This window comes from Dama dama, chromosome 4 (genome assembly GCF_033118175.1).
Source record: "Dama dama isolate Ldn47 chromosome 4, ASM3311817v1, whole genome shotgun sequence".
Taxonomy (NCBI): domain Eukaryota; kingdom Metazoa; phylum Chordata; class Mammalia; order Artiodactyla; family Cervidae; genus Dama; species Dama dama.
In genome coordinates this window covers 40,280,027-40,513,659 of record NC_083684.1, presented here as the reverse complement: position 1 = coordinate 40,513,659, position 233,633 = coordinate 40,280,027, and the positions used below count along the sequence as shown (strand labels likewise).

Here is a 233,633-nt window from a genome sequence, read left to right as displayed (position 1 = left end):
ATGAAAAAAGATAAGTAACTGGCGCCCCCAAACCTTCCCCGTGATTTAAGTGATTAAATTGTCCATAATCTCCCTCCCGCCCATTACCCTTTTCTTTCAACGCCCATTTTCATTGTCGTTTCCTGGGTAACACAAACATTTGAAGTAAGGTGTGTCTCGGTCAGGCCTACTGGGGAAATACTCTGCAGCTAAGCTGGGGGACCACAGGTTAAGTTTATAAGAGACAAGGTTTCTCCTGGTCAGAGATCTCTCAGTACTCCTGTTCGTCCAGAAATTGTATACCGTCACAGATCCTCACCATCACCCCTACCCCTCCACCTGGGGATGGCTGGTAAGACCAGACCAGGCTTCTGTTCATTAAATCCCAGATCTGTATTATTTTGCCTGACTAGATTCTTCTCTTATTACTCAGTCAGGGAGACTGCATTGCCCTGCTTGTGGTGTATCTAGGGCCTCCCTTGCTCTGAGCTGTCCTCCTCCCTCCTAGAAGATAAAACACCCCAGAGGTTGTGCGCTCATCACATCCAGACACTAGCGAATCCTGACCAGTTTGGCTCCTCTCTGTCCTGGGAGTGCTGTTGAGAGATTCAAGAGAACCAAAGTTGAAAGTCTTAAATCCCTTCACCAAACAGGAGCTAAAGGACACACTAATGAGCATGGCTGGAGCCTGGGAAAATCCTCACTCCTAACGAAGGCAGGTGGGGACAGCTGAGTGAGTGACCCAACAGCTGCCCATAAAGGGCTACAGTCCCTGCTGGCCTGGAAGGGTATTGCTGTGCTTCCACCGGGGACTTGCCGGTGACCTTATGACCAGCCAGAACTAACCCCAGGAAGGGAGAGATACAGTCCCTTCCCCAACTAGGCACCTGCACAACCTATCTCCCACCCTTCCTCCCCAACAGACACTTGTTTTTCAATTCAATGCCAAGGGGCCAGAAGGAGAGCAGAGACTGGAGGGATATTTTAGAGTCATTCCAGTTCAAAACTACAGGGAAAGCCCCCAGGTAAGTGACTTTTTCCGTAAGTAACAGAGAAAAGAATGTTTTATGGAGCCCAGGAAGTATCATTTGTGCCCCAATACCCATGTTAAACACTGCTAGCTTTAAAGGCATTTGTTGCTAGCTTTGAGCTAAATGACTTGGAACCACAGATAAAAATGTCACCTTGTCACTACAACATCGTCTAAATAAAGATGCTAACAGCCAAGAAAATGAGTCATGAGATGACAAATCCCAACTCATCCTTAAATTCCTCTGAGGATCCACCTCCTTCACAATGAAAGTGCACCAAGGTCAAAGGTATCCATATTCCTTATAAGAATCCATGGCTGGCTCCAGCTGTGGTCTTCACTGATTTAAGTAACTGCATGCCCATGTGTGCCAGACACTGTATTAGGCCTAAGGGGAGAATAGTAAGCAAAATTCAATTCCAGCTGAAAATGCTTAAGGAATTCAAAACCCCCAGGGAAGTGCCACAATTCAGGTTAGTTCTCAGTTACTTCTTTCCCCAGTTGAAAGCACAGAGGGAGCTAACCCACGGACAAACCAGGATCATTTGGTGCAATTTCCAAACTCTTCAGGATGAGTTGGTACTCTGCGAAGACCTTATGAGGGTTAGGGCCCCTTTATGGAGAAACCTGGTCACCGAAGCATCTCTGCTCCCAGGGTCAGCCTGATCCTAGAGACCAAGGCGAAGAAGGGGGAGGCCTATCAGGAAGTCCATCTCCCCATGTTTCAAGGATCCTTAGCTGAGTCCTTATAAAAATAAAATGGCGAGACCCAAATAAAAACCTTACTTTCTGTTTAATTCGTTTTGCCAAACAAACACAGTGAAAACTTTAGTCTGACTAATTGTACAGAAAATAGAATTTGTAACCAGTAGCAAACATAACAGGATAGACCTAAGTCCCTGGCAGGCTGGATTTCCATCAACAGGTCACCTAGATCCCCTTGTAGATGGCCTCCTGGGAGGGAGGTCCTAGGAAGCTGAGGCACAGATCTGCCAGTCCTCATCAGAATCACAGGCTGCACCTGGGAAGGAAAATCACAAAAAAGTAGAACTGATGTTACTTGGATCTCTTATCACTACACACAGAAGAGTTGTCTCTGATTGCCAGCCAAACTCAAGGTGTTGTCTTCCCAAAGCCATAGTCCTCCAGCATCCCATCTGCATCCCTATGGGATAAGTTTCAAGTTCAGTGGTTCTGAAGCCTCTGCTTAATCAGAACCTGCAATATAAACTTGGGGTTAGGGAGTGAAGGTGTGGATGGCTAGACAAAGTCATAACTGCTGGTGTCCCCAGTGCGGTCTCAGACTTCAGGACGTTGCTTCAGGCGGAAACGAGAGGGTACTAGGTCACCAGCAAGAGTCCAGCTGCCCTAAGCCTCAGTACTGTCACACAGTGCCCCAGGAGTATGAGGGAGTTCAACAACGGTGGTCTCAGGTCCCTCTAAGCTGGCAGGGATCTGGGAATCCGGAGGGCCAAAAGGGAACTAGTTTACATTCCGTGTTTCTTGCGGATGACAGCCATGGCCAGCAGCCGATCCTTCTCGCGAAGTTCTTCGCGGAGCTTGGCCTCGGTGAGACGCAGGTGACGGATGCTGCCCTTCATCTCCTTCATCTTCACCTCCATCAGCGCCAGGATGTCCCGCTGCTCGTTCAGCTTGCGCAAGAGCTCTTCCTCCGTGGTGCCTGATGACAACGAGTACGAGTGGTCGGAGCCAGTATCAGGGAAGCCCTCTTCGCCCACCACGACCAACTGTGGGCCCATGGGGCACTCGGCGGCCTCCAGCCCTGCTGTAGCAGCCTCTAGCTCCGACGCAGCGGCGGCGGCGGCTGCGCCCTCTGCGGCCGCGAACTCCACTTGCACCGTCAGGTCGATGGGCTTAACGTCTTCTCCCGTGGGAGTGGTGGGCGCCGGCGGCACGGATCCTGGAGCCTGGCTGCTGTCTACAGCGGCCTGAAGGGTGAGGAGCACAGCCGCAGAAGCAGATACCAGGTTAGGCTGCAGCTGGGTGGTCTGGGCAGTGGAAGCGGACGGCGACGGCTGCTGCTGCTGCTGCTGCTGCTGCTGCTGTTGCTGCTGCTGCTGCCTGCGGCGGGCGGCTGCGGCCCCCGCGGGTCTGCGTGCTACTTTGCGCTCGTTGACGCCGCGCAATGGGAAGATGGTGGGGACCCGCACAGTGTAGGTTTTGCGGCCGCCCTGGAAGTGAACGCTGCAGAGACGGTGGCCCGTGGTGGGCTGGAAGGTGGAGAAGCACCCGCTGACGCCGGCACGGGACACATTCTTGAGCCAGAGGCGCCGCAGCTCAGCGTCCTTGGGAAACGTGTAGAAGTGCAACGCCTTGTCCCGGTGCGAGTTGTTGTAGCAGCCCGGCACGCAGCACGTAAATCCAGGCATGGCTGCGCCGCGCGGCCCGACCCGGCCCACCGGCCTCCTGAGCTTTTCGACGGTCGGGTCTGTCTGCCGCCGCCCGCCCCTCGACGGGCGGCGCCGCGCGAGGCCTTGGGCGGCCTCCCACTACTGCCGCCCGGCACAGCCGGCCTAATTCAGCGCCCCGTGCCCAGAATACGCCTCCCGCCGGCCCGCGCCGCGCCGCCGGTCCAGCCGCCCGCCTGCGCTCCGGAGTGGGCCCCGGGGACGCCGCGAAGGACCGCCTGAGGAGGAGGACTACGCCCCCCACAATGCACTGCGCCAGAAGCGGCTCACTTCCGGAGCGGGGGCGTGCTTATTCCGGCCGCTTTCCAGTGAACGGCGACGAGCCACGTAGAGCGGACTCTTCACCTACCCGGCTCACCCTCGCTGGACTAAAGAGGCGTATTCGGTTGGAGCTCCGTCGCTTGGAGAGCCCTTCGCAAGGACCTGGAATCCTGACGGGGGTCAGGCGGCGCGCCTCTCGGCAGTGCGCATGCGCTCTGGGCATGTGCCCAGGGAAACTACAAATCCCGCAATGCCTTGCGCTAAACTTGGCGGCCGCGGCCTGGAGCGCCGCCTAAGGGAAAGGTCGGGTTGCAAGCTGATCAGGATTCGGACTAGGTTGTGCTGTACGCCGGAAGCGGTCCCCCAACCCTGAGCCGCTCTGTTCGCGGCATTCCTGCGGGGGAGGGGAGGAAGGGCTTCAGCGTCCCACTGGGGCCTCAGGAGCCTCTTTGTCTGCGTTGGAGACTCCCACCGACTTAGACGCTGCTTGCGTTGACTCACTTACTGACCAATGATCACTTACAGTCATCACTGGGTGCCTACTGTGTGCGGAACACAGTGCACGGAGTTGGAAATCCTGTAGGAACCCAGTCGACCCGACACGACTAATAGAGGGACTGAGGGTCGGGCTTGGACAATAGGTGTGAAAGCACGCTAATGGATGTCTAATTACAGAAATAAACGCTCCAAAAAAATGAACAAGATAGGAAGAATTCGGAGGCGGAGGCCCCGGAAGAAAAAAATCATGAGGGACTTCTCTGGTGGTCCAGTGATTAAGACTAAGCTTCCACAGCATAGGGCACGTGTCGCATCCCTGTTCCGGGAACTACGACCCCCAAAGTTGTGTAACGTAAAAACAACAACAACAAAAAAAAAGAACACTTAAAAATCCACGAAAGCTTGGGTAGGGAGGAGCAGCTGGTTCTTTCCCTGGGCGCCAGCCTGTAACGCCCCGAGGCAAGCAGGAGCTAGGCTCCGCCCTTAAAGAGACAGAATGGCAGAAGCTCAGAAAGATAACCAAACCAGGCCAACTTAAAAGATTTGTGATTTTATTATGACAGCGACTGCGAACTGTTGGAAGGGTGTGAAACGAAAGGATGGATAGGGTTTGTAACAAGTTACCTCCCGATTCCCTCGACTTCTCTGGGGAAAGTGTTCTAAAGGGCAAGAGAGACTGGAAAACCAAGGAAGCAGGCTCTTGTCCGGAAGAATTACCTGTAAGCTAGCCCTCCTCTGCTGAATTCCCCGTTTCTCCTATTTCTTGCCCTTCTTCTCCCTTTTTCCTGACTCTCCCTCCTCATTTTGTTCTCTAATGATTACAAACCACAGGTATTCATTCAAAGCCAAGTATATGTTATTTCTAATTATTTGATATAAAAAAGAAATAGATCGGGCCTTTTAAAAAGAACAATAGCGCTCCAAGTTAACTGCAGAAGAGAACAATAGCACTCCAAGTTAACTGTTACTTTTTTAAAAAGTTTGCTATTTATTGTAAAACAAACTCATACATAAAATGTTCTAGAAGCATACAGGACAGTGAGGGAGGGGGGGAAGAACTATTTTTCTAGTTCCAACACCCAAACATTACCATTGCATTTTTGTTTACAACCAATGTGATCCTTTGTTATTTGTGTGGATTCCACAGAACCATCCCTCCTGGCCAGTGCTATTGAGGGCCACAGCTTGAACCAATTTAGATTCAGAAACGCATTCTCTAGTATGTGTAGCTCATGCTGAAACATGTGCATTCATTTGGGTGAATCATTTATACAGCTATTAAAATGTGAATACACACTTTGTTATATGTTTGAATGTTTATAAAATGTGTGCAGTAGAGATAAAATTCAGCAAAAGATCTTTGTATTGTTATATGTTTTCATTGTCCTACAGTTACCGATATGGTTCTACTCCTACCAGTCTCAAGACCTACCTTACTCAAAAAAAGTTGGTGAGAGGTCAAATTGATGTTATTTCTTTGTGTACAGATCATTGAAGATTATGCTTTATAGAACTCTACCTTCTAGTACATAAAATGACTTCTAATGTACATAGTATTCTACACTGAAAAAAATATCTGGAATGCAACGCATGGTTTTCTCTCTACCCTCACTACCCTGGCCACCTTTTATCTTGTCACCTCTGGAGAAAGGCAAGAACTTTTGTCACATGTCTCCCTACCTCCAATCTTGCCTCCCCTGCAATCTGTTCTTTACATCATTGCCAGAGAAAATATGATTATGTAATACATCTGCTTAAATCCCTCCAGTGGCCTGTTGCATTTAGAATATTGTTCAAACTCCTTTGCAGAACTTGTTAAGACCTCACATGGTCTGGTCCCATGAACCTAGTTTTTTTGTTTGTTAGTTTTAGGGGGTTTTTTCTTTGTTTGTTTTTTGGCCATGCCACATTGCTTGTGGGATTTCATTTCCTGAAACAGGGATTAAACCTAGGCCCTCAGCAATGAGAGCACAGAGTCCTAACCATGAATTGCCAGGGAATTCCCCCTTTTTCTTTTTTGACAAGTAATAAATATAAAGTCACAAAGTTTCCCTCATGGCTCAGATGGTAAAGAGTCTGCCTGCAATGCAGGAAACCCGCGTTTGATCCCTGGGTCAGGAAGATCCTCTGGAAAAGGAAATAGCAACCCACTCTAGTATTCTTGCCTGGGAAGTCCTATGGACAGAGGAGCCTGGTGGGCTATATCCCATGGGGTCACAAAGAGTCCAGCACGACTGAGCAACAAACACACACACACACAAGTATAAAGTTTAATCAATCATGGAAACACAGGAAGGAGAATCTATGCAAACAATACTATGCCAAAGTAAGCTTGTTCTCAAATTGTTTTGAAAAGGGTTTTATGTGAAAAAACATCAAAGGTTTTTATGTGAAAAACATGTGTATCATCCAGTTCAAGACTTTACAAATAATAAATAAATATTTTACTTAGGTTGATAGTGATGGTGGAAAAGTGCCTGCAAAGGGCTAGCAAATTAAGTCAGGTAACATAGAAAGTGAAAGTGAAAGTTGTTCAGTTGTGTCCGACTCTTTGTGACCCCCATGGGCTATACAGTCCATGGAATTCTCCAGGTCAGAATACTGGAGTGGGTAGCCTTTCCCTTCTGAAGGGGTTCTTCCCAGCACAGGGATCAAACCCAGGTCTCCCACTTTGCAGGTGGATTATTTTCTGGCTGAGCCACAAGGGAAGCCATCATAGAGGTCAGGTCTAAATGACAGGGTGTAAGGTAAGGGAGTTAGAGAAGGCAAGGTTCGGAGAAAAAAAAACAAGACTGGCACTTTACAGGAACAGATCACCTTTAATGAGGTGAGAAGGGGCAGCAGTCCAATTAGTGGGCTGCTGGGCTAAATCAAGAAGAGAGTAGGTATATATAGAAAACATATATATATATGTGGAGATACATCATTTTGAGGGGGTCTGTTTTTCCTCATCATTATTTTTGATTAGTTAGCTTTCAACAACTGGGGTAAGGAATTTCTGAGACCGGCCAGAGACTGGGATCAGCTGGGAGCTGAATGTAATCAATCTTAATGCCCATTCCTTTCTTCAGGGGAGAAAGTTCTTTATTCTGTATAGAATGGTGTGGAGGACCTCGAGGGGAGTTTTAACTCCAGGCTATTTTGAGCAGCGTAGCTTTCCTTCATAGGGAATATTGATATGATTTTCCTCTGCAGTTCTCTTATTTTGAGATGCAAAAATCCTATATTTTCTTTAACCTATATTTAAACACAAACACAAATGTGCCCATGCCTGTTTCCAGTATCTGATACTTCACACTCAATTTAGGATCATGAAGGAAAACTCCACAGGAAATGCATAACTCAAGTTCTACTTCAGTTCCCACTAAAACTTAAGAAATGTGAGCAATGGGGCTATCAATTGGTGAAAATATGGTAACGGAGTATCCAATATTAACAGAACTTTTGAGAGCCGGAATTCATCTCGAAATTGCTTGTGTTTGGAAATTTTAACATCTCTGCTGGATCACAAACAGTTCACTAGCCTCCTAGCCTGAAAACTGATCTATTGTGATAGATACACATTGGTTGGCAAATGCAAATTTGACCAGGTCACATATAGAATACAGTAATTTTTTAGAGGCCCAAATGTGTCTCTCCTCATCTTCGGAGAGGGAGAAGAAAATGAGAGACATTCTAACAATAGTAGTTACTATTTTTTTGGTGGCCTGGCTTATTATATGTCACATCCTGAGTTAAACATTATCTCTTTGAGTCATTACACACACACCCTTATTAGGTGGGTATCACCCTAAGGAAACCGAGGGTTCAAATGGTGCCCATATTTGCTCAAGCTTAAGGATGGGGCTTCCTCAGTAGCTTAGTGGGAAGGAATCTGCCTACAATGCAGGAGATACAGGAGACTCAGTAGACGCATGTTCGATCCCTGGGATGGGAAGATCCCCTGTAGGAGGAAATTGCAATCCACTCAAGTATTTTTGCCAGGAAAATTCAACGGACAGAGGAGTCTGGCGGCCTACAGTCCACAGGGTCGCTAAGAGTTGGACACGACTGAGCAATTGAACACAACACACAAGGTAAGGATGCCTGCAAAATCAGTTTGCAACCACCACTGTACACACCGAGAGAAGGCCGCTGCAGGACTAGAACTGCAATCCCCATGGGGCTGTGCGGCTGCCTCACGAGAGTTGACCTAATTCGGAAGCATCGCGAGAGTTGGCTTAAATGTGGCGGCGGGAAGGCGACGGCTGTGGATACCCAAGCCGTTGGAAAAGTGGGCAACTGAGGCGATGGCCGACAACTTCAGCCCTGACAGCGAGCCTACGACACGCACACTGCTACGGCGGGTGCTGGATACAGCGGACCCCCGTACACCGCGGCGAGCCCGGAGTACTCTGTCTGGGTATGTGAGGGCGCTGCCCCAGCACAAGAGCAAGCAGAGGCCCTGGGAGATGGGTCCCGCGCTGACTCAGTTGGGAGAGGGAAACTGAGTTCCGGAGAAGAGCAGAGCCCAGGACTCAGACCAGGCTCCTTTCTCCCCACTGGGCTCGGGTCGTCTGTTTGTGCCCCGACCCGTGAGCCTCCAGGCCGCTCAGGACCTCAGAACTTAATTATGCAGGAGTCATTGTGGTGGTGGGGGGGGGGGGGGGGCGGTGTGCTTTTGAACGCGAAGGATATTTGCTCAGAATCTGGACTTCTGCTCTGTTCTCTAGGCAAGTTTTCCAGAGTTGTCCAGGCATCTGCCCTGAACTGCCTCCCAGGCGGTTCGTTCCCAGCTGAAAGATGGGAAAGGAACTGGAGAGAACAGTCTGGGTAGCAGTCGGGAGGCAGGAACTGGAACGATGCTTTGCTAGGGAGCTGGGAATTTGGCTGGATGTGGTGGGAGTGTCAGTGGGTGAGGGCGGTGGTGAGCTCATGGTGTAGAGGGTGTGGAAGATGGCGTCTGCTGACATTCTAGGGCGCTGCAGTTCCTTTATTGACAATGAGAAGCCATTCACTATAGGTTTTACACCTATGAGTGACGAGGTGGGAGTTGTGCCATAGGAACATTTATGTAGTTCTGGAATCTGAGAAGGGATTGGAGTGGAAAAGCTAGGGCTAGAGTGACCCATGTGGAGGTTGCTCTCCGACCCTGAAGAGTACTTAAGAGGTTAAAAAATTTTTTAAATATCCTTGGTTTGTTTTAATGTCTAGAATGGATACTCTTCAAGTTGTTCTGCTTATCAGTGTGGTTAACCCCTGATTTTGCCAAAGTCACCTCTGAAGTTTTCCTCAGCCCTTCCCTCTGGCTGGGTCGTCATATTTCCTTTCTCTTCCCATTCTTCTCTGGCTCCCTTTCATACACAACCCTGTTGACACAGGACTGGGAACACAGCTATGGGAGGGGCAAGTGGTTTCTGGGTCCCTGTCCCTGAGGGTAGAAGACTTCAGCCAAGATCCCAGATGAAGATACCTCTCTAATTCCCCTTGTTCCCCTTTCCTACATGGTTCTCACAGTTGCTGGTCTTTACACAGTGCCCAGAGAGACCTGCTTGAAACATCTTCCTCTAGGAGGCTGAGGAGTCAAACAAAGATGACTGCCAAGCGTCGTTCTCATACAGCCAGGGTAAGTGCCCTACCCACTGACCACTATAGGGCTCTGGTTGCCTTCAGGGGGCCCTTGAGTTCTAGCCCTGCTCTGGAGCCCACCTGGAGGGACTCTCAAGGCAAAAGAACAGAGTGATTGCTTGGTGCTTTTCCCCAAAGTCTGTTGACAGATTGGCCCGTGTTCAAGCCAGTGGACACCTGGAGGAACAGACACCCCGGACTCTGTTGAAGAACATCATACTAACTGGTGAGGAAGCACTGGCCTGCAGTGAGAATCAGGCTCCAGCCCCATGGTATCCCTCATTTAGGATAGCCTGCCCTGCCAGCTTCATGCTTTCTTTGCTATTTCTTTATTTTTGGTTGCAATGAGTCTTCATTGCTCTGTGTGGGCTTTCTCTAGTCGCAGCAAGTGCAGGCTACTCTTCATTGCAGTGCGTGGTTTCTCTTACTGCAGAGCACAGGCTCTAGGGTGCATGGGCTTCAGTAGTTGTGCCAATCAGGGTTAGTTGCTGCACAGCATGTGGAATTTTCCCGACCAGAGATCGAACCTGTGTCCCCTGCATTGGCAGGCAGATTCTTACCCACTGCACCACCTGGGAAATCCTCTCCTTGCTATTTCTACAGCTCCAGAATCTTCCGTTGTGATGCCAGAGGCAGTGGTGAAGCTGGTGCCATCACCACAGGTTGTCCAGCCTTCCAGACGGGAAAGCAGTCGGGGCAGGTACAGTCAATTCTCCCCTTGGACTGGGCTGTTGGGGGCATTATTGGTCAGGGAGTCTCTTGGGGGGCCCCGAGAGCCAGAATTGGGTGTCCTAGTCTGTCTGAGATAAGCTCCGTCCTTGTAGCCTGGAGCTGCAACTTCCTGAACTTGAGCCCCCCACAACCCTGGCTCCAGGTCTGCTGGCTCCTGGCAGAAGGAAGCAGAGGCTGAGGTTGTCAGAGTTTCAACAAGGAATGGACTGGGGGCATCTTTCCCAAGGTGAGGTCCTGGACAACACCTGTGGCCACCCTCTCTGTCCTCTGGAGAGACTGAGGAGGCCTGAGAGGCCTGGTAACTTATGGTTTCTTTTTACATCTTCTGTAGAGCCTCGTGAGAATGCTGATGCCTCTTCCCTCACCAGGTGCTGTTGCCTATTTATTCTGGGAATTGCTGGGAGAGAGGCTTGGGAAAGGAGGTGCTGACTAGGAGGGAATCTGACCATATTCCTCCATGCCCCAGCATGGTGGCTGTTCTAAGAGAAGAGAGCACCAGGGGAGCTGGGGGAATTTCTGGAGCAGGGGAAGGGGGTTAGGCCTCAGGTACCTTACTTTCCTTTGTGCCTTATCCCTCCCGTCAGCTCTCTCAATTTGACCTTTGCCATGCCTGTCCAGCCACAATCAGTGAAGAGGCCTGGTTTAGCTCGCAGACCTCCTACTCGCCGAGTGGTAGATGTGGGCACATTTTTGCAGGATCTGCGAGATACTTCCTTTCCTATGGCTCCTCCAGGTAAGGTTGAGATTTTCCTCTTCTAGTTGATGGGGAAATCTTCCACCCCATGATTGATGGGAGGTGGTGTTGAGTCCAAGGTTGCTTCTCTCTCCTTTGTGTCAGGAATGGTGAGCAGTCCTGGCCAGTAGATCTAGGAGGACTTCCTGGTTTCTTTCCACAAGTTGCCACTTATCTTGTGGGTCCAGTCTTAGTCCCTCTTAGTCCAGTCCCTCTTAGTCCCTCTTAGTCCCTCCTTAGTCCAGTCTTCCAGAACCCTGTATCCTTGAAGAGCTATAGGACTGAGGGTAGGAAAGGGGTGTGATATGGTGGCTGGAGCTTATTGGAAGATTGAAAAGGGCTAAGTTTCAGGATCAGCTGGTCAGCCAGAGCTGATGTGGGAGCCTGATTCCAGAAAACAAATGAAGTTCATCACGGCAAGAGAACGGTTTCTGGCAGAGGGATCTGAGTGAAAAGTGGAGAAAGGAGGCATGGGTGAGCAGTTTGAGTGGGGCAAACTCACTTTTTTGAGCTCTGGAGCCTGGGAATGCCAGGCTGAGAAGCAGGGAGGTAAGCAAGGAGAGCTGTGGAAGGGAGATTAAGCTGAGTACTAAGTAGTCTTCTCTTTCTGAGGGCCACTTGGGCAGACTCATAGACCTACTACTTAGGCCCTGGTGACTGGGTAGCAGCAGGTGGGCAAAGTTCTGAGTGCCACCTGGCCTTTGATTTCCAGGTGAGAGCCACAGAACTCCTGTTGCTACTGTGCCAACGGACATAGTGTTGGAGGACACCCAGCCCTTCTCCCAGCCCTTGGCTGACCATTCCCCCAGTGTACACCACTCCCTGCCTTGTCCCTCTCACTCTGGGACAAAAGAAGTGGAGGGGGCTGCCAGTCGCAGGACACGGAGCAGTGGGCCTGGACTTCAAAACAACCGTGAGTATGTGGGGCATGCGCCCTGGAGTCAAGCCTAGCTTGAGCAAGAATTGGCATTGGTGGTTTTCCCTCCTCAGGCCCATAGGTATGCCCTCCCCCTCCCGCAAGTCCCTTTGGAGGGCTCTTGATCCGTTCATTCAATAGCAAAGTCAGTGTCGGGCCAGGATACTCCAAACCAGTGCCCTGGTTCTGCCTCTGGCCTTCTTCCCTCCTTGATGGGCTAGGCTGGGTTTTACTACTCCATCTTTACCCTTTGCAGTGCTACAGCCCTGGCCTACTGCTTCGCTAGTGTGTATTCTGTTCCCTAGATTCAGGTCCTGGGAAACCAGCCCAGCTTCTGGCAAGAAAGGTGGAGGAGGTTGATGCCCTTGCTATGGGCTTTCCAAACACCAGCAGTATCTCTGGAGAAGATGGTGTAGAGCCCTTACAGAATGGAGTAGGTGAGGAAGCAGAGGAAAGTATGGAAGAAAGCATGAGTATCAGGGAAGTGGAGAAGGCAGCAGAAGAACAAGAATCTGCCAGGGCAGAAGAGCCTGAAGGACACACAGAGGTGACAGAAGCAGTGGGATCCTTGGGGGCTATTGAGGCCAAGGAGCCAGAAGGATCTTCAGAGGATGAAGACACCTCTGGTAGGTCGGGTAAGGGGCCCAGTGGAGAGATCAGGGAGTGGGTGGGTAAGTGACAGCTGTGTTCCTGGCCTCAGAGGAGGGACTTAACCTGGCTTGTGTTTCTGGCCTCAGGTAGTCTGGGGCCAGGGAAACTCTGTGAAGGGCACCTTGCTTGGCTGGAGCTAGATGGAACCATCAAAGAACAGGATAAGGGAGCTGCAGGCCTTCAGGGTTGGGTGAGATGGTCAGGCCTGAGCCTCCTATAACCCTGCGCTTCCTCTGCAGCAAGTCCACAATTGGCCCCCAGCACTCCAGAGTTGCTTCAGGCCAGGCGACTTCAGTTTCCTGAGCCAGCTCCACCACCAAGCACTGCAGTGTAAGATCCCATGACCCTGTTCCACACGGGCCTCTTAGAAGGGGGCAGGCACTGAAGTTGGCATTGGGCACCACAGGGTTATTACTCTTCCTGTACGTATGCAGAGGTTACCCAGTAGAGCACCCTGAGGTGGGCTGGGCAGGGCTCACTGAGAGCACATCTGTCATCCCGTGCTGCTTGCCGGGGCTTAGAAGAGCCTGGCCAGGGGGAAGTACCTGGGCTAATAAGTAGTCAGAGAAGGCTTCCTGGAGGAGGATTAGCAGAGTGGGACAGGCAGCAATGGGCTGGTGGTGAGGCAGGGGAGGGGGGGTATCTCTGCCAAAGCCTGAGGATCATGGGCCTGAGCAAGTAGTGGTTTGTATGATGAGGTGAGACGGGGACATTGTGTCCAGTTTGTGAAGCATCAGGTCCCCAGGGAAAGACCAGGCTTCTACATAGCCCCACATCTCCATTGCCCCCCCAGAATTGGTTGGAACTGTAGGCCCAGGCTGGCCAAGGAGCACAAGGACCCCAATCTTGGCAGGAGCCAGCAAGACTTATCTTTGATTAGGGGCCTCTTAAGGGAGCATTTAGCTTAACTCTGTTCACTTCTTGTCTCCAGCTTACCTTCAGAACTCCCAAAGCGTCTGTCGGCCAGGATTCCTCCCAGGCCCCGAATCCCTGGCTCCAGACCCCGTCAAGATCCCTACAAGGCTGGACTGAACCACTATGCAAAACTCTTTAGCTTCTATGCTAAGATGCCCATGGAGAAGAAGGCTGTGGAGATGGTGGAAAAGTGGTGAGTCCTTGACATTTAGGTTGGGGAGAGGAGCCCCTCAGATCATGAACAGTCTGTCCTACCCCAACCTTCCTGGCAGCCTGGACAAGTACTTCCAGCATCTTTGTGAAGACTTGGAGGTATTTGCTGCTCATGCTGGGCGCAAGACTGTGAGGCCAGAGGACCTGGAGCTGCTGTTGCGAAGGTAAGCGGATGGAAGCAGGGAGGTGCTGGGTGTGGGAATGCTGGTGCTGATTCTCTCATTCTCTGTCCTCTGCTGCAGGCAGGGCCTGGTCACTGACCGAGTCTCCCTGCATGTGCTTGTGGAGCGGCACCTGCCCCTGGAGTACCGGCAGCTGCTCATCCCTTGTGCCTTCAGTGGCAACTCTGTCTTCCCCACCCAGTAGGGACCAGGACCCATACCTGCCCTGTCCCCACCTGGGGTTGCTTGGCCCCACATACACTTCTAGGCTTCCTCCCCACCCCTCAGCATCAATAAAGTGTCACAAACAGAATATGCTGTGTTTTGATGCATGTCCTGGGACAGCCAGGCAGGGACCAAACCCCTCCCCTTGACTCCCCAGCATAACCTAGAGAATAGCATGGGTTCAGACAAAGAATTTTATAACAACAATCAGAGGTTAGCAGCATGGGAGCACTTAGGCTGCCCCGGTGGCCTTAGCTTGCAGGTTCCTGCTCCCGAGGCCCCATACGCCTAATGTCACTCATCTGAAGCTGTTCTAGTGCAGTCTGGAGCTGTGTCACAATGCCCTCTTCCCTTTCCTCGCCCTCCTCTGGCATTTCTGTCATAGGGAGCTGGAAGGCCTGCCTCAAATAGTGGTTCAGGGTCTGCTTGTCCAGGCTGGGATCAATGTTCATCAGGGCCTCACGTACCTTGGGTAGGGTCACCTCCTCTTTGCTGTCCCACAAAGAAAGAGAGAGACAGACCTTGACCCTCCGCTCTCTACCCAGACCCCAGGATACCCTCTCCTAGGCTTGAGTGGTATGTAAGGCCCAGCAGCAAGCTTGGTGCTTAGGGAGACCCAGGGGCTGGAGGTGCTACTTTGTGGCCCAGCCTGTGGGCCCCAGGATCACTCACAGTTCCAGGCCCAGCTCCTGCTTTAACTCGTTTAAGTATTCATCTTTTTCCACCGTGTACTGTTCCCACAGCTTTTGCACAAAGGGCACGCTCTGGCCCTCCTCATCCTGGGAAGGGGCCACAAGGCAGGGTGAAGATACACGGGCTAGAGTCTAGGCAGAAGCTAGGTCGGGGCTGGGCAAGTTCCTGGGCCCCGACCCACCTCCATAAACAACATGCGGTAGTCGAGCAAGTCTGCATTGCTGATGCTGGGATGCCAGCCCGCTGTCTCCATCAACTCCTGAATTCTCTCATCCTTCTTAAAGGGGAAGGCGCTCCTGAGGACAGTACTGTAGGGAGACACGAGGGCTGATGGGCCTGGCAGAGGCCTGCTTACCCATCTTCCTGCACCCCTCTGCCAGTCCTACTAGTGCTCAGAAGGGCAGCACGCCTTGAGGTTCTGGCCTTTTCCCACCAGGCTCCCCTTCCCCCTGCACTGGGAACCAGGCCAGAGGGCATGTTGGGCTGGAGTTTGAAGTGACCCAACTGGTCTCTCACCTTAACTGCTCCACGGTTAGTAGCCCCTCATTCTGGCTGTCAATGTTTGTCATTTCCTTCAGCAGCTGTGCTATGGTCTCCATCTGCTTGATGTACACATTCTCTTTCCTCTATGGGAGGAAGCATTGACTATCTTTCTGTTTCCTAGAGGAATAGGGACAGAGCTGGCCTATGCTGGGGACAAAGGGTAGAGAGCCAGGCCCAAGCTTACCTTTCCCATCAAGACTGCATAGAACTGACTCATGACTTCATTGGTATGGAAGAGCTTGATATATTCAAAGATGGTGTAAGCCCAGGCCATGGCATCACCAGGCCCAAAGTGGCGCTCCAGGAAACTGAAGAAGAAATCTGGGAACTTCTCTTTCTGCAGGGTAGGGGGAAGACTGCTTGGCTGGCCCTCCTCCCAGTTCCCTAGTGCTTCGAGGGAACACCCCCCGCCCCTGTCTGCATCCGCCCTCCACCGCCGGAGGACTCAGGCGGCCATGCCGGGCTAAAATGGAGAGATCTGACCTGCTCCTCAGTGATACGTTCCTTCCAGGCATTCTTGAGGAGTTTTACCACTTCCTTCTTGGTTGGCTTCTTGTTCTCCACCATGCCATCAAACCGAAGGAAAGGGGGAATGGATTCCCCATAGCCCTGAAAGAAACCATGTCAGCTCATCTCTGGGCCCAGCTGTAGCCCCACCAACAAGTAGGGCAGAGCCCCACATCATTCCCTCAGAACCTCAAGTTTTCTCAGCAGTGAGGCCTGGCTATTCCCCGAGCCCAGAGACTCCCCTACCAGACCAGTGAAGAAGTCTTTCTCCCGGAGCAGCCCCTCTCCAATTTCCTCCAGGAGCACGTCTACCAGCTGGTCGCTGTTCTTGCCCTCGGCCAGCATGTGCCAGCGGTCTCGTCCTCCAGCCACCACATCTGCAGGGATTGGGGAGGGAGCTGGAGTCCAGACCACACACTTGTGCAGTCCCTAGGGCCCCAAGGGCCAGCGTTACCTTCACACTTGGACCAGTCTGGTCGTGGTGTGGAGGTGCGCTGGATCTCCTGCAGCTCGGAGTAGAACTGGTCCCGCTCCTTCAGTGTGCTCATGTGCAACTGCAGCAGCATCTCGTGCTCCTTGCGGACCTCTTCGTAGTCGTCTCTCAGGCTCTCCAGCTGTGGGCAGGGTGATTGGTCCTTGCTACCCACCTGTGTGGCCCTGCCCTGCCCTGCCTGCCCACCAGCACCTGCTCCTGCAGTTCCTTGAGGGTCTTCTCCTGCATTTCAAAGTCCCTCCTGGGCACCACGTCTCCAAAATTGGCCTTCATGGTGTTGAGTTCCATCTGTGTGCGGGTCAGGTCTTGCCGGGCCATCTTCAGAGCCACTGTTAGCTTCACGGGGTCCTCCCCCCAGACACCTGCCAGGAGGCCCACCAGCTCACATCACCCTGGCTCTGGGGCCTGTAGCCCAGGACAGGGTTGAGTGTCCCTCAGGGCATGTCCCAGGTCTTCCGGCTCTCCCAGCATGGGAACCACTGGGTCTTTCCATCATGCTACCACTGTAGAACTTTGAGCTTAAATAGAGAAGCCCAGGACATGGAGTACCAGGCCTGTGCAGCCCTTGGGGAGTCTAGGTTGCCTCAACTGCCAGCGATTGTTTCCTACATAAACAAGAAGTGTTATTCTCAGGCCAGCTCAGAAGATCCACAGACCCTGGTGGCAGCAGGAACATCTCTCACTGGGAGTGAGCATGCAAGGAGCAGATATCAGGAGCAATGAATACATGGGAGTGAGTGGTGAGAATCAGACTCCTCCAGCAGGGCAGAAACCCACCTCAGGCTTACCTGGGGATTGGGCTAGTGACATGTCTTCCCGCTGGTAGCGTAGCTCATTCAGGTCTGCGATGAGGATCTTGCGGGCATCTCTCTCGCTGAGGTAGTGCAGATACTCCTCAGCCAGGTTCTTCCTCAGTTTGGTCACCTGTTGGGGAGATGGCTTTGTGGTCAGGGGCCGTCTCTGGACAGCTCGTCACCACAGCGGATGGGTGGGTGCTGGGCGGCCCTACCAGGGCCTGGGAACAAGAAAGGGAGGAAGGGGAGGAGACTGGTTGTTCCTGTCAAAGTGCTGAAGCTTCCTCCTGTGGAGAAAGTCTGGCAGCCAAGGAGTAGGACTCTGCTATTACTGAGGGCCACACTGAGGCAGTCCTGGGCCAAGGAGGAGGACAGCATGTGGAAGCGGGGTTTGGGAGCAGGTGGTGGCTCTGTATGTCATTCCAGGTAGAAGGGTGGAGAGAGCCAGGGGGTCACACAAGCGCCAAAGGCCTCAAGGTCACCCTTGGGGTGGGGTGGCAGGAATTCAGGGAGTTGGGCACCACATTACTCCCTTTTCACCTCAGTCTGCAATGAGATCTTCTCCTCATTCTTCTTGTCAATGAGTTTTAGCAAATTCATCTTCTCTTTCTTCAGCATGGAGACTTCATCTCTCTCCTCAGCCCTCATGGCCAGGATCCTCTCATTGCAGTCCTCGTTCACAGTGACCAGCTTGGCCTTCAGGGGCTCCAGAGCCCGAATTTTCTCCCTCTGGTGGGCTAAGCAGGGACAGGTAGGGGAGTCCTTTTGGGGCCATGGAGGACAAACAGCCAGCATACACTGATCTGAGGTCACAGTGAGCAACTATGTCCCTTGCAAACTCGAGGTCTATACTCCCATTCAAAGAAGTCTATACTCCCTGCTTAAGAACTTCCTGCACTTGATTTGCAACCAGGGGCGGAGGCCAGATGAGGACCGGGGTCTCACTTGGGCACCTTCCCTGCACAGTTTTAGTTCTGCAGCTGTGCCGTGCCCAGCATCTCCTGAGCCTGGGGAGGGAAGCGCTCTCACTTCCCTGAACTACACGCTCCCTCCTGGGCTTCAGTCTCAACAGGGAAGATGCTCTGTTTCCCACAGACACCCCCCCACCACGCTTCCAAGAATGGGCGGTAGTCAGTTGCCCTGGGGTGCCCTGTCACAGAAGAGTGTAAGCAAGACGGCTTGGTGACCTCAAAGCCCAGTTTGTAGGTACCCCAGACCCCTGCAGAACCCAGAAGATCAAAATAGGATCTTCTGTGCCTCTGCCAGGCTCGGCCCAGGCAGAGAGGCTGCAGTCTTACCCAGCATCACCTCATAGGCATTCTTGATGGAGGACAGCAATGGCTTGTATGTTTTGAAGTCCTCTATGAAGAATTCAAAGATCTCTCTGTAAGGCTGACAAGAAAAGGGAAACTGTCATCTCCTGGCCTAGAGCTGCCACCCTCAGTGGGACCTAAGTGTTTCTTTGCTCAACTTAGAAGGGTTCTAGTATGAAGCTGCCAGTAGATTCACATTGAAATAAAGGCCACAGGCACCACTAGGGTCTCGCACAGTCCGGGAGCTGAGTCCATCCGTCTAAACTGCTCTCTGGAGACCTGGCAGGCAGCCTGGGTCAGGACCTCCCCCTCTACCTGCACCCCCTCTCTGGCTCTCCAGACAGCTAACCTCCTCCATTCACTGTGCTTCAGCTGGCCTCTCACCAACACCTCTCCCCATTTACAGCACTTTAGGCTCTAACCTTGCGTTCCAGCCTCCAATGAGACATGATTTCCTGTCCTACCTGGACACACAGGAAGCTTTTGGAAGCAACACTGTGTACTGGAATGAGCACAGACTCCTGAACCCACCCTGAGTTTGAGTCCTAGCTCCACTGCTATGAAGCTGGATGCCCTCTCTGCTTCTGCTTCCTTGTTGGCGAGGTTCCTTTTAGCTCATGAGGCCATATCTAGGCCCCATCCAGAGTTTGCACAGATGGTGCTCAGCAAATGCTTGTGGCAGTGACTAAGTCAGAATTGCGGGGTTCCTCATCATCATTTCCGTTTTAGCAGGAATTGGGTGATTACTTCCCTGATATGCATCAGAGTCTAGGTTACATCCAGATTTCTCTCTGTTTTGGCTAAGTTCCTCAAGCTTGGGGCTAGTGTGACTGGGCTCGTGGACATTTTATGACCCCAGCTTGCCCAACTGTCAAGATTCAGGCTCCATTCACTGATATTGAATGACCCAAGGTGGGTGCTGGGGATCACAGAAGGGACTGGAGACAGTATCCAGGCCACCTACTCAGGTCAAGAAGCCAAAGCCTCAGGAGAGTTTTGGTTCCACCCTTGTCACTTCGCTTGCTCACGCTTTGTCATAGAATCTGTTTCTCTTACCAGGAATGGGGAACCCAAAAGAGCTGGGGAAGGCTGGTCTCTGCAGAAAATCTGAAGTGCCCAGTCCTGGTGAGTGAGGTTTCCCCGCAGGGTTTCTGTGGTTCTGACCTGCAGCTTTAGTTCCTGGGCAGAATCCGTGCTTAGGTCCAGCAGGAGGAGTTCCTTGCGCAGGTAGTTCTCAAGCTGCTCCAGGTACCTCGGCTTGGTTGTGCCCAGGGGCTGCTGCAAGCTACTGCAGGGGGTGGTGAGCTGAGATGCCATGGACACCCTGCCGGATCCTCATGCCCCACAGGACTGTGGCAGCACACATCCCTGTACTGTTTCTGGGCCCAGTCTATCCACCATCAGGCTGACCCAGGCTTACCCTGCCCGCTTCCGGTAGTCATCTGAACAGGGCTTTCGATTATGCAGAATGGTCTGGTCACTGATGTATCTGGGCCATGGGGACAGGTGGCCACCGATGGAGAACGAACCGGACTATAAGAAGGGACAGGCGGGGTTACCATAACAACATTGCTCCCCTTCCTGATGTTCTTTTCCAGGCTCCTGCTTCCACTCCTGGGTCTTTCCTCCCCAACAACATCTCTTAATATGGTTCACAATTAAGACTGTGGTCCTTATGGGAATTCCCTGGTGGTCTAGTGCTTAGGACTCCACACTTCCACTACCTGGGTAGCACCAATACCTCAGGGAAACAGCAACATTTCTGAAGAGCTATGAACAGGCCTATGCCCAAGGAGAGCAAGCCAGCTGAGGCTGAGGTCTGGGCTGGCCAGTGCAGAGGGCATAGAGGTGAAGTGGCAGCTCTATCATAAGGTCCTCAAAGCCTTACTTATGACTATGAAAAAAATCAGAAAACTCTCTAAGTATCTAAAAGTAGAAGACTATTGTGCAGCCATGAAATGTTTACAAAGAGGCTTAACATGGGTTATAGCAAGGTTAGTTAAGTAAAGCCTGAAATTAGGAAATAAGCACAACCAGGTAAGATAAAAAACCAGAAAAGAAGGAAGAAATAACCCAAAAGAATACCAGCAGTTATTCTGTAATGATAGGCCCATGGGTGCTTTTGTAGCTATAATTGTGTATTTTTCAAAATTTTCTACAATGCATAAGTTACTTTGAAATTAGAAAAAAACTAAATTATTGAATTCAATATTAAAGCCTGCTCTGTGGCCCTGAGCCCAGCTTCCAGGTTCTTCTGGGATGGAGGCCAAGCCTACCTCCCATATCCCACATATCCAGGCTCTAGGAGTCCTTCCCGACTAATGGTAGCTGGTTCCTGACCCTCTTAGGGTGGAAATTGCCCCTGTCTCTTTGGGCTCTTCTTTGCATTCTTAGTTCTACCTATTTTGTCTCAATCTTGCAATCATCCACCCTTTCCCTAAATATTTTGGAAAGTACATAGTAAGTCTTGTTGCTAGGTCTCAGGGAGGACTCCAGCCTCTGGGGGTTTGGGTTGACCTATCTCTGTACTTCCAGAATTGATGGCATCACACTTCATAGTCTTCATAGTCTTTTTTTTTTTTCTTAATTCCAGTATGGTTGATTTACAGTGTTGTGTTAACACTCTTCATAGTCTTGAGTAGCATTTAGCAAATATTGTGGAATAAATATTTCGGGAAGCATGATTTAGTTGGATGCATGATATAATAAAAACAGAAATGCTACTTAATGGGTGTATATGTTCACACATGCTTTGCCAGGGTCAAGAATGCTCCAGGCTGGCTATTCATATTTTGGCTATTCATATTTAGGATCTCAGGGGTTCTCCCTGATACTCTTTTCAATCCCAACACCCACTTATTCCCATCATCACATCCCCATCTCCTCTCAGAAACAGAGTAGATGTCTTGCTTACCACTGTATCACCAGTGCCTGACATACAGTGGAAATCAACAAGTATTTGTTGAATAAATAAAAACACAGCATGGGAGGGGGAAGAGATGATGAAACAGAATTGTGAAGAGTTTAAAGCTCAAAGAAAATGTGGTACATATATATATATATATATATATATATATATATATATATATAGAGAGAGAGAGAGAGAGAGAGAGAGAGAGAGAGGAATACTACCCAGCCATAAAAAAGAATGAAATAATGCCATTTGCAGCAATGTGGATGGACCTAGAGAGTATCATATTAATGAAGCAAGTCAGAGAAAGATAAATATAATATGAATTATATGTGGAATCTAAAATAATCATACAAGTTAACTTATTTACAAAATAGACATAGAAAACAAACTTACAGTTACCAAAGGGGATAGCAGAGTGGGAGTGGGGGAGATAAATTAGGATCTGGGGATTAACATATACACACTACTATATATAAATTGGTAAACAACAGGACCTACTGTATAGCACAGGGAAATATACTCAATATCTTGTATTACTAACCTATAATGTAATAATTACTATGTAATTGTAATAATAACCTATAATGGAAAAGAACCTGAAAAAGAATATATGTATAATGGAATCACTTTTCTGTATACTTGAAACTAACACATTGTAAAGTAACCATACTTCAAGAAAGACGAACAGAAAATATAAGAACAGTAACAAAGGGAGACCAGCCTTGAAAATTCCCTGAGAAGACAAAACCACTTTAGTCATAGAAATAAAGCTTAATTTAGCTTATTTTGGGAGACTTAAAAAATAAAAGAGGCCAGATCTCGCGTTCTGTCTGCCGTTTCTGTCAAGAGAAGACGGGGATACCCTATTTTGGTTTCCCAGCATAGGCTGCTTTCTTGGTCTGGTTATCAAACAGCTGGTAAAGCCTCCGCAAGCGGGTGCTTGGAAGGCGGTGTTCCCGTGAGCTGTGCTGTCTGCTTCCCCCTGCAGGTGAAAACGGGAAGGGTGGCCCCGGGGGTCGGAGGGACTGCCGGAGGGTGCAACGCCCCCTGGTGGTTTAGTATGGTATCACTGCCGACGAGCAAAATAAAGGGAGTGAGAGCCTGGTCCCACTTCCCCTGAGTAGATGGCTGCTGAAGGGGCAGGGAGCCCCAAGTAATCGGGATCATGCGGTACTGTGGCTGCGCTTGGTCTCCGCTTAGAGTCCACACTACCCCTTTCTCGCCCTGATATCAGGTTCTTGATGTTTGAAGTCCCCAGCCTCACAAAGGGTACAGCTCATGTTCCCATCTTCTACATAAGACACACTCACCCAAGTGTGTGGTGGAAAACTACCACAGCCCACAATTCTCCACGGTGAGCTAGACTTACAAGTTTGCTCAAATGTGTTTTTTTTCACCAGTGATTTTGGGACAATGGCTGCTTGCTGATTAAATAGTAATAACAATCTTATGATCATATCAACAAAAACTCCTAAATCTTAATAACATACCATTTTTTAAAATTTGTGGGGAGAATCAGCGATGGCACTCATTCCCCACTGCAGTGAAAGTGTAGAGTCCTAACCACTGGACTGGCAGGGAATTCCCCAGCATTCATTTTTATATAAAAACTTCAAAGAACAGGAATGGAGGAAGAGACTGTCCTGAGACTGACAGAGTCCCTACTTCCAGTGCAGAGCCAACAACACAGTGGATGAACATCCTTTGCTACTGCCTTCACACACCTACTCACAGCAGTTATGGCACACATTATAGCAGCCACTAAAGTACTACATCAGGCACTAGGGGTGTAAAGACAAAAAAGATACAGGGTCTTCTAAAAGACCCTGACAGATCTGGTGGGACCGTCCCAGGACCAAGCACAACGCCTGGCACATTGTAGGCTGGATGAAGAAATGAGGTCCACTCCAGAATGCTGTGTTGCAAGAGAAGGTTATCTGTGGGCAGGGGCTGGTCTGGGAAGGATTTTCAGGTGAGGTGTGGCAAGTGTGCATGCTCCCACCCCAGAGGCTGGTAGGCCTGGCCTCTGACCCACACACCCCTGACTGGGGATCATAATTTGGAGATCCCACAGGAAATTGCCACTAACCAGCAGTGTCTTCCGTTTCTGAGAAAGCTTGCGTTTCTGGGTATTCTTGGTTTCCGTGATGAGGGAATCATCTATGGACACTCCTAAAGGCCGCAGTTGTGCTCTGCACAGAGAAGGAGAAGGAAGTGGTGGGTGACAGAGCCTTGAATGGGGAGTGCACTTCCACCCTTCTCAGAACCACAAGACATGGCCTCCTCTCTCCTCTGAGCCAGGTTCTGGGTCTTCCCAGCGCTGCCTACAGATTCCCAGAGGTGCTGTCAACAAGCTCCCGATTCTGGGCTCACAATATTTTCCCACATTCCCAGAAACATTCTCCTCATCACTGGAATCTCATGTACTCCTGCAGTGGCATAACACCCCTTATCAGGAACCTGTAAAACCACGTGGGCCTATACTTCCTTCAGCGTTCATCTGTGGCTCTAATGACCATTGTATGTACATTACCAGCACATTCTAGGGGTGTGATACCAAAGGCAGGTGCTATAGGACAAAAAGTACAGAGTCTGGAATCAAAAGTCAGGGTGAAAGTCTTGAGCCTATACTTACTAAATGATAGGACCCAGAGGCTGACATCTATCTTCTAACAGGAACCCTCTTGGGCATGTAATTTAACTTCACTCAGCCCAGTTTCCTTACAAGGAAGGATGGAGACAGCATCCATCCTTTTTTTTTTTTTTTTTAAACACATAATCCTCTGAGGAGTTCTAGTGTTTTATTTTTTTAAAAAATATTTATTTGGCTGTGGCTTTTCTGGCTATAGGAGCTTATTATCATATTTGCAGTGTCCAGATGCTGCACCTGTGAATACAGGCACGAGCTACCTTGAGGCTACGAGATGTTCTTGGGCTGCTTAGAGATGCTTTTTTATCTTCAGCCAGTGGGTAAAGAGGCTGTTTATCCTGTGGCTAGGAGTTCAAATCTAGAGACTAACATGGCTGAGATCAAATACCAGCTCCATGATTTATAAACGTGTAAAACACATGATCTCTTCAGACTTCTATTTCTATGTTTGTAAAATGGTGACATTACCACCTCATAGAATTGCTGTGAGGGTTAAATATGGTGTATGGAGCACTTGGCACTTAATGCACGCTCAACGCGAAAAAGCTGGCTGTGACTAATGATAAAGTGCGCCTCCCCTTTTACTGGGCTTCCCCTGTGGCTCAGCTGGTAAAGAATCTGGCCGCAATGCGGGAGACCTGGGTTGGATCCCTGGGTTGGGAAGATCCCCTGGAGAAGGGAAAGGCTACCTACTCCAGTGTTCTGGCCTGGAGAATTCCATGGACGGTATAGTCCATGGGGTCGCAAAGAGTCGGACACGACTGAGTGACTTTCACTTTCCCCTTTTACTATAATGTAACCACCTTCCTAGGCTGACAAATCATCTGAGATTGTTTCTGTACCACTGTTTCTGTGGGGCTGGAGGCCCAGACCAGTAGACAGAGGCACGAGGTGCAGAGGTCTGAATCAGGTACCCTTTCTCTTTCTGGAAGTACTCAAGGCCTCCTCTCCGGCCTCAGACCGCCAAGCGCCTACCTCGACGTGGTGGGGAAGTTCAGGGATTGCGAGTTCGGGGAGTCCATGACCCTAGGGCAGCCGGGCAGCCTGGCAGCCCGCTCCCGCGGCCTGGGAAGCTGTGGTAGTGTACAGTCCGTCACCATGGCGACCAGATCCCAGCAGCCCATCGGCGGGGGCGGGATCAGGAGTGTGTCACGCCCCCGAATCCGGCTCCCGCGCGCCGGGAGGAAAGCCAAGCAGCAAAGGTGTACTCGGACGGGGAATAGGGACTGAGGGTCCCCTCAGAGTCAAGCATTACAGCGGATATGACCCTAGCGACCAGAGCTGAGGCTGGGGGATAAACAGAGGCCACGGGGGAGGGAGGTGAACTGAGAGACCGGAGCTGCGTTGCCAGCGGGAACTGTAGTTTTCGGTGTCTCAATGTCTCAGCTGAGCAGGCTTATGGCCGAGCAGGTTTGTACTACATCTCCCAGAGATCCTCACCAGCCTGAGCTGGTCCGCCCCCGGAGAGCTCTGCATTATGGGGAATGGAGTCCGAAATGTGGCGAGGCGTGGTGAGGTCCAAAGCGAATTGCAGGACTGGGACTCGGTTTCCCTGCGGCCCGGGTTGGCCTGCTGGCCATTGGCTGAGCGGGGCGGATCTGGTCCTGCTCTTCCCCGCCCCCAGTGACACAATAGCAGCTCCCTCCAAGATGGCGGCGGCGACGGCGGACCCGGGAGCTGGGAGCCCGCAGGTTGGAGACTCCTCCGGCGGGGCCACTGGGTGCGGGCTGCCGTCCCCAGGGGAGCAGGAACTGAGCCGGCGCCTGCAGCGCCTGTATCCCGCGGTCAACCAGCATGAGACGCCGCTGCCGCGCTCCTGGAGCCCCAAGGACAAGTACAACTACATCGGCCTCTCCCAGGGCAACCTCCGCGTCCACTATAAAGGTATCGGCCTTCTGGCCGAGGGGAGGAAAATGCCAGAGTGTGTACGGGGTAGCTGTGCTGCCCAGCCGGTGCTCCATCATGTCGCTTCACCAGCTCGGGTGCTCCGGGTTGGGCCTTAGTTCCTGCAGGTGTCAAGGGTAGTGGAGCTGACCGGGCCAGGGATTGACTGCCTTGTCTGCTCTGCCCTGAGACACCAGGTGTCAGGAGAACCGCAACAGGTGTCCGAACCAGTTCTGGGCTGGACCTTCTTCCCAGGGCCTTCCTGCTTGTCCTGAGGTAGCTCCAGGGACTCTAGCTGAGCCCTTTACCACTGCTTAGTTTCAAAAGTGTCTGAAGACAGGGGTGGTCACATCCCCTCCCTCGGACAGAGGTCCATGAGCTTGCTCACCTGCCAGACATCCCAGACGGGGCCTGAGGTTCTGCCCAAAGTCGTGGGGGCATCTTCCAGGGCTGCCTCTCCCTCCCCTACTCTTCCAAGTGGACTGCCTGTGTCCTGAAGAGTCTGCCAGCAGCACTAGGAAATCTCTCATGAAGGCACCCACATTGCATGTACCCTCCTGTGGTTTCTGTGGTGGACAGAGTCCCAGGCAGGGCTGCTGTGCTTAGGAGGAGGTGAACCAAAGGTGGGAGGTTTATGTCTTTGCTTAGTTGTTGTCTAATTATTTCTTGGACTGTGCAAGGGCTTTCTCTGGCAATGAAGGGGTAAAGTTGCCATGGAGCAGAGAGGAATGAGGCTTCCATTTGTAGTTCCCTCTGCTGAAATTTCTTCCTTGCCCTCTTCTATTAGGTCATGGCAAAAATCACAAAGATGCGGCGTCAGTGCGTGCCACCCACCCCATACCTGCTGCCTGTGGCATTTATTACTTTGAGGTGAAGATTGTCAGCAAAGGAAGAGATGGGTAAGCCCCTCCTGACCACCTTTCCCCCAACACGGAGCTGTTCCCTGTGGTCCGAGTTTGAGGTCTCCTGGTTGACACTTGTGCCTGCATGAGCTGCTGAGCTGCATGGGTCTGGGCTGCAAAGGGTTGAGTAGTGGGTACCTGTTACCTGGCTGTGGTCATGACCTGGTCTAAGCAGTAGCTTTTAATGGCAAGTAGGTACATTTTGTAGAAGAGGGGCTTCTCTTTGGTGATGATGTAATGACTGTTTCCCTCACAAGTCAGGGAAACAAGTAACAAGTTTACATTAACAGTTCAGCGTCCGGAATGAAGTTCCCCCACTGTTGTGTGGTGTTTGTCACTTCCCTCCTTTCACACTGCTGCTGTATTCAAGGTTCCTTTTTATGGCATTTAGTCATGTAGAGGCCCCTGGGGACTTCAGAGAGATAGTAGAGTCTTTGCAGCATTCATCAAAGCTGTGTCAACCACTGGCCTGTCATCTTAGGGTAAACAGCATGGACATGGTCAGAATCAGGTGACCTTGCTACTCATAAACTTGTTTTTCAGTCCAGTGACTTGAACACCAGTTGGACCAGCTTTAGGAAGGTCCTCATTAAAGTCAGCATTGGGGAGGCTCCCTAGTTTAGGGTGATCTAAGCAGATATAGGAAATCAGAGGGGAAATTTTTCATGTCTCTTCCTTTTCCTCTCCTAGTTTTCCTCTTTTTTTCTGGTGATTATCACAAAACAGTTGTTTAGGTTATGAAATAAAATTATTTTAGCTGTCTTGGAAAGATTTTCCTCATCAAACCTTAGGTCTGGTTTGGGTGGCTTGCCAACCCCACCAGTGACCTTTGTTCCAACTCTGAATGTGTGTTCTTGAGCATTCAAAGTACTTCCTTTCTCAAGGGACAGTCCCCCTTGTGGTACATGCAAAATGCATGGCCAGGGGTCTTTGCTAGGGCCAAGACTGCCAGAGTTGGAGCTTTGCTTCCTCAGTGAAGTTGTAACATCCCTGCCTGGGAGGGCTCTGTGGTTGTGGGTAGTAACGGGGCTTCCATCTGCTTGTCTGTCCTCTGGGGAGCAAGCCAGCATCTGAGCTACCTTTAATCCCAGAATTCTGTGATTCTGAAATTCTGACCATGGCGAGCTATTACATCTTTTACTTTTATCCCCATGTAGTGAATTTACAGATAGGAAGTTTATATTAACAGAGCTCTTTATTTATTTGTTTTTAAATATATTTATTTATTTGGCTGTGCCAGGTCTTACTTGTGGCATGTGGGACCTTAGCCCCCCAACCAGGGATCGAACACAGGTCCACCTGCAGTGGGAGTATGGAATCTTCGTCACTGGACCACCAGGGAAGTCCCTATCTGAGCTTTTTAGAGACCCCAGTTCGATTCCTGGGTTGGGAAGGTCCACTGTAGAAAGGATAGGCTCCCCACTCCAGTATTCCTGGGCTTCCCTTGTGGCTCAGCTGGTAGAGAATCTGCCTGCGATGCAGAAGACCTGGGTTCAATCCCTGGGTTGGGAAGATCCCCTGGAGAAGGGAAAGGCTACCCACTCCAGTTTTCTGGCCTGAAGAATTCCATGGACTGTATAGTCCATGGGATTACAAAGAGTTGGACCTGACTGAGTGACTTTGACTTTGAACCTTCTATTTTCCCTTTCCACCGTCTGATAAAAGCACATACATTTAATGTGCTCGAACTCACGTGAATAAGAATGGCCTCTTAAGATGAAACAAACATGGCAAAAATAGTTACAGTGTAGACTGAAACATTGGTGCTTCAGTCTTACATTGCCAGAGAAGTGGATTGGCATGTCCTAACCTTGTAGGTAGGAAAATGGATCATTTTGGATAACAGGTGAGCTAGTAAAAGGAGAGAATAGTTTTTCAGAAGGGAGTGTTTAAATGCAGAGAGCTGGTTTCCTTCACCTGGCTTTTAACCTTTCAGTTATAAGTGGATCTTGCTGTAAAAGACCCCGTGTCTTGTCAGATTGTCATGCTGTTGGTGTTGCCTGAACATCTGCAGAAAGTTGAACATCTTCTCCCAGCTTTCCTAGCAGTTTTTTTTTTCCTAGCATTTTTACATGTGGTAAATATAGCTGTGAAATTGACCTGGAAACCTCAGTCTTAGAAAGGTCGCAAGTCACGTATGCTTGTGGTGGCCTGCTTTAGTTGACCGCTTTCAGAGGAAATGTGTACGAATGTCCGCTATGGCCTCTTTATGGAATTCCTGAAAGCCTTCTCATGGCTAGAATATAGCCAGACGGGCCAGGTGTGGTTTTGAGGAGGCCAGGGGCTGTTCCAGGGCAGACAATGATCAGCTTGTTTCCTGTTTGCCATCAGTGTTGAAGGTGTGTTTCTGACTTGGGTTTGGTCCACGACCCAGGTGTTAACCGGTTGTGTAGCTTTCCTGTATTATCTAGTTCCATCTTCACGGCATCTCTGGAAAGTGGCTGGAGTGGATGATGATGTACCTGTTTCATGGGTGAGCCCTGAGCCCCAGGGATGTTTGGTGACCTACCCTGGCCACAGGGCTTAGGGTGCGCAGTGGAGTAGCCTGACTTGTCAGGTGCTTCCCCTTGATCCCAGACACGTGTGTCCACCCTCCTGCCACCTTTCCCTGTTGCATTCTTCCCCGGGGTGGAGAGAATGTCCAGTCGGAGTCTTAGGAGGTCCTAGTGTTCTTAGAGAACTGAAAGGTGCTTGGTGCTGAGTGGGGCCAGAGAAGTGTGGCAGGCTCTGGACTGGGCTTTGTTGACTTACCATTCTGCTGAATCTGTAGACCTGTTTTTCTGTAGATTTGGGGACAGGCCCCCTTTTTAAAAGGTGTTGATGAACCTGGTCATCAGTGTCATTGTTTTCCAGAAAGGCCTTTGTTCTGAAGATGTCTTTTGTAGAAGAATACACGAAGCGTGTCTGATTCTCTTATGGCTCAGACAGTAAAGAATCTGCCTGCAATGCGGGAGACCCAGGTTTGATCCCTGGGTTGGGCTTCCAGGGGTTGGGAAGATCCCCTGGAGAAGGAAATGGCAATCCACTCCAGTATTTTTGCCTAGAGAGTTCCATGGACAGAGGAGCCTGGTGGGCTACAGTCCACAGGGTCACAAAGAGTCAGAGGTGACTGAGCAACTATACTTTCACTTTCAAGCGTGTCTAGTTAGAAAGATTTCATTTCAGGGGTTGTATTGATTCGTACCTGCTGTGTGCCAAGTGCATGCTTGGTACGGGGAGAACAACAAGAAAGCCTGCACAGGCCAGCCTGGTCCTCAGAGAGCCCTTGGCCTACCTACGAAAGGGTGGACGGAGGGCTCTCTGCATGAGGAGACAGAGCCTGGGCATGGTTTTGAGGGATGAGTAGGAGTTTCTCAGCAGGTGAGACCTGTTGGACTTAAAATGAGCCTGGTTGGTAACTGACTTGACATCTGGGCACTCCTCACATACAAGGGAGGGCTGGAGAAGGAAGGGGTTATGTTTGAGCTAAGAGCTGGGCTCACACTGACGGGTTTCAGCTGCATTTTGCCGAGTCACCAGAGCTGGGAACCCCAAGAGGAGACATCAGAGCCCTGCCACTGGTGCCAGGAGATAAGGGCATCTGGGTTGATCTTGTTAGGAAGCCAAGGAGGCCCTGAAACCGAGGGTCCCTGGGGAGTGATGTGCTCAGGCAGCGTTTGTGGACCTTTGGGTGTCTCCGGCTCTTAGTGATGACGCATGGAGGGTGTGGCTGGCCGGGCTGACAGATGGTCCAGTGTGACCCTCAAAATAGACTGTAACATCATCCCCGCAGCGGCGGCGGCGGCCTCCTGACATGTGATGAGTGGCTCTGCCCAAGAACAGCAAGCCTGGGCCAGAGCACTGGATGGAGTGGTGGGGGTGGGGGGCTCTCCTCTCCTCTGCAGCTGGTGCTCAGGCCCTGTGGCCCTCCGGCCACAGCCAGCCTGCCTTTCCTTGCACTCATAGCTGACTTTCTTTGGCCAGTCAGCAGTGTGGTCATCGATTAATTCTCCACATCACAGCAAAGCACACATCGTTTTGTCCCAGTCCCAGGCCTGGGACCCAGGAACATAGGCCCGAGGCCCATCTGGAGAGGAGGCAGATATGCCCGTGCACATGACCTCACAGGATGGTGTAGCAAAAGCCCATCCATGATGTGTGCCGTCCCCAAGGGTGGCCCAGAAGTTGGGCTTCCTCCTGTACCTGAGAGTCTGGGAAAACTTCATAGAAGAGGTGATGATGCTGAATCTGGAAGGGCAGGTTGGAGCATTCCAGGTAGACAAAGCGAGAAGCGAGGCCCTAGATGGAGGGAGCAGGGCATCAAAGATGTGGCACATGGAGCGTGAGAGAGGCAGGGGCCAGGTCAGAAATACCTAGCCAGTGTGTTTGGCCAAGGAGCTTGGGCTTATCCTGAGGACAGCAGTGTATGAGGACTTTGGATCTGCCTGCACTTTTGAGACTGGATAGGGGAGAAGAGACTCCACTGGTCTGATTCCATCGGGTCCCGCTGTCTGAGATCACCGTCTGGTGCGGGCTAGTGATTTTAGGTCCTTGATTCCAGCCATGGCTTCCCTACAGCAGTTATCTTTTCTCTCTCTTGGCTGGCCTCTCTCCTGTTTGGTGGGATGCAGAGGTAGGAGGTTGAAGACTGGTAGCCAGAGTGACTTCTCAGAGGCGAAAGGCCTCTGTGTGTGCTGGTATTCTCTGGTACTCTGAGTTAAGTCCCATCTGAAAGGCAACACTGTCCATAATTTTCCATGGAGACTCAGAGATCTGCTCACCCAATTAAGACCTCACCTGCCATGTTTCTGGTTTGGTGAGCCACTTGAGCACAGGCCTTCCAGTGAGAGGCAGCCTGTGGCTGGCCCCTCACCCTGGGGTTCCCCACTCCCGTCTCTGTGCTATGTAGTGTGTTTGAGAATCGTGGTGCCCATCTGTGGACCTTGGGAAGGTCTTGTCCTGCCGATCATGAGCAGTTGGTGCTGTCTTTGCCCAAGGCGGCTGCTGACGGTGGTTGTTCCTTGTTTGCGCTGACTGTCCCCCATTGCTGATGGCCTCCTGGGCAGACACTGACTGCATCTCTCCCTAGTAACGCGTGGCACTGTTTCTGAGGACCCAGCATATTGAGGCTCTGGAGCAGCTTGGAGCCTTGTATCAATGACCTGCGTTGGGTGTTAAAGCCCAGGTCTAGTTGGGTGGGTGTACTCAGGTGTGATCTGACCTAGAGCAAGAAGACTGGAGTCCGCATCGTGTCCACTTTTCTGGTAAGACCTACTCCTGCCCTGAGCGCTTCTGGGCTTCCCTGAGACCTCCCTGCCCATTGTGTGTCACCGCCCAGGCTCCACCGGTTGAGCTGAGAGTGGGGAGTGTGGCTTCTTTCTTCAGAACTGGGGACTTCCTTGTCAAGGATCAGCCAGTAGAGAAATTTCTAAAATTCACTTCATGCCTTCCCCCACCCCCTGCACCACACCCCCATTATTTTTTGTTCTCAGGCATGTTTGGTCTGTTCCCTGGATAGGTCACCACGCAAGGGGGATTTCCCATTAGAAGGGCAGCCGGAGCTCCTTGGAGTGGAGCAAATAGGAGGATGGTCTCAGCAGCTCTGCATTTCAGGCACCATGTGCCATCCTAGTCTGGGACCATTGAGAAGGAATCAGGGGCCCCAGAGTGGGTCTCTATAGTCAGAGGTCAGTTAGAAAGAAGGGACTGATCACTAGGAGAGGGGTGGATAGCACCACGTCTAAATGCAAGGATGTTCCTCTGCCTCCCTAGAAATTTTGCATCCGTCTAGCTCCAAGATCCTTGGTGTTTTGTTGTAATTGAAATGTGAGGTTGTGACTCTGTTGCTAGAAAAGAGGCATTGGGGTGAGAGGTTTGCTGCTGGAACAGGGCCAACCCCCCTGCCAGGAAAGGGCTAGTTAAAATATGGTCTGGACTGTTTAGGGAAGTCTTTGTGTTCTTCACATGCTCTCTGCCTCTCCTACCTCTTGGACCTTAGAGATGGCTTGGGATTCAGAGACGTTTACTTGAGGTTATGGACGCCAAGTATCAAGGCTCAAATATCTGCACTGTCTGCTCAGCTTCCATGGAAGACGTCATGAACCAATAGCAGCACTCATTCTTGTCCAGACAGAGCCCCAGAAGTTTTCTTACTACCCAGCACATCAGGCAGGTACTGTCTTTTTGTCAGAGTTTCATATGATACAGAAACCTACTGGTTCTTGGGGCAGAGACAATTTCAGATGAGAAGAGATGGAGAGAGGAGAAAGACAGTGTGCCCCGATGGTTTGAGGGCTCAACTTTTGTCTTCTGGAGGACATTGCTGAGGCCAAGCTGAACCAAGGGGAAAGGAGTAGGGGCGATGGTCTGCTGAGTAGAATTGGTTATAACCCAGTTTACAAAGCCATGTGTCTGAAATTGGCATGGGCTGTTTTATACAGTGTTCTCTTTTAATATCAACTGTTGTGCCAGGAGTTTATTGGCAGTTATATATGCCTTGCCTTTTTTTTTTTTTAACCAAAATGTATTTTTATTTTACCTATAATCTATTTTAACTGTAAAAGAATACTCTTAAAAAAAAAAAGAATACTCTTGCAACACCTGACACAGTGTACATTTTATTTTTTTTTTTTTCAGTGTACATTTTCAGTGTACATTCAGTAAACAAATGCAGGTTAATGCCGTTATGTATGTTGTATCATTTGGGAACATTGCAGAGAACAGAAAATGATTTCGGGTACTATAAGCAGGTAGGGGGTTTATTAAGTGGAATTCAATGCTTTCAAAATCGTTAGGACTTAGTTTCCAGGTAATGGCAGGCTACTTGAATAAAACCCTGTACTGAGAATGATGAAAAGATGCTAACTTACAAACAAGCAAACTCAAGGCCAGTTTCTGGATGAATACCTATAACTAGGGAGCTAAGAGTACTATCTGAGTACCTAAGAGCATTTGCTGTGTCCACACTCAGCTCTGCTCCAGCTTTGTAATTGCACAGTGCCAGAGAGGTTAGCGTCTGGAGCTTATGGGTTGTGGGGGTCTGGGAAGAACCTGCTCATATTAAGGTGGGGTGCCAATGGGCTATTACAGTTAAGGGCAGCATATTTGGTTCTAGAATATGAATAAGCTCTGTAAATTCAAGGCTTGGTCCTTGAGTTTCCCAAGAAATTCTTTAAGGAAGGAGGCAGAATCCAGGGTTAGGAATAACCTGCCTAGAGCCACCCATGGGGTCGGTTCTGCCTGTTCCTGTCTCATGGGCTCTCTGGGTGCTTTGACGGTGCTGGTGGCGGTGGATGCTTGAGGGTCTCCTGACGCACATTCAAAACCACCTTCCTCCCTGCAAGCATGTCCTGTCTCATGGCTCGTTTGCCTTCAGATTGGTCTTCCTTGGAAGTTGCTGGGTTGGGTCCATTCGTCTCTGTAATACCCCTCCTCTCAGGGGAGTGCGTGGGCTGCACAGAGTTGAGCTTAGTGGGTCACTGGGTGGCTTCCTGACAGAGGGGCAGGGTAGAGGGATGACTGCTGGAGGAGCAGCGTGTACATGAGGTACAAGTGTCCTGATGGACTGTGGCTTTAAGCAGGCCCATCAGACCACAAACTAAAATCCCCAGCATCAAATATTTCAGAACTAAGGATCAGTTGGGGTCTTTCCTGAAATGTCTCCCAGGGACCATTTTGTAACCACGACCCCAGTTGTTGTTCAGTCACTAAGTTGTGTGTGACTCTCTGCGACCCTGTGGACTGCAGCATGCCAGGCTTCCCTGTCCTTCACCATCTCCTGGAGTTCGCTCAGACTCATGTCCATTGAGTCGGTGATGACCCCAGAGGTCCCCTCTGATGTGGAGGCGTTGATTTCTTGTCTGGGGCAGGTTCTGACATGAGCAAGATTGCCAGCCTTCCGATCTGTGGCTAAGGTGTTAGATGTCAGGGTGAAACTGTCTGGTGAGATTCCAGCAGCACCTTGCAGGGCTGAGGCAGAGGATGGGGGAGTGATGACAGACCCTTTGCCTTGAGAGGCTCGGCGGCTGAACTGCCTTCCTGCAGCCCGCAAGAGCCATCTCAGCCCTGAGGCTGAGGAGCTCTCCCTTCTCTCCCCCTTGTCACATCCTACCAGAGCTCTGTGGGCCTGGGGACAGTTAGTTGATGGAGCTTAAATTTAAAACGTTCAGGGAATTCCCTGGTGGTCCAGTGGTTAGGACTCAGCATTTTCACTGCCAGGCCAGGTTGGATCTTTGATTGGGGAACTAAGATCCCTCAAGCTGTGCAGCGTGGCTGGAAAAAAAAAAAAAAAGTTCAGGTCGCATAGTCATTGATTCATATATCTAATGTAACATTTGTTAAAAAAGTGTTTCTGGGCTTGCCAGCCCATAAAATCCACCTTCCCTCAAAGGGGAAGTTGATAAAAGTAAAAAAAGAGCTAGGTCTATATTCTTCACTCTTATTATCTGCTGTGTGCTTATGGTGAGGGACTTCTTTCTTCTGGCCCTGACACGAGGCCTGGGTACGCTGATGCTTTCCACTAAGCTCCGTGCCAAGCCCTGCTTGTCTCATCCAGAAAAGCCAGATGAGGCTAGTGCTGGCCTGCAGGGCCATATGGGTGTTTTTGGTGACTCCCATGTGTGTGCTAAAATAAATACAACATTAAACATGCCATTTTAACCATTTTTAAGTGTAAAATTCAGCGGTATTAGTTGTGTTCAACTTGTGCAACTATCACTACTGTTTTCCAGAACTTTTTCATCACCCCAGACAGAAACTCTGTACCCATTAAGCAATAACTCCCCATTCCCCACCCCCTCCTCCCAGCCCCTGGTAACCTCTAGTCTCCTTTCTGTCTCTATGAATTTGTCTATTGTAGATATTTAATATAAGTAGAATCATACAGCATTGTCCTTTTATGTCTGGTTTATTTCATTTAGCATAATGTTTGCAAGGTTTATCTTATGTTGTGACCTGTGTCAGAATCTTATTCTTTTTTATGGCTGTATGTATTTACCACATTTTCTTTATCCATTCATCTGTTGATGGACACTTGAGCTTTTCATATCTTTGACTATTGTGAATAATGGTATAATGAACATCGGCATGCAAGTATCTGTTTGAGTTTGTCTTTTCAGCTCTTTTGAGTGTATACTTAAGAATTGCTTGATTGAGTGTATACTTAAGAATTCCCTGGTGGCTGAGCAATTGGGGCTTTGCACTTTGTGCAGCCACAAAAAGAAAAAATTTTGCTTGATTATTCTGTTTAACTTTTTGAGGAATCCCTGGACTGTTTTCCACAGTGGCTATACAGTTTTATATCTCTACCAGCAATGTGTGAAGTTTCTAATTTCTTTACTTTTTCACCAATAACTTACTTCCTTTTTCCTTTCTCCCTTCCTCTTATCCTTCTTTATTTCCTTCCCCATCCTATGTGTGAATTAGTATCTATCTTATGTGTGAATTAGTATCTCATTTTGGTTTGCAGTTCTAATGGATTAGTAATGTTGAGCATCTTTTCATGTATTTATTGGCCGCTTGTATATCTTCTTTTTTTTTTTTTTTTCGCTTGTATATCTTCTTTGGAGAAATGTCTACCAAAAAAAAAAAAAAAGTCCTTTGGCTAGTTTATAATTGGGTCATTTGTCTTTTTGTTGTTGAGTTGTAGGAATTCTGTATATTTTTGAATATTAGGTGCTCATAAAGCTATGGTTTAGAAATATTTTCTCCCATTTTCCAAGTTGTCTTTTCAATTTTTGTTTTTTAACCTTCCTGCACAGCTTGTGAGATCTTAGTTCCCCAACCAGGGATCAAACCCATGCTCCCTGCATTGGAAGTGTGAAGTCCTAAGCACTGGACCGCCAGGGAATTCTCTCTTTTCACTTTCTTGATAATGACCTTTGATACATAAAAGTTTTAATTTTGGTGAAGTCCAGTTCATCTGTTTTTTTCTTTTGGTGCTCATATCATATCATATGATACTTCTGGTGTCATATCTAAGAATCCATTGCCTAAACCACAGTCATGAATCTTTTCTTCTAAGTGTTTTATTGTTTTAGCTCTTATATTAAGATCATTGATCTGTTTTGAGTTAATTTTTATACAAGATATGAAGTAGAAATCCAATTGTCTTAGCACCAACTGTTGAGGAGACTATTCTTCCCCCATTGAATGGACTTGGCACCCTTGTTGGAAGTGATTTGACTGTATAAATTTACTTCTGGGCTTTGAATTCTTTTCTACTAGTTTATATGTCTGCCTGTGCCAGTGCCACACTATTTTGATTACTCTAGTTCTGTAGTGAGTTTTGAAATCAGGAAATAGAAATCTTTTAACTTTGTTCTTTCTTTAAAATTGTTTTAACGACTTGGGGTCCCTAGCAAGTCTGTATGGATTTTGAGGGTTCTCTTTTCCACTTCTACAAAAAAGACTGTCAGAATTTTGGCAGGGATTGTGCTGAATCTGTAGGCCAACTTAGAGTGTGTTAACAACACTTTCCATCTACAATATGAAGTCTTCTAGTCCATGGACACAGGATGTCTTTCCATTTATTTTTGTCTTCTTTAATTTCTTTCAGCAGTGTTCTATAATTTTTTGTGTACAAGCCTTTTCACCTCCTTGGTTAAATTTATTCCTGAGGGTTTTGTTTGTTAGTTTGATTTTAGATGCTATTGTAAATGGAATTGTCTTAATTTTCTCCTTTAAGTGTTCAGTGTTAGTATATAGAAACACAGCTGCTTTTTGTGTGTTGATTTTGTATCCTGCGACTTGGGTGTTTATTAACTCTAGTAAGCTTCCTGTATATCATTTGGGATTCTTTCGATATAGGATTTTCTATATGTAGGGTCATGTCCTCTGCAAATAGAAATAGTTTTACTTATTCCTTTCCAATTTTTATACCTTTTATTTTTTTTTTTTCTTGTCTAATCAATCTGAATAGAAGTTTCAGTACAGTGTTGAATAGCAGTGGTGAAACGTTGACATCCTCATGTTGCTCCTCATCTTAGGGTAAAAGTTTTCAGTCTTTCACCGTTTGGTATGTTGGCTGTGAGTTTTTTCTAAGTGCCATTATCTTGTTGAAAAAGTTCCCTTTTGTTCCTGGTTTTCTGAGTGTTTTTATCATGAAAGGGTGTTGGATTTTTCAGATGCTTTTTCTGTCAATTAGATGATCATGTGGTTTTTTTTTTTCCTTTGTTCTATTAATGTAGTTTATTATATTGATTGATTTGCTTATGTTAAATTGCCCGTGACTTCCTGAAATAAATCCCCTTTGGTCATGGTATTAATCCTTTTAATGTTGTTGAATTTGTTTTGCTATAGTTTTGTTGAAATTTTGTGCATCTCCATTCAGAAGGTGTGTTGATCTGTAATTTCCTTTTCTTTTGGTGTCTTTTCTTGATGGCTTTTGATCACGGCTCCGAGGGTCTCCCCCATTTTGGGCTTGCATCTGGGTACAGCACACTTGGAACAGTGCCCAGACGTTATTCGGCCAAGAGCTGAAGTCTCCAGGTGAGAGCTAGGAAAGCACTTAAGAGACCCTTAGTCCAACTTGTCTTTTTCTGACAAGGAGCCTGAGCTGTGGGGTGAAATCCAAGACTCCTAGTCCTGAGTTAGGCTGGAGTGCCTGAGACCGGGCTTCAGAGTCTGAGGTGGTGTCTCTGGAACCCAGCTGCCAAGTGTCCCTGTCACTTAGAATCCTCGTGTGCTTCTCTTCAGGAGGCAGGAAGGGAATGTCAGACTTGTTGCCGAAGGGGTTCTTTGGGTGGAGTGCTCCAAGCTGTCTTTCCTGTCTGGGTGGGGGCTTGCAGCAAAGGGTGGTCTCCTCCCTCCAGGCCTTGTTGTACATCTCCGGAGGGTGGGAGAGTCCAGAGGCCTGCTTTCTAAGGTCCTGTCCTTTGTCCACCCCCAGGCTTGCCTGGCTCATGGGAGAGTCTCCAGTCGGTGGGAGCTGTGCTGAGGCTGTGTCACCGTGTCCACGGGCCTCCTGAGGGTGTGCTCTGGGAGGTGCTTAGGATGCGCCAGGGGCCATGTGAGCCAGAGCCCCAGCTCTCTGCTGAGCATGGAGCTGGACCCTCTTCGGCTGTTTCTGCGGGTGTGCTCTCCTCATGCAGTTTCCACTCTCCTGTCAAGGTTCAGGGAAGTAAGAATACCGAGGAGCTGACACGAAGGCCCAGGCCCCCATTGTGTCTCCCTGGTATTGAAATGTTGCGCTGGGACAGCCCAGGGAGAGTCTGATGGCTGAGAGCCAGCAACCTCCTCAGTGTGCAGCCATCAGCTGGTTCTGGAAAATGACTTTTTCTGTGACTCTCAAAGTAATTTATGTTAATTGTAGAAAATCTGGAAAACTAAAGAGAAAGGAGAAGAATGCAAGCCGCCTCGAGTGTGCTCGCGGCTCCGCGCGCGACTGCAGTGGATCCAGTGGCCTGCTGCTTCTGTGGGGGAGTCAGCAGAGCGGGCGGGGGGCAGCCCCGGCCCCGGAAACCACCAGTCCATTCTCAAGGCTGGTCGCCTTGAGGGCCCCAGTTGACCTCTGCTGCCTCAGGGCGGGCCTGGCGGTGGTCTGCAAGGGCCACGGCTGCCACCGCGCCTCCTCTGCCTGCTCTCCGGTGGACCCCCACCCAGCTTGGCCCAAGCTGGGCCACTCGGTGCCCTCTTCTCTGGAGCCTGACAGAGAGGCAGAGTCACTCTTCAGGCTCACGTGTTTTTTTGCAGGAAAGGATAGAGACTGAGAAGGTGGAGGCCGACTGATGGCCTCCCTACCACGGTAGCTTGTCAGTTGTCTGTCTGTACTTATTGGCTGTCTAATATGATAGACACGTGATATTCTTCATTGCGCTGCCGAATTGGAAGAAAGGAGAAAATCAGATGGATTTAGCTTACTTTCAGTTGTTTTAGGAGGTAAATAACTTTTCCTGCAAGCTCCTCAGATGTGTCCTGCTGCTTGAAAAGAAAGCCCTGGTGGACATGTGAACTGTCGAGGAGCTAAGCTCTGTCTATTCTAGTCACTGGCTTGGGGAGCGAGAGCCCCTCTTGCCTCCCAGGAGACCTTGGCAGCCTGTGTCTGTGAGTGTTCTTAGCATTGCCTGACCTTTTACCAAGAAGGAAGCAAATGCTCACCTCCTATCTCCTTGGTAATTCCATGTAAAACAGGCATTCCTTTTTACATGTCCCAAGATCCAGGCCTTCGAGGATGGCCTGCTTTTCTTTACCAGATTACAGTGCTCAAAGAGCCCACAGTGCATGAACTGGACACTAGGGTTGTGTAGTCATCCACCGTTCTATCTTATGCCAGTACCGACACTGTTTTGATTATTGTAGCTTTCTAGTAAGTTTTGAAATTAAAAAAATACGATTCTAACTTTTTTTTTATACCCTCAATGTATGGCATTGCTTCTGTATATTGCTTTGAGTAGTACTGACATCATAACAATATTGGCTTCCAATCCATGTATGGGCAGATGTTTTTCCATTTGTGTCTTTTTATGTTTACTTATTTATTTAAGTTTAAAAAATGTATTTTTCGGCCATGCCATGTGCCTGTGGGATCTTAGTTCCCCAACTAGGGAGTGAACCCAGCCCCTCTGTAGCAAAAAGGCTAAGTCCTACTGGTCACTGGACTGCCAAGGAGCTCACTAGTTGTGTATTTTTAAATTTCAACAACATTTTAGGGGTTTTAGTGTATAAGCTTTTTGCCATCTTGGCAAAGTTAATTCCTAAGTATTTTATTCTTTCGATGCTATTGTAAATGGAATTATTTTTTCTCCTCCTTTTTTGATTGTTCAGTGTTAGTGTGTTGAAACACAGCTGCTTTTTATGTGTTGTTTTTGTATCCTGAAACTTTGCTGAATTTGTTTGTTCTAACAGTTTTTTGTGGAATCTAGAATTTTCTACATATAGAATCATGTCATCTGTGAACAGAGATAGTTTTACCCATTTCTTTCCAATTTAGATGCCTTTTTATTTCTTTCTCTTGTCTAATTGCTTTAGCTAGAACTTCTGATATTCTGTTGAATAGAAGTGGCAAAAGCAGGCACCTTTCCTGTTCCTGATATTAGAGGAAAAGTCTTCAGTCTTTCACCATTGAATACGATATTAGCTGTGGTTTTCTCATATAAGACCTTTTATTATGTTGAGATTGTTTCCTTTTATGCCTAGTTTGTTGAGTGTTTTTGAGAAGTAATATACCATACAGCCCACTCACTTACACTGTACAATTCAGTGTTTTTTAGTGTCCTTAAAGTTTTTTTCCCCCTCTTTGCTTATCTTAAACTGGTTGGATAACAGTTTTCAAGTGTATGAATACTTGCTCGAAGGCTGCATGTTTTTGAAATTTTAAGACATCATACTTTTGGAAAGACTTAATGTCACACAGTGTTTGAAGAGTTGAGACTCATTCCCTTTGAGCTCTGACTTAGCTTGACTTCATATGAACACTTCAAGTTAGGGTCCTGTGGGGCTGCTCCCTGTATCAGTGACACTCACAGGGGCATGACATTCAAGTGTGGAGACTGGTCTCTTCTGGGTGCTCTACCCTTAGCTTACCTACTCAGATTCTCAAGATGACCCTGGGGTTTGTACAGAAGCTTCCAAGCCATCCACTGGTAAACACTGCCCCAGCTATGGGGTAGAGTCTGTAGGAAGGTGTTGAGGGGTAGCTGCCGGAGGTGGAAGAGGCTTCTCCTGTCGAGAGACCTAAGCAACTTGTGTTTGAGTGCATGTGCCTTCCCTGTTCTCTTGGGAAGTTGTGGAACCAGAGCTCTGTTGCTGGTGGCCAAGCATACTTTCCCTGGATGACCCTTGACCTCCCCTTTTTGCAGTAGCCCTAAGCATTCGGGTCACCCAGGAAGCACATATGCTTCAAACACATAAGCCTTCATCTTAGTGTCAGGAAACCTGTATGTGAGGGGTGGGATCGCATGTGGTATTGGGCTCTAAAACAGGGCAGGATAAGTGGCCTGGCATCCAAGTTAGGAAAACTCCAAACTCCTGGCTCTATTGCACTTGCATATGTTGATTGATGACTGCAGGGCAGTCGGGGTCATTTGCTGTTTGGTCAGCGATGGCATAAAGGGAATGGAGACCAACTCTTGGCAGCCTCTCCCATGTAAAGTCAGGAAGCTGATTATTTGGGCTGCTATTTTTCTGGGAAAATGTGCAGGTTCTAGCCTAATGGGAATCCTGCCAGCAGGCTTACACAGCTTTTGCTCTTGATGATCGTCGAAGGTCTCCTTCTGGCAAGAAGTAACGGGCAGTTTGAGAGTCTCAATCCTTTTGAACCATAGAAACCTTTCTTTGAAGTGTTGTTCCTTCTCCTTTTCTCTTTTCCCTTCCCTCTCCTTTCCCCTAACCCTTGCAGGCCAGTTATTAGGGCCATGTGTTGATTGGTGTCTTTCATGGGTTCTGCCCACAAAGATGCGAAAGCTGGTTTCAGGGGAAAGTGGGTTGGTTAGAGCCTTCCTTCCTGCTCCTTCAACACCCATTGTTGCAGCCAGCCAGAGAAGGGCAAAGGGGCATTTACTGCAGATGGAAGGCTCGCAGGTTCTGGAGTTCCATGTGGTGGGGACTCTGGTAGTGTTAGGGTACTGGTCCATATGGTTCATGGACCATGCTGGGAGAGGAAAAGAAGAGTCCAAGATGGAGAAACGTATGTGAGCTGGTTCCTTGCACAATTACAACAGGAAGCAGTTGGAATGTAATTTCCAGCTACTTGGAAATGGTCACAATAAGGCAACCCCATGTGATTGCTTTAAAAGAAAAACATTTTTATTGTGGTAAAGTATGCGTCACATAAATTTTACCATTTTAATTATTTTTAAGTGAACAATTCAGTGACATTAAGTATACTCACATTGTTATGCAACCAGAAGTTACACCTTAGCCATCTTGGTTGGTGTTTTCACTGTTGTGATCATCTCAGCTACATCTTGATGCTCATATGTGGTTAACATCAGGCATCGTGTGTGGGTTTCTAGTATTTTACACTTAGATGGTGGTGACTTGTTTCTCTAGTTTCTGAGTTCTTGGGGCAATACCTTACTGTGTCTTTGTATACTACAAGTATATAGACTAAAAAAACCTGTTAATTCCCTTTTCTGATGGTCCCTCTGAGTGCAACTGAGATATCTTTGACAGAGTTGCCCAGCACGGGTCCCACCTGGCTGTGGCTGCCTTAGTTGTTTAGGTTCCTGGGTGGAAGGAGTAGAGGCTGGGTCTCCGGGGCCTCACACACTATTACCTTTAGTTTGGGATGAGAGGCCGGTGATGAATGTGTGGGGCAAGGGTAGTTAATTTGGAGACCTCAGAGAAGAAACCCTGTGTGAGGGGTCTTTATGGCTCTATATGGATCCAGCTGGCTGTACGTTTTCCATGTCTTGGTTCTTGCTGAAGAGGGGCTTGTCCCTGTGGCTTAATCTTGCGTTATTCTGCCAAACACTCTGTAGGATTGAACTACTTACTTTAGGTACTTCTTGGGAATAGATTCTGCTGCCTTAGCTAGGAGTCAGAAGCCAAAGGACAGGAAGAAGTGATTCCAGGAAACTTTCCTCTGAAACTGAAGCCAGTGATTCCTGGTTGTAGACACTACCTCCTGTTTTTCCAGCTGCTTAAGGCATTGAGAGATTTCCATTAGAAAATCAAAATACAAAAGTTCTCCAAGATCCACTAGTGTGTTAAAGGAGTCTCTGCATTCATTGCTTTTCCTGGTTTTCGTTTACCAAGAAATATTTGAGAAGGGAGATGCATAACCATTTGCTAACCAAAATGTTTGTGTGTGTGCTTTTTCAAAGGTACATGGGAATAGGACTCTCAGCTCAAGGCGTCAACATGAACAGACTTCCTGGTGAGTCACTGGCTAAGAGAACATTTGTTCTGGTCCCTTGATCCATTCTGTGATGAGAGTCATGGTGGCAGCCAGCAGGCTGGAGAGGACTTTGTTTGCTGGCTGCCTACCCGCCAAGCCATTGGGTGGAGGATCCTAAAAGGTAGCCACTGGGCCGGGATGGCATGGGCTTCCATTCCAAAAATGAACTGGCAAGTGATTGTCCTTCATGGAATTTGAACTGTTTACAGTCAGTACCAAGCGACCTGAGCTTGCTCCCTGTAGGGATACGCCTCGGTAGCCCTCATTCCCATTGGCCTTGCTTGACCAGCCTGGGACTCTGGCATTTTGGAGAGGAAGGCTGCCATCAACCTTGGTCCTGTTTTTACTTTACCATGTCAGTGGCCAAAGCCTTAAGGGACCTCCCACGTGGAAGACAGTTGAGGCAGTGTCTTAATAAGTAGGATGTGTGTGAGACTTAGGCTTACAGTCAGCAACCACAGATTTATAAAGGAGCCCTCTGGGCCCTGCCGGTGGGCCTCCTCGACCACCCAGGCGCCCTTGCAGTTGTTTTCTGCCCAGTAGCTCATGCCTAGGCCTGGGCTAGGCACAGCTGAGAGGACAAAAGCCTCTACCAGAAGCTAGTGGATTCTAGAAGATGGTCCCAAATTCATTTGTCACTTGAGTGGCCTAACTGACAAGGTGCACACTGCCCTGACTCTGTCAGGTAGGCAGGCAAAGTCCCTATGGTTTTGCCCAGGCCCTCTCTAGTTTTTGTGCCTTTAACACAAAAGAAGGCAGCTGGCTTTTTCCACAGAGGGAACACCACTTAAACCTTCCAGTTTTTTTCCAATCTGTATTTAATATCACTCAGGCTTTATTTTCCTAATTGACTCCTTTCAAGCACTAGAAATCTTGACTTGCTCAGGATTGATTACAGTTGTCAGGAATCTGACTTTTTAAAAAAAAATTGGCTTCAATCTGAGCAAAACTGGCCTTTAGTTATTAATCAGAATGTGTGTGGCATGTTCGGCCTCTTTGTGCAGTGTGCAGCTGTGACATTTGTTATCCTAGCCTTGGCTGACTAGATATATCTACAGTGTTCATAGCTCTGCCTCTTTGTGAACAGGGAGCTTAGAAAGATAATTTCCTGTCAAGGGTAAACTGATTCTTAATCTTTGTCTTGCACTAAATGTGCTCTTGAACTTTTGCATGGCTTTGGTTATGGAGAAAAGAGGCTTTTGTAGGTTCATTACACAAAATTAACTACTATAATCTGTTATTGAGTGGGACTTTAAGCAATTCTGAACATTGGTTAAATGAATTTTTGTTAATCTATGTGAAGGAATACTGTGCAGCCATGAAAAGAATGAGGAGCCTCTTCAGGTGCTGCTTTGGAGTATCTCTGGGATGTATTGTTAAGTAAAAAATATAGGCATAGAACAATGTATATTATGCTACCAAATGTTTAAAAAAAAAAGGGAAAATGTGCATCACTATATCTGTTTGTACATGCATAGAATATCTTTGGAAAGTTAAAGAAAAGCTTAAAATATCGGCTGTCCCTTGAATCAGGGTGACTGGGGAGAGGACTGGGAAGAAAATTTGTCCCTTTTGAAGCTTTCAGATATTCTTTCTTGTGAACATATTACGTTTTAAAAATAAGTAAAGAAAATAACCAAAAGCCCCTTCATCAAGAAGCCCTCACGCCTGTCTTTCAGCTGGTCTCGGGATGCGGTCCTTTACCCTGCGCAAAACATGGCATTCCGGGTTCCATACGTTCATCCTTCTTTAGTAGGAACCGTTTTCACACGGCCATTGGTTTCAGGATCCGTGGAGTGGAGCATATGAGGTTAGAAGGGGTTCTAGGACTGCCTGAACGGACTTGAAACTCTGAGATGGAGCCGTGTGGAGCTGGCTTAGTCTCTTTGTCTTGTTCATAAGATGGGGCTTTTGACCCCTCTGGGCTGCTTAGAGGTCAGCTGAGGGTCACATGCTTTGACATTGTTAATGCAATGTTGTTGTGAAGTCAGACTCTGCCTGGGCGCAGAAGGTGACTCTGTAGTGAGAAGGGGCTTGGGGACAGTGGATAAGGTGTTAGTTCCCGCACTAACACATCAGGAGAGCTAGCGCCTTGTTTACGTCCTCACTGGTGCATCTGTCTTTTGGCAAGAGAAAGGAGCCTCGGTGTTCTATGCATATGGCACCTGTCTTTGTTTTCACTCCGCCTGCCAGCTCCTGAGGGTTTTCCTTCCTGCCATATCTGATCATCTCCCTGATTATTCCGTAAGGTGGAAACTAGGAATCAGGTTGCATCTAGGTAGGGATTCACCCTAGGAATGATGGATGCCTCTGACTTTCCTGGATACAGGACTGGCTGAGTGGCTGGGCAGACCTAGCACAGGACAGATGTAGGGACAGAGGGGAGACACTCCCTTGCTTCTCAGGAATGATGGGGGCCTGCCACTGTTCACCTCAGTGCTGCGTTTGAAAGATCAGAATCCCCTTTGGTGCTTTCCATGTTCTGGGGTCACTTTGTGTGTGTGTGTGTTTGTCTATATGTGATGAACATACGTTCTCCAAAACCAGAAGTATCATCATTCAAAAGTGGTTATACCTGAAACTACTTGCATGTACTTTGGTGGTGAAGTGAGAGATGGAGGATGATAGTAGTTAAAACCTTCCTGCCAGATGCGTCTCATTTCTAAGAGGCCATTGGTTGAGATGAAGGCTATTTGGACCGCTTAGATGTATGATTGGTGGGAGGGGAGTGAAGGTGGTGGCCTTAGCTGTGTCTAGAATTTGAGACTTTGGTGTTAACTCCAGATGAGATCTTAGAGGGGTGATGTATCTCTTGATAGATACAGGCATACTTAGTGGAGGGTGGTGGTAGGGATGGTTTTGGTTCCACAGCAGTGTGAAGTGCTATTTCACCCTGGCATTTAGAGGCAAATAGGAGTTTGCCAGATGGGTTTGGGCAGTGATATTATGGGGCCTGGGAGTGGATCTCTTAAGTTGTCTGCTGTGATGGTCTGGTTTTCTGGGAACAGTCAGGATGAGCCAGCTGAGGGAAGAGTCTTATTACTATGGCAAGGAGCCTAGATTTATATATATATAAGCAGTAGGGGCTGCAGGACTGTTTTTTTTTTTTTTTTTTTTAATTGGAGTGTAGTTGATGAACAGTGGTGTGTTAGTTTCAGGTGTATAGCACAGTGAATCAGTTGTACATGTAGCCACTCTTTTTTTTTAGATTCTTCTCCCATATAGGCCATTACAGAGTACTGAGTAGAGTTCCCTGTGCTATACTGCAGGTTTTTTAAAAAAATAATTTATTTTAATTGGAGAAGAATTAATTTACAGTATTGTGATGGTTTTTGCCATATATCAGCATGAATCGGCCGTAAGCATGCATGAGTCCCCTCCCTCCTGAACCCCCTTCCCACAGCAGGTTCTTACTATTTATCTATTATATATATAGTAGTGTATATATGTTAGTCCCAGTCTTCCAATTTATCCCTCCCCCACCTTATCACCTGGTAACCATAAGTTTGTTTTCTATCCATGACTTTACTTCTGTTTTGTAAATGAATTCATTTGTATCCTTTATTTTTTATTGGTTTATTTCCCCCCACTTTTTTGGCATCAGTGTGAAATTTGGGGTCTTAGTTCCCCACCCAGGAATTGAACCTGTGCTTCCTGTATTGGGAATACAGAATCTTAACCACTGGACCACCAGGGAAGTCTGTACCCTTTTTTTTTTTAGATTTCATATATAAGTGGTAACATGATGTTTATCTTTCTGTGTCTGACTTACTTCACTCAGTATGACAGTCTTTCAGTTCATCTATGTTGCTGCAAATGGCATTATTTTGTTCTTTTTTTTATGGCTCAGTTGCAGAGTGTTTTAAGCAGAGGCAAGATGCAATCAGACTTGCTAGTTCAGGAGTACCTAATTTAGAGGAGGCCTTCGAATGGGTCAAGGCCAGACTCGGGCTCCTGGGCAGTAGGAACCGTAAGAGCTCAGGCGTGTCAGGGAGCTTCAGGAGGTGGTAGATTATGGTTTAATAAAAAGACTCCCTTTCCCTGTCCTAAAATATTGAACTGGAAACATTTCATTAGAAGTGGACAGTTAAATTTATAAATGCCTGTGAGTGTATGCTGCGGTAACTCAATATATCTGGTTTATTTGAGAAGAATCCTACTAGGTCTTTGGGCGGGGTTCCTTATTTTCATTACTGTATATGTAGATTATTTTCTATTTGCAAGTTTAGAATAATTTATCAGTGACTCCATCAGGGCCAGTTGGTCTTTGGGGAGGACATTTTTTTTTTGGGGGGGGGAGGACATTTTTTGTGTCCTCTTCCTCTCTTGTTAAGCTGGTTCAAGTAACAGCTTGTTTCCTGTGGCATTGCTTTTAATATATTCTGCTTTGCCCATCTGGTTCTCTTAGTTTATAGGAAAATGACTGTGATTAATATTATCAGAACCTAAAAACACCTTCATGATTGATCTTTTAGATTAATTGAATCCATTTTGTTAATTATTAAAAAAGAAAAATCACTGTTATCAATCTTGTTTTCCTATGTAGTTTTAAAGTGAGGTATAATTAACATCCAGTAAAATTCACTCCTTTGAAGTATACAATTCCATGGTTTTAGTATAGTTACAAAGTTGTGCTACCATCACTACTATCTAATTCCGGATTATTTTCACCATCCCAGATAAAAACTCCATACCCATTAATAGTCACTCCTGGATTTTGCCTCCTTCTGGCCTCTGGAAACCACTGATCTACTTTCTGTCTCCATGAACTTTTCCTGTTCTGGAGATTTCATATCAGTGGCATCACATAATATGTGGCCTTTTGTGACTGCCTTCGTTCAGTTAGCGTAATGTTTTCGAGGTTCATCTACACTGTAGTATGTGTCAGAGCTTCGTTCCTTCCTCCGGCAGAATAATACTCTGCTGTATGGATATATCACATTTTGCTTATCCATGCATCTGTTGATGGTCATTTGGGTCATTTCCATATTTTGGCTGTTACAATTGATGCTTTTATAAGCATTTGTATATAAGCTGTTGCGCAGACATGTTTTTATTTCTCTTGACAATACGTAGGCATAGAAATGCAGGGTCATATGGTAACACAGTTTAGTCATTTGAGGAACTACCAGACTGATTTCCATGGTGGCTGCCCCATTTACATTCCCACTACCTGTGTATAAGGGTTGATTTCTCCGTATCTTTGCCAACACTTGTCATTATCTGACTTTTTGATTATAGCCACCCTATTGGGTATGAGGCTTCCCAGGTGGTGCTAGTGGTAAAGAATGCCTACCAATGCGGGAGATGCAAGAAACCTGGGTTTCATCCCTGAGCCGGGAAGATCCCCTGGAGTAGGAAATGGCAACCCACTCCAGTATTCTTGCCTGGAAAATTACATGGATGGAGGAGCCTGGTGGGCTACAGTCCATGGAGTTGCAAAGAGTCAGACACAACTGAGCACTTACAGGCAGCAACAGCAGTGGGTATGAAGTGGTATCTCATTGTGGCTTTTGTTTCATTTCCCTGACTAATAATATCAAGCCTCTTTTCATGTGCTTATTGACCATTTGTCTGTCTTCCTTGGAGAAATGTCTGTTAAATATCTTTTGCTTTTTTTTTTGCCATACCATGTACTTGACTGTTTTTAAGTTGGGTTATTAATCTTTTTATTATTGACTTGTAAGCGCTCTTTATATGTTCAGGATATAAGTTTCTTGTCAGTTACATGATTTGCTGATTTTTTTCCTCTATTCTTTAGGTTGTCTTTTTTTCCTTTTTTCATATTCTTTCTTATTATGATTTATTATAAGATATTAAATATAAATCCCTGTGCTATACAGTAGGACTGTGTTTATTTTATATGTAGTAGTTTGTATTTGCTAGCCCCAAAGTCCTAATTTATCCCTTCCCTTACCCCTTCTTTCCCTTTTGGTAACTGAAAGTTTGTTCTTTATGTCTGTGAATCTGTTTCTGTTTTGTAAATAAACTCATTTGTATCATATTTTAGATTCCACATTTAGGTCATGTCCTAGGATATTTATCTTTCTGACTTCACTTAGTATAATGATCTCTAGATCCGTCCATGTTGCTACAAATGGCATTATTTTGTTCCTTTTTATGGCTGAGTAGTATTCATGTGTGTGTGTGTGTGTGTGTGTGTGTGTGTGCGCACGCACGCACATATTAGTCTTTTTTTTTTTCTTTCATATTTATTTTTATTTGTCTGGCTGCCCCAGGTCTTAACTTGCAGCATGTGGGATCTTTAGTTGCAGCCTGTGAAATCTTAGTTGAGGCATGTGGGATCTAGTTCCCTGACCAGGGATTGAACCCGGGCCCCCTGCATTGGTAGCGTGGAGTCTCAGCCATTAGACCACCATGGGAGTCTCTCTCAATCTTTTCTTTTGTCTGGACTGCGTGGCATGTGGGATCTCTGTTCCCAGACCAGGGATCAAACCCAGGCCATTGCAGTGAAAGCACTAACCACGAGTTCTAACCACTGGATTTCCAGGGCCTTCCCATATGGGTCTTATTCTTGATTAGAACTTAGAATAGCTGGGTGACGTGGGTATGGAGACAAGGGAGGCAGTGTTCCCCTTCCTTGAGGGACCCAGCAGACTCTCTGTGGTTCCTGAATGGTTGATGGTGCTTTGCCAGGTCCTGAAAGTTTAATAAAGGGGCAGCTGAAGGGCCCTCCAGGCAAGAGTGTACAACTCACTCCTTTCTCCACTCTGAGCAGATTGCACTTCTAGAAACCTCAGCATTTTGCTTAAGGTCCAGTAGACAGTGAACCTGCTTGCCCCAGAGTGAGGTTCATCTTCCTGCAAAACCCAGATCCTCTTGTGTTCCCAGTCTCTGTTGACGGTCACTGTCCACCCAGCCCCTAAGTGGGATCCTCCCTCCTTTTCCCTCATCCTGTGGTTCTATACTCTTAAGCATCTCTTGAATCTGGCCTGCCTCTGTATTCCTCCTCCACTGCGCCTCCAGCCTTTATAGCTTCTCCACTGGGCTATTTTCATGGCCTCCTGATTAATCTCTCTGCCTTGGGCCTCTGTTCTGTTTCCCTTATACACTCTGCCCCTTGCCTGCTTTGGACCTCTGACCCCCTCCCTGTCCATCAGACACAGGTGTTGTGGGCCCTGCTCACCTTTTTCTGCCACCTTTACCCTCCACACACGCTGCACACCAGCAGGTCTGTGTGGGACCCCAAACACCCTGCAAACATTTCCTGCTCTGCCCCTTGGCAGATGTCCTTCTTGCCCTGGAGGTGTCCTCCTTGCTTGTGAGCCCTCGTGCAGTCTTGCCCGATCCCTTCAGCCCTATTTGCATCCTGCATCTCCCTGGGCTTTGCCTCAATGCAGTGGCTGCAGTAAGCCAAGTGTGGTTCTGGAACCAGCGTTGAGTCAGGGCCCCCTGGCCTGCAGCCTGTCTTGGGCTAGAAGCCTTCATTTGGAGCTCAGCCTCCCTGCACCACCCTGTCGTGGCGCTGATTGTGCCTGGGGGTTGACTGGCTACCCTTTCCTGTGTGTTGGGGCTCAGTATGGTTGAACCAGCTGCTGGCTCACTTTTGCTTGTGTGAGGGAGCCAACCCTCCGGTTGTGGTTGGCTCCTGGAGCAGTGTAGCTCAGTGGCTGAGAACATGACTCCGGAGTCACGCTGTGTTTGCATCCTGGCAGCTGTGTTTCCTGGAGCAAGTCACCTAACTGCTCTGGGTCTCAGCTTCCTCATATGTAAATTGGACGTGATGCTAGTACTTAACTCACATATGGGATGATTATGGGGATTGAGTGCTTAAAGTGCTTAGAATAGTGCTGGATACAGGAAAAGGGGATTCACAAGTGTTAGCTTATTGTTATTGATAAAGTTTTTTTCTGTCTGAGGAAGAAAGTACCTATACATGTAAAATTCTTTAATGGGTGTTTGTGCATCAGAGTGGAGTTAGGTGTACTCTAAATGACATTTTCTCTTCAGTGCTGTGTTTTCTGTATTTAAGTAGACATGTTTAGTGAATTAGCTGGAGTTGAATTATAGAGAATGCAGATGGATCGCAACCAAAGTCGGGATGTTGATGTTTTCAGTATTTTCTTACAGGTTTTCCTGTACTAGCTCAGGGAGGACATGTTTGCCTCTAAGGCTGTCAGAGGTAGAGGGTAGCCACCCTGGGGGTCTCATTTGTCCTTGGCAGCAGGTGGTAACAGAGAGCGCCTCTCAAATGAGGCCTTGTGTTCAGTCTTTCCCCGGGAACATATGGGCATGTTGTAGCTTGTATGGTCAAAGGTTTCTGTTGGAAGATGTTGAAGTTTTGATGTTTATCTTTTATGTGTTTTTGGCCTCCTTAAGTGTGAACCAAGGAACAGGTGTGGCCAAAATAAGACTGTCAGAACCCTTGGCTAAATGGTTTTGAAGCCAGTCAGGATGATCTGTGGGCAGGTGAGTGTACCTGCAGCCCCACCCTTCCGTTGTTGAGCTGGCAGCAGAGCGCATGGGCTGGGATCCCTGGGTTGGCGAAGCAGGAAGAAAGTCAGGGGCGTGGGTAGAGGGGATTTGGACTCCTCCCAGGCTCAGGTGCTTTGAAGGGGGCGAGGCTAGGACAGATCTTCCTTCTGTGTCTCATACCTCAGACAGGGCCGGGGAGACTAGGCTGTGTTACTGGGCAGCCTCATCTGCAGCAGAGCTGGACAGCTAATTATTTCCTCCTTGCTGTTTCTGTGGAGGAGGCAGATGTTCTCTTGGGGTAGCATCTATTACCTTCATCACTACAACCCCTCAAAAGAGAGCCCAGGCCCATTGGGGCATCCTTTCCATTGGGGCATCTTCTTTCCAGAGAAGCAACTGGAAGAACCACAACTGGGAGTTGGGGATGGGGGCATATTTCCTGAAGCAGATGGCACCTGGCAGCCGGGACTTGGTGGGGGAGAGAGGAGAGGGCGTAGTGGGGGGGATGGCGGAGGGACTGTCTGCTTGCTCCACACGATCCTCAGGTTCCAGTGAGCATCTTTTCCTCTCCCTGGAGCTGACCTTACTACGCCCATTCCTTAGTCAGAGTGGGCTATCAGGAGCACACCCTTGGGAGTGTTTGTGTCCCTGCTTCTCCTGGGCGGGACACCTTCTGCACACAGCTGATATTTCATATCTGCATGTGCCACAGGAAAGCGGCAGCAGATAGCAGAGATCAGGACAGACCAGTGAGGGTCCCTGTCAGGTTCCTGAGGGCAGGTGCTAGGGCGCAGCAATAAATAACAGAGTGCTGGACATCCTTCCTCTCTGTGCTCCTGAAGATACACAGAATAAGGTGTCTGCTCAGAGCAGGTACCAATAGCAGGTGGCTTTGTGCAGGTGGCATGTAGGAGGGTTTCCAGTAGTCTACAAATGCTGTTTGTCCGTACCCACCACATGGGGGGCTCCTTCTGTCTCACTCCACGTGGGCTGAGTTCCTTGTTCCCCACAGCTCATGAGCCCCCTTCGTATTCACCATTGATAACCACCTGTCTTTGGAGCATCTTTCACCCCAGGATCTGCATTGCTTCCCAGGGGTCTGCCCTGGGGCTGCTCAGTCCCTTTCGTGGGGAAGTCATACTTCCCTCCCACTGGGTGCGTTGAATCATCAGGGTGCCCCTGGGCATCTGGGATACCCCTCCTAATGCCAGCAACGCCCCTGGGAACAGGCCTCAAGAACCCGGGCTTGATGGTAGGTGCCATGCAAGCCTCCCCAGCGAGTATCCCTTGAGGCTGGTGAAGTGAAGAACCTGGCAGGTGCTGGCCCTGTGTTCGTGCCTCTGGGTTCCTCAAGGCAGCCCGGCCTGGGGAAGGAGGACAGCCAGGAGGGGCCCCGAAGCCACTGGAGCAGCTCCCGGGACCAGGGCTGTGGGAAGATAGGTTGGGGTTTGGGCTCTTGGTGAGTCTCGTCCCCTTGCTGCCTTTCTCATTCCGTTCTGTCTCTGAGATATCCTTGGGAAATGACCCTGGAGGGAGTGGAAGGAGAGAAACCTAGGGACCTGGGAGCTCTGGCAGCAGCTTCCCCTGGGCGGTCCAGGCAGAGGGTGGTCTGAACTCCTGGTGGTTCACTGGAGCGAATGGTGTTGGTGCCACAGGACCTTCCCCAGTTCCTGCTGTGGAGCTGGTTTTGTGTCAGAGCTCCCTGCTTCCCTGCAGCCCCCGCCTGGGCCGGCAATGCCCTTGGCCCCGTGGCCAGTTAAGCCCGTGGTCCTTTTGTATGGGCCTCTCTTCCCTCAACTAAGGTAACAAGTAAGTTATTCCTGGGCCTGGGGATTTCTAGTCTGCAGTGTCCTGTTCTTCTTCCAGGTACTAGCTGCCACCTCTCTGTAGCACAGAAGTGAAAATTCTGGATTGAAGGCTGTGTTTTTCAGGGCAAATTAAGTCCTTTGAGATAAAAGGTTTCATCGACAGCAGAAGAGCCAGTTCTGAAACCTGAGTTTGTCAGTCTCTGAAAACAGAGATTCTCGAGTGTCGTCTGTCCTGGCCAGAGACTGGGGCCACATGAGGGAAGAGCTGAGTGGGACCAGTTACTGCTCAACCGCTTGTTGCCTCCTCCTTAGTGCTAGGTCAAAGGAGTCTGGATGTAGGGCTCCTGGAAACAGTACAGTATCACACTGGGCCTTCTTTGGGGAAGGGTTTTACCTATGCCCACTTCTCAGGATGTGGCAGCAGGTGCAGGACGTCACAGGAGCTTACCTTACCAGGCGTCATCTGTCCAGTGACTTTGCCCAGATGTTTGGAAGTTCAGTGGCAAGAAGGGCAAGCCAAACCCAACCCCAGAGGAGAGATACCAAGGCCAGGATTAGGGGGAGAGTGTCACCCCTTTCCTTAGCCTGATTCAGCATGGATGAGAGACCTGGCTTGTCCTCTGGGAGCCTGAGGTGGGGGCAGGTAGGCCTGCCAAATGTGCCCCATGCCACTTGAGCCATGTCCTGGCCAGACCCACCCATCCTGGCTGTCCCTGCGCCTCTCCTGGTGATCGGGTATCTGTTTCTGAGGGGAGGTACAACCCGTGGAAGGCCCGTTCACATGCAGGTGCTGGCTGCATAGTCCCTCAGCCTGCCCAGGGCTTCAGCTGACACCTGGATCTGCCTCAGTGTAGGGCCTGGGCGCCCCGACGAGGACAGACTGCTAGTGTCACAGCTGTCTGCAGAGACAGCCTTTCCTCCTGCCCTCTCTGCCTTGCTTCATGTTGAGCTGCCACAAAGACAAGACCCTCCAGGGCCCCACTGGCCCCTTCAGTCTGGAGCTGTCAGAGGCATCACCTGAGGCTTGTGTTGGTCCTGTTCTTGGTGTTAAGGTTCCTAGAGCTTGGGGTAACAGTCTTGTGAGCACTGTGATGAGGCTTCTCTGATGCTGCCCTCACAGAAAGTTTGCTGAATGAGAAAATCTCTTTCGCTTTCCCATTATCTGTTGTCGACCTGCTCCAGGCTGCGGGTCCCATCAGATTTTTTAAGATATTTCAGGTTATCGGAAGAACAATTATCTGATGGATTTCCTGGGAGGGCTGACCCTGAGTGAGTGACCATGCTTGAGAAGCAGCCCTGCCAGGGGATCTCGTAAGACATTCGCGCTCTCCCCACAGCAACCCCAGGTTTCGGAAGCACCCTGGCCAAGCCAGCCCAGTGCCTTCCCTCTGTAGCCAACCCCACGAGTAGCATGGCCAAGTGCTCTGAGGGCCAGGTGACCTCCCCAGGAAGCCGGGGACCAGTAAGAGTGGAGCCGGCCTGGTGCCGCCCTTGGTGGGCTGTGAGTTAGGAAAGCTGGCTCCATTCCTGCTCACTCCCTCAAGGCAGGAGGAAGAGGAAGTGTGAAGTGCCCAGGCTTGACCAGGGAGCTGGTGGTAAAGAGAGAGGGGGCAGGGAAGCTTGCCAGGGAGGGCCTCCTGCAGGCTGGTTTTCCATGTCCATTGTCAGCCCTGAAAGAGTTCAGCCAAGGGAACTCAGGGGACTAAGACGTGACAGAATTGGGATTCAAACCCAAGTCTTCCTGATCTCAAAGTCCAGTGATGATCAGGATCTGTTTGTTGAGGAGAGAGGGCTGATTTGGTGCCCTAGGGGCCAGCGCTCAGGCTGGTTTATGAGGCCTGGGCTGGAGTCTGTGTGTTGGTCAGCTGTGGGCCAGGACTAGAGCCTAGTAGGCAGGCACAACACCAGCCCCGCTCCTGGCTTCAGTGCTAATGTGGTGATGATGTGGAAATCTCTCCACGTGGCAGTAGGCGTCCCCTCCCTTCCTAGTTCCCCTGGGATTGAGCCCTCAATGTGTCCCTGGCAGATGGGAGTGGCAGGCAGAGGGGCTCTTGGAGCAGTCATGCTGGAGTTCCTGGCACCCCTAGAGGGAGTCGCCCACCTCGAGGTCACTGTAACCAGGGATGGCATTCTGGGAGTGCCGAGATGATGAGCGTTGTCCTCAGCCACCCCCGTACCTCTGTGATTGGGAGTTCCCCTTGGGTGATGATGGAGGGGGAAGTGGGTGGTGCTAGAGCATCAGAATGGGACGCTTGGGGCCTCCTGCCTTCTGGCCTGAATGTGGCGTGGCTTCTCCTTGCATCACTGGCATCTGGTAGGTGTCTGACGTGGCAGGGATGGGTTTTTCTGTGCGGGCGCCAGCCTGGCGACCCATCCATTCTCTGTGGGAGGGACAGAGTTCTTCTCTTTGGAGAGGGAAGAATGGTTAGTTGGGTGGCGCTCACTGTCACAGTGCTGTCCCTGTTGTGCAGCACCAGCATCTGTTGTCCCCAAGCCCCTAGAGCTGTCTCCCTGAAGGGCAGCTGAGCCCCCTCATTCTCATCTGGCCCTCACAGCCTACTATCCTCTGAGACAGCTGACCCTGGCCTTGTGGTGAGGGTGATAACCCTCATTCCTGATCTCATCATCCCAGCCTCACACCAGGCCCACCCAGGGAGGGGTGACTGCCAGGGTCCACACTTTGAAAGTGGCTGACTTTGGCTCCGGGGCAGGAATGGGGGGTGGGAGGAAGTCTGTCCTGGAGCTGAGGTTGATAGGGCTGCAGGGGAGACTCACCTAGGCAGAGGTGTGGAAAGACCATGGTTGCTAGACCCTCCTAATGGGAAGGAGGACTAAGAACTATGGATTCTTCCAGAGCTGGCAGGGACACTTATATCAGCTGCCCTACTTCAGAGGTGAGGAAGCTGAAACCCAGAAAAGTTACAGGATTTTCCCAGGGGATGAGCCAGGTCTGCAGCCTCTTTGGGGGTTCCGGATGTGGCTTCACCATTAGTCTATACAAATGGGGGTATGATGCAGGCAGATTGCTCCGATTACTTTGCTTTTCTTAAAAAGGAAAGTCACAATAACCAAGGTCTCAGTAGAGCCCAGGGTGGCTCCTGGGTGGTGTCCGTCAGCATGGTCTGACCCCCGGGTCTTGTACTTCAGGTGTCCTGCCAGCCCTCCACCGGTTCCCTTTCCATTTCAACAGATATTTCTTGAGCACCTACTGTGGGCCACATGTTAGGCAACGTAAAGATGCTTGTATGTGGCCCCTTTAGTCAGAGAACTTTGGTTGTTTCCAAAGAGATGAGAACCCCATCTCTCACCAGCTGGGTCAGCCAGCCCTCAAGCAGGGCAGAGAGAGGCACAAAGTCTTGGGGACTCAAATGCCACCCGGGATTTAGTCTTTCGGGTTCTCTCCCTGTCTTTTGTCTGCTTGCTGTTTATTAGCTTTAGTCTGTCAAACTGGCTCTCTACACGAGGTTGAAACAATGGCAGCACAGGGCTTTGAAGCCCACTCTCCTCCCAGCTCCCTTGTACAGAAATTGCAAGAAGATCTCTTACTGGTCCAGCTTGGGTCAGGGAGGAGGCTCCCTAGGATTAGCATTCCCCACTGGAGCCCTAGGGTTGGCGCAGGAGGGGAGCTACCTCTTGAGAAAAGGAGTGCTGTCCCCCAGTGAAGGGGGCTAGCAGACATATCCTGGCACTCCTTGTTCCCCGATCCTGCTGTTTGTTCCCACAGCCTTGGGGGCTGGGTGCCAGCGGCGTGGTCCCAGTCCGCTGGCGCCCAGTCCCTTCTTAAAAGTTGACGGAACCCAGCCAGTCGCCTACAGGGAGTGGCGCCGGTCAGGTGGCTGAGCCTAGGCTTCAGAAGCCTGGGGTTCCCTGCAGTTTGTGCTGATGGAGCCCACTCTGGTCTTCAGAGCATCTTCCTCTTCCCTGTGATTGGATTGGGGACCACCCCAGGAGGGAGGAGGCTTCACCTTCACTCTCATGGGTACCTGCTTGGAGCCTACTTAAAAGTCCCTCATAAAATAGGAGACCAGAGGACCTCCCTAGCAGTTAAGTGGGTGGCTGAGACTCCGTGCCTCCACTGAGCGGGGGTGTGGGTTCCATTCCCAGTTGGGGAACTAAAGGTCCCACGTGCTGCATCGTACAGCACCGCCCCCCCCCCCCCCCCCCCAAAAAAAAAGGAAGCTAGGAGATCCAAGCCTCTGAGAGTGTAATCTACAAGACCGCAGGCCTTCGTGGAGCCTCTCAGTGCCTCGGTTTCCTCAGCCCTCAGATGGGGATTACTGTACTTACTGATTGGTTTGGACTCTTGGAGTGTTCTTATAAGTAGATACCTAGGGCCCTTTGACAGCGGTGTCTAATTGCTCCCCCTGATTTTGTAGAGAAGGGAACCAAGGTCTGAGAAGGTGAGTGATGGCCCAGGGTCTGCCACCTGAGAAGGGACAGTGCTGTGTGCAGGAGCAGACCGTAGAGGCCCTTCAGGCCACACGAACTACCCTGGCATCCAGGACTGCAGTGTCTCTTTCTAACAGAGGCCAGATCTCCTCTCCTTAGGACCTTAGCCTGAGACTGACAACAAAAATCAGAGTCACTGCAGAACATGCGACAGCATTTAGGCCTTGGCCTTACAGTTTTTCTTCTGTCTGCCCGATACCTCAAGAATGGCCTTGTAGTACCAGCTTCTGGTGTGTGTGTGTGTGTGTGTGTGTGTGTGTGTGTGTGTGTGTGTGTTCCCGACCCAGGGATCGAACCCGTGTCTTTTACATCTCCTGCATTGGCAGGCAGGCTCTTCACCACTAGCGCCTCCTGGGGAGCCCTTCTGTCTGCTGCACAACTTCTCAAGCCCTGGGGAGAAGGTTCATTGAGGGCGGGGTGACTGAATCCATTTAGAGTAACTTTGTGCCCTTTAACATGTCCTCATCTATTTTGGGCTTCTGGTACCTTTCTCTTGTGTTTGTTCTGCCCTTTCTAGTCCTTGACTAGCCTGAATTTTTCTCCCAAAGGAAAAACAGAAAGCCACTGTATGAGGATAGCACATAGGAAAATCCTCCAGTGACTTCATTTTAAGTTTCCTGTCCACGCCACTGTTTGTTTAGTGAGTGGTCCCCATGGCAACCTTGCCACATCTGGGATGAGCCACAGTCATCTCACCTGCCTTGTCTTGCCACCCAGATGCTTTGATGTCTAATAAGATGTGTCAAATTTAACGTGTCCTGAAGATCTCTTCCTTCTTTCCCATCTTCCCCATCTCTTAGTGGTACCACCATCCACCCATTTGCCCAGGACAGAAACCTGGGAGTCGTCTTCACTTCCCCTCATGCCGTCAGCGCCCACGTTCAGCAAGCCCTGTCGACTCCACTCCCAGTCTTTCCTCAGTCTCACTCAGCTCCAGCCCCGCTGGCTGCCTTTTTGTTTCTCAGACACGCTGAACTCATTCCTCCTACCTCGGAAGTTCTTCCGTCTGATACTCTGGTCAAGCTGACCTCTGCTCGGGGGCCAGTCCTCGTCCCCACTCCCACGTGCAGCTCATCATCTGGCTCAGTTTTTTTCAGAGCATGTTTTCTGTATCAGGTGTTTTCTTGTTTGCTCACTGATTTACTTAGATGTTACATCTTCTCTGCCCCTTTCACACCACCCACCACCCTCATTTGTCAACTCCATGGAGCAGGCCTTTGTTAACTAAGCGATAACAGTTGGATGATGCCTGTTCTTTCCAGAAGATGGAAAAATAGCACATTGGTCTTAAACCAAACTGCTGCTGCTGCTGCAGCTACTGTTACTAAATGAGCCATATACTCACATTCTGTTTTTAACCCATGTTAAAAACCCTTTCACGTGCATTCATACACATCTTACACACACACAGACACACACACACACGCAAGCTCTTAATGGTGTTTGGAAAAAATATTGGCTATGAAATGATAGCTTCTATTGAAGATACATTACAGCTCTGTGATCTTCTTTGAAAAGCTTTTAACTTCGTAGTGCTTTGCAGAGCAGGAGACAAGTAGCTGAGGTGTTGCTTCTCTGCACTGATCATTCCAGACGCTCAGAAGCTTCTTCTGTAGCTGTGAGTGAGTGAGTGAAGTTGCTCAGTTGTGTCTGACTCTTTGCGACCCCATGGACTTTAGGAGCCTACCATGCTCCTCTGTCCATGGGATTTTCCAGGCAAGCCATAGCGGACTGTATTTGTTTCCTGTTGTTGCTGTTAAAATAGTAGTGGGTTAAAATAATCCTTTTACAGTTCTAGAGGACAGAAGTCCTGAAATCAAGGTGTCAGCAGGGTGGTAGTCTTTGTGGAGGCTGTTGGGGAGGATATGTTTCCTTGCCTTTTCTAAATTCTGGAGTCCACCTGCATACCTTGGCTGCTGGCCTCCGGCCTCCATCTTCAAGGCCAGCAGTATAATAGCGTCTTCTGTTCTCTCTCTGCTTCCACCATCATATCACCTTTTCTGACTTGACGCCACTGCCTCTCTCTTACATGTATCCTTATAACTGCATTACTGTACTCTCCCCATCCCAGATAATCCAGGATCATCTCCCCATTTCAAGAGCCTTGACTTAATCACTTCTGCAAAATCTTTATTGCCATGCAAAGTAGCGTGTTTTACAGATTCTGGAGATTAAGACCTAGACATCTTTGGGAGGCCTTATTCAGTATGCTCCTGGAGAAGGGAATGGCTACCCACTCTAGCATTCTGCCCTGGAGAATTCCATGGACTGTATAGTCCACGGGGTCTCAAAGATTCGGACACAACTGAGCAATTTTCACTTCACATTAAGTATGAATTTTCTTCCTCTGGGCAAATCTGTATAACTAATAAAAATTCATTTGAGGGTTGAAGAAAAGCAAAACAGGAAAATGTATTTATTTTTCAGTCAAACTGGGATGATGGTGAATCCTGAACTGACTCTAAATAGATATTTTGGGTTTTTATTTGAGCTCTTTAGTTTTTAAAAACTTAAAATCCATATTTATAGCTTGAGTAGCTTGAGTTAAAAATCCAAAAATTCTATGGTAGGTTTGTCAAAATAATTATATAGTTTATCTTTGAGGAAAAGTATTCAAAATACTCAAATTTTTATTTTAGGTCTTTGAAAATATAAACATCTGTTGTTTTGGCGATCACTATTGAGCTCCCATACACTGAGACAGAAATAGCTCACAAATATCCTTGAGTCACTGACTAAGTTGGAAACAGTTCTGCTGATGATTTCACTAGCTTCAGTAAATCAAATGGTTGCATTTGTATTCGTTTTTAAAGAGTACCCGCTGCTTCAGTTGGAGAAGGCTAAATAAAGAAACAAAAGAAAACCTTCCAGCTTGTGTCTTCTATCTTCTAGACTATAGAATCTGCATAAAAGATCTGTCACACAGGATCATCCTTGTGTGAGAAAGAAGTGTACTGGAACTAGTCACTACACAGAAATACACATCCTGTGTATGCACACACCTGTGTCATCTCTCATCTCTCAGATTCCTGATGGCAAGGATTGAAGGGAGGCTTAGGAAGTGGTGAGTGAGACAGGGACAGCCCCAGAAACAGTGATTGGTGACCAGAGAGGCTCAACAGGAACCAGGACTGATAAAGAATGTGGGCAGTATACTAGGGGTGGACCAAAGAATGTTATAGAAATCTTCAGAGGGCAAGCATTGGCAATCCTTTATGCACTGGCAAAAGAGAGAACTTGGTGGGCATCAGTCAGCAACTGTGGATGTAGTTCTGAGAGGAATGATAGAAACAGCAAGCCAGCCCCCCTACAAGGATTCTTTGCGGAGAGCTAGAATGGACAGTGGTTTTGCTGGACAGTCTTCCCCCGACAGCCAATGGCCTCAGGAGGTGATAAGCAGTGGGCTTAGCTTTAGGGAAGGCTGTCCTGGTCAGACAGCATTGAGAGAGCCCCACCACTGTCCCTGGCAAAAGGCCCCTGGAGCAGAAGTTTGGGTTTCTAGTAGCTTCAGCCACTGAAGCAGAATAGCCTGTCTTGGGAGACTCCATGCTGAGAACTCGGCCTGTGGCCTCAAGTCTGGTGCTTCTGATGCTTTCTCTGGATTACACATATGTTCCTTGTATGTGGGAAGTGGGGTTTCTTGTTTAGGAGCCTTTTTTCAGCGGGCACTGCAGTCTTTCCAAAAGCCACCAGAACGGATTGGTGAGTTTGACAAAAATGCGGGATACCAGATGAATAAATAAAAAATCAAATACATTTGTGTGTTTAATAGCTTTATTGAGATAAAATTTCCATCCCACAAAGTCTAGTCTTTTAAAGTAGGTAGTTCAAGACTTCCCTGGCAGTCCCGTGGTTACGACGCCACAGATGGAGTGTAGGGAACATGGATTTGATCCCTGGTTACTGAAGATCCTGCATGCTGCATGGTGCAGCCAAAAAAGAAATAAAATGTACAGTTTAGTGGTTTTTTTAGCATGTTTGCACAGTTGTGCAACGGTATCATACTCTAATTTTAGGACAATTTTATCACTCCAGAAAGAAACCTTGACCCCATCCTCCCACCCCCCACATTAATTATATTTTGATATAAGAAACAATTAGAAATTAAAATTTTAAAGTAACATAATAACATCAAAAGTGAAATATTTAGTGATAAATTTGACAAAACACTGCTGAGAGAAACTAAAGAAGACCTGAATAAATGGAAAAGTATACCATGTTCATGGATTTGAATAATCAATATTATTACGCTGCCCATTCTCTCCAGTTGATCTGTAGATCCAGTACAATCCCAGTCATAATCCCAGCAGGAAATTAGCTATATTCAAATTTTAAAAATGATTTTAAAAATGCCAACAGGCCTTGGAAAGATACTGTTAAGAAAATGAAAAAGACAAATCACAGACTGGAAGAAAATCTTGCAAAACACATTTTGTATCCAAAATGTATCTAGAACTCTTACAACTCAGTAAGATTTACAAACCAGTTTTTTTAAAAAGATTTACTGGAGAAGGAAATGGCAACCCACACCGGTATTCTTTCCTGTAAAATCCCGTGGACAGATGAGTCTGGTAGGTTACAGTCCATGGGGTCACAAAGAGTCAGACACGACTGAGTGACTTCAAATGGTTCCATGTAAATTAAACAAACAAACAAAAAAATTTGAATTGATAGTTTAATAATTTTTTAATAAACTGAATGTAAAGAAGTATATGAAAAGATGCTTAAGATCCTTGGACATTGGGGAAATACAAATTACAGCCACTGCGTACCTATTAAAATGTCTTAAGAGAAAAAGAAGAAACGAAAAACAACTGATAGTACCAAGTGCTGGTGAGATTGTGAAACTCGTACATTGCTGCTAGGAATGCGGCACAATACAGCCGCTTTGGAAAACAGTTTGACAGTTTGTTATCAAGTAAAACACATACTTATCTTGTGACCCAGCAGTCCCCCATCTAAGTGTTGAGAGAAATGAAAGCATATGTCTGTACAGAGACCTGTATACAAATATCTAGGGCTTTATTCATATTAGCCCAAAATTAGAAACAACTGTATGCCATCAACCAGTGAATTGACAGACTGTGGTATGTCCATACAGTGGAGTCCTACTCAGCAATAAAAAGAAACAGAACACAGGTACACCTAACAATGTGGATGAATTTCAAAGGCATTATGCTAAGTGAGAGAAGCTAGACACAAGAAACTCCATATTCTGTGATTCCATTGTTTTCTTTTTATTTTTTTGACTGTCCTGGGTCTTCATTGCTGTACAGGTTTTTCTCTAGTTGTGGTGCACGGGCTTCTCATTTCAGTGGCTTCTCTTGTTGCGGAGCGTGGGCCCTAGGGCTCACTGCCTCAGTGGTTGCAGCGCTCGAGCTGGCGTGCTGGCTCGACAGTTGTCTCACTGTTGGGCTTAGTTGCTCCGTGGCGTGTGGGATCTTCCTGGACCAGGGTTTGAACCCGTGTCTCCTGCGTTGGCAGGCAGATTCTTTACCCCTGAGCCACGAGGAAAGCCCTGTGATTCCATTTATATGACCTTCTGGAAAAGGCAAAACCGTAGGAACAAATCAGATCAGTGTTGCCAAAGGCTTAGGGGTGAGTGAAATGGACTCGGCTGCAGAGAGGCATGAGGGAAACTTTTTGGATTGATGGAAATGTTCAATATCTTGGTAGTGGTGGTGGTAATATTTGTTAAAACTTGTTGAACTGTCAGTTTAAAAGGAAGAATCTTGTTACATGTAAATAATACTTCAGTTTGAAAAACGTTAAAGAAGCAACCATGATATACCTCAGAGTTCAGTTCAAGCCCCTTCTCCTTCATGAGGCTTTCCCCAGTCATCTCCTTGTTTCATGGCCCTCTGGTAAGTCCCTTCCAGGGCACACATGTTTTTGGTTCCTGTTAACCCCAGCTTGGGCTTTCTTTGGCACGGCTGCCTCAGCTCCTGAGAGCAGTGACTTGCTGAACTCACTGCTCTTTTAACACAGCCAGACCCTGCCTACAGCCAGCTCTGAGAGGCCAGGTGTGCTGGTGAGGTGCTGGAAGCTGGAGCTCAGACTGAGTGGGCTTCTTTGACTGTCTTGTTCTCTCAAGTACCTCGCCTAAGCTCTTGCTCTCTTTTCCTCCACAGGTTGGGATAAACATTCCTATGGTTACCATGGTGATGATGGGCATTCCTTCTGCTCCTCGGGGACTGGCCAGCCCTATGGTCCCACATTCACTACAGGAGATGTGATTGGGTGCTGCGTCAACCTCATCAACGGCACTTGCTTCTACACCAAGAATGGCCACAGCCTTGGTGGGTACATAGGGGACCTGGGAGGGTCTGCCATGTGGAGCCACTTTGGTTGACGAAGCCAGGTTTTAAAGCCAGAGCCATGCCTTATATCCTCTGCTGAGCTCTGGGGAACTTCAGCCTTTTCTAAGCATTGGAGCCTTGAAAGGGGAAAAGAGTGTATAGGGGTTCTCCTTTTGCTAATCCATCCATTCAACAACATTTATTGAGCCTGGGTCAGTGCTGAGGGAGAGTAATGTCATGGTCATGCTCCTGGCCTGTGTGACACTCACTGGAGCAGGGTTAGGGTTGATAAGAAGTTTGAGGGGCTCTAGTACATACTGGACAGTGGAAGTGATTTCTATGCCAGTTGCCTGGGCCCAGACTTTGGCTGGCCCTTCTGTCGGGCGCTGGTTGCTGTGGAGCCACAGTGAGGGCTGCTCTAGTACAGGAGGTAAACAGACAAGCTGGAGTCAGATGGGGCCAGGTCTCTTCTGGCCATTTTGTGGTTAACAGACAGCAGCTTGGACAGAATTATGTTGAAAAGGTCCCTTTGGTTAAACTCAGAAGGACAAACTGACTGGAGTAAGGGCCGAGGAGGAGGCAGATGGCCTGAGACCCAGCCGTGGTGATGGGTGCAGACAGTGGAGAACAGGCCTGCAGAGGCCTCGGCGTGGCGCGGCATGGGTTGGTGACAGGTGGGGCACAATGGCGAAAAGGGAACCTGGGAAAGTAGCTGGATTAGTGATGCCATCAACCAGTCAGAAACCCAGGAGCAGCAGCAGGCAGGTGGAGGATCCCTTGCAGAGCAGTCCTGTACACACAGAGAAACTTAGGATAGAACTTCAGAGAGGGGAACTCCGGCTGTTCTGACACCTTGCCCTGGTAGGGGTGGGTACTGTTTGGCCCTTGAGGGAGCGGAACTCACAGCCAGAGTGGCCGTGAGGTGGTACCTAATTGCTGAGCAGGCCTGCCTGAGTTTGCAGAGGTCTCTAATCCAGCAGAACCATACCAGCCAGGTTGACCAGAGGCTTTGCCACAAAAGGGAGTTGGGCATTTGACTTTGAACCCAACTCATAGGAGGCTCACTTCCCCTAGTTTCAGGGGCAGTCAGAAGGTGGCTGCCACTCCCCACATCCCTTCTATGGCTTCTCCAAGCCCAAGCAAAATCAGGGGACCGGCGTGGAAATCAGGTCTACTTCTGGCAGGTGATCAGGAGCCAGCATTCCTCAGCAGGGCAGTCAGATGCCATGGCCCGGAGTGGGCAGCCAGGAGCATAGCCCAGATGCCGCAGAGCTGACCCAGCTGCACGTCCAGGAAACCCTCCCCTGACCCGTGGCCATCTAGCCACAAGTGCTGGTATCCAGCCTGGAAGGAATTCGCTGCTCCAGGGCAAGGCCTCATTCCCCACTCTGTTCTTGGACTCCAACCATTTCTTGCTTCTTGACTCTTCTGCTGTCAGAGTCCAGGGGCCACTGTTACGGGCTCTCAGTCCTTGCCCAAGTCCTGCTTCACTTGCCGCTCCAGGCCAGGTCCAGTCCTGCCTCTCTCCTCTGAACACCTGCCCTCCTTACTTCTCTTCAGCTTGTCCTCACTTTTCTCAGAACATGGCACCTGCCGTGGGACACGACATTTGGGACATACTTGTTGTTCTCTCTGCACCTGCACCTCCCTCCTCTGGGCCCTCAACCCTTTGTCAGTCTAGATCCCTAAAGAGCTCATGGCCACCTCAATGTCAGCCAGACCCTATCACTGTTTTTAAAAACTTACCTCTGTAGTACATGTTTATATAGACCCCATGCTAGACCTTACACTTCTCATAATTAAACTTCCTTTAGGTCTGTATTGTCAGTTTTCTTAGTCTGTCAAGATCTGCTTTGGTCTTGCTCATCCTGTCTCCAATATTTGGTATCCTCTTCAGCTGTTCAATTCAGTTCAGTCACTCAGTCATGTCCGACTCTTTGCAACCCCATGAACTGCAGCACACCAGGCTTCCTTGTCCATCCCCAACTCCCGGAGCTTACTCAAACTCATGTCCATTGAGTCAGTGATGCCATCCAACCATCTCATCCTCTGTCATCCCCTTCTCCTCCTGCCTTCCATCTTGCCCAGCATCAGGGTCTTTTCCAATGAATCAGTTATTTGCATCAGGTGGCCAAAGTATTGGAGTTTCAGCTTCAGCATCCGTTCTTCCAGTGAATATTCAGTACTGATTTCCTTTGGATGGACTGGTTGGATCTCCTTGCAGTCCAAGGGACTCTCAAGAGTCTTCTCCAACACCACAGCTATATGTTAACAGCTACATGTTAACAGTCTTTAACTGTGTGTTATCCTAAGTTTGGGTAAGCATGTTTGTGTGTGTTTTCATCATGAAGATACTGATAAAAATATTGGAAGAGGACAAGGCTGGATTTGAGCCCTTCAGCCTACAGCTTGTCCAGGTAGACACCAGCCATTTAAGAAGCACTTCACTATGTTATTCTGAAGCTCGAGTTTTTCTGTCTTGCCCACAAGGTTACTGCTGAGACCTTACTAAAAAATGAATCCGACCTATCCTCTGCATCTTCTAGATCACAAAATTTAAAGGAAGGGTCAATTAACTCTCAGTGATACACCACTTGGTAACTCTTCTAATGACCTTATTTTCTTCTCACAAGCCAGCATGTCAATGTGATGTGCTTGAGAATCTCACGCAGGATCAGTGAGCCAGTGACTGCTCTCTCGCCTCAGAACCTTTTTCCTTTTAGAGAAACAGAGTGACAATTCTTGCCTCCAGCCGCCCTGCTCCTTTTATTTGCTCCCTCGTCCTCTGTCACAGCACTCGCCCTGTGTGTCACTAGTCAGCTGTCTGTGTCATTACTAGTTGTACACCATCTCTTTTGCTGGAGTTGGCAGCACTCTTTGGGCCAGGCTTACAGCTGGTTTCCCTAGTGCCTCACACAGGGCCTGGCTCCTGCGAGGTCTCAGCAAATACTTGATGGGAGGACAAATGAATGTTCTGAGTGAATGGAGACTGATGTCTCACCCACAAGTAGTCCCTGTGCTTCCAGAGTAATTTTTTTTCCCCTGCAAACCTTGGGATCTTAGTTCCCTGGTTAGAGATCAGACTCAGACCCCTGCAGTGGAAGTATGGACTCTTAACCAGCAGCTCACCAGGAAAGCTCCTAGAGTAGTTTTTATGCAGGTTCTCTCTGCCCTCAGCCTCAGTGCCCCCTAGCTCTGTGTCTTTGGCTCAGGGTACTTCTCATCAGCAGGTTTGTATGTCCTTTCTGCATCCTGGATCTTTGCCTGGACTTCTCAGATCTTCCCGTGGGCCATCTCATATCTTGCTATCACAGTGGCTTTGTGGAGACTCCTGGAGACCTGCAGGGCTGTGGGAAGCAGTGTCGCCCTTGTCCAGTGCAGTAGTGGGTGGAGTAGCCTCTCTCCACATCCTCCTGGATGTCTTCTCAAGTGCCACTGTGAGACAGAGCCAGGTGAGCTGGGTGGGTCATCCCCTGGGCAGGAGCTTGGCAGGTGCCTTGCCCTGTGGTACAAGTCCAGCCAGCTTGTACCTGGACCTCACAGTTTACAAGGCAGCTTTCACAGAGAATCGGTTTCTTCTTTCTTCTAGGGGTGTTGGGTGTATCATTACCCTCTTTTGTCAGATAGGCTCAGAAAGATTGGGTGGCTTGTCAAAGGTCACACAGCAGGTAATTGATAGAGCCTGGACTCCCCCTTCTTCCAGAGTTCTGTGGGCCTCTCCACAAGCGTGGGAGCCCAGCAGCAGTAGCCCGGCCACACGGAGATCCATGGGGGCAGCTCCCATGCAGATCTGGTGGGTGGAGTGGGTGGACATTGAGGGGCTTCCAGAGTCCATCCTGCTGGTTCTGTGACCGCTGACTATGCACATGGGGCTGGCAGTGGCCACAGGCAGGCAGGTCATTGGTTTATGAACTTCTTTCACTGAGGAGCAAAATAGCCCAATAAAGAATGTAAACATTTCTCTGCGCCTTGGTTTTTTCATACGTAAACCAGTGTCAGAGACAGTATACACCTTCCAGGCCTGTTCTGAATATTAAATGCTTCCTTGTAAGAGGTGAAACAAGTGCCCGGCACAGAGGAAGCACATGGGATGCGCTGGCTAGCTGTCAGGATTCTGGCCCGAGGCTTCCTGGGAGGCCTGTCTTCAGACCCTCCCCTGTTCTTTTGTCCTGATGGATTTCAGTTTATTTTCTGGGTGGAGTTGAGGGAGAAGACAGGGACCTCTGAGTAGTCTGTGGTTTGAAAATCTCTCAAGCCAAAAGCTTAGGAATTTCTAGAGGATGTAATAAGAATTTATCTTAAAAAACAGGTAGACTGTGAGTCCTTGGGAGAGTCTCCTTTGGCTTTGAGTTACTTCTCAACCTGCAAAACATGAATGCTCTGGTTTATATACCGAGGCCCCTCTCCTGCTCGGGCCTGCTGATATGTTTTAGGTCTTGCTCCCCTCTACCCTCACTTCCTGTTCCGGACTGGGGTCCCTAGAAACACAGTCTCTTTTCTCGGCAGGAAGGCTCAGAGGGTACACAGGCCAGTATTAACCTGGGCTTTGTCAGCGCAGAATCTCTGGGGACCCTGGGCAAATAGGGGCTGAAGATGGGCAGCTGCCACCCTCTCTGTCGCCACTTCTCTGTCAGTGTTGGTACGAACGACTAGTTTCTGCTGGTTTTATGACTGCTGGCAAATCATTTAACTGCTGAAGCTGGCTTTCCACATCTGTAAAATGGGGATAAGAAAGCCTCCTCCCTTAGTCGGTCTAAGCACCAGATGTTAACACCTAACTAAGCACTCCCTTAGTTAGCACCATAGTTGGTCTACGGATCAGATGAGGTAATGGGTAGAAAAGAGCCTGGCATACAGAGTGAAAGTGAAAGTGAAGTCGCTCAGTCATGTCCAACTCTTTGCGACCCCACGGAGAGTGTAGCCTACCAGGCTTCCCTGTCCATGGGATTTTCCAGGCAAGAATACTGGAGTGGGTTGCCATTTAAATATGTGTTGGATCAAGAGAGTGTGGTCAGGCCTGGAGAGGCCCTAGTATCACTCATTTGGGTGTTGGTCCTTCCTAGCAGATTTCCCCCAAGAGGATAGAAATGCTGTGGACAAATACCCAAATATCAGACTTCATTCTGGCCAGGATGTAAACCTACCAGGCCCTGGCTCGTGCTGGCCCTCCACCATAGGGGTGATGTGGTGACCAGCCCCTCCCCCAGCCATTGTGACAGGCCCTCTGGGGGCCCACAGAGGTGTGGGAATCCACCATGTGGCCTGATGACTGTTCCTTTCCCTCCGCAGGTATAGCCTTCACAGACCTCCCGGTAAGTACTGCTGTGGGGTCTTCTGCTCTGGCCCCTGGGGGCTGACAGGCATAGTGCAGGCACAGTGGGGTCCTGCCCTCTCCCCAACCAGCGGTGTGTGCTGTGCCATCAGCTTGAAAGTATCAGTAAGGGGCCCTGCCAGCCTTCTCTCTCCAGCAGCAAGGCCCGGTCTTCCTCCACAACTCTTAGTAGGTGACCATGATTTGTGGCATTTCCAGAGGCAGCCAGCGGGTGGGGCACAGTGTAGGCAGAGATGAGGTAGCTCCATGGCTCAGTTCGTCTGAATCAGTTCTGTGTGGGTTATACCCAGTGGACTCACGGGCAGAGTATAGAAAATTGTTCCTGAAGTGTTAGGGAGCTGGGTCCGTGTACATCCCCATCAGATCCCTGAGGAAATCCAGCACTCTTGGGGACTGAGCCTGCTACCATGCAGGGTGCCCCTGAGCCAGAGACTTGAGCTTTATGGGGTAAAGGGTCAGGTTTTCCTGCTGACTTAGTTCAGGGCACCCCACTCCTTCTCAGTTATGAGTCACCCCGGGCCTTGTCACATGCAGGGCCTCCACCCAGAATGGTGGGAGTCTGGCCTGGCTGTGTGCCCTGGCTGGTTCTGGAAGGAGGAAGGGTTTGCTGGCCCTGGGGCCTACTTAGGGATCCTGGGCACCCCTGTGACACTCTAGGAATAGGAAATGCCCTCATGATCTGAGGGCCCTCCTCAAGCTCAGACTACAGCACCTCTGTCTGTGTGTCAAAATCCTTCCCTCCTGCCTGGAGTCCCCAAAGGGTGGGCTGTGGTCCTAGGTGGAGCACACAGATACAGGAGAATTCTGACCCTGAGTGGGGAAGAGTCTAGTGGTGGAGATGTGACATGAAACACTCAGATGTGGGTGTGACAGCACTCTCTGCCAAGTGCTGGAAAGGCTGAGCCCAGAGTGTGGTAACAGCACGTGATAGGAATGATACAGGGCCTGAGGATGGAAGGTGGAAGAAAAGACTGGGAGCCCGGGGACAATGGGGAGGAGGCTGCCGAGACATTGGGCTGTAGCATGGGAGCCATAGGAGGAGTGAGGTAGAAGTTGGTCCAGGCAGGGGCTAGGGAAGCGGGGAGCCCCACACCAAGAGGACATGCCCAGACATCACTGGCCAGAAGATCCTCCTCTAAGTGAGCCTCAGACAGGAAGGGCTTTTCTTTACCCTTTTCCAGTGTCAGGGGGTCCAAACCACTTAACGCCCTTGGCCCTACTCTCCCCTTCCTCCCCTCTTTTCCTGTCTCCCCGCATCCCTTCCTGCCCCCTCAGAACCCCTTTTGTTGTGGTCCTGATCGCTCTGAGAGGAGCCATCACCCACCCCTACAGCAGATTTTCACAGGCACGCCTGCAGGGTGGCGGGGCCCGGCCTGCCTCTGTGTGCCCTGGCTGAGTCCCAAATGGGGGCCTTGGGCTTTGGGGATACTACAGCCTCTAATGCGGGGAAGGAGACTCCGCGTTGAGCCTGGCTTTTCTTTTGCTTTCTCCCCTCTAACTTTGGGGGAGTAGTTCTCTGCTCGGGAGGTGGGCAGCACTTGGCTTAGCCTTGCCCCTCCCACCCCCCCAGCCATGTTGCAGTTCGCTCAGAGCCGAAGCAGCGGCCTACAGGAGCCAGCGCCTCCCTGCTCTGGGCGGGGTGAGATGAGGTGAGGCCCTGCTGCCCCCCCTTGCCCTCAGGGCCCAACTGACATTTCATTCTCCTCCTCAGGCCAACCTCTACCCCACCGTAGGCCTGCAGACACCCGGGGAGATTGTGGACGCCAACTTTGGGCAGCAGCCCTTCCTGTTTGACATTGAGGACTACATGCGGGAGTGGCGTGCCAAGGTCCAGGGCACTGTCCACTGCTTCCCCATCAGTGCCCGGCTTGGCGAGTGGCAGGCGGTGCTGCAGAAGTGAGTCCCCCGCCCCCACCCTTTCCCTGCCCTGCCCCCTCCCAGGGGCCTCACTCTCCTGTAGACCCCTGAACTGCTGCAAGCTGCTCTTGTGAACTCTAATGGGTAGCGTTCCTTCTGGAAAGCACTCCCAGGATGACTCTTGTCTGCTGCTCTCCTGCCCTTCTCTTAGTTCACTTCTCCAGAGCTGCTCCTGGTTGAGCCTGTGCCCCTCCACTGGATCAGAAGGCCCTGGATGTAATATCACTGGCAGGCTGTTTCCCTTCCCCAGCTCATCTTGCAGAGGATGTCCTAAGATGCCCTGTGGCCTCTTCCTCTGTGGATTTTTTTTCCATCATAGGGAGTATCTGTCATGCCATGACTCTGGCCTCAGGTCACTGCTCAGGGTTGGATCCACCTAAACCCCTTGCATCTGCAGCAGTGGTGGTGGGAAGAGAGCCCTCCCCTAACCCAGGAGGGCCCTAGGGAGGTCTCCCTTCCCACCACCACTGCTGCAGATGCAAGGGGTTTAGGTGGATCCAACCCTGAGCAGTGACCTGAGGCCAGAGTCATGGCATGACAGATACTCCCTATGATGGAAAAAAGGTCCACAGAGAATCCCAAGGGAGGTCAGATACAGGTCTCTCTGCCACTTGCCAGCTGCAGGCCCGAGTGGGACAATGAGCTGTAACCACTCTGCCAGGAGGTGGGTTAGTTTGTTGGCTTGGCTGTCAAGGATGGACAGAGGAAGGCTGGTCTCCTCCTAGCCTGGGTCATTGGCCTGTAGATGCCAGGGTCCTAGAGTCCAGGGGGTGGGGGGTGGGTATACACTGGGTTCTTCATGCAGCCTTCTTTCTTGAGGGATGGATATTGTGGGAGGACTGAGGCAGAGGGTAGGTGGCCAGAGCTTTCTCAGGAATAGCAGCATGACTCCATCTTGTCCCCAGCCCCAGAACTTAGAAGCAGCCCCTCCTTAGAGGGCCAGATGGTGCCAGTCCCCACAGTAGGCTTGCTGGAACAGGCAAGGGGAGGGGTGAGCTGCCCCAGCTGTGTGGGGGAGGGGCTGAGGCTCTCAGCTGACAGGGCCTGGCTTCAGCACATGGGTGTATTTGTTTATGTGTATGTATCTGTGTGCCTGTGTGTGTTCATAGGTAGTATTTGCTAAGTATTTCATATAACCCAAATCCTGTGACTTCATATAACTTCACTTTATGGGCATTGTTAATGGCTATATTATGTCACAGACACATTTTCCACAAGCCCCTTGCGTGGCTTCCTTTGGTGGTAGCTTCAGGTTATTTCCTCTCTTTTGCTTGTGTAGGTCTCCCTTTTATACATTAGGAGTTTTCTATTTTTAAGATTATTTTCTGGGTATCCTTTCAAGAAGTAGAATTACTGAGTCAAGGGGACTATACATTTTAGTGGCCTCTGATATGTGTATGGACTCATCTGAACCTTATTTTGTCAAGAATTTTTGCCCTTGTGTTTTTAATAGTATAATTATTATAATTCTTATTTGTAAGAAAATATTATGAATACATAATTTCATAATAAGAGGTTGTATATATTGACTTGTTGCTTTGTGCCTAGGCACTCTATGTGGATCATCTCATTTACCCCTAAAACATAAGAGAACACTCAGCTGAACTTCTGTGCCTTCCACAGAATAGCCCTACAGACATTCGGGTTGGGCAGTTACAGTAATGACATTGACATATACACACACCATTGACATATACACATATGCATACACACCATTGACACACTTTCATGCACATCAGACACAAGGGCTCCATGTGTGCCGCTGCTTATATGTGCCAGTTTCGGGCGGGATTAAATGGTTTCTGGGCATCAGGTTTCTCAGGGCCATCTCCCAAAGACTGTGTTCCTGTTGGCCATATTACTGCCTGAAACCGTGGCTTCTGGACCTTAGATTTGTGGTGTATTGTGGAGTAACCTGGGTCGTGGGTTAGCTCCCCATCACCCTCTAGAGCCAGCACTCCTGAGGGCCAGGCTCACCTGAGCTGGAATGCTTCTGCCAGGCATGTGGGGTGCCTGCACAGGAGCTCCTGTGTCTGGAGAAGGTACGCACGTGGCATGCCTCATCCCCATCTGGGCAGCTGCCAGCCTGCTTGGCTGGCCGCCCTTCCGGGAAGCCCTCAGAGAGGCTTGCAGCAGCAGTCTCTGGGTTTGCCGCAGGTCGCAGGAGCCGGCTGCTTCTGTGAGGAGATGGTGTGTGCTTCCATATGTACTCGTTTTACCACACTTGCCCGCTTGTGGGCAGCATAACCCAGAGAACTGCAGCCACTCATCCAGCAGCGAGGACAGCTCTGGTGACCTGCCCCTCCCCCCGCCTGACTGCATGAGCCCTGGGGGAAGTTTTCATTTTGTTTCAGCCCCTTTATTCTCCTTCTGTGGAGGTAGCATCTTTAAGATATGTTTAGGGAGATAGTCTGTCCCCCCAGGGGGTCAGTGAGAAATGTAGTTCTTAAGTGTCAACCTTGAGCGTTTCCTTTTTTCTAGCATGGTCTCGTCTTACCTGGTGCATCATGGGTATTGTGCCACGGCCACGGCTTTTGCCCGAATGACTGAAACCCCGATTCAGGAAGAACAAGCATCCATAAAGAACAGACAAAGTAAGGAGACTGTCCTCTGCTCCTACCTTCCCTCCCTCACCTGTCCCTGCTCTTTGGCTCGTGGCAGCCTTGGGTAACCTGTCTGGAGTCTGTTCAGCTCAGATCCTCACCAGAAGACCAGCCCACCACCTAGCCCTGGGCTGGGCTGGCCCTGCTTCTGTCCCTCTTTCAAGGCAGCACTGCCCCCGAGGACCGTCCCAGCATGGGGATGTCTCCGTGCAGGCATCCTAATGCACGCTTGGATGGCCGGCTGCAAGCTGGGCCCTGTGTGGCTGGCTACCCCCGCCTCCATGCTTGTCTGCTTCCCCCGGCATTCAGGATTCCATGCAGCCCCCCATTCATGGTCTTCTGGAAGGAGTATGTTTGCATCTTACCAGTCCAGTGTCCTGCCTTGTCCACCATTTACTCAACCTCAGTCATGCTGCCTGCCCCTGGCCAGAGAGGGGATGAAGTTTTCAGACAGGAAAGGTTGATGTTCCATGGCTGCTGTGGTAAAACTCTCTCTGCTTCCCACCTCTGCTCCTGCCCTTTGCCTTTGAAGGAGCCCAAGGAAGCTTTCCTGGTGTTCGTACTGGCCTGCCTACTGCGTGTTTGGGGCTCTTTTGTGGAAGGAGGGTGCAGGGAAAGAGGAAATAGCCCAGAAAAGAGATTGAGCGAGGGGAGGAGAGTGGGGGAGAGCAGGGGTGTGTGGACTGTGTGTCTGTGTGTGCCTGCCTGCGTCTCTCTGAGCCCCTTGTCTCTGTGCGTGTGGGTGTGTCTGTGTCTCCCAGAGAATCTGTGCCCAGCCTGGCAGACGGGAAGGGATCTCAGACTTGGGGTCTGTGAGTGAGAAGAGCCCCAGACCCAGAAGTCCCTCCCAGCAAGATGCACCAGGCCCCAGGACAGGAGCACGATGCCAAGGGCCTGAGAGGTGTCAGCGCTGGAGCTGCCAGCATGAGGAGGGTGATCTCCTTTCTCAGCAGGGGCTGCTGCAGCCCCTGAAGACCACTAACCTGCGGGCCCTGGCCCAGAGACCATGAACTCCCATTGCCATCCTTATGAGGCCTGATGAGAGGAGTCTGGGCTTGAAGAGGAGCCTGTCAAGCCACAGAGCTGCCCAGGCGCCCACCCCCAGATTACACTCATAGCCAGGACCTCTCCCCCTGCCAGGTCCCTGGCAACCTGTACTCCATAGGAGCAGGCCTTCGAACTCACCCTCCTGCTTTTCTGGGCTGGGGTCGCCCACTCCTCCCTCTCCCCATGATTCTCTGAGGACTCCCTGACACTTGACAGAAACCAGGATCTGTTGTGGGCCTGGTGGCCAGGTTCTTTCTTCGGTCTCTTCTGTGAGCATCTCAGGGGGCTTGCTGCCTTGAGCCCGCCCGCTGCAGTGGCGGCTGACCTGGGCCTGGGCCTGGCAGTGTGGAGACGTGTGGGGGTCTGTGGCCGCTCTCTCACTGCCTCGCTCTTTCTCTCCTCAGAGATTCAGAAGCTGGTGCTGGAGGGCCGAGTGGGGGAGGCCATTGAGACCACACAGCGCTTCTACCCAGGGCTGCTGGAGCATAATCCCAACCTTCTCTTCATGCTTAAGTAAGCTTGGGCCCCTGCCAGCTCCCTCCTGTTGCCCCATGGGTGGTGGGAATATGCAACCCAGACCAAGCCCAGAGCATGGCTGCTCTGCTCCTTCCGCAGGTGCCGACAGTTTGTGGAGATGGTGAACGGGACTGACAGTGAGGTCCGCAGCTTGAGCTCTCGAAGCCCCAAGTCCCAGGACAGCTACCCTGGCTCCCCCAGCCTCAGTCCCCGACACGGCCCCACTAGTTCCCACACGCACAACACAGGTCAGCCGCTCTCCGGAGGGCTCTGGGAAGAACTGGTGTGGAGAAGCGAGGCCATCCAGACACCCTTCCCCAGGATGGGCTCGGGGCTTGCTGCCGGCTGTGGGGGGGATGGGAAACGGGACCACTGCAGTTACTCCCGGGCCGCTGCTGGGCAGCAGGCTGGCCCTCCTCTTCTGACCGTCCCCTGGCTTTTAGGAGCAGATAGTCCCAGCTGCAGCAACGGCGTCGCCTCCTCCAAGAGCAAACCGAACCACAGTAAATACCCTGCACCCAGCTCCTCCTCGTCCTCGTCATCCTCCTCATCCTCCTCATCTCCCTCCTCAGTGAATTACTCCGAGTCCAACTCTACAGATTCCACCAAGTCCCAGCCCCACAGCAGTACCAGTAACCAGGAGACCAGGTACCTGTTCTGCTCAGCTTCTTCCTCCCGCTCTGTGCCCACTGCAGCCTGTCCTGTGAGCACCCCCCTGCCCTGTATCCCCAACTTCCCTGCCAGCCCTGTGCCTGGAATAGTAGTTGTGGACCTGCCAGGCCAGGCTTTGGCTCCAGCTTCCCGTCTAGCTCGTGATTCAGCTGCCGCTTCCCTTGGCCCCATCTTTCTCCAGAGGCGCTGGCACTGAGAATGTGGTTGCCTCCAAGGATACCAGGTCTCTCAGAACACCCGGGGTCTATACTAAAGGAGGTTTTTCTGGGCTCAGCTCTCAGCCAGACAGTTTGGGCCGGTAGAGGTTATAAACTGCAGACTGTAGGTGGCTCTCAGCGCCCCGGCATGCTTCAAGGCTGACCCGGGTTTAGCTCCCAGACATGCCTGTCATGACTCACTTGTCCTGGTCATTGGGGATCTAGGGGTGCTTAGAAGGGGTGTGCCAACTCAGAGGAGGGCTGGGGAGGCGAGGGTCACAGAGGCAGCGTCGGGACCGGAGTGGGAATGAGGTGACAAGCCCCTGGGGATGGCTGGCATCACAGTAGGGCCCAAGTGCTGGAGCCTGCGAACCTGGAAGCTATCCTTTCATGCCCTTTAGGGACCTCAGTTTATCCACAGCAGCCTGTGGCTGAAGCCTCAATGGGGGCCCACCCAGGCTGCGCCAACCATATCCACTTAGTCAGCTGCCATCTCCACCCTTCTCCACAGCGACAGTGAGATGGAGATGGAGGCGGAGCATTACCCCAATGGTGTGCTGGAGAGCATGTCCACACGCATCGTCAACGGTGCCTACAAGCATGAGGACCTGCAGACGGATGAGTCCAGCATGGGTAAGGCCGTGCCCTCGCCCGCCCCCTCTTCCGCAGGTGGCCGTGCTCAATCCAGGTCTCCCCTCGCTGGAGGTGGGGGTGGGGCTGGGCAGGCTGATCCACTGCCTCTGTAGCCGTCACAAGTGGGTGTTTGTGATGGGAAGACCTTGGCCTGCTGCCCAGGCCAAGTTCCCGCATTAGTGGCTGGAGGGGGTTGGTGAGAGCAGGTAGCCTTATGAGCCCCCTTGCATCCTGCACAGGGTGGGAGAGGGAAAGCTTCCAAGTCCTGCCTGACCCCTAGACCCTGTGCTGGGTAGACTCAGAACAGCTCAGCTCGGGGTGGCCCCCCTGCGCCTCTAAGCCCTCGCTTGCCTCCACCAGAAGGGCACCCTCACCCCCATCCCCAACCTAGGTCCTTCTTGCCATGTTCTCTTTGGGGTCCCCACCCTAGTCCTCCCTTGTCTGTTTGTGCCCTCCCGATGTGCCCCCTGCTGGGCTCTGGGTGCAGATGACGGGCATCCGCGGCGGCAGCTCTGCGGGGGCAATCAGGCAGCCACGGAAAGAATTATCCTGTTCGGCCGCGAGTTGCAGGCACTGAGTGAGCAGCTGGGCCGGGAATATGGCAAGAATTTGGCCCACACGGAGATGCTGCAGGTATGGAGCAAGCCAGGCCTTCGTACAGAATGGGCCCCTGTTTGGTAGTACAGCGGTATGGTAACTGGGAAGGCACTGGGAGCAGCAGCAATAGGAGAGCGTGAGCTCTAGACAAGACTGCAGTGGGAAATGGGACATCGGGGTATTTTGTGCCCTCCCTGACGCCATGCAGGGCCCCATATCCCCCTGGAGCCATGGGGGGTGGTGGTGCGTACCACAGTCCTCTCAGAAGTGCTCTGTTCCTTAGGATGCCTTTAGCCTGCTTGCCTACTCAGACCCCTGGAGCTGTCCAGTTGGCCAGCAGCTTGACCCCATCCAGAGGGAGCCTGTGTGTGCCGCCCTCAACAGCGCCATTTTAGGTAAGTGGCGCTAACAAAAATAAGCTCTCCCAGGAGGGCCTGGGGTGGCCCCGTCACCCCTTCCTTGTTTGTCCAGATCAGGGCAGCGAACTCTGCCCAGAGGCTGTCTGGTGGCCCACAGGACTCTTGGGCTCCTGTGATAGAACCCTGACCTCCCTCTGCCCAACTGAGTTGGCCAGCTAGATCACAGTGGGCCCTAGACTGTGACCTCGGCCCAGGCCAGCTCATTGCTCCAAAGAAAGCTCAGGTCCACAGGCTGTTGACAGGGCCATAGCCTGGTGGTTTGGACACACATGGAGGCATATGAACTCTCTCTTCCGAGAGATTCTGTCCGCTCCCCCCACCTTCTGCTCCCAAAGGAACTTGGACTTGGGCTCAGCCCTGATCAGGGCAGTGACCAGGCCTTGTCTCTTCCCCACAGAGTCTCAGAACCTGCCAAAACAGCCCCCGCTGGTGCTCGCCCTGGGCCAGGCATCTGAGTGTCTACGGCTCATGGCCCGAGCGGGCCTGGGATCTTGCTCTTTTGCCAGAGTCGACGACTACTTGCACTAGCTGACCACACTGGCTGGCCCCACCTGGCCCTCCCTCGGCCCCAGGGCTGGAGCAGCCCTGCCCTCCATCGGCACCTGGTGCAGGGACCCGGAAGCCACGTGCAGAGTCCACTCCTCCTGCCTGGCCTCTTCTGTTCCCTTCCTCCCTTCCTTTCTGTTTCTCCCACCTTCAGTCTCTCTCTCTCTCCCCCCTTCACGTGCAGTGGCCTATGACACAGTATTGGCTGGTTACTCTTCATGTAGCACCTTCTATTTTGAAAAGAGGGGGGTTGTTTTGAGGAGAGGTTGGGGTTTTTTAATCTTTTTTTTTTTCCCCCTCCTCCTGACTGAGCCACCAGTATTTATCTCTGGAGAGTTTGTGCTGAGCTGGTTTCTGCTAATTTAGTGATGAAGCCTATCCACGTTGGTGATAGCTTATTATTTTCATAAGTAAAAAAAAATGAGATTATATATATAAATATATATATTAAAAAAAGACACAGTATTTATCGTAGTGTTAGTGGTCCAGCACCTCTTGGGTGAGGCTGTCCAGACACCATGTTTTTATTTGAGTCCCAACTCATCAAAAAAGAATCATCTCTGTCACCTCAGCCAAGGGATTTATTTCAGGCTTCCCCTTTGTTGAACTACAGGCCCAGCTGCAGCCTAGGAAAGCCCAGTAGGCTTTGGGAGCCTCACAGTGGGCAGGATAGGCTAAGCTGGTTTGCAGCATCCGAGAGGTGTGGGTGCCTAGGCCTCTGAGAGTTGAACTGAGCAGAGAACTGCAGGGCCAAGGGGCCACAGAAGAGATGACTTGGCCCAGGGCTAACAGCAAAGCGAGGGAGGAGAGGGTGCTCGGCCAGCACGCTGTCCACCATCCTACCCTGCCTCTCACTGCCTGCCTTGACTCTCTCTCTCTCTTCCCTTTTCATCATCCCGCCTTTCCTTGTTAAGATGGCCAAATACTTCATTTCCTCTAAATTGATTGCCTGGGAACTACCTGCCTTCGACCCGCGAGCTGCTGTGTGTCAGGCTGCGGGGAGGGAGTCTCCTACAGGGAGGTCCCTGGGCACAGGGGCTGCCTTCTTCCTGCCTGGGTCTTCATCTTCTCTGCACAGCTTGGATGGAATCAACACTTCCTGTTGAGAAGCCAGGACCTTGTGGAGGCAGATTTGTGGACTGCCTGTCGCCAGAGTGGATGGAACCTTTGACCCCCCCAGGCTAAGCCTCACTGTAGCTGTGCCAGGCAGCTCCCTGCAGTTTGGCCCCAGTCATTCTTAGGAAAGACTGTTATGAGTATTTGCTGGCTAGAGGAAGGGACCTCATGGGCTTGACAGATGTCCCAGTGTCCATGTCTGATGGATCCTCACAGCTAGTGGGTCAGAAACTGTCTTAGTACTGCCATCAGGGAATCAGGAGAGGAAGGGCTAAGATGGAGGCCAGGACTTGAGCAGGCTATCTGTGGAGAGGACTGACCGCCCACGGGAAGGAAAGGGAGGTGCCCTCCCAGAGGAGCAGGAGGAGGGGCCGGGATTTCCCCATCTGCTTCACAGCGGGAGGGAATGCACGACAGCCCCTGCTAAGGGGCAAGGTCAGAAGTCAAGCTTCCAGTCCCTGCCTGGATCTGGGTTCTCCATCAGTGCATACTGGAATGTTTGGAAGTGGCCTGAGGTGCCCACTGGGACTTGCTGGGCCTACAGCTGGACAAGAGAAATAATTGAGTTGAACTAAGTGCTGGTGATGGGGTCAGGGCCCTCGGCCCTGTGCTCCCCCAGAATTCTGTCCCGGGACACACCCTGAAGGTTGCTGCTTTTTCTTGGTCCCCCCTGGGGCCCTGGCTGGCAGCCCAGAGACCACAAAGCATCAGGAAGGTGGTGTCCTGTCTGTGAAGGAAATTCATCCTCTGCAAACCTGGGAATGCCCAGCTCCCAAACCAATGGGTTGGAAAAATCAGGCTGTTAAAATGATTGGAAGCACTCAGGACTGGGAATTAAAACCAGAGGCTTTTGCAATTGGAATGAAGTTCAGAGACCATCTACTCCACCAATCCTCTCCTTTTATAGATAAGGAAACAGGCCCAGGAGATTGAGTTGGCCAAAGACACTCAACAGATGGGGGCAGAACTGGGACTAAGCTCATCCCTGTGGCTTGGACAACACTGTTGAGTCCTAAAGCTGAATGGCAGGCGAGGGATTAGGCTGGTGAGGCCTCCAGCAATGTCTGAGCAGCTGGTACCTTCAGGGGTGTGTCAGGGGTGGGGATGGGTGCCTGGGCTTGGGTTGTGGAGCGGCTGAGAGGGCCCCGGAGGGCTCAGGACAGCTGTGTGCTGCTCGGGGTTGGGTGTCCGCCTGGCTCACGCTCAGTGCCCATGGCCACCTCCCCATTTTCTGTGCCTTATCTCACTGTTTCAGCTGAGTCCAAGTTGTTTACTCTGTTCCTCTCCAAAGGGGCACTGTGTCCCATTTGGACAGCTCACCTTTGGGACATTAGCCTTTGCCCCACAAGCCGTGGAGAGGACCAAAATCAAGCTGCTTGAGCCCACTGTCTTGCTGATAGTCCAGGCCTGCCTGCCAACCAGCGGAGCCCCTGCTACACACCCAGTCCTACCAGCCTACTTCCAAGAGCCAAGAGTGGGGCAGGCACCTGGGAGGAGTCCTGGTGAAGAACTGGACTTCAGCCAAGGAGGCAGGAGGAAGACCTGGCTCTGTTGGGTCGTTCAACTCTGGGGGAGCAGCCTTTCCCTCTTACCTTTTCCTCTTGTTCCACCAAATGGTCGCTCTTTTCCAGAGCAGAAACTGGCGGACATGCAACGATAGCCAGAACCCCTGTCCCTCACCCACCTGGGTCTGTGGCTGGACGTGGGCTGGCAGAACAGGGACACCAAGAGATGGAGAAGGGGGACTTCCCAACCTCCCAGCATCTTCCTAGCCCGTAAGCAAGCACAAAGATGAGGCAGAGATCTGTCAGAGCTGAAAGTTCCTTTGGTTGCTCACAACTCAGGTATGCACACCGTGTGGCAGCTGGGCAGCAGAGCCCTACTTGGCCGCGAGTCCCGTGCACCCAGACCTGTGGCCAGATCGTGGACTCTGGCTGCCTCAGGCGCCGCCTCTTTGCATAGGGTTCTCCTCCATTAGTAACTACAGCCGACTCGGATGTCCTCCACATTGTGCACACTGGTTCTGCCTTTGTCCTCGCAAGTTGATACTTGGCATTAGCATGAAACGTGTGGGTGTGGGAGGGTTTAGAGAGAATTCTAACACACAACATCCTATTAAATTGTACTTGAGAGATGAAAAAACTCCTGTTGTATTTTGACAGAATTATTTTTATTAAAATACACATCCATGAGCAGTCATGAGTGTCTAGTCTCTGTTGTGAGTCTTACTGGGATTGACCATCCCTAGTGTAACACAGCTGTCCTGGCAGGTTTGGCCCCTTCCCAGTTTATCTGTTGGGAGTGCCCAGGCCCTTGGTGTTTCCTCAAGGACCCTGAAGACTTTTGCCAGACCCCAAAGAGCATAGGTACTCGTGCTTTTGATTCTCTCCTGCGAAACAACCTTCATCTGAAACAAAAAGCAAATTCAAAAAGGTGGGCCATAAGACCTCCTCTCCTCAAAATAAGATATTTATTTCTTTATTTGGCTGTGCCAGGTCTTAGTTGCGGCACTCAAGATCTTTGCTGTGGCACAGACTCTCTAGTTGTGGTGCACGGGGCTCCAAGGCACATGGGCTCCATTGCCCCATGGCATGTGGGATTTTAGTGACTGAACCTGCATCCGCTGCATTGCAAGATGGATTCTTAACCATTGGACCACCAGGGAAGTCCCCAAATAAGATGTTAATACATTCCAAATATGCTCACTCCAGACACTGTACAGAAAACTTAAGGGGTATCAAAGTTAGCTTCCTTTCAGTTCAAGGGAAGAAAAAATGCTGAAAAATCATAGTTTGGGTGACCCTGGGACATTAACTTTTCTCATCTTCAGTTTCCCCATTAACTTGGTTAATTCTGCTGCTCTATGGTAATAGAGGATTACAGCATGCATAGAGCAGGGCTTGGTGCACACAGCATACACGACTGCCCTGCCTCCAGGAGGGTGTCCCCTTGTGTGACAGGCTTGCTTCTGCCTCAAGCTGCCTCCCCTGCCCCCAAGGCACCAGGGTTTTATGCAGAGGAGGGATAAAATCAATGATGCTTCTGTTCACCTGGAGGTAAGACTAGAAGCAAAGAAAAGGCCAAGGTCAAACACAAGAAGGCAGGTTTGAGAAATACTTAGCGGATGTTAGCATCACAGGATGAGTGAACTGACGTGAGGGAGATTAGCAAGAGACAAGGCAATTGCGTGCAAGATAATACAGGGAACTGGTGGTGGCTAAGTCACTGGGGTGAGGAGGTTTGCTGGAGAGCATATAAATCCATATCTCAGAGAAACATGTTTCCTGGAATTGGAAAAGGGTTCTGTGCCCTAGTAAACAGCAAAAACTGTCATGGATGCTCAGAGTAAACATCACCTGCTAATTAAAAGCTCTAAAGATTCTGTCTTAAGATGTGTAGCTTAATCCAGTATTTTCCAAACTTGCATTACTACGGAATGCTTCACTCAAGGCCATTTTACAGGACTCACAGGGAAAAGCTCGCTTCTCGGCCTTTTGGCTAAGATCAAGTGTAGTATGGGGGCTTCTCAGGTGGCAGAGTGGTAAAGAACCCGCCTGTTAATGCAGGGGACGTGAGAGACGCAATTTCGATCCCTGGGTCGGGAAGATTCCCCTGGAGTAGGAAACGGCAACCCGCTCTAACACTCTGGTCTGAAGAATTCCTTGGACAGAGGAGCCTGGTGGGCTCCATGGGGTTGCAAAGAGTCAGACACCACTGATCGACTGAGCAAAGGGAAAAGCTAGTGTAGAAGGAAGAGAGGCGTATTAGATTAAGCACAAATGTCCTGGTTCCATAAGTAAAGCCACAGTAAATTCATTTCCCTCCAGACACATTTCCAGCGTAGTTTGTTTTATGCTAAGGTTTATAGGTTATTTTCGCTGCTCTAGCAGACAGTATGGTGAAACAAAGGGTAGTCTCGTTACAAAGTCGTATTTATTGGTCGGAAAACCGGTTCCAGTAAAGAGATCAAGGGGGACTGAGGCCGCAGTCTTGAAAAGCACTGACATGTAAGAACAACCAAAGAACATCCAAAAGAAGAGGAGCCCAGATACGCACGAAAAAGCGAGTCTTTAGGAGTCAGAAAGCCGGGAAGTCCGGCGAGTTCGAGAGAACTGTTGTTCTGCAAAGATAGATGTCATCCAGCAGCAGACCTTCCTTCATTCCGAGACAACTAAGGACCACCACAGTACGCAGAACCTCCTTGCTCTTCCAGCCAGGCGACCGACTGGGGAAAAACCTAGGCTGGGAAACCGTCCCCTCCGCCGCCTCCACCGCCGGAAACGAATGACCAGGGCTTCCAGCCAGACGGCTTTACCTCCGCCCGGAGCCAGTGAGCATGCGTAGCTCCTGGACACGGCCCCTCCCAGCGCTGATCCTCCCAGTCATGGAGCATGCGCAGACTTCCTGCCGTCCCGCCCCTGCTTTTCCAGAGACCCCGGTTCCTTAGAAACCAGGCGGCGCGTTCCCCGTGGCGGCGCGCTGGATTCCGGGGCCCGAGCGTCCCTGGAAGCCTCCCTCACGCATCGCCAGCGGCTGCCGATACCCGTCCGGGCCCATGGTCTCCAGGACGGCGCAGGGCGGGGGATGCCAGCGTGCCAGGTGAGAGGCGGCCCGCGACGGCGGGTGAGGATGTAGAAGGGCATGGCGCGGCGGCGAGCGGGCGCTGGCCGGGCCTCCTCGGCGGCCCGGCGCCCGAGGTCGGAGGCGGGGATACGTAGCGCCGGGGCTGGAGGGGGCCGCTCTAACTGCCAGCGCGGGCTCGGAGTTCGGGAGTCGCCCCGGAGTTGGTCCTCTCACCTCAGAGATAGGACCTGCAAGTTTGGTCGTAGAATTGTAGAATTTTGGCTCCTGGAAGGACCTTGGCCGTAACCCATCCCTTTACTGGATGCGAAAACGTAGGCTCTCCTGTCCATTGCCGACCTGTGAGCACCGACCTGTAAGCACCCCTTACCTGTGTGTGGACCGCCGCTTTATGGCTAAGGATATGAGGTATGGGAACCTCAGACAAAGGGCACTTGGCGTAGCTGGTCCATCGTCTTTCACAGTGAGAAGGGACCTGAGGGGACATGTCTTTATTTAAGGAAAGAGAGTTCAGGTGGCAGGTGGGAGAAGGGACACTCCAGAAGGTGCGGGTGGCTCAGCCAGTCCCGGAGTGTCCGCTGGCCACATCTCTCTGGGCCTGGCTTACCTCTGAAGCTCAAGAGGGAAGCAGATGGACTTGCGGAGACAAAAGGTGAGGTGAAGTATTCTCAAGGCATTATCACATGAATGGTGACGGAGAAAGAGGGGTCCGGAAGATCAGGACTTGTGAATGGTTGTGTGAAGCGTTTACTGCAGAATCTAAAGAACCAGACAGGAATAGAAAAGTTTAAAGCTGCCTTGGAGAAACACCAAGGAAGGTTATAAACGTTATTTATCGTCAGCGTTCCCACGGTGTCATTGCTGAGGGCAGGACACAGGAGGAAGGAAGTGGTGACTTTTGAATATCCAGAGCCTGGTGGCACAGGGCACAGAGGACCTTTGAAGCTATGGGGCACAAAGGTTGGAGATCGAAGAGCCCTGAATCTGTGACCCTTCAGTTGAAAGGAACATCTGTTTAAATTAGGAAAGACACTTCATGTGTTATTGTGGTATGGAGAAGGTGGAAGTAAGAGAATCTAGATACATTCTTGATAAGGAAACTCCTTTCCTTCTGAAAAGCTGCACCAGGGAACAAGAGTTTTAAGGCCATCCATTTTACAGAAAATGTGCAAAAGTTACTGCTTTCAGACTAGGGTTTTTAGCAGACAGTAGTTAGTTCTGTTGGATTAATGGGCTTCCCTGGTGGTTCAAACATTAAAGAATCTGCCTGCAGTGTGGGAGACACAACTTCAATCCCTGGGTGGTGAAGATCCCCCTGGAGAAAGAATGCCTACCCATTTCTGTATTCTTTCCTGGAGAACTCCATGGACAGTGGAGCCTGGTGGGCTACAGTCCATGGGGTTGCAAAGGGTCAGATACAACTGTGAGACTAACACTTTCATCTTTTTTTTTTTTTGGTGGGAGGACCCCCCCACCCCCCCACCCCGCGCACACACACACACACTGTTTACAGTTTAAAGCTTCTGTTGTGAGAGGCTTTCCTATACCACCTGGCTGTTCTACTTTTCCTATAGAATGAGTACTTTGGATCTGATCTGTTATTTTTACTTGCTGGGAAAATTCAAATATGTGATTTCTACAGTAATAACTGGAACCCACTAGAAGTAGGATTCGCAATCAGAATCTAAAATATGGCACAGATGAACCTATCTGCAAAATAGAAACAGATTCTCATAGAGATCAGACTTGTGGTTGGCATGGGGGAGGGGGAAAAGGAGGGATGGACTGGGAATTTGGGGTTGGTCGAGGCAAACTATTATATTTAGAATAGATAAACTACAAGGCCCCACTTCATAGCACAGGGAACTATATCCAGTCTCCTGGAATAAATTGTAATGGAAAAGAATATTAAAGAATGTGTAAATGTGTGAAACTGAGTCACTTTGCTCTACAGCAGAGATGGGCACAACATTGTAAATCAACTGTACTTCAATTAAAAAAATTTAAATTTTAACAAAGGGAAAAAGTACTCTCCCAAAAAACATAAAGATTTGTAATACGGGGAAAAGAAATGCGTGATTTTTAAAAGGTGGTCCCTGATTCTAATCATCAAAGTCAGTTTGGCACTTGATAGAACTAATTTTCACTGTGTATTTGATATGGCAGCAGGTTTTTTATTTTCGCCCTCAGAGTGATAAGAGAAGGTACATTGAAACTATGATAATGTTAATAGATCAAATTAGTTTTTTTAGAAAGCTTTGTTCTTCTCTTGTTCATAAATCAGTGCTGGCCCGTAACTCTGGATATTATGGCTGTGCATTTTATTGACTTTTCTTCTATCTCTGGAAATACTTGTATAAATAACTCAAGAGAGAAAGGTATGTGATCTGGGGGGAACATTGGCACTGTTAACCAAATCCTGTCAGAAAACCTTTGTGAAAATCATTGTATTCTTTGTAGAAACCCTCATTACTTTAGCATTGGCCCACATAGAAGACAGACAAGTAGGCCAAAATCCAAGTAGGATAGAAGGGAGCAATTACCATCTGTAGTGCTGGAGAGGGTGTGGGAGGGTGCTTTAAATGTCAGTACAAATACTTCCTTGAATGAGCATTTGGAGAAGATATGGCTTAAATGTGGTGAGTATGTCCTGTGGATGTGTATGCATTATTTTAGCCCCTCTAATGAGAAAGAGACTTGTTTTCAGATAAGAAAGATGGGCATACAGACTCTCAAAGTGTTTCTTCATCACTATGGCAGTGAACCTTTGACAAATAATTACTTAACATCCATTCCATTTTCTGGGGCAGCTGAGGGCAGTTATCAAATCTGGCCTGTAATAAAGTAATCAACAGTATTTAACAGGCTAACTTACCAGATAAACCAGTAATGCTAACTGGATTTACTTTCTCTGAACTGATTCTCTGTTTATACAATAAGAGGAGAAATGAAATGGGGGCACAGTGTGATCTGATATGGGAGGTTGTAATATAAAGTTTGTCTTCACAGAACACAAGAATCAGTGACCAGTCACTTAGAAGCAGGAGAGGAGTCCTTCTGATGCCTAATAAGTCACTCATGTGTATATATAATAGGAGTTTCAATCTAGGATAAATCCACTATGGAAATCAGACAGTGTCTAGAAAAAAATTGGAGGTTTTGCTGTTTTTGAGAATTTATATGCAGTATAGTAGTAGGACATTATTTTTCTTTTTTGGGAGGAGGACCTTTTGCATTTCTCTTTTTTTAAATTAGTTTATTTATTTTTGGTTGTACTGGGTCTTCATTGCTACCCATAGGCTTTCTCTAGTTGGGGTGAGAGAGGGCTGCTCTTCGTTGTGGTGCACTGGCTTCTAATTGCTGTGGCTTCTCTTGTTGCAGAGCACAGGCTCTAGGTGTGTGGGCTTCTGTAGTTTCAACACATAGGCTTAGAAGTTGTGGCGCATGGGCCCAGGTGCTCTGAGGTATGTGGAATCCTCCTGGACCAGGGATCGAACCCATGTCCTCTGCATTGGCAGGCTGACTCCCATGCACTATATCACCAGGGAAGTCCCAGTACGCTTTAACAAGTCCCAGGACATACATACAAAAAAAGCAGCTAAGTAAACTTCAAGAGAGCCTAAAAGTCCAGATTACTTGGAAATTTAGATGTCAGGTGTTTTTAAAAGTGGGGAATGAAAGCTAATTCAAATAAAGTTGGGCTCGTGAAAATAAAAATGGAGAAAAGATACTGAGAAAAACATGAAAACAGTAAGACTTTCTAGCACACTAACATTCACTCATGAATTAGCCATTAGGTCAGGAATTGCTCGTTAATGTACCATCTCTTTAAAGCCAGACGAAGTGACAAATGGAGTAAATATTTCAGTTTCATGGTGATGGGAATGAACACTTAGGAAGTAGGATTAAAGATTAAGAAGGAAGAAGTGAGTATTCCTGCTTTACTTAAATACACTCAAACCTTACCCTTAGCATGTGCTCTTTAGTTCCTGTTCCTAGAAGAGGAGCTGCAAGTAATGCCTTTGTCCTAGGTACTGTCAGTTTTCAAGGTTCCCAATGACAAAATGCCACATCTCTTTGGGATCCAGGATTGCCGTGACGATAGTTCAGTCCCCACCACCTCTCAGAGCCATTCCCAGAAGCATCTGTAAGGGTTCCTGTCTGTCTGCTGCCATGAAAGATTAGGAATGAAGGCTTTGAGGAGTGGAAACTAAGTACTGAGCACGGTCTTCCTTTCTGGCCTGGGATAACTGTGCTCCTCCCCAACTGTCAACTTTCAATTTCTCATGAGAATAGATAATTCCAAAATATAACCGGAAATACTTCCTACTTGGCTTTGAGATTTATCGTATTGCTTTACAATCTCAAAATCTTTATTCTTTCTTTCAAAATTATATTTTTGCTTAGAATGATAATGCTAGGCAAATCATGGAATTGTTGTTTTAGTTGCTAAGTCATGTCCAGCCCTCTTGTGACCCCATGGACTGTAGACCACCAGGCTCCTCACTCCATGGGCTTTCCAAGGCAAGAATACTAGAATGGGTTGCCATTTCCTTCTCCAGGGGTCTTCCTGACCCAGGTATTGAACCTGCGTCTCCTGCATTGCAGTCGGATTCTTTACCACTGAGCCACCTGGGAAGCCCAAATCATATAATTACTGGGCCCTAGTTTTTTAATCTATGTAATTTATAACAGAAAACAATTTAAAAATGACAGAAATGTCTAACACTAGAGAAAGGAAGAGCTGGTTCACATAATTAGTAATCCTTAAAAACTGTGATAACATGAAAAATGCTTATGTCAAAATATTAAGTGAAAAAAATCAGGATACAAAGTTGTGCATATAATTTGATTACATTAAACGGATGTAAAGCCTAGCAAAAAAGAGTATAAGAAGAACACATAGTAATTTTCTATAGTGAGTGAATATTAAAAAAAAAAAAAACCCTCCTAAAAGTTTCTTGCTTGTGTAAAGAATGATACTGAACTTGTTTTGTCTCTCCAGGCCTTCAGCCCCTTCTTGCTCTCTGACTGAATTGAAAGTGGTGGAGGGAGACTCCCCAGGTGGTCCAGTGGATGCGACTCTACATTCCCGATATAGGGGGCCCAGGTTAAATCACTCGTGTGGGAGCTAGATCCCACTTTACCATCTGAGCCACCTGGGAAGCCCCTAGATCCCACATAACACAACTAAGAGTTTGCATGCTGCACCTAAGGCCCGGCACAGCCAAGTAAATTTTATTTTAAGTGGAGGGAGAATGATGGCAGGGACCAGGAAGCTCCTGTGTTTCCTAACTCAGGTGTTACGAACCAAACAGCAGTGCAGTTCCCTAGGATAATGAATTTGCTTGTATATATTTGAAAGGTGACCATAGAGCTCTTATACTGCTTTCTCAGACTTTTCTTTGGTGCTTGTTGATGAATAGTTTTGACCCTTAGGGTCTCTTTTGGTGCTTGCTGATAGATGGTTTTGTATTTCTGCATCCCACAGCAGATTAGAGGATGTTCCACGCGGTTAATGGTTTCTGCAGCCCAGTGGTGGTTCCTGCTAGGAAATGGTTATCATCTCAGAGGGGCCTTTCTGGGGGTGGCTCTCAGAACGTGTGAGATATGTATTTGTCATCCAGGCATCCTCTCATTGTCAGGGAGATGGGGGATGGTAGATCAGCTGTACTTCCTGTTACTTGTCAGCCTTTTGCACTCATATTCCTGTGCCGGGGATTACGGGGACAAAGCTTGGTGGTGGTGGTTGTTGTTTGAAACAGTGGGGGCAATGGTTGAACATAGTATTTCTCATCAGCTCTTATTTTCAAAATTAAAATATTGTGCTCAAATGGCTGTTTTGGTTACCCCAGCCCAGGGCTTGCTCCTGGTCATGGTGGTTATTCTTTCAAGATTACTGTCTTTGTTTCTCCTTCCTTCGCTGCTTTTTTTTTTTTTTTTTAAATGTCTGTGCTGAGTCTTTGTTGCTGCTTGGGCTTTCTCTAGTTGTGGTGAGTGAGGGCTGCTCTCTAGTTGCGGCACACAGGCTTCCCATCGCGCTGGCGTCTCTGGCTGCGGAGCACAGATTCTAGGCACCCAGGCTTTAGTAGCTGTGGCATGTGGTTCAATAGTTGTGGTGCTCAGGTGTAGTTGCTCCTTGCATGTGGAGTCTTCCCAGACCAGGGATGGAAGCCATGTCTCCTGCACCGGCAGGCAGATTCTTTACCACTGAGCCACCGGGGAAGCCCCTTCACTGCTTAATATCCCTGATATGCTAAGATTGTTGTGCAAAGAACATTTAAATGCCTTCAAGTATTATAGGAATGTTAGCAAAATACCTTAAAGTGTTAAGTTTCAGGGACCTGTGATCTCCTTAATTACACAGTCTTGCTCCTGAAAGACCTTAGAGTCTCAATAGTAAGACACTGAGCATCGTTTAAACAATAATCAGAAAATTATAAAATCCTAAAAGGAATGGCTATTTTCAGGTGGGCATATCCCAGATACATTCTGTATTTTATAACCAGCCTCCTTCATTACACATTAACCAAAAGGAAAACAGGAAAAGGGGGTTGGTATGGCAAAGACTGTCCTGAGATTATATTATTTTACATGTCACGTTTAATAGCGAGAACATTGTTAAACTACAGCTGAGCATAATCATGGCCTAGTTGGTAAGCAGTTTTCTGCATCCAAGCAGGCGATGTTTGTGAAGGACACCAGGCATTTCCACTCCCAGGAGACCTCCTTAACCTTCCTGGTGACCAGAAGCCATGTTAGAGTTAGAGAACACCGGTCAGGGTTGTTGTGCTCCAGGGTGCCCTCAGAACACCCTATACCCGAAATCTGAAGGAAGGCAGATTAGGTAACTCTGAAGTGTCTCTTGCTGCCATAGAAATAGCCATTTTCACACCAACAGGATACTTGTATCCATATAGAAGGTAGAAAACACAAAACTTCAGTAAGTTAGGTTTTCATGTTGAAAAATGTTTTATGAGTATAATTAAAAACTCATTGTCTTCTCAGGATTAAATGTAAAATACACCTCTCTCTAGGGCCGGGTACTTCACAGGCATCGTGGCCAAGTGGCCAAGTGTACTTTACCTCGGCAAAGGCGGGGTCTTTGTCACATGCCGTTGTCATCGTGTTCCCTCTGTCAAATCACTCCTTGGTATTCAGCTGTGGGTGTAGCAAGAAATGGAAACTAAGCTCCAGGGACCTGGCCTGTCTGGATCACTGCCCTGTGCCCCACCTTATGGCACAGTGCCTGACCCATTGTTGCCCTCACAGATACTGGGGAATGAATGAGGAAAGAACTCTGGTGACTGGGTATCATGCCATTAAATGGGGGTGAGGGAACACAGGAGAAGGAAAGGAAAGATAAATTTGGGTTGGAAGAAGCTGATAGGTTGGTACAGAGCCAATTGGGAACGTTTGCATGGAGGTCAGAGTGAAATTGAAGGATTAGATGACATTGCTCTGTGAGAGAGTAGGGATGGGGATGGACTTTTCAGGTCGATGTCAGTCTAGAACTTGCTGTTAAAGCAGTCTCAGAAAAATAGTCATCTTGTTATTGCCAGACTTTCAGAAGCAATATTTAATATAACTGGTAGCAAAGTACTTTTTCTGACTGTAACCATCAGCTGAAACTAACTTTCAGACCAGGTGGTGATCCAGATACCTCTGTGGGTGTTGGTTAAATTTACGTCGCCTTCATGACTCAATTTTAGCTGACCTTTTTGTACACTGGGTAGTTATACCTCATTAGACAGGTCATTAGGCCTTTCATTAATGTCCCTCCTAGGACACTGTGTGAGGGCAAACGAAGAGACTGGGACCTGGCGTCTTTGGCTAGGTCTGGGTATGCTCTCTCAATATCAGGTGGCTGCTTAACTATTTACCTCCATGTCAGCTTGCAGAGTTGGGGGAGTAGCCTTTCTTTCCTTTGTCGTGTTTTTTGCAGTCAGTAAGAAGGCAGCAACGTCTGTGTCACTGAGTCTGTGTAAGACACTTAAACAAACTGTAGGAAAATGAAACCTTCCCCACAGGATCTTTGGATTTTTTGAGATCCAGGGACCAAAGCATTTATCATAACTCCTTTGTAAAACTCAATACCTGTTTGTTTAGTTAGACTTTTTATTTTTCAGTGGAAACATAAATGTAGGTAAAGACATACTTTCTCTTTTATCTGAAAGCAGCCCTGCAGAAAGCATGTTACGCTTCCAGACTGGAAGTACAAGTTGGTTCATGGGGAGCTCTGACTGTACCGCAGGTAGTCCCTCGGCTGTGAAAATGCAGCTCGGAACTCAGGCTGCAGACTCCCCCCCGGCTCCTGCCTGAGCTCCAGTGCTGAGGTGTGGTTGTCTTTCCTCTTTGGGTCCAGCTCTATTGGCCATGCAACGACAGTGTGTCTACCAGAGTGGCTCAGTTCCAGGTGTTGGGGGGTGGCCCAGAAGGCGGTCTCTTTCTTCTTAGTACATGGCTGATGTTGATAACTGCATGAAAGGCTACTTATTTCCCCCACCAAATTCCTGGGTTTTGCAAAATGAGAATTAAACTTAACATTTACCTTTACATTTTAATTTTGTCTCCTTTTAGTGTGCTCATGAATTATGCTCTTATGTTGTAAATCTAGATCTCTTTGCAACTGGATGTTAACATCATGGTAGGAACCCCGCTCCTAGGGTGATGGTTATCATATCAGTTTCGGAGCATCATTCAAAGAAGCTTGTATGCAGGGAATTCCCTGGCAGTCCAGTGGTTAGAACTTGTTGCTTTCACTTCCAAGGCCCAAGTTCAATCCTTGGTTGGGGAACTAAGATTCCACAAGCCCCCAGCCTTGCCAAAAAAAATCAAGCTTATACTCTTTAAGATTTTAAAACGTATTTTATTTAAAATAGGCAGGAGAAGAAGGACTTGAGCAGGAAAAGCTGTTGCCTTCTCGTTGGTGCAGCTGCCACACAGGCTTTGACCTGACTTCTTGATTTGTGCGTTCTCACGCTTACTCATTCCTCAGTCTTCACTCAGCACCCACCCAGTGTCGGGCGCTGCTCTGTCCTGGTGATAGCAGTGTGTGAGACAGGCGGCCTCCTGACATCATGACAGACCCCAGTGGAGTGTGATGGGCACTGTGAAAGAGCTCAGGCACAGCTTCTGTGAAGAAGCGGTGTTTAAGTGGAGACTTAACAGATCTGAGAAGGAGTTATCCTGAGGAAATAAAAAGAAAAAAGTATTGCAGGCAGAGCAAATAGTTTGGACCAGAATCTCAGAGCAAAACTGAAGGAGTTAGATGTGGTAGCTGCCAGCATGCTGAGTGCAGTGTAAGGGGAAAGTGGTAAGGTGGAGAGATGGGGAAAGGTCCAACCCACGCTGGGGAGAGCCCATCAGGGAATCGGCTTTATCCTAGAGAGGCTAGGGGAAGAAATGGCCAGTTCAGGAGAACCATCTGGTTCATGGAACCAGAGCAGTGGATGGAAATCAAGGGACATTCGGATGTCCAGTTGGTGGGACATAGGGGTAGACTGGCCATGGGGACAGGAAAGCTTCACTGCAGCTAGAGTGATTCCTTATGAGATGGTCAGGTTGGAATCACCATCACCATCACTTGAGTCCACTATCACTTCCTTTCCCTTCATGATTGTTGGCATTTGACTGAACATAGCCCCTACGTGCTAGGTCATTGGGATCCTGCAAGGCTTGACATACAGTCAAGCATGACATACATACATGCTTCTGTTAGAGGGAGGAAGCTTGACTACAAGGGGACTGAGCTAACAGATAAGCATGAGTCACATTATGTGAGGAGGTGGGGTAGTTGGAGAGACAGTTCTGGGTTGCAGGCACCCTCTTGACAGGTCAAGTTGTAGTTTAAGACTGAGAGCCTCAGCTCATTTTCCTAATCCCAGTTGGCAGGCAGAGCTATTCTGTTATATGATGCTTTCTTTCCTAAACCATTAAACCAGATTCTGTCTCAAACTATTTAATTATTAGCATAAGTACGCTCTTTATTACATTTGTGAACATACCCCAAGATCATACAGAATTACTTACAGTTTTGATGAGTTCAGTATATATATCTTGGCTTATTGATTAACTATACAGGAGCAAGGTCTGGAATCTTTTGGCCTTTTTCCAGCAAATATTTATTGAGCACCCACTACATATTAGGCCTTGTTCTAGAAACTTGGGGATACAACAGTGCACAAAACAGGCAAAAAATTCCCTTTTCTCAAGGAGCATGCATTCTAGGAGGCATGGTAGGAGGAGACCAACAATGGGAGGATAAACCTGTTTCTAATAAGACAGCATTTGAGTAGAGACCTGAAAGAAGTGAGGGAATGTGTAGACCCAGTGGATCTCGTCTGTACAGTAGAGGGAACCGCCAGCACAGAGACCCTGAGACAAAGATGTACCTGGAATGTTTGCGATACACACAGCAGTGAACCATGATGACCGGAGTAGAGTGAGCAAGGGAAAGAGAAATAGGATATAAAGTCAAAAAGAGGATGGGGGCAGACAGGCCTTTTGTAGGTCAGAGGAAGAACCTTGGCTTTTATGCTAAAGTGAAAGTGAAAGTCACTCAGTCGTGTCTGACTCTTTGTGACCCCATGGACTATACATTCCATGGAATTTTCCGGGCCAGAATACTGGAGTGTGTATCCTTTCCCTCCTCCAGGGGATCTTCCCAACCCAGGGATTGAACCCAGGTCTCCTGCATTGCAGGCAAATTCTTTACCAGCAGAGTCACGAGAAGCCCAAGAATACTGGAGTGGGTAGCCTGGTGCTTCTCCAGCGGATCTTCCTGACCCAGGAAGAGATGCAAAGCCTATGCAGCCTTTGGGCAGAGGAGTGGCTTGATCTGACTTATATTTTAATGGCGTCACCCTCAGTGCTGTATGAGAGTAGACTGGGGGTATAGTACGAGAAGGGGCAGGGTAGAATCTGGGAGACCAGGTGGGCGCTCACAGCAGCACAGGTGCGAGGACAGTGACTTGAATTAAGGCAGTGGCAACAGAGTAGTGGGAAGTGCTCAGATTCAGGGTGTGTTTTGAAGAGAGACAGCCACTAAGACATGTTTTTATGGATCGGATGAGAAGTATGAGAAAAAGAAGGATCAAAGATTACTCCAAGGTTTTGATTTAAACAGCTGGAAAACTTGTGTTACCAGTTTCTGTGGGGAACAGTGAGTTTGGTGGGGAGAAACATCAGGAGTTTAGTTCTGGACACCAAATCGAAATGTACGTCAGATAGGTGGTTGTTTATATTAGTCTGAAGCTCAAGGAAGAGGACCTGGCTGGCAGCTTTGAAAGTCATCAGAGAATAGATCGTGTTTAGAGCCATGAGTGAATATGAATAGACTCATCAGTCTTGAGGCAAGAGCCCTGGTTACCGCAGTCATCATCACAGGGAACAAGCAGAGAAATGGCCAGAGAGGTAGGAAGAAACACAGCCAGTGTCACAGTCTGCTTCAGAATTAGGTTGGGAATTTCCTTGGTGGTCCAGTGGTTAGGACCCTGTGCTTTCAGTGCTGAGGGCATGGGTTCAATCCGTGGTTGGGGGAGTAAGATCCTGCGAGCTGTGTGGCCCGACAAACAAAGTTAGACTGAGGACCCAACTCACTTAATTAGGGTCCTGGCCTCATCGCTGGCCACAGTGCTTTATTTTAGAGTATTTTACATTAAGATACAATTACTGAAGAAATTCATCCACAGAAAAGTCTAATTCCCAAACAAGTCCCTTGACCCTGGCACCTGGGAATGTGTCTGAGAGGGCAGAGGCCCGCCGCCAAGTCTGTCGAGGGTGCCCTGAGGCTGCCCCGCTGGGGAATTCCAGCCATGGGCTGGTTCTGGGGTGTGGTGGGGATGGAAGCTGAGCTTGGGCTTCCTACCCATGTGATGTGCCAACCTGTTGCCCAACCTGTCCAGCCTTAGCCACAACCTGTTACACATTATTTCTCACTTACAGCCATCCTTCCTTGGCTTGCCTACAGCAATACCGGAGAAGAACCCCTCTTTCAGCCCTCACTTCCTGAGTATGAGTTGTTCATGAGTGGTGAGGACATGCCTAACCCCAGCAGCTCAGCAGCTTGCCTAGTGTGATGTTGGCTGTGGGAAAGGGCAACTTTCTGATCCTCAGCAAGTGCCCACACTTACTAGATCATTGGCCTCTGCTTGGCTTCAGTCATTGTCTTTATACAGTCCTCCCTCGGTGTCTGGGAGGGGTGGGGTTGGTTCCAAGACCCCTTGGGGTTCCAAAATCCACAGATGCTCAAAGTGTTGGTCGTTTTTGTGTCCAACTCTTTGCAACCCCATGGTCGGTAGCCCAATGGGCTCTTCTGTCCATGGGATTCTCCAGACGAGAATACTGGAGAGGGTTGCCATTCTCTTCTCCAGGGGATCTTCCTGACCCAGGGATCAAACGCGGGTCTCCTGCATTGTAGGCAGATTCTTGACTGTCTGAACCACTAGGACATAGAAAAAGTGCTCAACGGATGCTCAAGCCCCTCATATAAAATGGCATATGACATACACTTATCCTCTTGTATACTTTGTCATCCCTAAATTACTTACAACATCTAATACAGTCCAAATAGTTGTAAATACAATGTAAAGCTATGTGAATAGTCACTGGTGTGCAAACAGCTTCAAGTTTTGTGTTTAAAGGAAAGAGACTTAATTCATATACGTCCATTTAATTTGATTATAGATGTAAATCCACATGGTACAAATAGGTTGTTCTATATCCTCAGCCATAACTTACAGTGATTAAAAATTGATGTATAATTTACATACAATTAAATATACAGATCCTAAGTATCCAACGTGATGAATTGTGACAAATATAACCACAGTGCAACGCAAGATATAGAATATTTCCATCCTCATTCGTTTCCTTGTGCCCTTTTCTCGTCAGTTCCACACATCCTTGCTCCACCTCCCGACCCACCAACCATCCCACTATCACTTTTGAATCCTGTTGCTAATAAGTAAGTTTGCCTGTACTTCAAGTAAATGAGATCCTACAGTAAGGAGTGTTTTTTTTGGTGTGTGTGCCTAACGTCTTTCACTCAAAGTAATATTTTTAAGATTCATGCATGTGGTTGCATGCATTAGTAGTTCATTAATTTTTGCTGCTTTTTTCTGTATTTCATTGTATGAGACCATACCATAATTTATTTATCTAATCTCCTATTCCTAAGCATTTGGGTTTATTTCCAATTTAGGGCTAAGATGAATAAGGTGCTGAGAATATTTTGTGTAAGTTTTTTGTGGACATATGTTTTCATTTTCTTGGGTAAGTATCTACAAATGGAGTTGTTGTGTCATTGAGTTGATGTATCTTTAACTTTATAAGAAAACGTCAATTTTCCGAAGTGACTGTACTATTTCACACTGGCCTGGCACTAACAACGTGTGAGAGTTCTGTCCCTCCATATCCTCTCCAGATTTGGGATTGTTAGTCTCTTCCCTCTCTGTTGTTTTACCTTTTCCCTTCTAGCAAGGTTTGGTTTTAGTTTGCATGTCCCTGATGCCTAGTGATATGGAGCGCCTTTTCACATGCGTATTGGCTGTTTTTGTATCTTTGGTGTGACTCAATCTAATCTCTTGACATTTTTAGAAAATCAAGTTCTTTTGTGTGTGTCTTCTTTTTCTTTTGTGACTGCCACAGGAATGTGGGATCTTAATTCCCTGACCAGGGATCAAACCCATGCCCCCTGCAGTGAAACCATGGCGTCCTCACCACCTGACCACCAGGGAAGTCCCCGTGTTTTTTTTTTCCTGGACCCAGTGTACTCTCTTTATTAATTTATATTTTTATAATATTTTACCAAAAGATCACAACAGTAAAAATAAAGGGATAGTGAAAATCATTTAGAAGTTTTTCATAGTAAGCTCAAATTTGTAGTTCTTACTTTCATGATTTTAATGTTTTATATATATATATATATGCCTACAATGGAAAACATCTTTTACTTTATTTTTTAAGAGGGTTTTATATATACACATATATGTATGTTTTTAAATTTATTTATTTTTTAATTGAAGGATAATTGCTTTGCAGAATTTTGTTGTTTTCTGTCAAACCTCAATATGAATCACCCATAGGTGTATATTTATCCCCTCCCTTTTGAACCTCTCTCTCATCTCCCTCCCCATCCCACCCCTCTAGGTTGATTCCCCTGTTTGAGTTTCCTGAGACATAACAGCAAATTCCCATTGGCTATCTATTTTATGTATGGTAATGTAAGTTTCCATGTTACTCTCCCCATACATCTCACCCTCTCCTCCCCTCTCCCCACGTCCATAAGTCTGTTCTCTATGTCTGTTTCTCTATTACTGCCCTGCAAATAAATTATTCAGTACCATTTTTTCTAGATTCTGTATATATGTGTTTTTGTAATGAGCAGAAATTCTTTTAACATTTTGAAATACAGTTTATTAGTGGGTTAGGGCTTTGTGTGTTCTGTCTAAGAAATCTTTACGTATCCTGTGATCTTGAAAATATTCTCTGACATGTTTTTCTAGAAGCTTTGTGTGTGGTGGGTGCATACTCGGTCGTGTCTGACTCTTTGCCACCCCATGAACTGTAGCCCGCCAGGTTCCTCTCTCCATGTAATTTTCCGGGCAAGAATACCGGAGTGAGTTGCCATTTCCTACTCCAGGGGTTTTTCCTGACCCAGGGATAGAACTCTCATCTCTGGTGTCTCCTGCATTGAGAGGTGGATTCTTTACCACTAGCACCACCTGAGAACCCCAGAAGCTCTGTGGTTCTGGCTTTTACGTTTAGGTCTTTGATTCATTTTGGATTAATTTTTGTGTACACAGTGAGAAAAGAAGGGTCAAGGGTTTTTGTTTGCCATGTGCTGGGCTTAGTCGCTCAGTCTTGTCCGACTCTTTGTGACCCCATGGGCTGTAGCCCGCCAGGCTCCTCTGTCCATGGGGCTTCTCCAGGCAAGAGTACTGGAGTGGATTGCCATACCCTCCTCCAGGGGATCTTCCCAACCCAGGGATTGAACCCAGGTCTCCTGCATTGCAGGCAGATTCTTTACCATCTGAGCCATCAGGGAAGCTCAAGAATACTGGAGTGGGTAGCCTACCCCTTCTCCAGGGGATCTTCCTGACCCAGGAATCAAACCTGAGTCTCCTGCATTGCAGGTGGATTCTTTACCAGCTGAGCTACCAGGGAAGCCCATATGGATATCCAATTGTTACACCATTTTTTAAAAAGAGTTTTCTTTCCCCATTGAATTGATATAATACTTGGGCTGAAAATCGGTTGACTGCATTTGTGTGGCTTGCAGGGTAAATATACTATTACAAGGCAGTAACTGTCTAGAAATCTCTAATAGCTCTTTTTGAAACCTGACCCTGAAAAAGAGAAAGCATAATTTGTAATTAGAAAATAGTAGTTACAGGGAAAACTATAATAGATAGATTTTTATATAGCTTGGATGGAACCACCCAGGCTCCACCATATGTAAGCTTCTCAATGGCTTGATAATTCTAATGGCATCAGGAAGACAAAATCCCAGAACAAGTAATGACCCTTGAAAAAACCTTCAGTCAGTCAGAAGCATTCTTAAGGGTATACTTGAGTTGTTTTGGATAAATAAAGGATAACATGACATGATAAATAAAGGATAACATGAGAAAACAACATTTCTCAATTCTTCTGTTATAATTCTCCTCTGATCATCAAAGACCTCACTAGAGGAGCAGGCACAGAAAGGTAGACTGCCTCTTTCTCAGTGAGTTTTTTTTTTTTTTCTTTTTTTTTAATTTTTTCAGTGGGTTTTGTCATACATTGACATAAATCAGCAATAGATTTACACGTATTCCCCATCCCGATCCCCGCTCCCACCTCCCTCTCCACCTGATTCCTCTGGGTCTTCCCACTGCACCAGGCTCGAGCACTTGTCTCATGCATCCCACCTGGGCTGGTGATCTGTTTCACCATGGATAATATGCATGCTGTTCTTTCGCAACTCTGGTTCATTTGAATGACGTCCCAAGGGGTGAAGAAAACAAGCAGATTACCTTTGCTATAGCCCCATATCCTGTCAGTAAACTTTGAGGCACTGTGGAGCAGAGGGAGATGAAAGAAGATGGATGAGATGAAACCATTTCTCATTTTCATGAACTTTATATCCTCATCAGTATTTGATATCATATTTTCTGAATTTCACCCATTCCAATAGGTGTGTAGTTGTGATAAATGTTTTAATTTGCATTCCTAATTAATGCAGTTTAATAACTAATCTAATGGCTTGATATGTTGACTTATACTAATTGATTTTAGAATATTGAACCAGTCTTACATTCTCTTGGTCATCATATATTGATGATGCTAATAGCTTATTAAGGATTTGATCCTGTGTTCATGAGGGATGTTGGTCTATAATTTGATGCCATTTTTGGCTTTTTCCTCTCCCCTCATAACCCCAAGTCCTACTGATAGCTTTCTGCTCCATTTCATTCCCTCCATCAGACCCTCCTTATCTCTTATTTTTTTATCTGAACTGGTTCTCGGTGTCTGTGTCCTGAACTCTATTCCACTTACCTCAAAAAAAAATTCAGTGTTTCCCGTTGCTTACTGTTATTAGTTAGGGTCCAGGCAGGAAACAGCCAGCACATTCAGAGAGTTACTGAAACGCCTTTAAGGGAGGGATCATTTATAATGGTGACAGTGGTGAGGGAAGCCTGCGAGGGATGGTGGCGCACCGGGGGACCGGCAGGGACCAGTGGTAGCTGGTACTGGTACCACCTCAAGTGCAGTGAGGGAAGGGCGGGGTACCAGAACCCAGAAAAGTCTGTGGCTGTGGGAAGAGGGATCCTCCTAAGGCATTGACCTTGGTCAAGGATCTCAGCCCCTGCCAGAGCCGCGTCCTGGTGGGGAGAGAGGCAAGTCCTATAACCTTCCTGCTGTGCTCTGATCTCCTGAGATTGGCTGAAGCCAGATGGAAGCCAGAGGGCCTGGAGCCCATGTGATGTAGTCCTTAGAGACCGACCTTCTTATCCATGGGGGGCAGAGCAGAGCAGAGGGGATCAGGTGGCAAAGGTGGGACAGACCAAAGGTACCGAGCATACCCGCCTGTCAACTTCCAAACTCCCTGGATTAGCACTTGTGCCGCCAGCTCTGGCTCCTGCTCCCTTTCTGACTGGTTGCTCCTAAAATAATGACGACTATGTCTTTTCATCTTTTATTCATTACAGCCTTCCTGTTAGGGCCCTCAGTAAAGGTGTGATGTGTGAACAGAGCAGTATTGGTTTGAGTGACGGAGCTGAGGCACGCGGTCGCCAAGCCAGGGAGCAGAAGGAACTTTCCTGGTTCACACTTGTCGCTAAGGATGCAAGAGCTGTTCCACACACACAAGCCTCCATTTTTATGGAGGCTCAGAGAAGCTCGGTAACCTGCTCCAGGTCTCAAAGCGGCTTGTGGCAGGTCTGTTACACAAAGCCAGCTGTGGAGCCCTGGAAAAGTTACCTTGCCTCTCCAAGATTCTGTGCTCCTCATCTGCAAGACAGGGTGGCGTGGCCTCGGAGGGATAATACTGTATATTACACTAAACACTATATATTTTACACTAAACACTGCCTGACCTATTGCACTCACTGCATACTAGCCTAGAATATTATCTTCCTATTCCTATATGCTTTTGAAGAGGAGATATCTAAGTCAGTCATACATAGCTTTAAAAAAAAAAATCCATGTAGTGACTTACGATGTGCCAGCTCCTATTTTGTTTATTTTCATAAAGATGTTACCTGTTTATTTTTAGTGGAGGATACTTGCTTTACAGTGTCGTGTTGGTTTCCGCTGTACAGCAACATGAATGAGCCATAGGTGTGCATGTGTCCCCTCCCTCTTGAGCATCCGTCCCACCCCCCACCCCATCTTACCCTCTAGGTTGTCACAGAGCGTCGGGTTGAGCTCCGTGTGTTACATAGCGCCTTCCCACCAGCTATCTGTCTTACATGTGGTGGTGTATGTTTCACTGCGACTATCTCATCCCGCCCTCTTCTTCCTCCCTGCTGTGTCCACAGGTCTGTCCTCTATGTCTGCATCTCTGTTGCTGCCCTGTGAATAGGTTCATCAGTACCATTTTTCTAGATTCCACATATGTGCGTTAATACACGATATTTGTAATTCTCTTTCTAACTCACTTCACTCTGAATAACAGGCTCTAGGTTCATCCACCTGACTAGAACTGACTCAAATTTGCAATTTTTATGGCTTAGCAATAGTCCATTGAATATATGTACCACAACTTCCTTATCCATTCACCTGTCTATTGACATTACGTTGTTTCCATGTTCTGGCTGTTGTAAATAGTGCTGCAATAAACATTAGGGTCCATGTGTCTTTAGAATTCTGGTTTTCCCAAGATATATGCCTAGTAATGGAGTTGCTAAATTATATGGTAGTTTTATTTCCAGTTTTTTTTTTTTTTTAAGAATCTCCACACTGTTCTCCATAGTGTCTGTATCAATTTACATCTCCACCCACAGTGCAAGAGGGCTCCTTTTCTCCACATCCTCGCCAGCATTTATTGTTTATAGGGTTTTTGATGATGGCTAGGCCCTGTTTTAAATGCTTCGCGAATACTGACTCATTTAATCCTTAAGTCCCCTATGAGGTAGATACAATTAACCCCCTTTTACAGATGAGGAAACAGAGACACAGAATGATTAAGAAACTCACCGGACATCACCCAGCTGGTAGGAGATGGAGCCAGGATTTGAGCCCAGGCGAGGCTAGCTGCAGATTCACGCCTCTGACCTGTGTGCTGCCTTCCCTATAACCTGCGGCCTCATTGGAGCGTGCATGGTCAGTCCTGTCAAGGCGCCTTCCCTTCCCTGCTTCTTGCCTGACCAGGCTGTGGTGACTGGAATGCATGTGAGCTCGGCAGGGCTGGGTTCATGGAGATCTTTGGAGGCACATGAAAGGTATGTACAAGGATGTTAGGGGCAAGCAACAAGGCCATGTTAGGAGTGAGAAAGGGTAATCACTGAAATAAATGTGGAAAACCAGCGCTGTCTACTGGAGCAGGAAAACACCCCGTCAAGCCTGCCTAGCTTCATGCCATCTGGCTTCCTCAGAGGCCAGCTCTTGCCCTTCTATTTATTGGTGTTGGTGAAGCTGTCCTTTGACTCACTGTCAATAAAACAGAGGTTATTAACATTTCTTCTAATCCATTCTGTTGTTTTAAGCCACCAGTGCAAATATACACCCAAATATAATTAGAACATGAGAAATGAGATGTGAGAGAGGAGGAAGTGTGCCCTGGGCGTGAATTTAGAGAGGACATGGACATCGTTGCTTTTGGTGGCTTTGTGTCGCTCCCTGGCCCTTAGAGCTGTTGTAATAATGAATGACCCAGAGAACTTAAGCAAGCAGAATCTTACTTATATAGCACTGCAGAGTTTACACTTTCAAGGTCCCAGAATATCCATGACCTGTAAGTAACCCCCCAAAAACCTGTAAATACAGAAAGTGACAAAAATAGCTAAAGGGAATTCAGGACATGAAAATAGTAGAAGGTAGTATGTGACTGACCTGTTTTCTAACTAGAAGGGAAGCCTGTAAGGGCAAGAGAATTATCAGCAAAGATGAAACAGAGGTGGCTGGGAAACCATGGGCATAATAGTAGAAATAGTAGAGTTCAGGGAACGAGACAAAACTCTACAGCCCAGAAAGTTAGAGACAGGAGGAGGCAGGAAGCTGACAGGGGTTTGGGGTCACAGGCAGCTCAAATCTTGCTTATTTCCGTGGTTCACAAAGGCACAGTTGTCTTCAGGTAGGATCAAGCAGTGTAGGATGTTGTACCGTGGGCTCTACAGACAAACCAACCCCTAACAGAGATGGACACTTCACACCGTCCACTTATATCTACAGTAGAAGCAAAAGAAAAGCTGGATCTGAAAATGAAATTAAAACAATTCCATTTAATATAGCATCAAATAAAATAACAGAAGTAAATTTAATAAAAAAGTGTGTAACTTATACCATGAAAACTATAAAATATTGTTTAAATAAATTAGACACCCCATGTTCATGAATCAGAAATCTTAAGATTGTTATGATGAAAACAGTTCCCAAATTGATCTGTAGATTCAAAGCAATCTCTTTCAAAATCCCAGATTGATAAATTGGTCGTAAAACTTACAGGAATGTGCAAGGGTTTCAGAATAGCCAAAATAATATTTCAAAAGAAAAAGTCAGAAGACTCACACTTAGTGATTTCAGAACTTACTGAAGTAATCAAGACAAGGTGATACTGGGGTAAGGACAGACTATAGATCAATGGAATAAAATTCAGTTCAGTTCAGTTACTCAGTCATGTCTGACTCTTTGCGACCCCATGGACTGCAGTATGCCAGGCTTTCCTGTCCATCACCAACTCCCAGAACGTGCTCAAACTCATGTCCATTGAGTCAGTGATAGCATCCAACCATCTCATCCTCTGTTGTCCCCTTCTCCTCCTGCCTTCAATCTTTCCCAGCATCAGGGTCTTTTCCAATGAGTCAGTTCTTTATATCGGGGGACAAAGTATTGGGAGTTTTAGCTTCAACATCAGTTCTTCCAGTGAATATTCAGTACTGATTTCTTTCAGGATTGATTGATTTGATCTCCTTGCAATCCAGGGGACTCTCAAGAGTCTTCTCCAACACCACAGTTCAAAAGCATCAGTTCTTCAGCGTTCAGCTTTCTTTACAGTCCAACTCTCACATCCATACATGACTTTTGGAAAAACCATAGCTTTGACTAGGCAGACCTTTGTTGGTAAAGTAATGTCTCTGCTTTTTAATATGCTGTCTAGGTTGGTCATACCTTTTCTTCCAAGGAGTAAACATCTTTTGATTTCATGGCTGCAGTCACTATCTGCAGTGATTTTGGAACCCCAAAAAGCAAAGTCTGTCACTGTTTACATTGTTTCTCCATCTATTTTCCATGAAGTGATAGGATTGGTTGCCTTAATCTTAGTTTTCTGAATGTTGAGTTTTAAGCCAACATTTTCACTCTCATCTTTCACTTTCATCAAGAGGCTCTTTAGTTCTTCACTTTCTGCCATAAGGGTGGTGACATCTGCATATCTGATATAATCTGCATATCAATAAAATTGAGAGTCCACAAATAAACCCATATATTTATGATCAACTGATTTTCAGTAAAGGTACCAAGGTCATTCTGGCGGAAAAAAATACTTTCTTCAACAATTGGGGCTGGAACAAGTAGATAACCACGTGTCAAAGAATAGTTAGGCCTCTGTACCTCCCAATTCCGTTCTTTCTCCATCCCCTAATTTACTTTGTCTCCATGGTTTTGTCGATTCTGAACATTGTATATAAGTGGAGTCATATATTATATGATCTTCTGTGACTAGCTTCTTTGACTCAGCATAATGTTTTCAAGGTTCATCTGTGTTGTAGCTTGTATCAATACTTCATTAATTGTTGTGGCTGAATAGTACTACTTTATCAGATTTTGCTTACCCATTCAGCAGTTGATGGACATTTGGGTTGTCTCTACTTTTTGGCTGTTATGTTTAATTCTCCTGTGAACATTCATGTACAAACTTACCATGTTAATAAGATCTAAAAGCGGCTCAATGAACAACTGTTCCCCACTGTTTAATTTTCCCAGAAAGAAAAATTACACTCCTCTTCTGTTAACCTGAAGCAATTGTTTTCATTTTGAGTAACTATCTCCAGAACTTTTCCCTGGTTTATAGCTAGTAATTTCACAGATCATTCTTCCTACTAGGTTTTCTAGGTATGTGTTTTGAAATTCATCTTATTTGGAGATAACCCTTGAAAGTGACCCTACACAAAACTAGACCTGTCTTGAGATTTCTGGATCTTGCAGGGCCTTGTAAGTCATTGATGTGTTCAAACAGGAAGGGAGTGATGTGATTCCATTTGCATTTTAGAAAAATCCCTTTGCAGTATGAGGAATGGATGAAGGAAGGAAAGGATGGAAGCAGGAGAGATCAAGTAGAAGGTCGTTGCCTCATCCAGGTGAGTGGCGCCGGGGACTAGCCTAGGGCAGTGGCGGAAGGGCTGTCAGGAAGGGGTGGCTTTAAGAGATGATAAAGAGGGAGGATCATCAAGGCTTGATGATGAGTTACCTGTACAGGTGAGGGAATAAAGAGGTTGCACATGGGTTGAAGAACCGAATTGGTGATGCTGACATGCCATGAAATAGAAAATAGAGGGAGAAAATGTTTGAGAGAAGGTTTATGATAATTATTAAATGCTGACTAGTAGTCTTGCCTCGAGAATCCCACGGACAGAGGAGCCTGGTAGGTTACAGTCCATGGGGTCACAAAGAGTTGGACACGACTGAGCTACTTCACTTCACTTCACTTCATACACCTGACACTTTGTTAGGCACTTATAACCAGATCTTATTTCATCTTCAAAAGACCCCTTGAGCTAAACAGCATTAGACCTGCTTTTCCTATGAAAAACACTGCATTCAGCTCAGAACTGGTGAAGCCAGGATTTTTTTTGTTTGTTTGTTTCCAAATGTTTGTGTTTTGTTTTGTTTTCATTTATTTTTATTAGTTGGAGGCTAGTTACTTTATAATATTGTAGTGGTTTTTGCCATACATTGACATGAATCAGCCATGGATTTACATGTTTTCCCCTTCCTGAGAAGCCAGGATTTGGACCCGTAGATGTATTCACTTTGTGTTCTCACCGTCTTACTTTACTGCTTCTGTTCAGGTTAGTCATGTGGGTTTTGTGGAGCTTAGAATACATGGGTATGTGCAGCTCTGGAGAGAAAGCTGGGCTTGGCTTCAGATTTGGAAGTCATTGGTATACTAATTAAAGCCTGGGACATGAGTAGTAAAAGAACATGTAGAGCAAGAAGAGAAGAGGGCGCCTCTGACAGGATCTCAAGAACCTTAGCATTGAAGGGGCAGGGGAGCCTGAAAGCTGCCCCCAGAAATGACCAGGAAGGTGGGAGGGCATCATGGACGGGGAGGAAGAGCCGTGTGGAGCCCTAGTGCTCACAGCTGGGGAGTGAAGTAGTTAATTACTCTGGATTTACAAAAGGAACGCCCATGACTCTGATTTGTGAGGAGGAGCAAGTGAAGCAATGTTATGTGGATAAAACTAGAACAGCATTTGGATAGCCAGCATTTGGATACAACTTTTCAAAAGTTGTGATTTGTAGCATCAAGATCAAAAAGTAGTCAGATTTTTTTTTTAAAGATATTAGATAGGCTAAGGGACTATTATGTGTTTATAAAATTATTATTTAAAATGATACAGGACTTTGGGAGTTCCCTGGTGGTCCAGTGGTTAGGACTTGGTGCTCGTATTGCTGCAGGCCCCAATTCAATCCCTGGTTGAGAAACTAAGATCCTGCAAGCCATGCAGCACAGCCTAAATACATAAGTAAGCAAAATTTTAAAATAATACTGAAAAATAAATAAAATGGTGCAGGATCTGTGGGAAACAGTATGGCGGTTCCTCGGAAAATTAAAAACAGACTTACCGTGTGATCCAGCAATTCCACCTCTGAGTATCTACCCAAAAGAATTGAAAGCCAAGTCTGGAAGAGATACCTGTATACCCATGTTCATAGCAGCATTATTCACAGTAGCTAATATGTGGAAGCTACCCAGGTATCCATGGACAGGTGAATAGATAAGCAAAATGTGATATATGCATACAATGGAGTATTTTCAACCTCAGAAAAAGGAAGAAATTTTGACATAAGCTACACCGTGGATGAACCTTGAGAACATGCTAAGTGAAATAAGCCAGTCACAAAAGGACCAATGCTTTGTGATTCCACTTTATGAGGTACCTATGCACAGTAGTCAGATTCATAGAGACATGGTGGTTGCCAGGGGCTGGAGGGAAAGGTTGAGATGAGAAGTCACTGTTAATTAACTGTTGAAATGAGAAGTCACTGTTGAAATGAGAAGTCACTCCCTGTTAAGACAGAGTTTCGATTTTGCAAGGTAAAAAGAGTTTTGGAAGTGGGTGATGGTGATGGTTACACAGCTGTATGAAGGTACTTAATTCCACTAAACTGTACACTTAATAATGGCTAACATAGTAAATTTTATGTGTATTTTATCACAATAAAATAAGAATCAAAAGAAAAAAGAAAGTGATGTGACGTAGCCTCATCCCCACAGTCTGATTCAGTGGATCTGGGATCACCAGTGGCCCCACACACAGCTAGAATGGGACCACTGGTTTACCTGAGGGATTGCCTCAGAGGGAAACCTATTCCCTACACACATCAGAATCTCATTGTAATTTCCAAGCAGACTTTTCTTTGGTTTCATTCTTTTAGTTCAGTTGCTCAGTTGTGTCCAGCTCTTTGCGACCCCATGGACTGTAGCATGCTAGACTTCCCTGTCCATCATCAACTCCCAGAGCTTGCTCAGACTCATGTCCATTGAGATGGTGATGCCATCCAACTATCTCATCCTCTGTCGTCCCCTTCTCCTCCTGCCTTCAATCTTTTCCCAGCATCAGGATATTTTCCAATGAGTCAGTTCTTTGTATCAGGTGGCCAAAGTATTGGAGTTTCAGCTTCAGCATCAGTCCTTCCAATGTATATTCAGGACTGATTTCCTTCAGGATTGACTGGTTTGATCTCCTTGCAGTCCAGGGGACTTTCAAGAGTCTTCTCCAACACCACAGTTCAAAAACATCAGTTCTTCGACACTCAGCTTTCTTTGTATTCCAACTTTCACATCCATACATTAATACTGGAAAAACCATAGCTTTGACTAGACGGACCTTTGTTGGCAAAGTAATGTCTCTGCTTTTTAATGTGCTGTCTAGGTTGGTCATAGCTTTTCTTCCAAGGAGCAAGAGTCTTTTAATTTCATGGCTGCAGTCACCATCTGCAGTGATTTTGGAGCCCAAGAAAAGAAACTTTGTGACTGTTTCCATTGCTTCCCATCTATTTGCCATGAAGTGATGGGACCAGATGCTGTGATCTTAGTTTTTTGAATGTTGAGTTTTAAGCCAGCTTTTTCAACTCCCTTTCACTTTTATCAAGAGGCTCTTTAGTTCTTCTTTGGTTTCTGCCATAAGGGTGGTATCATCTGTGTATCTGAGGTTATTGGTATTTCTCCCAGCAGTCTTGATTCCAGCTTGTGCTTCATCCAGCCTGGCATTTTGCAAGATGTACTCTGCATATAAGTTAAATAAGCAGGGTTACAACATACAGCCTTGAGATACTCCTTTCCCAATCTGGAACCAGTCCGATGTTCCATCTCCAGTTGTAACTGTTGCTTCTTGACCTGCATACAGATTTCTTAGGAGGCAGGTAGGGTGGTCTGGTATTCCCTCCCATCTCTTGAAGAGTGTTCCACAGTTTGTTGTGATCCACACAGTCAAAGGCTTTGGTGTAGTCAAGGCAGAAGTAGATGTTTTTCTGGAACTCTTTTGCTTTTTCGATGATCCAACGGATGTTGTCAATTTGATCTCTGGTTCCTCTGCCTTTTCTAAATCTAGCTTGAACATCTGGAAGTTCATAGTTCACGTATTGCTGAGCCTGGCTTGGAGAATTTTGAGCATTACTTTTTAGTGTGTGAGATGAGTGGAACTGTGCGGTAGTTTGAACATTCTTTGGCATTGCCTTTCTTTGGGATTGGAATGAAAACTGACCTTTTCCAGTCCTGTGGCCACTGCCAAGTTGTCCAAATTTGCTGGCATATTGAATGCAGCACTTTAGCAGCATCATCTTTTAAGATTTGAAATAGCTCAACTAGAATTCCATCACCTCCACTTTGTTTGTAGTGATGCTTCCTAAGGCCCACTTGACTTTTCATTCCTGGATGTCTGGCTCTAGGTGAGTGATCACACCATCGTAGTTATCTGGATCATTAAGATCTCTTTTGTATAGTTCTTCTGTGTATTCTTGCCACCTCTTCTTAATATCTTCTGCTTCTGTTAGGTCCATACCGTTTCTGTCCTTTATTGTACCCATCTTTGCATGAAATGTTCCCTTGGTATCTCTAATTTTCTTGAAGAGCTCTCTAGTCTTTCCCATTCTATTATTTTCCTCTATTTCTTTACATTGATCACTGAGGAAGACTTTCTTATCTCTCCTTGCTATTCTTTGGAACTCTGCATTCAGATGGATATATCTTTCCTTTTCTCCTTTGCCTTTCGCTTCTCTTGTTTTCTCAGCTATTTGTAAGGCTTCCTCAGACAACCATTTTGCCTCTTTGCATTTCTTTTTCTTGGGGATGATCTTGACCACTGCCTCCTGTACAGTGTCACGAATGTCCGTCTGTAGTTCTTCAGGCACTCTATCAGGTCTAATCCCTTGAATCTATTTGCCACTTCCACTGTATAATCGTAAGGGTTTTGATTTAGGTCATACCCGAATGATCTAGTGGGTTTCCCTACTTTCTTCAATTTAAATCTGAATTTGGCAATAAGGAGTTCATGATCTGAGCCACAGTCAGCTCCCAGGCTTGTTTTTGCTGACTGTATAGAGTTTCTCCATCTTCTGCTGCAAAGAATATCATCAGTCTGATTTTGGTATTGACTATGTGGTGATGTCCATGGCCTTCTACTCATGATTAATTGGATTACTGTGATATTGAATGATTTGCCTTGGAAACAGAGATCATTCTGTCATTTTTGAGATTGCACCCAAGTACTGCATTGCGTCCACATAATGCAGTACTTCATTTTTTCATTTTATAATCCTTGTAATCAGAAGGGAAAATGCTACAAAAAGTAAGACACATTCATTGTTGAAAATATGGCAAAGTTCATAAAACAAAAATCATTCACAGTTCTATCAATTTATAACCATTATTAAATTAGGTCCTTCTGTTACGTCCTCTCTGTGGAGTATGGTCATTGATATAGATATCCTTGTATAGTCTTGTACATATTTACTTTTCTTGTGCTTTTTTGGGTTTATTTTAAAGAATATTGATGTCGTGCTTCACGTATTGTTTTCCGCCTTTCAAGGAATACATGGTGATGTCTTTCAGGTCGTTGAGGGCCTTCTACTCATGGTTTTCAGTGGCTCCATAGTGTTGTTAATCTGACCCACTACTGTGATTGAATATGTATCCCATTTCCCAGTTTTTCACTATCATGGTCAACATTGGCCTGGACATTTTTATATAAAAGTATCCTTGTAAATATCCTTGATGTTAGCACTGCTGCTGCTGCCTGTTTGGTAGTTTCTTGTTGGTATTTTGGTTTCTAGTGAACATTTTCCTATGTTTGCTACCATAAACTTTAAAATTATAATGTGTATAGCACCTGGGCTCCCCGGGTAGCTCAAATGGTAAACAATCTGCCTGCAATGCAGGAGACCTGGGTTGGAAAGATCCCCTGGAGAAGGGCATGGCAACCCACTACAGTATTCTTGCCTGGAGAATTCCATGGACAGGGGATCCTGGCCGGCTGTAGTACATGGGGTCGCAAAGAGTCAGACACGACTGGGAGACTAACACTTTCACTTTCATAGCACCTAGGTAGTTCTCTTTTGTCTTTTAACTGTAATATAATAGCACTCCTTTTTCTTTCTGTAATATAGTATTAGAGAACCATGAACTTGTACAGTTAAGGCCCTGAAGGCTAAATGGTTTGACCAGAGTCACACACAAAATTGAGTATAGCAGGACAGGAATTTGAACACAGCTGTACTCATTTTTCATCTCTCCTCCTCCTAGTAGACAGATACTGCTAATATCCTTAGTCTCCATGGGAGAAGTTTCTGCAGCGTTCCCCTATGGAGCAGTGTGTCTCTTGTCCTGCGTGGCAGAGAACTTGCTGCTTCCAAATCAGCCCAGGAAATTGCCTCTGCTGAGCACGCCCTCCCCTAATCGCCAGTGTCCTGCTTGCTATTCCAGGAGCCATGTATGACCGAGACTGCGAGGCAGTGGTGCTCATGCCGGAGCCTCTGGTGAGGAGATGAGTTGGTGAACCAAGAAGGCGGCATGAAGATGCTTCCCGGCGTGGGTGTGTTTGGGACCGGCAGCTCCGCCCGGGTTCTGGTCCCACTGCTGCGGGCAGAGGGGTTCACGGTGCAGGCCCTGTGGGGGAAGACCGAGGAGGAGGCCAAGCAGCTCGCTGAGGAGATGAACATCGCCTTCTACACTAGCCGGACCGATGACGTCTTGCTGCATCAAGACGTGGATCTGGTGTGCATCAACATGCCCCCTCCGCTCACCCGGCAGATATCTGTGAAGGCTCTAGGTATGGGCAGATGGTGCCTCCCTCTCGGGGGTCCTTGAGCATCCCTGCTCTTCTCTGGGCCTGGGTAGGCCCTCTTGGACTTGGGTTTGGGACACCTCTCATCCCTGAAGCAATGCTGAGGAGGGCACTTTGGTAGGCCTTATAGCTTCAAGAGGAAATGCCCCAATGTCTGGGAAAGACACAGCCTTCCCCACCTCCCGTAGGTAAATCCCCAAGCAAAAATTAAGCAGATGCCTTCAGAGCTGGCCTATCACAGGGGCAGGAGATGATTACATTCAGGCATTGTAAAGTTCGCTTCTGTGAAATCGGAATCCAAAGACCTGGGCCTGGGGGAATTGGCTGTGATTGATGCGTTTGTACTTCATTTCCGTGGCATACAGCACCACAGAAAGAAGAGGGTGTGTATCAAGTCTGCCATTTCCCATATTTTGTCAGTCCTTGACTAGACTGAGCACACACCCTTCCTGTCATGCTTTGCAGTTGTGTATGCCAGAGGCAGGAAGGCTGTCTGAATGCGCTGTGTTTCCCCAGCGGAACCCACAGGTTGGCCTGCTCGCATCCCTGCTCCCTCGGGAAGCAGTGGGCTTGGCCATCTCCTGCCCCGGCTGGGTGTGGTTTGGTGAACTGTTCGCCTGCAATTCCTGTCGGGCTGCTCTTTCCTGTCGACAGTAGGAAAAATTCACCTTTGTCTTACATGAATAAGAACCTAATTAAAAAAAAAAAAAAAAAAGAACCTAATTTAATAGGGAAACAAACCAGTCAACATTCATCCAGCAATTCTTTAAAAAAAAAAATCTCCTGTGTGCTAGCCACTGGCCTGGTATCATTCTTGACATTCAGAGCAGTGTTGGGATAGAGCTGTCTCTGCTTTCAGATTTCACATTCCGATCTGGAAGTAACACAGAGACTGGAATTAACACACATGGCCAGGTAAATGAGAAAAGACTTAAGTAACAATTCGGGTAGCATATAATTAATTGACAGAGTAGTTGTTGTATATAAGGGGACAGGAGCCAGGTGTCCATCTCTGACCCAGAGATCTCTGGGTCCAGGAACTGCTATGTCATGAGGATGACCACCACTCCTCCTGGCCACCACCGTGGTGCAGGATCCAAGACTGCTTGTCTTTCCTGTCGTCTGAAGATAAGAGAGTGTCTGTCACCTCTAACCCAATGGGCTGTAAAGGATAAATGTTCATTGAAGTGAGTAGAACAAGCATCTCTCTCTGGTTGTTGATTTGGGGCATGTAAGTTTTGACCAAAAATTATAGATGGTTTGTCTTTTCCAGAGGGCTCTCTCTGAGGGTGTTGTGACTTTGGAGCTATTCACTGGCCCTAGATTTTTAGAGCAGATCATGCTCCCAGATTGAGTTTAGAAGTAGACTAAAGTCAGCACTTTAACAGAGGGCTGGTTCAAGGGAATCAAGCTACCATGGTCTCTTGACTTCTCACCGTTCCTTGTGGCATGAGTGCAGGTTGGTGAGGGTGTGTGCAGAGGCAGAGTTCTAGAGGCTGTCAGCCAGCTTCTTGAACTTTCGGGTTCCCACAGAGGCCATTTCCTAGCTGTGTAAGGAGAGAGGAGACCTGGAGTTCTTTGGGCACAAGCCTCCCAGGTGTTTTCCTTGTATAGGAAAACACTGGACTTCGGGCCATTTAATATAAACAAGGACAGCTTCTGGGGTCTTGTATCCCAGCCCTCAGTGAAGTGAAACCATCAGCCCTGTCTCCACACCTCTGTTGTCAGGAGGGAGGAAGGTATGAATGTGGGTCCTTGTTCTGTTCTTGCAGGTACATGATCCCAGGGCCAAGTTGGTTGGGCTAAGAGAGCCATGTCGACTGGATCTGCCACGAGGCGCTGCCCACTTAGGCCCCAAAGGAGCCACCGAGCCTGTTGCAAGCATGAGGTTAACTCCCTGTGTGCTTGCTTGCTTTCTCTGTGAGAATTCTGACTTAGCTTTAGCTCATATGGAAGAGGCCATGAGAACTGCTCTAGTTTTCCCAAATGACTGGATATGAATGCATAAACTGCTGTAGGCAGAGCACCAAACTGACCTTGACATCAGACCCCACTTCTGGTCCTATTTCTGTCCCTGTCAACCTCTGGAGGCCCCTGTGAAATGAAGGTATCGTTCAGTCTTTCCAGCATGATATGACTGCCTCCCTTTACTGACCAAGTAAGACACTGGCATCGCGTTACAGGGGAAAGCCTGGCTTTCCTGTTGTCCCAAGTGGAAGAACAGATTTGTTTAAGTTAAGTTCATATCAAAAATAAATAGTAGGCGTCTCCTCTGGATGTTCACTAGGTAAATGTTCAGATTCACTGAGTTGAATGTAGCTCAGAAATGAAACTAAGCATTCTAAGTCATCTCAAATGTGAAAAACTTTTCTGTGGGTTGGGGGACTTTATTTAAGTTAATTTCTCAAAAGCAGGACCCGTTCTTTCTTCCTGTAATGTAAAGCTCTGGCAGTATCTGATTCTTGTACACTGTTTAGATGAAGAACAGAATAGACACATTGATAGTTATAAAAATGCAGTGTATTTAAAAGGGCTCAGAGTCAGCATTCCAGAACACCCCCACTGCTGTTCCACCTGTGTATTCCCGTTTATGAGTCCCTCTATATATGCATGAGAGGATATTTTTCTGTTTTTCCCACTTACATATCTCTGTTTTCTTTTTCTACCCTTTCTGTTATGGGTGCTGTGCCTCTTATGTTTCATTAAGGATATAAGCTTTAGGGACTTTGCTGACAGTCCAGTGGTTAGGACTCCACGCTTCCACTGCAGGGAGCATGAGTTCGGTCCCTGGTCTGGGGAACTAAGGTCCCCGCATGCCCTATTAATTAATTAATTAATTTAAAGGATATAAGCTTTAGATCCTCAATCTTTTTAGAACCAGGGGGGGGAAAAAGACATGTTTACTTAACAGGATAGTTGTTGAAGTACTCTAATTTTAGATAAGCTCTTCCAGATTTCGAACCCATGAGAAGTTAAATCGTAATTGTCTCAAGTCTCTATTGAGTGAAGGATCCTTCTTGCGTTGCCCAGCATTGTAAAAGGTTAAGTCAGAGAGACGAGAAGCAGTTAAGTGAGGCATGCAGCACCTATCCACATTTGCAGCTATAAAGCAAATCTATGACTTAGACTGTTCTTCTTCTAAAACTTTTGATGCCAGTCAGAGTACTGTATTTTCTTCTTTTGAAATTCACAGACATAAAGTCAGAAGTGTTGGACCTGCAGTAACAATAAAGAGAGTATCTAGTCCAGCCTTTCTCAGAGATGCTGGGCCAGCAGCAGCAGCATCACCTGGGAAATTGTTATAAATTCCAATTCTGGGCCCCTTCCCAGATCTTCTGAATCTCAGTGGGTGAGGCCTACCAATTTTGGAACAAGCATTCTGGGTGATTCTGATCCACACTAAGGATTGAGAACCACTGGTCTCATCCCACATCTTCATTTCCAGTTACAGAAACCCAGGCCCAGAAACGTTTAAGGTCACAGCATCTCACTAAGCCTTAGTCTGTAGGCAAAATCACATTTTCCTCAGTTTCTTAGATCATTGTATTCTTATGTCATTTCTGAGGCCATAAAGATTGTTTCTTCCCTCATTCTTATTAGTGTTTTTCTAATAAGTTTATAAGTTTTTTTTCTAAAACTAATGCTTGGAGTTATCCTGTAGAGATATACTTTTTACCTCACAGCTCTTTTCTATAGCATCTTGCATGCATGCTTGCTAAGTGGCTTCAGTCATGTCCAACTCTTTGCCCCCCAGTGGACAGTAGCCCACCAGGCTCCTCTTGTCCATGGGATTCTCCAGGCAGGCATACTGGAGTGCGTTGCTATGCCCTCCTCCAAGGGGCCTTCTCCCACCCAGGGGTCGAACCCGTGTCTCCTATGTCTCCTGATTGGCAGGCGGGGTCTTTACTACTAGTGTCACCTGGGAAGCCCCTGTGGCATCTTACTTTCTACCTTTATTTGACTTTTAATTTTCTTCCACCTCAGATTTCACCCTTGTGGCTTTCCCATGAATTCCTTAGAGAAGAAGGAGGGACTCTATGTTTCCTTTCTCAATTTAGAAGTGGTTCCAAAAAATTTTAATGTACAAAGTGCCCCAACATTTTTGCTACAGTTGAATGTTTTCCTAAGTCCATCGCTAGAAGGTAATTTTCTGTGCCCACTTCTTAGCACTTTTGTACTTCATTAGAAAAACACTGGGTTTGCCAGTCCTTTCCCCATGGGCTATTGAGATAACAAGGGATCATTCCTCAAGCAGCCTGACCCAGATTATTCACTCCCAAGAACACCAGTCCCTTGGGGGTACCTTCTCTGGCCCCCAGTCCAGATCATGTCCTTGCTGTGGACTCTATGTTAACATTTGTATGATCTTCATTGGATTGATCACAAGGGCAGTTCTGCATATATTCACATGATAATTTGATTCATGGTGCTCTCTGCCACTAAAGTGTAGGCTGTCTGAAGGTAGCCATCATGCCTGATATATCCCAGAGCTTGGCACTGGGCCTGGCACGCTGGTTGAATGACAGTGTCACAAATTCTGGCCGTGCAAGCCCAGTCTGCTGGTTGTGACCCAGGGAGCTGACGGGGCCTGTGACCCAAGAGAGAGTGGGCTGTGGATAGCAGTGATTCTGTCTGGTGGCTTTCAAACTTATTTTTCTAAGTAGCAGAACCTTTTTTGTTTTGTTTTGTTTGTTTGTTTTCAAAGTCCATGGATTTTGTAAAACATGAAACTGGTGCTTTTTCTGGGGCTGCTCCTCTCCCCTGCTGTTTGAAATCACGTATCTAGTCCCACACCTCTACAGAGAGGGGTAGTGGTGTTGTCCCAGAGCTGTGGTGCATTACTGAGAAACAAAAACATGGTCTGGGACAGTTTCTCGGGTGTGCTTCACTCCTGGGTCGTCTGGGGAGTGTGAGCCAGGAGAGGCTTGTTCAACCTCCAGATTTCATCTGAGCTAATGGCACTCAGCATCCATGCTTCCCCATTCTGTGGAGACAACAAGTGATTTTCAGCTTCTCTAACCTCTCTTTCGACTTTCTAACAGGAAAGCTAGATAAACTTAAGTAAACTGTCTCTGGAGGCACCCCCAGTATCTTCCTCAAGGTACACGCCCTGTGGCCGGCAGAGGCCTGTTTCACTCAAGATGGCCTTTAGCCCCCACACTGATTGCACTGCTGGGTCCCAAGTTCAAAAGCTTTCCTGTAGTTCAGCCTCAGGAAGATCTCTCCTCTTCCCTGACTGCTCGTGGCATGAAACAAGAGATGCCTTTAGATTCTGGTTTTATCACCACCAGACTCTCAGCAGCCACGTGAGTCCTTTTCCTCCCAGCCTGCCCCCTTTCCTCCCCAGCGTCCACCCCCCACCTCCCACTGTGCACAGTCAAAGCAGGAAGCCTCTAGGTTGGCCAGAGAAGCAGCTCTCACAGGGGGGATCTGAGAACCTAACTTCTCATTACTTCCCTTGTCAGTCGCGTGTTCAGCAGCCGAGTGACCAGGTTCTCCCCCAGTATTGTGATTCTCCTGTCCCTAATCCTAAAACCCCTCAAGTGTGGGGGAGGATCGGAGACCCTCCAGGAGCAGACAGTGATAGCAGTCGGGGGCGACTCTCTCCGCAGGGCCCCCCTCCAGCTCCAGACCCTGGTACAAGGGCCTGTCCCCTTGCCCAGGCCGCCTGCCCTGTGCACTCGGCTCCCTGCCTTGGGCGTGTGACACTTGGCTAGCCGTTCTCCTGGTGGTCCTGCCAGTACCTGTTGTAAAGCTTTTGTTATTATTTGGAGAAGAATAAGAGATTTTAAGAGCTTTGTAAAGTGAGGCGATTAAATTATGTCACAGGCGCCTGATCTACATGTGCTCCTCCTTGCCACAGCACTGAGGTTCACAGCACTGGGAGTTCACACTCGAGAATTCCGTCTGCATAGACGGCGAAGGCCATGTGGGATTCTCAAGGGTCAGGGTGGCGGGGAGAGTGCAGGAAGTGAGGGGAGCTTGGAAGGACTGGCCAAAGGCACCAGATTATCCACTGTGGGCTTTGTCAGGATGTGAGCTTCTGAAGGGCTGGGCTGGACTTAGCTTTCTGAGAGGCCTGATACACAGTACATTGAATAAGAAAACTTGTCTGTGTTCATGTTGATGTTTAAATACCTTTTTAAAAATTAAAATTTTAAAATATTGAACATCAGTATTATTGGCCTAGAAAATGTAGCTTCTGTGTGAGTCATAAAATCTAGGTCACAGTGGGCCCTTTTTTCCTGTTATTTATGACATCTGCTGAGTCTCCCATGGTGATAATTATAAACTGTACCAATGACAGAGCTGGGCTGGGCATTTACATATACCGCCTCATTTGACTTACTCTTCTCTTCTGCCCTGCATGGTAAATGTGACTCTCCTACAGCATAGTAAACCAGAACCCAGAGAGGTTTAGAAATGTCCCAGGTCATGCAGCAATCAAGTGAGAGAACCAGACTTTGAATCCCAGTGTCTGGGTCCAGAGCCTGAGTTCAGCACCAATGAATGCCCTTTCTGGGCAGTCAGCTGTCCTGGGTCCCCATTGTTTCTACTGCAAGGTGACCAGCTAAGTTCCCCCCGAGCCTTTGTGAATGGAATCCAGATCCATCAGAAGCTACACCCTGCAGTGGGCCACCAGAAATTATCTGTGTCCCAGCCATTCCCCCTCTGAAAACACTGAGAAAACTTTCAGGGGACCAAGGGAATGACACCAGAGTTACTGGAGATATTACATACCCGGAGAAAGCATAATCTTGACCTGGCTGCCCCGAGATACAGTGTCCAGGCTTGCAGACTGCTCTGCCAACCGGGAAGTGCCTGTGCAGTGGGAGAGTGGAGCCTGGATGGCACTGGAGGGGAAGCCCGAATGTGAATGAACATTGTTCAGGAGAGTAAGCATCAAGAGATATTCCAGCCCAAGACTCTGTGTCCTGAGCACAGCGACTAGGCCTGGCCCTGCCTGCCCATCATGTCAGCGCCTCTCCCCAGCCACCAGGTCTTCGTGTAAGAAGCAGCCCTCTTCTCACATCAGTGGCTGGAGCAGAATGAATAGGAGAGGGACCACGGGAAGCAAAGGGATCAAAAAGAAAACTTTAGAGGGGCGTACAAAGCATCTGTGTATGACCTTGTGGCTAGGCAACTGTAAGGACTCTGGTTCATTCTGAATGAGGTGAGAAGCCAGCAGAGGGTTTGATGCAGCACAGAGATATGATCTGATCCATCTTAAATTTCAACAGAGTTACCCTGGCTTCTGTGTTAAGAAACGACTCAGGGAAACCAGTTATGTTGCCATGGCAATAATCCAGGTGAAAAAGAGTGGTGATTTGGATGAGGCAGGTGGCAGTACTGGTAGTGAGAACTGGTGAGATCCTGGATGTAGTTTGAAAGCCAAGCCGAAAAAAAAAAGAAAACCAAGCCAGCAGGATTTATTGATGATTGAAAGTGGGATGTGAGAGTGATTTCCGTGATTTTGGCTTGAAAAACTGGGAGAGTGGTGTCACCATTGTCTGAGATGGAGAAACTTGGGGACAGGATTCCATCCCCACTCCTACCCCTGACCTTGACTATCTTTGTGAGTGATGCTACCAGCTCTCTATCCCATTTCCTCCATTGCGTACAGACCCCGTGTAACCCCTCCAGCCGGTTTCCTGGTACACACTCAGGGTGTAGGAATCCCCGCTCCCGGGAGCCATGCAGTTCCCTGCCTGGATGTCCTTCCCCCTTAGGGTAACACCTCCCTGGAACATCTGTGTCCTTAAGGATAACCCCTTCCCTTATCCTGCCATTTGTACCAGACTCTTGAGCTTGTTCCCTCAAGAACCCCATGACTTCTTGGAGGAGTTGAGGAGGTAGAGTTTGAGTTGCACCCCGAGGGCAGTGTCTGTGGAATGAATAATGGAATAACTGGATGTCTTCACCCTTCTCCAGCTTGCTGTACCCAAAAACTATGTGTGTGTCTAGTCCATACCACTTCCTAGGCTTTTAAATTTTTCTATTGAAGATACGAGCACAAGACTTTCTTCTACTTGAACCACACCAAGTTGACAGAAATGCTCCAAGAATCAGTGTCTTGTGGCCATTCGTACCCTCCTGAGCTTTCATCTTGTGATGTGGAAGAGTGTTCATCCTTTCCGTTTCCTCATGTGGGAGCTGCTCGAGTCCTCTTGCTCGCTCTCTTCAGGGCTTTGTCTAGCTTTGTTTTGCTCCCTGGGTGCCTTCCAGCTGCGGTGCACTTAGAACAGGCTTGAGACAGAAAGGATGTTTTCTCTCCCTTTCCCCTCTGACTATAGCCAAGCATTTTCTGGCCTTTTGACTACACTAACATGTGGGATCAGTGTTTTTTGAGGACAGTCTGCAGGGACTCTTCAGAGTCCTTTCTGCAATTACAACTGAGAGTGCCAAGCCCATCCCCTAGAATATATATTTTATTTTTTTACCCCAACCTGATGATCTAATAAATGCATGAACATAAGATAAGCACGTCCACCTCCCCAGCCCACTTCTATTAGGCAGTGTTTTCCAGAGAAACAGAATCAATAGGATGTATATTGAGAGAGAGGGTAGAGATTTATTTTAAAGAATTGGCTTATCTGGTTGTAGGAGCTGGTAGATCTGAAATCCACAGAGCAAATCTGAATTCTAGCAAGAGTTGATGCTGCAGACTTGAATCCGAAGGCAATATGGAGGCGGAATTTCTTCCTCTATGGGGAATGGCAGTCGTTTGTCCCCCCCCCCCCCCCCCCCCAAGGCCCTCATCTGATGAGTTGAGGCCCACCCACATGGAGGGTAATCTGCTCTATTCAAAGTCTACTGCTTTAAATGTTAATTAGCTCTAAAGGGATCTTCTCAGCAATGTCTAAGCTAGTATTTGATGGGCACCATAACCTAACCAAGTTGACACGTAATACTAACCATGGTACCACCTCTCTGTACCTCCCACTCTGGGTTTGCGCTTTCTGCCTCTACTCCTTTCATTTCCCTTTAAGAACTTCTCTTTCTCCAACCCATAACTCTCTTTCTAGGCTCAGTCCCTGGGTACCATTTTCTTCCAGGCCGATCACCTTTCTCTTGTCCTAGGCCACCGCCTAGCCCCAGAGCCGGCTTTCCTGAGTCATCTGCCTTCCAGAAATGGGTTTTCTTTTCCCAGTGTGAACCCCCTGGATCTTTGAGATTTCCTGTTGTTTTCTTCTCAGGCATTGGGAAGAACGTGGTTTGTGAGAAGGCTGCAACCTCAGTGGACGCTTTCCGGATGGTGACGGCCTCGCGCTACTACCCTCAGCTGATGAGCCTCGTGGGGAACGTGTTGCGCTTCCTGCCCGCCTTTGTGCGCATGAAGCAGCTGATCGCCGAGCACTACGTGGGCGCAGTGATGATCTGTGACGCACGCGTCTACTCGGGGAGCCTGCTCAGCCCCAACTATGGCTGGATCTGCGATGAACTCATGGGCGGCGGGGGCCTGCACACCATGGGCACCTACATTGTGGACCTGCTGACCCACCTTACCGGCCAGAGAGCCGAGAAGGTCCACGGGCTGCTCAAGACCTTTGTGAGGCAGAATGCGGCCATCCGCGGCATCCGGCACGTCACCAGCGATGACTTCTGTTTCTTCCAGATGCTCATGGGCGGGGGTGTGTGCAGCACAGTAACTCTCAACTTCAACATGCCAGGCGCCTTTGTGCACGAGGTCATGGTGGTGGGCTCCGCGGGACGCCTGGTCGCCCGGGGCGCGGACCTCTATGGGCAGAAGAACTCTGCCCCGCACGAGGAGCTGCTGCTGAGGGACTCGCTGGCTGTGGGTGCGGGGCTGCCCGAGCAGGGTGCCCAGGACGTCCCGCTGCTCTACCTGAAGGGCATGGTCTACATGGTGCAGGCTCTGCGCCAGTCCTTCCAGGGGCAGGGGGACCGCCGCACGTGGGACCACACCCCTGTCTCCATGGCCGCCTCGTTCGAGGACGGGCTCTACATGCAGAGTGTGGTGGATGCCATCAAACGGTCGAGCCGATCCGGGGAGTGGGAGGCGGTAGAGGTGCTGGCAGAGGAGCCCGACGCCAACCAGAACCTGTGCGAGGCGCTCCAGCGGAACAACCTGTGAGCCTGCGCGTGGGCTCCCGGCAGCAGGCAGGGCAGGACCAGGAGCTGTGATGGGAGGGCTTCGCGGTAGCACAGACGGTATCTTTCATTCGATAGGTCCGCTTGGGCAGAGTTGTGTGGCCCCGGGGAACCCCCCACTGGTGAGGGGGTGGCATTCTGTTGCCAGGGATGAGAGGCCGGCACGCCGCGCAAGGCAGAAGTGTCCCAGGTCTGTGAGCAGGGCCGGCAGAAGTTTGGGGTGGGGGGGTGGGGGTGGGGCTTCTGCAGCCTGTTTGTGGTTTTAGGCCGATGAGAAAGCACAGTAAGGAGCCAGCCTGGCTGATGCCACAGGCCTGAGAAGTGACGCGAAGCCTTGTTGCCATGCCCTTCCTGGGCTGGGGCACCTCAGGAATGGTGAGGGCGGCAGGTCATCCCTCGGGGATCCACACCTGCCCTCTCTCCACATGACCAGGCCCTTCCGGCCTCCAGGCTACCCCTTCCCTGGCTGGGAGGGGGTTTCTTTCGCAGGTGATCTTTCAGGGGCTGTTGCCCCCGGGCAGAGGGCCCCTGCTTTGGCAGAGAGGAGCCAAGGGGGAGAGCTCTGGGACATACGAGAAATGTTAATAAATCAGAAGGTCTGACACTATGGCATGTGGTGGTTGTCTGTTTGGTAGGTTGGGTTTCTTTAATAATGAAAGGCTTGTTGTTGCTATAGATGGTTTGTATTTTTCTTTCCTCATGGCTCTGTGGCAGCTCCGACCCACTGGATCCGTCACTGTCTAGTGGGCCACCCAGGTTCCTACCGCTGCCTGCCCTCCCCTTCTGGCCTATTCCCTGTGGCTGAATCCCTGCAAGAAGTCTTTCCTCGGTGCTCAAGTCTTTCCACAGGACTCAAGACTGCAGGACTGCAGGGGCCCAGTTGGGCCTGATGTTTAAGAGACAGTAGCAAAGTCTGAGGTCTCCCTGGGCTGGAGGTCAGGAGGGGTTCTATTCTTGAAACCAAGGGGTTGGCTCCAGGGGAGCCCTGGGAGAGGAGAGGTGGGGTGGGGGCCAGGGAGGCTGGACGGCATGAACTTGATGAAGGCGCTGCCCTCTGGCTAGGCCAGCCAAGCACAGCCTGGCCTAGCCAGCTAGTCTCCAGCTCTGCATTTATGATCCTGTTCTCGTCACAGGAAGAGCCTCCTAAGCATGTCAGTCATGGTGGAAAGAATACCTCTATTCCTTTGTTTCCTCTGCCAGGATTAAACCTGGACCAGACTCTTTCCCCTTCTCTAATCTTCCCTCCCTCTGCCCTGCTCTGGACCCCTCGCCAGGAAGAGAAAGGCTCAGAGAGGGCGCTCCCTCTTCCTCCTGCCCTTAGAGGAGTCACCGGGCCTGTTTTCCCATGTTGTCCTCGTTTCAGACCTTGTGAGATAAAATAACAGTTACTAATGTTGGGGTGTACTTACTGTGTGCTGGGCCCCCGGGAGAGACACTTCACATGTATTATTTCATTTAATATCCAAACCACTCAACGAGATACTACTATTAATATTCCCATAATCCAGAGGAGAGAGGGACAGAGGTACATGAACTGGTCAGGGTCCTCTGACTACAGAGCCTGACTCTGAAGTACTGCTTCCTCTGTGGCTCCTCAGACTCTAGTGCCAGGCACTGTCCCTCCCTGCTTGGGACCCATCCAGGTTTACCACCTCTCTACAACAGGAATCTCAGCCTGGCCTGAACTAGGACTGTAGAGAGAACCCCACTAGGCAGGATGCTGGGAGAAGTGAAGGAGAAGCTGCCCCCTTCCTCCCAGCTCAGCTCCAGGTCATCCTTCTCTGTGTTAATAGGATGTTGAGATTCCCCCTCTAAGTTTGAGAATTGACCAAGAAAGCACATTCATCCATTGCATCTGACTGAGATGCCCTTATTAAGAAAGGGCCACGCTGTTGACCCACAGTGGCACTTAAATTTTATAGGACTCTGCAGCAAAACCTCTTGTTTACAGAGGATTGTTCTAAGAAGTCCTGGTGCAGACTGAACATGGGTTAGGGCAGTTACTTTTATGAGTTCCCAGGTCCTCTGTTGTTACTCCCCAGAGCCTGGGTCCGTGGCTATCCCTCAGACAACTCTACCATCATGTATCTCTTGGCTTGGTCCCGAGGAGGAGAGGTACCTTGAAGTGGCCTAGACGCCTGTGGCCAAGGAAGCCAGCAGGGTTCTGGTTCCCAGAGGTGACGGGAGTCCCCAACTGGTTCCAGACTTGTCCTACAGCGCCCCCTCCTGGAGGAGGCTAGCATCACCACCAGGGTCTACTACTCAGAATGTTCCCCAAAGTCAAAGTAGTTTTTCCGAGTCAGTGAAAGTGCAGCTCAGTGAAAGTTACAGCAAGAAGAAGAGAACTTCCAGAATACCTCTTGCTTGTTTTCCAACCACCAACCAAATCGAGGACTCACATTCACGCAGACAGCGGCAACAGTCTCCTCACCTCTCTATCCCTAGGCTTTCCCTTCCTTATTCTGCCCTTCATGCTGCTGCCCAGGCAACCTCTCAAGAATAGCAGCCCAGGATCCCTCGTTGCCTACATCCCACCTTATCCCTCCCAGACTCACCCAGCCTGGTCTGATGGCCATGCATCGGCTTCAGCGAACTCTCCTCCAGGGGGCTGTCTTCCATACTAGTGAGGCTTCTTCCCAGCAAGCCTTCTTCCTGGAAGGCCACCCCGCCCTCTCCTTCAGGAGTCTGGTGGAGAGCTGCCTCTTCACTCCTCCAGGCAAAGTGGCAGTCACCCCACCACCTGTGGCCGGTTCCCTGGGAGACAGGGAGCAAGGCCAGGCCATGCGCCTGCTTCCTATGACCTGACAGCCCTTTTCCTTTCTCTTCCCCAGGCTCTTCCTTACCACCCTTCTTCATCCCAGGTGTTACCTTGTCTGACCTTCAGGTTCATCTGAGGAAACTTTAAATGCTCAGACTAGGCCCCACCCTTACAGATTCTGATTCAGTTAGGTTTGGGGTGCTGTGCTGTGCTTAGTCGCTCAGTTGGGTCCAACTCTGCAACCCCATGGACTGCAGCCCGCCAGGCTGGGGTTCTCCAGGCAAGAATACTGGAATGGGTTGCCATGCCATCCTCCAGGGGTCAAACCCAGGTCTCCTGTATTACAGGCAGATTCTTTACCAATTGAACCACCAGGGAAACCCAAGAATACTGGAGTGGATCGCCTATCCCTTCGCCAGGGGATCTTCCTGACCCAGGGACTGAACCGGGGTCTCCTGCATTGCGGGCGGATTCTTTACCAGCTGAGCCACTAGAGAAGTCTAGGTCTGAGGTAGTGCCCAGGAATCTATACTTTTGCAAATTCCTAGGCGATCCAGTGACTGCACTGGGGAACCCTCCACCCTTCTTCCCAGCCACTCCCTCTTCAGGCGTCTTATTTGGGGAATCACAGTCTAAGAAAAGGAAAAACGTTTATTTTTAGCAAACCTGGGATCCCAAGGAGGGGCAGGGGCTGAGTTCCCCCCTCCACCTGAGGGCCTTAGGCCTTAGACTGCTGCTCTGGCTCAGGCTTGGGAGGGAGGGGAGTCCTGTGGTGGGGGTCAGGACAGTCACTTGTACTGAGGAGAGAGTGGGGGGACAAGCGGGGCATTGCAGACACTTAGCATTTTGTTGATGTCCACCTGGGTTGACTTGTCCATCTCAGCCTTGAGGCGACTGCTGACCCCCAAGCTGGGCAGACCCCCAGGCTCCTCACTGGCTTCCTCCCCCAGGGGAACCAGAGTGTGGGTGGGGGGCACATACATACTGGGGCAGGGCAGAGTGAGGTCGGAGCCCAGTTCACCTGCCACTGGCAGCAAAGCCTGCAGTTGCTCCACACCCGCCTCCTCAGGGACCACGGTCAGCTCCGACTCAGGCTCCACCTCAGCCTCAGTCTCCCTGTCCCCCTCCCCTGCCTGGTTCAGCTCAGGGTTGCAATAGTTGATGTACTGGTACAGGGGCCGCAGGCGCTGGGCCTTTCCTACAAGAACCCGGGGCAGGGCAGCAGCTGGAGTGCCAAGCTGGGCCACGTCAGGGGTACAGCCGGCCGGGGACAAAGGGGAAGGCTCAGGAAACGCCACTCACGCTCAGGCCCCGAGGTCACTGAGGGTGCCAACACCGTGCTGGCCGCCACTGGGAGCACTGGGGTTCCCAGACTCTTGCGCTTCTTGGCTTTTTTGTGCTGTTTGGCAGATGGTGAGGGCTCACTCTGGTTATTCTCCGGCTCCTCCCTCTGCAGCGACAGCCCCTGTGGCAGCTCACTCTCCACCCTAGGATGGGCTTGGTGGCTTGGGCCTGGGAGGCTGGGGAACAAGGAGGCCTGAGGAGCCAGCCTGCAGCCTTGGCTCCTGTGCCCTGTCCTAGGGAACAGTCCTGCCTGCCTACCTCCCCAGGCCCTGATCCTTGTCCTTTTCCTGGTCACTGAGGCCCTGGACTGGACCGGGACCCAGAGATCATGGGAGCTTAGTCCCCTACCAGGCCTTGAGACTTCCACTCTGGATGTTCCCTACATCAGGGCTCTGGAGGGACAGAAGAGGGGAGGAATGATGGTGGTGGCAGGGGATAATGATGGACATTGCTGTAAGGCCCCATTTAGGAATCCAACTGGGGTATGAGGCACCCCCACTCCACCTCCCCAGCCCCTAGCCTCTTCCCTCTGAAAGCCCCCTCACTTGACTGGCTTCCTCTTCGGACCATGACTGGGCCTCACATTGGAGGCCATAGGCCTGGGACCTCTCTTCTCCAGTGCCTCCACCTCTGGCTTGTGCCTGTCTTCCTCCAGCTTGAGTCTCTCCTCCTGGATCTTTGGCTCTGAGGCGGGTCTTATTGGACATTTATCTTCACCCTGGGTTTGGCAGGCCTCATGGGCCGGCACCAGGCACTGGTCTCCCATCACGGGACACTAGAGGTGACATAGGTAACTGGTCACCATGGCCAGGCAAAGGATACAGGGACCAGCCATTAGACACTAAATAGGGATGGAAGGGCACCAGCCCATGCCCCTCCCACCCTGTGGAACCTGGCCTGGCAGTTAGAGGGTAGTTGCAGTTTAGTCTATTAGAGCGCTATGGCCAAGTGTTTGAAGCCGATGGTCACCTCAGAATTCTGAGCATGGCCACAAGGCACCTCTGTAAGCTGTGAGTGCCCCACGGCTGTCCCTTCTTGGGCCCCTGGCCGCTTCTCAGCCCCTGCGGAGTCCATAGCTGCGGCGGATCAGCACCTCCTCGACGGTTGCTTGAGGGGCATCGGGGGTGGAGGGCGGATCCTGAGGGGCGAGACTAGTAGACCCTGAGCGGACCCCGGAGAGGACCGGGTTGGGAAGGGCAACTAACAGTCGTTCTGCATCCCACCCTCAGCTGGAACTACAAGCCCCAGAAGGCTTCGCGCCAGGGCCATTGGCCCCTGACCTCACGGACGGAAACCACTGTTGCCTGGCAACAGCAAACCCGTCGGGTGGCGGCAGTGGGCGGCAAAACCTGTCGGCTGAGCCCCTTGCCCGAGTGAGGAGCCAACGGTGCAGAGAGGTGGGCTGAGAGCAGAGGCGGCGAGCGCAGGCCGGGGCCGGGAGTCGGGGTGGGAGCCCGGAACGCAGGCAGGGCACGGCTGCGGTTAGGGCCCGGGCCCAGGGAGGAGGCATTGGGCTGAGAAGCGGGGTTTGGCGCCAGAGACGCGTAGCCCGGCAGTCCTCAGGTGCGCCGTTTGCAGGACGACGACGGCGGTATGTGTGAGGGTCCGTCCCGCATCTCGGGGCCCATCCCCCCAGACCCTACACTCTGTCCTGACTACTACCGGAGGCCGTCTTCGGGTGAGTTGCGGGGGTGAAAGCGGCCTGGCAAGGGTTGGGCCCAGCTCCACCACTGACTCCGCACTCCGCCCGTCTGGCCTCTCAGCCCAAGGGCGCCTTGAGGGAAACGCGCCGAAGCTGGACCTGCTGACGCCGGACACGGACCCGGACCTAGATGCCACTCCTCCCCGCGGCCCCCGCATCCGTCCGGGAGGCCTAGAAATCCTGGAGCGTGGCCGTCGCGGCGTGGGTGGCGTGCTGCTGCAGCTCGGGGGTATCTCCCTGGGCCCAGGGGCCTCTCCCAAGAGTAAGTTCTGGTCAGAACGGACAGCGAGAAGGCTCTGAAGTCAAAACAGATCAAAAGACGGCTGCTTCCCCTTCCCTGCTCTGGGCTCAGGCTTTACCTCTCAGAGTGTCTGTTTCCCCAACTGTAGAAGGAGGGGGGAATGCACGACGTCTTCGCAGGAGAGGACTAAATGAGATATACCCCGGAAAACCCCTTAGCTCAGCTTCATGGATTCATGCATCGTGGTTGTTGAGTGTCTGCTGTGCTCCGGGCCCTGTAGGTGCTAGGAGAACAAGGTCGAAGAAGAGCATCATTGAATCAAGGTGGGAGACAGTAAAACAAGTGAAGAGGTGAATAGGATATGCAAGGTGATTAATAGTATACTTCATAATCAAATATGTATAAAATCATCAGAAACACAAGATAATTATGGTGTGAGGAAGGGAACAAGGTTATGTGGTGGACTTTATGTCAGGGAGGCAGGGTGTGGGCTTGTGTGTCCACTGGGGTAAGTTGGATTGTATGGGCTGTGTATAGGGCAACATCTTTTCTCCAGGGAAGGACCCTAAAGACCATGAGAAGGAGAACATGAGGCGGATCAGGGAGATCCAGAGGCGCTTCCGTGAGCAGGAGCACAGCCGGGAGCAGGGCCAGTCCAGGCCACTGAAGGCCCTGTGGCGCTCACCCAAGTATGACAAAGTGGAGTCGCGTGTCAAGGCTCAGCTGCAGGTACCTGCCTCAGGGAGCCCCAAGTGTTGCCCATCTTGTTGGCCAACAGGACATTATACTCGGACCTGAGTTTTGAGGAGGGAGGAAAACCACAGGGGGCTGAGGTCACGGGGGACGAAGAGCTGGTTCTGCTGCAAAGTGGGGCTGGGGCTTTTCTCCAAAGTGATGATGGCTGGGCAATTCTGAGGAGCAAGTCAGAATTAGGCAAGGGGAGAATGGAGGAGAACATTTTACAGAGATGGAACCTCCTGGTTCCAGGGTCCCTGGTCCTAACACCAGGGCCTTAGGGAGTGTGGGCAGTGGGGATGCTGTGTTCAGTTCACTATGTGGGAAGAAGAGCGTGAGGTTAGGCTAAGAAGTCACCTGGGCCCACATCATAAAGGGCCACATAAATCCATTTTTTTTACCTTTATTTCTAAGGACAACGGGAAGGGCAGGGGTATGTATGGTGGTAAGATTCTGTCTGGGGTAGCTAGTGGTGCCACTTCTCTATCCAGGGGTCTGAGAAGGAGAAAGACAGGACTGAGAAAAAAGACAAGGTCATATGTGGGTGTGTTGAAGCTGAAGCTTTTGTGGGGCTCCCAGGGAGTGGGAATGTGTCCAAGAGGCAGATGGAGAATCAGGTCTGGATCTCAGAAATTAGACCCAGGAGTTATTGAGGACAAGGCTGAGGACAGCGAGACCAGGGAAGTGACCCTGGATTTGGGGGCTTGGAGACCAGCTGTTGGTGGCCTTGGTGGGGACAGAGCCGGAAAGCTTGGCTAGGAGGAAAAGAAAAAGAGAACGATGGCTGAAGCCAAGACTGAGGTAGAGGGAGGGATATTTGTTTTCTGAGAGATGTGAAAAACACACAGGTTTAAATGCTGATGTGGAGGAACTACTTATTCAAGAGGAAGGAGGCCAGGTTCAGAGGACTGGTGATAAAGATCCCGAAAGGCAAGAGGGACAGAGGCATGGTCTTATGGCTTGAGACCCTGACCTCAGCTTGACTGACCCCGCCTCTGCTCTGCCTTGGCCTCCAGGAGCCCGGCCCTGCCTCTGGAACTGAGCCAGCCCACTTCCTGCGGGCCCATTCCCGTTGCGGCCCTGGGCTCCCACCACCCCGTCCCCCCAGTCCCCAGCTAACCCCACCAGGTCCCAATGCTAAGGTGAGAGGATGTGTGGGGGCTGGGCGGTGGGGCAGGGATTCGGGGGCACCACACAGTGCTGTCTGTTTCATCATGCTGGCCATGTCCTGCAGGCCCCAGGCCTGGGTGTGGACTTCATTACCCACAATGCCCGCACTGCCAAGAGGGCCCCCCGGCGGCATTCTCGCTCGCTGCAAGTCCTGGCACAGGTGCTGGAGCAGCAACGGCAAGCCCAGGAGCACTACAATGCCACGCAGAAGGGTCATGTGCCCCATTAGTAGGTCCTACCACTCCCCCCACTCCTGGGAAGGGGCACTTAAGGAGGGTGGAAGCCTACATCTGCCTGGGATCATCAACCCTGGGTCTGTGCATCGCAGCTTGTTGGAGCGCAGGGACCTATGGCGGCGGGAGGCTGAGGCCCGTCAGCACAGCCAACCGGACCCAGCCATGCCTCCTGGCCACACTCGCATGCCTGAGAACCAGCGGCTGGAGACACTGAGCAGTCTGCTCCAGAGTGAGTACGCGGGCAAGGGGAGCTGGCTGGGGAACCCGCCAGGTACTGTGCACCTCTGCCCAGCACCTAACTATTCCTGGGGCCCCTGTAGGCCAGAGCCAGCTGCTGCGAGAGCTGGTGCTGCTGCCTGCGGGGGCGGATTCACTGAGGGCCCAGAGCCACCGTGCTGCGCTGGACCGGAAGCTGGTGCAGGTAGAGGAGGCCATCAAGATCTTTTCCCGCCCCAAAGTCTTTGTGAAGATGGATTCCTGAGGCTTTTTATGGGGACAGTGACTGGGTCTTACTGAAGGATGCAGCATGGTTGCCAAGGGCAGGATTGGGCCCCATCATAGAGTGGAGTTTGAAGACAGGAGCAGTGGATGGGGGGCAGTGTCCCCAGAGCCCTCTTCCCAGCCGCTGGTGGCTGCAGAAGGGCCATCCCAGCCCCGTAACCCTTTATCAAAATTAAACCTTTTGTACACAGTGGGGTTTGTTTCCATAAGCGCTTTTCTTACCCTAAAAATGCTAAACCTGGCATTCCTCCCTCGGCGTGACTACAGGAAGGCTTCTCTGATGCCCTTATCACACTCACTTCTGCCACATGTCCAGGGCAGAAGGCAAGATTGTGGGATCAGGAAGGAGGCTAGGACTGGGAAACAGAATGACCATAACTGCATTTGTAGAAAACCTTTAATGTTCCCCGGACTGAGAGGGCCCTTGAACACGCTGAAACCTCCCACTGGGAAAGTCCTTGGAATGTCCCAGAGCCTGGAGTGGCAAGGGGCTGCATCCTTCCCTGTCAGAGGCTGAAGCCACTACCATCTCCTCGAATGCTACTCCCCCAACCAGAGCTGGCCTGCTCCCGATCATCCAGGGAGGGCAGAGAGCTGCGGGCAGCAGGAAGTAGGCGGCTTGCATGCAGGTCCCAGCACGGAGGCCCTTGAGACAGCCCATTGGAACAGGGAGGCTGGTGGTTCTCAATGACCAGATCACTGCTGTCATCGTCGCTGTCAGGCTCAGCAGGCCCAGCAGAAGGAGGCCCTGCCAGGCGCCCAGATGCCCCACGCACCACATTATTGCGCTGATTGGCTGGCTTGACAGTGACAATGAGGTTGTGGCTGTTGGCGACCATCATGTCCGTCACTTGGTCCAAGGTCTTCCCGGCTACCTCAATGCCATTGACCTCGAGGATCTCATCACTGACTGCCAGCAGCCCCGTACTCTCAGCCAGGCCCCCTCGTACCAGGCGGGAGATGAAGATGCCTGGAACCCGTTCCAGGCCCTGGGGAGCTACTCGCACGCTCATGCCATCTCGGATGTAGAAACCCAGGGGGCGGTCGGAACCATGCTTATGCAGCCGCACCCGTCGGTGGGTCTCAGGCAGTAGGTCCACATCTATGACTGAAGAAACCTGGCGGAAATCTTGTGGCAGGCTGATGAGTAGCGGTGGCCGGGTGCGCAGGGGTGCCACTGGCCGAAGTAGGAGCCCTTTCTTGCGCCGTTGCAGAGAGTTGGAGGCAAAGGCCAGGCCACTGGAATCAGCTTCTGCTGCAGGAGAGGAGGGCACTGAGATCAGAAACCCTGCTCTCCCATTTGGGCCCTTTTCCATCAGACCCAGGCCTCCTTGAGGAAGGGGGCACTGTAGCTATTTCTTGCCACTTGGAGGTCAGGCCAAGGGCAGGGAATGCAGAGGGTGAAGCCTGGATACCTTGGGCATAGACTAACCCTGGTAGACCTGCCCTGTCACCCTACCCCACAGAGGCTGCCCATCGTACCCCATCCTCCTCACCCCGCTTCTGCACTAGCAGGCGCAGTGGTGGGGGCCCACTGCATAGGGCCCGGTGCAGGCTGTCGTCGTTGGTGAGGGGCAGTAGGTCGCCGTGAGCATCAGTATAACCAAGCAGCACGTCCAGGCCCGGGATCTGGTGTACTGCACGCAGCAACCGAGAAAACTCCTGGAAGCCGCTCACTGAAGCGCGAGGCAGAGCAAAGCGTCGGAACTCAGCATCAAACTGGAGACGGGGTGGGAGGAGAGAAGAGATTAGAATGGACTCCGTGCCCTTTCTCACCATAGGTCCGAAGGTGGCAGAGGTGGGAAAGACAGGGCTTCACAACAGCCGTGGTCTTGGCACACAGACCTCAGCTCCAGTACAAGGGACGCTGTCCAAGGTCTACTCCCCGTCCTCCACGTACCCAGGCCACAGAGGGACTCCAGAGACCGGCAGTAGAGGAAGGAGGATGGATGGGGGAAAGTGAGAAGAAAAGCCGGAAAATGGGATGGGGAGGATGGAGAAGAGGAAAAGGTGGTGGGGACCAAGGAGCCAGGAAGGGGAGAATGAGGGAATTGGAAGCTCCTAGGGCCGAGGCCGGAGCCAGAGCTGGAGGGGCCCTTACTTTGCTCTTCACCTCGACGATGCTGTCGGGACTGCGTGCCGGAGTCCTCTGTGGCCTGGCCATGGCGGGGCCGGGCGGACCGGGGACGTTGCCCCAGACGGCCCGCCGAGGCGCAGGTGCACAGCCCCTCCAGTCGCCCGCGCCGCCCCGCCCTCCTATCCGAACCGTGACGTCAAGGGGGCAGCGACGCAGAAAGGAAAGCGGAGTCCACGTTTCCTAGGAAACGGAGATGGGGTGGAGGAGTCTTTGCGTCTTCTTACGTCATTACGCTACAGTCCGAGCGTCTCCGGAGTCTAGGGGAGGGGCTTGGCCAATCCGAGGGGAGAGTGAGAGAAGTTGTGTTTATTGAATACTGTGTACTTTTATTTCCACTGGCCTAACAAGACTGCGCATTTTGTAGATGAGGAAAGTGGAGTCACAACAAATACTTGCTGAACTCCTTGAGGTCACAGGCGTTGAAGTGGCTTTGAGCCACTCGCTCGGACCATGCTTGACTGCAGCCTCAGGTCCCAGAGCTCTCCCTCTCCATCGGAGCCAGTTCTTGGCCCCTTCCTGCCCAGCGCCACAGGAGACTTGAAGAACCGCCCCAACGCCGCGCCGCTGGTTTGAGAGATGCTCGAGTAAGCGTAAATAGGACGGAATCCAATTGAACCAAGTTCCGGACCGAGACGCGCTGGTGCGCACGCGCGGGCACGCTCCTGGGCGGGCCCTCGACCGCTGGTCCCGCCCAGACGTCCGGCGTTTCCCCTCTCGCGGCTAGGCGGGGCAGCGTCGCACGGGAAAAACGCGGGCTAGAGGCTCTCTGCGGGCTACAGCGGCGGAATGGCAAGTTTTGGGGGCCTGGTCCTGCGACCCTGGATTCGAGAGCTGGTCCTAGGGTCAGAGGCACTCTCAAGCCCTCGGGCGGGGCAGCTGCTCAAGGTGAGTCCCCCCCCCCCCCCCCCCACGCACACACCCTTCTCAGAGCCCTGAGACCTGGGCGGGGCCCCAAGGCGGTGGGTTTGACGCCGGTCGCCGCCCTCAGGTACTGCTGGAGGCCAAGGCCCAGAGCCCGTCCGGTGTCCCTGAGCCGCCCGACGCGGAGGCCGTGCTGCTTATATCCGACGGGACCCACAGTATCCGATGCCTAGTGACGGGTGAGGCCCTGAACGCCTCAGACTGGTGAGAGAGGCTCCGCGGAGCTTGGGAACTTTGGAGTCGGGTGAGAGAGCTTGAGCCTTGAGCCCTGAGCCCTGAGCCCGAGGTGGGCGGGTCCCAGGCGGGCAGGGCTGCGTTCTGGCGAGCGCTGCAGTGAGGACTGTGCTCGCCGCAGGGAGGAGAAGGAGTTCGGCTTCAGAGGGACAGAAGGCCGGATGCTGCTGCTGCGGGACTGCAAGGTCCGCGTCCAGGTCGCCGAGGGAGACACGGTGAGTGGTGAAGCTGGCTTGGGTGGATTACTGGGCCTGATTTCCTGAAAACTCCTGAGACCCGGTCCCTGAACTCACCCCTCCAGCCTGCGGAGTTCTACCTCCAGGTGGACAGCTTCGCTCTGCTGCCCACGGAACAACCCCGGGAACAGGTGACTGGTTGGTAAGTGATGCCTCCACTGTCCAACTGTACTCTTCACCCGGGCCGGGCTGGCGTTGCCATAGGCCCTGTGGGTTTGAGGGCTTGGGGCTTTAGTAACATTGAGTTCCTGTTGTTTTTGTTCAGTTGCTAAGTCGTGTCCAACTCTGTGACCCTATGGACAACAGCATAACAGGCTCCTCTGCCCTCCACTATCTCTCGAAGTTTGCTCAAATTCATGTTCATTGAGTTGGTTATGCTATCTAATCATCGCATTCTCTGCTACCCCCTTCTCCTGCTTTCAGTGTTACCCAGCATCAGGGTCTCTTCCAGTGAGTCAGCTCTTCGCATCAGGTGGCCTTAGTTTTGGAGCTTCAGCTTCAGCAACAGTCCTTTGGGTTTATTTACCTTAGGATTGACTGGTTTGATTTCTTTGCATTCCAAGAGAGTCTTCTCCAGCGCCTCAATTCCAAAGCATCAGTTCTTCAGCACTCAGCCTTCTTTATGGTCCAGCTCTCATGTCCATACAAGACTACTGGAAAAACCATAGCTTTGACTATATGGACATTTGTCAGCAAGTAATGTTTTTGCTTTTTAATACACTGTTTAGATTTATCATAGCTTTCCTTCCAAGGAACAAGTGCCTTTTAATTTCATGGCTGCAGTCACTGTCTGCAGTGATTTTGGAGCTGAAGAAGATAAACACTGTCACTGCTTCCACTTTTCCCCTTCTGTTTGCCAGGAAGTGATGGGACTGAATGCTAATGATCTTAGATTTTTGATTATTGAGTTTCAAGCCAGCTTTTTCACCCTCCTCTTTCACTCTCATCACGAGCTCTTTAGTTCCTCTTCACTTTCTGCAATTAGAGTGGTATCTATATATCTGAGGTTATTGATTTTTCTCCCAACCAACTTGATTCCAGCTGTGATTCACCCAGCCTGGCATTTCACATGATGTACTCTGCATATCAATTGTTGTACTCTTTTCCCAATTTCGAACCAACCAGTTGTTCATGTCTAGTTCTAACTGTTGCTTCTTGACTTATATACAGATTTCTAAGGAGATAGGTAAGGTGGTCTGGTAGTCCCATCTTTTTAAGAATTTTCCAGTTTGTTGTGATCCACACAAAGGCTTTAGCATAGTCAATGAACAGAAGTACATGTTTTTCTGGAACTCTCCTGCTTTCTCCATAATCCAGTGTTGGCAGTTTGATCTCCGGTTCCTCTCCCTCTTTGTTTTTTGTTTTTTCCCTCTGCCTCTTTGAAACTCAACTTGTACATTTGGAAGTTCTTGGTTCACCTACTGCAGAAGCCTAACTTGAAGGATTTTAGAGCATTACCTTGCTAGCATGTGAATTGAGTGCAATTGTCCAGTAATTTGAACATTTTTTGGCATTGTCCTTCTTTGGGATTGAAATGAAAACTGATCTTTTCCAGTTCTACAGTCACTGCTGAGTTTTCTAAATTTGCTGACATATTGAATGCAGCACTTTAACAGCATCATCATTTAGGATTTTAAATAGTTCAGCTAGAATTCATCATCTCCACTAGTTTTGTTTGTAGTAATGCTTCCTAAGGCCCACTTGACTTCACACTCCAGGATGTTCATTTCTAGATGAGTGACCACACCATCATGGTTATTGGAGAATTATGACCTTTCTTGTATAGTTTTTCTGTGTGTTCTTGGCCATCTCCTCTTAATTTCTTCTGTTTCTGTTAGGTTCTTACTGTTCTTGTCCTTTATCTTGCCCATCCTTAGATGAAATGTTTCCTTGAAATCTCCAGTTTTCTTAAAGAGACCTCTAGTCTTTCCCATTCTGTTCTTTTCCTCTGTTTCTTTGCATTGTTCACTTAAGAAGGCTTTTTTTTTTTTTTAACCTCTCCTTGCTGTTCTCTAGAACTCTGCATTCATTTGCATATAGCTTTCCCTTTCTCTCTTGCCTTTTGCTTCTCTGCTTTCCTCGGCTATCTATAAGGCCTCCTCAGACAACCACTTTGCCTTCTTGCATTTTTTTTCTTTGGGATAGTTTTGGTCACTACCTTCTATACAATGTTACTAACCTTTGTCCATAGTTCTTCAGGCACTCCATTAAGTCTAATCCCTTGAGTTTTTTACCTCTCCTGTATAAGCATAAGGGATTTGATTTAGGGTCATACCTGAATGGCCTAGTGGTTTCCCCTAGTTTCTTCAATTTAAGCCTGAATTTTGTAATATGGAGCTCATGATCTGAGCCACAGTCAGCTCTAGGTCTTATTTTTGCTAACTCTATGGAGCTTCTCCATCTTTGGCTACAAAGGAACACAATCTGATTTCAGTATTGACCATCTGGTGATGTCCATGTGTAGAGTTGTCTCTTGAGTTGTTGGAAAAGGATGTTTGCTATGACCAGTGTGTTCTCTTGACAAAACTCTGTTAGCCTTTGCTCTGCTTCATTTTGTACCCTAAGGCCAAACTTGCCTGTTATTCTGGTTATTTCTTGATTTCCTGCTTTTGCATTACAGTCGCCTGTGATGGAAAGGTCATCTTTTTTTGGTGTTACTTCCAGAAGGTCTTGTAGGTCTTCATAGAACCAGTCAACTTCAGCTTCTTCGGCATCAGTGACTGTGATGTTGAATGGTTTGCTTTGGAAATGAACCAAGATCATTCTGTCATTTTTGAGATTGCACTCAAGTACTGCATTTCAGACTCTCTTGTTGACCATGAGGGCTACTGCATTTCTTATATGGGATTCTTGCCCACAGTAGTAGATATAATGGCCTGAATTAAATTCGCCCATTCCCATCCATTTTAGTTCACTGATTCCTACCTAAGATTTGATGTCACTCTTGCCATCTCCTACTTGGCCACATCCATTTCACCTTGATTCATGGACATAATGTTCCAGGTTCCTGTGTAGTATTCTTGACAGCTTTGGACTTTACTTTCATCACCAGGTACAGCTGAACATCGTTTTCACTTTGACCCAGTCACTTTCTTCTTTTTGAAGCTTTTAGTAATTGCTCTCTGGTCTTCCCCAGTAGCATGCTGGACACCTTCCAACCTTGTGGGGGAAGAGAGGCTCATCTTCCAGTGTCATACCTTTTTGCCTTTTCATACTGTCCATGTGGTTCTCCAGGCAAGAATACTGGAGTGGGTTGCCATTTTTTCCTCCTGTGGACCAAATTTTGTCAGAAGTCTTCACTGTGACCCGTCTGTCTTGGGTGGCCCTTCACAGCATGGCTCATAGCTTCACAGAGTTATGCCCTTTCACCATGACCAGGCTGTGATTCATAAAGGAGAACAGTGACTGCCTACCACTCCTCTTTTCCAGCAACGAGGACCCAGATGTGCGGAAAAAGCTCTATGACTGCTTGGAGTGAGTGTGGGGTTGGCTTCTTGGGTGAGGTGTGGTTTGGTCAGGGGGTGACAGATCTCTGTAGGTAGGCTTCAGGATTGTTCCTCAGACTTGTCCCCTCTGTTTCTCTAGGGAGCACCTTTCAGAGTCCACCTCCTCCAATGCAGGTAAACTGGCAACCCCACTGCTTCCTTAGTAAGGCCTCCCCTCCTCCTCTGAGCTTCAGCCCATTCTCTGACCCCCTGCCCCTAGGTCTTTCACTGTCCCAGCTTCTGAATGAGGTAGAGGTGGACCAGGAGCATCAGAAGGCATTAGTGCGCCTGGCTGAGAGCTGTCTGATGCTGGCAGGTCCTGACACAGCAGCCCCCATCACCCCCTGGGCTGCCTCTCGCTGCAGAAGCACGGTCAGTCTGGGGCTTCTCTTGGGAAATGTCGGCCTGGGAAGTTGGGCGAGGGTGCAGACTGAACATTCTCATCCCACAGGGAGAAGCTGTGTACACTGTCTCCAGCCTACGGCTGCACATCTCTGAGAATGACCAGCAAATCCTGAGCTCTCTGGGCCCAAGTCAGAGGGCACAGGGTGAGGAGGACTGGAGAGGTCAAGAGGGAGGTACTGCCTGCCCAGTGCCCCCAGTGCTGATAAGCCTCCCCCTCCCCCAGGCCCCGAGCGATCCCCATCACACCTGGCTCTGCAGGACCTGTCGCTGAGTCTGATCTCCTCCCCTCCTTCTTCACCCAGTTCCTCAGGTAAGGTGATGCTCAGGCCCCATGTTCTTGCTGCTGTCAATCAATTAGGTGCCTGGACTCTGAAAGGGTACCCAGCCGGGCGGGGGTGAACACAGTCCCTGCAAGCCTCCGCTCACAGGTCCTTCAGCTGATCTGAGCTGAGGGGACTGTGCCCATGGTGAGTCCCTCTCCTCCTCAGGAACCCCTGCCTTACCCAGCCAGCTGCTGTCAAAGGAGAACAGTGCCAGCGTCAGCCTTCTGCCTCCTCTGCCCTTGGCTGCTCCAGACCCAGTGCAGAAGGGCAGCTCCCTGCCCCCCGGGTCCCCACATCCCAGCCATGTACCCAACACCCCACTCCTGAGCTGCACCCCAAGCCTGTCACGCCCTGGCCGTGCCCCCAGTGTACACCAGGCCCATGTAAGCAGGGCCCAGAAACCTAGCCTGGAATTCAAAGAGCTTGGGTTACCCCCCAAGACCTGGCAGCATTCTCCAAGGACAAGAACCACCGAGGGAGCCCTGGAGTCCAGCTGTGTCTGGGTGAGCACAGCCCCCACAGCTGGAGGGTAGAAGGGGGTGGACCTTGGGTAGAGCTGGGCTGGGGGCTGGGGCAGCCTTGGATGAGGTTAGCGGCCTTTTTGGCCCCTTTTCAGACACCATGTCCCCTTCAGGACCCCCCAGAGAGGCATCGTGATGGTTCTGCCTTCCAGTATGAGTACAAGCCACCTTGCCCCTCCCTGTGTGCCCAGGTCCAGGCTGCCAGGTGAGTGCCTGGGGCTGCCCCTACTGTCTTCATTACCTGTCCCCGTCCCCCCTGACCTAAAGCCTCGGTTCTCTTCTCAGGCTCCCTCCCCAGCTCGTGGCCTGGGCCTTGCATTTTCTGATGGAGCCACAGCCGGACTCTGAACTGACCCAGGTGTGAGGGCTCGTGGGAGGATGTGTGCACAGGTCCAGGCCTGGGGGTGGATAAACAGAGCTCCACACCAGCTTCCTTCGAGTTTTTTAATAAAATAATCTCATGCGGCAGAAAGGAAGAGGTCAGGGGTTGGGGCCGCCGCCTCTTTGGTTTGTGGCTGGGGAGGGTGGGCTGGAGGGCTCTGTAGACTGGGGGGGTAGAGGCTCGGCTTCAAGGCCAGATCCTGCACAGAAAGAGAGGGAGAGAGGAAGGGTTAGGACTGAACCAAGGAGTCCTGCCGCCCTCCCAGCTGGCCCTGGCCCCCCTTACCTATGCTTGGAGATGGAGGTGCCTCAAGCTTTGGCCTGCGCTTGAGGACAGGGGAGCGCTGTAGCCTCAGGGGCCGTTCTGTGGGATACAGACAGACCTGGGGAGGGATGCTGAGGGCCGGCTGCCTGTCCTCACTGTCCCCGCTCCCAACACTTGCCTTTGGAGCCTCCGTCTTCCCCTCCCCTCCCACCCCTGGCAGTGGTGGCTCCTAGCCTTCTGGCTCCAATTTCTCAACCCCTCAGGACCCTGGTGGCCCTTCAAGGACCAGAGCCACGAAGGGAGCCCTCTCCCCCCATCTCCTTTTGTACTCCAGCCCACGGGGAGGCGTTCCCCCCTCACCAGCAGGGGCCTGGAGCTGGTCCTCATGCATAGACACTGCTCGTCGCCCTGCCAAGCGGGGCTGCGGCCTCAGCCGGCCATCTAGGGGAGGCCAGGGGGGTCAGGATGTGGGCCTGACAGCCGCCCCTGCTCCAGCCCTTGCCTCCCACCTTCAGGGTCTGAGTTCCCAGAGGGGACTCCTCCAGTCCCTAGTCCAGTATTGAGTGGAAGCTGGGGTATTTGCTTACCTTCATTCCTGGAGCCTAAGCAGGGATCCTCTGGAAGGCCCAGGCTGTCTGGGGAGGGGCTGGATCTTCGGGGGCTTGGGCTGGGACATGGGGACGGGGGGCCCGGACCATCCTGTCGGCCCCAACCACGGCTCCTGAGCTCGGCGTTCAGCTGCTGCCCCAGTGTCTTCCAGGTGGCAGACTCGGGCCCTTGGCTTCCTGACCCAGGTCTGCATGAAGGGTCTGTGGGGAGAGGGGTGTCAGCCAAGACCTGGGTCAGGCAATGGTCCAATCCCCTGCAGCTCATCTGTCCCCACATGCTCCCCAGCACTGTGGCTCTCACTCACCAGCAGACACAGAGTGGGTGCGGGACTTGATCGAGATAGGAGGAGCCTCTGTGGAACTGTCCATAATGTCACCTGCAAAGGCAGGGTCAGGGGCTTAGGCACCAGACCTTGGTGAGGGGAAGAAAAAACATGGCTTCTACTCCTCCTCCCCCCAGGAGAGCAAATCCCTTGTGGACTGTCTCTTCCTCCCCCAAAATGTACTGTTCCAGCCCATGGTCCCACTTACCATCCGAGCCAGCCTTCTTGATCTCTCCATCTTTGCTCTGTGGGAAACAGGGAAGTCAAACTTAGTCCTGTCCCACCCTCATGCTAGCCTTGTTTTATTTATTTATTCTTGTTCTTGTAACTGCCACTAACAGCCACCATGGGTTGGGCAAGAACATGGCAGACCCAGTCCTGGAGCTCAGTCTGTGGTGGCGGACAGTTAACACACAGAAGTATATGCAAGTACAAACACACAAATAAAGTAACTTCTCAGTTCTGTGATTCACCTTCTATAACTTAGTGTTTCTAACTTCAAGCTGAGTCTCACTTCATATGTGTTTTTTAATTTTCCTGCAAAGTTATAGGGATAGTCCATAGGGTGGTGATTCTTGCTAGGAACTGTGGTCAGAGGGTGGCATTAGCAGGGTGCATGGAAGAGTCAAGGAAGGCCCAAAGGGAAACAGAGGAAGAGGGAGGGACCTTGTGTAGCCCTTGGATGGTGGTGAGAGGCTGGAAGTGGGGGAGAGAGGAGTTCCAGACAGAGGAGCCTGTGTGAAGGTCCTGAGATGCAACAGGGGTTGAGAGCGGTGAGATGAAGGCAGTGACCAGGGCTAAGGCCCTGTTGGGCCCTGAGGCAGGATTAGGAGTCAAGTCCCCTAGAGGATTTGCTGTTTCAAATGAAGATGACTTTGAAAAGTCAGATTTCTGTTAAATCTGCAGAGAATGGGACTGTCCCCACTGCAAGGAATAGATACTGGTGGCCTGGGTCAGAATGGAAACCAAGAGGGAAGAAAGGGTGAATCTGACAGACCTGTCTGTCAGGAGTCTCCTGGTCACATAAATCACCCACATAAAGCCAGCCGCATGTCACCTGCCTCATTGCCCACGGCATCCCTTGCCAACTCACTTGCTTCCTCTTGCCTTCGGCACTCCCACTGCTTCTGCTCACGCCGATCCTCTGCAGCATCACTTGTACTCGCTGCTCAAAGGATGGGGCCAGCTCTGTGTCTCCCCGCTCCAGGGGCCGCCGCTGGGGACAGAGACACCCAACTGGTGACAGAGCCCGCTGCCCCCCACCGTTCCAGGGGAGCCCTCGCTCATGGTCACCAGGCCTCACCTTGTCGGGCCTGGCACCCACTGTCTCCTCCTCCTCAGCAGGGAGCAGTATCAGGGAGTAGGCCTTGCTTTCACGGGTGTATCGAGGGCGACTCCTGCGGGTTGGGTCTGGGCTGCCGGTGGCCCCCTCAGCCCCAGCAGGCTCCTCACCACGGCCAGGACGGGCTGGTGGCCGAAGCAAGTCCCCGAGTGTGGTTTTTCGAGAGCGGGGAGCTGCTCCAGGGCTGGTCTCAAGATCAGGTCGTGACCCACGTGTTGAACGAGGCTTCTTGAAGGCAAAGAGTGTGCCCAGCTTCTTGCGAAGTGTACGGGGGACAGGGGTGGTACCCCCCTCGGCTGCCGGGTCCTCCTCGGGGGCCCAGCTGTGGGAACAGCCAGCAGTAAGTGGGAAGGCCCATGGAGCAGCCCACCCTCTCCCCCACCCTTGCAAATGCCCCTTACTCACAGGCGATCCTGGTGGATCAGCCTTTTGGAGAAGAATTCCTCCACACCCTCATCCACGCGGGCACTGAGCCCATTCCCTTCCTGCGGCAGGGCTGGGGGCACCTGAGGGACACCACAGGGTTAAGGCTGAGGGCTGAGTTCAATCGTGACTTCTCCCCACCTTCCTTGTCCCGTGGCAGGCTCTGGGCAACTCCAGGACCTGGGAGCTGCAGTGACCCTTTGGAGCTGCTGTGACCCTTTGGAGCTGCTGATACGAGCTCCCCCACTGTCCAGCGGCTGGGCAGAGATGCTGGTTTCACGTACCCCCCTCACCTGTACTTGGCCCTGGATGTACACAGCTCACACCCATTCTCGTCCCATTGAGTATCCTAAACACCCGAAACCACCCGGTCACCAGCAGACTAGAACCCAAGTGTCCCCTGGGTCGCACGTTCCCACTTGCCACCCTCTCTGCTCCAAACAGTCCCTGCAGTACCCTCCACCCCCACCCCACTCGGCCTGCTGCCGGCTCAGCGGCGCCTGCTGCTGCGTCAGACCCTCTGGGGGGCCTCAAGCCGGCTCCTCCCCACCTCCGGCCCTGTGCCCACGGCCCGCGCCAGTACCCAGCCCACACATACACCCGCGCTGGACGTGCGGTAGACGCAGGACTGTCCCCACGGGAGGTGGGGGGGCAGCATCTTTCAGTAACCCTGGGGGAGGGAGGGTAAGACAGACGCCCCCTCTCACACATTTACCCATGCAGCGGCCAACCCGAGGCAGAGTCCTACCCCAGGCGCTCCCCCCAACGAAATCCACACACTCGTGACCCCGCACGAGCATGGCCTGAGGTAGGGGGTGGCCAGGAAGCCGCCAGAACTCTGCCGCGTGACCAGGTGGTCTTGGGCCCCCACTACCCACCTCCCTGCCCGCCATCACCCGTAAGAGCGAACGGGCCGCTTGAGACCCCCAGTTCCACAAGCTCTGGAGTGGGGGGAGGGCGCTCACCTGGGGGCCCCCCGGCGGCGGGCGATGGTGGTGCTGGCGCCGCGGCCGTGGTCGGGTCCGGGTCGGATGGCGCAGGGGTTGCCCGGAGGGTGGCAGGTCCATGCGAGGCAACGGGCCGGCCGGGGGCCCAGGGGCGGCGGGGCTCGGCGAGCCACGAGCGGATGGCCCCGCCTGCGGCTCTGCATCTTCCCCCGGAGCCGCCAGCTCGGGCTCCGGCTCCTCAGCAGCACCTGAGGGGAGCGCACCAGAAGAGCACCGAGCGCCAAGCCCGGGGAGGTGGCGGCGGCGGCGGCGCTAGGGTGGCGGGGGACCCGCCCAGGGCGTGGGGAGGGGCTGGGCTACGCCGCCCGCCCCCCTGCCCGCCCCTCCCCCACCGCCGCTGTCCGTGGTGCTGAGCGCGGCCCCGAGCGGCGCGCGGCCCCGCGACGCCGCCAGGCATGCGCATCCCGCCGGTTGGGAAGGGAGGGGGCGGTGGAGTACGGAAGGAGTCTAGAGAAGGCTGTGTCCTGGCCCTGGTCTTCTCAGGTCCCACCCTGTGCTAACTAACCCCAACTTTATAGTTGCACGGGGGTCTTGGCCTGGCCCACTCAAGGGTCAAGGAGTTCCCAGGGCAGAGACGAATATATTGTGTCCAGGTGGCCAGGTCTATCTAATGGAACTTTAGTCCAACCTGAGAAATTCTTCCCCTGGGGCCCTGACTTACTGTGAGTGGAGGAGTCCACGTGAAGACAGTGGAGGGATTCAGGCCATTTCTGTGGAGGACTTTCATCCTGGTGAGGAGGGCACAAACTCAGCTTGGGGTCCGTACCCCAGAATAAGATGGGAAGATCTAAGGCTCTAGGCCCAGAGTTCTGGGACCACCTACCTTCTGCTCCTCTTCATCTTCCTTTTCTTTCTCCTCAGGAAAGAAAAGACCTTCCAATTCCCCAGGCCCAAGGGGGCTGGACTCGTCTCCATCTAGTGCCGGTATGATAGGGGGCATTGCCTCTGTTGCCTGTTGAGCCAGACTCTCCACCTGCAATACCAGGCACCCCAAAGATGGAGAGGCAGGGCCTCAGCCAAGGTCCTATCAGTGCTAAGAGAACCCTGAAATATTGGGCTACATGACCCCAGAAGACATTACAGAACCTCTGTAAGGCAGTGGCCGTGAGTCTGTGTAAGCACATAATCCCTGCTCAAGACATTACAGAACACCTGCAAGGCAGTGACCAGGTGTGTGTGTCTGTGTGTGTATAAGCCCACAGTTCCTGCTCACCAGCCGATCCCGGGCTGCACTCAGACCTGCCACAGCCTGAGCCACAATGCTCTCTGCCAAGGTCCCTGTGACTGACAGGCGCATGTCCCTGATGGCAACAGAGGACAGGGGTTAGTGTGCTGTCTTTATCCAGTCTAGCCCAGTCCTGCCCAGCCCAATCCAGCCTACCTGAGCCGAGTGAAGGCATCTTGCAGCAGGTGCTCTGGGAGCAGCTCTGGGAGACCCCTTGAGCCCCCGAGGACCCCCTCTAGCTGCTCCCTCCACCTGGGACCCTGCAATGTCTGTGGACAGAGGCTCCTTGTTGTGTCCAGTGTGGCCTGAGTGAAGTCCTAGTCGAAGGTCAGAGCACAGTGAGCGTGTGGCTAGGGCCCAGCCTCACTGGCTTGGGGCTCCAAACCCCAAAGAACATTGGGGGTCACCACAGACTCGGGACACCACAGTCACACCTCTGGATGGGGTCAAGGCTGCATACAGGGAGCGGGGGCGGCCAGGGCCAGGGCACTATCTCACCTGAATGTCCCGGCGGCACACCTCTCCCACCTGTCCCAGCAGGCCTTCCAGCTTCTGCCGCAGCTGCCACTGGTGGCTCGGGGAACTCCCAGCCTCATAGAGAATGGGGAGAATCTGGAGGCCAAGGAAGAAAAGGAGTTGCAAGTGGACCCCTAACTAAGAGGGAGGCGTCCTCGTAGTGGGAGGGAGTGCTCACGCTGAGAGAGAAGTTGGCATTTTGGATGGCATCCTCAGCCTGGTGCACAGCGGCTTCACCCTGGGGTCCAGCCCCACAGCCCAGCAGCTCCACGTGCTCCTGCACCGACTGACACAGTTCGTTCACTTCCTGGAGGGCAAGAGGGCTCAACTGCAGCCTGGTCCCCTCCCTGTCCCCAAATCCTGACTGCCCCCTTCCCAAGATCTCCGCAGGGTGGGTGAGGTCCTGAAGCTGACACCATCAGGACAGCCACTTGGGAACCTTATCTGTTCAAGAAGGGAGAGCAGTGTCTCCTTTGATTCATTGCAGGGACGTTATATATACTTCCTAAATGTCCAGAATAGGAAGGAAAAGAGTGGTTAGTCATGTCAGTGTTTTAGAAGCTCAATCTGTTCATCATCCACCTAGAGGACAGATTGAGGGATGGAGAGAAATGCGAGTGAGGAGCTGTGAAAGAGAGACAAGGGGGAAGCAAAGGATAGTTGGGTGGGAGTAAGGAGTGGTATGTTTGAGAATGGGTCAGTCAAGATGCGGAACCAAGGAGATCTATGGGGGCTGCAATGTGGCTGAGCGAGACCTGGACTGAAGCTCTGTCCACAGCACTTGGTGCGTGTGGGCACCAGTGAGGCTGGGCTCCAGGGTAGAAGCGTTTTGTGGGAAATGACGAGATCACTTGTGGAATGTGAAGCTCTGAGGTTGTCAAGATGCCTGGGCTCTGGAGCTTGGGAGAGAAGTGGGATTTGGGAACAGGTGTATGGGGAACATCTCACCAAGCAAAGTGGAGGGAGATGAAGCCAGAAAAAGGGTCATTGGGTTGGGCAACAACAGAGAGGGAAGGCCCTGTGAATGGGAATTCACAGGTGGGGCTATAGTTGGGGATGGGGAGAACTGATTGAGGATTTAAAATACCTCCTGTCTTTAACTAGGGAGTCTATTTAAATGATTTAAGGGAATTTCCTGTGGTCCAATGGTTAAGACTCCATGCTTTCGCTGCAGGGGCCTGCGTTCACTCCTTAGTTGGAGAAATAATATCTTGCAAATCAGCCGTGTGCAGTAGCCTCCCCACGCCCAGATTTTTTTTAATAAAAAAAAAAAATGCTTTCAAAAGGCAGCTAGTAGTGTTATCTGAGGGAGCTATTTCAAGAGCTATCAGCTCCACTGCAGATCAAGGAGAAGGACTTGTCTGGGACAGCAGGATTCATGCATGCTGGCTGCCCTCAGACTCATGGGGTCTCTTAGTGGCCACCACCCTCCCCACTCCCTACAGTCTGTTGGTGCTCAAGGCTGAGTGGGGAACTCTGACCTGCTCGGAGGGGTCTGACCCCAGACCCAGGGGCTTCGGGCAGGAGGCGCCATCGGTAGAGGTGTGGTCTGTGCGATTGTTCCTCAAGAGACAGGCTTGGATCTGGGCACGAGAGAGACTGAGAAATGGTAGGGCAGGACCAAGGCACAGAGCCAGGCAGGGAGAGAGGGAAGCCCCACCTGATGCACGGCCCGTGCTGTCAGTTCAGGACGGCTGCGTTGAGCCTGAGCCACATCGTTCAGAGGCAGAGGCATGGCCTTCAGGCTGCGGTTCTGTTCCAGGGCCTGTGCCACGTCCAGCAGGCCCAGAGCAGATGTGTGGTTTCGGTCCCAGACCACAGACCTGGGCCAGGCTGGGCTTTAGTCGGGGGCGAAGCCCTGCAAGGCCCTCCCAACCCCACTTGGCCTTTGCATTAGCACCCCTGAGCTCCACCTGCTCTGCTTCATTCAGCCCTACCCCAGTGAGGCCCTCCATGCACGCCCTCTTCCCCCGTTGGTCCCACCCCTGTGACCCCGCCCACCGGAGCCTCGTGTTGACCCGAAGCGCCTTGGCCAGCATCTTGGCACCCGTATCCCCCATGGCGTTGCCGCTGATATCCAGGGCTGTCAGGTTAGGATTGGTGCCCAGGGCCCGGAGCAGGACGCCGGCGCCCAGCTTCAGCCGTGACTCAGCCACGGACAGAGACTGCAGGGGCTGGGGTTAAGAGAAAGCCATTTGGAGTTGGAGTCAGGGGCCAGCAAGGAGGACGGGCCTCAGGGTCCATTGCCTGAGGATCCCACGTGGTCCCGTGAACTCACACAGTCGTCATCCTGCATGAGCTGAACAATCCGGTGCAGGACGTCGTCCAGGGTCTCCCTGTGGGCGGGGGCAGCAGTTGGCAGAAGACCCGGGTGGTGGGGTGCAGTTGGGAGGCCCAGGAGGGGGATGCGGGCTCACTTGCACCGGACGTTGAAGTTCCTTCCAAGCGCCACGTGTCGCAGGGACCGACTCCTCCCGATGGCCAGCACCAGAGTCACCATGTCTGAGCCAAAGCCTGGGGGGTGGCTCGGGTCACACACAAGGCGAAGCTGCAGGGGGTGGGAATTTGGTGGGTGGTGGGAGGATGGGTTTCTGGGTGGCCTCACCATTATCTGCCAGATCCAGGGAGCTCACTGCACCAGCATCACACACTAAGTCTTGTATCACCTGAGCACCCGCCGAGCGCAGCTGAAGGTGGGAAGTGGAGCGTGCTCAGGCCAACAGGCCACAGGTGGGGAGGATCAGGAGCCCAACGGCCCATGGCTCCCGCCTCGCAGCCCAAGCCCCAAGGGCAAGTCCTGCCGCTCGGGCGGGCTGCTCACCTCACACGCGCTGAGGTCCAGGTGTAGGTCATTCAGGTGCGTGTTGAGCGCCAGGCCTTCCAGAAGCGCCCTGGGAGAGGGTGTCACAGGGGGTAGCAGAAGCTGGGAGAAGGGTCCCCAGAACAGAGCGCAAACATCAAGAAGGAAGGATGCCCGGGAGGTCAAGGGTGCGATAAGAGCGGGGTGAGGTGGCGAGGCGAAGCCTGGGTGTTGGCCGACAGGCGAGGGCATGGGACACTGACCTGAGTGCGTCGGATGGCAGTTTGCAGCCCGCCAGGCCCAGGAACCGAAGCGTCCCGGTGCGGCTGAGGAAGAGTTGCAGGGCATCGGGCGCAGCCCGGGACTTCCTGGGGTGGGGAGTGGGCGGAGTGGGCGTCCTGGCGCGGGGAGGCGGGGCCTGGAAGAGTCCCGCCCCTCCCGCCCCGCCCCCTTACGTGCGGGAGAAGACGTTCCTCGAGGCGTCGAGGTGCGCCAGGCTGGAGCAGCCGCCGCGGGACAGCGCCCCGAAGAGCTGCGAGAGGAGCGTGTGGGCTACACCAGCCGGAGGACTGAGCATCCCCCACTTCAGTAGCCCCTTGGGCCACAGGCCCGCCCAGCCCTACAGATCACCCCCCCACTGACCACCCCCTCACAGTGTCCAGGGCAGTGTCGGTGCCTGCGAGATTCAGGAACGTCAGAACGTTAGGACGGCTCAGGAAACTATAGAGGCCCTGGCGGGAGGATGGAGATGGGAAGGAGTCAAGGATCACTCCACCAAGAGCTTCCCGACACCTCACTGCCTGCGGCGACACCTCACTGCCTGCGGCGGCGTCCCCAGTCACCTCCCTAAAGACAGTCACTCACCCCATGGTCCTCCGAAGCCCCTAGTGCCCCGGGGTTCCCGGAAAGGTCCAAGTGGATCATGGCAGAGTCAAAGGCTGAATTGGAAGCCAGTGCCCGGCCTAGAGCCCTCATTCCTGGTGATGGAGGAAGGGGGGGGCTCACCATCAGGAGACCCCACCTCCCAGCTCCACCACCCCACACCATCCTCAGGCCTGCCTACCTCGCGGCGTCAACCCAGTCTGCGCTAGGCTGAGTCTCCTCAGGGCTCCAGGATGCTTCTCTAGGTGTCTGCTAAGGGCAGCCACACCTGCAGGATGAGGGTAGTAGCCGTGTGGGTCTCACCGCCTCCAGCACCAGCCCCCAGGGCTTCCCCAGGCTCAGGTGTACTGTACCTCGGTCATCCAGCAGGTTCCCGGCCAGGCTGAGCTCCCGCAGTCCCGAGCTGCTATGTCCCGCCAGTGCCTGGGCCAGTCGCCGGACAAAGTCTCTGGGAACCAGACCACACCCTAGGTGTGAAGCTTTGAGCCTGGATTCCCCGCTCCTCCCCAGGTCACTAGTCTCTCCAACCCAAACCCCCAGATTCCCCTCCCCAAGCCCTGTCCCCCCTACCCTCTCAGGCCACAGGTCTCCAGCACCAGCTCCTCCAGGTGGGATGACTGATTCATCATGTGCAGAATCTGTTCTGAGACCTCAAGGCTCTGAGAACCAGAGTGGGGGGAGAGAGCTCAGCGGGCTGCCCACTGGCCCCCCAACCCCCCCTCCCCGCCCTCCCCTATGCTTCTCACCAGTTTCATGTCCACGCAGGAGAGGCACCGGAACCAGAGATTGTAGGACAGGGCAGCCACACTCAAGGCCAGGTCCCTGAGCGGAAGAAGGGGCAGGAGCAGAGCTCAGGGTCCCCCAGCCAGATCCTAGGTCCAGTAACCCTTCTCTCCATGGAGAAGCTAAGGCCAGGAATGTGGCTCATGCAATCTTCCTCTCCTCACAGCCCTGGTGGGACACTCACCGACTTCCCAGATGGCTGAAGTCTCCTAGGCTGAAATGGCGGCAGCCCTGACGATGGTAGATGGTGTCCACATCCTGGGTGGGAAGAAAGTAACTCCAACTTGCTTGGGACCACAAGAGGTAGTGGGGACTTCTCAAAGCACCAGGGGAATTGGATGTCTCCAGAGCCCCCAGAGAGGGCCCTACTCTCACCCACTGAATCTCCTCTCGGAAAGGGAAGCCATTGTAGTCACACAGGGCCTCGTATGTCTCCGAGAAGCCCCCTGGGTTGGTGCCAAGGGTGTGATGGGGCAGGAATTGGGGCAAGAGAGAGACAAAAGGTCAGAGATGGAGAATAATCAGCCCCAGGCTGGGTAGTGGCTGAGTGGCTCTGTTCAGTTTGTGGAGCCCTTCACATCCAGGGGTCATGCAGGAGGGGGGGTCATCTGGAAGCCCTGCGTGGCCCCCGCCTTGGCCCTTACCACAGGGGCTGCTGGGTGAGGTGGCTTCTGAGGAGCTGCTTTTCTCCAGCCGAGCCAGCATGGAGGGGGGTGTGGGCCTCCGGAAGAGTTTCCTGAGGAGGGGGATGAAGGAGAAGGGGGCAAGGAACTTCTAGGCCCTGGGAGTGAGGCCCCCCCACAGTGACATCCAGGGCACCCCTCGCTGCCCCCCTTCCCTGCCAGCCCTGTCAGCTGCTGGGCCTCACCCAAGGGTTGAGCGAGGGAAGACCTTCCTGATGGCAGCAGCGACGTGCTGGGCCAGCTGTTCCAGGGCAGCCACACCAGTAAACTCCAGGACCAGTTCAGGCAGGGACTCCAGCTCAAAGGTGACCTGGGGGTGGGGGTGGGGTGAGGGATGGGTTCCAGGGTGAGGGATGGGCTCCTTGTGGGGGCTGGGGAATGGAGGACAAGACCAGACTGCAGGCCCCGGTGGGGTACTAGGGGTCTCACCTGAGGGGGTGTCTCCTGCAGCACCATGGCCTGGACCTCCAGGTAGCTGAATGTGCAGTCCACCTATGGAGTGCCAGGGTGAGCTCCGACCAAAGCGCAAGCCCCACCCTGTTGGGAGCCCAGTCCTTTGTGCAGCCTGGATCTCAGAGCCAGACCTGCCTAGACTCCAGTCCTGCCTGATGACGGCAGCCCAGTGCTACTGGAAGGGCGGAGTCCACAAGGACAGGATGGACGCCGCAGATGCAACCCTCCTCAGGAAAGCTGCTGGAGGGCAAGGGGGTGGCGGCCGGGCCGCTGGGACTCACCTTCAGAGGGAGGCAGGTGTGGAGCAGGTAGGCTCTCCATCGGAGCAGCGCCTGAGGGGAGAGAGTGTCTCACACCTTGGGCAGGGCAAGAGGCTCCTTCTGCCTGGGCCCCAGTGACCCTCCCAGGCAGGCTCTGCCCCAGCCATACCAGGACATGACCTTGCTCGGCACCCTCCCGCTCTGGCAGCCAGGTTTTCAGCAGCAGTTCTGCCTCCTTGGGCCACAGGAACTTGGTGATCTCGCCTGTGGAAGGGCAGCCTGCTGGGAGACGGGTCCTGCCATGGAGGTCAATTCGTGCCCACGGTCTGTGGTCTGTACGGGGCTAGGGGGCCTGGGCTCATCTACGGGGCCAGCGAGGAAGGAGTGGAGTGGATCTGGGCCGCCAAGCCCTCCTGAGGACCAGAGGGAACCGCTTGCAGGGTGCCCTGGGACTCTGGGTGGGCCACTGGTTCCGGGGCCGCACGGCTTCCTCCCAGCCACGTAGGAGAGGAGCGGCGCTTACCTCGCAGCTCGCAGGATATGCCGTCGGGGGTCTGGGCCATGCGGCCGGCCCGGCGGCCGGAGCTGGCCCAAGGAACTCAGACGAGAAACGGTAGCGGCGGCGGGCGAGCACAGGAAGCCTGGGGGCCCGGCCGCATAGCAGCCACCTGCTCCTCCTGCAGCGGAAGGTACGCACCGCTTCCTGCCGGGCCGCCCCCGGCCCGGCTCCTCCCCGCCCGGCCTTCGCGGGCCGGGAGATGCAGGGCGGGTACGAAGGAGGTGGGTAGATGCCAGCTGCCTGCCCGCGCCGTCGCTACTCTGTAAAGGTAGATCTGAGGAGGGAAGGGAGAGGTGTGCCCGGGAGGGTCTCGCACGTTGCGTGCCTCTATGTTCCTAGACCCCTACTTCCACCCTGCTACAGTCCCTTCTGCGAGCACCAGGGGGCGCTGCCCGCTCGGGGAATCTGCGGACCGCCTCGGCCCGTCCCCTCCACAGCCCAGCGAGGGAGGTGGACCGCAGACAGGATACATAGGGCGTCTAGGGCGTCTGTTCAGAAAGGACCATCGGATTCCTCCTAACCTTGAGGACCCTATCTGTTGCTCCTAATCTGGAGTCCCTCACCACGTCGGAGAGACACGAACTGTTGAAAGGGTGGGAAAAACACCAGATGGCCCCAGATGCCCATCTCTGCGGCAGAGGTCCTTTGCTTTCATTAGGTTCAAGGTGGGTTGGGGCCAGAAGGTGCCACTGTAGGGAGGAGTGGAGTGACTCATGAGCAAAGGCGATGGATGTGGGGGTCCTCCCATGTCTGCCTTCTCCCTGAGCTGGAGAGAGCTTGGGGAGGGGGAACCATAAGCAGAGAGGAAAGCTACTGTCTGCAGGACTAGGTGGCCCTCAGGTCATGGGGATGCATGATACCCTATAGAAGACCAGGGACCTAGATTCTGGAGAGCTCACAGGAGGGGATTTAACCTTTTTCTTCCATTACAATCTAATTAAACTCTATGAGAAGGGAAACAACCCTCTGCCCTGCCCATTGCTCAGCCCGGTGGGGTGAAATAACCTGAGAGGTGAGAGACACTGCGCAGGCCCTTGGTTTCTTCCCACCTCCTGCTACCCCTCCTCACCTTGAGGCCTGGAGACAGTGAGAGCATTTTTCAGTCATCTGACCATCAGCAGCATCTCCCCCAGCCCAAATCTCATCTCCCTTTGCTGAGGACCACCACCGACTAGGACAAAGTGGAAAGTAGAGATTGAATTGTAAAAAACTTTGCAGGAAGCCACCTCCCTTAAAGCAACAGGCTCAGGTGTGGCAGCCCAGGGGCCACAGGGATGGACTCAGTTGGACAGGGAGCTAAGTTCCTGCAAACAGAGGCAAGAGGAAGTCCTGCTCTGCTGTCTCCCAATCTGAGCAGAGAGAGTTCAAGTTAAGACTCTTGGAAGACCACAGAACCCATCAACTGCTTCTAGGGCCTGAGCTCACACACAGTATGGCCAAGTGGTCAGGAATGAAAGTTCTGAAGGTACGCTGCCTGAATTCAAGTCCTGACTCCACTTAACAGCTGTTTGACACTGAGTAAATCACGTCATCTTTCTGTTTAGGGCTTCCAGTTCCTGTTTTCTAAGCTGGAACTTACCTTGGAGTGTAAAGATTAATTATTAAGAGAAGTGCTCACAATGTATCTGGAACTCATTGAACACTCACAGTTGCCAAGTCTTACTGTGACAAACCTAAGACTCCAGAACAGGACAGAAAACCTCCCTCCCTGGGATTTTTCTGTCCAGAATGATTCAAATGAGAAATACAAGAGGGAATAAATGCCAAAGGCTTCGAGCTGCTCCCAGGTGGCGGGATTCTCAAGACCAACAGCCACACTGCTAGCATCAGCCCTTGTCTAGTGAGTGCTATGGGAACAAGCAGAGGGCTGTGGAGGAGGAAACCAGGATCAGCCTGGAGATTAGGACAGGAGTGCTAGGCTAGCCACACATCTCCATAACTGCCTGCTGTCACAGTGGCAGTGATGAACAAACGTTAACTGCTATCAGAGGCCTAGTGAACACATGGGACTCAGCTTCGACGAGTGAGTGACTCAAGAGGGCGAGAAGCCTTCAATTTGTTAAGACCGTCTGTGTGTTCTAGACAGCGTGACACCCTGTAGGCGCTCAAGAAATGCTAAAAGCTCATAATGAGGAATAAGCCCCGCCTGTTCCAGTAGTACAGGATAAGAGGCCAGGCTGCAGCTCCCAGAAGTGCCACAAGGTTCCTGTCAAAAGTTCTCTGGTGTGGAGTACTGGGAGGTTTTACATTCAATGGAGTCACACAGGATGTATCATGGGGATATGCCAACGGTGAGGAGGGGTAGGGGGGTAGGGAGGTAGGGAGGGAATCCCCTTTCAGCCTTATCTGCATTAGAATGTCATTTTTCTTGTCCCCTCCCCAAGCAAAACCAATCTGCTTGTAAACAATTTGAATGTATACAATAATAGAAAAGCTATGTTAAAAATACAGATAAACTGTTTGCTGTTCTATTAAGAGATTTTCTATTATATTAAAAAAAATTTATTGGGGGGGGGGGGCATGCCACATGGCTTGCAATATCTTAGTATTCTGACCAGGAATCGAACTTGGGCTCCTTGTAGTGGAAACATGGGAGTCCCAACTACTGGACCACCAGGGAATTCTCTATAATTAAAAAAATTTAATAAAAATAGCTAGCTAGTGGGAAGCTGCTATAAAACACAAGAAGCTCAGCTCAGTGCTCTGTAATGACCTAGGTGGGTGGGATGGAGGTGAGGTGGGAAGGAGGTCCAAGAGGGAGGGCATATATATATACATATAGCTGATTCACTTCATTGTATAGCAGAAACTAACACAACACTCTAAACCAATTATACTCCAATTAAACATTTTTTAAAACACTGCCTGCCCACTGAAATAACTCTGGTAGCAGGTACTCTGCTCCCTGGTGGCAGTAGGGGTTAGCCCATGCATGGGATAGAGACCAAATGCCCTGACAGCCTCAGGCCACTAACATTCAATCCAAGTTGCTGACTGCCTGGTTCATAGTCCCGGATGATACCAATTTTTCTGGGAGCTCCAACTGCATGAACACTACCAACCAGCCAAAGACTTCACACATCTAGTCTTCTGTTACTTACTTTTCACTGAAAACTGGTAAGTTCAAATTCTGGTTAAAACCCCCTGGACTTCCTTAGTGGTCCTGCGGTTAAGACTCCACGCTTCCAATGCAGGGACATAATGGCTCCGATCCCTGGTCAGGGAAGTGCTTCTTGCCATGGGGTGTGGCCAAAAAAAGAAAAGCTCCCTATAATTACCTTGAGATAATAAAAGCTATTTATGACAAACCCACAGCCAATATAATACTCAATGGTGAAAAGCTGAAAGCCTTCCGATGAAAACCTGGAATAAGACAACAATGCCCACTTTCACCTCTTCTATTCAACACAGCATTGGAAGTGCCAGCCATGGTAACCAGACAAGAAAAATAAAAGGCATCCAAACTGGAAGGAAGAGGTAAAATTATCATTATATGCAGATGAAATACTATATATAGAAAACCTTAAAGACGCCACACAAAAGCTACTAGAACTGATAAATGAATTCAGCAAGGTAGTAGGATACAAGATTACATAGGGAAATTGGCTGCATTTCTTTACACCAACAATGAAACATTAGAAAGGGTATGTACAAAAATCAATACCTCTTAAAATCAAGGCTGTATATTGTCACCCTACTTATTTAACTTATATGCAGAGTACATCATGAGAAACGCTAGGCTGGATGAAGCACAAGCTGGAATCAAGACTGCTGGGAGAAATATCAATAACCTCAGATATGCAGATGACACCACCCTTATACCAGAAAGTGAAGAACTAAAGAGCCTCTTGATGAAAGTGAAAGGAGACTGACAAAGTTGGCTTAAAGCTCAACATTCAGAAAACTAAGATCATGGCATCCGGTCTCATCACTTCATGGCAAATAGACGGGGAACAGTGGACACAGTGGCTATTTTTCTGGGCTCCAAAATCACTGCAGATGGTGACTGCAGCCATGAAATTAAAAGACGCTTACTCCTTGGAAGGAAAGTTATGACCAACCTAGACGGCATATTAAAAAGCAGAGACATTACTTTGCCAACAAAGGTCCGTTTAGTCAAGGCTGTGGTTTTTCCAGTGGTCATGTATGGATGTGAGTTGGACTATAAAGAAAGCTGAGAGCAGAATTGATGCTTTTGAACTGTGGTGTTGGAGAAGACTCTTGAGAGTCCCTTGGACTGCAAGGAGATCCAACCAGTCCATCCTAAAGGTGATCAGTCCTGGGTATTCATTGGAAGGACTGACGTTGAATCTGAAACTCCAATACTTTGGCCACCTGATGGGAAAAGCTGACTCACTGGAAAAGACCCTGATACTGGGAAACATTGAAGGCAGGAGGAGAAGGGGACAACAGAGGATGAGATGGTTGGATGGCATTACTGACTCAGTGGACATGGGTTTGGGTGGACTCCGGGAGTTGGTGATGGACAGGGAGGTCTGGCGTGCTGCAGTTCATGGGGTTGCAAAGAGTTGGACACTGATGAGCGACTGAACTGAACTGAAAAACAACACACTTCAGAATAAACTTCACCAAGGAAGTGAAAGACTTAAATATGATGAGAACTATAAAACATTAATAAACAAAACTGAAGATAATTCAAAGAAATAGAAAGATATCCCCCGCTCTTGGATTGGAAAAATTAATGGTGTGAAAATGTCCATACCACCCAAAGCAATCTACAGTTTTAATGCGACCCCTATCAAATTACCCATGACATTTTTCATAGAACTAGGACACAGAATCCTAAAATTCATACGGAAGTGTAAAAGACCCAGAATTGCCAAAGCAGTCCTAAAGAAAAACAAAGCAGGAGGCATAACCCTCCTAGACTTCAGACAGTACTATAAGCGACAGTAATCAAACCTGGCACAAAAACAGACACATGGATCAATGGAACAGAGCAGACAGCCCAGAAATAAACCCACACCTACAATTAATTTTTGACAAAGGAGGCAAGAATATGCAATGAGAAAAAGTCTCTACAGCAAGTGGGGAGTTGGACAGCTGCATGTAAATCAATGAAGTTAGAACACACCCTCACCACACGCAAAAATAAACTCAAACAGCTTAAGATTTCAACATAACAAGACACCATAAAACTCCTAGAAAACACAGACAAAACATTCTCTGTCATAAATTGTACCAATGTTTTAAGTCAGTCTCCCAAAGCAACAGAAATAAAAACAAAACTAAACAAATGTGACCTTATCAAACTTACGAGCTTTTGCATAGGAAAGAAAACCATAAAAAATCTAAGAGACAATGTATGGAATGGAAAAAATATTTGCAAATAATGCAACCAACAAGGGCTTAATCTCCAAAATATATGAAGAGTTCATACAACAATGAAAAATTAAACAATCCAGTCCAAAAATGGGCAGAAGACTTAAACAGGCATTTCTCCAAAGAAACACAGATGGCCAATATGCACATGATGAGATATTCAACATCACTATTAAAGAAATGCAAATCAAAACTACAGTGAGGTACCACTTCTTAACAGTCAAAATGGCCATCATAAAAAAATACATGAACAATAAATGCTAGAGAGGTGTGGAGAAAAGGGAACCCTCCTACACTGTTGGTGGGGGATGTAAGTTGGTACAGCTACTGTGGAAAACAGTGTGGAGGTTCCTCAGAAAACAAAATCACCAAATGATCCAGCAATCCCACTCCTGTGCACGTATCTGGGCAAAACTGTAATTCAAACACATACATACACCCTATGTTCATACCTGCACTATTCACAATAGCCAAGACATGGAAACACCCTAAATGTCCATCAACAGATAAAGAAGATGTGGTATATACACACAATGGAGTACTACTCAACCATAAAAATGAATGAAAAATAATACTTGCAGCAATAGGGATGCAACTAGAGATTATTATGTTAAATGAAGTAAATCAGAAAAAGACAACATGATATCACTCATATGTGGAACCTAAAATATGACACAAATGAACTTATCTATGAAACAGAATCACAGACATGGGGAACAGACTGGTGGCTGCCAAGAGGGAAGGACAGAGACGGAGGTTGAAACTAGCAGATGTTAAGCTTTTATATATAGAATGGATTAAAAGAAAAAAGTTCTACTGTATGGCACAGAGAACTATATTCAATAGTCTATGATAAACCAAAATGGAAGGGAGTATTAAAAAAAAAAAAAATGTATATATAACTGAATCACACTGCTAGACAGCAGTAACACAACATTATAAATCAACTCTACTTCAGTAACCAAAAAACCCTGTAATTTGTGGCCAAAGCTTTCACCTAAAATGGGCCTGCCAGAGCAATCTGCCCAGAAATGGCCAACAGCAAGATGGTAATTCACCAATACAGAAACTCCCTAACACATTCCCTTCCCATCCTGCTTCCCAGGTGCTAACAGGGAGCTATGCTCTCTAGGTCTCTCTCCCCACAGTTTGGTAGTAGCATATCGGTCTCCCCTTCCAAGTGAACTTTTCTAGGGCAGACTAGAGAAGAACTTCTCTAGGGTCCAGTTTCTCTCTGTTCCCCTGCATTTAGCAAAGCTTGATGCATTGATCCCAGTCCTCCGTGAGCCAATTAAAAAAAAAACTACTTATTATTAATCTTTTCACATTTGGGTTCTGCTGGGTCTTTGTTGCTGCATGAGTGCATTCTCTAGTTGTGGTGAGTGGGGACTACCCTCCGTTGAGGTTCACGGGCTTCTCACTGCAATGGCTTCTTTTGTTGTGAAGCATAGGCTCTAGGTGCAAGGGCTTTAGCAGCTGTGGTGCTGGGCTTAGTTGCTACGCGGCATGTGGAATCTTCCTGGACCAGGGATCGAAACCATATCCCCTGAATTGGCAGGCAGATTCTTATCCACTGTACCACCAGGGAAATCTTGAGCTGAGATCTTGAGGCCAGAGCTTCCCATTGGCCCCTTTTCCTTTAAGCTGTGTTGTCCACCTGCTCTACCATGGGGAATCCACTCTTTATGTGGATCATGGGGGCTGGCAACTGTGTAGACTCACATCTCTACTTGTACACTTTTGGGGCAATAAAACTCGTAGCATGATGCCCTCAATATTCCATCACTTGCCAAGATCATCGCCCATCTGCTAGACAGAACTGGTCATCCTGGAAGCACAGCTTGCTTCTGAAAGAGGCCTGCGCTGCCTGAAGTTATGCACACAGACTTTAGGCAGGAATCACACAAGTGGGGGTGTTCGGAGCACTTGTTAATCCGTTATGATTTATTAGCTGTACAGCAGTAGATCCTCCTCCCCAGCTTTCAACCCCATTACATATTTTATTACAGGTCTCATGTTGGTGTCCTAAAATAATGAAAAATATCACACAGTACAGCTAAGTACAAAATGCATCAACCTAGAGTCTGATAGCTAACTGATGGCTCTCTTAAAAGCAATACACAGAAGAAAAAAGTGTTTGAAATCAGCAAGACTGAGGCTCTCTAAAAAACACATTTTAAACATGTGACAGTTCATGTGCAAGAAATCACTTTTGAGTTGGTTTTGCTTCACATTATTTTTTTGAAGATCCGAAGTTTAAATTACTGACCTAGTGAAATTTCCTGGCCCAGCTTTTAAGAGCTGCTGTGACCCACTCATAATCACCCTTCTGCTTCAACAGAGGATTTATAAAACACGAAACTCAGCTACGAACAAAGCAAAGAAAATGTAGATGGGAAATCATAACTGAAAGTTAATTGTACAAGGTTCAAATGCTGGCTCCATGGGTTGGAAATCATGATGTTCCATGTGGGTGTCCGTCACTAGCGGGCAGCAGTCTCGGTGCTGTTCTGCGACATGATTGTGATCCAATTCCTCGTCAACGTTTACAAACTACCGTCTGTAGTAACTTAATTTGCAAGTAATTAAAATGCTGGGTTTTCTTACACTGCACTTCTTTCCAACCTTGTAATTAATGGAAAAGATTAAAATGTAAAAAAAGTTATTTACAAGCTTGACCATACCAGAAACTTTGCCAAGAAAGGGGCAAAGTCTTCAGGACAGAAACCAATCGTAGCATGCCATACTACTGGTGTGCAGCTGACTCCAAGCAAAGGGAGTCAGGGAAAAGCAAAAGCAAAAACCAGTTTAAAAGTCTAAGTCCTTCCCAAGTCTGCATTTACAATTAAAAACTCTCCTGGGAAGAAGACCGTAAGAACTCTGGGAAACCGGGTGGTGGTTTCTGGAGTGGTTTACCATGGCAAGAGAGAGGGTTCAATGTCTCTGTTTCCATCTAAGAAAACCAGGGAGGCGTGAACACTGTCCTCAGCACTTCACAGTAAACCCTCAGGGACTCAGAACATTCCATGATTTGCTAACATCAAACAGCAAGTTCTAGTTAAATCACATTTTCTAACATCATCCTTGAAGTTTTAGTTCTCAGTATGTTTGGTAAAATGATGCTTTTCCCAAAGCCAAAAGAAGAAAGAAGGGAGAAAAAGTAAGATGCAGGCCGTTTAAACACAGCCCAGAGCAGTTCTGGCAAGGAGCGAGGCCCCGCCATCACCGGTCCATCATGCTGAGGATCATCTCAGGCGTGAGGTCTCCGTTGGGGGCATCTGTGGCAGCTGGCTGGGTCTCCTCTTCCTCCCCCTCCGCAGGCTCTGCGTCTGGCTCTTTTTTGACTTCAACTATAATGTTCTCAATTGCACCTGTATTCTGGTCTTCGACCTGAATGATGGCTGTTGCTGGCAAAGAAGAGCATGAAGAAAACAAATGCTCCATTAAAGCCCCCAAGAATTGCAAGGGTCTTTTCAGACTTGACACTAAATGAAAAGTCAGCAACACTGGAAAGCCTCAGTTTCGATACAGAGAACGTCAATAAAAAAGACTTAACCTATAATGTGGCCATACACAAAGCCCAAATACTCTAGATAGTACTAAAAGACAAAGCACTGACATTCCTCTTCATATGCCTCCCAAATCATGTATTAAAAATCTTAAGTTTTCCTTTATCTCATAAATTAGGGTTTCACAATAGTCAGTGTGACACAGGCAAAAAATGCAGATGGCACGAGACAAGGAATACTTCAGAGTATAGGATGTAGGCAGGTCTGTTTTAGAGATGACCCACCTATAGTAAAAGAACCTGACTTTTTTAACAAATTTGTTTGTGCCAGGTCTTAGTTGTGGCACACAAGCTTAGTTGTGGCATGCAGGATCTAGTTCCCTGGATCAGAGATCGAACCCGGGGCCCCCTGCATTGGGAGTGCAGTCTTAGCCACTGAACCTCCAGAGAAGTTCCAGAACCTGACATTTTTGCTTCCGAAGCTGTCCAACACTGAGGGCCCTACCACCAGTTTGTTCACTCAAATCTCTGTAGGTCAAATAGTTCCCCAACCACCCCTCTGTAATAAGACATTTAGACATGGGGCTCAAGGAGCATATTAAAAAAACAGATGAAATGCTGCATTTGTTGAAGGAAGAAAAAGAATTGCCAGCTTTTAGGAGATTCATGAATAGAACAAAGACCTGAGACTCCCTAGAGCCTGCAATTACAAGAGCCATGTGCAGTACAGGACTGCTGCCCAGTGTCCTCTCATAAATCAGGAAGCCAGCAACAGAATCCATGGACCTGGGTTTCTTAAGAGGGACACTGTCATCATGGAAATCCCTTTATTCCTCCATCCTTTAAAATTTGGCTCTTATACATTACATTCATTACCATGTCAATTTTGCCAGCTGACTAAGACTAATTGTTTTGTAAAACGCCCCCACACTGACAGTACCCATCTCATAGTAAGTACCCTTCAACTCTGGACTTTATCTTGCTAAAACTTAACAGGCCTCTAGAGACTTTCTCAGATGTTCCCCAATGAAAAACTAAAAAATCGCTTCCTGAGAATTTGTTCCCAGTGTGACCTTAACTTGTTCTCATGGCTCGGTTCCCATCTACCCAAAGAACAAGGACCCGTCTGGCTTCCCCACATGTTAAGAGAGGAAGCCAGCCTACTGAGCTGAGACAAGCAACTTACGCTGGGTCTGTTTGGGCTGGTTGGTTCTGCCAGGGGGGCGTCCTCTCCGTTTCTTGGCAGGTGGTGGGGCTGGGGTCACTGGCTGGGGCTCTGGCTCGGGTTCAATCTCCACGGCAGGCTCCTCCTCATCCTCATTGTCATCCAAGTCTGGCTCAGCATTTTCTTCTCATGAAATCAGGAAGAAGAGGTGGTGGGGCAAGGAGACGAGTGGCGGAAGGAAAAGCAACACACAAATAATCACATATTCTGTGAAGTCTACTTAAATATTTATTTTCATCGTTAATAGCCCATTTAAAAATTCCATTTCACTGGAATTTTTGTTTTCAGCACTAAAGAAAGTAAACTGGTATTAATGCTAAACTAATAAGCAAATCAACTTAAATACCATTATTCATATTTTATGTGGACTGGATATTCTTTCAGCTTTATATATCAGAATATTGAGTTTTAAATTCTTAAAGGCAACTCCAACTTACACCAGTTATATTAAACACCCCTGCCAAGTGGTGTTTTAAGCTGAAAATGAACAAATGTTCCCTCTACCTACTATACACGGATAAAACAGGACACTAAGCCTGAGATGGACCCCTGAAGAGTAGTGGAAGATGTGTGTGTGTTTGTGTGTATAAAGTTCTTGAAGCACCGTGAGGTCCTATTTACTAGGAAAAGTGTTAAGGTCAAATTTTGGGATTTAATTCCCAGCTGTCCCAAACCCAGTGGGTCCTCCTAACTCCCTTACCTTCTCCCTAAAGCAATTACCATGTAGAAGGAGAGGGAACTATTGTAGAAAGAACACTGATGAAGAGCCTGATAATATAGTTTTGAGTCTCAGATCTCCTAAGTGTGTGAGCTGGGATGATAACCACACGGAACCTCAGTTTCCTTGTGTAATCTCTAAAGAACTCTCAAGGATCACAAAGAGATAATGCCTGTAATTGTGCTCTGCAACTTACATTCTACCACATCATCACAGATGCTTTTTACACTACACATCAGAGTTTATAAAAATTCTCCATTATTCCACATAGGCTTCATTAAATAAGAGGTATTACCCTCATTTTATAGAAACAGAGAGAAACTAAAGTGATTTGTAAGGCACAAATAACCACAGTTTGGGGGTGTTCTGCTGCCCACACCTGCAGGCAACTGAAGAGCTCTTGCTACCCCTCCCCCATTGCCACGGCACAAAAGATATCCTGCCTGCCTTCCTCCAAGAAGCACAGGTTACAAGCACACTCTCTTTCGCTCACAACAAATGTTTAAATTTAGAAATCTGTGGGTAAATGCCTGATCATCAGGACAAAATGCCTTGTCAAGTGACTGAAATCCTAAGTGAAAATGTGAGGAACGTACTGGTACGTGGCAGCGTGTCAAGAACGACATGCTTCCCTACTGAACTTATTCAAGCCCCCTATTGCCTAAGTTGGCCCGACGCCTAGAAAGCTAAACAAATTCAGTCAGAACTGAGGTGGGGGGGGGAGGGGCAGTGGGAGAAGCACACAAAGAAAGTTAATAGGGTCAAAAGCTTATTGGATTGGAGAGATTTTGGTTAGAAGCCTTGAAAATAGCATTAGACTCTGGTGGTCAATTTCTGTCGATGACCAACAGGCAGAACTTCTGGGAGGGAACAAATATGATTCTGGCCTTCACCAGTCCAAACATTCTGGGATAAAGAGACAATAGGCCCCAAAGAAAGCTCTGCAACTCCTCCTCCTGTCTTCTCCAGTGCAGAAGACAAAAGGAGGAACCATAGAAACCTATTAGGAACTGTCATTAAACTCTGCAGCTGAAAGATGTTGCTGGTAAAAGTACAATTAGAGAGTGGAGCTGGTCTTGTTCGGAGATGAACCACAGAAGTGAACACGGTAGTACCGTGAGAAAAAAGGTATGTCTGTGGCAGTAGAAGGCTCTGCAACCAAGAGCTACTACAGGTATCCTGAAGCTCAAGTTTATCTGGGCATCTCTGCTGGTTCTTGAGGCCCACTGACATTCCTTGGCACCTCCCAATAGTCCACTCAATTTCTTTGCCAAACAAACAAACGGATTCCACAGTGATTCAGTGTGATGTGTTTTTATAAAAATTAAACAAAGTGAAAAAAGAAAATTAAGCAAAGTGACATTTTAAAGGAGGCATTCACTTAAAACCCAGTGACTGAAGATACCGCTTAAAATAGATTTTCCACTTAAGAAGGCAGCAAAAAATAAATTACTCTTATGCTTAGATGAATATTCCCCCATAAAAAGTTATGAATAGAAAACTGAGGCCTTATTAAGATAAAAAACCAAAAGGGACTTTCTTATATATTTAAATATAAAAGACCTAGTACTTTCATGAACAAATTTTATAATAAAACCAATAAAGTGACAGATATATTCAGTTTTCAGAAATTCCATTTCGTTTCCCATTATTTCTGACAAGCAACGCAGAAGACAAAATGAGAATTTCTTAGAAATACATTAGGCATCATCTGTAAGTACATTCCCCAAAACAAAACTTCTCTACATCCTTTTCCACAAGTCTTAAATATTGAAGCCACTGATGTGCCTTCTCAACTAGGTGCCAGTAGCCCAAGTATCCACATTATAAAACCTAACACTTTGGAGTGAGTTTGTATCATCAAATGTGACTCCTACATGACCAACACTCTGTTCTCTACCCCCTTCATGAGTCTAGCACCTCAACACGTATACCTTCTGCCTGGATTTCATGATTAACACCCCAAAGAACATCAATGGTAGGAAAACAGGCAAAGTTTTAAATTATAAATGGGGAGATTAAGGTAGGAAGAGAAAGGCTGACCTTCACGGATTTGATCAACACATCTCAAGGCTAGGCTGACACAGGCAGTCAAACCAGAAGTTGGTCAGGATGCTTAAGCAACCTTCTTCATGTCCATTAGATTCACTGCTCAAATCTAGACCAGCTTCCTAAACGTAAAAGCTATGAACATAGAAAAGAAACTCTGCTGGCCTTAAAATATCACTAATCTGAGTAAAGTGAGTATAAAGATATTAATTTTGCTTCAGCTTTAACTGAACATAACATACCTTACCAAGCAATGGAACACCATAAGAAAAAAAAGAAAAAAGAAAAATTTGCTCTGGGAATAAGCTAACTACTATTGTAAATATATACACACATCAGGAAGATTAGAGGTTTAAAGGAAGCATGAGAGAATGGCCTATCTCTATTCCAGCACGTCCTTACGAAAATACACTGTAATCTCTGCACCAAAACCTGCCACATTTAACTAACTCAAGAAACAAAAGTCACTTACCACTGTCAGAGGAGTCTTCCTTTTTAGAACGCATCTTTCTCTTTCTTCCACGTTTACTCTTCTTCGTTTCTCCTCCATTTTCCCCTTCTACACCATCTGGACCAGCACAATTATCCGCATGTCTTGCCATAGTATTCTAACAAAAGGAACAAAATCCTCGTTCACATTACTAAAAAAGGTAAGATTAAAATTGGAAGTTCTCTTTTAGTTTAACAAAAAAAACAACAACTGGGGGGTGGTTATCCATATTAAGTCTCAATGTTCTAGTATCTGCTAAGTGTGTCCTGAACATACACTTCCCATTCAGGGAAAATGGTCTCCATCTGGAGTGGGTAGAGAGAGAGAAAAGGGTGGGTGGGAGAGGAGAGCTGCTCAGAAGATGAAGTTAGGTCCTCTGAGTACGGGAGAATCAGACCAAGCTCCCTGTCCTGTGCAGACCTGACTAACATGACCCTAAGTGAAGACAGACCTGTTAAAAAATACTGAGTTCCCCATCAATGGAAGAGTTCACGCATGGACAGGTGTGATGTGGTGAGGTGGGGATGACTGACCCTTTCCAAATGATAGTTTATCTCTATAATCTCAGTGGAGAAAACTGCCCTGCTTTGCAACAGAAGATCGAGAACATGAATGGTATCAAGAACTAGAAGGGAGGAAGTCAAGTTCTGACTCTTACCCGGCGTGTAAATGTTTTCCCACACTTAGAACAGACAAAGGCCGCAGGGACAAAGTTCGGGTCATGATAGCGTTTGAAGTGCATGTCGAGGAGCTGTTTCTGGCGGAAGGTCTTGTCGCAGTGGCTGCAGGCATAAGGCTTCTCCCCAGTGTGGGTGCGCTTGTGCATGATCATGTGCCTCTCCTGAAAGAGAATGGGGTGAAGGAAGGTCTCAGAGCCTGTTGTAGGGCTGCTATCCCGCACCACCTGCATGTGTAGCTCTAAAAATCTTTCTCTTCCAAGGGTCCAGGCCCAGAACTGCTTACTGAGAGGATGATGTAAACCTTACTGGGGTACAAAACTGCTTCCCCAAATCCTACCAGATACACTCACTTCTGCTGGGCTGCTTCGGTAGATCACTCCCAGGCATCAGGCCCCAGTACCAAATTCATCCCTTCTCTCAAGTCCTGAACTTACTTTCATATAGTGAAAGTGAAGTCGCTCAGTCGTGTCCAGTTGTTTGCGACCCCGTGGACTGTAGCCTACCAGGCTCCTCTGTCCATGGGATTCTCCAGGCAAGAATACTGGAGTGGGTTGCCATTTCCTTCTCCGGGGGATCTTCCCAACCCAGGGATCGAACCCAGATCTCCCACACTGCAGGCAGACACTTTACCCTCTGAGCCACCAGGTAAAAACCCTCTGATAAAACCCAACACTGATGAGACATCAACTGTTTTCTAACTATAAAGGTTCCTACCTGTCTACAAGCGTAATCACACTGATCACACTTAAAGCGCTTCTCGTTCTTGTGTGACTTCTGGTGCTGGATGAGGGCATAGCGCTCATGAAACACAGCATCGCAGTATCGGCATTTCTTGCCCTGCTCAATGTAGGAATGCTGCTTTCGCAAGTGGACACCTGAAAGCAAAACACAAAGCCCAGTCCAACTTGTGAAAACACAAACATCTCAAAAAGTTAAGAACACATTTCTTTCTGCTTCTGAATATAATTAGTCTGGCTGCTATACAGAAAATGGGAAAAAAAGGAGTAAAAACAGACATGGAGAGACTAGGTGAGATGTTAAAACTGGACAGGTGAGGGAAGGTGGTGGTTTGGAGATGGCAGTGGGTATGGAGGGAAGGGGACCTGACAAGAGACCCAAGAAACTGAATCAATAGGACTCAGTAACTGACCAGAGTGAGGAAGAGAAAGGTGGGTACCAGGAATGACCTTCAGGTTTCTGGCTTGGAAAACTGAGCAGATGGTGGAGCCACTTACTGAGACAAGGAGTAAGTGGAACAGGGCTGAAGCCTGAGCTGTGTGTCTGTCTTTGGGACAAGGCGACAAAGGGGATTTAGACCCCAGTTTTGGACATGTTGAATTTGAAATGCCAGATGGGAAGGAAGCTGAGGGAGAGAGGACTGTAAGCGATATAACTCTTCATGAGGACTGGCTGAGAAGGAAATAAAGAGCTAAAACCTAGAAACAGGAGACAAAAAAAAAAAAAAGGAGAGAAGTAAGGACATTTAGAGTTGAGGGGAAAGATTAAAGAGTGAGAACATGAAAGTGAAGGTAAAGAAGCAATCCTTGACCATGTAAAAGTTGCTAGGAACACAGGAGAATGGGATCAGGGCAAAGGGACAGGCCACAGACACAAACAGTGACAGTCTCTAGAAGCTGATGGGGCAAGAGGACGAATGCAGGTAAGTTACACATGTGGAAAGGGGAAATTTGAAGTTTCAACCTGCTGCATTTCCTGTGTGTGTAAAGTAAGAAAAGAAGTTATATACTGAGACCAAGGAGGCAAAGAGAAAAGGGAAGGAAGATTAGAGGTTTAAACAAAGTTAATGATTTACCCCACTGTCATAGTACTTCCCACATAGCAGGTGCTCAAATATCTGTGGAATGAATTAATGGGACACACTCACTGAGGAGAATGGGAACACAACTGATGAGGACAAACAGCTGGAATAGTGAGGAGCCCAGCTGCGTTTAGGATCAAGAATTTATGGTGCTAACCATCTGCTTAATCAAGGTGCTATCACTTCCAACTTTTGTTGTTTAGTTGCTGAATAGTATGTGACTTTTTTGCGACCCCATGGACTACAGCCACCAGGCACTTCTGTCCCTGGGATTTCCCAGGCAAGAATACTGGAGTGGGTTGCCATTTCCTCCTCCAGGCATTGGCAGGTGGATTCTTTACCACTGAGCCACCAGGGAAGCCTCACATCAAAGAGGGCTAATTCTGGGGAATGGAAATAAGGTAAGAGAAAGTGATGGCTCACTTTTTTACTCTCTACACATGTTCACTATATGAAGACTTTTTATACATACATATATCATTTCAAATAATTCTTAGACTCAACTTCTGCTCCTCAGATAGAGACCTAACAGTTAATGTGAAAGACTTTCATATGTTTTTATTAAATATTTACAATAATAATTCTGTAAGGTTGGAATTATTCCTACATATCAGTTAAAAAAAAAAAAAACTTATTAGAACAGTTAAGTATTTGGAGGTGAATCTTGACTCTGGTAGGTCTGCCTCCAAAGCCCATGCTTTCCTGTGTTCCAAGGTGATGAATCTTAATTATTGCATATTAATGTGCAATCAAACCTGTTTTAAAGAGGGAACACAAACTTGTTTGGGAATGGTTTGGGGAGATAACTATTATTTGACAGCTCCTTAACTACCTTATAAACAGCTTATTATGTAGGGTCTAAGAGGTTATCATGCAAGTATAAAACACTCAAGGTTTTCATTTGCATCAGGATAGTGAATAACTTAAAAAAAAATTGAATAATCCAAACAGTGGCCTAACAGTTCACACAGTGCTATGATATAACTGGTTTAGGTTTTAGTTTCTATACGTTAAGAACAGTAAAACTCTTTCATTTATCTGAGGACAGTACTTCTTAAATTTTTCTAAAATCCTTTCTACACTAGAGTAGAATGAACACATGACCCACTGGATCTTACGTGGAATCCTACATGTCCTCTACTTCAAGCTCACAGTTTCATCTTAAAAATGTTTTATGTCAGTCTCCAGTTTGTTCAATATAGTCATATTATTGGAAAAATGTTTTAAGATACTAGTTCAATTGTATAACTTTACTCAAAACCTTTACTCAAAACCTGCAGAAAGACAGGCCATGTTTATGATATGGTTTGGTATGCTCCTGATATGACCTGGGTACTTATACATGCCCCAGTGTGAGAAACAGCTTGAGAGGGTTCCAGAATACTCAAGTCCAGCTTTGCCACTCATAAGCTGTGTTGTATCACTTTGGTCAAAACACCTGGTTATCACCTACAAAGCTGGAATAAATACGCCTTGATGACTTCATATGATTGCTGTGAAGATCAAATAAGTAAAAAAGTAAAATCAAAGTATAAAGACAACCTGCAAGATACAATTTATCTAAATACATTATTATTTTGCAGGGAGCGATGCATTTTGAACAGAGAACAGACTGGGGCACTATTTTTAACTATTTTAAATAAGAAACACAAAGGGATATTCAGGTGACCTTATCTTTAAGTATATGAGTTATACTAAAATTTCTACCACTAAACTCTGCCTTTACATTAACTCTAGCTTAATTATGTACAGAATTATAGCTATCACCAAATCAATACAAGAGTCTAATTACCTAAAGAAAGTACAAATATTCTGGAAAAAAAACAACAAAAAACTGAAATGGACTGACCTTAGTTCGAACCATACTATGTTACTTCCATATTTGGGGACTTTTAACATTACCAATGAAGGATACTGATTAAAAATACACTTTTCTCTCATTATAGCTGCCATTTATTTATAGATAAGCTACAGTCAGGAAAAAATTTTGTTGTGTAGCTTCAGTAAGAGAAAGAAGAGACAGAAGAAAATAGCATAAACAATGACTTTTATTAAATAGCAGGCCATTCACAACAAACAAAATGTATGAAGTCAGAAAAGGAAGTAACCTGTGATCATTATCTTCATAGATTTGTCAAAATTTATTTTTCATTTGCCACTAGCTAACTGACTTACCCAGATCACTTTTTCGGGCTATGACAGTGTCACAGTGGGGACAGTGAAATTTGGCCACATTTTCTGTGTGCTTCTGTAAAATGTGCATCTTCATGGTACCACTTTGGGTAAACCGTGCATGACAAATATAACATTCATAAGGTTTTTCCCCTTCAAAGAAAAAAAAACAGAATGAATAAATTAGATGAAATGAACTAAGTAACTACCATTTAATTGGAGGGTTACCAGGTGGCAGATATGCCAAGCCACAGAGGATCTACAGTTCTTAACTCAGGAAGGATGAGGCTCAGGCCCACTGCCTGGCTCAGGCCTATCTTCAGAGATGAATAAGAAGTCCCAAACTGTGGCCAACACCTCTGCTCTGCCCAGTTCTGCCAGAGTCCTTCATGTTAATAAGAGTAGTTTCTACTGCTATAGACGGGATGATGGCAGGAGGACCTGCAAGTTTTTCTTTTTAGAAAAAGACTGTACTTTGGAAAACTGACAAGTTGGGTTAGGTAATCTACCCAGGCTTCACACAGTAAAAAATTTCCATTCTCCAGTGTATATTCAGAGCAATGAACTCTGAAGGTATGCCAGAGAACATTTGTCATTTATATACTATTCTCATGCCCACTTCCATTTGGGTAACTGATAGGGGTATGTGGTGGTTCACAGGGTGCCAATGGGATCCACCAGAAAGTGGTTCATTAATACAAGGAACGGAGAAGTCCTACCTGAATGGGTCCGCATGTGCCTTTTCAGCTTGTATGTGTCCCTGCTGGCATAACTGCACAAGCTGCACTGGAAAGGACGCTCCCCAGTGTGAGAGCGAATGTGACGCTTTAATTTGCTGACCTGAAATACAAAAGCAACAAAACCTCTTAAACCTGTATTAACATAGGTTGTGACATGAACACCGTGGGTCAAGCACAAAAGCTTTGGTTTTGGAAACTGAAGTTCGTAACAGACAAAGTCTAAAGGACAGTATTTCCTCCTTTTTAACTGTTGCCTCTAAAATCCCTATCATGATCTAAGGGAAGAGGGTAAAACAGATAGGGCATGAGTCAAGATGAGTTACTTTTAACAGTTTAGGCCAGGTGATAGGTTCATGGGGGTGTAATATACTATTCTATCTACTTCTTTATATGCCTGAAGTTATCCAGAATAATTTTTTAAATAATTTTTAAATAATTCATGCTAATTTATGGATCAAGTTTCTAACAAACTTGAATCCAAATTTATAAGTGCATTTTAATTCCCCTCAGTCTTTCTTTCAACAGCACTTCCCAGACAGGCCAGGCACCAGCGGCCTCTCACCTTTCTCTCTTTGGACTTATGCTTTTCCTCTTCAATTGGTACCTTTCCAAGAAAAGAGTGACTCTAAGGAGGGTTTCAAATACTAACATGTGACTTGAAAATTCTAAACAGTGTTCCAGTTTTACACTAAAATCCCCCTGTATTCTACACAGTAAAAATTTCACACACTGTAAGGCTAAAGAACGATTCCAACAGTAATACTGAATAGTTCTCTTTCTAGGACTTATCACATATTAAACTCCTGTATACTGCAGAATCTATTCTTTTACAGCCAACTCTTTTTTTCTTGCTCCAATATCACACTGTCTTCATTTATCATATAGTTTTACCATAGCCAATAGCAAAAGCCCTTCATTCCTTTTTCAAAAATTTTTTAGTCATTCATATATACACTTCCAGTTGAAATTCAGAACCAACTTGAAATATATATTTATTGTATTTATTAATGTCCTTCCGAAAATTCTGAGACATTTTCTTCTTACAGGTATTAAGTGCTTTTTTGCTGTTCAGTTTACCCCCAGGCCATTTTTATTGCTGTTAGAATTTGAACCTGTTTTCTAGTATTGGTATTGTATAAAATAAGTCACTGATTCCTGTGTATTTATATCTTGGATCTGACCACTCGACTGAACTCAAATGTTCTAGGTTTTTCAGCCAATACTCTTGGATTTTCTATGTAAGAAAATATGTCTGTAGAAATGACAGTTTTGTCTTTCCATTTATAATTCATTACTTACTTTATGCTATTATCTAGGATTTCCAATACAATGTTGAAATTCTAACTGTGAGAATGGGTATCTTGTTCCAAAGTTACTTAGGCTGGGTTTACTATAGGCTTCCAGTAGATACTCCTCATAATAAAGACATTTTCTTCTACACTTGACTTGCTAGAACTTTAAATAGTATCAAGTATCAAATTTTATAGTTTTTCAATTACAGAAATGATTATGTGGTTTTTCTTTAATCTCTCAATGTAGTACACACCAATAATTTCCTAATGTTGAATTACTCTTGCATTTTAGATATATTCTATTTAATAATCACATTTTAGTAATAATCTATTACTACATCTGATCTGTTAATTTATTTAAAATTTTGGCTTTTCTGTGAGAAAAAGATACAGTTTTCTTTTTACAATTATCCTAATCCAGTTTGGGTAACAAGGTAACCTCAAATAATTATGGTGATGAAATCTTCCATTTTTAAAATACTCTTGGTATAGTGACTTATTTCTCTGAAGTCTGGTAGAATTTGCTTGTAACATTAATAACACATGGATTAGTACTCTTTTTAATGGGTAAACCTTTCACAATCAATACAGAGTTTTTTTTCTAGTGGTGGGGAGGAGGAGTGGTAGTAATCTAATAAGATATTCTATCTTATATTGTGAGGATACAAACTATCCTCACACAGGAATCATTGTCTTCTCAAGACAAGGAACCAACAAGGAGCTGACCTACACTGAACTTACTTCTACACTGGCGTAATCGCACATGGAACACTTAAATGGCTTCTCGTGGGTGTGTTTGTAACGACGATGCCGCACCAGTTCTCCACTAGTCACAAAGGCCATATCACAGTCCGGGCACTTGTGAGGACGAGTACCTAGAGAAAGGAGGACATAAGAGAAAGTCAAGGACACGGTTCATTACAGAGTTCACTGTGTGGCACAACTGCAGCATGAGGCTGACCCTGGCTCTCTCACCAGCCATGCCTGAGAGCAGCTCCAAAAGCTACGGGTGAGAGCCCAGCTGACTTTACAACACCAATCTCAAAATATTAAAAACACATGCCAAACTAAAGTTTAGTTTCTCTTAATTACCATTTTGAGTCTGCTGTCTTTGAATACAAAATCTTTTTTATCCCTATTTTGTGAATATTTTGATCACTATGGATTAAGGGTTAATAGAAGTATCTGTTTCAACCCATCTAAAAAAATACAGAACACATCTTTTAAACCTCAATGTCTATCAAGTAGAGGTCACAGAATTAATAGTTATTTTGATTCAAGATCCTTCTACACATCAAAAATTACTGTATTGAAATTATATATACAGAACCAGTGGGCTGTCCATATTGACCAACTTTTTCTTTTTTTAAAAAAATAGAAATATAATAACATGTTTTCTATTTTAATTTGGTTTCATAAGGTATTCTAGAGATTTACCAAAGGCTTTAAAAGCAGTATTGCCTTTTATGTTATGTGATTTAAACAGACTGTTTTCAAATATCCAAGTCTAATATTCTGTGATCTGAATGTTAAATCATGGAATATTTAAATATTTTTTGAACTAATACTGTATCTTCTATATTTCTTGTTTTTTTTTCTTGTTTTATTTTTCCTTTCACTGAGATAATCTTATTGTTTTTAATATGTCTTCCCATAGTAGCCCCATAATGTACCATTACTTAAGTAGATCTTCTCTAGGCACTTTATATTCTGAACACTGCACTGGAAATATTATGACCAAGTAATATTCACAATAAAGAGATAAAGCTGACAGCAGAACACAGTACTGTTTTCATAGGTTGTTATTATTACCATCTGGAATTGTGAGTAAGAAGTGAACAGCAAGGTAATCTCAAACACCAAAATCAAAGGCAGGCTACCTTTGAGAATGGAATTAGGAAGACTCACGATGTTATGAATGGGACCAGCCATTTGCAGAAATGATTTTCTCAGAGATTGAGAATACTGGAGAGGGCAATGTGTTTGGATATGATAGTAATTACTAGAAAATTCCAAAGAATGTTCATTTATTCAGTTTGCTTCTTTAGTACCACTAAAGATTAAGAGTGAAGGATAGAGTTCTTATGTATGAAAAATGTACACTCTGGTGGTACAGACAGGTAAGCAAAGTAACAACTAACAAGAGAAGGAAAGCAATATCAATTCCTATTAGGACACAGTAAGCTGAAAACAAAGAATTTCCAATGTTTACTTAGCATTACCGAAGGGCGAAAAAGAGGTCTGCCTCCGATAGACCTAAGCATGGCAATTAGAAACAAGCAGACACCGCCGTGGGACATGAATTTTCATCAGGTTGTACCACATGACCGACTATGTCCCTCTGCTCAAGGTCCATGCTCACCAGGCCACCGTTCAATTGCTACAGCATCTGGACATAGGCCCCTTAGGATGCAATACTATTGTATCTACAAAATAAAAAGGTGCATTCTTCACCATAATCTGATGTTCTGTTATGCTCCTGACTCTTGAGGATTTGGTTAGTATGAATTAGTCCTGCCAAATCACTCCTAAATAGCCAAATTTCTTATTTTCAAAGCTGAGGACTTGACCATGACACACAGTGCCCACATCAAGGTACTCCCATTTTGGCAGTCCTATAATGTGTTCAGCTGCTTTTATGCAGTCTTCTGCCTTTTCCTTAGGATTTTCAAACTACCAAATAAAACATATTATCATCAGGTCTGGGTAGAAACTAGGGAGTTGGTGAGAAGTGACTAAGTCACATTAACAAATACACTACGGCACAGCATACTGCTTATAAGCCAACCCCTACTTGATCATGTTCATCAGACAACCAACACATCAAAGAGAAAACAAGAGTCATCATATAAAATGAGGTGGAGAATCTGGATAGAAGAAAGCTATTCTGCATGAAGAATCAGGTGAGAGAAGTTTCTATTAGCACTTGGAGCCAAATATCAACACCGTAAGTGTATAAGAGCCCAGAAGAGAGTCTCAGGAGAGCTTCAGCCCAGTCTCTCCACTTTAGTGACCCCAGAACCTGACCACAGTCTACATGAAGTTAATATTAGAATATTAAGTATATGTGGACCATGAATGAACAAATGTTTGAAATGCTGGAACGGTGTCTTAAATTTTTCATTCTGGGTTTATGAACTATAGCTTATTCTTTGAGGTAAAACAACCAGAAACTATGGTTTTTACAGAGGAGGACCACATTTCTATTTTTAATGTTCTTCCTCATAGTGTCTGGCAATTGTTGCCTGGGATTTTGGGGGGTTAGTTTTTGTCATTGTTGTTAAAACTTTAGCAACACAATGGTGGTGTCCTCAGGAAATATTACAGGTTGGTTAACTACCGCAGAAAATCTTTATCTGAATCACCATCCTTATATAATTTGGATTACTTCCCATAAATTCTTTACATTTGCCCCTAAGTCCACTTGCTTACAATAAATCAAGATTACAAAAAGGGTAACATAAGAAAGAACAAAGAAGTCTTATCACTTTTACTCCCACTGGAATCAGCTTAGAAGATATTTAAAACTCAAGTTTAAGCCTTTGCTAAGCTGTAGTCCCCAACATGTTTATCCAGCACCCACCTGTGTGTGTGTTAAGGTGATTCCTCAGAAGGGTGACTGTTCTGAATGCCCTGCCACAGAGATGGCACTTATGTGGTCTCTCATCAGTGTGACTTTTCATATGCCGATCCAAATTTGAACGCCGTGGACATGTGTAACTGCAAAGCTCACACTGGAATGTCTTCTTTACACCTATATACGAAATAAAACACTTACTTGTTGCAGGGTTTCAAAATTTTTAAGATTAATCCTAAGCTTAAACTGCTACAGATGTATTTTGTTAGCTTTTTATAACTAAACCAAATTAAGTCATATTTAGTCATAATTATCTCATGCTACCAATAGATTTCTTACTTTCTTTTTAGGACTTAAAAAAGGACTCAAATCTGAAAAAACTTCTTTTAGACTGGCTAAAAAAAATTGATACCCACATCACAGTCTTTAAAAAATAAATCCATTTAATATAATCTGCATATGTACTGTTATGTGTTTTATCCCAAAATGGTTTTGAGAATATAATGGATAAACTTATTTTACCTTTCTTTTTAATTTTTGTTGGCTTTGGAGGCTTCATGTTACCAACCACTTTCTCTGCATTAACCTCTGACAGCAGACCCTCCTGCTGCTCTTCCTCAAAATCATACACAGACACATCCACATCTTTGCCCTCCTCTGTGTAACGCAGTTTGCTCTTTTTGGTTTTCTTTGTTTTTTTGGCTGGTGGCTGATAGTCTGGGTCTTTTTGCCAACTAGGATCTTCCTGAGGCGGAAGTTCCCCTTGCTCCAGGGTCTCCACCTCTCCATTGGCCCCCACTTTTACCACTTGAAACCCTTCAGGCAAAGGTAAGGTGTGACATATCACGGGTTCACTTTCTGCAAGGCCCTCTTTAGACACTTCATTCTCATAAGCCCCCTGAAGTTCTTCTACTGAAGTGGTAGCAACAGGTACAGTCACAGGAACAGGTACTTGCACAAGTTGAAGCTCTCCTATGTTTATAGGCTGTTCCTCCATATTTACAACCTGCAAGGTTATAATCTGGGTATCGTCCACGGCAGCCTCTGCTTCTGGAGCGACTGCACCCTCCATGACTTCAGTCTTCATCTGAAGAAGGGTAGGATCCAGCTGTTCCATCATCACCATCTGTACACTGTTATTGACATCCTGGACCACCTCACCACCATCAGTCTGGTTCTGGGGAAGGTGGCAAGAGTCCTCTTCCTGGCCCCCTTCCCGGCGTCTCTGGTAAGTTTTTCTCTCCTTTCCTTTAATGAAAGTTTCAGACTCTTCCACAATGGCTTCAACCGCCTCACCTTCCATTTCCCCTTCCTTTATTAAGGGAGAACACAGATTGTTATTTAAAATAAAATTTATCTAAACGAAAATATATACATTTTAAAACAAAAAAGACCACCAATGTTTGTTAATATTACAAAAAAAACAACAGATATTATGCACCTCCTGGTGGAAGACGGGAATACCATCTATGAAGTAGTCTTTTAAAACAAAACAAAAAAATCCTAAACAAATCAAGCCTCTAGATCCAACTACCAATTAATAGGAAACTGGTTGACAGAGGATATTAATTTACACTACAGGGATGAAATTCATGAAACCCAGACTGAAGGAAACTGCAGGAATAACTACTTATTGTTTTCTGTAAAGAAATCACCAGGAAGAAAAAAAAATGGCAAGGGAACAGGGAGAACCTACAGATCAGTGATTCTTATGCCAGGAGACATCTGGCAAGGCCTGGACATGTTTCTGACTATGTGGATCACAACAAACTGTGGAAAATTCTTAAAGAGATGGGAGACCAGACCACCTGACCTGCCTCCTGAGAAATCTGTATGCAGGTCAAGAAGCAACAGTTAGAGCTGGACATGGAAAAATGGACGGTTCCAAATTGGGAAAGGAGTAAGTCAAGGCTGTATCCTGAAGAGCCTCTTGATGAAAGTCAAAGAGGAGAGTGAAAAGGGTGGCTTAAAACTCAACATTCAATAAACAAAGATCATGGCATCTGGTCCCATCACGTCATGGCAAATAGATGGGGAAACAGTGTAAACAGTGACAGATTTTCTTTTCTTGGGCTCCAAAATTACTGCAGATGGTGACTGCAGTCATGAAATTAAAAGACACTTGCTCCTTGGAAGGAAAGTTATGACCAACCTAGACAGCATATTAAAAAGCAGAGACATCACTTTGCCAACAAAGGTCCGTCTAGTCAAGGCTATGGTTTTTCCAGTAGTCATGTATGGATGCGAGAGTTAGACTATAAAGAAAGCTGAGTGCTGAAGAATTGATGCTTTTGAACTGTGGTGTTGGAGAAGACTCTTGAGAATCCCTTGGACTGCAAGGAGATTCAACCAGTCCATCCTAAAGGAAATCAGTCCTGAATATTCACTGGAAGGACTGATGCTGAAGCTCCAATACTTTGGCCACCTGATGTGAAAAACTGGCTCATTAGAAAAGACCTTGATGCTGGGCAAGGTTGAAGGCAAGAGGAGAAGGGGATGAAAGAGGATGAGATGGTTGGATGGCATCACCAACTCGATGGTCGATGGACTTGAGTTTGAGCAAGCTCCGGGAGTTGGTGATGGGCAGGGAAGCCTGGCATCCTGCAGTCCATGGGTTTGCAAAGAGTCAGACATGACTGAGTGACCCAACTTGACTTGGACATGTTTCTGGTTGTCACTACCTGTGCAGGTAAGCTACCAGTATCTAGTGCTATCTAGTGGGTAGAGGCCAGAGACATTACTAAGCATCCTGCTCTGCACAGGTGAGTCTTTCACAACAAAGAATTATTGGTCCCCAAATGTCAGTAAGTGCAGAGGTTGAGAAACCCTGATATAGACAAAAGAAGCTTAAGAGATACAGCAAACACAATCTATGGATCTTGTTTGTATTGAGTCAAACCAACAAATGTTTTTTAAAAATGCCATGAGACAATGAGATTCAACTCTGACTGGATATTTGATATTAAAGTTATTAACAAAACTGGTTTAAATCTTACACATTTTTTACATCTGGCAGGGGACCTGTTTTTAGCTAAATTCTCCCTTAGAAAACAAGTCATCAGAATGCCTTTTCGTCATGCTTTTCTTTGAGCCAGAATCAGAACTTGAATCCAGAGTCCAATGGCCCTGCTTGTAGCTACCACACACCTCCACCTACTGTCTCATACCATCATCTCATACCTGAAATATATTCATGTATTTCTCTTCTCTATAAGACCATAAGTTTGTTAAGGACAGAAACCATTTATATAACATGTAGTTTTTACCCTTTAGCACTGTGCCCAGGTTAGTAAGAACACAATAAATACTAACTGAATACAGAAAAGAAAATAGAAAAATCAGCTTCTTTTTGATTTATAGTTTCTGGCTCTTACATCTTGTGAGTGCTGAGAATACCCAGGTATCTAAGAGTAAAATGAGTCTGAGCAATGTCCAATTCCTATCAAAAAACTGACTTAACAAAACTGACAAGTATACATAAGGTTACCTCAAAATTAAAATTTAAAGTGTTTTGTATTCTTGCTCTCATCTCAAACAAAGGTTCTGCCACATCTATCAGAGACCCGTTTCTTCAATTCAGGTACCTTAACACTATCCGTATTAGCAGTCAGAGAAGGCTCCTTAAGTCAGGACCACCTGCAAGGTAGTACAAAGACTAAGATTATGCAAACCTGATCCTGCATTTTAAGAGTTATTGTCTAACAACAGACAGAATAGGTACAATGGCTCAGGGTAAAAGAAACTAGGTTTGGCCAGGTGTGAGATCAGTATGGGCAGGACTTTTAAAGGCAACACGGTGCGTGCTTGCATGTCTGCATGCACATGCTTAAAAAGCATACAAAGAGAGGAAAGAATAGAAAGTGATAGGAAAAAGATGTGTTGGTTGTGGCCATAGATTGGGTGGTCTTGAATGACACAATATTAAAACTATACTCGTTTGGTTGTCAATGGAAATCACGTATGCTTTCTAAGCACTGAAAATTGAGACTTACTTGATTCATAAAGAACAGTGTCTGATTTCTTCAACAAAGTGTATCTGTTTATTTGCAAAGAGGAGAGATGTACTGACCCCAGATAATCTATTCAGATTCATGACTGGTTGGTCTTTAAGCCATTATTTTTCCTTGAACGTATCTGCTGATAAAACAACCACACTATTATGCACTTAAATTTTTCTCAAAATAATCTGTTTCCCCAGTGGGCTTGTTAAAAACTCTTTGAGGGAAGAAGCCAGGGTTGAAACAACCCTACATATTTGGACTGATTCAACAAACCTCACTATCTGCATAGAACAAAACCAAGCCTAATGGAAAACCTTGTGGGTTGCTGGGTTTCCCTGATTTCTACCATCACCTACTTTCCTTAGCCCCTTGTACTCAACAACCAAGAGTATACTACAATGCTCAATGCAAAGACCTCTTACTATCTGTTCCATTAACAGGACAAACCTAACAAAATGCTACCACAGAACATGAGGGTCAAGGGACATTTGTGAAGTGCTTTATAATCTGCCTACAAATGAAAAATGTCTGAGCATCAATGTGCTAACATTTTTATAAGATCTTATTTATATTTCTGATAGTGAAAGACTACTTTAGGCATGATCCTAGCTATAATTTCTTTTATATAACCACTACTGTTCAGACATATCATTCTTGGGATAAGAATGTTCTATACTAGAGTCATCCAATAGAAATGTGAGTTACATACATATAATTCAAATTTTTCCAGTAGTCATATTTAAAAGTAAAAAGAAACAAAGTCAATTTTAGTAATCTAACCCAATATATCCAAAATACTATCATTTCAAGATGGAATCAATAAAAAAAGTTGAGATACTGTACCTTCTTTTTTTATAATAAGCCTTTGAAATCTGGTATAAATTTTATAGTACATCTCAATTTGAACCAGTCACATGGTAAATTCTCAACAGCCACATGTGGGTAGGTGCTCCTGAGGACCAGGAACACTGGTTTAACCTCGGAACTTCTAAAAACAGAATTTCAGGCTCTACCCTTGACCCACAGAATTACAACTTGCAATTTAACAGATCCCCAAATGGTGTCATATATTAAAGTTTTAGATGCACTACTTTATACTATTACTTGCCTCATTTTTTCCAAAAAAAAAAAAAAACCAAACAAAAAAAACCAACCCCAAAAACTTCCCAGGCCATGACGGCCTGAAATCAATACCCCAACAGATGATGATAACTTCAATGCTGGAGTTAGGAACAGAGAAAAGAAAGCCACACCCACGATGGAAACATTCTTGGAAAAGTATCAAAAAACAAAAATTTTACATGCTGTAAATGCTACGGCCACAGATTCACTACATTCACTACCTAACCCCAGGTTATTCAGATATCCTCAATAGTAAAACTGGTGGAGGAAAAGTATTTAATCTCTGAGCTCGGTGAGATTTTGTAGCACACAACTATCTGAATAACACTGAAAAATCCACCTTGTCTCCGCCATGAATTTGAGAACTTAAAATACTAGAAATCTCTTGTAAATAACCAAATCCAACCCAAAAGAGGCTGTGGAATTATAAACCAGGCAGAAAATGAATTGGTGCAAAGGAATCAAATTGAAACCAATTATGGCTGCCTGGGATTGACCTGACAAGAGTATCCTCTCACCATGAAAAAACACATGGCATAAGGTCCATGAACATCACCATCTATTCAGGGTCTTATAGCAGTAGGTTCTATTTTTACAGAGAAAAATCAGACACAAAGTAGCAAGCCACCAGCCTCTCCCATTCAGGCTTGGAAGTCTCAGGGCATGCCTTCCAGGAGTGGATTGCTCTACTTCCTCTGGGGGGGTGGAGGGGAAGGGAAGGAGTCTACCAGTCAGTAACTAACCTAATAGGCTGGGGGTGGGGGGGGGAGTGTCTCTCTCCCCACTCCCTGGAGACTGTGCTATCCTACATGTTTCACCCCATTGGTGGTTTGGATCCATCCTTTCCCTCCTTCCACGGGCTCAGCTGTGTCTCCCGCTTTCCACTCAGTTTCTCTTGAGCCTGTCATATTCTTGGCCTCTCTGCTTACTTGAGTCAGGTGTGCTTTCTAGGTGCTGTCAAATCTTTTAGTGGACCAATGTCATTAAGAACAGGTTTACATTAACCTCTGGACAAAACTTTTGCAGATTATCAAAGTATATTGGCTTATTTATAGAAGTCTGAAAAATGAAGGACAAATAGGACTTTAAAAAAATTGTTCACAATTTCTACACCTAATTACCTAGTACTTTGATGCTATTTTCTCATTTTTTTCTCCCGCTCTTGGAGATGTATTTTTAAATACAGATGAGGCTATATACATAAAATTTACATACACTTGTATATGGCTTTGTGGTATTTTAAATACCTTACTAAACACCTTACTAAAAAGGACTCCACTCCCAACTCAGCCCTCTCCGGTCCCTCTGCTTGGTACACAAGCACCATTCACCAGGAACCACACTAGCCAACCTGAAGGCCTTCCCCTCATCCTCAAACTCAATTTTTCTTTGGCATCTAACAGTATGAAAGTCATTCCTATTTCATCAGCCTCTCTTCTCTCTTGCTCCTGCTGCCCTAGGTCGCTCCCTTGTTTCTGAGAGCTCTTCCCCCAGCCACTCTGAGCAACATCAACTCTGTTCCTCTCTCTGTAGTCATTCAGTTCATGAACTTTTTACTTCAGCTGTCTCAACCCAGAGGTCTTCTAAATCCACATGTGCAATTCCACAGTTTCAATGCCTAAAGGATCTCTTTCTTCTGTGGGTGTCTGGCTATCACCTTCAACTCAGTGGCACTGGATAAGGAATAAAGAAACATGGGGGAATTCCCTGGCGGTCCAGGGGTTAGCACTCAGTGCTCTCACTGCTATGGCCCAGGTTCAATCCCTGGTTGGGGAACTAAGATCCTGCAAGCTGTGCAGCACAGCTAAATAAAAGAAAGAAACCCAGACTCTAAACCCTCATCATCCCTAACCAACCAAATGAGCTTGGCAAAATGGCTTAGTCCTCTGGGCTGCAGTAGCACACAAGAAATGGAACTCTGAAGAACAGATCCTTCCCTGTACCCTCTACAATCCTGGGGAAAAACTGAAGCTTGGGAGTATTTTTTTTTTTTTTTAATCATTTGATCACATCAACTTATGGGTAGAAGATGGGGCAAGAGGGGGTTCCCTTAGACTGAGGCAGGGTGAAAACTGGCATATGAGGGTGAGGAACCTGGAAGACAGGAAAATTGGTATCTGAGTACCTCTTGCTCACCACTATTCTCTCACTGTGAAAAAAAACACACGCTTCCACTCTGGTTGAGTGGAAGGGTACACAGGCCCAGACTCTTCACAAAGGATCCAGAAGTCTGCCTATGCTCCTACACCACCAGCCTGACCTGCATCTAAGGGGACCTGCTGGATCAGCTCCTCCCCTCTTGCTTGTCAGCGCTGTATCAGCTCTCTATTGCTCAAATCTTTTTCTCTTAAAATTCCCCTTAACCCCACTTGACAATTTAGCATCTGCTGTCTCTCTATTCCCCTTTGATCAACCTCACAGTAGCTGTCTTATTCCTTTACATCTCTTCCACGCCTCAGTTCACCAGTTTGGTTTCTGTTCCCCAATACTCAATTGAACTGCTCTGAAGCCAGTAATGGCCCTTAACTGGTAAATCCAAAGGAGACTTTTCTGTCCTTATCTGACTTGACCTCTTTGTGGAATTCAGCATTCTATTCTAGGCTTTAACCCAAATTATGCCAAACCACCAGAAAGCTGGATATACTTGGGTCACTTGGTCTTATTCCTTACAGAACTGTACTTACCAAGTTTTATTTTGACATTATGCCCTTTACTTACACTAAAGTATACATGGAAGAAATTTCATTTGGAGTTATGTGCTTGGAAAAGCTTTGTTTCAACTAAGGAATTTTTTTTTTTTTCATAGAAACTCCCTTTATTAAATGTCTGGTGATTTGTACCATCCAGAAAATACAATCTTAACAATTCTCTGTGGAAAATTCACCTGTTTATTTTTTAATTTTTAAATTTTTTTATTTTTAATTGCAGTAGATTTACAGTATTATACTAGTTTCAGGTGTACAGCACAGTGATTCAGTATTTTACAGATTATACTCCACCAAATGTTATCATACAATAATGGCTCTAATTCTTTATCTGATACAATATAAACTTGCTGTTTTATAAACAGGAGTTTTTAATCTCTTAATCCCACACACATAATTTGTCCCATCACACTTCTGTCTCTCCTTTGATAACCATTAGTTTGTTTTCTATATCTGTGTAGTTGCTAAGTCATGTCCAACTCTTTGAGACCCCATGGACTGTAGCCTGCTAGGCTCCCCTGTGCACAGGATTCTCCAGGCAAGAATACTGGAGTGGGTTGCCATTTCCTCCTCCACAACTAAGGAATTTTTTTCTTTCATTCTGAGACCTATGTAACAGGATCATGTTACCATTATTTTAGCTGGCCACACCTTTATGAATCTTTTCCCTCTCAAACTATGTAATAAGTTTTTATTCTAATTTGTATTTTCTGGGGTTTTGAATTTGTATCATTGACTATATTTTCTATACATTTCTTCAACTTCTTTGTGGAACAAGATGAGCTATAAATAAACTTACAATTATATATAACTATTAAATAATAAATAGGAAATTCAGAAAAACATATAGAAATATAAACTTACAACGTTCTTAACACAACCTCAATTCAAAATTTGCAGACCTTTTTGAAGATCACAAAACCCTTCTAGGAGGCATAAAAGACCTCACTCAATAGGCACACTGCTATCCTATATCCATGATCAGAAAGGCCAAACATCATAAAGATTTTAGTTATTTCTAGTTCATATAATTTTCAAAATATGGCTGAAAAATAAGATATTGAGGATAGTGATAAAATTTTTGAAAAATGAAGACCATCCTTTATTTCCAAATATTAACACAGTATAAAGCCACAATAAGTAATATAGTGTAGTACTGTCACTATCACAGTCAGCCAATATAAATAGAATAGAGAATTCAGAAACAACTTGTAGCATATATAAAGTTGTCATTTTAAAAATTACTTGGAGAGAACTTCCCTGGTGGTCCAGTGGCTAAGAATCAGAACTCCCAAGGCCGGGGCCCAGGTTCCATCCCCGAGGTCAGGAAACTAGATCCCATGTGCCACACTGAGAGTCTGCATGCCACAACAAAGATCCTGAGTACCACAACCAGGATCTAGCGGAGCCAAATAAATATTTAAAAAATTAAATCAGGAAGGAAAAGAGAATTATTTTGATAAAAGGTGCCAGAAAAACTATAAATGAGTGTAGTATTAAAGCTATAGTAACGTATACCTTTGATCCATCTGGAATATATTCTGCCGTAAGAGGTAAGGAGCCATTAACAAAAACAAAAAAGACGGGAATTCCCGGGTGGCCCAGTGGTTAGGACGCCATGCTCTCACTGACAAGGCCTCAGGTTTGATCCCCGGTTGGGGATCTGGGATCCCACAAGCCAAATCTGAAAACCAAACTTGGAAGGCTTTAAGATTCCTAAATGATAGGAGAGCATAGAGGAAACTGTTGAAATTTTGACCACCTTGAAGCTTAAAAAAAAAAAAACCCCAAAAATTATAAAAACAAAAACATGTTGAATGGACAAAAAGAAAATATCTGCAGTATATATGACAAAAGATTAATAATAATATCCTTATTATATTAGTAGTTATAAATTTTATGAGAAAGACAAATACCAAAAAAGGCTGGGAAAAGGACACAGGTAGATCACTCAAAGAAATACAAATGGTAGATGAATAAAAAAACAAAAACACAACTAAGTCTAAATATTAACAAGAATACAAATTAAAACAATGTGACAGCACTGTACCTCTATTAAACTTTAAGACTATTTTAAAGGATAACTCTCAATGCAGTGAAATCAGCAAGGTAACTCACAGATAAAGAGAACAATCTAGTGGCTGCCAGAGAGGAGGTGAGCTGGGAGTGGGTGACACAGGTGAATAAGACTAAGAGGTACAAACTACCAGTTATAAAATAAAAGTTACAAAGAATAAAAAATATTAACTTTGTATGGTGTGCAATCTGAAAAAATATCAAATCACTATGTTGCACACCTGAAACTAATATAATATTCTAAGTAAACTACACACAAAAAAAATCAGCAAGGTAACCGGTGATATGAATTTTTAATATTCAAATTGTGGTCCAATAATTTAGCTTCAGATTTTATGCTCAGAAATAATCAGAGATTATAAGGACATTATTAATCAGAGTAAATAATTATAAACAAGTTAAAATTACAACCATAGGGGAAAGTTTAATTTGGTAAATGATGATACATCCATAAAACAATATCACACAGATACTAAAAATCATGTTTTAATATAATCCTGAGGAAATTGATTGTTCCATACTAAAAAAGGGGGGCGGGGAGAGAAATAGAACAGAATAGTCATTAAGAGCTAGGCTTTCCTGCCAGAGACCTGAATCCCATTTCTGGTTCTTCCACCCACTAGGAGTGTGACCTGGAGTGAAACACACTACCCTTCTGCGCCTTAGTTTCCTTCCTACAAAACAAAGATAATAATGGTATCCACTTCACTGGCTGTTGTAAAGATTAAATAAAACAACGTGGGTAAAACCTGGCTACTGTGCTCTTCTGTATCTTTATAGGTCACCCCAGAAGGCAAAGGAACACATGTTAGCTGAATACATGACCTTTCAGTTTTCTTAGAATTCTAATCACAAACCTTAGATAAATTTTTCTCACAAAAATTACTTCTCTGATAAACTACCAATTACCTTTAGAATCAAGGTAGTTGACAGAAATCTGGTGATGGATCAAATCCAGGAATGAAACAGAAAAAGAGTCAAAGGAACAGAACAGCCTCTTAGGCTGGTCTCTTACTAGTCTGTCTAGCATATTGCTGCCAGACTAAACCTTCCTGAAATGAGGCACAAAAACTCATGAGGATTGAGGGTTACTGAATCAACTCCAATCTCTTTGGCTTCGCTCCCAGAGCTCTGTATGATTTGTTACCATCCTTTCAAACCATCCAACCTCACCTTTGGTGCATCTTCCATACAAGTGCCTACTGTCCTGTCTCTTCCAGGTCTAGTCATCCCCTATTCAAAGATTTCTCAACCTTGATTAGTGCAGACTCACTCTAATTTGGTTTTGTTATTTTGTTCATTTATTTAAATATACTGTTCTGTGTACCTGTCTTTCCCCTAATAGATTATTAGCTTGTCAAGGGCAGGAACTATGCCTTTCACTTCTGAATATTCTACAGCAATGAACACAAAACAGTGTTAGGTAAGCAGCAGACATTCAGTACTAGTGTCACTGTCATATGAAACATGTGTAAATGGTTCCTGCACACGACAAAAGCAGGAAGAGAACATAAAAAACAAAACATTGTATGCTAAGTGGAAGCTTAACTATATGAATTTATATCCTTCATTGCTATGTTTATATCATTTCTCAGAAAGAAAAAAGTAAGCCCTGACAATACAAGTGTAGGTTTAGGTTTTAAAAATATTGCCCCCCAAATAAAAGCCAGTTGTGAATACACTAATTTTTGAAGATGTTAAGGCTTAGTAATTTATCACCTGATAATGTAGCTTTATAGCAAATGTGTCAGGTTATTTCTCAAAGGGAAACTACCAAAATAACCTTTCATACTCACCACTGCATAGTCATTTGGGGAGAATGGTTATTATAAAATATACATGTACTAAGAATAAGACGTGCACTGAGAATAAGACAGTAAAGGATAATTTCGAGAAGTCCACTTTACAAATAAAATCACCAAAACTTTTGTTTAATACACTACTGTTTTCTACAAGGGACAACTGACTGCTAAAAACCCCAATTTATTTCTTGGAGCAGATCAGAAGACCGTCTACACTCTTGGTAGGAAACAGCAGCCCCAACTCCCCACTGAGCTCCACAAGCCACAGCAATTTTGAAACAATCTAACAGGGGGGTCACCTAACAACTTGCCTTCAGACTGCTCAATACAACATCAGACATCATTAGAACACAGAGAAGAAAGGAGACACTTTGTAGCTTTCTCTTTTTGAGATCTCCAAATCACAAGAATGACAGACTGAAAAACCTAGCCCAGTATCCCCACTGTGGGGCCTGGGTGTGCCTGCTCAGTCAGGTCTGACTCTCTCCAACCCCTTGGACTGTAGCCATTCTGATTGCAGAGGATACTAAGTGCCATTATGACAAGGGGAAAAAACCAATTACAAATAAGTAACCAGCGACTCCTGAGAGTGAAAGGAAAAGCTGACTTATTGGATGCAGATCGCTAGCCAAAAATAATTTACCCCTTTGGAACAAAAGTTAAGGTTTAAAAAATTAAAATAGGACAGTAAAATAGTTATTTTAAAATAGGAGAGTAAAAATAACTATTTTACTCTCCTGTTCCTGGAAATATATCCATCATCATTTTATCTGACAGCTGCAGATAAAGTGAGGTATCATGCCCATAAATACTGAGTGCCAGGAAAGCTGCAGACTACAGAAAAGAATGGGAAGGAGCTGGGTGGAAAGGATGACTCAATCTGAGAAGCAGAAAAGTATCAGTGACCATTTATTTCAAGATAATCAGAAGCAGCCTTTATCTGAAGTAGCACTCACCTACTCAGTCACATATACACCCTTCTCCTCTTCCCTGTTACCTGCTGTCAACTTTAAAAAGAACAGCTGGGGCATTTAGGGGAGGAGAGAGGAAGTTAAAAGGGAAACAAAATTCTATCTCTTAAGTAATAAAGGTTAAGAGCACCCCAGTTTTTAACAATCCTTCTCCTCATTTGTTAATATTAAAAGAAACAGTCAAAACAATTATTCTAATAGCTACTTGAAAAACAAAATCTAAGGAGAGCTTCAAATGTAGGAAATACATACATAATAAAATATTTTTAATGGCAACAGTGAAACAACTATAGGAGGTGAGTTCTTTTGCTACAAAGAACAAGTGCTAAACCAATAATAATTCTTTTATCAAAAGGCACTGATGCCAGGTACACAGAAATGAACTTCCCTTTTAATTACTTAATAAAAAAAAAAAGCCCTAACTGCATAGCTCTCTTCTCAGAGAGCTCCTCATCTGACAGGGAGACAAAGAGAACAAACAGGAGCTATATACAGTGTGTGCTGTAACAGGTTAACCCGTGCTTTCCACCACGTAGCAAAAAGGATGGCTTAAGCTGGTGAAGGTGGGCTTTAAGGAGAAATTGCTAAAGCTAGATCTTAAAGGATGAGATAGACCTTGCCAGACAAGATATAGTAGAGAGGAACATTCTAGCAAAGGAAAATAGTAAATGGAGAAAATTTAAGACCCTCATTAAGAGTAGTCTGTTTATTTCACTCACTGGACATTTTATACACGAAACAGAAGACAAAGCTTTTCTGGCTGTCAGCATCCTAGTGCCACAGTATGGATTGGAGGTAGCCTCCCAAACATGAGCTATCCCTCTCTGCCTTCTATAGCCTGAATGATACTTATGCTGGCATAGAGCAACCTAATGCCTCATGTCTCTTTGTTCTCTCATTTCCCTAGTCTCCCAAGGGTGACTATGTCAGGGGCCACAAAGTCTCTCCTTGCCCTGCTCCAGGCCGATATTCCTAAAAGGAGCTCAGAATTAAGACTGTTTACAGTGGTCCTACAGTGTTTCATCACTGAAAATATAAGAAAGGCTAGGGATGTACAGCAAGTCTATCACTTTGAACAAATAATTATGTTATAAAAAGGAATAAATTATACACACAGTATAAAATATACAAAATATCTAATAAGTACACCTATGGATCTGGGGGCCATTCTACCTGAGCAGTGGTTCCCAAAAACCTGGTTGGCTTAAATCACCTGATGTGATTTAAAATGCACAGATCCCAGAGACTTTCAGTAGGTGTGGAGAGAGAGACCTTATTTCAAAAGGCCCCCAGGTGATTCTGACAGCATTTGCTTTCACTTTAAAGTGACTGACCTACTAATACAATCGTTATTCACCCTAAATGCAGGCTGACATAAATCAAAACTATTCAAATACCCATAGTTTTCTACTATTAGAATTTCTGGTTCATTTTTTTTTTTTTTTTTTCTGGTTCATTCTTTAAAATAATTTCATTTGTTGCATGACTCGAGAAGAAAGTTCTAAAATTTCACCTCTATCATGGGTAGCAATAATATAAAACAATCACTCTAGATGCTATGGACAAACTCAACATATGATAAAAGGAAAAAAGGGGCAGGGAAGGAGAGAAATAGACACACATAGCAGAGTGAATTCATGGTTTTGTAGGGTGTCTCAGTGATCATACGGCCACTGCTCCAGGATCTCTATAACCCAGAACTCACTCATGAAGGGTACTCAGTAGAAATTAAGACCATTTTTATCTGGTAAATGGTATCTCCTATAAGGTCAAGATTAAGTAAGTCAACAGCTTAAATTCAGCCATGTCTGTACCAAAGGTATAGTAATAGTAGTATTAATAAATGGTAATATGCCATCTTCGAACAAAGATCAAGAAATAGTCACATGAAAAAATAAGATATCCTTAGTGACTAAACAGTATAACACAAAATATGAATAATAAAGTGCTATTCAGCAGAATAAAAGAAATCTAAAAAACAGAAAGAGGATATATACATATATACCTATAGGAACAGAGACAGAAGTTTAAACAATAAAGGAAGCAAAATGCTACTTTGAACTACTATTAGATTATAAAAAGAAGTAATCTGCTAACTTGGTTACTCCTGAGAAATACAGAAACAAACAGAGGAAGAAAGGAATAGAAGGATCAAAGGCCTTGTCTACCAAGGAGCCAGAAAAAAAAAAAGTTCTAAAAGATAAAATTTACTTGCAACAGAAAACAAAGTCGCTATTATAGTTTCAACATATACCTATAACAACAACAAATTTAAACAAGTAGAAAGCTGTAAGATATAAATAAAACAGAAATACTAAAAACAACTAGTGTGTCCTCTATTACTACAGCTCTGTATCATAATCTGTGAATGTATATAGTATCTTGCATACTTTACAATATGTGACACAGTTTGTTATACTAGAGTTTATCTAAAAAGCAGTGGGCTGAAATAATTCTGAACTTTTAGTGGTCCAACTGAGCTATACTAAAATAGAGATGCTGAACATCCCTGGTGATCCAGGGGTTGGGACTCCAAGCTCCACTATAGGAGGTGCAGGTTTGATTCCTGGTCAGGGAACTAAGTGGGGGCTTCCCTGGTGGCTCAGATGGTAAAGAATCTGCCTGCAATGTGGGAGGCCCAGGTTTGATACCTGGATTGGGATGATCCCCTGGAAAAGGGCATGGCAACCCACTCCCGTATTCTTGCCTGGAGAATCCCATGGACAGAGGAGCCTGGTGGGCTATACAGTCCATGGGGTCCCAAAGAGTCTGACACAACTGAACCACTAATGCTTTCACTTTCAGGGATCGAGGATCCTGCATGCTGCACGGTGCGCTGCACGGTGCAGCCAAAAAGCAAAACAAACAGACAAACAAAAGTCTGTCTCCAAGGATGGTCTGTTCTTATCACAGAGAATTAAACTGGAGGATTCTGAAAAAGTCCTGGATTATAAAGAAAGAGATGAATGAGCTCAAAATCTTAACACTCCTGGTATTAGATAGCAAACTTTAATATTAGCAACACCAGAGCCTAGTGATACACTGTGCACATGAACAAACTTTAAGGTGTGGGGCAATATTTTTAAAAATTCTGACAAATATACACTGAAAACTTAAGGTATGCCAGTGCACAGGTGTATGACACTAGAGAGCAGTAAGGTATAGTAGTCTCTTAAAATTTATTTTTCTAAAAAAATAAATAAATAAAATTTATTTTTCTACTGACATACACTAATGTGTTTCTCTGTTAAAAGAGATCTAAAAAACCAAATGTACATTTAGTACATTAGTTAGAGAACCAAATGCAGCAGGATATTCCATGAAACCCAGAGACTATTCAGAGCCAGTCTGAAGAATAAAAAAAAGGCAGATGTACTTGTCCTACATTCATGACCTTGGGTAAATCACTTTCCCTCTTAGGGTTGTTATCTGTATTATGAGCAAACTGTATGAAAGTGAAAGTCATCTACAGCCATACCACCCTGAACGCGCCCGATCTCGAAAGTGAAAGTCACTCAGTCGTGTCCAGCTCTTTGCAACCCCATGGACTATACAGTCCATGGACTTCTCCTGGCCAGAATACTGGAGTGGGTAACCTTTCCCTTCTCTAGGGGATCTTTCCAACCCAGGGATTGAACCCAGGTCTCCCACATTGCAGGCAGATTCTTTACCAGCTGAGCCACAAGGGAAGCCCAAGAATACTGGAGTGGGTAGCCTATCCTTTCTCCAGTGAATCTTTCTGACCCAGGAATCTAACCGGGTTGCAAGAGGATTCTTTACCAACTGAGCTATCAGGGAAACCCTGAGGACTGTATAGTGACTTAAAATTTCACCTGGCTTTAAATGCTAGACTTCTAGGTTATCAATTAGATTCATTCTCAAAACTAAGAAGGGAACAAATATCACCATGTCTCAGTTTTAAAAAAAAAAAAAAAAAGAAAAAAGTCAGAAAATTTTAACAACTACATATAGTGAAGCTGTACAACAGTCGGTTCTCTAGCTTTGCAGTCCCCTTTTCTATAACCGAGAAATCAGGCAGAAGTCTCTGAAACCTACTGAGATAGGAACGGCTAATAATTAATAATAAACGTACACCATTCTGAGCGGCTTTACATCTGAAGTCCAAGAAATTTAAAGAGGAATCCCTGTATCAGGCAAAAAAGTGATACATAAGATTCAGTCTACTAGACTGGCTCTTCCTTCACCTCCATTAGGGTATGTTTTATTTATTTATTTATTTATTTTAGGGTATGTTTTAAACTAGAAAGGCTGCTCTAAGTCAGGGAATAAATAATCCCCCTTCTCCCTCCCCACTGTACACAAAGCATCAAGATACCTATCTGCTCTTTTCTTCAAAGGCCCTCACTAATCTAGGACATTTCAGGACTCTATCTCCTTCCTTGTTGGGGAAGCTGGTATATCATTATTACTCTATCAAAGAATGAAACGAAACATTACGCGAATGATACAAAAAAAATTTACGATCCAATTTGCGAGGAAAATTTTAAGAACTGCCACTGCAACCTCAATTCACTCTAAAACTTGGGCACACACATGGCTGGTGGCGCCCCACTTCTTTTTCTTTTTTATAATAGACATTTTTACTGTGGTTTGCATATTTGTAACCTACACTGATAGGGATAGAGTAGGATAGTTACACTGGTAGTTGTAGAAGTCCCAGGATGGGATTACAGATAGAGAGGAAAACCAAGGGGACTCTGGGAGACCACTGCAGGTTAACGATTGCTTAAGAAACCTATCAGAATGTTGCATATGAAGCAGGCTTGCTTAACTATAAAACCATAAATAAAAGCACAAGATATGCCCCAGGTCATTAAGTGAAACAAAAAAAGAGGCCTGCATTCTGCTGGTTGAGTTCAGCAAGATAAAGATACTTAGGACCAAAGTGAAAGTGAAGTCGCCAGTCGTGTCTGACTCTTGTGACCCCATGGACTGTAGCCTACCAGGTTCCTCCATCCATGGGATTTTCCAGGCAAGAGTACTGGAGTGGGTTGCCATTTCCTTCTCCATGGTGCCCCACTCCTGCCTGCACTTCTGCAACTGTTACAGCAAGGCTCTGGAGCCTACTTTTACTAGGAAAAAACTACTTTTTATTACTTCATTATATTTATCACAAAGCTTCAGTACTATGTCCTATTCCTTTTTCCCTTTAGAAATTGAAATACAAAAATAAAAAATAAAAATTATGAAATACAGATAAAAGAAAATTCTGATAAGTAAGAATATATAAACTTCCACGTTTTACATAAACATGCTGGTTTATATCCATAGTCTCCTCCCCATTTATACACATATTTACTCTTATACGAGATCATACTGTGCATTTTTGTTGCACTGTGCACACTATTTGATAATTTGCTTTATGCAGTGTGTCTCAAATTCCTCTCCATTTCAATATATTTCTATACATAATAAAACAGTTGCATGACATTCTATTACAGTTGTCCCTGGGTATCCACAGAGGATTTGTTCCAGCACACCAACCCCACCCCAGTCTCTGGCCAGATACCCAGGTCTGTGGATGCTCAAGTCCCTTATATAAAATGGCACAGGATAGTGGTCGGGCTTTATTGCAGCTAGTTTAATCTGGAGATACAGAGGAGGTGTATTATAATTTAATTAACTTCCCTATTATTGAATGTTGCCACTCCCAAATTCTGGTTAATTCTGAGGAGGAAAAAAAACCTATTTGCATTATAAAATAACTATGTGATAAAACTACAGAAAACCAAACCTAACCACCCTCACACTACCAGTTTATTTTGCAATTTGTTTTGACCAGTGTTTTGATGCCTATCAATTTAGTCTTTTACCCTGGGCATTCATTCATCCAAACAATTATTTATTGAGCTCTTGCTATGTACCAGGTTATATTATATACACATATGTATGTATATATACATATATATATGTATATACATATATATGTATGTATATGTGTGTATACATATGTATATATAATTTAACCTATATTCTACAGGTTATTACTGTCTGGGTTTTTCTTTACTATTCCTCCGTAACAATTTATTTTTTGTACCGTAATTTTTTTCTCCCAGTTTTATTTAGACATAATCGTTGTATCTGTTGTTTATTGTTGTTTAGTTGCTAAGTCGTGTCTGACTCTTTTGCAACCCCATGGACTGTAGCCCACCAGGATCCTCTGTCCATGGGACTTCCCAGGCAAGAATACTGGAGTGGGTTGCCACTTCCTTCTTGTATAGCACTGTGTAAGTTTAAGGTATAAAGCGTAAGATTTGACTTACATATATTTCATGATATATGTATTTCCCAGAGAAAGTTTAGAAAACATTCATACTCTTTAAATTTCATATGTAACATATAGCAGTGTTAACTACACTTATCACATTGCATTACATCCGTGCGTACTCTTCCCTTCACCATGTACTATATTAAGACAAACAAAACAAAACTCAAAAAACCCTCAAACTTCTCATAAGCACTAGTCTTTCCAATCAGCTTTTTTCAGTGGTTGTCAAACATCACTCTCAACATGGAATTTGATCCTGTTTATCCATTTGTCTACTTCTCTATTTATTTTCTGATTAATTTTTTGATAAGTCCCACTTAAGTGGTTCAGTTCAGTTCAGTCACTCAGTCGTGTCCAACCCTTTGCGACCCCATGAACCATAGCATGTCAGGTCTCCCTGTCCATCACCAACTCCCAGAGTTTATCCAAACTCATGTCCATTGAGTCGGTGATGCCATCCGAACATCTCATCCTCTGTTGTCCCCTTCTCCTCCCAGCATCAGGGTCTTTTCAAATGAGTCAGCTCTTCGCATCAGGTGGCCAAAGTATTGGGTGTTTCAGCTTCAGCATCAGTCCTTCCAATGAACACCCAGGACTGATTTCCTTTAGGATGGACTGGTTCGATCTCCTCTTAGTCCAAGGGACTCTCAAGAGTCTTCTCTTGTCTGGTAGTCATCAGTAATCAATTTAATGTAAAATATATACAATGATCAACTACTGCTCATGTCTAAAGATCCCTGCTTTACCTCTATGTAGCACATTACAGTTAGTTACAAACATACAGCTGACTCTCAATGAATGGGGGTTTCAGCATGCTGACCCTCCACATAGTTTAAAATTCAATATAATTTATAGTTACCCCTCCATATACACCGTTCCCTCATCAGTGGATTCAGCCAACTGTGGGTTGTAGTTATTTACTATGGGAAAAAAATCCACATATAAGTGGACCCAGCAGTTCAAGCCCACACTGTTCAAGGGTCAACTGTATATATTTCCCCCTTCATTTAACTGTTGGAAGCCTCCAATAAAGTAGATATGTATTTTACAAATAGGGAAAGGAAGGGACAAAGAATTCACCCTTAATGAACTTGCCCAAGGCCATACAGCTATTAAGCTGCATGCTGGTTAAGCCTTGGTGCCCTAATAAGATTAAAATCTAATTTTATGCTTCTTTTGTATTTCCTGATACACTTAAACCAAGGTCTCTCCTGCAGAAAGCCTATCCTAACATCTTTCACCAACCATCCCTCCCCGCACGCTGAACACAGTTTTATCACAGCACCAACAACACATTTATAGATCTCTTGCCCCATATTCTACTTAAGCCCCTCAGGAAAAGGATCTTTTTCTTACTCTTCTTGAAATCCCCAGTACTTAATGCATGCCTGGCACAAAGTAGAAAGGTATGTGTTCAAAGGATGGAATAAGCATTACAAGTGTTCAATAAATAAACACTACAGATATTTAGAACACATCTAAATATTTGGGCTGATCCAATTTATATCACTGCAGAGATAGTCACACTTCAGTATACCTAGAACCATTAAAGTTCAAATATAAAATCTATATTCAAAGAGCAGGCATCATCAATAGAGAAAATGTAATTCTTAAGTGCCATTTACATTAAGAACAATACTCTAGTAACAATACTTAGAAACTGTAAAACACACAAGACAGTTAAGAAGAGATGCTTTTGAATAATTAGGAGTCATATTATGTCCATAGCTTAGAATTTAGCCATTTTTATTATGACTCTAAGTAACCTGAATGGGGAAGGGCCAAAAATCAGTAAAAATGACTATGTTGGAGGTAATATATTTTCAAAATTGTTGTATAGAATTTATAGTTTCAGACCTGATTTTGCTCATTGCTGCTTTCTTTTAAATTGTAATTCTTACATCAGAATGGTCTTGATGACCTGGTCCAGCCATCTAGAATTGTTGACCAATATGCACAGAACTCTTGGGCATGCTGGGCACATACAGGAATGTGCATGCAAGTAAACAAGCTCCATTTAATACAATTTAACTTCTATATTCTACAGTAGATGCTACAGGGGACAAAGTAAGGAACTGGATGGTAAAGCTCTTACACAGCTCAAAAGTACTGCTTCTCAAATGTTTTCACTATAAACAGGGTTTCCCACTCCAGGCACTCATGCCCCATGATCTCTTTATCTTAGATCGTCATAGAGTTCACATTCTTCTCTTAAAATATATATTTGTTTTAACGTAAAAGTATTTATAATTACTTACCAGTTAAATTACTTAACTCACCGCCCCCTCAGTGAGCACAACTGAAGCTCCAAGAAGATGAGTCATGTTTATCTTGTGGCTTCAAGTACCCCGGAATCATACCACTTTGTACCCTACGGGTATTCATATCCCAGTTTGAGAACCAGGGATCTAAATAATTAAACTAGCCATAATACTTAAAAGTGATCAAAATGTTCTTATAATCCCATTCCCCAAACTCTTAAGGCTAGTTTTCTCAATAGCTTTTCAAATCAGTATTGTTTCTCTTTTCAAGCAGCTCATTAGTATGCACTACCTGTCAACACTAGAGAACCCACAAGGCGTAGGTTACTTCTGGAGCAAGAGAACCCCAGCACATAGAGCCTGTCCTTCCCATCCACAGGCACCACACTGCCCAGATGGAAAACGGTGGTTGGAAGAAGAGCTTTCACTCCTGTTCCCTTCCTCCCTCTATTTGCTCCAGGCATAACTTGTAAGAAAAATCTTAGCAGTCCCTTAGATGATTCATTCATATAAGCTTATCTAATCTCGGCATTTGTAATTCTCACCTCTACACTCTTTTTCACCATTACACAAGTGCAATTAAACTATTTTCACATTTTCTAGGGATAAGAAAGATCTTCCCAGTAGCCTGAGAAGAGATATTTTTCACACCCAGAACCCTTCTTTATTGTTAATGAGATCCCAAGTCTAGTAGACACTGACATTTATGAGAGGCCTGTTTCAAGTATCCTGTACTGTTCATTATATTTCATAGCAGAAATAATAGACTAAAGTAAATTTTAAGTGACCCTTGCAAATGTTTCCCCAAAAAAATTATTTATAAGGACTGTAACACTATGATATAAACATGGGTCGTTAGCTAGGTTAACTCAAATTTAGGGAGACAATTTTTACCTAGGACATCAGCTTCTCCAAGCACAGGATTCCATCTGTTCCTTATCAAAATTACAAATTGCCACAAGCCATGGACTTTTGAGGTCATTTGCCAAGAGTCAAAATCTACAGTTCAAGAATTTCTACAGAATAGCAGCCACCATATCCTGGGGTCTTTTGATGTAGATACTCAGAATGGTACTTAATGCTTTATACACATTTGCATCAACTCTGATAATAACCTCATTAACTGGTATTATTCTCACAACTAAGAACTGTAGGAGTAGAAAGGTTAAGTAATCTACCCAGTGTCAGCCAGCTAGTGTATGGCAGTGCAAAGAGAGTTTCAAATGGAGTATTCCTTGAATATAAAGCTTATATGCTCTCAATTATCCACTGTCCTGTATCTCCTATACTCAAGAATAATCCAGCAAATCCTCCAACCCCAGGAAGGCTTAATTACTCCTATTTGTAAGTCCAAGAAATGGAAATAGCATTTACCTCTCCGTGGCTGCAAAGTCAGTTTGAGCAGGGAAAACAGAACTCAGCTCTCAAGCCTCTGGTCTGCAATCTGTCCACTACTGCATCTTGTTCTTTGGATCCAGGTCTGTAATCATTCTGAAACAGAAGCACAAATCATTTTATGGACACCAAATACACACAAATGCAGACATAGTATGAAAAGCAAAATGAAAGCAAGAGGAAAACAGATAAAATTGGGAAAAAAACAGTATACTTGCTAAAATGTCACATTACTATTACTATTTAAGTAGTGGTTTTACTGATTAAGTTAGTTTAAACCTCAAGACTATTTTTCAGTGTAATAAGATAACTATGGAGGGAGTTTTCACTGACCTTTGAAAGTCCTAAAAACACAGCAATGAAATACCTTTTCTTAGACAAATAACAAAACACTTTTTAAAAGTCAAATTGCTACTTAAGAATTCTGTCCCTAAAATAAAAATAAATGGACTGTCAAGCTTCAGGCAATGGTAGAGTGGTACTTAACTCCATGGCAGGGGCAGGGACGGACACTACTCTTCAAGAGCTAAATGTAACCATTTCCAAAGAATCTGGTATATGAGGTACAATTAAGAGGAATTCATCTCATAAAACTAATATGATACTTTATCAGATGAAGCTAAAGTCTTCTCTGCTGAAAAGGCAATTTATAACAACATAAGTAGATAATTAGTGTATTTAGTCCAAGAAACACTTTTATATTGGATTCATATATTGTCACTAAGGTGCCTCAAAAGGAATGAAATTTTATGCCCCTAAAAATTGGAAGGGTAACTAAAAATAAGATCAACTGAGAAAATAAACCATTATTCTTGGGGTACATATTAGCAGCCTATATTCAATAGCCACATCTTTGCATTCAAATACTAAACACTGAGAAAATGCAAAGGTACAGTCAGGGAAGAGCTGAACACAGCAACTAGACAAAGTTTGGGGATGTTTAAAAAAATAAATACGGTGTGCCAAATTCACACATGTGTGAACCACGTACCTCAAAGTTATGTATTGTTATTACTATTCTTTCTAAACCTGTATGTTCTTTCTCAATGCATTAAATCATGATATATCTTACTTGTTTGAAGGGGGACCTACATTTTTTGCAAAAACGTTTCTAGTCATCTGAAACCAACATAGATAAATAAGTTAGACAATACCAACTAGGTATCTGGTTTTAAAAAATGACATAGAGCCTATAAAGTAGATAATGTGGAGTGGATTTGATGCCAGTAGCATCCCTGAAGCAAAAAACCAGTTTCCCAAGCCAAGGTACATTCTGCCAGCAGGCACCACTCCACAAAGCTCTACCACAGGACTCCTCAGAACCCTAGTCAGCCACAGGTGGCTTCTGTCACTGGTAAGGAACTCCCCAAGCCACTCAGAGAAGTCCTTGGCGGGTGCCCTCATTTTTGTATATTCTTTAAAGCAAAATCCTAAAGCTCTTAGGATTTTAACGCACATTAAGTATAACTTTTACAACTACTCTTAAATAAGCAGTATTTTCCTATACAGGTAAACATTCCTGTTATCTTTCTCATCTAGTGATACGTTTCTTTGGGTAATCTTAGGTCCTCAATTTATTCTCTCTGTAGACATCGTTTTCCAATAAAAACAAAGGAGACTTCCAGCAGTCCAGTAGTTAAGGCGCCTCACTCCCCTTGCAGGGGACACGGGTTAAAAGACACAACTAAGGTCCTTGCATGCCTCATGGCATGGAAAAAAAAAAAAAAAAACACCCCACAAAACCAAATAAACAACAAAGTATGAATCCTGGCATACAGGAAATCTCAAAGGATAGCAACCCCGTGGACAAGAACTATACCTTTAGAACAAAATAAATGATGTGTAAAACCAAGAAGCTGGTGACTCTATATAGCACAACTGAAATCAAGAAGCAAAATATGGTCTGTGGAGCACAATGCTAACCTGGGAAAACAAGCTTCCCTCCTGACTCAACCACAGACCTGCTGGATTTAACACGTGTGGAGCTTATTTTAAGTGAAACATGCCACCTGCCATCCACAGTTTCAAAAGGAAAGCAAAAACGAAAATTACAATGCCAAAAATTATACAAATGGACTACTGTAATAGGCAATTAAGTGTGGTTCTATTCTCAAGACCGACCCTCCATCAACACTACTGCACATAGTTACTTAGTGCAATCTTATTTTGGAGAGGAAGAAGGAACATTTTATAGGGTTCAAAGAAGTAATGTTGAAAAGATTTCCCTATGGAGGCAGGTGCCACAAAATTCTAGAGATTACACAGAGCAGATCGGTCAGTTATGCTCAGCACCAGGCTGTTTTAATTTTCTTATAAATTTAACATAGCCTCCCTGCTCTCCTTCCCCACTCCCTGCCCAGTCAGTTAATCAAGACTTTCTTTCCTCTCTCCAAAGCAACTGCTGCATGATATTATATTAAGGTACTAGCTAGCATATTGGGGGAGAGGGGAAACCTGGCAATTCAACAGGAAGCTTAATGATGCAAGAGGACTTAAGGACAGAGTGAATTTAACATACATGCTCTGTTTAACTTCTTTTACTGCCTAAAGGGAACCTGGAATTGTAACTTTTCTAGTTGATCTAAACTCAAAGAAAGCAGGAAGACGCTCCACACGCGAATGTTTACTTACTGCTGAACTCAGGGCTACAGGAAGTCAGCTACTAAAGAGTAGTTACATTAGGCGTAGATATTTATAAACCAACTGCAACTAGTGACCCAGGATTCAATTACAACACCAACCCTCATATTTCAGCATATGGGCAAATTACCAGTGGAGTCAAGAACAAATTCATTCTGCCCTACTGGCGCTTTAGCTCGGGTTGCACAATCCCGCGACAGAACTGCCTTCGCCTAACCCTGAAGCATCAGGTACTAAGTACAGCAGTAAGTCATCATCAGGAAGTTTCAAAGCGAGACAGAAACTCAAGAGTTGCCTCAATCAACTTAGCCAACCCATAATCCCAAATTCAGGAATTTGTCACGTCACTTGAGATCAGAATGAAATTAAGTCTTGAACCCTTTGCGATCTCTTAGCGCATGAAGTCAGGCTGCTATCAATGCAACGAGAATCCTACCCTAGCTCGAGAAAAAAACTACTTGTTGGGGAACTTGTGTCCTTTCTGCCCACCGTGGGGGACCGCACCGGTCGGATCGCGCGAGGAGCCCGGCGCTAGTTTGGGGGCGCAGTGGGGCCCGGCGGGGGCGGCGAGCGCGCGTCCCCCCGCCCGCTCAGGCGGCGTCGAGGCGCGAGCAGCTCAGCCAGCCTTGCAGAGGGAGCTCTCGGCAGCTCTGGGGTCCCTCTACTCGCAGCCGCAGCAGCGCCGCCTGCGCCACTCGGTGGAGACGGAGACCAGCGGCGGCGACGCGCGGACTGGGAGCGACCGCGGAGCAGCCGGGCGGCGGGGGACGCTCGCCAGGCCGCCGGGTAGGTTCAGGGGACCGGGCAGGCTGGAGGATGGGCAGCCGGAGAGGCGTCGGCAAGAACCTGACACCCATACCGCACGGAGACTCGGCTGCGCGCGCGGTGGCTGTGTCGACCCTTGAGCGAGGGGGTCGCGGAAAACCGGGCACAGAGATCGCCTCTCGGCTGAGGCCACCCGCCGCGGGAGGGGTGGAGGGCAGAGGGCGGGCCGCGGCCGGGCCAAGAGCCGGCCTCGAGGGCAGAGACAAAGGAAGGAAAATGGAGTCGCCAGCGCGCGGGCCTCTGTCGCTGCCACCGCCGGAGGCCTAGCGCTCCGTAGGAGGGAGGCCTAGCGGGCGGGTCGGGGGGGGGAGGGGGGCCCGGCCCGGCCGCGGCGGAGACGGGCAATGGCGGCGGCCGCGCCGCAGCAGGGACGGTAGAGGGAGACAAACACCCCCCGGCGGCGGCGCTGGCGCCGGGCTGCAGCCAGCGCCGACCGGAGCGGCCCCATCGTGACACCTAGAGGCGGCCCGCGAAACCTCCTCCACCCGGGGCCCCCTTACCTCCGCGCCACACCCCCCGCAGGGCTCGCTCCGCCGCCGCTCCACCGCTCCGGCCACCCGGCGTCCCCAGCCAGCTCCGCGCACCCGCACCGGCTTCCGCCGCCGCCGCTGCCGCCAAAGAAGCAGCTCCGCGCACGGTTTAATCGCTCCACAGGCTCGGACACAAAATGGCGGCGGCGCGGTGCAGTGCGCCTGCGTCGGCGCTGCCGGGGCCGCGGGTGCTGATAAGGGAAGGGACGGGTGGGGGGGCTGGCCGGGCGACGAGTGAAGGGCGGGGGAGGAAAGGTGAGGGGAGGGGTTGGCGCAGGGCAGCATGGGAGGCGGCCCCGGGCGCCAACTTTCAAAAGCGGGCGCGATGGCGTCACGGGACGCGCTGCGGGTCGCGTCACGCCGCACGCGCCCTCGACTGGTCGCGCGTGGGCTCTTAGGGAGCCCAGCGTCCGGGCTCCAGCTGGGTGGGGCTTCCTGGGCGGAGGCAGTCCCTTCTGGGAGGCCCAGGATCCCGGCCCAGTTGACCTGCTTAGCTGCAGTCTCCCGTCCTGAATCCGAAAGGGCGGACGTGGGGCGGGGGGAGGGTGTTTGGAGGAAGCGCGCGCGGGACTAGGCCGTGGGGCTGAGGCGGTTCTTGGGCGGAGCCCCGCCCTAGTCTCCGCCCTAGCCGGGCCGGACCCGCCCTCCGAGCGCCGCAGGGCAGCCCGCCACGGGTAAGGCCGGGCGGGTCCCCTCTCACTCCCAAGTCCTCAGAAACAATCCTTCGCCCGCGAGCCAAGACGAGCAGGGCTGTCCTGTGGCTCTCTCTGCCCTACAAGAGAGCTTCCTAATACTGGGGGTGAGAGAAGAGGGCTAGGGCCCTCTCCTAGTGTGCCCAGGCCACTTCAGCCGGGAGAGGCCAGCGGAAGGCCAGACTTGATGCTTTTACACGAACGATCGTACCAGTCTTTTGCCAAAAGGGTGCTCTCTATTTGGCGCAGTGTAATTGTGTATTTGAAAATGTACGTTTCTTGTTTTTGCCTAAGAACTGTTAAGCTCTCTGTAGGCGGAGTCCTTAAGCCCCTCACTGTGCGGTTGCCCCTCCCCCTCCCGAGGATGCACCTGCAAGCTCTACCCAACCAGCAATAAAATTCCCTGAAGACTGACTGGAAGATGTTCTGGTGACTCAGGAGGAGAACCGAATCTGGCTCAGGACTGTATCTTTAATTCCCTTACCTTGAATGAAGGGGGAACAAACGGACCCAGCGTCAAGGGAACAGCTGCTGCTCCATTGAGCTGACTGTTCCATTATGAAAATGTTAGCCCAATACTGACGCCTATTTTGTTATTTCTTTTTAAAGGAAATCTGGATTTTTTTTTTTTTTAGTGTAAAATCTCCAGGTGTGGGCAACTGTATCAGATGTTTTAAAACTGCATAAGCTGATTAAGCCACCCACAAGTGCTGTCAGTTTATATGACCCCTGACTTGAAGGAAAGTGAAGAGAAGTTCCACGGCCAAATCCTAGGCACCCCAGCATTTAAGATAATGTAATGGAGAAAGAGACTTGAGAAGGAACCGCCAGGAAGACAGAAGGAAATCCACTGAGTGTTAAATTTGGAATCCAAGGGCAGAGAAGGACTCAGGAGAGGAATGGTTAATTGCGTTTAGTGCTGTTGAGAGGTCATCTTGGGCCAGAAACATGGCTATATTGAATTGGCTACCTTGGGTGCTCGCTTCAGCAGCACATATACTAAAATTGGAATGAGTTGGCTACCTTCGAAGTCACTGGTGATTATCACTGGTGAGTTTGGCTTGATTTATGTTGGTTAATCAGAGATGTGGACCTGACTAGAATGAGTTGACCTGAGAAGGAAATGGCAACCCACTCCAGTATTCTTGCCTGGAGAATCCCATGGACAGAGGAGCATGACCGGCTACAGGCCACAGGGTCACAAAGAGTCCTACACAACTGAAGCGAATGAGCAGGCAGCAGAACGGGTTAAAGCATGATCAGGAAAGTAAGGAAATAGAGACAGCACACATAGAAACATGAAAGAAGTTTAGCTACAAAAGGAGCAAAGAAATTCAGGGATAAATGTGGAAGGATATGATGTCAAGGGAGGATGACAAGATGAAAGGATTATAGCATGTTTATATGTCATTAGGAGTGATACAGGAGAGCAAATTCTTGCTTTTTTTTTTTTTTCTTCTGGCCACACTGCAGGGCTTGCAGGATCTTACAGGGTTGAACCCAGACCCACAGGAGTGAAAGCACTGAGTCTTAACCACTGGACCGCCAGGAAATTCCCTTGTTTGCCTTAAATCAGGGTGAAATTCATGAAAGAATATAAGGAAACTGGGAGGTTTGACCCTGAATAGGAACAGGATGCTTCCACTGTGGAAATTAGAGTAACAAGGGTGAAGATGGATGCAAATGCAGGGGAGAGGTAAAACAAGCTTGCAGTTTTCCTAGTGGGACTGCCTTGGTGGTATTGGTACCCATTTGAAGTTTGTAACCACAGAGTTCATTATTATTATTTTGGTCACATAGCATTCAGGATCTCAGTTCCCTAAGAGGGATCAAACCCACACCCCCTGCAGTGGAAGTGGGGACTCTTAACCACTGGACTTGCCAGGGAAGTCCTGACCATGAGTTTAAAGTTAAACCAGTTGGCCCAGTGTGTGGTTTTCCTCCAGCAACGTTACTGATTGGGTATGGACGTGAAGAAAAGGGATAATTTGATTTCTCAAAATCAAGACCCAAGTTTTCTGACACCTAGCCTTAGGTACTTGCCTTATGTGATTAACTATTCTAGAAATGTGTGAAATATTTGGAAAATTTACATGTGACCCCTTTTTCTAGAAACCAAATTATTTCAGTTATCTCATGTACACTTGAGGACTCAGGCATAAAGAAAAGGCAAACTTTTTTTGAGAAAAATTACCAGACATCTCTGGCATATTTGCATTTTGTATTTTTTTCAGCCTGCCACTCCAAAAAGCTCCTGGTATACTTAGGAACTGCATACTGGAAACAAAGCTGATTTACACTTCAATTCTTAGCTTCTTTTTTTCTAGTACTTGTAATAATATAATTCATTTTCTCTAAGACCTTGCCTCATACCATCTTATCTTTAAGCTTCAAGAATATCATCTAAAGCTTTAATGTAGGTAAATATAAAGCAATATATTTAGATGACAAAAAAAACCTCAGCTGTACTTACAATTATCTTTACAGCTGCTATGGTCTAAATCTTTGTGTCCTCTCCAAAACTCATATGTGGAAATCCTAATGTTAGATATGACGGTATTAGTAAGTGGGACCTTTGGGAGGTGCTTACGTCCCTCAGAAATGGGACTAGTGCCTTATAAAAGAGGCTTCATAGAGATCCGAGCCCCTGCCACCACGTGAGGACACAGCCTGAAGGCACCAGCTGTAAACCAGGAAAAGGGTCTTCACCAGAATGTGACCATGTTGGTGCTTTGACCTCAGATTTTCCAGCCTCCAGAACTGTGAACAGTAAACATCTGCTGTTTATAAGCACCCAGTTGGTGGTATTTTGTTATAGCACCCTGAACAGACTAAGACAACTACTAATATTTACACTGTATCAACTATCATTACAACTATAGGACCTCTGAGGCATCAATTAGAAACCAGAATGAGGTCCAAGTGGCCTTGGAGCCTGCTCTCTGCTCTCTGAAGATGAAGATCCCATGTGCTGCTCTAACATGGCTGAGAAAATGCTGAGAATCACTAGGAAAGACAAAAGGAAATGTTTTCTTCTTGCAGGAAATGGTGATGTGTCCTACTTTGTGCATGAAGTTGGCCCTAAAGATCAAGGGACGGAAAGCCCGTCCAAAAGGATAGTCTGTTTCAGGCAGGACAGAAACAGGCTGAGAAGAGTAATATGGTGAGAGCCTGGGGAATGGTTGGGATGATAAAAATAAGGACAAGTTTGTTGCCTGTAGTAGTATCCCAGACTTCGTCACCCGGAGAGAACTGTGGTGATTTAAAACTGCCTAGTGATTTAAGAAAGTGTTCTTCTCATGGACTATCTCAGGTTTGTAGTCCACAGGAGTTCAGGGCATAATCAGCAGAAGGCTGTTGGCTTACCTCGTGGCAGTAGTGAAGTCACCAGGTTCTAAGACCTGGCCCTCAGCCTCCAGAGTGGATTCCTTTCTTAGAGACTCATCAGGTTCACAGGAGCTTGATGGATAAGCCAAGTGACATTTTACTAACTTGAGAGGTGGACTGGTGCTCACATGCCGGCAAAAGGTATGTTCTCTCCCTATAGGAGAGCCTCCTGGGAAGCCATATTACCAGAAATCTTCAGTAAGCAGTTAATTAGGTTGAGATATAATTTATATAATGTAAATGTTTAATATCATCCTCTCCAGATGCTGGAGCCATACTATCTGGCATTTGAATCTTGTCTTGGTTTCTTATTAGCTGTGTGATCTTAATTGAATTAGTAACAACTGCAGGTTTCTTCTCTATAACACTTCTTCACAAAGTGGTAAGGATTGAATGAGAAAATCCAAGTAAAACTTTAGGCATAGTTCAAGGCACTGATAATCATACAATAAATGTAAACTGTAATTTTTTTGTATGCTCTTGTTAACCTACCCTCACTCCCAAATTTGCCTTCTGATGGCCATGGTCTTTAATTAATTAATAGGATTAATTAATTGAATTACTTATTGACTACACTTTTCTTGGCCTGGAAGCCATTCTTTCTGAGGAAAGTGTATTTTGTGCTATTATTCTCAGAAGAATAATTCTATTTCCAAATCTTCCTTAGTTCCCACTGTTGCCCCCAGGTAAAGCTTGCAATAATCGTGGTCATTTATATATTTTGGGGAACTCATTAAGCAAGAGACTCAATGAATTGAGGAGAGATGTGCTGATTTTCTGAGTTACAGTGGGCAAGACTCTTCCTGCCCACTTTGCGGGATAAGACCTAAAGCTACACCTGAGCACTCCCATTGCTCTGTGTCTACTGAGGACATGTGTGAGGTATAATCCAGTTCAGCAAAGATTTACTGAATACTGTCTTCAGCTCCCTTTCTAGGCACAGGGAATACAAAGATGAACCAAGATGTGTTTCCCGCTCTTAAAGTTTAGAAAACAAAACCAAAACACATTAATGCATAACTGTGATAATGGGAAGAAATGGACTCATAAAGGAGCAAATCATTTCCCAGGAGCATCTCATTTCAGCTTGGTGTTAATAGAATCAGAAGGGCTTCCCCAGTGGCTCAGTGGTAAAGAACGTGCCTTTCCAATGCAGAAGATGTGGGTTCGATCCCTGGGTTGGGAAGATCCCCTGGAGGAGGAAATGGTAACCTACTTCAGTATTCTTGCCTGGAGAATCCCATGGACAGAGGAGTCTGGCAGGCTACAGTTCATGGGGTCGCAAAGAGTCAGACATGACTGAGCACACAGGCACGCAAAAGCTCAGAAGGCATTAACAAGGTAAGGCATGTAAGGTGAAGAGCCATAATCAAGGGCATGAGAGGGTACAAGAGTTTTGGGGGGACAGTAAGTCATCCCATTCTTTCGGATGAGGGTATAGTGATACTAAACCTTGAAAGTTATTTGGATTTCTGATTCAATCGAAAATAGGCCAAAGATCTAAACAGACATTTCTCCAAAGAAGACATACAGATGGCTAAAAAACACATGAAAAGATGCTCAACATCACTCATTATCAGAGAAATGCAAATCAAAACCTCAATGAGGTACCATTACACGCCAGTCAGGATGGCTGCTATCCAAAAGTCTACAAGCAATAAATGCTGGAGAGGGTGTGGAGAAAAGGGAATCCTCTTACACTGTTGGTGGGAATGCAAACTAGTACAGCCACTATGGAGAACAGTGTGGAGATTCCTTAAAAAACTGGAAATAGAACTGCCACATGACCCAGCAATCCCACTCTTGGGCATGCACACTGAGGAAACCAGATCTGAGAGACATGTGCACCCCAATGTTCATCGCAGCACTGTTTATAATAGCCAGGACATGGAAGCAACCTAGATGCCCATCAGCAGACGAATGGATAAGGAAGCTGTGGTACATATACACTATGGAATATTACTCAGCCATTAAAAAGAATTCATTTGAATCAGTTCTAATGAGATGGATGAAACTGGAGCCCATTATACAGAGTGAAGTAAGCCAGAAAGATAAAGACCAATACAATATACTAACACATATATATGGAATTTAAACAGATGGTAACGATAACCCTATGTGCAAAACAGAAAAAGAGACACAGATGTACAGAACAGACTTTTAGACTCTGTGGGAGAAGGCGAGGGTGGGATGTTCTGAGAGAATAGCATTGAAACAAGTATACTATCAAGGGTGAAACAGATCGCCAGCCCAGGTTGGATGCATGAGACAAGTGCTCAGGGCTGGTGCACTGGGAAGACCCAGAGGGATGGGATGGAGAGGGAGGCGGGAGAGGGGATCGGGATGGGGAACACATGTAAATCCATGGCTGATTCATGTCAATGTATGGCAAAAACCACTACAATATTGTAATTAGCCTCCAACTAATAAAAAGGAAAAAAAAAAAAAAAAGATATTTGGAAAGCTTTCAATCTCAACTGCCAAGGCCAACCACTTTCTCCTAAATTTTAAAGACCTGCCCTTCTATATCATCTCCTATCCAGACTACAGGAATTTGTTTCCTTATTGATATCTGCTTTCTTCAGAACCCTATGAAAATTCTATTTTACCTCCCAGCTCAAACTATTGCTCTCTACAGTCTAAAGGATTTTGCTTGGGCCTACATCTCACATTTGAGCAGTAGGTTACTTTTGTCCTCTGTGCTCTTACCTGCATTTTTCAGATGTGCATTGATCACCCTTAAATAATCCACCTAATCTGTTCACTTTTCATTTTAAAAAACACCTTCATGCCTGCCCTGTTAATTGATGTTCACAGTTCTTTTTGAAGAGCCAGCCACAGTTTTGTCCCTTAACTCTGAAAGTGAAGTGACTTGCTCAGAGTTGTCCAGTAACTTGTTGACAAAACCAGAATGAGTACTCAGATCTTCCAGCCCCACCCTCTCTCTTCCTGTTCTTTCACTGGCCACTCTGAGCTCCTCATTCTATTAGGTAATATTTCCATTTTTATAGGGATCCTCTGTACTTGATGCTTTAGCTCAGGGAGTGCTTGGGAGGGGGAAAAGGAAGAGAGGTCTATCAGGTGAGCTCTGGACCTCTCTGCTCCCTCATTTTCTCCCCCTCCAAATTTTATGTGATTTGTTTAGAGGTAAAAAGGTTTCTTCCCCTCCACACAAGTTGGACAGTGCCTTAACCCAAAGGGAGGGCTTTAATGGTGGAAATTTCAGGCTCTTAGTAAATAGAAGAGGTATTTGGAATCACGACTTACTAATCTGTAAGTAAACCTTGAATAGGGCTTCCCAGGTGGCTCAGGAGCCCTATTAATTAATTAAAGACCATGGCCATCAGCTCAGGAGCCTGGCAGTCCATGGGGTCACAAAGAGTCAGAAACGATGAAGCAACTGAGCATGCACACACGCACGCAAGTCCTGAATCAACTGCTCTATACCCAGGTCTATGCTCAAGGTTAGGGTGCTACTGGAGAGAGAGGATGCCCCTAGCCCTCAAGTGCCTCATGTTTTGTCTTGTATTAATCTGGAGACACTAAACCCTCATGAGTATTAATAGGTAAAAGTCAAGGGTAGAGAAGCAAGTAAAAGGAGGGTATGAGTAGCAGGTGTGAGAGGAACAGATTAGTCACTAGATATCACTGTGGTCATACGAGACTTCACAGTGAAGCAAGGATGACTCTCAAACTTCTCCCTCTAACCTACATGTTTCTCTTCTTGCCCAGATCTACATGTCTAGCTTCTTTCTGGACACTTCCTCCTGGATGGCTCCCAGGCTACCCTTAGGAGCCTTGTCACTCTCCTCCTCATTTGCTTCGCTAGGGCTCCCCCTTTACAATGAAAGATACCCCCATCCATCCACCACACTGGCCAGAAACCTAAGCTTCATTCTCTCCTCTCCCACATCCCATCAGTTTCCAAATCCCATCCATTCTACCTTCTGAACATTTCACTCTAACCTCCTCTCTATCCCTGCCTGGCTTAGCATCAGGCTCCTCACTGCTCCCTGCCTCCTCCCTCAACACAAAGCAACCTTTCCAAACCACAGATGGGATCACAAAATTCCCCCACTTCAAGCCCATGCATGAGTCCCCAGTGTCCTAGGAGTAAATCCCAACTCCTCAGCCACTCCACAAGCCCCTTTCTAACTGCCCCCTCTGGCCCCTGGGGTTTCAACTTGTCTCCTCCACTCGTCTGACCTCAGTTCTCTCTCCCTGTATTGTCCCCTGCTCAGGCTTCCATTCCATTCCTTATTTGAGAACCCAGTGGTAAAAGTGCATTCTAAGGAGCTACATTTCACAGGGGACTCTGAGGGGTGTTTTTATCCAGACTTTTTCTGCACTAAACATATACTGTTCTTTCATATTCACAGTGTTTTCAGATTGTGTTAAGTTTTAGAGATATGCATCAAAAGCTATTTCTTGACCACTTACTATGTATTTGGCCTTAGTTGCTGGGAACAGTAAAGGCAGATGCAGCCTGATTAAACAGAGAATTGCCTGGAGCACGTGTTTAAAATAAAGAGTCCTTGGTCTCTGAATTTGAATCTCCAGGGAAGTTCTCAGGTGAATTTTAGAACTGAGTAAGTTGGAAAGACCTAACCTGATTTCATTTATAAGAAATATTCAGGGACCTCCCAGTGGTTAAAATTCCCACTTCCACTGCTGGGGACATGGGTTCAATCCCTAATTAGGGAACTAAGATCCCACATGCCAGGTGATACAGCCAAAAAAAAAAAAAAGAAGAAGAAAGAAATATCCAGAACAGGCAAATCTATAGAATCTATGTAGATTAGTGGTTGCCTTGGGGGCTGGGGAGCAGGAAAGGGAAGGGGATGCAGAGATCCTGGGGATGATACTTAAGGAGTGCTGAATTTCTTTTGAGGTTGATGAAATCTCTAAAATTGATTTGGTGATGATTGCACAACCCTAAATACACTAAAAGCTGCTACTGAATTGTACATTTTAAACTGATGAATTGTATGGTATGTGGACTAAATCTCACTAAAGCTGTTTAAAAACAAAACAAAAAACTTGGACCGAGCTCTACAAGGAAGGCAGCAATCATCTTTCCGAGACTTGGGTGGTATGCGTTACTTAGCTGACTAGTCAGCAAATACTTACAGGTGTGTATATTGGAGGTGTAAACGAGTGATTGCAATGGGGTGTGATTCCCCTAAAAATGTACTAGGGGAAACACGTGCTCCTATGACAGGAGCACAGTGGAAGGGAAGCTTCCTGAGGAAGTTTGTGATGTTCAGCTTGAAGCCTATCAGGTAACCAGGCATTAGCAAGGCAAGATGAGTGTACCACAGAGGGGCAAGCAAGCCCCAAGGATGGTTCAGTGAGGTCCAGTGCAGACTGAGAAGTTACGTGGCAGAAATGGGGCTGGAGAGAGGAACCCACTTAAAAGCCTTTGTGAGCCAGGTTGAGGGGGCTGGAATTTTCCCTAAGAGAAACAGACTATAGTGATGGGTCTGTTTTTAGAAATCACTTTGCACCTTGGAGACTGGATGGAAAAAGGGCAAGACCAGAGGCAGGGAGCCCGTGAGGGGGCAGTTTTAGTGTTTAGGAGAGAGGTCAACATGTCTGGAAACTGAGTGGTGCCAATGGGGATGAAGAGAAACAGACAGAACTTAGCAATATTTAGGGCATTTAATTGCAAAGATTCTGATGGTTGGGATGAGGGTATAGGGGCAAGAATCAAGAGTGAGGCCCAGTTGTGTGGCTTGAGTGCCTGGGTAGTTGGTAACCCCAAGAGTCCGGGAGGAGAAGCAGGTTTTGAGATGTTTGATTTTGAGCATGCTCTTCAAAAGATGTCCAGTCAGCAGTTGGACATGAGGGTCGGGAGATGAGGGGAGAGCCATGTGAATCACAGCCATGAGGCATACAGCCTCCGCATATAGATGGAAGCCAGAGACATGGGTAAGGTGGTTCAGGGAGTGTGTTTCAAAAGAGAGGAGCAAGGGGCCTAGAATGGAATGTTGTGGAGTGATGTTTGTAAGAGGACGCTTGGGGAGGAAGAAGAGAAAGTTGTAGGGAGATTCAGGGCAAACAGCTAGAAACGTCGGTGTTAGCATGGCAATTCAGTTGCTTATTCAGCTTCTGCAAGTCAATACTCTTGGCAGATCCAATATGCTCTGGGTGTCTTCAGAGAGAAATGAGACTTGACCCTTGATATCAAACTCAAACTGTGACCATCACCCCATTGCAGCCTTCTGAAACAAGGGGCCCCTTCCTGCAGGTCAATGACAGTCTTATTTTCCAAATGATAGATGTTTTTCCTTAGCAGTTCATACAAGTCTGGGAGTTCTTCCCAAGCACACCCTCTATATTACATCAGACCAGGAGAGCCAGGTCTGGCAGTCAGGCCAAGAGCCTTCTGTCCGTGGCCAAGAGATGGCCTAAATAGGGTCCTCCAGGGATGCCAGGGGTGGGGGGGAGCATGTCATATGCCCAGGGTTCAGCACATTGTGCCCACAACACCAGGCAGAAGCACACAAGGAAGGCAGCCCCGCTTGTGGGCGAGACAAAGAAGCAGTTCTCTTCCCACGTGCCAACCCATCTGCCTCTTTGCCTTTACCAACATGTTTTTTCTTTCTTCTTTTTTTGGTCCTCTGAAGCTTTGAATACATGAGGAAGGAGAGTAGGAGACTGCAGGAAAGGTAAGGTTGGAAAAGGGTGAAAGGAAAGGTGGTGTTGGGGGGGATCCAGTGCCCACCGACCCAATAAACTGCATCCTGGACTACCTCAGCCTGATCCATTTTTCTGCAGCGCGGGCTTATAAGTTTCTCCCGGGGAGAGACCCAGCAGTGGTGGCCAGGGCATGGCTGCGGCCTTGATGGACTTGATCGATGGGGTGTTTCTCAGGGTGTCACAGACCTTGGAGGCCCACTTCCTTCTGTCCCCTCACAGAGGCTGGCACAGGCTCCACAGGACAGCTGGGCACAGGCTTTCCCTGCTCTGGTGCATCGGACTCCTGGTGGTGTCATCAGCCTCCCGTCACCAGAGGCAGCAGGCTCAAAACTGTCCAGAGTCGCCAGAGTGAGAGGCTCTCTGAACCTGTGTGACAGCAGGGGAGGAGGTGTGCTGGGAGCAGCCTTGCCCTGTGGGGAGACCTATGGGAGCACCTGTGAGGGTTTGTGTGTGCTGGGGGAGGGCAGGGTGTGCAGAAGGGAGGACAAGGGCTTCCCCTGCCCCCAACCCCCGCCACCTCATAGACGTGGGCCTGAGCGTAGGAGGCCGTACAGCCTGACTTTAAGTAACTGATGGAGAGGGGTTAGGTGGCTGTTCTGGGGTTGATCCACTGCTCTGAACTGGGTAGGCTCGATGGGGCAAAGGCCCGAGGCTCTTTCTGTCTCGGCCTTGACAGTGCTTCCGTTGTACCTCACAGTGCCCTAATTCTAGCTCCTACTCACCCTGACCCTCCAATCCACCCTCACCTGGAGGTGAATACAAGGCTTAGGATTCAGGGCTCTCCTTGTAGAGGACAGAGTTAGGTGCCCTATCCCTTCCCAGAATTGGAAATTAGAGATGTAGGGCCACTCAAATTTCCAGTGACCTGTTGACCCCTGGCAGGGGTGTTTTTCCATCCTCCATTTCTTGCCCAGGCCCTGTCCTCTCCTGTGGGTTGAGCCATGAGCTACTGCTGGTCCAGTCACCCCGCTGCACTTTCCCAGGACCTGCTAGGCCTGTGTTCACTTCCTCTTTCCCCACCACACAGGCCACGCTTTGGATGTCAGTGGACAGTTCTGTCCTCCCAGTGGGGCTCTTATGGGGCCTCAGGCCTGAGGGGCTCTAGGGGTGGTTCTGGGCCTGCAACCCTGCTTCAGGGGCCCTTGCAGCAGGCCCAGCCTGTGGCCAGCTTTGGGTGCTGGCTTGGTCTCTATCAACTGTTTGCCTTTCCCTACCACTGTAGCCAATCATCCCCCCAAAACTGAGCTGACCATCTCTCCCGCACCGCCCTTCACAGTTACAGAAGGAACACACAACTCGTGTGCTGAGGGCAGTCGGCCTGCCCCCACCCCCGCGCCCACCCCCACCCAACTGGAATGAGCCACCTGCATCCACACACAGGTGTTTCCTGTGCTCCTTCCTGTTACCGTTTTTTTTCTGCTCAGCTTAGCTTCCCCAGCAGGTGGTTAAAGGCCCAGCCAAACCTCTTCATACACAGCTCTAAAACACAGGGGGGCAGAGCTCTCTGGGGATCTGGGTCACCCCTGGGGGGGGACTGTTGGCACCTCATTGGCTCTTCCTGAGTGCAGGCACACAGACTGTCCCTAGGGTGTCACGCTGCTGTGCTACGGGGACACCAGAGTGGGCTCAGGGACCGGGGAAGGCCTTCCCCTGCGCTGTCACCACTGAAAGCTCTGATGGGACAGGGGAAGGTGCAAGACCTGTTTCTCCAGCCTTGAGTGTGGGCCTCCCTCCAGTCCTCCTAAGAACAGACCTGCCATCCTACAGTCCCACCCTACCCTCAGGTCCCTCCCACTGAACTCGTTAGCTTTCTGGGGTTAATAAACTCACATGAGCCCTCTCCCCGGAGCAGCACGAGTCTGCCAGCTGTGGCAAGGTCACAAGGTTTAGTCAGGTTTGTTATTACAGAGGCGGTGGCTCAGGGACAGGAGGGACTTACTGTTAAGAGAGTCACAGGGCAGCCACCCACGTCACCTGCTTCCCCGGCCCCAGCTATCCCCTCTGCAAGAACCTCCTCTCAACCCACTCAGCGTTCACGAACCTCCTTGGGCACAGCCCCTTCTGTAGGAAGCTGCCTTTGCTGAAGTAAAGACCCAGAAGCCTGGCATTCCCTGACGGGGTTCTGCTGCCCCCTGGTGGCCAGAAGCTCCAGCCACCACCACACCTTCTCTTCCTGCCTCCTTCCTCTGCCTCCCAGCCAAGCCAGCTGCTGCTGGGGAGCCATTCTCAAGACTGGCACCCTTTGGGCCTTCTCTAGGCCAGCTCCAGAGTTTAGCTCCAGTCTAGTCCCATAGCTTCCAGGCCCAGGGTACACCCACCTGCAGGCCGGGCCTCCTCAGCAACACTCCACCACCCTCTTCCTCTGCCCTCTTTTCCAAGACCAGTTCCAGCCTCTGGGCTTCTTCCATCTGGATTTCCAGGACAAAAGCACATGGTACTGTCACGGTTGGTGTGTGGACACACTAGTGTCAGGGCCACAGCCAGAAGATGCTGGAGCAGGAGGTTAGGAGTGCACCAGTCCAGGCTATGTAGGAAAGGCATTTCTGCTTTTTTTTTTTTTTTTTTTTTATTTTCTGTAAAACTCTGTAAATAAAATACAAAACCAAGGGCAGGGCAGAGGCAGGACGGCCAGGCCCAGGACACTGATCTATGGCAAGTGTGCTGAGCCGAGGCTGGGAGGCACTTGACTGTGGCACTGACTCCACCAACCCCAAGGACAACAGGAGAATATATTAGATTTTCATTGATAGGAATCTGTGAGGGAGGGATGTCTGGAGCCAGCCCTCATCCTCCCTGCCAGTGCCTGGTAAGCCCTGAAGGTGCGGGGAAGGGACAGTGGGGGCCGCTGGGTGGGGAGTTTAGAATGCTGTGCTGGCCATGCTGCCGGGCCCAAAGATGCGGGGCAGGGCATCCAGTGACTCCTCCAGCCTTCGGTGGGCAGACTGTCCCTCTTCTCCTGGAATGGATAAGGATGGGGTCAGGAGTGGTCCTAGCTCCACCCTTCCCTCCCGCCCCTGACCCCATCTCACCCCTACTCCCAGCAGCCAAATGTCCTAGAACTCAACTAGACTCGTGCCTCCTGATCCCCAGCCTCACCACACTGTTGCAGGCTCTGCCGAGCTGCTTCCCTCACAGCTTCTGTGTCCGTCTGGCAGAGGTACACCAGGGGCTCAATGCCTTCTGGAGCCTACCAGGGGAGAGAGCACTGAGGTGGGCCCAGCGGAGCAGGCTCAGGGCCCAGGGCTCGGGGAGCTGGGAGGGGAGGCGGAGGAGGCGGGGGGGAAGGTCAGCAGGGGTCACCTTGATGCAGCCCAGAGCCAGGCAGCCGGCCACTCTGGTCTGCACATCCTCGTCCTCCAGCTGTTCCAGGAAGCACAGTAGGGCCTGGGTAAGGGTGGGAGGGCAAACTCAGTGCGGGACTCAGGTGGGACCCCAGCCTCCGCCCTCCAGGGAGGCCTGCCCAACTCTCACCCTTTCCCTGAAGGTGGGGCCCAGCGACAGGCTCCGGAGCTGAGTGCTGACAGCAGCCATGACCTTGTTGTTGCCGTGGACAAGCAGAGAGCTGAGGGCCCGGAGTCCATCCCTTTGAAGCCGCCCCTCAGGTGCCAACCTCAGGGCCTTCAGCACAACAGCCTGGTCATCAGAGTTCAGATTCCGCACCAGTAACACTGAAAGAAGGAATTTGGGCAGTGGGGGAGGGGGTGTCAGTTGGAACAAGGTGGCAGGGCAAAGAGCCTCTGGGGGTAGGGTCTTTTGTACCCTTGTGTCCTGAATCTACACCTTCAGACCCACCCACAGGGCCAGGTCACTTTGGGACCAGGGCCACTGCCTCACCCTCCTCAGCTGTCTCAGTTACATAGGCCTCCATGGAGGAGCAGTCCAAGGCTTCGATGTAACTCCAGAACTGGAAGATGGTGAGCTGCTCTCCAGGGCCTGCCTGGCTCCGGGGCAGCTTCTGGCCCAGGGCATCCTCCAGGAACTTGACGCACACTGTGGGAGGCAGGGTTGCAGGTCTCAGGGAGTGGAGGGACCTGGGTCATCAGAGGGAAGGGTGCCCCATCCCTGGTGCACGTCCAGGAAGTCCCTGTCTGATCTGGGCCCTTTTGTGCTGAGGCATGTGCTTTTGTTATTTCTTCCCAGTACTCAACTCAGCGTGTGTGTGTGGGCTGACCTGGCTTTCCCTAAGGTCCCATCACTGGGGATCTGAGAAAGGAGGGTAGAGGGGGCAGGCCGGCAGCCCACTCACCGGCCTCGGCTAAGCCTGGCTGACGCAGGGAGAGACGGGCGCTGTACTGATTGCAGAAGGTGAGGAGCACCCGCTCCACAGGGCAGATGAAAGGGCTGAGTCCCTCTGTGCATTGGTCCCAGAAGGTCAGGAAGCCAGGCCGAGAGGCCGAGAACTGCACCACTGTGAGGAGATGCAGGAAACTGTCAGCAACAGAGCAGGCAGGTGGTGAGACAGGCGTGCAGGTGGGGCAGGGCAAGGCGGGAGCTCCGGGACACACGTGAGCCAGGGCCCACACAGCCTTTACCTTCCTGGGCAGAGGTGGCAGGCATTTCCCATCGCCTGCTGAGCTCGCATACTGCTTCAAGCACTCGGGCCTCCCGCAGTAGCCGCTCCAGGGCCCATGCCTCCTGGCAGCGCAGGGGCCCAAATGTGCCCAGTTTCTGGAGAACAGGGGTGGCCAAGTAGCTCAGACCTCAAGGTAGAGCTTAGAGAGGATGGAGACCGGGGACTGCAAGTCCCAGCATGCATCGGGAGAGGCTTGGGGGAGCCAGAGTGTGGGAGGTGTTCCATTCAGCAAGAGCCAGGCCCTGGGACATTGGGGAGTGGAACTCAGAGGAGGGGTGAAGGGCCATGAGTGAGGCGCAGGGCTCCCTGGGGGAAGCAGCTACCAGGGGAGGGTCGGGGGAACACCACTAGCCTCACCAGCAGGAGGCGGCTGCAGTGATACAGGTGCTGGACCAAGGCAGCATCCAGAGCTGGACACTCTGTGCTGAGGGGTCGGGCACTGGGCGAGTCGAGGCTGTCCTCAGCCCCAGGTGCTAGGCTGTTTGGGGGCCTGAGAGAAAGATGGGGTCAACCGCCCCAGGAGCACACATCATCATCTGGTCACCAGTGAATTTTTATTAAGCTCTCCACATCCCAGAACAGAACAGATGACACACAAACAACAGACAACAGGCAAGTTCATGGAAGGCTTCCAGAAGGAGGAAAGGGCTGGGACTAACAGGGGGTAGCAGGGGTCTGCCCAGAGCCCATCTGCCCAGGGCCCCCTCCAGCTACAACCTCCAGGATCGCTGGGGCCAGGACGGGTGGGAGTAGGGCTGCAGGCGGGATGGCCTACACAAAGTGGACTGCGAGAGGTTGTGGCCCAAGGGGCGCGGGGCACGGGGTCGTAACCTGTGCAGCATCGGAGGGAGGAGGGGCCGCGCAAGATCTTCAACTGGGAGTTGGCAAAGGCTACTCCGGGACAGAGAGCCAAGGGGCCTGGGTCTCTGGGCAGATTGGGATCCAGACAGAGGAGGTTGATGCTGAGGGACCCAGGACGCACAGGGAGGCACAGAAAGGGCTCGTTCATAGCGTGGGTTCAAGGTGAGGCCAAGGAAGAGAGGAGGAGCTGGAGACTCAGGAGCTGACAGGGACCGACGGGGGAGGCAGACACTGCAGGGATGAGGAGGAAGGTGGCCAGAAGCACTGGGGATACAGATGGGGTTGAAAACATGGGCACCAAGGACGCACAAGGAGTACACAGGTGGGGTGAACACAGAGGCACCCACCAGGAACCCCCCTCCTCCCGCCCACCTCTCATCTTGCTGCTCTCTATGTGGTCCACCTGGCCTCACCTCACCTGTTCCCCTTTCTCACCTTTCTCCTTCACCTGGTACTCACCACCCTTCTTCCTCCTCACCTCGCCCTTCTCACCTGTCCCCAGGACTGTCATTGTCTTCATCTTCATCCTCGTTGAGGAAGCTGAAGCTCTCCAGGGCGTGCTCCACAGTGATGCTGAGACTGGAGGCCCGGCTCCGAGTCAGGCCTTGTCTCTGCTGGGGTTTTGAAGGGCATCAGAGCTGCTGCCCCTGCATGGCTGCCCTCCCTGTACCACCGCAGCCCAGTCCGGCCCTCCTCACCATGAGCAGACTCTCCAGCCGGGTCACCTCCTGCTCCAGGCCCTGCAGCTCAGGGAACTGGCCACGATAGTCATCCAGGGCAGCCACCAGGGCCCCCAGAGCCTCTTCCAGCCTCCTGTCCCCAGCCCCTCCAGCTGCCCCTGGAACTGGGGCCGGAGAAGCCCTGGCCACTCCAGGGTCTGGATACTGGGGCAAAGGGGCTAGGGGTGAGGGAGGGAGATTTGGGCTCTGACAGATGGCTTCTGGGGGGTCCGGCGAAGGGCTTGTGAGGGGCTCCCAACTAGAACAAGCAGGACTTGGATGGGAGGTGCTGGGGGCTATGGGGTCTGCCTGAGTGCAAGGAGTGGAGGCTAGGTAACTACCAGATAGGGGGTCAGTGCCTAGGTGGGGAGGGTCTGTATTTGCAGAAGAGCTGGAGAGCTTGGCAAAGTCTAGAATAGTGGAGGGGCTTACAGTTATAAGAGTGGGGCTTGTGACAGAATGGGTGGGATTCCTGGTGTTCTGGACTGGGTCCTTGGCATTAGGTGTAGTGGTGTTAGTTGACATCTTGGCTTTGGGAGTAGTGGTTGCAGTAGTATGGGTGGGGCCTGTGGTGGTATAGGTGGGGCTTGCAGTAGTGTGGGTGGGGCCTGTGGTGGTATAGGTGGGGCTTGCAGTAGTGTGGGTGGGGCCTGTGGTGGTGTGGGTGGGGCTTGCAGTAGTGTGGGTGGAGCCTGTGGTGTGGGTGGGGCTTGTAGTGATATGGATGGGGCTCACAGTAGTGTGGGAGTGGCTTGTGGTGATGTGGGAGTGGCTTGTGGCATGGGTGGGGCTTGGGGCGGCGTGGGTGGAGCTAGTGGTAGTCTGCACTGGACCTGTGGCACTGGCTGTAGGGCCTGCAGTAATGAGAGTAGAGCCCATGGGCTTGTTGGTAGCGCTTGTGACAGTGTGTGTCAAGTTTGTGACAGTGTGGCTGAGGCTTGTGGTGGTCTGGACTGGGTCTGTAGTACTGGGGCTAGGAGCTGCAGGAGTGAGGGTAGCAAGCGCTGGTTTGTGGGTGGGACTTGTGGTGGTCTGGACTGGCCCTGTGGTACTGGGGGTAGGACCTGTGGTAGTGAGGATAGAGACCACCATCTTGTGGGTAGAAGCTGTGGTAGAGTGAGTGAGGCTTCGAGCACTAAGGGTAGGGCTTATGGCACTAGAGGTGGAGCCTGTAGTGGTGTGCGTGGGCAGTTCAGGAGAGCTAGAATTTATGGTCTTGTTAGCCGAGCCTAGGTGAGCAGACGGGGCAGGGCCTGTTGTACTAAGAGTGTGGCTTGTGGCAGAATGGCCAGCATCCAGGGCAGGAGGGACAGGAGCAGGGATCTCCCCATGGGTGGGATCTGGGCACGCAGGTGGGCTAGGTCCCCGGACTAGACTTTCTAGGTCTGCAGCCTCCACTGAAGCCTCAGCCAGGGCGGCGTCCACACTGGCCTCACTGATGTGGCTCAGAGTCCGGCTGTAGGGGGCATGACCATTGGCCAAGGCTGGGGCCACAGCCCCCTCCTCATCCATGGGCCCAGAAGTGGAGGTCTCAGCCCTACGGAAGGCAACTTGGATGGGCAGAGGCTCAGGCTGCTGCACCAGGGGCCTGGGGGCTGAGGAGTGGCGGGCAGTGCCTGAGAGCTGTGGGCTGGATGAGTCATCGGAAGATTCAGATGACAGGGACCATGCTGTCCCATTCTCCAGCTCCTCCTGCCGCCTCAGCATATTCTGGGAGAGAGGAAAGGACATTTCAGGACCACCTCTTCTTGGGGAAGGTGGTGCTGAGCCTGGGATGTGACTCACATAAAAGGCCTGTTCCCGAAGCGAGGGTGTGTCTGGTGGGCTCTGGCTATAGGTGGAGAAGCGCTTGGTGACTGTGGAGGCCTTGTTGACAGTAGAAGCAGCTGAGGGCTGGTCATCCTTGTCGAAGGGACTAGAGAGGAAAGAAGCTGTTAGCAGACAACACAAATCCCAGCCCTCTCTCCAAGTCCCTCAACCCCACCAACCTCCATGTCACTTCCAAGCTGAGCTTGATGGTGCCAAGATCATTAATATCCACTGCTACAACCCGGGGCAAGGCAGCGAACAGGTCCTTGGTCTCACAGGAGACGCTACCTACAACCACATGGTTGGCCAGGCCCTTCAGTTCTGTCACCTGTAGCCAAGAATGCATGGTGGGGTCATAAGGGTGTAGGGGTCATGAGATTGTGGGGGATCAGAGGTCTGAACTTGCACAGTCTCAGGGTCATGGGGCTATCCATGCAAACTTGAAGCATTCTGGGAGCACAGGGATCAGAGGTCCAAATCTGTAGTCACTATGGTCATGGGGTCACAGCCTCATGGGAGTTCAGGGGTCAAATATTCACCAGGTCAGAAGATCATGGGGAAATCACAGGGTCATGAAGGTCAAGGGGTCACACATTCACAGGGCCAAGGAACCAGGTGGGGGTCACAGGCATTAAGGGTCTCAAGGTCATGAAGGTCCAAAGGGTTCATGGGTCACAGAGTCACAGGATCTTGGTATCCTATGGTCCTGGGCAGAGACGTCACCTTGATGGACAGGAATTCCGTGAGCAGAGGCAGAAAGACGGTTTCCTCGCTGTCCCACACCTGCTTTCCACTGCTCTCTATGCGGCCCCGTAGTTTCCAGCGCTGACGCCCATATTTCATGTAGATCTAGGGGAAGAGGCAGGATGAAGCAGACTTCCACGTTGCGACCCTGCCATCCCAGCCCCTCCCTTCCCATCCTCCTACCTCATACTGGTCGCCAACACACAGCCTGGCAAAGCCGGCCAGCCCTGGGAGTCGGGGAGAAGGAGATGAGCTGGGTCGAGGGGTCTCAGGCACACACTTCCCTCCCTTGGCCGCCAGTCGGCCTCACTGCTCAGTACCTTTCATCCGAAGGTGGAACTCGCCCAGCTGTGCTTCCAGCTCGCTCTCCAGCAGACACATGCTCTGGACGGAGAGATGGGGGGTGGGGGGGGAACGACAGGAAGAAGTCAAAACCCAGTCCCCTCTCACCAACTCTACTGTACCCTGTGCCTCAGCCTCAGGGGCACACATCCCTCACCTCTGTGTACTCGCGATGCCCTCGAGTAGCCTCGGCCAGGCTGTCCCGGGCCTCGCGGCTCCCCGGGGAGCCGGTGCTGTAGGCACGGACCATGTTGTAGGCGCCGTCCCGGAGACGCCGCTGCACGCAGTATGACTCATACAGTTCATCAATCTGGGTAGAAGAGTGGGGTGGCAGAGGGGGACTGAGACTCACTGCTGGGGTTGCTCCCTCAGGGCCTCCCCCAGGGCCTACCATCACCCGCTCTCCCTGTGACACCCGACCCCCCACCCCAGGTTGCAAACACACACGTATGCCGCACCAGTACCTTGCTGGCATGGAACTCCAGCCGTCGCAGGAAGCGTTCAATGGACTTGACTTGCTGGGGGAAAGGTGTGTTAGAAGCCTGAGGCCCAGGGCCCTCTACCTACCTCTGAGTCAACCTCTGCCAACATACACTCACCTTGTCCAGGTCATATAGGAAGCCCTGCAAGGAAGGGGGGGGGGGGGTGCACATTAGGAGGTAGGGGAAGAACTCCAGCAGGGGCACCCGCTTGGCCAGAGCATCCAGCACCCTTCCCTCCCAGGCTTCCTCCTCTCACACCACAGTCCACAGCTATTCCAGTCAAAGCAGGAACTGGCCTACCTCTCACATGCCTGGTCTCTGCAGGTGTCAGAGATCTGGTCCTCAGGACCACTCCAGCACTCTTCCCCCTGCCTCTTCTATGAGACCCCTCCCCTGGCCCACTGCCTTTGTGACCATCCCTAGGACGAGCACTCTGTGCCTCCTCATGCTTGGTTCCCCCTGACAGGGAACTCCTGTTGATTCTCCAAGACCCAGCAGAAATGGTTCTTTCTCCACGAAGCCCTGACCTGCTCCCCGGAAAAAACCATGGCTCTCGCTCAGGACCACCAAAACCTAATCTCAACATAATCCATGTCAGCAGGGTTTGACCCACCCCACTGGAAGTTCCCAGGGGGGCAGGCACTGGGTCACAGGCAGAAAGTGCATGCAGCCTGGGAAGGCGGAAGAGAGAAAGCTCCTATCAGTTTTGCCTGATACCCCTTTTCTAGTCACACCTGGACTGCGTCACCCCAGAAAACAGCCCTGATGTTAGCCAGCACTGGCCCTGCCCAGCCCCCCAACACCACAAGAGCAAAGAGCGGTAATCCAGGACATACAGGATGCCAACTCTTCACTCACCAGGCGGGAATTCCTCTTGGACTCCCTTATCTGTCCTTGGAGTTTCTCCTGCTCCTGCTGGTGCACTTCCAAATAGGCCCTGGGTAAACGGTGACCACAGAGTTCTCTTACTTCTCCAGCCTCTATCTGCCCAAGGAAGGGGCAGTGAGGAGAGGGAGTGAGGCTGGGGAAAGTTCCCATTAGCAGGAAGGGTAGAAGCCTTAGGGAGGGATCCTGGGACAAGGGGTTGGGAGGGCACTGCTTACGTCAGGCCTCGCTTGAGCGCAGTGTACACCAGGTCCAGGCGCTCAGGCTGCGGGACCTTGGGGGCCGGGTGCGCCACTGAAAACATCTTGGACACCCGGGAGAGCGCTGGGGGCTTCCGTGGGGGCCCCGGGGGACTGAAGGCCGGGAAGCTCCTGAAGAAGAGACTGCACTCAGAAAGAGGCAAGAAGTCCTCCCCCACACCCTCACTGGCACACTCCAACCCGGCGAACCTCTCTGGACCCGTCAGCCCCCCTCTGCTGCCTACCTGGGCCCCCGCTCCTGGTTGCCGAGGACGCCTGCGAAGGACTGGCTCCTACTGACCCGGGCGCTGAGCAGGCGGCGCTGCGGCCGCACCGACAGGGACATCATGGAATGAGTCCGCGCGGGGCTCCCTGGGGGTGGCGAGGGCGGGTGTCCAGCGCCAGTCAGGCCCTTGAAGCCCCCTCCCTGCAGCCCAGCCTCTGTTTCTCAGTCCCTCTGGATACCACCGCTTGCCGCGGGCAGGCCAAAACGCACCGGCCTGGGCCCTAATGACAGGGCGGCCGCGGCTGACTCGGTCTCGGACTCAGCGTGGCCTCGGCTCGGCCCCCACTTCCTGCAGAGGTGCAGGCTCCGCCTGCCGCGCGGGGCAGGAAGGGGGGTCGCGCTGGGACCCTCCCCGGGCTGGGAAGGGGCAGGAAAGGGGAGGGGCACGCAAAGAATGTGCGGAAGCGTCTGTTTACCCGGGCGTGGGGCGGGTTCCCCAGCCCTGCCCCTGACCTCCTCCCCCAAGTGGGGCCAGGAGCTCCCACGCCCGCACCCCGAGAGGCCGCGGGAGGTCACGGGGCGGGGCGGGGTGCATGCTTGGAGCCCAGCGGAGCGGTCTGGCAGGCCCGGCCTGCGCAGGTTGGGCTCCCCAGACCCGCCCGCCCCGCGGAAGCTGCTCCCCTCCAGCCGCCACCCGCCCCGAGGCGCCCAGAGCCCGGGGATTCCCAGGGTGAGGGGCAGTGCCGAGAAGGGCCCCGCCCCCTCCTCTTCCCTGAGACTCGGATCGGGAAACTGAGTCACAGACAGCCGCCTTTGCCCGGACCTTAGCGGGAAGAGATCCTTGGCAAAGCCCCACACAGATCCGGCGAACCCCGCGCCCCGGGCGCCCAGAACTCGGCCCGCACGCCCCTGGGACAGCCCCGGAGCCTCCGCAGCCCCAGACCGGGTCCTACCTCTCTTCTTGGCGCTCATGGTAGGTCCGGGACAGCCCCCTAACCCCCGCGCTGGCCCCCCCGAGTCCACTCGGGCCCAGGGCCCCTCGGTGCCGGCCCGGCTGGACTCCGTGCTCGCTCCCAGAGACTCTGGCTCCTGGCTTCAGCTCCTCCCGGCGCCGCCCCCCGCCCAGTTCCTGCCGCCTGACTCAGCCCGCCGGGATGGGGCGGGACCGGCCGGATCAGGGGGGCACCGGGCCCGCGGCCCCCCTGGCCTCTGGGAGGGGTGACCGGGGTCCCCCTCGGGCTGGGGACTGGCGGGGATCGTCTCAGCCGGGTCTGGAGTGCGGGTAAGGGGAGTCGAGCATGGCGGTGTATATGGAGGGATAAACAGAGTGAAGACAACAGGGTGGGGGCTGAACTGAGTGTAGTTAACACAGGGGGCTCATAGAGCGCCTGTTGGAGGGTGCTGAGAGAGGTCTGAGTACAGAGGGCTGAGAGATGGGGTTCTGAGTATGTGAGGTCTTCTGCGAGAGCAGAAGTAAGGGCTGCGGGTGCTGAGTGGAGGGACTGTGCAGAAGGATGACAGAGAGGCACTGAGCATGAGGCGGCCCTGAGGCTGAGAAGGGCGGACCTGAAAGTGGGCGACAGGCTCAACCCCATATTATGTGCTGCTGCCCTCAGAAGGAAGAGAAGGAACTGGGGGCAGATAGTCCCACAGCACCGTGCACCACCCCCATCCCTCCATCCACAGAAGTGGTGCTTAGTCTGAGGGACTCCCTCCACCCCCAGGCCATGGGGAGAGGATCAGGTCCCACTGCTGATCAGCGCCTTCTCTCCAGCAGAAATTGCCTCCTAGGAGAGAGGCCCCATCCTCGGGCTCCCAGCTTGCATGGGCTGAATCCCCTTGATGTTCGCCCTTTCTTGCTCCCAGTATCTCTCCATTGACTATCCCCATCCAACTCTTGCCTGGATAGAGGCCACCATGCCCAGGGTCCACTGGGCATCTCATCCCCTCAGAGGAGCTAGGTGCTCCCCTACCCTGTAAACACTGCTGCTCCCTGATGCTCCATTCAGCCGTCCTGGGCTTACTTTCTCCCCAAAAGACTGAGGTGGGCCCAGGCATCTGCATTTCCAGTCAGTCACCCCCACCCCCAGATACAGACTCAGATGCAAGATGTCCCAGGATCTTGAGAAGTGCTATCTCCCCCTCCCTCCTTGAAGACAGTGCTGTGCCCCCCTACTCTGGCAGCTATCCATTCCTGTGGATTGCCCACCACTCTCTGCTCCCTGCAGCCACCCTCCATCGGAACACCCCAGCCTCATCACCTGGCTCTGGAGTGCCCCCCTTCCTGAATCAGAACCACACTGACCACAACTTTTAGGATCTCTCCATCACCCCCATCTCATCTGCCTTCTACTTGAGACCTCCTGAAGCTCTCAGCTCATTTATTCAACTATTTACTAAGTAACAATCTTACTCTAGTCACTGGAGATGCAGCTGTGATTGCACAGACATCGCCCTGCACAAAGCTCACAAGCTGCCTCTGCTTCCTTTCTCCCCGCCACCTCCCTCCCACACTCCCGGCACAGCCTTCTCCCCAGCCTGGATCTGCAGCCACCCCTCCAGCTTGCCCGCCTGCTAATATCCCCGGCACTCTGGGCTACTCCCTTATCTGGCAGAAACCAACCCTGGGCAACCCAACCCCCTGCCTTCTCTGCACCTGCACTCAGGCTAGCGGGAGCCACCAGAGATCTTGGCACAGCAGCTGGGCTGGAAAAGAGCAAGTCTCAACCTCAGCCAGGCTCTTGTTTCCCACGTGGGAAATCCTCACGTGTGGCCCTAGCCATCCCTCTCCCCTCCCATGGAAGATGTTTCAGTCTTTCGCCACAAACCTCAAACAAGTTCCAGTCACTCCCACATAAAAGGTGAAAGCTACCCTGGAAATATCCAAATGCCCACCGGTAGATATAATAGAATGCTATACAATGAAAAGAATGAACAACAACAACAAAAAAGAATGAACAATATACAACTACATGCAACAACAGGGATGAAGCCTACAGACATAAGGTTGAGTGAAAGAAGCAAGACCACAAGAGAGGATACATGTGTGCTCGCTTCGGCAGCACATATACTAAGAGAGGATACATGTATGAGTTGATATGATGTTCAAAAACAGTTAACCTATGGTGGCAGAAGTCAATAGATAGTAGTGACTATTAATAGCAGTGACACTAGCCCTGGGGAGTAGTGACTGGAAGGGAGCACAAGGGGGCTGACAGGGTACTGATTATGTTCTGTTTCCTAATCTGGGTTTTATTTCCTGATCCTGCATGGGTGTGTTCCTTTGTGAAAATGTATTGTGAGCTGTCCACTTAGGGCATGTACCCTTTCTGTGTGAATATTCTATTTCAATACAAAGCTAACTTTAAATAAATCAACTATAAAAAGAAATGACCCCTCTGTGGACTCGCAGTCTCTTTCCAGCTACCCACCCCTCACCCTATTTGGCTCTTTCAGAGCCAAGTTTCTTGAAGAGGTGTGTCCACCTCCACCTCCTCTCCCCACCCACCCACTCTTCTTCCTACCCTGTCCAGTTTCTGTACCCTGCACTCCTGACTGGTCTGGATGACACGGTTGCCAGTGACTTCCCCATTGCTGAATTGCGTGTTCAATGTTTAGTCCTTATCCTGCTTGATCCGAGCAAAGTTTTTCACTGGGCAGTTCTCTTCCTCTTCCTCAAGCCTTTCCTTCTCTTGGATTTCAAGAGGCAACACGCCCCTGGCTTTCTACCTCTCTCTCTGGCTGCACTTCTTATTTCGCCACAGGGTATCTGTCTTTCTCCCCATCCCTGAATGATGCTTATCCTCCTCCCCACTTATGGACTGGGCACCTCTCCCACAGCTCAATGCCATCTAAAGGTTCCCAGCTTCTTTCTCTTTTCCTTGCCCAAACCGTTCTTCTGAGTACCAGGCCTGTTCATCCAGCTGCCTGCCTGATGCCTCCCGGAAGCTGAGTAACAAACTGGAGTGGGCTACTAGGGATGTGCTGAATTTCAAGTCCCCGAACTAAACTCACCACTTTCCTCCTCAAACCTGACTCTCCCTTCTCACTCCATGACAGGCCCATCATCTATGTATCCAGTTGTTAAAGACAGAAACTAAGAATCATCCTGGATGCCTCAGTCTCTGTTACCCACCCACACATCTACTCAGTCACCCACTCCTGCCATCTCTGGCATCTGTCCCGTCACATCCACCCCCTCACCTAGAACTCAAGTTCAAGCCATCACCGATTCTCACCTAGAATCCTACAACGGCTTCCTGATGAATTCCCTGTCTCCATGCTAACCCACAATGATCTGTTTTTTTGTTTGTTTGGTTTTTTTTTTTTAGTTTTATTTATTTGGCTGCACTGGGTCTTAGCTGCGGCACTCAGGATCTTTAGTTGTGACATGTGGGATCTTAGTTCCCTGACCAGGGATCGAACCTGGGCCCCCTGCATTGGGAGCATGGCATCTTAGCCACTGGACCACCAGGGAAGTCCCATGATCTATTCTTCATTCAATAACAGCACTACCCCTCTTGAAACGCCAGTCACCTGACAATACTAAAAACTGTCCTTTATCAAGTGCTTTCTATGCCAGACATTGTACTTAATTAATAAACATCATCTCATTTAATCCTGACAACAACCCTATGGGGTGAGTCCTATTAGCCCCACTTCACAGATGAGAAACCTGAGGCTAACTGGCTGTGTGACTTCAGGCAAGACATTTCCTAACCTTTCTGGGCTGCAGATATCCATCTGTTAAATGAGGATAACAACAGTAATAATAACAACTATCTCTAAGGGCTGTTGGGAGGATGAAATGAGATACTTCCTCTATTGGGAGTTTTCGGGGAAGGGAGAATTGCATGTAGGGTAGGGAAGTTGGGGTGGACACAATACCTCATTGTAAGCTCACAGTAAATATTAACTGCTGTTATTAACAATTATTAATCTGCCTGAGATGACCCAGCTGTTAAGTAGTAGGGCCAGGACTCTATATCTTTCACATCCCTCTAGTCGAACTCTTGTGAAACATCCATGGGCATCCCCCTACCCCAAGGATAAAGTCCAGACTCTCTAACATGACCCACAAGACCTTCAGGCTCTGTTCCTCCCCTCACATACCTTCCTCCTCCCCTCACAGTCCTCTGCTCCCCCAAGGTCATTCTGTTCCAGCTACCGTGAATTCTCTCCAGGCCTATAAGCAGCAACTCTCATTGACCCTATACCCCCTTCCCACTACTCTCAGCCTGACCAGCTCCCTCTTTTTTCTTTGACCGTACTACCTCTTCCTTCAGGAAGCCTGCCCTCAATTGGTTCCCCCTTGTAGGCGCCTCATAGCTTCCTCTCTCTGATCCCTGAGGTCACATAATTCTGTTGTCAGTTCTCCTTTAGGGTCTGTCTTTTAACCAGACTGTGAGCTCTGGGGGCTGAGGCCTGCCTGCTCTGCTCACTGCGGTGTCCTCCATGCCCTGCACCAAAGCAGTGGAGGCGGGCAGGAGCTGAGTCTGCGCTGGGGGCTGATGGAACTGGGAATGCTCTGAGCTACTTCAGGGGTACATTTCCAGTCTCTGTCCCCCCAACTCCCCTACCGCATGGTCAGTTTCCTCTTCCCTTCCTTCCTTTCTGATCAGCAAGTGGAGTTCTGCACCACCACCCGCAGCCCCAGAGGACACGGTAGGGGATCCCTGGGAGTCTGGAACTGAGTGGATGGGGCGGACTTAGAGGAGGCTGACCTTCCCATCAATTTTCTTTCTCTGACTGGGCTTCTGCCACAGGGACCAGGACGTGTAACTGCTGGTCCAAATGACCATCAGAATATTAATCTAAGTGACAATTCCAGGGGGTGAGTAGGCAGGATCTCCCCTGCCGGGGGCGGGAAGAAAAGCTGAACCCCTTGAGCTAAGAGAAAGGGTCCACCTCAACTGGAGGAGGGGCTGGCTGATAAGAGTCAGGGGATTCTCTAGACTCTCGCCAGCCCTTAAGTCTGTTCTGGACATGGGAAAGAACCCAGGTCTCAAGGGTGTTGGAACCTGTGGCATGGCCAGCTGGAGCAGCTAAGAAAGGAACTCTGGTCGCCTGCGTGGCCCCAGATCCCACAGCCTTCAATCCCCTCTTCAGGCCGAAACTGCTGCACTTATGTGGGGCAGGTCTTGCCACCTGTGCTGCCTAGCTCAGAGGAATGCCAGGCCAGCCGCTTTCCCGGGAGTCCCCCAGCCCGCCCCGCCCTACCGCAGGGCCGCCCAGGACAGAGGTAAACAGATGCTAAAAATAACCCGGGCCAGGGGCAGCTACGGGGAAGAATGGGGTCCCTCCAGAGCCTGCCCCTGTCTCTATGGCAACTGCCCCAAACCCGGTTGCTGACGTCATGCCGCAGCTGCGGGAGCAGGGAGGGAGAGGGGCCGCAGTGCGGCCTGGGACCCCCCACCCCGGAACCGGGCGGAGGCGGCCGGGTGGCCTCACTTCCTGCCGGCCCCCTCCCTGGTCAGCTGGTCACATTCCCCGGACGGCGGCGCACTGGAAGCCTGTGGCCTCCCCCTGGCTGGGCCTAGCAGAGGCGCTAGTCGGAGCTGCAGCCAGCGAGGGGCCCGCAGTGACTCAGCCACGTCCTCCTTGCCTGCTTTTCCACCCAGGGAGGACCCAGCCCGGTGCCCTGTGTGCTCCCCTCACCCCCACCCATTTCCAGGTACCCCTCTGTAACTGCTGCCCCACAGGACCCAGGACAGGGAGGGCGGGCTGAAGTGGGAAATAAGTCTCCTGTCTCCCTGGACTATTTTGTACCTCACACTCCAGTTCTCATCTCTCCCCCAACCCCATCTCTACCCTCCATGCCAGGGAAGTGGTTAGTACAGTGGCAATAATTCAGATCTGGGTCTAATTCCCACTTCTCTCCAAACCAGCTGTGTGATCTTCAGAATATTACTTAACCTCTCTGGGCCAGTTTCTGCATCTGCCAGATTGTCTGTTAACCGTCCTCAGAAGGCTGTGCCGACAATTGGGCAGTACAGGCCCAGGGCAAGCCCCATAGATGGCCCATCTTTCTTGTTATACTAGACTGCACACAGTAGGTGCTTGGCCAGCCAACCCGGACTTGTATTAGAAAGCAACCCAGAACTGGCTGAGATGGGTCAATCTCTGAGGCCAGACTCTAGTCTTGGGGAAAGGAGAATAGAGGGTGCTAAAGCCAGGCTTACCCAGACCCCTAGCCGCGGTGAGCAGCCCCTTCCCCAAACCGGTTCTGCAGGGTGCCCAGGCCTGGCTGCTTGCAGAGTCCTCACACCAGCCTTTCATTTTCAGGTACAGGGTCTGTTCCCCCACAGAGCCAGGCGATCCTCTCTAGCCTCCGCCACATTTGGGCGAAGAGTCCAGTCCAAGGCCAGATTGGCTACCTCGGGTCGGGCCCCAAAGCGGCTTAGTACAGCCAGTGGGGCCAGAGAGATTAGCTCATCTAGTAGGCGGGCCTGCGCCCCTCGGGGCCCTCTCCCCATTCCCAGCTCAGTTTCTCCCGCGGCGAGGGCAGCGGGGCTCCCGGTGAGCGTCTGTGCCAGCACCCAGGCTGGCGCCTAAGGCCCACCCTCAGGCCTGGCCCACCCCAGAGCCCCAGGGCACGGGCCGCCTGGGCCTGGCCGTGGGAGGGGAGGCGGCAGCGCCGGGTGCGGCAGGCCCCGAGGCGGCAGCCTTTGTGGCCGAGCTCCGCGCCCGAGAGGAGGGTAGGAACGACACCGTGGGGCCTGGGTCCCAGGGATGGGGCGACACGGGACAGGGCCGCAGCGGGGGCAGCAGATCCGGGACTCCCCAGACGGAGGGAGGCACCAGAACCGCCGCGCCCGAGCCCCGCCCGGGCCACGGGCCCCGGAAACGGCGGGGACACTCACATGGCTGCGCTGGCTGAGCGGACCTCGCGCTCTCCGTGCACTCGTCCCTGCCGGGTCAGGTCGCGCCGCAGCTGCCGCGGTCGCCGCCGCCGGTGCCCGCCCCTCCCTCCGCTCCGCCGCCTGCCGCCCAGACGCCCCGCTCCTCCCCTGGCCGGCTGGGCCCCACCCCCGGCGCGCCCGCGGCTCTAGCACCCCTGGAGGCGCCCGCGGCTCGCTCCGCCCTCTCCGCTAACCCGGCAGGGGGTGGCCTGCGGCGTCCACGGGCTTGACCGGGCAGGGTGGAGACGAGAGGGATCCTGGAGGATACGCGGGCGGTGGGAGTTCTCAGCGCTTGGGGTCGGGATCCACGGGAATTGGGCGGCTTTCGGAGAACTATTAGCAAAGGCAGGAAGGAGACATTCCTTCCTACACAGACCCCCAAACCTAGTGCCCCAGGGAGCCCGGCTTGCCTGGTACCACCACAGATCCCGTGGGCTCCAGAGACCTTTAAGGCCCCTCTACCTGAAACAGGTCTTGGAGCGGCCACTGCTGGGTTGGCTGGAAGAAACGATCAGGCCCAGTTTCGGGGAGGGCAACAGGAAGGCCTGAAGCCTGCTCCTCACCCAGGCACCTTCCAGGTCTGGACGCTGCCCCTCAGCCTTGCCCCTCTGCCAGCCTCAGTTTCCCTGCTCTGGGCGCAGGCTGCCCTTCCTGCCACCATCTGGCCAGTAAGTCTGAGCTCTTAGCTAGGCCACGTGTTCACCACTCCCTGGGCACCTGCATCTGTGGAGTCTCAGGCTCACTCTGGGAGCATGGGTGAGGATCCTGGCAAGATCTGGGTACCTGCTGGCCAAGGGGGCCAGAACCCACTCTTTTCCAGTAAGGGGCTACAATGCTGGCTCTCCCCTGGAGTGGGCTGAGGTGGAGCTCATGGCTGACCTCACACTGGACTCAAAGGGTCAGCTCCACTCCCCCACCCTTCCCCTCAGTAAAATAACACTGGTCCTCTCCAACTCTGAAAGCTCTCCCACCCGTCAGGCTTCACTCTGTAGTCCATCATCTTTAGAGGCTGCACAGTCATACACAGAAGTGGT

At 48.5% G+C, this 233,633-nt stretch overlaps 12 protein-coding genes, 1 long non-coding RNA gene and 1 other non-coding gene across 27 annotated transcripts; 6 read left to right on the top strand and 8 right to left on the bottom strand.

The window, feature by feature from the left end:
- Positions 1-1,785: 1,785 nt before the first annotated feature.
- Positions 1,786-3,836, bottom strand: THAP11 (THAP domain containing 11). The gene has a single exon (XM_061138752.1). It carries the CDS (start codon positions 3,397-3,399, stop codon positions 2,497-2,499), a length of 903 nt encoding a protein of 300 aa, XP_060994735.1. The 5' UTR covers positions 3,400-3,836; the 3' UTR covers positions 1,786-2,496.
- Positions 3,837-8,411: 4,575 nt separating this feature from the next.
- CENPT (centromere protein T) lies at positions 8,412-14,438 on the top strand. 3 transcript variants are annotated; one of them, XM_061138750.1, is made up of 13 exons: positions 8,412-8,599; positions 9,712-9,802; positions 9,943-10,030; positions 10,408-10,504; positions 10,629-10,762; positions 10,868-10,904; positions 11,121-11,269; positions 11,982-12,182; positions 12,491-12,811; positions 13,076-13,166; positions 13,768-13,944; positions 14,024-14,128; positions 14,207-14,438. In XM_061138750.1, the coding sequence occupies exons 1-13, from the start codon at positions 8,487-8,489 to the stop codon at positions 14,328-14,330; spliced, it is 1,728 nt and encodes a 575-aa protein (XP_060994733.1). In that variant the 5' UTR covers positions 8,412-8,486; the 3' UTR covers positions 14,331-14,438. The 3 variants fall into 3 exon arrangements, with proteins under 3 accessions (XP_060994733.1, XP_060994732.1, XP_060994731.1); XM_061138749.1 differs by having other exon boundaries at positions 9,694-9,802; positions 13,768-13,941; XM_061138748.1 differs by having other exon boundaries at positions 9,694-9,802.
- A 92-nt stretch (positions 14,439-14,530) lies between these two features.
- On the bottom strand, positions 14,531-25,285 carry TSNAXIP1 (translin associated factor X interacting protein 1). The gene is made up of 16 exons (XM_061138751.1): positions 25,233-25,285; positions 23,697-23,799; positions 20,114-20,226; positions 19,858-19,981; positions 18,679-18,772; positions 17,921-18,117; positions 17,375-17,510; positions 16,779-16,948; positions 16,548-16,707; positions 16,340-16,470; positions 16,070-16,195; positions 15,771-15,923; positions 15,560-15,669; positions 15,225-15,351; positions 15,023-15,129; positions 14,531-14,842 (listed from the first exon to the last, which is right to left on the bottom strand). Exons 1-16 carry the CDS (start codon positions 25,277-25,279, stop codon positions 14,602-14,604), a joined length of 2,139 nt encoding a protein of 712 aa, XP_060994734.1. The 5' UTR covers positions 25,280-25,285; the 3' UTR covers positions 14,531-14,601.
- A 586-nt stretch (positions 25,286-25,871) lies between these two features.
- On the top strand, positions 25,872-82,638 carry RANBP10 (RAN binding protein 10). 3 transcript variants are annotated; one of them, XM_061138747.1, is made up of 14 exons: positions 25,872-26,141; positions 26,929-27,040; positions 43,786-43,838; positions 64,684-64,851; positions 70,141-70,163; positions 71,895-72,079; positions 74,582-74,694; positions 76,155-76,263; positions 76,366-76,514; positions 76,839-76,914; positions 77,647-77,768; positions 78,199-78,401; positions 78,649-78,760; positions 79,182-82,638. In XM_061138747.1, the coding sequence occupies exons 1-14, from the start codon at positions 25,907-25,909 to the stop codon at positions 79,310-79,312; spliced, it is 1,791 nt and encodes a 596-aa protein (XP_060994730.1). In that variant the 5' UTR covers positions 25,872-25,906; the 3' UTR covers positions 79,313-82,638. The 3 variants fall into 3 exon arrangements, with proteins under 3 accessions (XP_060994730.1, XP_060994728.1, XP_060994729.1); XM_061138745.1 differs by having other exon boundaries at positions 25,873-26,141; positions 76,710-76,914; XM_061138746.1 differs by having other exon boundaries at positions 25,874-26,141; positions 76,710-76,914; positions 78,256-78,401.
- Positions 82,639-84,829: 2,191 nt separating this feature from the next.
- On the top strand, positions 84,830-124,023 carry GFOD2 (Gfo/Idh/MocA-like oxidoreductase domain containing 2). 3 transcript variants are annotated; one of them, XM_061138741.1, is made up of 4 exons: positions 84,830-85,045; positions 106,941-107,028; positions 112,875-113,220; positions 122,433-124,023. In XM_061138741.1, the coding sequence occupies exons 3-4, from the start codon at positions 112,962-112,964 to the stop codon at positions 123,329-123,331; spliced, it is 1,158 nt and encodes a 385-aa protein (XP_060994724.1). In that variant the 5' UTR covers positions 84,830-85,045; positions 106,941-107,028; positions 112,875-112,961; the 3' UTR covers positions 123,332-124,023. The 3 variants fall into 3 exon arrangements, with proteins under 3 accessions (XP_060994724.1, XP_060994725.1, XP_060994726.1); XM_061138742.1 differs by lacking the exon at positions 106,941-107,028; XM_061138743.1 differs by lacking the exons at positions 84,830-85,045; positions 106,941-107,028; positions 112,875-113,220 and adding an exon at positions 118,393-118,541.
- A 2,871-nt stretch (positions 124,024-126,894) lies between these two features.
- On the bottom strand, positions 126,895-128,524 carry C4H16orf86 (chromosome 4 C16orf86 homolog). Its single transcript, XM_061134935.1, has 5 exons — positions 128,420-128,524; positions 127,996-128,225; positions 127,834-127,842; positions 127,409-127,626; positions 126,895-127,304 (listed from the first exon to the last, which is right to left on the bottom strand). Exons 1-5 carry the CDS (start codon positions 128,522-128,524, stop codon positions 126,895-126,897), a joined length of 972 nt encoding a protein of 323 aa, XP_060990918.1.
- Positions 128,525-128,711: 187 nt separating this feature from the next.
- On the top strand, positions 128,712-132,223 carry ENKD1 (enkurin domain containing 1). The gene is made up of 8 exons (XM_061134926.1): positions 128,712-128,847; positions 129,029-129,128; positions 129,214-129,414; positions 129,950-130,122; positions 131,145-131,270; positions 131,363-131,526; positions 131,627-131,763; positions 131,855-132,223. Exons 2-8 carry the CDS (start codon positions 129,044-129,046, stop codon positions 132,013-132,015), a joined length of 1,047 nt encoding a protein of 348 aa, XP_060990909.1. The 5' UTR covers positions 128,712-128,847; positions 129,029-129,043; the 3' UTR covers positions 132,016-132,223.
- Positions 132,224-132,426: 203 nt separating this feature from the next.
- Positions 132,427-134,316, bottom strand: PARD6A (par-6 family cell polarity regulator alpha). Of its 2 annotated transcripts, none has more exons than XM_061138737.1 (3): positions 134,137-134,316; positions 133,532-133,754; positions 132,427-133,290 (listed from the first exon to the last, which is right to left on the bottom strand). In XM_061138737.1, the coding sequence occupies exons 1-3, from the start codon at positions 134,197-134,199 to the stop codon at positions 132,542-132,544; spliced, it is 1,035 nt and encodes a 344-aa protein (XP_060994720.1). In that variant the 5' UTR covers positions 134,200-134,316; the 3' UTR covers positions 132,427-132,541. The 2 variants fall into 2 exon arrangements, with proteins under 2 accessions (XP_060994720.1, XP_060994721.1); XM_061138738.1 differs by having other exon boundaries at positions 132,427-133,287.
- A 458-nt stretch (positions 134,317-134,774) lies between these two features.
- ACD (ACD shelterin complex subunit and telomerase recruitment factor) lies at positions 134,775-140,783 on the top strand. The gene is made up of 12 exons (XM_061138736.1): positions 134,775-135,057; positions 135,161-135,297; positions 135,449-135,542; positions 135,629-135,705; positions 138,993-139,037; positions 139,149-139,183; positions 139,269-139,420; positions 139,500-139,596; positions 139,677-139,763; positions 139,942-140,279; positions 140,411-140,502; positions 140,583-140,783. Exons 1-12 carry the CDS (start codon positions 134,959-134,961, stop codon positions 140,659-140,661), a joined length of 1,332 nt encoding a protein of 443 aa, XP_060994719.1. The 5' UTR covers positions 134,775-134,958; the 3' UTR covers positions 140,662-140,783.
- CARMIL2 (capping protein regulator and myosin 1 linker 2) lies at positions 140,660-152,935 on the bottom strand. 3 transcript variants are annotated; one of them, XM_061138726.1, is made up of 39 exons: positions 152,772-152,935; positions 152,418-152,530; positions 152,270-152,320; positions 151,965-152,027; positions 151,721-151,845; positions 151,497-151,588; positions 151,228-151,298; positions 151,037-151,110; positions 150,816-150,891; positions 150,640-150,728; positions 150,423-150,517; positions 150,251-150,337; positions 150,052-150,164; positions 149,841-149,918; positions 149,643-149,719; positions 149,451-149,555; positions 149,209-149,278; positions 148,993-149,074; positions 148,805-148,901; positions 148,666-148,723; positions 148,389-148,561; positions 148,048-148,210; positions 147,869-147,970; positions 146,566-146,694; positions 146,370-146,483; positions 146,028-146,188; positions 145,860-145,947; positions 145,470-145,619; positions 145,308-145,374; positions 144,605-144,834; positions 143,622-143,722; positions 143,178-143,538; positions 142,968-143,090; positions 142,083-142,119; positions 141,857-141,928; positions 141,531-141,752; positions 141,304-141,384; positions 140,965-141,042; positions 140,660-140,878 (listed from the first exon to the last, which is right to left on the bottom strand). In XM_061138726.1, the coding sequence occupies exons 1-39, from the start codon at positions 152,809-152,811 to the stop codon at positions 140,778-140,780; spliced, it is 4,209 nt and encodes a 1,402-aa protein (XP_060994709.1). In that variant the 5' UTR covers positions 152,812-152,935; the 3' UTR covers positions 140,660-140,777. The 3 variants fall into 3 exon arrangements, with proteins under 3 accessions (XP_060994709.1, XP_060994710.1, XP_060994711.1); XM_061138727.1 differs by having other exon boundaries at positions 152,418-152,527; XM_061138728.1 differs by lacking the exon at positions 141,304-141,384 and having other exon boundaries at positions 140,661-140,878; positions 152,418-152,512; positions 152,772-152,934.
- Positions 152,936-160,066: 7,131 nt separating this feature from the next.
- On the bottom strand, positions 160,067-203,133 carry CTCF (CCCTC-binding factor). Of its 3 annotated transcripts, XM_061138734.1 has the most exons (13): positions 203,008-203,133; positions 199,022-199,138; positions 197,645-197,757; positions 176,943-177,732; positions 176,427-176,597; positions 173,585-173,718; positions 171,531-171,651; positions 170,815-170,964; positions 167,535-167,695; positions 166,799-166,981; positions 166,123-166,258; positions 162,845-163,006; positions 160,067-161,557 (listed from the first exon to the last, which is right to left on the bottom strand). In XM_061138734.1, exons 4-13 carry the CDS (start codon positions 177,721-177,723, stop codon positions 161,373-161,375), a joined length of 2,184 nt encoding a protein of 727 aa, XP_060994717.1. In that variant the 5' UTR covers positions 177,724-177,732; positions 197,645-197,757; positions 199,022-199,138; positions 203,008-203,133; the 3' UTR covers positions 160,067-161,372. The 3 variants fall into 3 exon arrangements, with proteins under 3 accessions (XP_060994717.1, XP_060994716.1, XP_060994718.1); XM_061138733.1 differs by lacking the exon at positions 197,645-197,757; XM_061138735.1 differs by lacking the exon at positions 197,645-197,757 and having other exon boundaries at positions 160,067-161,551.
- A 153-nt stretch (positions 203,134-203,286) lies between these two features.
- Positions 203,287-213,969, top strand: LOC133054086 (uncharacterized). Its single transcript, XR_009692371.1, has 3 exons — positions 203,287-204,779; positions 205,203-205,425; positions 206,772-213,969. It is a non-coding gene; the product is annotated as an uncharacterized LOC133054086 (long non-coding RNA).
- A 2,402-nt stretch (positions 213,970-216,371) lies between these two features.
- RIPOR1 (RHO family interacting cell polarization regulator 1) lies at positions 216,372-232,670 on the bottom strand. Of its 3 annotated transcripts, none has more exons than XM_061138731.1 (22): positions 232,561-232,670; positions 224,718-224,844; positions 224,452-224,604; positions 224,207-224,285; positions 223,466-223,489; positions 223,331-223,384; positions 223,024-223,176; positions 222,845-222,908; positions 222,708-222,751; positions 222,504-222,629; positions 221,960-222,108; positions 221,757-221,886; positions 219,951-221,681; positions 219,745-219,866; positions 218,749-218,881; positions 218,351-218,486; positions 218,065-218,226; positions 217,653-217,808; positions 217,290-217,486; positions 217,119-217,202; positions 216,915-217,005; positions 216,372-216,774 (listed from the first exon to the last, which is right to left on the bottom strand). In XM_061138731.1, exons 2-22 carry the CDS (start codon positions 224,819-224,821, stop codon positions 216,677-216,679), a joined length of 3,990 nt encoding a protein of 1,329 aa, XP_060994714.1. In that variant the 5' UTR covers positions 224,822-224,844; positions 232,561-232,670; the 3' UTR covers positions 216,372-216,676. The 3 variants fall into 3 exon arrangements, with proteins under 3 accessions (XP_060994714.1, XP_060994712.1, XP_060994713.1); XM_061138729.1 differs by lacking the exon at positions 232,561-232,670 and adding an exon at positions 225,652-225,798; XM_061138730.1 differs by lacking the exon at positions 232,561-232,670 and adding an exon at positions 225,652-225,798 and having other exon boundaries at positions 219,745-219,863.
- TRNAW-CCA (transfer RNA tryptophan (anticodon CCA)) lies at positions 229,103-229,175 on the bottom strand. The gene has a single exon. It is a non-coding gene; the product is annotated as a tRNA-Trp (tRNA).
- Positions 232,671-233,633: the final 963 nt, after the last annotated feature.

Bases quoted from the DNA above. Each gene is read 5' to 3' on its own strand.
- RIPOR1 (XM_061138729.1), bottom strand. The intron at 218,487-218,748 runs GTGAGGCTAGTG...CCTGTTCTCCAG, and splicing joins ACTGCAGCCGCCTCCTGCTG to AAACTGGGCACATTTGGGCC. The intron at 217,809-218,064 runs GTGAGTGGGCTG...TGCCTCCCACAG, and splicing joins GCCAGGCTTAGCCGAGGCCG to TGTGCGTCAAGTTCCTGGAG.
- CENPT (XM_061138748.1), top strand. From the start codon at position 8,487: ATGGCCGACAACTTCAGCCCTGACAGCGAGCCTACGACACGCACACTG. The intron at 9,803-9,942 runs GTAAGTGCCCTA...TTTTCCCCAAAG, and splicing joins GTCGTTCTCATACAGCCAGG to TCTGTTGACAGATTGGCCCG. The intron at 13,167-13,767 runs GTAAGATCCCAT...TCTTGTCTCCAG, and splicing joins CCACCACCAAGCACTGCAGT to CTTACCTTCAGAACTCCCAA.
- PARD6A (XM_061138737.1), bottom strand. From the start codon at position 134,199: ATGGCCAGGCCACAGAGGACTCCGGCACGCAGTCCCGACAGCATCGTC. The intron at 133,755-134,136 runs GTAAGGGCCCCT...CCCCGTCTCCAG, and splicing joins TCGTCGAGGTGAAGAGCAAA to TTTGATGCTGAGTTCCGACG. The intron at 133,291-133,531 runs GTGAGGAGGATG...CCTCTCCTGCAG, and splicing joins CCTGCTAGTGCAGAAGCGGG to CAGAAGCTGATTCCAGTGGC.
- RANBP10 (XM_061138745.1), top strand. From the start codon at position 25,907: ATGGCGGCGGCGACGGCGGACCCGGGAGCTGGGAGCCCGCAGGTTGGA. The intron at 70,164-71,894 runs GTAAGTACTGCT...TCTCCTCCTCAG, and splicing joins TAGCCTTCACAGACCTCCCG to GCCAACCTCTACCCCACCGT. The intron at 76,515-76,709 runs GTCAGCCGCTCT...CCTGGCTTTTAG, and splicing joins TTCCCACACGCACAACACAG to GAGCAGATAGTCCCAGCTGC.
- C4H16orf86 (XM_061134935.1), bottom strand. From the start codon at position 128,524: ATGGACTCCGCAGGGGCTGAGAAGCGGCCAGGGGCCCAAGAAGGGACA. The intron at 128,226-128,419 runs GTGACCATCGGC...TGTCACCTCTAG, and splicing joins GCCATGCTCAGAATTCTGAG to TGTCCCGTGATGGGAGACCA. The intron at 127,305-127,408 runs GTGAGTGGCGTT...GGGTTCTTGTAG, and splicing joins AGTGACCTCGGGGCCTGAGC to GAAAGGCCCAGCGCCTGCGG.
- THAP11 (XM_061138752.1), bottom strand. From the start codon at position 3,399: ATGCCTGGATTTACGTGCTGCGTGCCGGGCTGCTACAACAACTCGCAC.
- GFOD2 (XM_061138742.1), top strand. From the start codon at position 112,962: ATGAAGATGCTTCCCGGCGTGGGTGTGTTTGGGACCGGCAGCTCCGCC. The intron at 113,221-122,432 runs GTATGGGCAGAT...TTTTCTTCTCAG, and splicing joins GATATCTGTGAAGGCTCTAG to GCATTGGGAAGAACGTGGTT.
- ACD (XM_061138736.1), top strand. From the start codon at position 134,959: ATGGCAAGTTTTGGGGGCCTGGTCCTGCGACCCTGGATTCGAGAGCTG. The intron at 135,298-135,448 runs GTGAGAGAGGCT...TGCTCGCCGCAG, and splicing joins GCCCTGAACGCCTCAGACTG to GGAGGAGAAGGAGTTCGGCT. The intron at 139,597-139,676 runs GTGAGGAGGACT...CCCCTCCCCCAG, and splicing joins CCCAAGTCAGAGGGCACAGG to GCCCCGAGCGATCCCCATCA.
- CTCF (XM_061138734.1), bottom strand. From the start codon at position 177,723: ATGGAAGGTGAGGCGGTTGAAGCCATTGTGGAAGAGTCTGAAACTTTC. The intron at 176,598-176,942 runs GTAAAATAAGTT...TTTCGTATATAG, and splicing joins AACAAAAATTAAAAAGAAAG to GTGTAAAGAAGACATTCCAG. The intron at 161,558-162,844 runs GTAAGTTGCTTG...CTTCTTTGCCAG, and splicing joins CCAGCCCAAACAGACCCAGC to CAACAGCCATCATTCAGGTC.
- TSNAXIP1 (XM_061138751.1), bottom strand. From the start codon at position 25,279: ATGGACTCCCCGAACTCGCAATCCCTGAACTTCCCCACCACGTCGAG. The intron at 16,949-17,374 runs GTAAGCCTGAGG...GCCTCCTGGCAG, and splicing joins GTCACTAGCCCAATCCCCAG to GTGTCTGGGGGGAGGACCCC. The intron at 16,471-16,547 runs GTAACGCTGGCC...CAATCCCTGCAG, and splicing joins AGACTGGTCCAAGTGTGAAG to ATGTGGTGGCTGGAGGACGA.
- ENKD1 (XM_061134926.1), top strand. From the start codon at position 129,044: ATGTGTGAGGGTCCGTCCCGCATCTCGGGGCCCATCCCCCCAGACCCT. The intron at 131,527-131,626 runs GTAGGTCCTACC...TGTGCATCGCAG, and splicing joins AAGGGTCATGTGCCCCATTA to CTTGTTGGAGCGCAGGGACC. The intron at 131,764-131,854 runs GTGAGTACGCGG...GGGCCCCTGTAG, and splicing joins ACTGAGCAGTCTGCTCCAGA to GCCAGAGCCAGCTGCTGCGA.
- CARMIL2 (XM_061138726.1), bottom strand. From the start codon at position 152,811: ATGGCCCAGACCCCCGACGGCATATCCTGCGAGCTGCGAG. The intron at 149,075-149,208 runs GTGAGCAGCCCG...TCCCACCTTCAG, and splicing joins TGGACCTCAGCGCGTGTGAG to CTGCGCTCGGCGGGTGCTCA. The intron at 144,835-145,307 runs GTAAGTCAGGGC...CGCTCCCCTCAG, and splicing joins CGTGGACTCCTCCACTCACA to GTGCTGCTGAGGAGCCGGAG.